Source organism: Podarcis gaigeae (genome assembly GCF_964106915.1).
Source record: "Podarcis gaigeae genome assembly, chromosome: 11".
Classification (NCBI taxonomy): Eukaryota; Metazoa; Chordata; class Lepidosauria; order Squamata; family Lacertidae; genus Podarcis; species Podarcis gaigeae.
The window spans coordinates 64,339,936-64,564,651 of record NC_139687.1 but is presented as its reverse complement, the minus strand read 5'-3'; the positions used below and the strand labels follow the sequence as shown (position 1 = coordinate 64,564,651).

General features: G+C 51.9%; 4 protein-coding genes across 22 annotated transcripts in view; 1 reads left to right on the top strand and 3 right to left on the bottom strand.

Moving 5' to 3' along the window:
• Positions 1 to 12,221: 12,221 nt before the first annotated feature.
• Positions 12,222 to 24,503, top strand: CIMIP2B (ciliary microtubule inner protein 2B). Its single transcript, XM_083702929.1, has 7 exons — positions 12,222 to 12,469; positions 13,038 to 13,686; positions 15,352 to 15,566; positions 16,904 to 17,067; positions 18,411 to 18,549; positions 21,591 to 21,815; positions 22,948 to 24,503. Exons 2-7 carry the CDS (start codon positions 13,619 to 13,621, stop codon positions 23,043 to 23,045), a joined length of 909 nt encoding a protein of 302 aa, XP_083559055.1. The 5' UTR covers positions 12,222 to 12,469; positions 13,038 to 13,618; the 3' UTR covers positions 23,046 to 24,503.
• On the bottom strand, positions 24,410 to 78,647 carry RUSC2 (RUN and SH3 domain containing 2). 3 transcript variants are annotated; one of them, XM_083702555.1, is made up of 12 exons: positions 78,415 to 78,646; positions 52,628 to 54,613; positions 44,254 to 45,018; positions 43,299 to 43,484; positions 41,767 to 41,910; positions 39,025 to 39,101; positions 34,348 to 34,522; positions 33,448 to 33,553; positions 32,776 to 32,822; positions 30,526 to 31,516; positions 27,636 to 27,812; positions 24,410 to 25,880 (listed from the first exon to the last, which is right to left on the bottom strand). In XM_083702555.1, the coding sequence occupies exons 2-12, from the start codon at positions 54,510 to 54,512 to the stop codon at positions 25,700 to 25,702; spliced, it is 4,734 nt and encodes a 1,577-aa protein (XP_083558681.1). In that variant the 5' UTR covers positions 54,513 to 54,613; positions 78,415 to 78,646; the 3' UTR covers positions 24,410 to 25,699. The 3 variants fall into 3 exon arrangements, with proteins under 3 accessions (XP_083558681.1, XP_083558682.1, XP_083558683.1); XM_083702556.1 differs by lacking the exon at positions 78,415 to 78,646 and adding an exon at positions 58,043 to 58,403; XM_083702557.1 differs by lacking the exon at positions 43,299 to 43,484 and having other exon boundaries at positions 78,415 to 78,647.
• A 12,752-nt stretch (positions 78,648 to 91,399) lies between these two features.
• Positions 91,400 to 167,456, bottom strand: LOC310827069 (phospholipid-transporting ATPase ID-like). The gene is made up of 28 exons (XM_083702649.1): positions 167,219 to 167,456; positions 161,758 to 161,839; positions 149,513 to 149,571; positions 138,479 to 138,592; positions 137,154 to 137,252; positions 136,470 to 136,531; positions 134,727 to 134,799; positions 133,668 to 133,738; positions 131,223 to 131,305; positions 125,320 to 125,478; positions 124,194 to 124,282; positions 123,081 to 123,277; positions 120,133 to 120,341; positions 119,225 to 119,268; positions 118,668 to 118,833; positions 116,513 to 116,701; positions 115,290 to 115,405; positions 114,318 to 114,482; positions 112,374 to 112,485; positions 111,153 to 111,258; positions 110,117 to 110,261; positions 105,255 to 105,438; positions 103,681 to 103,904; positions 101,321 to 101,404; positions 99,485 to 99,730; positions 97,252 to 97,390; positions 94,549 to 94,679; positions 91,400 to 92,563 (listed from the first exon to the last, which is right to left on the bottom strand). Exons 1-28 carry the CDS (start codon positions 167,291 to 167,293, stop codon positions 92,357 to 92,359), a joined length of 3,630 nt encoding a protein of 1,209 aa, XP_083558775.1. The 5' UTR covers positions 167,294 to 167,456; the 3' UTR covers positions 91,400 to 92,356.
• A 12,882-nt stretch (positions 167,457 to 180,338) lies between these two features.
• UNC13B (unc-13 homolog B) overlaps positions 180,339 to 224,716 on the bottom strand; it is a 156,312-nt gene continuing 111,934 nt past the window's right edge. For 8 of the 17 annotated variants that reach the window (XM_083702515.1, XM_083702512.1, XM_083702521.1 and 5 more), the window contains 23 exons: positions 224,367 to 224,482; positions 222,059 to 222,222; positions 220,202 to 220,352; positions 218,517 to 218,585; positions 216,586 to 216,675; positions 215,258 to 215,392; positions 214,580 to 214,713; positions 214,063 to 214,148; positions 207,260 to 207,386; positions 201,508 to 201,604; positions 200,674 to 200,817; positions 200,389 to 200,466; positions 199,399 to 199,476; positions 198,497 to 198,646; positions 193,741 to 193,829; positions 192,549 to 192,692; positions 191,984 to 192,107; positions 188,622 to 188,678; positions 187,191 to 187,271; positions 186,114 to 186,261; positions 183,210 to 183,302; positions 182,404 to 182,563; positions 180,339 to 181,779 (listed from right to left, as the gene is read on the bottom strand). In XM_083702515.1, coding sequence (XP_083558641.1) covers positions 181,494 to 181,779; positions 182,404 to 182,563; positions 183,210 to 183,302; positions 186,114 to 186,261; positions 187,191 to 187,271; positions 188,622 to 188,678; positions 191,984 to 192,107; positions 192,549 to 192,692; positions 193,741 to 193,829; positions 198,497 to 198,646; positions 199,399 to 199,476; positions 200,389 to 200,466; positions 200,674 to 200,817; positions 201,508 to 201,604; positions 207,260 to 207,386; positions 214,063 to 214,148; positions 214,580 to 214,713; positions 215,258 to 215,392; positions 216,586 to 216,675; positions 218,517 to 218,585; positions 220,202 to 220,352; positions 222,059 to 222,222; positions 224,367 to 224,482 — 2,801 coding nt within the window. In that variant the 3' untranslated portion in view covers positions 180,339 to 181,493. Of the gene's footprint in view, positions 181,780 to 182,403; positions 182,564 to 183,209; positions 183,303 to 186,113; positions 186,262 to 187,190; positions 187,272 to 188,621; positions 188,679 to 191,983; positions 192,108 to 192,548; positions 192,693 to 193,740; positions 193,830 to 198,496; positions 198,647 to 199,398; positions 199,477 to 200,388; positions 200,467 to 200,673; positions 200,818 to 201,507; positions 201,605 to 207,259; positions 207,387 to 214,062; positions 214,149 to 214,579; positions 214,714 to 215,257; positions 215,393 to 216,585; positions 216,676 to 218,516; positions 218,586 to 220,201; positions 220,353 to 222,058; positions 222,223 to 224,366; positions 224,483 to 224,716 lie in introns of those variants that run through there. The other 9 variants (XM_083702517.1, XM_083702525.1, XM_083702520.1 and 6 more) reach the window with 4 other exon arrangements.

Below are 224,716 nucleotides of genomic sequence, written 5' to 3'. Positions count from 1 at the left end.
CCCCCAAAAACAGTCCTTCTGTCTTGTCAGGATCCATCCTCCAGCCACTCTTCCAGCCACTCACACGGGACTTTTGCAGGGTCCCCAACTCTGGGGTCACTTGGGGTAGGGGAGAGGCTCTGGAGGCAGGCGAGATGGGAAACAGGGCCCCTCCAGGGCCAGGCAAGGTACGTCTCCCCCCCCCCCTCCAGCCCCTTCTTCCCCGAGCGGCAGACCCCAAAGTTCCCCGACTTCCACCAAAGGGAACCACAAACGACACCTGAAATCAGCTGCGGCGGCTCCGCCTTGGCGGGGGAAGCGGGAAGCCCCGAGTTCGAGTCTCCGCTGCGCCCGGAATGGAGACGAGGGGAAGGGAAGCCGCCATGTCGAGGAGGGCGAGAGAGAGAGAGAGAGAGAAGCGGGCTGGCGGGGGGGGGGGCTAAACGCGGAGCCCCCCGGCCTGGCTCCTGAGGCAGCTCTCTGCCCATGCTCAGGAACCCCCTCGGCCTCTGCCCCGCCAGCCCCTCCTGAGGTAAAGAGACGCCCCTCCTCCCGCCGCCATCTTGAAGGAACCGCCAAGCCCAACGGCTCTCGGCCCAGCCACGCCCCGCGCCCGACTCTCGGCTCCCATTGGCTGACGGGGCTCGGCCTCGGCCCAGATACGGAGTCGGAGGAGCCGGCCAATGGGGAGGGCTCGGAACGGGCGGGGGGAGGAGAAAGGGAGGAGGAGGAGGAGGAGGAGCCGGCTCTCCCGTTGCCTTCTGGGAGTCGTAGTCCCTGCTCTCCATGCCCCCTTCTTGTTGTTGAGTCATTTAGTCGTGTCCGCCTCTTCGTGACCCCCTGGATCAGAGCACGCCAGGCCCTCCTGGTCAGTCATGTTTGTAGCTTTGAGAACACTATCTGACCATCTCGTCCTCTGTCCTCCCCTTCTCCTTGTGCCCTCCATCTTTCCCAACATCAGGGTCTTTTCCAGGGAGTCTTCTCTTCTCATGAGGTGGCCAAAGTCTTGGAGCCTCAGCTTCAGGATCTGTCCTTCCAGTGAGCACTCAGGGCTGATTTCCTTCAGAATGGAGAGGTTTGATCTTCTTGCAGTCCAGGGGACTCTCAAGAGTCTCCTCCAGCACCAGAATTCAAAAGCATCCATTCTTTGGCACTCAGTCTTCTTTATGGTCCAGCTCTCACTTCCATACATCACTACTGGGAAAACCAGAGCTTGAACTATACGGACATTTGTTGGCAAGGTGAGGTCTCTGCTTTTGAAGATGCTGTCTAGGTTTGTCATTGCCTTTCTCCCAAGAAGGAAAGATGCTAGCATAGTTAATAAAGACAATGCAAAACGACAAAACAATAGGGAAAATGATATATGAAGGGGAAGTGATAGAAAAACCAGGAAAAAAAGATATATTAAGTAAAATAGAAATATCACCACACGACCCCACTCCTACTCACCTCCCCCCCCCTTTCCCTCTTTTCTTCCTAATGTCTCAACAAATGAAACCGATTTGTAAAAAAATGTTACATGGGGGGGGGGATACAAGAGACATTGCACATACCTCTGTAAATAAATCTTTAATAAAAATACATTTTAAAAAAAGAAACTAAAAAGTCCCAAGTGCTGCAACCTTTCTTTAGAGTTTTTCCATCCCCGGGATCATTTTGGATGCCTGTTTCTGAACCTTCTCCAACTCAGCCATATCCCTTTTTTATAATATTTATTAAAGATTTTCTTAATACAATAAAGAAGAAAAAACAAAAGAACAACAAAAAAGAAAAAAAGAAAAAGCACTTACACCTTATACAAAAAGCATACCACAACTGAATCAATTAGATAATAACCATATTTTCTTCGCTTTTTGGACTTCCTCACATCTCTCGTTTCTGCGTTCCTGGTTTATAAAACTTTAACCAGCAATTTATCACCTTGTTTCAATTCTTATTTTATAATTTTCCAATATTGTGTCCCTAACTTTAGATACTTTTATCCAAACCTTAAATACTTAATTTAGACATAATATTTATCCAAAATTTATCTTTTCTTAAATTTCACTTATCTTCATATTCTTTTCAACTAGCTTAGTGGTGCCATGTTATTTACAATCTTGCATCTTTCTTAAAGGGACGCAGGTGGCGCTGTGGGTTAAAGCCTCAGCGCCTAGGACTTGCCGATCGAAAGGTCGTCGGTTCGAATCCCTGCGGCGGGGTGCGCTCCCGCTGCTCGGTCCCAGCGCCTGCCAACCTAGCAGTTCGAAAGCACCTCCGGGTGCAAGTAGATAAATAGGGACCGCTTACCAGCGGGAAGGTAAATGGCGTTTCCGTGTGCGGCTCTGGCTCGCCAGAGCAGCGATGTCACGCTGGCCACGTGACCCGGAAGTGTCTCCGGACAGCGCTGGCCCCTGGCCTCTTGAGTGAGATGGGCGCACAACCCCAGAGTCTGTCAAGACTGGCCCGTACGGGCAGGGGTACCTTTACCTTTACCTTTTATCTTTCTTAACACTCATACAATTTGCAATGTTTTTGTAAATAGTGCTGAAATTTCTTCCAGTCCTCTTCCACTGCTTCCTCTCCCAGGTCTCGGATTCTGCCAGTCATTTCTGCTAGTTCCATATATTCTATCAGTTGCATCTGCCATTCTTCCAGTGTGGGCAAGTCTTGGGTTTTCCAATGTTTAGCAACAAGTATCCTTGCTGCTGTTGTTGCATACATAAAGAATGTTCAGTCCTTCTTTAACACCCTCTGGCCAGCAATGCCTAAAAGGAAGGCCTCTGGTTTCTTAGGGAAGGTATACTTAAATACCTTTTTCAACTCGTTATATATAATTTCCCAGAAAGCCTTAACTCTAGGGCAAGTCCACCAGAGGTGAAAGAACGTTTCTTCAGTTTCTTTGCATTTCCAACATTTATTGTCAGACAGATGATATATTTTTGCAAGCTTGACTGGAGTCATGTACCACCTATATATCATTTTCATAATATTTTCTTTCAAGGCATTACATGCCGTGAACTTCATACCGGTGGTCCATAACCTTTCCCAGTCAGCAAACATGATATTAGACCCAATGTCCTGTGCCCATTTTATCATAGCTGATTTAACCGTTTCATCTTGTGTATTCCATTTTAACAGCAAGTTGTACATTCTTGAGAGTACCTTAGTCTTAGGTTCTAACAATTCTGTTTCCAACTTCGATTTTTCCACCTGGAATCCTATCTTTTTATCCAAATTAAAAACCTCTTTAATCTGAGCATAATGTAGCCAATCTCGCACTTTATCTTTTAATTTCTCCAAACTCTGCAGCCTCCAATTATCTCCGTCTTTTTCTAATATTTCCCAATATTTCGGCCATTTGGCCTCCATACTGAGTCTTTTCCGAGCCTTGGCTTCCATTGGTGATAACCACCTTGGGGTCTTGTTTTCCAATAAGTCTTTATATTTTGTCCAGACATTAAACACTGCTTTCCTAACAATATGGTTCTTGAAAGCCTTATGACTTTTAACCTTGTCATACCACAAATATGCATGCCATCCATAAGCATTGTTAAAACCTTCCAGATCTAAAACCTCAGTGTTTTCAAGAAGCAGCCAATATTTCAACCAGCAAAAAGCTGCTGATTCATAGTACAACCTTAAGTCTGGCAGGGCAAAGCCCCCTCTTTCTTTAGCATCAGTTAATATCTTAAACTTAATTCTGGGCTTTTTGCCCTGCCAAACAAATTTGGAGATATCTCTTTGCCACCTCCCGAAACACTCCACTTTATCCACAATCTGTAAAGTCTGGAACAGAAACAGCATTTTTGGCAATACATTCATCTTTATAGCAGCAATTCGGCCCAACAAGGAAAGTTTCAATCTTGACCAACCTTCTAGATCCCTTTTAATTTCTGACCAACACTTTTCATAGTTATCCTTAAATAAGCTCAGATTCTTGGCTGTTATGTTTACCCCTAGGTATCTTACTTTTTTAACCACATTTAACTCTGTCTCTTTCTGAAACCTTTCTGATTCTGAAGATGTCAAATTTTTTCCCAATACCTTAGTTTTTTGCTTGTTTAGTTTAAATCTCGCCACCCGACCAAACTCCTGAATCAATTGTAATACCCTTTTCGTACTAGATTCTGGCTCCTGTAAGGTCAAAACCAGGTCATCTGCAAAAGCTTTAAGTTTATACTGTTTCGCTCCAACCTGAATTCCTTCAACCAACCGGTCCCCTCTAATCATATTCAAGAGCACCTCCAGGACCGAAATGAATAACAAAGGAGAAATAGGGCAACCTTGTCGTGTTCCTTTTTCAATTTTAAACTCTTCCATCACCACATTGTTAACTATCAATTTAGCCTTTTGTTCTGAATAGATTGCATCTATCCCATTTTCAAATCCCTGTCCCACTCCCATCCCTTCCAGGTTTTGCTTCATGAACTTCCATGAAATATTGTCAAAGGCCTTCTCCGCACCTATAAATATTAACACTGCTTTTGTATTAATATTTGTTTGCAAAAGTTCCAAAATATTGATAATGTTCCTTGTGTTAGCAAACAAATGTCTACCTGGGAGAAAGCCTGCCTGATCCTTATGAATCACTTCGTTTAAAACTTTTTTAAATCTACTTGCTAAAATGTCTGCAAATATTTTATAATCCACATTTAGGAGGGAGATGGGACGGTAGTTCTTAAGTTGTGTCTTTTCAGTTTCTAATTTGGGTATCAATGTGATGAAAGCTTCTTTCCATGATTCCGGTGCCTTCTTCCCCTCCATAATTTCATTGCAAACCTCCATTAATGGATGTATCAAATAATCTTTCAATGTCTTATAATATTTGGAGGTAAGCCCATCTGGCCCTGGAGATTTGCCCAATTGCATATTCTGAATGGCTTCTTCAATCTCTTGTTGTGTTATTTTATAATTCAAGATTGTCCTATTTTCTTGAGACAACTTTGGTAATCCATTCCTTATCAAAAATTGTTCTATCTCAACCTCATTTTGCGGCCCTTGAGTATATAATTGTTTGAAATATCTCTGGAAGCACTTTCTGATCTCCACAGGATTCTGAATATTTCTTCCTTCAATCTCTAGATTTGTAACCGTATTTAATTTTTGTCTCTTTTTTTAACTGCCATGCTAACAGTTTTCCACATTTGTTTGCCGATTCAAATGATCTTTGTTTCATTAACAACTTTCCACTCCACTTCCTGATTTATCAATTTGGAGTATTGTGCTTGATAAAGTTTAATTTCTCTCAAAATCTCCTGTGACTTCGGTCTCGATCTTAACTTCTTCTCACATTCTTTAATTTTCTCCAAAATCTTGTCTTTTTTCTCATTCTGTGCTCTTTTCTTTATAGTGTTCTGTTGTATCAGAAACCCCCTCATAACCGCTTTACTTGCATCCCAGATGACTCTTTTTTCCACCGTAGTGTTCAAATTTATCTCAAAATAGTCCTTCAAAGCTTTTTGGGCCTTTTTGGTAATCTCCTGATCTCTAAACAAATTGTCATTCATCTTCCATCTAAAGGAGCCGGTTGGAGTTAGTCTCATATCCATCTTTACGGCATTATGGTCGGAGCAGGTCTTTGGGCAGATTTCCACTTTTCTTATCTTAGGTGCCAGACCTCTAGTTATCCATATTTGGTCGTTCTTGTCCATGTTAGTTGGGCTTCAGAAAAGAATGTTCCTTCTCTTCCTAGGGGGTTCTTTGTCCTCCAAATGTCAATCAAGTCCATATTGTCAGTCAGTTCAAAGAAAGTTTTAGGTAGTCTGCCATCTTTTGTCACATTTTGGCTATGTGACTTATCCATGTTGGTTGATGGCACCCCATTCATATCCCCCCATCATAATGATGTTGTTATAGTCCAGATAGTCCAGCATTATCTTGTGCAGCTTCTTGTAAAATTCCGATTTCCCCTCATTTGGTGCATAGATTCCTAATATCAAAAACTTTTCTCCTTGATTTTGTATCTCAATTGCCAAAATTCTTCCTTGCTCATCTTTAAATAAGAATTTTGGTGACAGGCTCTCCTTTGCGTATATCACCACTCCTCTTTTCTTAACTCGGTCCGAAGAGATAAATTCTTGGCCTAAGCTTTTGTTTATTAACACTTTTCTGTGGAGCCTAGTCACGTGTGTTTCTTGCAAACAAATAATGTCCAATTGTTCTTTCTTCAATACATGAAATATTCTTTTCCTTTTTTCCGGGGAATTACAGCCGTTAATATTCCAACTCAGAAGTTGCAGAGACATCCTGGACAAATCTGTTATTCCTTTGATGGTAGTGTCTCTTTCTCCTGATCTTCAGATCCTGAAGGTGTAGGTACAGGCGATGGCCCAGACCCTGAGGGTCTTTCAATCCCTTTCTGAAGGTCCTCTCCGTAAGCACTCAAAAATTTTTCTTTGTCCTCGGCTGTTTTAATTTTCACCTTCTTCCCTCTGAATGCAAAAGATAGGCCTTGGGGGAATTCCCACCTAAAAACAATTGAATTGCTCCTCAGCAGTCTTGCTAACTCTGTGTAGGTGGATCTAAGGTCCAAAAGTTGTTTTGGGATATCTTTATAAATTTCTACTCTTCTGTCCAAAATTTCAAGTGACTTTTCATAATGTAGGCCTAGCATTTTATCTCTTTCCTCCCTAGATCTCAAAGTAATCAAGCAGTCTCTGGGCCTGTCTTTCCTTGTTAATTTTCCAAGTCTAAAAGCAGTCACAATTTTAAAGTCCTTTTCTTCTTCCAATGGCCAAAACTTGGAAAATTCTTTTGTCAGGAACTCAATTAAGTTCCCTTGTTCAAGTTCTAATATTGACCTCAATCTCAAGTTATTTTCCTGACTCCGTAGTTCTATCATAGACAGATAGGCCTGCTGTTCACCAATCTGCTTGTGCAATGGTTTTACCACCTGCTTTAATGCTTCAGCTTTTTGATTGGCTTCCTCGGCCAATTTGCGATTTTCTGTGGTGGCTTCAAATAGTTTCCCAATTGATTGTGCATTCAGAGCAACTTGTTCAGTTAGTTTATTAACACTGGCTGTATTTTGATCAATCTTAGCCGTTTGCTCATCCGCCTTTTTATCCAAAGCTTCCAATTTTTCAAAGATTTTATCTAGTACTGAGTTGGATCCTCCTGCTGCCATATCTTCCAGCAAAGGTTGCTCAATTCCTTCTTCCTCTGCCAGCAAAACAGCAGGGACAGATTATCTACGCGGCTGTGAAGTTAAAGTCAAAGTTGTTTGTTTAGCTTTCGCTTTAGCCGCTCTTGTTGATCTCCCAGTGCCACTCATTCCAGTTCTGTCTACTAGTCAAGGTCAAACTGTGTATGTTCCCATAGGAATCCACCAGCCCAGAGAGTAAACAACAAGATAGGAGGGAAGGAAAGAGAAAGCAAAGCCACATACAGTTGTAAATCCAAAATCCTCTAGAGGGAGTTCAAATGTATCTTGAGGGAAGAGGCCAAGTTGTTGAAATCAATAGTTTATAACTCCAGTTAATCCAAAGTTCCAAAACTTCTAAAACGATGTCCCAACAGCCATTAATTTCCAAAGAACCTTCAGTTTTCTTGTAGTTAGCAGAGTTGGTCTTAAAAGCACAACAATGTCTCTAGCAAGTGCCAGAAAGAGTGTTTCAATGTAGCAGTTCCAGTAACACTCAGTTTGTAACAGACCAAAGTAGCAAAGTGTCAAAGTCTGCAATCTGACAGTTCTGTTAATCAGGCAGTCCGACTGCCTGGGTTTCTCAGTAAAATTGTAATTCCAAGAGAAGAGGTAAAACACAGTCCATGCTAAAAAATAAACCACTTAAAAAATTAAATCCTAAATCTGCATGAAAGCAGCTCCATTAGATGCACAGATTGATTACTTTTAACGCCTCTTCAAAGGCTCCAGACATCAAAGTCCTTTGCTTTAGATCTTAAGCAGAAGCGGAAGACGGACTTCCTGGTTGCGTCTCCCGCTTTTAGCCGAATTTTAAATACCGGTAATTTAGTCTCCAATTCTTTCTGTCTTTTTTTACTCACGGGTAGTTGCTTTTCAAATCGAATGTTCCCAGGAAAAAAGGTCAGCGCTCACCGACAGCGGCTATGCGGCTTCACTCCACAGAAAGAGCGATCGACTCACAGCACCGCGCCAGCCCTTCCACGTTCCGAGACCCCTTACGGGGTCCCTTCTTCGTTTCGGGGGGCGCTTCTGGTGCCCGCCGAGTCCCACGACCACAGGCTTTCGCTGCCTGTGGGTTTCCGATGCGGGTCTCCGCTTCGCCGTAGCGGACGACCCGTTTCTGTGGAGCTTCCCCCTCACAGCGCGAGGAGGACCGCCATTGCCGTTCGCGCCGCCTCCGGTGGTGAGGTGGTGAGTCCAGAATTGTACACGATGCTCCCAATGCAGTCGCACCAGAGATTTGTAACGGCATTATGATATTGGCAGCCTTATTTTCAATTCCTAGCGTGGCATTTGCCCTTTCTGTGGCCCCCCAATACGGAGCCAACATCTTCATTGAGCTCTCTATTATGAATGACCCCAAGGTCTCGTTCTTCGTCAGTCGCTGCCAGTCCAGACCGCAGGAGCATAGATGTCAAATTAATATTTCTTTGTTTGTTGTCCCCCCCCCCCCCATGTATCACTTTGTGTTTTCTTATGCTGAGTTCAATGTGCTATAATTGAATGCTCGCTCCTTTTGTGGAGAGATCTTCCCAGAGTTTTGGTTTGGTGTGGTTTACAATTGCTTTACCACAACCCTGAGCTTGGGGTGTCAGCCAGCCTAGCTGCCTCCCTGCTCACCCAAAACTCCGACTCCTTTGTGAACTTTTTAAAGAAATGCACAGCGCCACTATGGCTGCTCATCTGTAGGGTGCTACAAGCCACTGATCCTACAAGCCATTGATCCTGCTGGCGGCTCCCGGCTTCCTGTTTCCAGCGGGGGGAAATGGCGGACTCCCACAAGATTGGACCCCAGCCATTCCAATAATTCAGGGCTGATGGGGGGTAATTAGCCCTGGCAGCCTCAAGGACCAGCGGATTGTCCGAGATTGCCGGCGTGCACTAAGGTGCAGCTGGCAGGACACTGGATTAGAATCATAGAATCATAGAGTTGGAAGAGACCACAAGGGCCATCGAGTCCAACCCCCTGCCAAGCAGGAAACACCATCAGAGCACTCCTGACATATGGTTGTCAAGCCTCTGCTTAAAGACCTCCAAAGAAGGAGACTCCACCACACTCCTTGGCAGCAAATTCCACTGTCAAACAGCTCTTACTGTCAGGAAGTTCTTCCTAATGTTTAGGTGGAATCTTCTTTCTTGTAGTTTGGATCCATTGCTCCGTGTCCGCTTCTCTGGAGCAGCAGAAAACAACCTTTCTCCCTCCTCTATGTGACATCATTTTATATATTTGAACATGGCTATCATGTCACCCCTTAACCTCCTCTTCTCCAGGCTAAACATGCCCAGCTCCCTTAGCCGTTCCTCATAAGGCATCGTTTCCAGGCCTTTGACCATTTGGGTTGCCCTCCTCTGGACACGTTCCAGTTTGTCAGTGTCCTTCTTGAACTGTGGTGCCCAGAACTGGACACAGTACTCCAGGTGAGGTCTGACCAGAGCAGAATACAGTGGCACTATTACTTCCCTTGATCTAGATGCTATACTCCTATTGATGCAGCCCAGAATTGCATTGGCTTTTTTAGCTGCCGCGTCACACTGTTGGCTCATGTCAAGTTTGTGGTCAACCAAGACTCCTAGATCCTTTTCACACGTACTGCTCTCAAGCCAGGTGTCACCCATCTTGTATTTGTGCCTCTCATTTTTTTTGCCCAAGTGCAGTACTTTACATTTCTCCCTGTTAAAATTCATCTTGTTTGTTTTGGCCCAGTTCTCTAATCTGTCAAGGTCGTTTTGAAGTGTGATCCTGTCCTCTGGGGTGTTAGCCACCCCTCCCAGTTTGGTGTCATCTGCAAATCTGATCAGGATGCCCTTGAGTCCATCATCCAAGTCGTTGATAAAGATGTTGAATAAGATTGGGCCCAAGACAGAACCCTGTGGCACCCCACTAGTCACTCTTCTCCAGGATGAAGAGGAACCATTGATGAGCACCCTTTGGGTTCGGTCAGTCAGCCAGTTACAAATCCACTGAGAGGTAGCATAGTCAAGACCGCATTTTACCAGCTTCTTTACAAGAATATCATGGGGCACCTTGTCAAATGCCTTGCTGAAATCAAGGTAGGCTACATCCACTGCGTTCCCTTAATCTACCAGGCTTGTAATTCTGTCAAAAAACGAGATCAGGTTAGTCTGACATGACTTATTTTTCAGAAATCCATGCTGACTATTGGTGATCACAGCATTCCTTTCTAGGTGCTCACAGACTGTTTGCTTAATGATCTGCTCCAGAATCTTCCCTGGTATTGATGTCAGACTGACTGGGCGGTAATTATTTGGGTCCTCTCTTTTCCCCTTTTTGAAAATAGGGACAACATTTGCCCTCCTTCAGTCTGCTGGGACTTTGCCTGTTCTCCAGGAATTCTCAAAGATGACTGCCAGTGGTTCTGAGATCACATCTGCCAGTTCTTTGAATACTCTTGGATGCAGTTCATCTGGCCCTGGAGACTTGAATACATCTAGACTAGCCAAGTATTCTTGTACTATCTCCTTAGTTATTCTGGGCTGTGTTTCCTCTGCTGAATCATTTGCTCCAAATTCTTCAGGTCGGGCATTGATTTCTTTATTGGAGAAGACTGAGGCAAAGAAGGCATTGAGGAGTTCAGCCCTTTCTGTGTCTCCTGTTTGCATTTCACCATCTTCTCCTCTGAGTGACCCCACTGTTTCTTTGTTCTTCCTTTTGGTACGAACATACTCATAAAAGCCTTTTTTGTTGCGAGCACAGAATGACTTGCACTCCTTCGATGTCGTTCTCATAGCCGGGAGCATCTGTTTGGGAATATTAATAGATTTGGACAATAAACAGACACGGATGGATTGAAAGAGTGTGAGGAAAAGCCTGCAGAAGTGTACAGTTCCTGGGGGTTAAGTTCGGACTTCAAAGAGATTCTCATCATGGTGTTTGGATTACGTTTGGTATGTTTCCCCCCCCTCTCTCTACTCAACAATTATAATTGGTCTTTTATGCCAAGCCTCATTAAGGATTTAAACTTTTAAAAAAAGAGTACAGATGGACTTTTATTTATAAAAAGGCATTTAACCGCTCAGCTTCATTTTGAATTTGAGAGATCTGACGGAGGTACAGGAAGAGACAAGATGGTTTCCACTAGTTTCTACTAGTGATGCGGCATGAAATTTTATATCTTTTCCTTTCTTTGAGACAAGAGGAGCTGTGTGCTGACTGACTTTGTGATGAATCAAGAAAACAACTTGGAACAATATACAGTGCAGCTGTTTGCAGAAGATTTTTATATTCATTATGAGCGAAAGAGAGGGCTAAGGGATGTCTAGCAGCACCCCCCCCCCCCCCCGGGCTCAGAGGGGGAGTGCGCGGTTTCCAAAGGTCGATCGATTGCCAAATGACTGATACTGTGGAACACAGTTTAATATTGCAAACAGTTTTGCCTAATAATTTGGAAAGTACTGGTTTAACAAAGTTCAAAAGGAAGGTTGGACAATTAAGGAGTTGCTGCACCATCAGCAACAGACTTTGACAACATCCCGGAATTGGAATGGAATCAGATGAAGCTGAGCCGAGAAAAAGGCAGTTGGAAAAATTTTATATTAACAAAGTTGTATTCGGACGATGAAAGTATATGGTGTTTGAATGAATGAGAATCCTGGACCCAGGGACAAAAAATGATCAAGCGTTAATATTGAGATGTGGAAAATATAGAAACGACAAGGAGAAGCAGGACTAAGAGGCGGAGATATGCTCCAGAGATCCAGACCGTGGGGAGCCCCAAGAAATTAATAAATACAATTTGGACTATTATTTGATCTTTTTTATTTTATTTATATTTTTATTTTTTATTGAAGTATTATGATCAGATATTTAATTGGATGTTTTCTATTGGAAAATCAATAAAAATGTTTTAAAATATATATTAAAAAATCCTGCTGGCTGCTCCCAATATGACATTGCTGGCCTCCGGCCCAGAGCAGTTCCAACATTCCTTGCTTTGTGAACCTGCTACCCATAAAAGGATATTATTTCCCCCACGTTATTCCCCCCCCCCCCTGCTGCTGCTGCTGCATTAGTTTGGTCTGCAGGGATCAGAATGCATGCATCCATCCTTGAGTTTCCAAACCACAAGGAGTCGGGTAGGTAGTCGGGTTGGGCACGCTGCCCAACTGAGCCCAAGGGAGGTGCCCTCCAAGGTCCAAGCCTGGAAAGACCCTGAGACTGGTCCTGGGTGGAAATGGTCCCTGAATCTGGAAGGAGCCCATGGGGCACAGCTTGTGCTGCACCTATGGAAAGTAGCCAGGCTGGGTGGGGGTGGGGGTGGGGAGTTAGAGGGAGAGAAGGGGAAGGGTGATATCCTGCCTCTGACTCACAAAGCCGGAGTGTAGTGGTTAGAGTGTGGGGCCCAGGTTCTTGGAATAGCAGGTTTGGAATTGCCCCCCAAAAATGTTAGATTGTTTTTGTATGCCACAACTGCAGCTAGAATTTTACTAGCTAAGAACTGGAAAACACAAGAAGTGCCAACAGGGGAGGAATGGCAGATGAAGATGATGGACTTTTCGGAGCTAGCCGACCTGACTGGAAGAGTCCGCGGCCAGAAGGAGGAGGAGTACCAGGAGGAATGGATGAAATGCAAAGACTGTTTAGTTAAATATGCTAAGATAATTTAAATAGAAATACTTGCAAATAACAGATAGGCTTAGGATTTAAATATGTGATGTTATAGAATAATATGTTTAAAGTAAAGATGAAAACAAAGAAAGATGTTAAGTGATTAAGTAAATTTTATGAGAAACTTGTTTTGGAAAATTGTTACAATGATATATATTGAAATTCAGCCAGGGGGATTTGAGGAAGACACTTAACAATGTTACTAAGAGTGGACTAAGTACAGTTAGGATTTATGTTTGTTTGTGTGTTTATAAATTTTGGAAAATCAATAAAAAAAATTGGGGGGGGGGAGAGTGTGGGGCCCAGGACCTGGGAGAGACCAGGGTTCCAATCCTCCCACTCGGCCAGGATGAAGCCAGGCCAGCCACCCCCTTCCTTGCCCAAGATTTGCTGTTTGGAGGTGGCTCTGCCAGACAGCTCCCTGGCACTGCCACTTTTCCCTTGAAAAAGATCAGCGTGAGAACAGAGGGCATTTTAATCAGCATCCTTCTGCCCAGGGCCATAGGAGGAGTCCAGGGCCCAGATGGCTGGGGTGGTGGGCACTCAGAGCCCTGCCTGGCACCTTGCCCACTGTGTGCCACCGCCCGTTCCCCTTCCGCACAGAGCTCCAGCAGCTGCTGCGCCTGAGCTGAAGTGAGGCAAAGACCAAGGGGCCGAGGAGACTCCCCTGCTGCCCTTTCTCCTCCTCCTCCCCCCAAATTGGAGGGGCGGGGTTGCTTGCTTTTGTCCCTCTGCCTGGCAGGCCGGCTGTGTTTCTCTGCGCTTTAAGTTTCCCTGGGCACAGGCTCCACCTCTCCGCCTCCTGCCCTTCCAGATCACACCGCGAGCACCTTCCCGTCCTGGCTCGGCGCTCCTTCCTGGGCAGACGCGGAGAGCCGACACGGGTCATGGCCACAGCTTTCGCCCCCAAGGCGAGCCAGATTCTGATGACCCCGGAGCCGCACTACATCCCCGGGTAAGGGCAGAGGTTGCAGCCGGCAGAAGAACTTCCTGGGAGCCCAGGGAGTCGGGGCACTGCCCTTTCTCCAGCGGCTCTTTTCCTGCGCGTGAGGATCAGGCTATATACCTGCGTCTCTTCACACTCTTGCGGGTCTGGGGGGGGGGGGCAGGAGTGCCAACTTGGCCCTGCGACCGTGGGTGCCGGGGGCGCCATGAAGCGTGCACGGCCCTGGCCCTGAAATTTGTGGGTGCCTGGCCCCTTCATGGGGAGTTTTGTGGGTGTTTGGGCACCCAGGGAGTTGGCACCTATGTGTAGGTGTGTGGAATCGGTGTGCAGGTGTGCTGTGCGCTCCCGGCTTCTTCCCGACACCAGGAGAGGGAAAGGGTCCCCTTTGGCAGGTTTTCTGCTGGGTGGGGCAGGAATCACAATGGGGGGGGGGGGAGGAAGAGCTGGCAGCACAGCAACCCTTCTCTACCCCCCTCCCGTTCCTCATCCGCGCAGCTCCATCAGGCTGCCCTTCTCTCGCTACCCTCTCTGTGTACAGCAGCTGCCATAGCAACCCGGCAGGAAACCTGGGGAGGGGAGGGTCACCCAGGAACCGAACAGGACGTAGGGCTAGATGGGACCTTGGCCTGATCCAGCGACAGTCTTGTGTTTTGTTGTTGTTGTTTAGTCGTTTAGTCGTGTCCGACTCTTCGTGACCCCATGGACCAGAGCACACCAGGCACTTCTGTCTTCCACTGCCTCCTGCAGTTTGGTCCAACTCATGTTGGTAGCTTCAAGAACACTGTCCCACCATCTCGTCCCCTTCTCCTTGTGCCCTCCATCTTTCCCAACAACCAGGGTCTTTTCCAGGGAGTCTTCTCTTCTCATGAGGTGGCCAAAGTACTGGAGCCTCAGCTTCAGGATCTGTCCTTCCAGTGAGCAGTCAGGGCTGATTTCCTTCAGAATGGATAGGTTGGATCTTCTTGCAGTCCATGGGACTCTCAAGAGTCTCCTCCAGCACCAGAATTCAAAAGCATCAATTCTTCAGCGTTCAGTCTTCTTTATGGTCCAGCTCTCACTTCCGTACATCACTACTGGGAAAACCATAGTTTTAACTATACGGACCTTTGTTGGCAAGGTGATGTCTTTGCTTTTGAAGATGCTGTCTTGGTTTGTCATTGCTTTTCTCCCAAGAAGCACGAGTCTTTTGATTTCATGACTGCTGTCACCATCTGCACTGAGCCCAAGAAAGTAAAATATCTCACTGCCTCCATTTCGTCCCCTTCTATTTGCCAGGAGGTGATGGAACCAGTGGCCATGATCTTCGTTTTTTTGATGTTGAGCTTCAAACCATATTTTGCGCTCTCCTCTTTCACCTTCAATAAAAGGTTCTTTAATTCCTCCTCACTTTCTGCCATCAAGGTTGTGTCATCTGCATATCTGAGGTTGTTGATATTTCTTCCGGCAATCTTAATTCCGGCTAGGGATTCATCCAGCCCAGCCTTTCGCATGATGAATTCTGCATATAAGTTAAATAAGCAGGGAGACAATATACAGCCTTGTCTTACTCCTTTCCCAATTTTGAACTAATCAGTTGTTCCATATCCTGTTCTAACTGTAGCTTCTTGTCCCACATACTTGTGTTCCGTGATTGCTACGTTCCCTTGCCCCTGACGCTCTCCTGCCCCCTTGCAGCTACGGCGGGTACTGCCCCCGTTACAAGTTCATGCTGGGCCAGACTTATGGGAAACTGACCTCGCAGCTGCTCACTAGCCCCGAGGCGGATCACTCTGGCCGGCTAATCCTGCAGCCCAACTGCTCCCCCAGAGACACAGAGGAGCCTCCGGAGCAGAACGAGAGCGGAGGAAAGTTCCCCCTGCTTGGCTGCAGAACCATCCCAGGTTACACAGGTAAACTCCGGGGGGAAGGAAGAGAGCAGGAGGTCCCTCAGTCAGGTCTGGGCTGCAGCAGCGGCTGGCACCTGATTTGGGCAGGGCAGGGGAAGCTCAAAGGGGCCAGAGGCAGATGGCTGTGGCCCCCGAGGGGATGGAGGGCTGGCCCTGGATTACCGCCCTGGTCTCCTCTGGGAGGAAGGGTGGGATGGAAAAACCAGGCAGGAGGTTTCACTGTAGTGTTCTTGACTCCTGCTAAAAATGATTTTTGTTTAGGGCTTATGCCCACTTAACTCTCCTCTGCACTTTCCCCTCGAAAACCCTTTCCCACTGAATCGGAGCAAGGGGTAAGGAGCGCAAAACCCAGATTTTCGTTGGTTGTGCTTCTGCTTTAAAGAGCGGGTTTTGGCAGGGGAAATTCTAGGGGGAAGCAAAGAACACAGCTTGGACACAGAGCTTTAAAGCTCAGAAATCTCTCTGGTAAGAGCGGGGTGAAAGTTAAGTGGGAAGAAGCCCCGAGAAGAGCCTAGCCAGATGCTCAGAAAATTGACGAGCGTATTAGGGTGGATCTAAACACGGGAGGAAAACACTATAAGTAAGTCAGGAAATGGATCGTTTTAACAAAAGAAAAAAATATCTATGGAAAACTGCGTTTTAAAATTTCCTGCTCTCTGGCACCATCTGGTGCTGCATGTATATAGCACATTCAAATACCTGTTTCCTTACTAATGTAGCCAAGTCCTTAATCTGTTTTTAGTCCTTTGTAATTCTGTCGTTAATTTTTCTCATTGATTATCTTATTGCTTTGTCGTTTTCATAAGCCCCTTGGAGGTCGCTGCTTTTGCACAAACAAGCCGTGTGCAAATTTTATGAGAGAGAAGGGTCAGAGGTGCCAGCGACTCTTCCCGCCCATAGTTCAGGCTGAAGTCTGGGTCAGTCCCTCACACATATTCATAGAGAAAGCAAAGCAGAGAATGGGGCACATGCTCTGGTCCACCCCAGAATATTCCCCAAGCCCAGGAAAACGCGGCAGTGGCAATGGAGAGCTTCCTTTCTCAGGGAGAAGGTGTGGAGCTCTCTTGCTCACGAGGAGGCTGCATATTTTTCTTGAGGCTCCTTGTATCGTGCCCTTAATCCCAGGTCTCAGAGTGAGTGTCCGTCTGTTTCTGGAGACAATAAAGATTAAATGCTAGGGGCTGCCTCCCTGATTTACTCCACCTGCCAACCTTGCCAGCTGCTTTGCCCTTCCTCCACACCTGACCCAAGCCCCCCCCCTTTTACATCTCCCCCCCACACACTCTCTCCCTTCACCCTATGCTGCCTGGGCTGTTGAAACACGTCTTGTGTCCTGGCAGGATTCATCCCTCGGGCCCAAAACCACTTTGCCAAGACCTACAGCGAGATCTGCAAAGAGGCCAGGAGTGAGTTTGCCCGGCAGCTGCTGAGGGGAGCTGGGCAGCGGGAGGCCTGCAAGGCGGCCGGAGGGGAGTCTCCGAAGGACACCAAGCCGGAGTCTCACGTACGTGGCACACCTGAGGGCCAAGCCCTTTCGTGGGCAAGTGTGGCAGCCGGGGGGGGGGCACTTACATGTCACCAAAAAAACCTGCATGAGATTTGCATGTGCTAACACTTGTATGCAGGCACAAATTTAGAAAGAAGCACCGTCACCTTTGTTTTGAACTCCACCAGCCCTACACATCTGGAGGGCACCAGGTGGGCACCCTCTGGCCTAGACTGACTGGCATCACCTCTCCAGGGTCTCCAATGGGGGGGGGCATTTCCAGCCCTACTTGGAGACGGGGCCTTGGCTGGCTGGTCTGCCAGCACGTCATTGCATCTCATTTACAACTTGGGACCAGTTTACCTATGAGGTTGCCTCTCCTCCCCCCCCCCCATGCACAAAATGTGGCTCTTTTCGGGGGGGGAGGTGTTATTGAATTATTGTTCTTCTTTTGATTTTATTTATTGCGATCTTTTCTGTGAACCGCCTTGAGACCTCCAGGTATAGGGCGGTATATAAACTCAATCAATCAATCAATCAATCACAGACACCCCCCAAGTGTCCCTCTTTTCCAGGGACGTCCCCAATTTAGAGAAGCCGTCCCGGTTTCTGATTTGATCCCAGAATGTCCCACTTTTCCTTAGGATGCCCCTAATTTTCATCAGAGAAATGTTGGAGGCTATAGACTCGGCCCCTTTGATTGGCGTAATGGGCACCACCGCAGGTGCCACATAATGCCCGTTCAATATTTGTAAGAACTTGACACCTGCACTTTGGAACTCCCTGCCTCTTGAAACCGAGCAGGCGCCTTGTCTGGCCCCTATGAGGCATCTGCTGAGAACATTCTTGTTTAGACAAGCCAATCCAGATGCTTAGAAAGCTGGTGTGCATTTTAATCTCTTTTTAGCATTTTAACTCTTTTTACAGTATTGTTGCATCCCCCCCCCCCATTTTCTTGGCTTCTCTGTTCATAAACTGCTTTAAGGGTTTCTTCTTTACGATCAAGCAGTATATAATATTTTTAAAAAATTAGTAAGTGAATAAATAAGTGGGTAGCAAGGTCTGGGGCCCCCACATCCCCCTTGAATCTGCCAGGGCCATGTCTGTGAGGCTCCCAGGTTGCCCTTGCCCTTGAATCTATCTATCTATCTATATCTATCTATCTATCTATCTATCTATCTATCTATCCATCTATCTTTCTATCATCTATCTAGGGAGGGGCCTTAAAGTCCCCCCCTCTCCTTCCCTGTCTCCTATGCCTTGGTGTTTCTTTGAAATGGAAGGTGGCTGCAAATGGTTTCAATAAAATCAGCAAAGAGATGCATGCCTGGACCTGACTCTGACCCTCCTGGTGCCCACAGAGACTCACCCCCAAGTGCAAGACCCCCCTGACCGCCGTGTCAAAAGCTGCCGCTCCATATGTGTCTCGCTATGCCTTCCGGCCCCAGGGATCGCCCTACTCTCTGGAAGACAGCAACCCACAGAGGCACTTCATCTCAGGTGAGGCTTGCCTGCCCCCATCCAGGCTGCAGCATCTTCTCCCAATGCAAGAAGCACCTCTGGCAGATGTGGGGTGGGTGTGGGTGGGCAAGTTAGGGGTACCTTCCACCTCCAGGTGTACCGTGACCTTGCTCATTCTCCTCCACTACCCCCACCTGTTGCTATTTTCATCCTTCAAAAAACAGAACAAGCCCCTGTAAAGTAAATGGAGCAAGGATTTTAAGGTCACTTTTAGCCCTTGGATCAGGGATGCGGGTGGCACTGTGGGTTAAACCACAGAGCCTAGGGCTTGCCAATCAGAAGGTCAGCGGTTCGAATCCCCACAACGGGGTGAGCTCCCTGCTCCTGCCAACCTAGCAGTTCGAAAGCACATCAAAGTGCAAGTAGATAAATAGGTACCGCTCCGGCAGGAAGGTAAATGGCGTTTCCGTGTGTTGCTCTGGTTCGCCAGAAGCGGCTTAGTCCTGCTGGCCACATGACCTGGACCTAAAGGTCAGGGGTCCCTTTACCTTTACCATTAGCCCTTGGATCAGGGCTGGATCAGAATCTCTCTTGGCCTGCACACCTCCAGTTGGACAGGTGGGTGGGGCTGCAAAGGAAGACCTCTGGCCAAAGGGTCCGATTGGCTGCTCTTGGGGACTCTGACTGGGAGCTCTCAAGTGGAAGGAAACCCCATGGGGTGGGCATCTGGTGCCCAATTTGAAAGGCTTTCTCCTTGCCAAGGAGCAACTGGGAAGAACCTTCAAGCCCTTCAGTTGATACTTGGCAACCAGGAGGTTACACACCGGAGGTCACATTTGGCTCCCTTTGTGGGAAGCTCTTCCCAGGGCGCCTTCCTTGCAGATCTTTAGATGCCAGGTGAAAACTTTCCTCAATAATAATAATAATAATAATAATAATAATAATTATTATTATTTATTATTTGTACCCCGCCCATCTGGTTGGGTTTCCCCAGCCACTCTGGGCGGCTTCCAACAAAGATAAAAGATACACTAAAATGTCACATATTAAAAACTTCCCTGAACAGGGCTGCCTTCAGATGTCTTCTGAATGTCAGGTAGATGTTTATCGCTTTGACATCTGATGGGAGGGCGTTCCACAAGGGGGGCGCCACTACCGAGAAGGCCCTCTGCCTGGTTCCCTGTAACTTGGCTTCTCGCAGTGAGGGAACCGCCAGAAGGCTCTCGGAGCTGGACCTCAGTGTCCGGGCAGAATGATGGGGGAGGAGACGCTCCTTCAGATATACTGAACTGAAGCCGTTTAGGGCTTTAAAGGTCAGCACCAACACTTTAAATTGTGCTCGGAAACGTACTGGGAGCCAATGTAGGTCTTTCAAGACCGGTGTTATATGGTCTCGGCGGCCGCTCCTAGTCACCAGTCTAGCTGCCGCATTCTGGATTAGTTGTAGTTTCCGGGTCACCTTCAAAGGTAGCCCCACGTAGAGCGCATTGCAGTAGTCCAAGCGGGAGATAACCAGAGCATGTACCACTCTGGCGAGACAGTCTGCAGGCAGATAGGGTCTCAGCCTACGTACCAGATGGAGCTGGTACACAGCTGTCCTGGATACAGATTTGACCTGTGCCTCCATGGACAGCTGTGAGTCCAAAATGACTCCCAGACTGCGCACCTGGTCCTTCAGGGGCACAGTTACCCCATTCAGGACCAGGGAATCCTCCACACCTGCCCCCCTCCTGTCCCCCAAAAACAGTACTTCTGTCTTGTCAGGATTCAACCTCAATCTGTTAGCCGCCATCCATCCTCCAACCCCCTCCAGACACTCACACAGGACCTTCACCGCCTTCACTGGTTCTGATTTAAAAGAGAGGTAGAGCTGGGTATCATCTGCATACTGATGAACACCCAGCCCAAACCTCCTGATGATCTCTCCCAGTGGCTGCATGTAAATGTTGAAAAGCATGGGGGAGAGGACAGAACCCTGAGGCACCCCACAAGTGAGAGCCCAGGGGTCTGAACACTCATCCCCCCCCACCACTTTCTGAACACGGCCCAGGAGGAAGGAGCGGAACCACTGTAGGACAGTGCCCCCAGCTCCCAGCCCCTCAAGACGGTCCAGAAGGATGTTATGGTTGATGGTATCAAACGCCACTGAGAGATCCAGCAGAACTAGGAAACAGCTCTCACCTTTGTCCCTATCCCACCGGAGATCATCAACCAGCGCGACCAAGGCAGTTTCAGTCCCATGGTGAGGCCTGAATCCTGACTGGAAGGGATCCAAATGGTCCGCTTCTTCCAGGCGTGCCTTGAGTCGTTTGGCAATCGCTCGCTCAATCACCTTGCCCAAGAATGGAAGATTTGAGACTGGGCGATAGTTGGCCATTGTGGCCGCATCTAAAGATGGTTTTTTAAGAAGGGGTTTAATAACCGCCTCTTTCAGCGGGTCTGGGAAGGCTCCCTCACGGAGGGAAGCATTCACCACCCCACGAAGCCCATCGCCCAGTCCTTCCCGGCTAGCTTTTATAAGCCAGGATGGGCAAGGATCCAGGAGACAGGTGGTTGGCTTCACTCGTCCAAGCAGCCTGTCCACATCCTCGGAGGTAACAGATTGGAATTGATCCCACACAACTTGACCAGACAGGACTCTAGCACTCTCCCGCCCCGGCCCTGCTCCCACGGTGGAATCTACTTCTTCCCGAATCTGAGCGATTTTATCTGCAAATAACTTTGCAAAATCATTGCAGGAGAACATGTGGCCCGTACTGGGCCCCGATGTCGCAGGTGGTTCTGCTAAATTGTGAACCACCTGAAAAAGTCTCCTGCTGCTGTTGTCTGCAGATGCAAGAGGCGGTGAAGAAAGTCTTCTTCGCCGTCGCTATCGCCACTTGGTAGCGATAACAAGGCCTTGGGCTGATGAAACAATCCATGGCCTTTTAAATATGACTGGAGAGGTGTAGTCTTTTTAGTATTCAGTTACGCATTTTGTGTTTTTATGTTGTAAAATAATAATAATAATACACCCCACCAGCTCTGGAGGGGGGTGGGCTTCTGTGGTGGGTCTAACTCTCTCAACTCCTGCAACACAGGCTTCACTGGATTCATCCCTCGCGCCCAGTATCTGATTGGGGCAAGCTACCCAGTCATCACCCACCGAGCTCTGGCAGAGTTCGACCGGATGCGATGGAGGCAGAAGCAAGGGCCTTCTGGAAGCAGCCGTGATGCCCAGAAAGGTGGCGATGCCCTCCCTCCCCTGACAAAGACCTACCCCACAGACACGGGCCTCCTGCCCCACTACAGGGGCTACGTTCCAGGTTAGCTGGGGGTCTGCCCTACCTGTTCATGCTCTTCTCCTCTGTGGGAGCTGCAACCCACGGAGACCTGGCTTGACTGTGGAGACACCTGAGGAAAAGGAGCTGTCACAAAGGCTTGGACCAGTCCAGGAAGGAAAGTTATTCCAGGGCTGCTGGCCATGAGGACTAGGCTCTTGCCTCCACAGAGGAGAGGTCTGCTCTTGGGCTCAAATCCTGCTTGTGGGTTTCCTATAACGGGCATCTGGTTGGCCCCTGTGAGAACAGGAGGCTGGAGTGGATGGGCCGTTGGCCGGATCCAGCATGTTCTTATGGAACCTCATATTTGCTAGAATTTGGGGGGGGGTCTTCTTTAAAATATTCTCATTGCAGGGAGAGGTAAATTTTACAGACCTTTCAAAGCTGTGATGAGGTGCCCCTAATGGGGGTTTGATCTATGCCAGCTGGCTGTCCCACAGCTGTATGACATTATTTGGGTGGGGATACCACCAGTTCGAAAGCATGCCAGTGCAAGTAGATAAATAGGTACTGCTCTGGCAGGAAGGTAAACGGTGTTTCTGTGCACTGCTCTGGTTTGCCAGAAGCGGCTTAGTCCTGCTGGCCGCATGACCTGGAAGCTGTACACCTGCTCCCTCGACCGTAAAGCGAGATGAGCGCCACAACCCCAGAGTCAGCCACGACTGGACCTAATGGTCAGGGGTCCCTTTACTTTTTTATGGAGTTATCTGACCCCCGAGCCATCTGAAGGCAATCCTGTATAGGGAAGGTTTTTTAAATGTTTGATGTTTTATTATGTTTTTATATATGTTGGAAGCTGCCTAGAGTGGCTGGGGCAACCCAGTCAGATGGGTGGGGTATAAATAGTCAAATTACCCTTATGGAATGGGATGTCCCTATTTTCACTGGAGAAATGTTGAGAAGCTCTGCAGGCCTGGAGGGGTCTTGCCTTCTGCTCCAGCTTCCTGAAAGCCCTTGCTATTCTTCCCCAAATGCTCTGGTCTGGAGGAGGAGGCATCGGCAGACACTGCAGAGTTGGCAGGGACCCCCAAGGCTCATCCAGCCCAACCCCGAAAGGCAGGAATCGCAGTGAAGGTGCCCCCTTTCTCCATTCAGGCCTTTGTGTGTCTCCTTGCAGGTTACAAGTTCCAGTTTGGTCACACCTACGGCCAGCTCACCTTTGACGCCCTGGGCCAGAGCACCCTGGAGAAGCAGGTGCTGGGTGGGCAGCCATGATGCCCCCCCTCTCTGGGACTCCCCCCCCTCCAGGAGCCGCTTCTGCCCCCTTGCTTTGTGTGTGTGGTGTAAGGAAGGGAAACCGACAGCCAGGATGGAAGATGGAAGAGGAAGCCTTCAACTCCCCCTCTTCCTCAGACAAAGGATCCCTGGGGGGACTTTCTTTGGGTGGGGGGGATGAAAGGATGCCAGTGGACGGGCAGCTCCCTATTCTGGACTGGGGGGGGTGTGGACCCGACAGCCTTCTGGTCCCCCCAGCTCTCTGAATCTATGGGGTCTGTTTCTCAGGAAGGTCCCAGTTCTTCCAGAGGGTTCAGTCAGGTTCTGGGAAGCCCAGAAACACCCTTTGGAGAACCCTCTTCACCCGCCAACCTTCCTCTTGCCAGACCAGCTGCCTCTCTGGGAGAGGACCCCCCTGGGCCAGGCAGCCTGAAATGACCGGGTGCAAGGCAGTCTTAAGAACAGCGTCCGTTCTGCACAGTTTGGGAGAGGGGAATGTGGCATGTGGGGCTGAGGCCTACAGGGCATCTATAAGACTTAGATAATATGGCCACACCTATGGCCAGCTCACCTTTGACGCCCTGGGCCAGAGCACCCTGGAGAGGGGAAGGAGAGGGGAAGGGGACGGGAGAATCACAACCATGGGATCTGAAAGCTGGGAGTGTCATGTAGCCCAACCCTCCTGCAACGCAGAAACCACAGCAAAAGCCTCTCTGATTCTTCTCGCCTTCCAGAAATCTGCTCCAGAAGCACTGGTCAAGAGTCACTTCTTCCACAACTCGGGGTAGGGGCAAGAAATGTTGGTTTTGCCCCCAAAAATGGAGGAAGACTTCCTTTTTCCCTCTTACTTTTTGACAATAAGAGCTGTCGAACAGTGGAAGAGTCTCTTTCGGAAGGTGGGGGCCTCTCCTCCCTTGGAGGTTTTCAAGCAGAGGTTGGGTGGCCATCCATCATGGATTCTTGAGTTGAGATTCCTGCCTTGCAGGGGTTGGGCTAGAGGACCTTTGACGGTCCCTCTAACTCTACGATTCTCTGATTCTATGCCAAGGGCATCACTTGGGTGCTGGGCAAAGGGCAGCTGCTGCCCCCCAACCCACTTTGTCCCTCCTTTTTGCCTTCAACCTTATTTTTCTCTATCCTTCAATGGATCTCCAATTAGTCTTTTATTCTACCACCTCAAGGAGTTGCGTCAAGGCCTGCCATATCCAGAACTTCCCTGCAGGCTCAGCCAGGTGGAGGAGCCGCCCCATAGATTTCCTCCACTCCTGGCTTCAGAGTCCATCGGGGGGGGGGGTCCCAATCCTGAGGTCCCTGCGCAGGAAGTGGGTGGGTGTATCGACCGTCTCTGCAGCAGAGAGGAGCTCTTTAATCAGCACCTTTTTTTATTAATATGCGTCATAAATAAAGAAATAAATAAAGGCGAGACACCCTGTTCTAACGCCGGAAGTACAAATTAAACATGGCGCCTTTTTCCGCAGGAGCCTCTGACTTCGCAACAGCAGCCACCCCTTGGGGGGAGGGCAAGGCGGGATCCCCCAGCCCAGCCCCTCAATACTGACCGACCGACTAGCTGGTCTTGGCAATAACACTGCCCTCTGGCTACACGGGGGGGGGGGAGACACGGGAGACCAGGACCCCCATCCCGCCCCACCCCCCAACGGAAAGGGAGAATGGCGAGGAGCCCCTAACCCCAGAGAAAACCCTTCTCCCACCCACCCTGTTACAGACACGGGCAGGCAGTTTCACCAGCACCGCCTGGATGTCCTCTCGGGACCCCAGCAGTGCTCTTCTGCTGCTGGGTCAGGACCCTGGACCCTGTGGGGGGGGGACAGCCCCTTGCGGCTGGAAGGGCCGCCCTCTGCCCACCACCCTTGATTCCCCTTTGTGGGCATCGCCCACCGTCGAGCCTACTTCTAACACAGAACGGCCGTGGACCCCTACCAAACCACTACACAGACACACAGACACATGGGCGGGATTATTTTCCCTCGGGGGGGACCCCACCCACCCCCTCCTTCCCTCCCTCTGAAGCTAGATGCCCCTTCCCCGGGGCACAGGTCCCTTCCCACCGGCTGCCCCTGCGGTGTGGCGGGGGCCACAAGATGCAACAGGGGTGTTAATATATGTTAGCACACAGTTCTAGAGGGGGCATGTCTAGGGCAGGGCCGCCTGCAATGCCACCTGCCGCCACCGGGGGCAGCTTGCAGGAAAGCCCCCTTCACCAGGAGATGGAGGCGGAGCAATGCATGCTGGAGGTTGGCTGCACCGCCCTATTTACGAAGGGGGGGCTCCAAGGGCCATCCAGTCCACCCCCTGCAACACAAAGCGGCAGTCCTGGCGGCCGAAGGTCTATGCCGGACGAGCTCTGGAGGCGAAGCAGGTGAAGAGTTCCTTGTTGGGGGGAAGGGGGCAAGAGAGGAGAGGAGCATGCACAGCAATGACACTTGGCAACAGGAGACCCCTGGCAGGACAGGGGGCGAAGGCGGAGAGCAGCAGTGATTTCTGAGATTCCTTCACAGCGAGGAGATCGGGAGATGGGATCAGGAGGAGGAGGAGGAGGCGCCTGTGCGCCCGACACTGTCTTGCTGGGGGGGCACGGCCGGGCTCCGTGGGTCTGGGCTTCTCTGGGCTTCCCCGGCCGCCCCCGGCCCCCGTCAGTAGTCCTCGTCCTCCATGTGGGTGACGTACATGATGGGCACCAAGCCGCTCTCTGCCCCTCGCCTGCAGCGCAGCCAGTCGGCGTCCACCTTGCCCACCACGCGCAGGACGTCGCCCTTCTGGAAGCTCAGCTGCCCGGCCTCCGTGGCAATGTGGTGGCAGAGGGCCTTGACCTCGCTGCGGAGGGAAGGAGGGGGTCGTGAGGGAACAAAAACAACAACAACAATGTCACGGCTAAAATATTGGCTGCTGTTTCTTGAATGCTAAAAGAACTAAGTCAGCAGGAGTCAGCGACCTACAATGACTCATGCAACCGTTCACCAAATTATACTTGTATATATATATAGAGTGGTCAATGTTAGTGTGGTGTGGGCTGGTTGGAGGGTAGAAAGCTGGTTGCGTTTGGTGTTTATAGAAGCTGTCGGTCGTGGTTGGAGAAGAAGACGTTTTAAGGATAAAAGCAGCATTCGGCAAAGTACTCTTTCTTAAGGACTCTTTGTGCCAAATAAGGTCTGAGGACTAGGCAAAGGAGGAGGTCAGAACCTTTTCTTTTTTCAAACACTGACAAACAATTGATTATTTATGCCCTGCAACAACAACAATAATCGATTATTTATACCCTGCCAATCTGGCTGGGTTTTCCCAGCCACTCTGGGCGGCTCCCAACAGAATATGAAAAATAGAATCAAACATTAAAAACTCCCTAAACAGGGCTGCCTTCAGTTGCCTTCCAAAAGTCAGATAGCTGTTTATTTCTTTGGCGTCTGGTTGGAGGGCGTTCCAAAGGGTGGGTGCCACTACCGAGAAGGCCCTCTGCCTGGTTCCCTGTAACTTGGCTTCTTGCAGGGAGAAAACCACCAGAAGGCGCTGGACCTCCGTGTCCGGGCAGAACGATGGGGGTGGAGACGCTCCTTCAGGTATTCTGGACTGAGGCCGTTTAGGGCTTTAAAAGTCAGCACCAACACTTTAAATTGTGCTCGGAAACGTACTGGGAGCCAGTGTAGGTCTTTCAGGACCGGTGTTATATGGTCTCGGCGGCCGCTCCCAGTCACCAGTCTAGCTGCTGCATTCTGGATTAATTGTAGTTTCCGGGTCACCTTCAAAGGTAGCCCCACGTAGAGCGCATTGCAGTAGTCCAAGCAGGAGATAACCAGAGCATGCACCACTCTGGTGAGGCAGTCTGTGCCTCCATGGACAGCTGTGAGTCCAAAATGACTCCCAGGCTGCACACCTGCTCCTTCAGGGGCTGGGGAGGTTGGGGGCCCCTATTCTTTCAGCTGTGATTTCTGCCTGGTAGGGGCTGGACTAGATGTTCCCTGGGGCTCCCTTCCAACTGTGACATTCCGGGATTGCACGGTCACCACCGACTGTTGGAGGAGGGGCAGTGGGGCAGCATGGAGGGGGTTCTACACAGACGAGGGGTCCTCCTCTCCCACAGGGCACAACGGCCACAGCCCACCAGCTGCCTCTGGGGCCACTTCCATCGGCCACAAGGCCTGGGTGCAAACCATAAAGGAAGCTTGTCAGAGAGAAGGACTATGATGGGTTCAGCAACCTCAAGCATCTCTGCACTCTCACTCTCACCAGACTCCTGGCTTCATGGGGGGGTCTATCAGCACCCTGAGGGTCACAAATGCTCTCCTTCCCTCACCTGAGGTTGCTTTTGAGCCCAGACCCCTCACCCCCCCAAGAGATCCAGGCCTCTGCTCCCCGCCCAAGCCGGGGGCTCAGTTCTCACTCCTGCAGGGCTTTCCATGAGACCCTTGGACTGGTTGCCAGGACCACAAGCCTGAGGGGTCCCAGAGGGGGGAGGTCCTGGGCCTCTGAGAAACTCCCCCCAAAAGCCTTCTAGCTTGAGCATCCTTGAGACAGACCCTGGCGCCCCAGCCCTGTGGCTGCCCCCACCCCCTGTTGCCCCTCCGTATCCCTCACCAGGGTGTCTCGGGGGAGCCTCCCCTGTCCGGCAATGGCTGCTTGGGATGTGCGGGAGGAGGGTCCGGCGCCAGCCGCTCAGGCTCCGAGGAAGCCTCTCTCCACACCGTGGCCCCCACTGTCTGTGCCATCAGCTGCAGCACGGAGCGGTCCAGGCTCAGCCAGCCAGAGGGCAGCCTGGAAGGGGAGAAGGAAGTCAAGACCAGCGGGCGGATCAGAGAATGACAGAAAAAATGTGAGAGGCAGCTGTTGGGGAAATATCGGGGTTCAGCGCGCCATACCCTGTGGGTTCAGCCTGGACAGCAGGGCTGGATTAAGCATTCAGCAAAACAAGCTTGTGCTTGGGTCATCAAAGGAAGGGGGCACCACAGAAATTTCCCATTGCCAGATTTTCAACATTAATGGTCACAATTGCTGTACATTAAAGATCCCAACAGAAGAACTCTGCAACGATGCAGACTAGGTGCCTCATCTCTACTAAGTACAGAAGTGGATGTGTGACATAAGGTTAGTTTTGAGGATCTGAGCACAGGCTTTGCAATTAGAAAAAGTAGGAGGAAATGCTTCCTAGCCGCCACATGCGCCACCCAACTATCTCTTCCAGCAGGAGTGCAGAGAAGAGGCTCCTAGCACACCGCCTGAGCTCACCGGAAGTGGGACTTCCAGCTACACAGTTAGAAAAGGTCTCTGGAGCTTTGCTTCAATTCCAGGGGCGAGACTTTTATATGCACAGAGATGGAAGGACTTCTCACTACCAGCAATGGGAGAATGGCTGAGATGGAAAAACCGGCATGCTTAAGCAGAGAAAAGTCATTCTTAACAGTTCTGGGAGACTGGAAACGTCTCATAGATGTTTTGAAATAATGGGATTTGGATTTGAGGATGGAAGATAATATTTGCTTATAGAAAGTAGCTTTGTAGGGATGTGAATACAGTGGATGCTCGGATTGCAAACGTGCTCTGTGCAGAATGCATGTTTGCAACCCGCAGCATTCGCAACCCGTGTTTGTGTGTCTTTGCATGCAAAGGTTGCGCTTCTGTGCTTCTGCAAAGCGCAATGTAGTGCTTCTGTGCATGCGTGACTGCCGAAACCCGGAAGTAACCTGTTCTGGTACTTTCAGGTTTCGGCAGTCCGCAACCAGACAAAACACAACCTGAAGCGGACACAACATGAGGTATGACTGTATTGCTTATATGCAGCAGTCAAATGAAGAATCGGAAGTTCTTTAACGTTTGAACTTTATTATTCTCCCACCTTTTAAATCTCTTGTCTATTTCTTCTTTATCTCCCTCTCTGCCTTTCTATATTTCCTGCATTTCTTTTTCTCTACGAGTTTTATTGAATCCAAATCAATATTTTGATTTGGACCAAAACCCCCAGAGATATGATATTAAGTTTTGTATTTCCCTGTATAAATCCTAATAACATCTATTCATAAACAAGTAAGAGAAAAGTTTTCAAATACAAATGCACAGAAATGAACATTATTTTCCATCTCACTGTAGGTTTTGTTTCATTTCAAAAAATAAAATTTTATTTGAGGGTTTGTTCTTGTTTGCATTTTGAATTAGATATATGGGGGGGCAACGAAATCTTTTATGTGCTTAGGGCCTTTGAAGGTCTTAATCTAGTGCTGCTTGATGAAGACACAGAAACATCTATAGTTTTAAGCATTCCCACTTTTGCCTGCTTAACCTTCTTTTCAGTTTCCATTCTGAAATGTCCCAGGTGCAAAAGATACACCTGGATCTGCCCCCCCCCCCCGGCCTGCACCAGCAGCCCTGAACTGGGATGGCTCAGGAGAGCAGCTGCAGGGAGGGAGGCTGCCCTTCGGGGGCCACTGCCATCCCAGGGCAGTGCCAGGGCAGCAATCGGGCTCCTTCGAAGGACAAGCGGCAATGTGGCGCAGTGGTGAGAGCGCTGGACTAGGACCTGGGAGAGAGCAGGGTGCAAATTCCCACTCAGCCACGAAGCTGCCTGGCTGACCTCAGGGTAGCCTAGCCTACCTCTCAGGGTTATTGTGAGGATAAAACAGGAAGGCGGAAAGCCATGCCTGCCTCCTTGAAGGAGAAGCGGGAGATAAAAACCCCAGAGAAAAGAAGAGCAGACTGTGCCCTTGTTTGGAGTGACATTCACCCTGCTTCCTCCTCTGTTTCAGCCTCGTCGTTATTGCCAGAGTTATTGGCACAATGGGGGGGGCAGTGTCCTTGGGACTCCCTTTTTGCACCCCACAATCTCAGATACAGTGGTACCTTGGTTCTCAAATGCCTTGGTACTCAAACAGCTTGGAACCCAAACACTGCAAACCCGGAAATAAGTGTTCCAGTTTGCGAACTTTTTTCGGAAGTCGAATGTGTCCTGTTTTGAGTGCTACACTGAGGTCTGTCTGCTTTTGCTATTTATTTTGCATTTTTGTTTTTGTGGCTCTTTTTTGTGTGTGACTGTGTGGAGCCCAGTTCAGCTACTGATGGATGGATTGTGTGACTGCAGTACATTCTTTATTGCTTTCATTTTATGAATCAATAGTCTCATTAGATAGTAAAATTCATGTTAAATTGCTATTTTAGGGGTTGTTTTTAAAGGCTGGATTAACTCATTTTACATTACTTTCTATGGGAAAGCATGCCTTGGTTTTGGAACGCTTTGGTTTTGGAACAGATTTCCGGAACGGATTAAGTTTGAGAACCAAGGGAGCACTGTACTATCACCTCAAAGACCTCCAGGTCAGTGGCACCTTCTTTGCAAAAAGCCTGAGGTCAAAGTGCCACGGAGACCCCCTCCTCCTATTCCCAGCCTTTGGGTTCTCTGCCCATCCCATGCCGCTCTAGGGCGCACCCAAATCGCCAGCACCCTCCTGCACCCCCAGGTTGCTGCCCGCACCCCACCTACCTGTTGGCCTGCTTGGGCTCCTTGGGCGCCTTTCGGGAACCAAAGAGGTGCCCCCACTTGGGGGTGCCGTTGTCCTCCTGGGGACCTCCCTGGTTTGGGGCTGGCACCGCGTCCTTCTCCCTGGTGTGCTTCAGTTCAGTCAGCACCGAGTCCGGGGGGCTGCCCATCCAGAACGGCCGGAGGGTCTTCTCCTTCGCTGCCTCCCGGGCAGGGGGGGTCTCTGCCTTCCACCGAGGCTCAGTCCCTGTCGCTGCCACGTCCGCCGGGGGTCTGTCTTGGAGGGGCACCTCCGCGATGGGGCAGGCCTCGGCCCCTTCCACCACCCCCTCCCGCGGAGGAGGCCCCTTCTTGGGCTCGGCCGGCCGGGGCGTCCCCCCCGCCACCCCCTTCTTCCTGCGCTCGTAGCGGGCCAAGCGAGCCCCTTCCGCCGACCCTTCGATGTAGACCTGGGAGCTCTGCATCAGCTGGTACCACCAGCTGGCCTGCTTGTCTTTCTTGGGCTCGGGGGGCCCCTTCCACCGTGCTGACTCTGCTTCCCTCTCAGGGGGCGCCACCGATGGGGCCCCCTCGCCTTTGACCCTTTCTTCTGCTGCCTTCACCGGGGGTCCCCCATGGCTCTCTCGGCCGCGGTCCTGCTCCGCCGCCCAGCCGCCGACGCTCCTCTCCAGGCTGCTGCCGCTGGTGGTGCTGCTGCTGGTGCCGCCGCCGGCCCCCATGGCTGCTGCTGCTGCTGCTGCTGCCCCCCGGCTCCTCATGAGCTGGAGGGTGGAGTGGGCCGAGAGGACCAGGCCCTGCTGGACGCGGAGCATCTCCTTCTGCTGCTGCTGCTCCTTGCCCATCTGCAGCAGGTGATGCTCAAAGAGGAGGTCCAGGCTGAAGGGGAGCAGCGAGAGGGGCTGGAGGAGGAGGAGCAGCTCCTCAAAGAGGCCCTGGCACACGCCGTGCGACAGCGAGAGGAAGCCCACCGGCTGGTAGTGCACCTGCACAATGTCTGTAGGGAGAGGGAGACAGCGAGAGGGAGAACCGCGGGTTGTCATTGGGTCATTCAGTCCACAGGTGGTGAAGTTGTAAAAAATAATTAAAGAGCTTCGGGGAACTTATATACCATGAATTTAAAAAGATGCTCAAATTAACGTTTACCAAAAAAAACTGAAGCCTTTCTCCTGCCCTGTTTCCCCGAAAATAAGACACCCCCCGAATATAAGACCTACTTCCAGTTTTGCCTCTCACTGTAATACCCTGTTTTCCCGATAATAAGACAGTGTCTTATATTAATTTTTGCTCCCAATGATGCGCTAGGTCTTATTTTACAGCGAGAGGCAAAACTGGAAGTAGGGAAGTAGGTCTTATTATCGGGGAAACAGGGTATAAGGCATCCCCCCCAAAATAAGACATCCCCCGAAAATAAGACCTCCCGAACATAAAGCCTCCCCGGAATACATGGCCCCCGAAGCTACCATAAGGCGTCTGACTCCTCTGGACCGTAGTGGCGGGTGCTGCCGCGCAGCTCACTGATTGGCCACAGCGCAGCCGGAGCTGTTCAGGCAGTGTGAGGTCTCTTTAAATCAGAGAGCCCTCGCTGCCGCCAAGGCAAGCTGCCGCCTGCTGCTCGCTCTGCCCTGACGGAGTCTGGCTGACTCACAATTAGACAATCAATGTGTGCCGTATTCTTCTTCATGGAAAAAGAAGGCATCCCCTGAAAATAAGACCTAGAGCATCTTTGGGAGCAAAAATTAATAGAAGACACTGTCTTATTGTCGGGAAAACAGGGTGGGTATCATGGCATCAGACATTCCAAGAGAGAAAAGGAAGCCCCCCCCCCATGACACAGGCGGGTGGGTGGGTGGTGCAGCACAGCCCTGCTTGGCTCTGAGGGGGCACTCCTGCAGCCTCGGTGGCTTCCCTGCCCATGCTACACCACTGCCTCCACAATCTGGCCTGATCCTTTTTTAATGGCATCCAAGTTGGTGGCCATCCCTGCCTCCTGGGGGAGCTGTGGAGAACGGGTGCCTGGCTCCCTCCCCAATTCCGCTCACCCCCAAAATGCTCAAAGCACCCTTCACAATGCCAGAATGAGGCTGTTTCTCCGTGGCTCATCTTGCCCCATTTCTCAGACCTGACCGGGGCTTTCTCCTGCTTCCCCCGGCAAGGTGCTTGACTCAAGGTGGGCAGCTCTGCAGAATCTTCCTTCCTTCCGGCCATTTGGATGCAGGCCACCTGCCCCCCCACCTCCCAGCCACCTCTTCTTACCTTCGTGGTTGTAGAGGTGGTTAAACCAGAACTCCAGGGACCGGATGCTGTGGGAGGAGAAAGCAGAGAGAGAGAGAGAGGCTGAGAATCGGTCAGTCTCATGTCCAGGACCCACAAGTGTGGGCCTGGCAGGAAGGGCACCCCAGCTGCCAAACTTAGAAACAAGGCAGGCTGATGGCACGAGTTTCTGGCGTCACAGGAGCCCCCTAGGAAAGCCCTGCTGCCATGTGGGAACCAGCACTGTGGGGAAAGGCCCCCATGGGAGTTTTGGCTGGCCAGAAAGTTATGCAAGAATCAGACTTGAGTTCTGGTTTGTGAGGTGGCAGAAAAGTCTCTCTCACAGAGAGATGGAGATTCCCCCAAGTCTTCAGGCTTGGCTTTAAAGCACAAAAGTCTCCTATGAGGCAGCAGCCAAAGGGTGGGGTGGGGGCTCCATGGAACCCCTCGCCTTCCCCCTTTGGAATCACATATTTGTGGAGTTGCAAGGGACCCCAAGGCACAACCCCTGCAATGCAGAAACCACAGGTAAACCACAGACTTTGGGAGCGTTTAGCTTTGTTGTGGGGGGTGGCGCCCTGGAGATTTGCTCGTTTCCCTCAAATTCTCCCCCCCGCCCGCCCCCCGTGGGCCCACCCCAAAGGGCTGGCGTGAGATGGCGGAAGCAGCGCTTACTTGAGGAGGCCGAGGATGAAGGCGTTGAAGCGCATGGAGTGGCTGGTGAGCTCCGGGTATTGGCTGACTTTGCTGCAGAGGCCGTGCAGGACCTTGGTGGAGGGGCCTGGGGAGGAACAGGAGAATCACAGAAGTGCAGCATTGGAGGGGACCCCAGGGTCATCTAGTCCAACCCCCTGCAAGGCAGGTATCGCAGCACAGCATGCCAAAGAGACAGTCAGCTGGGGGTCAGGCAGAGCACCCAGCCTGCGAGGGAACCCGGCCCGGAACCCAGGGGAAGGGCTGGGAGGGGCTGGCACCCGGGGAGAGCTCCCCACCTCCCAGAGAGCCTCCAGGGAGGGAGGGGCTGGCAAGGATGCCCCCACAGGCCTGGAGGGGGGGTCTCTCGGCTTAAGGGTGATGCCAGTTTTAATCTGTTTTCAGCATATTGCTATTTCAACTTTTTGAAAGTCTTCAAAAGTTGCTGCTAATTTTTCTCATCAGTTTATTGTTTAAACTCTTTCTGTAAATCACTTTGAGGTTTGGGTTTTCTTTTGCATAAATCTTGAAATAAATAGTCATCGATGAAGCAAACATGAGGCTGCCTCCCTCAACAACTTTTGCTAGTTCACTGCTAGTTTTTTATATTGGGAGTAGATCACGGTCTATAAATAAAATAACACAAACCAAAACACAATCCATCCTGTAGATTTAAATATCTGTCCACAGTTGCCTACTTGTTATCAGAGGCCCAGAATTCACATTTCTTTGTAAGAAAATATGAAATAAAGTGAAATAAAGTCAAACCATTTTTGCAGGCAAAAAATAAAATAAAAAATTCAATAGTGACAAGAAATTTTCTGCACCGGGTACCACCTGACCCTGCTACGCCACTGCCCCCCGGACCCCTGTGCTGCCTACCCAGCTGGGTGGAGGCCTCCACCACGCTCCAGGGGATGTTCCTCCTCTGGCCGATGATGACGTCCAGGACGTAGGCCTTGAGCCCGTCGCTCAGCACGTCCCGGATGGCCGGGCACAGGTACTTCAGGATGAGATGCCCCACGTTGGGGCTGACGGAGCTGTTCCCCAGTTTGGCCTGAGAAAGGAGGGGAGAGAATCAGAGGACGGCAGAGAAAGAAGGTTCCTTTGACCATATGGGGTGGCCTGGTAGGAAGGTTAAAGCTAACTGGGAAACGTGTCTCAGCTAAAGAAGACTGGCAAGTGAAATTAATGGAATATGATGAAATGGCAAAATTGACTTTGAAATTAAGAGGAAGAGATGACAATGAATTTAAAGAAGATTGGAAGGACTTTATTGCATATATACAGAAGCAGTGTACACAGGTTAATATATCAGCAGGATTTAAAAAATACTTGTAAAGACATTATGGCTGGACAATAACTAATTTTAATGATTTTATAATTAAATGATTTTATAATTTTAAATGGACATGAGGTATGATGATAAACAATAGAACCAGGGAAAGGAATAGGGGGAAGTCAACTATTTTTTTTCTATGTTTGAATATGTATTGTTGTTTTTTACTTTTTGTTGTTTTTGGAAAATTAATTTTTAATTTTTTTTTAAAAGCTTACTGGGAAATGATATACAATGAATTGAAAAGGATGTTCAAAATAATTTTATTTTAAAAAAACAACCAGAAGCTTTTCTTTTGGGAATCATAGGGATAGAACTACCTCAATTGTATAGAAATTTATTTATGTATGCTACTACAGCAGCAAGAATGCTACTTGCCCAAAAGTGGAAAGTAGCAGAAGTCCCAGCAAAGGAAGAATGGATACAAAAACTTATGAAATATGCAGAAATGGTGAAACTTACCGGAAGAATAAGAAATCAAGATAACAAACTTTTTATAAAAGAATTGAAATGGTTTATGTATTGAATATTTACATATAATTGCAAACAGATAAAAGCATTAGCAGGATTACTGTAATAACCTGCAGTTTCACAAGAGTATATATTTAAAGCAGATAATTAAATGAGCAAACTAAATGAATTTGGATATGCAGAAGATAATAGAATAAATAAATTTAAGGAACAGCAGCAAGCAGGATTCGAACCCAGGGTGTTCTCTTAGCCCCCTTTTAAAGTCCCATAGTGGGATGAAGCCCAGATAAGACAAAGGGGTCTATTTGACTTGACTCAGGGACCAGGGAACCGTAAATACTTTCCTTTGTACTTTGATGGAGTAAGCCTGAAAGACTGTATTTGAGTGACTTGGGCATGCCTGGATCTCAGGTTCTACCTGAGACCACACCTTTTCTGTGACATCTCTGTGATGTCTTGATGATGCTTCTGGAAATGTATTATGGGAAACTTTGGGGAACTTTTAAAAACTAAGCCTGCGGAACTCACTGCTGCAGGTTGGACTAGAGGAGAATTAGGGGTCCCTCCTAATTCTGTGATTTTATGATCTCTGGTTTAAAGGTGAGAAAGAGTCAGAGAGACAAAGTGTTCCTGCAGTAGGCAGGTCAATAAATCTGACCAGGCTCAGATTCATCCTGTTTGATGCTCTCTAATGATGCTCCAGCCAAGAGAGGACAAAGGGACTGTCTCCTTAAGAGATAGTTTCCAGGTGTATATAACTTTTCTAAGCTAAGTCTGCCTTCTGGAATCCTATTGTGAACAGAATGATGTGTGAGTAAACCTTTTTATACTTTGATAGAAGACTGTGTCGTGTCTTATCTTTTATGAAGGAATAAGGGGAAAATACCAGAACAGTTATTATAGAGGCTTTAGCAAGCCTGAGCAAACGCATCCGCCGCGAGTTTAAAAAGGGGAATGTTACTCTGCTAAATTGTGAACTTGTTAATACAAGTTGGAAAGGCTATAATCAGACAATATATCCTCTCCTACATCCCTGAACATTCCCACGGATGCACCCCAGAGCACTTTCCCCCAGGCCGAGGACGCACAACACCCCTGCAGAGGAGGCCCCCATCCTTTCCCTTTAGCAAGCGCAAACTTTGAGAAGCGACTTGGCCAAGGCCACACAATGAGTCAAGGGGGGTCTGGAGCAAAGCCCCCCGCCCAGCCTGTTTGGTCAGTGTGCTCGATTCCTTGCGTCTCCTTGCAAGCTCTCTCTCCCCCCCCCCCCAGGTCAGGGTTTCCACCCCCACCAGATAAGGCGGGATTAGAGCAGTAAGATTAAGGAGAAACCAGACTTGAACTCGGCCCAGACCAAACTGCAGAAGCCTCAAGCTCCGCAGCGTTAAGAGATGCTCAAGGCTGTGACCTGTCTTGGCTGCAAATCCTCAGGATTACTATAAATAAGTGATACATAAACCCTGGGGGGGGGCAGCTGGAGGCAGTTTGAGGAACAGGGCAGGGTCACGCGGCTGCAGATGTCTCAGCCTTTCCAGGAACAGGCGAGGCTCCCTTGCCAAACACACCCGTCTCTGGGAAACAAAACCCTCCTGCTGCAAGACACATTTCCCATTGGCAGAGGGAGATGGTCACAGAATAACAGAATTGCAGAACTGGAAGGGTCCCAGGGGTCATCCAGACCAACCCCCTGCATCGCAGGGATCTTTGGGCCAAGGGGGACCTCGAACCCGTGTCCCTGAGATTAAGTCTCATGCTCTACTGACTGATCTATCTGGTCCTCAAGCCCAACCCCCTGCAGTGCAGGAATTGCAGCTAAAGCATCTCTGACAGATGGCCAGCCAAGCTCTCTTTTAAAAACCTCCAGTGGAGGAAAGTCCACCCCACTGGTTTTGGTGCTACCGTACAGAGCAGGAGAAAAGAAGCTGGCTCCATCTTCCCTGTGGCAGCCCCTGAGATCTCCTCTCAGGACTCAGCAAGGACACAACTGTTTGAATGTGCTATAAACATGCGCACACCAGATGGCACCAGAGAGCAGAGAATTTTTATACGTGTTTTTCCATAGGGTTTCCCCCCCCTTTTGTTATAACGATCTAATTTCTGATTTGTTTATAGCATTTCCCGCCCGTGTGTTGTCCCACCTTCAGTCTCCTCTTCCCAGGCTGAACATCTCCAACTCACTGAGGGAGCTACAGTACAGTGGTAACTCTGGTTGCAAACGAAATCCGTTCCGGATCCCCATTCACAACCTGAAAGGAACGCACCCTGTGTCTGCACATGCATGGGTCGCAATTCGCCGCTTCTGCACATGCGCATGACGTCATTTTGCGCGTCTGTGCATGAGCGAGTGGCGAAACCCAGAAGTAACCCTTTCCGGTTCTTCCGGGTTGCCGTGAGACACAATCTGAAAACGCGCAACTTGAAGCAAACGTAACAAGAGGTATGACTGCATTGTTTTTCAAGATTCTGCAGAGTCCCCTTGCACCCGCAGCCTGGGATTCAATAGGCTTGGGTTCCTACTCTCCTGCCAGGTTTTCCTATGAAGCTTTGCCCAGGATTGCTGCAAGAAAGGCTTCTCCTCAAGGAGAGGGATGGGTCCAGATCCTGACTCACAAAGGGCTCCTTTTTGGGAGCTGACCTGGGACCTGGCAAACCATGGGACGCCCTGGCCTCGTCTCCCCACTTGCCCACTGCTCTCCTGATCATTAACGAAGCTGAGCGTTGGAATACTCGGGAGGGAGAAAAGGAAGCACTTTGCCAGCAGGAACAACTGCTTCACGCAACACAGAGTGAAGCTATGGAACTCCCTCCCACTGGAGGCAGTGATGGCTTTAAAAGAGGGTTAAGAGAACACCCTGGATTTGAATCCTGCTTGCTGGTTCTGTGGGATGTGAAACACAAGAGCAGTCAAGTACAACATTTCTAGAGTGAGCATGTTTACACATGGGGAGGAATGTTTGTCCAGCCAGCAGGTCAACTTCCTATTTCCTTCTGGGCTGAGACAGACTTACAGACTTCCTCTGCATGTGACTAGAGGTGGGCGTGGCCTCACCTGTGCAGGTAACGACAAAAGCACAGGGCAGGGCAGCCATCTCTCTCTCTCTGTGACTACATGCATCAAAGAAGCAACATCTGCTTAGCCAAAGATACTCTCTTGGCTTCCAGCCCAGAGAGGACAAAGGGACTGTCTCCTTATGTGATAGTTTCCAGGTGTGTGTTACTTTTCTAAGCTAAGTCTGCCTTCTGGGATCCTACTGTGAACAGAATGATGTGTGAGTAAACCTTTTTATACTTTTAGAGAAGACTGTGTTGTGTCTTATCTTTTATGAGGGAATAAGGGGAAAATACCAGAACAGTTATTATAGAGGCTTTAGCAAGCCTGAGCAAACACATCCACTGCAAGTTTAAAAAGGGGAATGTTACTCCTAAATTGTGGAACTTGTTGACACAAGTTGGAAAGGCTATAATCAAACAATATATCCTCTCCTGCATCCCTGAACATTCCCACAGGTTCCTCACGGGCAACTGTGAGAAGAGGATGCTGGACTAGGTGGGCTGTTGGCCTGATCCAGGACAGGCTCTTCCTACTTGCGCTAAAGGGACAAGGGCTGTGTGGGCCACAAGCGATGGTGGCGGCAATGTCTTGAAAGGCAGGGAAGGGCTTTGGGAGCCCCTGGAGGATCCTGGGTGCTCATGGTGACCTAGACCCAAGGAAGGGGAGGGGAGGCAGAGGAAGAAAAGAAGGATCTCACCTTCACCCCAGGATCCCTGCTGGTCCCAAAATGCGCCACAATCAAATCCACAGCCATGTTGATCGCCTTGACGAGACCTGGGGGGCGAAAAAAGAGGGCAGCTGGGTGAGGGCCCTCGCCATGCATCCCTCGCCTGCCCCACACTGCAGAGAAGGTTCCAGGAAGGCCTTCCCCAGAAGTTTCCTTCTTGGATAAAACTCCAAGAATCCTAGAATTGCAGAGCTCCATCTGGTGTGTCCCTCGCCCCCCTGAAATGCAGGAAACCTGGAGATCGGAGGGTGTAATCCTGCTGCCTCTATTATCTTTGAGAACTCTGGGAGAATCCTGGTTCCAGGAGCCAGCAGGAATTCCTGCCCAGTTGCAACAGAAGAGGTGGCCTGCCTGTCCCCTACGCTTGAGTAGGAGAGAGAGAGAGCCCAGATTGGGGGTGAGGTTCAGCCCCCAAATGTGTTCAAGAGCTTCAGTGCCCGAGGGGCCTGCACTACCACTACAGTTTAGAGGCCTGAGCAGCTACCGGCAGCAATGGACAAAATGGTCTTAAATGTTTTAATCGCTTTTAATTTGCAGCACTTTAAATGGTGGTGGTTGTTTTTTATAATATTATATTATTTCATTATTTTATTTTTGCTTGGGGTGGGATAAGCTTTTAGTCAGCGTTATTGTTTCTTGCTCTGTTTTGTTTTGTTCTGTTCTGTTTTATTATTATTATTATTCTGTTAAATTATTATATAGTTTGTATTTTGCCTTTTAAGGGGAAGGGTCATGGTTGCCTGGGAGTGGGCCTGAGCCAATAGATTGGGTGGGGCAGGTTCCAGGGGGGGGGGATGTATTGGGACACCCGATCTCAGTGATCACAGGCAGGAGGAGGAGTTATGCTAAGACCAGACCATGTCATTACCGAGGAGGCAGGTTTAGTCGTTGTTTGAGGACTATCCCTGCCTCCAGGTCTGGTCCTGACCGGAAGGATACAGGAATCAGCAAGGGAAACCCACATGACCTGAAAGTGTTGCTGTGCAATGCCAGGTCAATGATGAATAAAACCACTGCCATCCACGACCTGATTGTGGATGGAGGATTTGACCTGGCATGTGTGACAGAGACCTGGTTGGATGAAGCAGATGGGCCTGTCCTTGCCGCTGCTTGCCCACCAGGTTTCTCTTACGCACAGCAACCCAGGTCATGTGGGCGGGGAGGGGGGGTTGCAGTGATTTTTAGGAAGTCATTAGTCTGCACCAGGCGTCCTATTGGGAAGACCCAGTTTTCTGAGTGCATGTTCTGGAAGTTGGGCAATAGGGGCAGTACAGGATTCCCACTGGTGTACCGACCTCCCCGCTACACCAAGGATTCCCTGCCTGAGCTGCTTCAGGTCGTGGCGGATATGCTCCTGGAGACACCTAGCTTGGTTGTCCTGGGGGATTTTAACATCCATGCCGACATGACCTTACAAGGGGCCGCTCGGGACTTCGTGGAAAGCATGGCCTCCATGGGGCTGTCCCTGAATAAGTCTGGCCCAGGTTAACTCTGTGTCCATGGAGGCGCAGATTAACTCTGTGTCCAGGGCAGCTGTCTACCAGCTCCACCTGGTACGCAGGCTAAGACCCTACCTCCCCGCGGACTGTCTCACCAGAGTGGTGCATGTTCTGGTTATCTCACGCTTGGACTACTGCAACGCGCTCTACGTGGGGCTACCTTTGAAGGTGACCCGGAAACTGCAATTAATCCAGAATGCGGCAGCTAGACTGGGGACTGGGAGTGGCCGCCGGGACCACATAACACCGGTTCTGAGAGATCTGCATTGGCTCCCAGTACGTTTCCGAGCACAATTCAAAGTGTTGGTGCTGACCTTTAAAGCCCTAAACGGCCTCGGCCCAGTATACCTGAAGGAGCGTCTCCACCCCCATCGTTCAGTCTGGACACTGAGATCCAGCGCCGAGGGCCTTCTGGCGGTTCCCTCATTGCGAGAAGTGAGGCTACAGGGAACCAGACAGAGGGCCTTCTCGGTAGCGGCGCCCGCCCTGTGGAACGCCCTCCCATCAGATGTCAAAGAGATAAAGAATTACCTGACGTTCAGAAGACATCTTAAGGCAGCCCTGTTCAGGGAAGTTTTTAATATGTAATGCTGTACTGTTTTTAACACTGATTGGGAGCCGCCCAGAGTGGCTGGGGAAACTCAGCCAGATGGGCGGGGTATAAATAATAAATTATTATTATTATTATCAATCAAGATCAGGCTTACTAGCTGCTTTGTTTCTCAATATTGTCTGGTTGGCCTCTGTTATTTTCTCCAACCAATAGGGAAGCTACGTAAGGACTCTATATGGGCTCTTGGGTACCCCATAAGGGGAAAAGGGCAGATTTTCATTTACAACATCCTCCTCAACAACAACAACCCTGCGAGGCAGGTTGGGCTGAGAGAGGCAGCGACTGGCCGAAGGTCACCCAGTGAGCTTCATGTGGCTGGAAGGGGATTCGAACCCTGGTCTCTCCCAGGCCCTTGTTGTTGCGACGCAGCAAAAAACGTGCATGCAGGAGGAGCCCCCCAGCCCCTTATATGTCACTCAGTGGGTAGGCCCCTCTTCCCCACACTCTCCTTCCTTTATCTGGGCTCCTCATGCACTTTGGGGACACATTTGGGGTGTTGTGTGTCCATCGCCACTCAAACTGAGCCCCCAAGCCCTTTGCTCAGCTGTGTTTGGCCCCACTTCCCTGCCTGCCACCCCAAAGATGCTGCCAGGACCTCACCCTTCTTCTGCAGCAGATCGATGGAGATGGACTCTGTGTTGCCGTCTGGAGAGAGGCAGAATTCAGCCGGGGGCTTTTCCGCCAAGGAGAAATAGTCCGGGAAGAAGTCGGAGTAGTTGAGCTGCGGCTGCTTCAGGGAATGTCCTGCAGGGACAGAGGAGGGGAAGGAGACGGGCAGGGTCAGATCCGGCTCCTCTGTGACACGTTGGGTGGCTGGCACAACCTAGCCAGATGGGCAGGGTATTATTATTATTATTACAGTGGTACCTCTGGATGCGAACGAGATCCGTTCTGGAGCCCCGTTCGCATCCTGAAGTGAACACAACCCACGTCTGCGCATCTGCAGGTTGTGAGTCGCTGTTTCTGCGCATGCATGTGATGTCATTTTGAGTGTCTGCGCATGCGCGAGTGCCAAAACCCAGAAGTAACACACTCCATTACTTCCAGGTCACCGCGGAGTGCAATCCAAAAATGATTAACCCGAAGCTACTTAAACCCGAGGTATGAATGTATTATTGTTGTTGTTGTTGTTGTTGTTGTTGTTGTTGTTGTAAGAGCAAAAGAAAAGCCCTGTTTCTGGATCAGGCCAAAGGGGGCCCATTTAATCCAGCCTCCTGTCCCCACGGTGGCCACCCAGATGCCCCCATGGGAATCCCGCAAGCAGGATTCGAACCCAAGAGCAACTCTCCCCTCCTAGGGTTTCCAGCAACCGGGATCCAGAAGTAAAGCTGCCTCTGATTATCGGCAGAGTATGGTCTTCATGGCTAGTAGCCACTGGGAGAGATTGATCCTCCATGAATTTGTCTAATTCTCTTTTAAATCCACCCGAGTGGGTGGCCATACCTGTGGCAGGGAGTTCCATAGTTCAACACTGCACTGCGTGAAGAAGGCCTTTCTTTTAGGTGGGAAAAGGTGGGATATATGTGGAATAAATACTGTATTTTTCACTCCATAAGGCACACTTTTTTCCTCCTAAAAAGTAAGGGGAAGTGTGTGTGTGCGTCTTATGGAGCGAGGAAGCCAGCAGACCAAGAGGCGCTGTGCAGCTCTCCCTCTTGCTGTGCAGGCTGAAGAGGCTTTGCACTGAAGAGGATTTGCACAGCTCTTGGTCTGCTGGCTTCAGCGATAGCTGCGCAGCTTGCTCTGGCTGTTCCGGGAGGTGGGAGAAGGGATGGAGGGCAGATCGTCAGTCCCTTCTCCCACCTCCCGGAAAAGCCAGCAAGAGCCGCTCTATTTTTCAAGAGCCGCGCCGAGCGAGCGTGTCTGCGGCTCTTGCTGGCTTTTCTTCTTTTCCTCTTCCAAAAACTAGGTGCGTCTTATGGTCAGGAGCATCTTATAGAGCGAAAATACGGTATATGATTTCAGAGTCAGGGGTTTGGCATTCATGGCCCGCCGCTGAGTCCTCCCCTTCCATCCTGCCCTTCTAGGGGGCCCCTCCAAGGCCCCCTTTCAGCCCCCCTCCCCACCCAGAGGGAAGAGGGGAGGAGAGCCGCTCGCTGGCTGCCTCAGGCCCATGGGAGGAGGGGGCCCACCGTTGAGTCTGCAGCTGGCGCGGCCCGTGCTCAAGGGGAGCTCGAAGATGGGGTTCCTCCAGGGCAGCCTGCCCTCCGGCTGTTTCCAGTCCAGGCTGCCGGCCAGCCCCGAAATGCGGTCCAGGCCCAGGGGGTTCCTCCGCCGGTACTCCCGCCACTTGAGGGCTTGCGGAGAGAGGTGGTTGGCTGGGGGGGGGGGCGCCCGGGATGAGGCAGGGGGCAGCCGGAAGGAGAGATGGGGGAGAAGGAGAGGGGCAGAAAAGCAGGGGGGCAAAGGGGAGGAGGCAGGAACAGAGACAGGCAGTTAGTAGCAGCAGCAGCATCGGGGTGTTCAAGCGGTGGAGCCCCCAAAAAGGTGCAGGGGAAACACACCTGGAGGGCACACCTGAGCGGGGCAGGTGGGGCAGGAGGCAGCTGGGCAGAGGAGGCTGCAGGGACTCCCGGCCATCTGATGCTTCAGAGGCCTTTCGCACAAATGCACACAGGCATGTTCTGCAGAATCCTAGAACTGTAAGCTGGAAGGGGCCCCCTAAAGTCATCTAGCCCACCCTCCGCAATGCAGGATGTGTCTCAGTTCCGGCGCAGCCTGGCTTTCCCCGGGAGGGGAGTTGGAGAGGCGTGAAAGGACAGGAGTCAGTGCACCCCCAGGATAGGAGCCAGTCATTGGCCAAAGACAGACAAACCCATCCCCTGCCCTCCACCGGCTGCTCCCCAGGGGGAGGAGATGGGGGTACACTCACTCACAGGCAGTGTTCCCCAAAAGCAGGACCCACCCAGGCTGGGTGATAAGCCTGATAATGGCAGCCTATATCTCCCCCCAACACCCAGTATTTTTGGGCCCCCTGCAATGAAGGAAAATGGCATGCCCCCCCCAAAAAACCCATGCAGACTCCCAGATCTTTCCCCAAACACCCCAACATTCTGCTGCATGACCATCTCTGGACCGGCTACCCACCATTGAGAGGCCGAGGGCCCAGCGATCCTGCGCCCAGAGCCTCGCTGCAGCCGAGGGGCCACTGGGGCTCCCCGTGGTCGCCTGGCCTGGCCAGGATCAGCCCGGGGGGCATCAGGGGAGGCAGGGCGGTGCTGCGGTGGAGCTGGCGCTCGGGCACGGGGGCATCCAGTTCCGGCAGCAGCACGGGAGCCTTTGTGGGCGCGGGCGGGGGGCTCTCCTTCTTGGCCAGCAGGGCGGTGCCATTGGCGTTGCTGCTGAGGTTGGCAGCCTGGCTTCCTGTGGGAGGGGAAGTCCCGGTGGGCAGGAGGTTGGCAGAGACCGGGCAAGACCTGCTCCGGGGCGGGTGGCTCTCATTGCCTGGCGAGCAGGAGGAGGAGTCGGAGGAGTCCGCGCTCTGGAAAAAAGGCACGTTGTTTCGCACGGGGGAGTAGCTGCCCAGCGGGGACGGGCGCGTGGTCTCTGGCACGGGCTTCCTGGCACAGCCGTCCCCCAGGGAGGCCGCCCCGTCCGCCGAGCGCTGGCCGTGCCCCAGGGCCGCTGCCTGGACCACCATCTCGGCCGAGGACTGGGAGGCGGAGGAGAGAGTCTGGCTGGCGGCCGAGCGGCTGTAGAGCTGGGAGAGGCTGGCGGCAAAGTGGCTGTGCAAGGCCCGCGCCCTGGGCTGCTTGGCAAAGTGGTGCTGGAACACAAAGGGCTGGATGGGCAGGGTGGTCGGGCGCTGGGCCTTGCTGTAGCGCACCACCGACTTGCTGTCCGCTGCGCCGCCTGCAGAGGGAGAGAGAGACAGTGTAAAAGGACACCAGGGGACCCGGGCTCCTATTCTCCCAGTGCCCAGATGCCCCATAGAAGATTGGACTGCAGATAGACTGCCTCTGGAGCTGGAAGTTCCATAAGAGCATGAGGAGAGATGGCTGGGTCAGGCCAAAGGGGACTAAGGATATCTCTCAGGACAAATATCTCTAAGGATGTAGTTTTATAAGAATTCTAAGGTCTCAAATAAAACATACATGTTCATAAATGTATAAGGCAAAGACATACATAAGTATATAAACCACGTGTCTGAAATAGTACAGGAGAGCAATCCTGAAGCCATTTTGACTTTCCCAAATGGACCTCAGATATTTCTCTGCAAGGAGGAAGGAAAAGGGGAAAGCTTTCCAGTGGTCTTTGGACTGTGGGGGCTGCTTACACCTTCCTGTAAATACAGCCTGGCAAGTATCACTCTCAATATGCGTAAGAGATTCAGGAAGTATTTACCATCTCCAAGGAATGGCCAGGCCACCCAGAAAAGGCAATCAGATAAGGCCTTCTCAGGTATCCTGGCAGACAGGAGAGAAGCAACACTCTCAAATTTCTGCTGGGGACAGCCTCCTTCTGTGATGTATGGATGATGTTTTGGGGCGTGGTCTTGAGCTACAGGGTGGGCAATCTCAAAAGTCTCTATAGGGCTTGTGCACCATTGTTCGGGGTTCTCCTCCCTCCTGCATGTGGTGAGTGGGGACTCTGTTGCAATAGTTTATTTCCTTTAATAAAGATCAGGCTTACGAGCTGCTTTGCTTCTCAATATGCTCTGGTTGGCCTCTGTTATTTTCTCCTACTGACAGAGAACCCTCATAAGGACTCTATACGGTCTCTGGAATATCCCATAAGGAAAAGGGAGAAGTTTTTCTTATAACAGTTGGAACCCTCACAGACTGCCTCTGGGTGGCACAGCAGCCTTAAGAGCATGAGAAGGGCCTGTTGGATCAGGCCCAAGGGGCCCCATCTCACCCAGCATCCTGCTCTCCTGGAAACAAGCAAGCACAAGAGCCGCTTTCCCCTCCTTGTGGTTTCCAGAAGAGTGAATTACAAAGCCCCTCTCACCTCATCCCTCTGCACACAAAGCAGGATGGACGCTCAATGAACAGTTAGCTGGAAGCATCCACTGCGCATAGAAGCCAACTCCATGGATCCGAGGGCTCTTCAACCCCCCAATAAAGTATTAGAGGGAGCCGGCCCCCTCAAGTTGATGGCCATTGCCATTCATGTGGTGTGCGTGCGCCATGCCATGTAATCGATTATGAGGGTGAGGGCTTACATGAGCCCCCCCCAATATTTTATTCAAGTTGGTGCCCCCGCGTGTGTGTTACTTTTTGCAGTGAAAGGCTCCGTCTTTGGCATAAATGTCTGTGAAATGATGCCCAACAGAGACACTGTCTAGTCTAAGTGCCTCCATCAATCTGGAAACCTGAGTCAGAGGCAGCCTGGCAGGTGCTGCTCTGGGCATCTCCCCAGGTTGGCGTGACCCTCCCAGGAGAATCACATGGGCAGCCCCTTTCAGAGCCTCTGGGTCAGTGTGCCCCTTGGAGCAAAAGGGAGGCGGAGAAGGGCAGGGCAGTGTGATAAGAATTTTAAGGTCTTAGATATGTAATAAATGTACCAAGCAAACACATACATAAAGGTAAAGGTACCCCTGCCCGTACGGGCCAGTCGTGTCCAACTCTAGGGTTGTGCGCCCATCTCACTTAAGAGGCCGGGGGCCAGCGCTGTCCGGAGACACTTCCGGGTCACGTGGCCAGCGTGACGAAGCTGCTCTGGCCAGCCGGCACCAGTGCAGCACACAGAAATGCCGTTTACCTTCCTGCTGTAAAGCGGTCCCTATTTATCTACTTGCACTTAGGGGTGCTTTTGAACTGCTAGGTGGGCAGGAGCTGGGACTGAAAGACGGGAGCTCACCCCGCCGCGGGGATTCGAACAGCCGACCATACGATCAGCAAGTCCTAGGCACTGAGGCTTTACCCACAGCGCCACCCACGTCCCATCAAACACGTACATAAATATATATAAACCACATGTCTGAAAACCCCTCAGAAAAAAGTCCTGAACAATTTGACCTCAATTATTTCTCTGCAAGGTCAAAGTGGGAAACCTCCCCATTGTCTTTTCCTTCTTAATCCTGCTTAAGGGCACATTTAAGATATGGTGTGAGCCTGTGACTGGCTCAGGAACTAAGTATTTATCATTACAAAAGACTGGCCAGGCTCCCCAGGCAATCCAATCAAGTGACCATTAAACAGGTAACCTGTCAGATGAAATAAACAAGGCACTCAGATTTCTGCTGTAGACCACCCTTTCTGTGATGTAGGTATGATGTATCTGGGATGTGTGTGTCTTGAGCTACACCCCTTCTGCGATGTATGTATGATGTTTCTAGGGGTGGTCTTGATCTACAGGGTGGCAATTTCAAAAGTCCATATAAGGCCTTGTGCGCCATTGTTCTGGGTTCCTCCTCCTTCTCCTGCGTGTGGTGAGTGAGGACCTTGTTGCAACAGATCAATAAAGATCAGGCTTACTAGCTGCTATGCTTCTCAATATTCTCTGGTTGGCCTCTGTTACTTCCTCCTACCAATAGGGAAGCTACATAGGGACTCTATATGGGCTCTTGGGTACCCCATAAGGGGGAAAAGGGCAGATTTTTTTTTACAACATCATCTAGTTCAACCCTCTGCAATTCAGTTTCCCTCTCCTGCCCCTGCCTTGAAAGATGCCCCCCTTCCTATTTGCTTCAGCCCTCCTAGGGATGCGGTGGCAGAGCCCTGCCTGGTCCTCTGGCTCAGGGGCAGCAGCACCCTGGCCCCCAACCCTGGGAAAGAAAATCATCCCTCCGCTAAGCCCTCACTTCCAGCAGAGCTCTGCAGCCAAGATGGATGCAAGCAACATCTCCCCTGCCCTCCATCCCTCTTCACGGCCAACGGATCCCTGCTCTGCCCCAGCAATGTGGGCAAGTGGCCCCTGCTGGCACTACATGCCCTACCTTGATGTGGAGCTGGCACCTCAGCCAGGACTAGCTCCTTGCCCCAGGGCAGCACAGCACAGGTCAAGAATCGCACTGGGACAGCCCCCACCCACCCACCACGCCAGGCCAGTGCCAAGCCCAGGAGGGATGCCCCAGGTGCCCGATGAATGAAAACCAGCAAGGCAACAAGCCAGGGTGCACTGCTGGCTCTCATTCAGTTGGAGGCATGGCTGAACCTTCCCAGTTTATTTATTATTAAATGTACGCCCCATCCTTCCTCCCAGAGGAGCCCACAAAGTGAGAAAGCAACCAAAGCACCTCAGAAACAACTTCAAAGCAGATGGAGAGCAGGAAAGATCTCAAAAGGCTCGTTGGGAGAGGAAGGGCTTCAGCAGGTGCCAAAAAGGCGACAGAGGCTGCCTACTATCCCAGCAGAGGGAAAATGCCCCGGAAAATGCCAGGCAAAGCAGGTTGAGGGCTCAACCGGCAGCTCCTGTGGGAGCCACAAGTCTGGCCGCCCCGGAAGGACTTTGGCATCTGCCTGGGCAAGCAAGCCTCGCTCAGCCTCAGAGAATGGCGCAGGCCAACCTGGCAGGGCTGTCGTGTGTGCCAAGCAGTCAGAGCCCTCAGAAGGTGCTGGGCAAGTCATTAGTGGTGCTAATTGGAATATCTGAAGGCCTTTCTGGGACCAAGCCGTGGTCGAAAGGGAAGCCATGAGTCAGCCCAGTTCTGCCCCTGGACAAAGCAATCAGACGCATCCTGCTAAGATCACCAGATCCTTGGATCCAATCAGCATTTCATACAAGCATCTGAAAAGGGGAGAACAGCTTCTCTGAGGCTGTGATGAAGGAGGCCCTGGAAAAACCGTGTCAAGCTGGAAGGATGGAGCAGGGGGGCTCAGAAAGGGTCCCGTGGGTGGGGGAGCAGGAGTCAGCAGTGGGGGGGGGCAGGACCAGGGCCCTCCCTTCCCCCACCCACCCTGATTCACAGCCCCCTTCCCCCACTGAACCATCTATGTGTAGGGGGGCTATGGGGGTTTTAGCCTCTGCCCTGGACCCTCTTGGAAGGGGGTCCATATGAACCAGCAAGGGCCAACAAGAGAACCCCACCCACACCCCCGATGGGGGCAGCAAGGGCAGAATCCGCCCCTCTGGTGGCCAGGCATGTTTGCCACCTCCTCCTCCTCATGCAAGAGGGTCTCCCCCGCCCCCCAACACCCCCCAATCCCTCCAGACCTTTTTCTTTCCCTTGGGATGTCCTGGGCTGGCGCTCCCCGCAGCTGGAGGTGTTTTGCTTCCCCGGGAGAGGAAGGAGGAGAGCAGCTGCCTTGGCCCCTCCCTGAAAGGGGAGCCCAGCTGCGCAACACGAGGGTCTCCTCCCGCTGCCTGCCCAGCACAAGACCAGCTTCTCCCCTTTCAGCTCTGCTCCTCCAGCCCAGCGGCTGCGACTCGGAGCTGCTTCGCTTGGGACAGAGATCTCTCCAAGGGGGACAATTCCCGCCTCCAGGCCGGGTCTCTGGTCCTGCCAGGAGCCCCAGGAAGGTAGGGACCTGGGGAGTCCCACTAGCAGCCTCCCCATGGGAAACTGGGTGGCAACCACAAGGAGACCAAGGGGGGGTTATTAGGTGTTATGCTGGAGTGGATGAAGAAAATGATATAGACCAAGAACCAGAAGTTCTTTAGCTTCTTAACTTCTCTCTCTCTCTCTCTCTCTCTCTCTCTCTCTCCCTCTCCTTTTTTTTAAAAAAAATATTTTATTAAGGATTTTCTTGTTTTGCAGAAGTGTAATGCCTCGTATTTTTTTCCCCATGTAACATTTTTACAAATCCGTTTCATTTGTTGAGGCATTAGGGGAGAAGAAAAAAAGAAAGAAAGAAAAAAGAAAGGGGTGGAGGGAGGGGAGATGGATGGGGGTGGGGTCGGGTGGCAATGTTTCTATTATGCTTAATGTATGTAGAGTTTGGGGTCAGCGTTGCTTGTGTTGTTCACTTGTGCTTCTTTGGTGGTGAGAGAGGTTGGGGTTGGCTTAGGGTGTGATTGTTTGTTTGTGATTGGCTGTGGTGATCTTTGTTTTCGTGTGTGAGTGAGGTGGGTGGGTGTTTTGGATCAGGTTAGCCATATTGATTTGTATGCTGTTGGTGGATTATTGTCATTGTCCTGTTGGGCTGTGTATGTGATAAAGGGGAGCCATACCGGGGTGAAGGCGTCTTCTTCTGTTTGTCCCCGTGTCAGTTTCAGTTTATTAGTTAATTTTTCTAGTAGGGCTGTTTCCCATACTATTTGGTACCATTGGTCCATGCTTACTCCTGACAGGTCTTTCCAGTGTCTGCTTATGGTGTTTCTCTCTCTCTCCTAAATCTTTTTCTATTCCTTTTTCTTTATCTCTTCCTTCCTTCCTCCTCTCCTCTCCTCTTTCTCTTTTTTTGCCTTTAGATTAATGTTTTAGTTTGGCCAAAAATGAGAGAGAATATTCAACTGCGGGACTTGACATCTTTCCGCAGGGCCTGCAAGACAGAGCTGTTCTGCCTGGCCTTTGGTTTGGACCCAGTCTGACCCTTACCTTTTCCCTCCCCTTACAGTTCTGATCCATGGGCTACTTTTAAAATGAGGCGGTATTTTAAATTGCATTTTAACCTGTATTTTAAATTGTGTCTTTTTACCCCATTATGTTTTTATTGTAATTTTACTGGTGTTAGCCACCCTGAGCCCGGCTCTGGCTGGTTATAAATTTATTATTATTATTATTATTATTATTATTATTATTATTATTATTATTCTTTGTATTCTTCTTTATAAGCCCCGGGGGGGGGGGTGCCAGGGCCCCAAACTGAAGGGAGTGCAGAGAAGAGTGGAGGCAAAGCTGCCCTTGAGGCCAGGACGGGCCAGTGAGCATCTTTGAGGCCAGGACCCTTCCTGGTCTGGGGTGCGAAAGGGCAGTGGGAATGCCCAGGCAGTGGTGGGTGGACTGAGGAGACTCTGGTCTAAGTGGATCTCCCTGGCAGGGGATTGGGGGGACTGGACAAGCCACCTTCTTGAGAGTAAAGGATTTGAGAGGAGTTGTAAAACAAATGCTGGGCAGGCTTCGGGATCGGGGCCCGTTTCTGCTGCAGGCAGGTGCTGAGCGGCTTCTGAGCAAAGCCTGCCCCCCTCTCTCTTCCTCTCCCAAGGAGGCTCTTTGCACCCCCAGAGCCACCCCTTCCCTTCCTTCTCTGCTCACCTGCCGTTAGACGGCAAGACCAGCCAGGGATCCGGCCCTTGTGGGCACATTTCAGATCCTCAGCAAACCAAGCCACGCGGTGGCATCAAGCTGGCGACAGAAATCAGGAGAAAGGTTTCGCTGCAAACCTCTGGGAGATGTTTGTCGAGAACAGAGGCTGCCCTTTGGGCAGGGTGTTGTCGAAAGAGAGCTAGGAATCTCCTCCTTGTTCCAATGCTGGTCGCCCAGGATGCCTGAGCCCCAGACCAACCAGGGTCTCCCACAGAGGCCGAGAGGTGAGGGAGCCCAGCACCCCGGGGCCAGCACACAGCCTGCCAAGTGCCCAGCCACACATTCATGGGCGAGAGGGCTCTCAAGGGCGACTCTTTGCCTCCCCAGTCAGAGGCCGCAATGCTGGAATAACCAGAGAGGAAAGTTCTCTTGTCCTCAAATCCTGTTTGCGTCTGGTCGGCCACTGGGAGAACTAGAGGGGCCACAGGCCTGATGGAGCAGGCTCTTCATCTGTTCTCATTTGAAAGGGGCATTCTGGCCATCGCCCCTGTATTTTCCCCATTGATCTTTGGGCATTTGGAGCTGTTGCTTTGCATTTTAAGTTTCAGAGGCTTGCCTCAGAGCAGACACTTGGCTCCCCTCCCCAAACTGCCACGCTAACCTCTCCGTACGTAAAAAGACAAGGCCCCTTAATTCGGACCAAATGCCAGCAGCTGCTGCCTCTGGGGCATCGTCAGCTGTGTGGTGGCTGCACCCAGAGACAGCGGGGTGCGTCCACAGCTGCCCACAGCTGCCCACATAGTCCAGCCCCACTGCATGCAAAGTCTTCCCCTCAGCATTGCGCCTCCCTGAGGCTCTTTGGGAGCCATGAATGAGCCGTGCTGTCCCTCCCAGAAATCCTAATACCCACTGACCCCACCACACAAGAAGTGGCCCCAGATCAGGACCCCCAGTTCACCCACAAGGATGTTCTGGCCTGGGAGGAAATGTCCCTTGCTGGCCCCGAGGGCTGGTCCCCTGAAAAGCCTCATCCTGCCCATCATCACCCTTTGGGGGAAGCCATGTTTATAGAATCACAGAATTCTGGAGTTATAAGGGGCCCCCAAGGGCCATCTAGTCCAGCTCCCTGCAACACAGGAATTACAACTTGAGCATCCCTGACAGGGGACCACCCAACCTCTCTTTAAAAGCCTCAGCTGAATCACAGCATCCTAGAATTGTTGACCTGGAGGGGACCCCAAGGGCCATCTAGACTGACCCCCTGCAATGCAGGAATCCCAGGAAGAGGAGACATTGAGCCGACTGCCCCCCCTCCAGCATTCAGAAAAACACGCACAATCCACCGGCTGCGAAAGAGAAGCAGCGTGCCCGTCACCCTGGGCAGTGGCTTACCATCAGCTCGGGCACGAATGTCTTTCTGGCCAAGGCCGCCGACAGACCCCTGCTCCATCAAGGCGGAGAAGAATGGCTGCGCGGGCCCCTCCTGCCCGCAGGAAGGCGTCTCCCTGGAGCCCAGGCCCTTCCTGGGGGCGCTCAGCCCCCTCTCGGCGCCACGGTGGCCCTCGCAGCTGCGGTTGAGGGCATGGGACGGGAGGCTCTGGCTGTGCCTGGCCTGGCCCTCGAGGAAGACGGAGCCGTCCCTCTGGTACTCGGGGATGGGGGAGAACTCCAGGGAAGAGTCCCTGCTGGTGCGCAGCGGGGGGGAGGAGCCCGTCTTCTTGCGGCCCTTGGCCAGCTCCGCAAAGGATGTGACCCGCTTGGGCGGGGAGCCCTGGGAGGGCATCGCGGGGCCGTCGCTCAGCTGGACCGGGCAGCTCATCATGCGCTCCAGGGAGCCCAGCCGCCCGGTGGGGCTGCGGTCCAGGCTGCGGTCATAGCTGCGGGACCGCTGCCTCCGCGGGCCGGCCAGGGTGGGTGGCGAGACGTTGACGTACACCTGCCCCTCGATGGCGCCCTTCTCGGCCTCCCCCTGCGACTCCTCCCGCGAGCAGTCAGTGTCGCTGTCGGGCCTCTGGAACAGGTAGTACTCGGTGGGCTGCAGGGGGCTGCCCCGCGGCTGCTCCTCTGAGCAGCTGGTGATGGACGAGCCGGCCGGGCTGGGCGAGGACTGGGAGGAAAGGTCGCAGGTGACCAGCTTGTAGTAGTTCTGGGTGGCTACCACCAGCCTCGCCTGGCTCTGGAAGCAGGCCGTCAGGTCGGAGGCCTCGGAGGCGCAGGGGTCACACAGGGCGGGGTAGGAGTTGCAGTTGGCGTCCAAGACCGGGGAGGAGGCATGGTGGCACCCGCAGGCCTGGTGCGGCTCGCCGGGCGCCTTGGGCTCGCCGGGCGAGGAGTGCAAGTCCAGGTAGAAGGCCCCCGAGTCCGAGTGGCTTCCGGAGGAGGAGTCGTCGCAGGAGTGGGCCCCCGAGTTGAGGTTAGGGTGCGTGTGCCCATTCATCTTGTTGTAGAGGGCGCTGAAGTTGACCAGGACGCCGTCAGAGCTGTTGCAGGAGGAGTCGCTGACGTAGCCCATCGGCTGGTCGGGGGCCTCCGACTGGCTGGAGAGGCTGTAGCAGCAGCAGCGCTGCAGCTCCGCGCTGGAGCAGCTGCACGTCCGGCTGCGGGGGGCGTCCTGGCTGTGCGCCAGCTCCTCGCCATCACTGGCCCACTCCTGCTCAAAGGAGAAGCTGGAGGGCTCAGCCCGGTGGCAGCCGTACTCGTCCAGCTCCATCAGCTCAGGCGCCAGGCGGCTCCTCTTGCGGGCATCTTCGCGGGACAGCTCGTCCTCCTCCTGGCCCTCCACCACGTCCGCCCGGGGGCTGGCACTCCAGGGCTTCACGACAGAGCTGGTGTCGTGCAGGCGGAAGGGCGGCAGGGCCAGCTCATGCAGGCGGAAGGGCGGCAGGGCCAGCTCGTGCAGGTGGAAGGAGGCCTTGCCCAGCTCATCTTCACAGAGGTCCTGGGTCTCGCTGCCCCCCAGCAGGAAGGGGTTCTGCCGCTTGTTGGCACCGGGGGCAGGCGGGTCCCTGCGCGGGGCCTCCTTCTCTTCGGGCGTCTCCCCCGGGGTCAGGGTCGCTTCTGGAGCCTGGAGCAAGCTGCTGTAGAGCAGGGAGTCGGCTTGCGAGAGGTCCCGCTCCGGGAGGGAGCCGGTCCGCAGGGCCCCCGAGTCGGCCTGCCCAAAGGGGTTGGCCCGTTTGCTGGTGGTGCCGCAGCACGGCCGGTCGGGGACCTGGCAGTGCACCAGGGGGATGTGGTGGACAATCAGCGTCTCGCCGGCCAGCTTGGGGGGGCTATCCATCGTCGTCGCTCTCCAGGACCCCCGCGGTCCCCAAGCTACCCATGGAAGGATTCAGGTGAGGAGGGCCTGAAGTGCATTTCATCAAAGCATCGAAGGAGCACCTGGAGGGAGACAAAGAGCAAGGAGTCAGCAGCCTGGAAACAAACGGAACCGACTGAGGGTCCCACTGCTGGCTCAGGCCTGGACCACCTGGGGAGGCCCCTGCTCAGAACTCGTGCTGAGCCCCTGGGACTCTGCCAGTGGGACTCAGCAAGAGAGTTAGTGACCCCCCAGGGGAGGAAAGACTCAAGACCAAGAGGGGCGAAGGAAAATGGCTCAGCACTATAACAGAAAGACCATCACAATCACAGGTAAATTTTCTGACTTTTCTCAGAAAAGTCTTCGGCAGACTACTAAAAACCTATAGACACTAAAACAGAGGATTTCAACCTTTTTGAGTCCATGTTTCCCTTGACCAGGAGGCCAGTTAGCCCCCCCCCCCTTGCCTGCAGAGCTGGCAGCCCCTCAACCCTTTTTGAACCCCCTCCTTTGTGGAGTGTTCCCTCAGCCTCATCTCCCCTTTCCTTGGGAGTCCTCTGGGCAGGTGCTGCTGCCGCCCCTGGTCTCTGAGCTGCCCCCCTGCCCCCAAGAGAGCGGCCTCCTCACACTGCCCCTCAGGGGCCTGGGAAGAGGATGTCCCCAGCCTTAGTGGTCCAACGAAGACTGGCCAAAGGTGAACGTGAGGCCAACGCCTTGCCCTGGGTGGCAGCAGCGGGCACTGCCAGGCCTGCATGGCGGAAAGGCTCCCCTTCAGCTCCCGGGCAGGCCTTGCACACAGCAAGCCCAAGAAAGCCAACATGGCCCTTGTCTGCTGGCCTGGCCTCCCACTTGGCTCTCCATTCCCAACAGCTGGCAGACTGGGCTCCCTCGCCCGCCTGCTTGCTTGCTTACTCTGATGCTGCCTCAGCAACCAGCATCCCCTGGCCAGCCCCAGAGGCACCCTACGCCTGGGGAGCTTGGAGCCAGGGCTGCTGCAACAAAGAGCTGTGCAAGCCTTGGGGAGGCAGAGACGCAAGAGGGCATCAGGAGAGGGAGGGAACAAAAGAGGGGCAGGGGCCAGGGTTGCCTGTGGCACCCCTGACCATCATTCAAGGCACCCCAGGGTGCCACAGCACCATAGGCGCCGACTCCATGGGGCCTGAGGGGGCCCGAGCCCCCTCAAAAATTCGTTTGGGGGGGCTCCGCCCCCCCAATAATTTAAGAAAATTATTAGCTATATTATGCTTTGTAAAATCACAAAATTATGTTGGTGTTTTTTATTTTCCTTGTTTGACGATAGTTACCTTTTAAAATACATTCAGTAATGAGTTAAAACAAAGCCACTCGCGATCTAGAAAGGGGGTGGGGTTGCGGGCTGACCCATCAACAATCAAGAAGTGGGGATTCCCCCTAGCTCATTAATATTCACCGCCCACGGCGGCAGCCAATCGGCTGCCGCAAAGGGCGGGCCCTCACAGGTTCACTTAAGGTCGGGGCAGCCCGGGGCTCGCCCCTTTCGTTCCCCCAGCAGCAGCGGTTTGGAGGTCTTGGGCCCCTCAATATTTTTTATAAGTCGGTATGGGCCCCCGCCCCCCCAATATTTTTTATAAGTCGGCACCCCTGCACAGCACACTGGTTAAAAACCATTATAGTGGACACTAGAGTTGCAACTGTGATCCATGTGGGATGCACGTTCGCAACCCGCAGCATTTGCAACCGGCAGTGGCACATCCATGTACACGCAGGTTGCGATTTGGCTCTTCTGTGCATGCGCAAAGCACGATTTAGTGCTTCTGCGCGTGCACGACCCCCAAACCCGGAAGTAACCTGTTCTGGTACTTCTGGGTTTCAGCGGGTCCATAACCCAAAAAACCACAACCTGAAGGGGCTGTAACCCGAGGTATGGCTGTAGACTAAAAGAAATTAGAGCAAATAATTAAAAGAGAACTAAATTTGTTTCTGGGGGACGCGGGTGGCGCTGTGGGTTAAACCACAGAGCCTAGGGCTTGCCGATCAGAAGGTTGGTGGTTCGAATCCCCGCGACGGGGTGAGCTCCCATTGCTCGGTCCCTGCTCCTGCCAACCTAGCAGTTCCAAAGCACCTCAAAGTGCAAGTAGACAAATAGGTACCGCTCCGGCGGGAAGGTGAACGGCATTTCCGTGCGCTGCTCTGGGTCTCCAGAAGTGGCTTAGTCCTGCTGGCCACATGACCCAGAAGCTGTACGCCGGCTCCCTCGGCCAGTAAAGCGAGATGAGCTCCACAACCCCAGAGTCGGTCACAACTGGACCTAATGCTCAGGGGTCCCTTTACCTTTTTAAATTTGTTGCTACTGAAGAGGAACCTGGGGTCATGCACTCCCCACCTGCACCCTGTTACGACTAAATCTGGGTGCGGGGCTACACTGCCACCCAGCTCGTCGGACTAAGTGTCCGCGGGTCCCTGCAGAAGAAAATGAGCTCAGCCGGACAGGAGCAAAATGCGGAGATCCAAGGTTTATTGCGCAACAGGTTCAAGACGAGATTGAACAGCGAGAAAGGGGTGACATGAACTTTTGAAACTCTCTCCATGTCCCAGAATACAGTGCAAAATACATCCCAGTTACATCATGAATACATTAAGGAGAGGTTGGGTTACACCGGATTAACATATGGAGGAGGGAGGGGGGAATATGCAGAGCTGGAGATATGCGCAGATAAGCGCTTCCTGAGTGTATGCATAGTCTGTCACCTGGCATTGCCTGGAGGAAAGGTTTGGCAGAGTGATTTGACAGGATTAGGGTCTTGACACCTTACTTGAGGGATTAGGGAGGACAGGGGGAGGGGTGATGGAATCCTAGAGAAATTGAGCAAATATATTGTAGTGAAGAAGACATGCCCCCCCCTTCCGTAACAACCCCAACCGTATCTGCACTTGGTCGCACCTCCTTTCCCTGCATGCACAGAGCACAAAACAGCCCCCACCCCCACCCCAGTTCTCCAGGCACCACTCATGTCACCCCAAGGCCTTGAGGGGGTGTCTCTCTCCTTTGCCTTCCCGGACACGCAGCATCCCATGACAACAGCCGAGCCGATGTTCCCCCCAGGGTGCTTCTGCACCAAAACCACCCTTTTTCTGTCCAGGCCATGGATCTGCTTCCGACCCCCAAGAACCAGAAGCTGTGGGGCTGGAGACAAGAGCCTCTCCCTCACGTGGCCAGTCTCCCAAGGCAACCGAAGCAAAGAGCATTTTTCTGGAGAAGCCCATTGCCTGCCAGACTCCTGGCCTCTGGACAGAAGAGCGTTTCTGAGTGCCCAACTCGCAGCCGGACCCCTTGGCAAATGGACCTTCCTGGAACACACTGATATTAAGCCCCCTCCATTAGGGAAGATGCCTACCTGCGCGGTGACCCCCTGCCCCCACCAGAAATTAGGTTAATGGGATGCCGTGGGGACCTAGCAAGACCACATAGCACAAGGGAGCCAGCGAGAGCCTTGAAGGAAAGAAGAGAGGTGGAGGGGGCCCACTCCACTCACCCAGAGTCCTCCTTTCTCAGGAGTCTGAGGCTGGTGCCCTTGGAAAATGGGGGGGGCTGTGTCCCCTCTGGAAGGGAACCCCAAGGCAGCAGCTGCCCACAGGCGGCCTTGCCCTCGCTTTCCTAATAAATAGCATTTGATAAATTATTCCCGGCTCTGCTTGGAAATTCATAGGCTCCAGCCCCATTCTTAGAAATGTCTCCTAGTCTGTGGTTCACCATCTGCCAGTTTGGGAGGGATGGATGAAGCTCTGAGCTGAGGTGTGGGGAATACCCCACGGGCATCTCTGATAGGCATTTAAAGAAAAAATGGTGATTTGTGGCTTCAGGAATCTCAGCCAAAGCCTCCATGGCTGGGTGGTGGAATGGTGGGGGGGGGCAGCACTGCCATGGGGTGACTCACCCCTAGCAGGATGAGGTCATGAAGCCCAGAAGAGCCATTGTGGGGTGTGGGGGTGTGGGCAGGCTCCATAAAGGACTGCTGCTGCTCCTGATGCCCAGGACTGGCCTGCTGGGAGCCCGAAGGGCCCTGCTCTGCCCTGCCTCTCTCCACCTGGCTTGGGGGGGTGGGCTGACAGGCTCCATAAAGAAGTGCTTCTGCTGCTCAAACGGGGGGGGGGGCTCCTTTTTAAAATTGTTTTTATTTTTTATTTATGTTATTTTAAATTGTAATTGATATTAATGTTGTCTTTTTAGTTTTAGATTTTATGATTTATGTGGAAATTGTTTCCCATTTAGTTGTGTGAGGCGTTCACAAAGTAAAGGAAGGACTGAACTCTGATTAATAAGAATACACACAGAGGCTTGAACCAGCAAGACTCTGGGAAGGGTGTGAATAATCGTGTCTCTCTGTGTGTCTCTCCAGCCCAGGTCGTTTTATTCACAAAATAACTTTTTACAGAGTGTTTGAAAGAACCAATCAGATTTCTTCTGAGCATTTCAACAAACCCATGTGGGGACAAGTTAAACTCCAAACACTAGTTAGGCATGCATACTTTTGGTAAACAATCAATACACCTGATAAGAAGGATGGCCAGGAGGACAGCGATCATTATCACCTTTATGTGAGACCTGGTTCCTGGCCATAAGATTAACATATCAGAAAAGCTACTTCAAAGAAGCTTGCCTACTATCTTTATGGCCCAGGATGCCTGCCTGTCTAAGCAACTGGCCTGTGTACATGACTTGTCAGGCAAGAGAGATGGACAGTAAAGATGCCAGATGGGCAGAGATGCAGAGGGTTGTGGGATTTGGTCAGAAATTATTGTCAATGTATCAAACCCAGTCAATACAATGCATTCATGGTGGACACAATGGCTTGATGCATATTTTATAATTCCTCATAGTAATCCCACCTGACCCCACACTCTGGATATTTGCACTCCTACAGTTGTGTACCTTTTGACATGTTTTATTTATTGTTTATGACTTTTGTTATGTGGGTAATTATGTAAAACTTGTCATATTGTACGCCACGTTGAGCATTGTTTTAACTATGGAAAGGCGGCATACAAATAAAATGATGATGATCTGGCCCCGCCTCATTGGACACCGGAGGAGTCCAGCCAAAGCTTAGCCCCAAAACACTATTCTGCCCCCTCCCCTCTATCCCTGTCTAACGGTGCATCGAAATCATGCGCACACAGCTGAGAAGGCTTTGCTGCGGCAGGACCAAACGGCGACTCACTGCTGCAGGTGAAAAAGCAAAATGGGTAAAAAATCAATCAAAATGCAGCTAAAGACCCAAGAACAATGAAACGTGCGGGACACCTTTTCACCCAAACAATAATCCGTGGGTCCCTGAAGGCATCTAGGCCATGTGCTGTCTGCCCCCAAAATGGCCACTTCCCCCATCACCATCTCCGCAGGTAAGGCAGCCCAAAGGTTGGTCTCAGCAGCTGATCACGAGGCACAAAAGAGGGTCCTCCTTGCTTATGCTAGTTATTTATTAAATTTGCACCCCGCCTTTCCTTCGAGGAGTTCAAGGTGGCACACACACTTTTCCTCACAACGGCCTTGCAAGGTAGGTCAGGCTAAGAGATGGCGCCTCCCAGTGGGCTTCATGTGGCTGCCACCAGGTTGAACCCACACTCTAACCACTGCACCACACTGCCTCTGAAGCATTAGCTACTACATCAAGGGCGCTGCATAAAAAATGGAATCTGTTGTCTCACAGGCAGCAAGGAAAATGGGAGTGAATTTTGGCGGCCATCAGGCAGGCAGGAGAGAATTTGGCCAACTTGCAAGATCATGCACCGCTTTCAAGACTGGAGCAACCGTATCCCGCAGCTAAGCAACCACCAGGCTATGAATCTGCAACCACCAATAGGGTGGCAAATCGGAATCCATAAACAGGGATTGGGGGCCAACCAGATTAATGAAGTAGTGAGATCTCCACCAATTATTATATTTTTAGGTAGCAGTTCATCCAAATCACCCCTAAACTGCTGCCTAATAATAATAATAATTGGTGGAGATAGGGCTATTTTTCTAGAAAAAGAGGTTCTGGAACTCACCCTGAACACCTCCTTTGTTCTTTTAGAATGGCCAGGGTGCCCACCTGAGGGGGGCCAGAGTGGAGTTCCTGTGAATTCTGGCTGAAAAAAAGCCCTGCGTACATAGATCATTTTGTTTGCCTGCCACATTTCCCTAGTTAAAACCATGCTCAAGGCGGCTTACAACACGGAAAAATATTAGATAATTACAGACGTCACAAAAGCAGTCACAAACAAATAAAACATCAAGAAGTACACAACCAAACTGAACAATACTCCGATCTCTCTCTCTCTCTCTCTCTCTCTCTCTCTCTCTCTCACACACACACACACACACACACACAATTTTGCCACTACAAAACTCAGAAACACACACCTGAAAGCTATCTGCTAATTGCCCCACTAGGGGAAAACGGGTGAGCAGGTGATATTTTCCTTTTTAGCAACGCTCAGCATCTGTCACTGTGCAGAAGTGAAAGAGATTCCGACTAAACATCAGGAAGAACTTTCTGACAGTAAGAGCTGTTTGACAGTGGAATGAACTGGGAGACGGGGGCCTCTCCTCCCTTGGAGGCGTTTAAGCAGAGGTCAGATAGCCATCCATCATGGATGCTTCAGTGGAGATTCCTGCATCGCAGGGGGGGGGGGGGACTAGAGGGCCTTTGAGATTCCCTCGAACTCTATGATTTTATGATTAAGGGACAGTTCACAGTGTCACACAATTCTGAGCAGGTGTAATTCACTCCCCCCCCCCAAAAAAAGCCAGTACTCCTCCAGGAGCACTTCGGAGCGACGTTTGGCTCAGAATCCCCCCCCCCCCAAGAGAGGGTGAGTTAGCAGAGAAGCCAGCAGCGCTTGGGTGAAGCAAGAAATCCCCCAGTCCTGCCGCCTGAATGCATGTCTTGAAATGCCACTGGGGCCTTCAGAAGGCAGGGTTCAGTGGAGAGAGCAGGCAGGCAGGCAGGCTGGGGGGCGCACTGTGCGCATGTGCTCGCCTGTGTGCTCTGCGCACTGGGACCAGGAGAAGGGGGAGGGCGGCCGCAGCTGCAGCAGCAACAGCACCGAGCTGTCAAGGCTGCGGCTGCCGCTCGGGCGAGGCTGATCCAAACCTCCCCCGACGGCCGCTGGAGGGAAGCCCAGCCTCCAACCGCGCATGGATGGCTGCATGTGCGCATGGATGGCACAGAAGAGTGTCCCTGTGTGGGCTGCTGGCACGCTCCCTTCCAGCAGCTTCCTCGCCTTGACAGCGGTGCCTCTCCAAGCGGCCGTTCCCAGAGCAGCCGCCATCGCTCTTGACTGCCGCTGCAAAAAGCTCTCGTCCTTGGCGCCAGAGGCTCTGCCAAGCCCAGAGTGGTGGCAGGGAGGGGGCTGTATGCTCAGAAGCAGGAAGGAGGGGGGAAAGGGACTCTGGGGCTTCGGAAGAGGGGTGCCGCCTCCGGAGGGGGTTCCTGCTTCTGGTATGGGGAGCGATGGCAGCAAGAGGGAACAGCCTGTGCAAAATGCCCTCACTTAAAAAGATCACACGGTCATGCAAGAGGAGTCAGTGTGGTGCAGCTGTTAAAAGTGTCAGACTAGGACCTGGGGGACCAGGGTTCAAGTCCCCCCTTGGCTGTGAAACTCACAAAGGTGGTTTTGAGCTCAGCCACTGCCTCTCAGCCTAGCCTGCCTCACAGGGCTGTCGTTGTGGGGATTAAATGAGGAGGGAGAGAACAGAAATGCAGCAAAGATATTAATAAGAACCGGAAGCACATGGGCAACCTGTTTGCAGCAAGGAAAATGCCAGGCCTCAGGCTGCAGGAACCTCAAGGAGGCCAGCCGGGGAGAAACTGCTGGCCTTGGAGCCCCAGCAAATCTCAAGTCAAGGATCAGGGTGCCAGGGGACACTGGGACTTACCCCGGGGCAGAAGGCTTTGCATTTATTTGGGAGGGCAGGACGGAACACATCCTTTGATAGGCTCCAGCTCACACTGCAGACTAGTCTTATTCTTTTATCCTCTGTCCTCCTAAGGTGCAGTTTCAAAACACACCAAAATTAATTCAACACATGTAAATTAAAACATTCAAAAGTATACTAAAAGCCGTAAAACCAGGAGACGCCTAAAAACACCAAACACAGCTGAGACGAAAGAGGAATCCTAGGACTGTAGAGTTGGAAGACTATATTTAGGAATGAAGCTGAGGCTCCAGTACTTTGGCCACCTCATGAGAAGAGAAGACTCCCTGGAAAAGACCCTGATGTTGGGAAAGATAGAGGGCACAAGGAGAAGATGGTTGGACAGTGTTCTTGAAGCTACCAGCATGAGGGAGGCAGTGGAAGACAGGAGTGCCTGGCGTGCTCTGGTCCAGGGGGTCACGAAGAGGCGGACACGACTAAACGACTAAACAACAACATCATTTAGGAATCCTGCTGCAAGGCTTTATTTCACGCAGGTCAAAGACCCAGTTTGGCAAAAAACAAACCAACAACCCCCACACATTTGCAAACACACACAAGCTGGCAGCCTCAACGGGCACCTCTGGAGGCTTCACCTGGGGCAAAAAAAGCAGGCAGCGCCCCCACCCCTGTACTTATAGCTCTGCCTGCCAACAGCCATCTCTGGATGGGCTTGAACCACCAACCTTCTGGTTAACACACAGACCCATTAACAGAGCAAGTCTCCAGCTGGCACCCAAAATGCCACATCTGCCTGGCACACCCCACCCTAAGCAGGCCTGTCCCCAACAGGGACCTGCTGTACCTCATGCAGGATGGGACCTGGGAGCAGAGAGCACCTTGCCTGAATTCTCTCATCCTCAGCTCCCCCTCTGTGAAACAGGAAAAGCAGCAGCAGGCCTCGCAGGGCCGTTGTGAAGAGGTATGAGACCAAGAGATGCCACTACTTGCCCTGCTTCCCTAGGGCAGCTGTGCCCAACCCAACACACCACATTTCCCCTGGAGAATGGCAGCCTCTAGACATGCAGTTCAGCTGCTGCTGAGACCACTGGTCCAGCTGGCCCAGTGCTGCGGGCTCTGACTGGCAGTGTCTCTGGGAGAGAAAGCAGAAAGGGAACTTGGCACCTTAGCCACAAAAACGGCAAGCTGCGTTCCTCAACCGAATCCAAGGGAGGAGGCCCTGGGTCAGCAGTAGCTCATCTGCTTTGCATGCCAATAGTCCCAGGTTCAACCCCCAGCTCAAGAGAGCTGCTGCCAGTCAGTGTAGACAACATCTGCCTCCTGCCAATGACTGTGGCAACACAGCTGCCAGCCTTGGCTAAACACAAGCAGGATCACCTGAAGTCAAGCGGCTGCCCAGCTGCCAGGTAAGCCTGTCTATGAGTAGAAGGAGAAGGCTGGCAGCATTCAATGAAGCTGGACATCTCCACGGAGCACAGTTAAACTGCAGAACTCCCTCCCACAGAAGGCAGTGATGGCTTTAATGTGGGAATGTCCAGGGATGCAGGAGAGGATATATTGTTTGATTATAGCCTTTCCAACTTGTGTTAACAAGTTGCACAATTTAGCAGAGTAACATTCCCCTTTTTAAACTTGCAGCGGATGCGTTTGCTCAGGCTTGCTAAAGCCTCTATAAGAACTGTTCTGGTATTTTCCCCTTATTCCCTCATAAAAGATAAGACACAACACAGTTACAGATAGGTAGCCGTGTTGGTCTGCCATAGTCAAAACAAAAAAAATTCCTTCCAGTAGCACCTTAAAGACCAACTAAGTTAGTTCTTGGTATGTGTAAGACACAACACAGTCTTCTATAAAAGTATTAAAAGGTTTACTCACACATCATTCTGTTCACAATAGGATCCCAGAAGGCAGACTTAGCTTAGAAAAGTTATATGCACCTGGAAACTATCTCATAAGGAGACAGTCCCTTTGTCCTCTCTTGGCTAGAAGCCAAGAGGGCATCTTTGGCTAAGCAGATGTTGCTTCTTTGATGCATGTAGTCAGAGAGAGAGAGAGAGATGGCTGCCCTGCCCTGTGCTTTTGTTATTACCTGCACAGGTGAGGCCACACCCACCTCTAGTCACATGCAGAGGAAGTCTGTCCCAGTCCAGAAGGAAACAGGAAGTTGACCTGCTGACTGGACAAACATTCCTCCCCATGTGTAAACATCTTCACTCTAGGAATGTTGTACTCGACGGCTCTTGTGTTTCACATCCCACATTTAAGAGAGGATTGGACTAATTCATGGAGGAAGAGAGGGCTATGAGTGGCTCCTGGCCAGGATGCCTATACTCTGTGCTCCAGAGTTGGAGGCAACGATGCTTCTGAACCCAGTTGCTGGAAACTGCGGGAGGGGAGAAGCCTCTGGTGGTTGGATCCTGCTCACTTGCAGATTTCCCATTGGGGCATTTGGGTGGCCACTGTGAGAACAGGATCCTGGACTCGATGGGCTACCATTGGCCTATGCGGCTGCAGGCTCGTCTTTTGTTCTTACATGGCGAGAGCAGGATTGCTGCTGGGCTCCCGGAGTGGCGCTGAGTGCTAAGGGGAGCGGTCAAGACATCATTCCCAGTAGGTCGCGCCAGAGGGTTCACATCCCCACTGGGGGCAGTCACTGCCTCTCAGCCTAAGCTCCCTCGCAGGGCTGTTGTGGGGAGTAAATGAGGAGGGAGAGAACCATGGATGCCTGGGAGAGAAAAGGGGGGGTATAAAAGAACCAGGCAGAGGGCCTTCTGGGTAGTGGCGCCTCCCCCCCCCCCGTGAAACACCCTCCCATTAGATAGCAAGGGGATAAGTAACTATGCAAGCTTTAGAAGACATCTGAAGGCAGCCCTGCATCGGGTTTTTAAATATTTAATGTTTTCTTATATTTTTATATATGCTGGAAGCCACCCAGAGCTGGGGCAACTCAGTCCGATGGGCAGGGTACAAATAATAAAATGATGATGACGATGAAGGAAATCAGTTCCTTGCTATGGAAATTGTTGAGCTCAGCTCTCTGGCATCAAACAACTGTGAACATCTGCAAAATGCGAGAACTAAAAGGAGACTGTTGCGTCTGCAAAAAGTGACCCGGGCTGAGAAGGAAGCTGAAGGAGAGGCCTTCATCAATAATAAACAGACTTGCCAAAAGTGCCATGCAAATTTTCGATTTGCCCAAGTGCCACACAAATCCTCAGGGGTCCTGAATAACAGGCCTCTTTATTGTGTCCATTTCACAGACAAAGAGACGACCCACGGAGTTCTTGCTGCAAGGGGGCTTCCTCCCAGGCCAAGACCACGCTCAACCCACACTCTTTCCAGGGTCAGGGACCTTATTTTTATTCACAAAAACGTTTCTCTGCTACCGCCTTAGCATAAAATCTCAGGGTGGGGAACAACAACACAGCATGAAGCCTCATCGGAAAAGAAGCAAATCATCACTAACGCGATGGGGGGAGAGTGGTCGATTTTACAGAGCTGCACATTTTTGGAAAGTAAGATGCTAACAGAGCCCGGCTCCACGCTCGCCCCCGTGGGAGGGGAAGGAGCCCTTCCCGGCTCGGGGCCTGAAAGCCCCCACCCAGGCCGGCCCCTGTCCCCCCCCCCCTGCCCACCGAGACCCTCCCCTGCCGGGAGGAGGCGACAATAGCCACCCGGAGGAGGGCATCCCTGGACCCCCTCGATACCACCCGGGCAGGAATCCTGGGAAGAGGCTCCCAGGCCTGCCGCCCCCTCCCCAGTCCCAAATCTCCTTTCCCCTCCATTTGTCATATCCTGATGCTGCTCCCCTCTGGAGAAGAAGAAAAAGACGCACCGGAGAGACCCCTCGGCCAAAGCGCCCCCTCCCCTCCCGCGTCAAGCTCCAGCCTGCGCGCCCGCTCTGTCCGCCCCCCCCCCGCCCCCCCCGCTCTTCCCAGGCCGCGCTCCCGGAATTTGCGAGAAGAAAATGGTGCCTGCAGAGGACGGCGAGCGGCCGCCGCCTCCCCTTCCCCTGGCGAGGATGTCCCGGGAGGGCGAGGAGGCGCTGCAATGCACCTGCTGCAGACCCCGCGCGGTCCCCGGGATGGGGGGGGGGTCTCCAGCTGCCCCGGGGTGGGCGGAGGGCATCCCTCAAGCTGCGCGGCGAAGCAGCTGTCAAAACTCCCGGCGCGGGGTGGGGGTCGGAGGGCTGCAGCAGGTAGGGGCTCCAGGAGGAGGCGGCCCCCCCATCCTCGCCCTCCATCCCTCCGCATCCTCCCTGCCTCCATTGTCTCCGCCCCCCCCCCCCCCCCGCTTCCAGGCAGCATCTCTCGCTCGCTTTGTCTGGCGGCAGCGCCGCTCCCTTTGCAGGTGAGCCTGGCCCGGAACAGGGAGGGTAAAGCCCCAAGGCACGACCCCCTCCAAACCAAAAAAAGCCCCCCACTCACTAAATAACCATCCCTCCCCCCCCCCCCGCCGCCGATTGCAGCAGCAGCAGCAGCCACACCCCGAGTGGCGGCGCACAAAGGCGAGGATGCCCGTCTCCACTACCCTCGGGGCTCCGGACAGGCAAGCGGCAGGACGCCTGGGTCCGGGTCCAGGGAGGCGGAGGGGGGGTCTGTGTGTAAGCCTGGTGCCCGGAGGAGCGAGTGCGGCCCGGGCCGGCTCCGGTGGCCCCGCGGGCCGAGTGAGGACGTGGCACGGGCCACCTGCGCCCCCGGGAACCCCCGCGCTGCCCGGCTCACCTGGGGCGCCCGCGCTCCGGGGGGGGGGCAGGCGGGCGTCGTCCGTGGTGCTGCTGCTATCGCTGCCTCTGCCGCCGCCGCCGCCGCCGGGCTCCGCGCTGCATCCCTGGCAATGCGGCGGCGCTGCGCAATGCCCGCTCCGCCTCCCGCGCCCGTGACGTCGCGCCCGGGACCGCGGCTCCGCTCCTCGCGCGCGGGACACCGCGCAGGCCCCGCGGGACCAGACGGGGCGGCGGCAAGAGGGCAGCGGGGAGGGGGTGCGCAGTCCGGGCGAGGAATCGCCGGCCACCCGCCCCCCCCCCCCGCCTGCCCTGCCGGGCGCGCGCCGTCGCCTGGGAAAGCGAGATGTGGCCGCCAGCGCGGGAGAGGATTCCCTTTGGGGCCCCTGGGGGGGGCGCTGGGAGGAGGGCCCCCACCGCACCCCAGCCGTCGCGCGTCGCTTCCATCAGGATGTCAGAAGTGCCTCGGATGAGGCCCCTCCAGAGCAGCCTCCTGCTGTCAAAGAAGCCAAATATCCCCGGGCATCTGGACCGACTGCCCCTGGAGCTGGTGGTTCCCCCAGAAGCTAAGAAGCGTCTGTCGGGTCAGGCCAAGGGCCCCCCTAGTCTGGCACCCGCACCTCGCAGGGGGCAACCAGCAAGCAGCATTGGGGCACATGGGAAGGAGAAGCAAAGAAAAGCCGCCTGGATGAGGCCCTCACCATGCTCAGCCAGATGCTCTTAAGGGATCTGAGCACAAAGGATCACACACTGTCCAGCTGAAAGGGACGCCAAGGGTCATCCAGGCCAACCCCCCTGCAATGCAGGGATCCAGCTGCAGGACTAGCCTGATGTTCATAGATGGTGCATAAAGAACCACGAGAGGAGGGGCCCCCTGCTGGAAAGGACCAAGCAGGGCCATTTGCTTGCAATAACAACAACAACAACAACAATATTCCCCAGCCACTCTGGGCAGCTCCCAACAGAATATTAAAAACACGATAAAACATCAATCATTAACAACTTCCCTAAACAGGGCTGCCTCCAGATGTCTTCTAAAAGTCAGATAGTTGTTTATTTCCTTGACATCAGATGGGACGATGTTCCACAGGGCGGGTGCCACCACCGAGAAGGCCCTCTGCTCCCCCCCCCCGCTACACAGACCCAGAGGCCTCTCAAGCAGCCCCAGAGGTGGCCTGATCCACACCCCACAGGGCCCCCCCCCAGCAGCCTCTTCCTCAAATTCTGGGAGGGGTGGGGGTAAATGTGTAAGTGGGCACATGGGGGTGAGCGCCAGGAGGGGTCGGCCTCAGGAGCAAGAGCCCCAGGAAGCTCTCTCTGTGGGCAGAGGTGGCCTGGGGAGGGGAGGGGTGGCAACAGATCTCCAAGGGGTTATTTTTAACACTCCCTCACATGTGAATGTCTGTTGCATCCAGGGAATGAAAATAGCCTGGTGTGGCACGCCCTATTTATGCCCTGGCGCAGCAGAGTCCTGCATTCACTGGGGGGTGGGGTGGGAGGAAGATAATAATAAAAACAATTATTTTATTATTATCACCCATCTGACTGGGTTGCCTCAGCCACTCTGGAGGGCTTCCAACACGTATAAAAACATGACAGCTTCCCTATACACTGCAGAGCAGGACCAACCCCCCCCCCCAGCAGTTTTGAATCCCCCACAAAAGCACAGGGGATGGGCTGGAAGGGGCCATCAGGGGAAGTTTCCAGGGGGCAGCCAAAACCGTGCAGGGAAGACTGAAACAACTGAGCTGCCAGGAGGGAGAGCAAACCGGAACTTTTGAGAGGGGGGTGGGGGCCTGTGCTAGCTGGTGCCCATTGGGAGGGTGGAAGGAGGCCAAGAGCAGGGGGAGCAGCCAGAGGGTGGCATTCAAATAAGTTTGACTCAGAGTAGGCCCATTGAAATGAATGAGCATGACTATGCGATGTCTCAGGGGTGAGTGAAAATCTATATCGGGAACCGGGGGGAGTCAATATCTACATTCAAATCTGCTGCCCCTGTGGATTTATTATCACGGTCACAGACCAGTTTGGGCTCACTTACAATATCAGGAAAATCATAAAACACAACAGGAATACATTAAATTGCAATTGGGTATAACAGAGTCAATACAGATATTGTTGTTGTTGTTGTTTAGTCGTTTAGTCGTGTACGACTCTTTGTGACCCCATGGACCAGAGCACGCCAGATATACAGATATACAGATATAGCGGCAGTTAGAAATATATATTAAATCTTGATCACTAAAATATAACCTAAAATTGTCATTTAAAACCTTAATCATTTTGGTAGTAGCTGGTGGGCCCTCGCTGGCTGGCTGCGAGGAAGGGCTAGCTAAGGGTGCCAGGCCAGTGCCTAATGGAGCAGCCATCACTGATCATGGCACACAGCCTTCCGGAGCATGATGTGCTGAGGTTCAGGGGATGAAAAGCTGGGAGTGGATCTTGGGAATCTGGGTCCATGACACTGAAATGTGCAGATCAGGCCAATGGCCCTTCACCCTTGCCTCAGAGTGGGCAACCAGATTCCACAAAGAGAAGGCCACAAGCAGGATTTGGGCACAGGGCTCCTCTGCCCGCCTGCATTTTCTGCCAACCGCATAGGCTCTCTCTTCCGATGGGAAGAAGAGCGAGCCACCTCCCGTGTCGGAGATGCCAAACACTATCAAGGCCGCACAAACGACATGCAAAAGTTTGCTCACGTGCGCAACAAGTCCTGGCTGAGTCCTAAGATTCTTGTAATGAATTCTATGATCCAGGGGAGTTGTCGCCAAGGAAACGAGCCACAAAGCACCGAAACCTCACAAAATATCAACAACACAGTAAGGAGGTGAGCAGAGCTCTGCAGCAGCAGGTGGATGAAGCCCAAGATGCCCATTCAGTCTGGCATCTTGATCTGGCCACGGCCAACCAGGTGCCCGTCCTGGGAATCCTGCAGGCGGAACAGGAGCAAACCAAGAGTCCTCTGCCCTCTTGCACCAGCAGGCATTCAGAGGCAAGCAGACTCCAAGAATGGAGATGACTAGTAGCTCCTCCTGAGTAAATGACCGTGAGAAAACAGCTCCTCCTGACACAGAGAGATCCTCTTTTACACATGGGGGCTTTGCAACCTGCGGACCAGCCGAGATCCTTACCTAGTTTTTCAGTCTGCCTACCAGACAGTTGATATCAAGCAGGCAGCAGAAGCAGCAGGCACCAATTCTCTCTCCTCGCGTGGCATGTTGTTTGTGAAACCTTCCAGGGCCTTGAAGATGCCGTCTCCTCAGAGGAAGAGCAACGCAGAAAACGCAAAGGAGACAGAGGCAGCTGCTGGGAAAGAGGAAAACTGACCAGGAATGCCCCAGAGATGGGCGTCTCTCCTTGATTCAAATATAAATGCCCGCACACACTAAGAATGTCCTCTAGGGTATAAGTGACAGAAGGCAGCACCTGCTTTCCAGGTGCCACCCATCACTCCTGCCCTCCTGCTTGCAGGTAGCAGCCCCTGAGGGAGCCCTCAGTCCTGGCCTCCCAAGAGCCTCCAGATGCCACCTGCCTGACCCACAGAAGCCCCTTGGGGGTGAGTGGGGGGCGTGTTCTGCTTGGTTCAGAGGAGCAGACCAGATATAACCAAGGGAGGGCCATTGAGCCAGGGGCCAGATCCTGGCAGGTGCTATGCATGGTTCTGCAGCCAGCTTTCCTCTTCTCTTGGCTGCCTCCCCTTTGCAGTCTGCAGAGCCTCTGCTGGCCACCAAGGGAGCAAAGCCTGGGCTGCTGAATGAAAAGGCCCAGTGTCCGTGCAAAGAAAAGCTCCAAGGAGGGGCCTGGCACAGACGCGGCTCGGGTCACGATCCCAGGGGAAAGGGCCAGGGCAGATCTGCTCTGCAGGCTTGGGCTGAATCCGCCGGCTGGCAAAGCACCACCTTTGGCAAGACAATTTGCCTGGCTGAGCGAGGGCCGGGCCATTCTCCCCAGTGCTGTGTGGCCACCAAGCCAGAGATCTCCATGGCCCAAGAGAGAGGCACGGCTGGTGTGCACAGACTCATCTTGGCTCCAGGCTCTGGCTTCCAGCCCTTTGCCTGGGCGCCTCCATCTATCTTTTGCCCACCTGCAAGTGGCTCCACCTGATTCCTGGAGGCGCCAAGGGAGAAGAGAAGGCCTGCCTGCGCCAGAGCTTGACTGGAACAAACTCCCGTTGCAAAGCCCAAAGCATCACACTCTTCTTTTCCATAACGGTGCATCCAAGAGGTGGGAGCTCCAAGTTATCCAAGGTGAAATATCTCCCTTTCCTCCTCACACTGCAACTCTTCCAGGAAGGCACACACTCTTGACCCAGGGGCTGAGATGAGGCCTTCACCTCCTGAACCCTTTCAAACAGGCGGGATTCCTTTCCGCTGAAATTCCTCAACAAATTCCTCTGTTCCAAAGTGTTGCTTCTTGTCCACAAAGAATCATTAACATGGTTTAACCCCCTCATAAAACAATTTCCTAAGAGCTTCTATTCATTGCTATTGTGTTTATTATTCGACCAAGGTATTGTCTAACTTAATTGTTATTTAATAAATATGTTAGCTGCTTCTCAAGATAAAGTATTGGTGCAAGCTGTCATATCATGTCTGATAAAATCCGCTAAAGGCATATGTAATATTGCAATAAAACACTTGTGCCATAAAAAGTAGGAACAACAGAAATCACAGCAGCCATTTAAACAGCCCCCCCCCAAATCAAAAACAATCTGGAGAAATCACAGATCACCCCCTTTTTTCTTTTCCTTCTTTCTTTTTCTCTTTTTCTCTTTCCTCCCTTTCTAGTTTTGCTCCCACATTGCCTATAACAAAAAAGTCTCAAACAGACAGTAACTGACCTATATGAAGGACTCTATGATTTGAAAACAGAGATACAGAATGTGCTTTTGTTACTTATGGGAAATCTTTCATTGAAAACACATTTAAACTAGTAACAGTAATAATCAAGCCCCCTAAAGTCCAGGGCCAAAGCATGTCCCACAGCATGTGTTGGATGGAAACATTTTCTGAGACAGGTTCATGGGTCCCCTGAAGGCTCCCGAGGACTGAACCCCCTCCAGACCACAAGTATTGGGGAGCTGAGGGAGGGAATCCCTTTGGGAGAAGGGCGGAAGGCACCTTAACAGAATCCCTGTCCTCTCTCAGGTACTCAGCACTGGGTAGAGAGACACCCCAAATCCGCTGACTGCTGGACTTGCCATTGGCCAGGCAGATGCAACTGGAGAGGTCCCAGGCCCCTGCTCCTGCTGCTTCTCAAGGTGCACAGATATTCCAAGGAAACCCTGCACATCTCTCTCTCCCCCCCCCCCCAAATCACCCTGCCAGGTTTCCATCACACCAGCCAGGCTGCTTTGTTCTTACCCAAGGCCTTTCCATTTGCTAACCGGCTTCCAGCAGAATATTAAAATACAATGATTCATCAAATGTTAAAAGCTTCCCTAAACAGGGCTTCCTTCAGATGTCTTCTAAAAGTCAGATAGTTGTTTATTTCTTTAGCATCTGGTGGGAGGGCGTTCCACAGGGCGGGCGCCACCACTGAAAAGGCCCTCTGCCTGGTTCCCTGTAACCTCACTTCTCACAGTGAGGGAATCGGCAGAAGGCCCTTGGAGCTGGATCCCAGTGTCTGGACAGAACGATGGGGGTGGAGATGCTCCTTCAGGTATACTGGGCCGAGGCAATTTAGGTCTTTAAAGGTCAGCACCAACACTTTGAATTGTGCTTGAAAACGTACTGGGAGCCAGTGTAGGTCTTTCAAGACCGATGTTATATGGTCTCAGCTGCCACTCCTAGTCCCCAGTCTAGCTGCCGCATTCTGGATTAGTTGTAGTTTCCGGGTCACCTTCAAAGGTAGCCCCACATAGAGCGCATTGCAGTAATTGAAGAGGGAGATAACCAGATCATGCACCACTCTGGAGAGACAGTTTGCGGGCAGGGAGGGTCTCATCCTGCGTACCAGATGGAGCTGGGAGACGACTGCCCTGGATACAGAATTGACCTGCGCCTCCATGAGCAGCTGTGATTCCAAAATGACTCCCAGGCTGCGCACCTGGTCCTTCAGGGGCACAGTCATACCTCACCTTATTCTCCAAGGAGCTTGGGGTGGCATATATGGTTTTCTCCCCTTCCTTCTTTAATCCCCGCAACAACCCTGTGAGGTAGGTTAGGCTGAGAGGCAATGTGAGTGGCCTCCAAGGGAGCTTTATGGCTTACTATGGGGTTTGAATTCTGGTGTCTTCTGGGTCCTGGCCCACCACTCCTGGAATCTTAGAATGGTAGTGTTGGAAGGGACCCCGAGGGTCCTCTAGTCCAACCCTCTGCAGTGCAGAAATACCAACTAAAGCTTTCTCGGGCAAACAGTCACCTGACCTCTCCTTAAAAGCCTCCAAGCAAGGGGACTCCACCACCTTCCAAGGGAGCCCATTCTGCTGTGAGCATCTCTTACTGCCAGAAAGTTCTCACACCACCCTGCCCCCTGGAAAAAAAAGTTAAGGTCTTATATATATAATAAATGTTCCTAAATGTACCAAGCAAACATGTACATAAATATATAAACCACATGTCTGAAGCAGCTCAGGAAAACAGCCCAGAAACCATTTTGACTCTCAAACTGACCAAATGTTTTCTCTGCAAGATCAAGGAAAATGGAAAAGCCTCCCCATTGTCTTTTCCTTCACAAAGCCTGTCTTAAGGGTGTGTCTGTGTATGAATAGGGTGAGCCTGTGACCTGGCTCAGGAACTAAGTATTTATCATTACAAAAGAGTGGCCAGGCGCCCCAGGGTATCCAATCAAGTGAGCATTAACAGGTCACCTGCCAGACAGGAGGTAAACAACGCACTCAGATTTCTGGCAAACAACACGCTCAGATTTCTGCTGTAGACCGCCCTTTCTGTGATGTAGGTATGATGTTTCTGGGGGTGGTCTTGGACAGGGCAGGGAATTTAAAATGTCTATATAAGGGTGCGCACACCTTTGTTCTGGGCCCTCCTCCTTTCCTGCGTTTTGGGGGAGCACCCTGTTGCAACAGATCACTAAAGATCAGGCTCACGAGCTGCTTTGCTTCTCCATATTCTCTGGTTGGCCTCTGTTCTTTTCTCCGACCGATGGAGAACCTGCAAAGGACTCTAGAAGGGCTCTTGTTTATTACACCCCCTTCAAGCTAAAGGGGGTGGGTGTCTGCAAGGCAGGCTGAGAAAGGGTGAGCGGAAGGCGAAGTCCAAGAGGAAAGGAGCCTTGTGGGGTGTGGCGAGTGTCTGTTGCCGGAAGATAGGGGGGCTGGCAGCTGGTATGCCTGGGAGGGACTGAGAGATCATGGTGGGTTTGCAGCTCTTCTGCCTCTCAGAATAGCCTGTTATGCGCAGCCAAGGAACTGGAACAGCTCTGCCTATAAGGACCACTTTTTCTGGCCCATTAAACATCCCAAAGTAAAACAAGGGGAGGAAGGCTTGACTCACCCACAATTTGGGTGAACGGGACTCCAGAGGGAGCAGGCCCTGAACAAGGCGTCATTATATGCAGAGCTTTGGGAGTTCTTGTTTCCTGACCTCACCTGACCCCACGCTGCCCTGCCAGTTCGCCTCCTTTCCAAATTGGCTCAGACAATGACCAGCTTGTTTCGCCTTTCCTGTTCTGGTCAGGATCAAACAGTAATGAAGATTTGGGGGGAAGCGGTTAGGCGGAGGGTCTAGTTTAGGACTGGTGATGAATCTCAGGCATCCCAAGGACTGAATGTGGCGCCCGGACCTCATGCTGGCTCTCCTCTGCAGTTTCCTCGAGTGATTTGTATTGCAGGCTTTGTACTGTATGTTTTAAAACACTGTTGTACGTTTCCCTTCATTTTCTTGTGTTATTTTTTTGCATTCGGCTTTGGGTTTGTTTTGGGGGTTTGTTTGTTTGTTACAATCAAGCTATGTATAAATTTTATGGGAGAGATAGACGATAGATAGAAAAATATCACAACCAGTTCTGCCTCTGCCCTTGACCACCAAGGTGCCCAGGGGGGAATTGCAGCCTTTGGGCTGACAAATGTTCCCTGCCTCAGTTCATTCTCTTTGCTCTTTCCCTCCGTCCTCCAGTTAAGTGCTGGGCCTACTCAGCCTGGGAGCCTCCCTTCCTTGGGGTGAGCAGCATCCTTGAGATGGGGAGGGTGCCCTGGCTGGATGAAACTACATTGCCCAGCATGCAGTGCTTTGGAGGAATCAAAACAACGCTCCCTGCTCATACGTGAGCCCCGTTGCATACTGGGTTATGTAGTTTCCAAAAGGCAAACCAACCTCTGTAGAAGCAGCCAGAAGCTGGTGGATAAAGACGGGAGCCTCGTTTCCATGGCTTTGCCACTGGAGGGGGCGAGTGGGGAGCAAGATGTTGCCATGGCATCCCATTTTTCCGCCTCTAGCTCTCCACCCAGCTCCAGCTGATGCACATCTGCAAAGCTCTGACTCAGCTGAGCAGCTCAGGCAGAAGAAGCACAGGGGAGGAACTGGGCCAGTGTGAAAGCAGGCCGCCTTCCCAGGCCTGGCAGCCAGTCAGTCTCTCCTCTCTCAGCCACGTGCAGCCACATGTGATCCTGGCTGGCTGGACCCGCCGGACTAGCAGGAGCCATGCAAAGATCAGCCAGCCAGAAGGGCCATCTGCATCTCTCTGACAAAAACTGGAAGACGTTTCATAGAATCCTAGAACTGTAGAGTTGGAAGGGAACCCCAGAGGCACTCTAGTCCAACCCCCTGCAGTGCAGGAATCTCAGCTACAGCTCTGCTGCAACCTCCAGTGAAGGGGAGTCCACCACCTCCCGAAGGAATCCACAGCTCTCACCTGCCCAAAAGTTATTCCTGAAATTTAGTCGGAATCTCCTTTCTGGCCACTGGAATCCAGTTGTGGGCAAGAGGTAATGTGCAGCTGCACATGGCCTCTGGCCTGTCCCTCTGGCTTTACCAGTGCCGGATTTACTTATAAGCTACACAAGCTCTAGCTTAGGCCCCACTCTCTTGGGGGCCCCCAAAAATTTTTGAAGGAAAAAAACCTGGATGTACATTTCCAAAATATAAGATAAAAAACAAATAAAATAAAACCTACATACAGTTAGAGCTTAATTATTATTTCAGTATTAATATACTTCTTAATTGTATTTCAGTTCAACAATTACTTTGATAAAATACATATTTTGTTATGTGCAAATGGTTAGATACCCATTACATCCATAAATTAGCATATAGCATATACAGTGGACCTTCGGCTTATGTTACCTTCAGGTAACATAACTTTCAGGTTGCGAACATGGCAAACCCGGAAGTGTATACTTCCGGGTTTCGCTGTGCGCACATGCGCAGAAGCGCTCTATCATGCCACTCATGTGTGCAGAAGCAGCACCTCTTCTTATGAAATTTTCAGGGTGCGCACGGACCCCTGGAACAAATTAAATTTGTATCCGGAGTGTCCACTCTATTCAACACAAAAAACAGTGACAATTTGTTGTTGACAAAGGACAGCTAGACATACAAAGGGTCCCATTACCTTCAGGAGCTGAGGGCCTCATCAAACCTCAATCCAGCCCTGGGGTCTACTCACCCCACACCTTGACTTTCCCATGCAGACCTGGTCTGGCTTGCATGCCAGAAGACTGGTGAGGAAATGGCACTCTGCACCTGCTCAGAAACACACTCTCAGTACCGACCTCTTCTGCTCCAGGGCTAAGCCCTTCTTAGGACAAACCATCCTGAGTCAATCCCAGCTCTGGCCTGAGTCACTTCCTCCTGCCAACTCCCTAGAACTGGCTCTGCTGAGTCACATGGAGAAACTGTTTAGACCACAGTCCAAAACCTTGTCCAGGGGCTGCCTCAGGATGCTGGAGATGGAACCTGGGAGCTTCTGCCTGCCAAGAGGAGGTCCATCCACTGAGCTGAGGCCCTTCCTTGCCGGATTCCAAAAACTCAGAAATCTACCAGTCTGCTCCTGGCTTCAGGTAGACTGCCCCCGAACACAGAGGCTCCATAGCTGCTGATAAATCCATCACACATGAAAGTTTGTTTGGTAACAAATGTGCATGTGCTTATTGCTCATCGCCCACACTTCTCTTCGGGTGACACAACCTCATCCCACTGTTGGCCTAACAGGTTTCCCCAGGGCTCAGGCAGCAATATTCAGCACCTGTGAAAACGGCAAACCTTCCTTTGGACGCACCGGCTACCAGGATTACTGGGTGGCGCAAGCCTGGCGTGGATCTCCTTTGCCATAGGAGGCTTGTGCACTGATCAGTGTTAAGTGTCGGACTTGGACCTGGGAGAGACTGGGGTTCAAAACCCCACTCAGCTATGAAGCTCACTGGGTGACCTTGGCAAGTCACCACCTCTCAGCTCAACCACTTTGCAGCGGAATAGACTCCCTTGGGAAGTTGTGGACCCTCCTTCCCTGGAGGTCTTTAAGCAGAGCTTGGATGGCTACCTGCCAGGGATGCTTTAGATGTCCATCTCCCAAGAGACTGTGATCTACTCCCACTATAAAAAAAACTGCCAGTGATCTACCCATAGGATTGACAAAAAGTTGCTGAGCTTTTTTTAGGAACCCAAAGTTATTGAGCTTTCTTGGGGGGGGCGTATCTCGCAATTTGGACATCCTGTTGGACATCCCAGCTTTACTTGATATTCCTGCACTGCAGGGGGTGGACTAGAGGACCTTTGGGAGACCCTTCCGACTATGATTCTAGGGTTTTTGTGGGGATTAAATAAGGAGAGAGAGAGGAAGGAAGGAAGGAAGGAAGGAAGGAAGGAAGGAAGGAAGGAAGGAAGGAAGGAAGGAAGAGAACCATGTACACCACCATGAGCTCTTTGGAGAAAAAAATGGGAGATAGATAGACAGACAGACAGACAAACTGCTCCCACCTACCTGCCCTCCCTGAAACGCTACGGCCTCCGCCATTCTGCTGACTTTTAAAGATTTATAAACCATTTAATTATTGGAAGGCTGTGTGCACAACACATGTAGCCTCCTTTCTTAATTGGGGGCGGGTAGAAGAGAAACATGGCCGCGCCCTCCCCCCTACCTACAGATCCGTAAAGGGCCCTTGCCAGAAATATCCCTGGCAAAGGCTCAGCCAATCGCGATCCTGTGGGAAGGTGCGCGCCTCCACCTGCGTGACGCTTCCCTTTTGCTGCGCTTCTTAGTCAACGCTCGGCGCACATGGGCAGCAGCTGAGCCAGGCAAGGGCCGCCTCCCCCGTCCCCCCCCCCGGGCTCAGGACCCCAGGATCCCCGCCCCCCGGCACTCACCCGGCGTCAGCCTCCTGCCCGGAGACCCTCCGCGATTCGGCCCCAGTGCGCAGCCCCGAGCAGAGCTCCCTCCAGCCTCCGAAGGCTGTCCCGGGCGGGCGCGGCGAGCGCAGCGCTGCGCCCTGGAATGCCAGCAATGCATGCTATGCCCGAAATATGACGGCAGCCTCGAGGAGGCGCATCGGGAGCATCAAAACAAGACACTCCCCGGCGGCTGCAGGCGGCGCGCAGCTTCGGAGCGCGCAGACAGCCGACGGCCCGGCTGCGCTTCAGACGCGGCTGGGTCTCCTAAAATTAGGCACGCGGTGGAGAGAGAGAGAGAATTTCCCCCTCGCTCGTAGCATATCCCGGAGCTCACAGTCGCCCCACGAAATGAAGCAAGAGGCCAGAAACGAGGGATTTGCGCGGCGCTCAAAACCGTGGCCACCTGCAGCCCTTCCTTCCGATGGCATCAGGATGGCAGTGTCAGTGAAGCCCTTCCTTCTCCTGGCCCAGTGCCGGATTTACGCATAAGCTAAACAAGCTATACCTTAGGGCCCCACTCTAGGGGGGGGACAAAAAAAATTATGTGGACAGTGTGGATTACTATGGTGATACTGATATTATATAAAAATGCATTTTATTAACTACAGTTGCATTGCACAGGTTATAACACTTAATTTCATATTAATAAAGCTATTTACAATTATTAGCAGTTTGCATCATACATTTATACCAATTATTATTTCATGTTATAGCAAGTTTCTAGAGACGAGATTATGAGTCTTTGTAAACTGTGTTTCTAAAGGAACTTTTGTTATTGCCAAATGCCAATGTGTTTGCATTAAGTTTTTTTATGAATAAAAAAATCATTTAAAGTTAGAGCTTAATAATTATTTCACTATTAATATAAAGGTAAAGGGACCCCTGACCATTAGGTCCAGTCGTGACCGACTCTGGGGTTGCGCGCTCATCTCGCTTTATTGACCAAGGGAGCCGGCATACAGCTTCCGGGTCATGTGGCCAGCAGGACTAAGTCGCTTCTGGCGAACCAGAGCAGCGCATGGAAACGCCGTTTACCTTCCCACCGGAGAGGTACTTGCACTCTGACGTGCTTTCAAACTGCTAGGTTGGCAGGAGCTGGGACCGAGCAATGGGAGCTCATCCCATCGCAGGTATTCGAACCACCAACCTTCTGATCGGAAAGTCCTAGGCTCTGTGGTTTAACCCACAGCGCCACCTGCGTCCCTCACTATTAATATACTTCTTCTTAATTGTATTTCAGTTTGACAATTACTTTGATAAAATACATATTTTGTGATGTGCAAATGGCTTGAGATACCTATTAGGTCCATAAATTACCATATAGCATATATTCAACACAAAAAAGCAGCGGCTGTTTGTTGTTGACAAAGGACAGCTGGACATAGAAAGGGCCCCATGACCTTCAGGAGCTGAGGGCCTCATCAAATCTCAATCTGGCCCTGTCCTGGCTCCCTCCTGCACCGACCAGGGCTTTGCATGAGAAGAGCCCACCCAGTCCAGCCTCCTGTTCTCAAAGTGGCTGACTAGATGCCTCACCGGGAATCCAGCAAGCAGAATCTGAGCACATGAGTTGGACTTAGGGATATTAGTCCAAAAACAATGTTTTGAATGCGTTATAAACATGCAAAGACAGATGGAGCTAGAGAGCAAAAAAAATAATCAATTCTATTTCCCATAGTGGTTTTTTTTCCTTTTGGTATAATGATTTAATTTCTGACTTATTTATAGCTACCCCCCCCCCCCTTTGTATAGATCCACTCTGGGATTCAGAAGCCTGGTGGTGAAACCAGAGCACCACCATCTTGACTATTAGCCACTGTTAGCCCTCTTCTCCATGAATTTGCCCCATCTTCATTTAAAGCTTTCTGGGTTGGTGTCCATTTCTGCCTCCAGTGGGAGGGAGTTCCACAGGTGAACTCTTTGCGAAGAAGGGCTGCTTTCTTTTATCTGGCCTTCAGCTAACCAAAAACCCTACCCAAAAACATGCTAAATGATCACATGCTGCCCCACACCTCACCCACCCACCCCCCACCTGTGGCTGTGTGGTGCTCGTCATTTGGCAACAAACTTGTCCAGAGATGATGGTTTCCCCCCACTCTGCCCTGAGGTTCGGCTGGCCTTTATTTAGTATGGCATTATTACTATTATATTTTGATTTATACTCCACCTTTCCCCCCTGACAGGACTCAAGGCAACTTACAGATAAAAATAAAAACCACCCAAAATCTATTAAAGCCATCCAAATATTTGCCATAAAACAAAGTGGTACCAGCCCTTTTTGGCTCCTAGCCAGGATGGCTCTTCTGCAGTTGGAGACAGTCCTGCTTCTCAATCCCACTTGCTGGAAACTGTAGGAAGAGAGAGGGATCTTGCGTTCGAATTCTGCTTGCAGGTTTCCCATCGGGGCATTTGGTTGACCGCTGCAAGAGCAGGAGGCTGGACCACATGGGCCATTGGTCGGATCCTGCAGGCTCTTTTATGCTCTTATGAGCCAGAGAGTCTGGAGAAGAGGCTCCTGGGCAGCCTTTTGGCCGGAAAAGACAAAAAGCCTCTTGTTGGCTGAAATGTGCCGGGAGAGCAAATGCTTCCTTCCTCTTGCTGGGATGGAACTGGGCCACACCATGGTTGTCATGGCGACCACAGAACCACAAGCCTGGCCTGCAAGCCCCAGTCAGCTTGTGCCAAGTGTTGTCCCGGCTCATCAAGCAGAACTGCTTCCGCAGGCAGGGCAGCCAGCCCAGTGTTACCAGAAAAATACTGCTCCCTTTCCCTTATGGGGTACCCAAGAGCCCGTACAGAGTACTTATGCGGGTTCACTATTGGTAGGAGAAAATAACAGAGGCCAAGCAGAGAATATTGAGGAGCAAGGCAGCTAGGAAGCCTGATCTTTATTGATCTGTTGCCGCAGGGTCCCCCGCTCACCCCATGGAGGGAGAGAGCAGAGGAACCCATAACATTGGTGTGGAAGCTCTTCTATAGACATTTGAAAATTGCCTCCCCTGTAGCCCAACATACATACATACATACATCACTGAAGGGGCGGTCTACAGCAGAAAACCTGTCTGCCAAGATTACCTGATAATGGTCACTGATTGCTTTTACCTGGGCATCCTGGCCAGTCTTTTGTGATGGTAAATACTCAGTTCCTGAATCCAGGTCACAGGCTCACCCTATTCACACACAGATACGCCCTCAAGACAGGATCTGTGAGCAAAGAGACAATGGGGAGGTTTTTCCCATTTCCTTCCTCCTTGCAGAGAAACATTTGAGGTCAATTGGGGAGAGTCAAAATGGCTTCAGGATTGCTCTCCTGTACTATCACCGGTGATCTCCGGCATTGAATGTGTTGGTCTCGTGTGGGGCACCAAGGAGAGCTTGGCTGTCTGGCTGGTGTACCGACCACCCAGCACACCTGCAGCCACCCTGTCAGACCTGCTGGAGGTGGTGGCGGGCTGAGCCTTGGAGTTCCCAAACCTTCAACGTCCATGCCGATGCCGCTCCCTCCTCACAGGCTCTGGACCTAGTGGCTTCCATGGCAACACTAGGGCTCTCCCAGGTTGTTTTGGGCCCCACTCATCAAGCAGGGCACACGCTGGATCTGATCTTTGGGGCTGGCATAGATGTGATCATGCTCCCTGCTGTGGAAGTGCCATGGTCTGATCACTACGCTCTGAAAACCAAGATAGACTTCCCGCTCCTCCCCGGCTTGGGTTGCGAACCTATTTGGGCTCGTCCGCGAAAACTGATGGATCCTGATAGATTCCGACAAGCCTTGCGGAACCCTGCTCCTCCTGGCGACTCATTAGATGACCTTGTTGAGGACTGGAATAACCGGCTCTTGGCAGCCATTGATGAGATCGCGCCTAGGCGCCCTCTGCGACCCCGTCAAAACCGGGCCCCTTGGTTTACTGAGGAGCTCCGGAAAATGAAGCGGGATCTCAGACGGCTAGAGCGAGTATGGCGACGGACTCGTGACGGAGCCTCAAGAACATCTTATAGGACGCTTATGAAAGCCTATGAGATGGCTATGAAAGCTGCTAAGAAATCTTACTTTGCAGCTTCCATTGCATCCGCTAGCTCTCACCCGGCACAACTTTTTAAAATAATTAGGTCAATAACGTCCTTAGGAGGACAACCAAATTTAAGCACAAATTCGACCCACAGCTGTGAGGCATTCGCGAGTTTTTTTGCGGAGAAAGTCCTGTTGCTCCGCCGTGACCTCCCTGCCAATTTAGATACAGTGACTGAACTGGAGGCCCCTCGACTGACTTCAGGTCCAGTGTTGGACCATTTTGATCGGATACTCCCTACTGATGTGGATAGATTCCTCCAAGTTGGTAGGCCCACCACCTGCCTCCTTGATCCGTGCCCGTCTTGGCTGATTAGGGAGTGTCCAGATGTTGTGCGGACCCCCCCTGGTTGAAATTATCATTTTGTCCCTTGACACGGGGACATTCCCAGGGGAATTGAAGGAAGCAGTGGTGTGTCCACTCTTAAAGAAAACTTCATTAGATCCCTTAGACCAGGGGTCTGCAACCCGCGGCTCCGGAGCCGCATGTGGCTCTTTTACACCTTTGCCGCGGCTCCGGGGCGGATACTAGCGAGGGGAGGAGGCGCATTGTGCGCCCTGACACTCCCCACTGTGATGGGCGCTGTACTGGCTGTGATGTCGCATGGGGGCGGTGCGTGCGTTAGTCACGCACTGTCCCGACGTCACCTTCCCACCCGCTGTCAGATCGCGGCTCTGGAGATATATTTGTTTTAAATGTCACAATGGTTTTGCGGCTCCCAGTTTTTTTTCTTCTTCGGAAATGGGTCCAAGTGGCTCTTTTTGTCTTAAAGGTTGCAGACCCCTGCCTTAGACCTATCCAATTACCGCCCAGTTTCAAATCTTCCATACCTGGGTAAGGTAATTGAGAGAGCGGTTGCTGAACAGCTTGGTAGGTTTCTGGAGGAAACATCGGCATTAGATCCATTTCAGTCAGGTTTCCGTCCTGGTTTTGGGACGGAGGCAGCTCTGGCTGCCCTAACAGATGATCTCCATAGACAACTGGATCGAGGCGGGTCAGGACTGCTGATCCTTTTAGATTTGTCAGCAGCCTTTGACATGGTCGATCATGATCTTCTGGACCACCGCCTTGCAGACGTGGGGATACAGGGCATAGCCCGTAACTGGTTGTGCTCTTTTATCTCTGGTCGGGGACAGAGGGTGGCATTAGGGAGGGAAATGTCGTCGCGCCACTCCTTGGTGTGTGGAGTGCCGCAGGGCGCAATTCTCTCCCCGATGCTTTTTAACATCTTTATGCGCCCCCTTGCCCAGATTATCCGGAGCTATGGGCTGGGCTGTCACCAATATGCTTGTTATGTAGTGAAGTTTCACCCTGGGCCAGCAGGGGGATACTGTATGTAGTTTTCACTCAGGTCTGTAGATAGTTTTCACTCAGGTCCGCGTCAGTTATTTTAGGCGGGAAACTCTGGCCTGTTGTTGCTACAATGTTGACAGCCGGCTGCCTATAAAAGCAGGCCGGCTGAGCTGTTTGCAGTCAGTTCTATTCCAGCTTACAAGATAAAGAGCTACTTGGAGAAATCGCTGTGCCGTCTGTTATGTCAACCCACAACTTAACAATGCTGATGACACTCAGCTCTATCTGCTGATGGATGGCCACACTGACTCAGCCCCAAACACACTGACCAGATGCTTGGAAGCTGTGGCTGGATGGTTTCGTGGGAGCCGATTGAAACTAAATCCTTCAAAGACAGAGGTCCTATGGCTAGGTCGGGATGGCATGGGGATGAGGGACCAACTCCCTTCTCTTGCGGGGGCCCAATTAGTGCCATTGCCTTCTGTTAAGAGTTTGGGTGTAATCCTTGATGCCTCCCTTTCCATGGAGGCGCAAGTTACAGCAACAGCCAAGGCGACATTTTTCCACCTTCGCCGCATCAAGCAGTTGGTCCCTTACCTTTCCCGCCCCGACCTGGCCACAGTGATCCATGCGACGGTCATCTCCAGGCTTGACTACTGTAATTCGCTCTATGCGGGGCTGCCCTTGAAGCTGTCCCAGAAACTCCAGCGGGTGCAGAATGCTGCAGCGAGGCTCCTCACGGGGTCTCTGCCATGGGAGCATATTCACCCAGTGCTTTTCAAGCTGCACTGGCTCCCGGTGGAGTACAGGGTCAGATTTAAGGTGCTGCTTTTGACCTTTAAAGCCCTTCACGGCCTAGGACCCTCGTACCTCCGGGACCGCCTCTTCTGGTATGCCCCACGGAGAGCCTCAAGGTCCATAAATAACAACACCCTAGTGGTCCCGGGCCCTAAGGAAGTTAGATTGGCTTCAACCAGAGCCAGGGCCTTTTCAACTCATGAGACCAGGGCCCTGCAGGATCTGATTTCTTTCCGCAGGGCCTGTAAGACAGAGTTGTTCCGCCTGGCCTTTGGCTTGGAGCCAATTTGATTCCCTCCCTCTCTTTTTCCCCCCTTTCTTTTCCTTCTCCTCCTGCGATGAGACTACATTTTAATATTTTAATGTTCCATTATTTTAATGTTGTATTTTATTTTTGTTTTTAAGTTGTAATCATTCATCTTGTTTTTATTATTGCTTGTAAGCCGCTCTGGGCCCGGCCTTGGCTGGGGAGGGCGGGGTATAAATAAAAAATTATTATTATTATTATTATTATTATTATTATTATTATTATTATTATTATTATTTTGGACCCATAGTTTATATACTTATGTATGTCTTTGCCTTGTAAATATTATATATATATATATATATATATATATATATATATATATATATGCAGGTTTTGGTGTCCTCGGGTGTCTTCCCGTGTAAAAGTTGGGGTGTCTAGGCGACGTTTCGACGAGGTCTCACTCGTCATCTTCAGGCTGGTGCTTTCGGCTTCTTGTTACTGGAACAGAGCGGGATCTCAATGTTTGAGTTCCTATAAATACTGTAGAGGGGGTGTGGTGTCTAGCCTCCAATGTTCTGGGCAGAGAGGAAGTTCCCAGGCTAGTGTGCCTTTTCTTCTTTTGTTCCTTAATTACTTGAGAGATACCTTGAGTGATTTCTTGAGTGATATCCTGAGTACCACTTAGGTGGGTCATTAGGTGTGGATTAGTTGCTAAAGTCTTTGTGTCTTGACCTCTTGAACTTTGTGAAGAGTTTTCCTGAGAAGATGGCTGTATTGCACTTAGTTGTGCTTTGGCTTGGCTTCGTGTATAGGGGCGAGCTGTGGTTTTGTGGCTTGTGTCAGCCAGATCTGTGTAGGGATTGCAGGGGGGTGCAGCATCCGGAGGTGCCACCATGGACTGGCTACTGGATGGTGTCAGTAATTCATCTGTGGAGAGGGTCTGGGTTTGGGTCTGGTGTGGTTGATTGGTGTTGGCGTTCTGTGTGCCTCTGGATCTGGTGTCAGTTTGAGACCTCGTCGAAACGTCGCCTAGACACCCCAACTTTTACACGGGAAGACACCCGAGGACACCAAAACCTGCATTCCTGTACCCGTGAAAATCTACGAAAGCATATATATATATATATATATATATATATGACATTAGAATTCCTATAACACCAGGGAGTTGTGCCTTTTCCCTGAGCATGTCAAGAATGCTCTGCTTCCAGGCCCTCATGGCACGGCAGAGCCTCTGTTGCTGCCCACCCTCCCAGGGAGGAAGCAAAGTGCATTGTCCTCCCTCCTGCCGTCCCCTTGGCTTCTGCACCCCCAGGCACCCTCCTCTTCCAGGCGGAGAAAGGCTTGCCGGGGGTTGGCCTAGATGATCCTGGGGATCCCTTCCAAATCTGCAGGTCTATGAAAGTGGGAGGTTGGCTGGCAGATGCCTGAAGGCCTCCTTTGAATGGAGTGCTTGGCTAGGCCACCCTTTGCCCCTGCCCCAGTTTTTAAGACTGTCCTGTCCTGGGTTAAGTAGCTTTTTGTGACATTTATCAGACCGACTATTCGTAGTAGGGGAACAGGCTTACTCTCAGGTTACCCTTTGCTGCACAAGACCAAATGTAAGAATTCACTGATAAATGTATCTCTGTACTGGCTCACTGGGAAAATTTGTTTTTTGTCCAAGGGAGCCCTTAGATTTCTCTGTTAACAGTTCAAAACATTTTCACCCTGCCTCTTTATAGCTCGAGGCAGCAGCGTCCAGCATCATTGAAATGAATTTTTAAATCCTAAAGAGTCTGCTGCTTATCTAAAACTGTTCATCCCACGCATAATTTGGGGTGCCAAAAGATCAACAGAGACTATCCAAAGCTAATAATAGCAGCCAATTCACAGCTAGAGAGAATGCAAAGTTGGTTACCAACAAACCTATTTTAAGAAGAGTGTCTGTTGGATCAGCTTCTGGCCTTGCGGAAAAAGCAGCAGCAATGAAGCTGACCGGCTAATTAAAAAGTTGCATGTTCTTAAAGTGAGATGCTCAGGAACAGCTGCAGCGGCCAGAGGCAAGACATAAAAACAGGCATGTTGGTGGTGAGTCTGCCTCATGCTGTTACAGGAAAAATCCGAGGGCTCCCTTGGACAAAACAAAGACACCAACCAGGATAACTTGGAGCAAAACAGCAGCCTGTAGGCTTGGCCTTTATTGAACTGTTGCAACAGGGTATTCCCCTCACGTGCAGGAGAGAGGAAAGACCCAGAAGAATAGTGTGCAAGGTCTTATAAAAACTTTTGAAATTCCCCTCCTCTAGGTCTAGCCCACCCCCAGAAAGGAGGGGTTGAGGGAGGCATACATTACAGAAAGGAGGGGCTGAGGGAGGAGTTGGTGGTAACTTGAGTGTCTTGTCACCTGGCTGGTTCCTCCTTCCCCCCTCCCCTTCCAGGAATTTCTAGGAGACAAAGGGGATTTTGCAGTTTCCTGCCCCCTGAGGGAAGATCTGATCAGTGTCCTTCGTTTGAATCCACTCCCATATGCAGGTTCTTTGTGATCTTGATTGTCTTCTGTCTGGGATCATCAGGGTTGGCATGGGCAGGGCTCCAGTGTATGTGCTGAGACAGTGAAGGGATTATGGCTGACTAAGTCACCCCCCTTTGTTAGTTCTTGTCATTGGGAGTAAAATAAAAATGGAACAGTGCAAATCCAATGTATGGTTGATTTTCTATGAATTTATAACAGAAATGTGGCGTATGTGGTGTGTGAGTGTGAAGTTTATACAAACAGAATGATTGGGGTGGGGGGGTTCCTGCTACAATGCCCAGGAGAATAACAGGCTCACGTCACAGAATCAGAATCAAGTATCATAGCAGCACAGAAGGAGCGCCACCCAAACTCCCAGGCACCAGTTATGTCCAGAATCCAGGGGAAGAGGACGGGGGGGGGGGGCGCAAGGGGGTGCAGTTGGAAGTGGGGGCTCTTAAAACCCACCCACCCTCCAGGCAGAGCTGCCAGACTTCAGATGAACCAGACAGGAAGGCTATTTTAGGCCAAGAATGAGCTGCTGACACCCCCCCCCCCAACCAAAGAGGAGGAGGGGGCTGCCGTCACCCTGGTGTTAATTTTGCATAAAGACACACAAGAAGTCAAACTCTCTCATTAAGTAAGTGATGCACCAACTAATTCCAGAGCATGGCAAGAGGGCTAAAGGGTTCCTTAGTTTGTGGCCCATGAACTGGCTCCTGGGAACTCCCTGTGGGAGGAGAATCCCAGAATCCTAGAGTTGGAAGGGACCCCACGAGTCATCTAGTCCACCCCTGCAATGCAGGAATCTCAGCTCAAGCATCCCAGACTGGTGGCCACCCAAGCTCTGCTTAAAAACCTCACAGGAGGTTGGCATTCCCTTCTTTTATGCTGAAGTCCGTTTCACGGTCGATCAGCTCTTTACGGCCTGTGGATCTGCGGTTGAAGACGGCACATCCATCATATTCACATTTGTTTTTAATTGCTCCTTTAATTTCTTATATATTGCATGGAATTCAGATTGAAATGCAATAAATTACAATATATAAAATTGTATGAATATCCTAACTGATTTATAATGGTTTTTATTGCTTCTTTTATTTCTTGTGACACAATTTCAGTTCTAGGAATTCAAATCATGATACAATAAAATGCAAGATGAAAGCAATATGGGAAGCAATAAAATTACGATCTCTATTCCAGCACATCCCACTTGCTCCAACAAGACCCTCAGCAATTGCCAATTACCTGTGCTGTCCCCTTTTGACACAGCCACAGTTCAAAACCATTGATTATTGAACTAACCTTGATCAATAATGGTTTCTGAAGAGGAAGAGAACAGCCATAGCCCTGTTCCAAGAATGTTTTGCAAAACAGTCAGCAGCCTATTTGCTTGGCCTGAAAATAACCTTTTCTCTCAGCTAAATATATCCAGTTCTTCAGCCTCTTATTACAGGATTTGATCGCTTCCTGCCTCTTTGTCTGTCTCTGGGGAGCCTTTTCCAATTCACCAACGTCCTCCTTGAACTCTGGGCTCCAGAAACTGAGTTCTCCCATGACCTCCACCCAGCATCACACGCAGCAGTTCCCTCCCTTTCCTCTGGTCAGCCTGGGATGCTGCAAAGAGCAGCCAAGAGAGAAGACGGGGGCCAAACTCCACCCCATCCGGACCCCGACAACAAAGGCCCATCATGCAGCAAGTGGCAGCTGGCATGGGGGCAGTAATGTGGGCGATGTCTCTGTGGGACTCTGCAGGGGGCAAACTGGGCCACATCCATTTTGGGGCCAGGAAGGTGAGAACCAGATTAGAGATGTAAGGGCCTCGGGGACAGGGGGGTTGAATAAGGGGCCGTATCCCTGTTTCCCCCCCTCTGCAAAACCTTTGTTTTTCTTTCCCAGAAATGGAAAAAAAGTGTTAAGATTATGGCATATGAAAGGGTAGAGGCATTTGTTTTGATCTGGGCAAACCTTCCGTTTTCAAAAGTCCAGGATGCATTTGATGAAGAATAGGAAGAAGCAGAAACTCACGGCTCAGAACTGAAACAGACTAAACTGAACGGCGTCTCCCTCCCATCTTGACTCCCCCATGCCTTTTTTGTGGCTCTTTTGATGGAAACGTGCACTTTCTGTCTGCCTGACACTGTGGAGGACTGAGGGAGACATAGGGTTGTGCTCAGTGCTAGTCCTACGCAGAGTAGACCCACTGAAGTTAGTAGACATGGCTTGTTAGCCATTCCTTGATTCCTATCAGAGATTGGCTAGGTGAGGAGCAGCAGTGGACAGAGTCTGGCCAAGAGGCTCCCAGGGAGAGGGCAGAAGAGGGCAGCCTGGACCCAGGTTCATGGGGGGGGGGGAGCAGGACACACCCCAGAAGACGAGGAGGAGGAGGAGAGCTGGGAAATGCTGGCAGCTGGGAGTCGGAGGGCCTGAGCAAGGACAGGAATCAGGGTGAATAGAAGCAGCACCAGCAGATAGTGGACAGTCTGCCAGACCCCCCTCCCACCCTCAGGACTCAGCTACATTAGTCAAAAAAACCTCAGCAATTTGAATGCGTTGTAAACATGCAATGCCAGATGGGGCCAGAGAGCATTTTTACATAGGCAGTGGCGTAGCGTGGGTTGTCAGCACCCAGGGCAAGGCAAGTAATTTGCGCCCCCTAACCCGTGTATTTGCACCCCCTAACCTGTGGATTTGCGCCCCCTAACCCCCAGATGTTGCGCCCGGTGCGGCCAGCCCCCCTGCACCCCCCATGCTACGCCACTGTACATAGGGCTTTTTTAAAATAATGATTTCATTTCTGACTTATTTATAGCATTCCCCCCCCCCCCCGTGTGTAGATCCAGCCCTAGAACAAGATTACTCCACAGAACAGAACAGGAAACCCCAAGGAATGTGCCTGGTGCCTCGCCGTGGGCAGAGGGAGGGGTCTGAGACCTTGAAAATAGTCGGGGGGCCCCACACATTCTGAGCCCCAGCTCATGAGGAGGGAGTCTATTTCATGGATCTGAGTGGCGGGCCTTCTTTCCTTCTGCTCTTCCCAGAGGGTGTTTGCCGTCAGCTCCCCCGTGACAATTCCTTCCTTCTCTGAGTAGGACGTAGTTGGATACAACTCATAATAATTCCAGAACACATGATTTCCTCCATTTCTGACTACCATGTTGGTGGTTTCTCCTCTTTTTACTGTTTTTTGCCTGGCAAAACGAAAGAGTTGCCAAAGAGCCTCCTTGCAGGTCAGGCAGCTGGAAGCTCCGTGGAAAAGTAAATTCAGCCTGCAATTAGTGATTGAATACAATACGGAGTTATCGGACCAGGCACTGACCATCGTCTTATATCTTATTTATTCTGACTTACCTGTGATGTCAGTGAGAGGTCCTTCCATTGAACAAAGCTCACTTCCGCTGTCTGTAGCCACAGACAAAATTCAGCTTTATTTTGCTTGGGGATCAGCTGGGAGGGGCATATGCCAGGGCGAGAAGGGCCAAAGGGCCTCTGAGCACGTGCAGAGGGCCAGGAGTTGCAGTGGGGTCTTCTCTTTGGATTAGGGAAAAATCCAGACACCCTTCACCACTCCCCCCCCCCAATTTCCCTAAGCTGGTGGAGGGTCTGGATTGGCACATTGACCAGGCTGGACTGCGTCAAAAGAAGAGGAGCAGACTGGAGGCGGAATGCTGCTGTGACCATTGGGCGGCGCTGCCTCTGGGTCGTTTGGGAAAGCTTGCAAGCCCTCCCCACATTTTCTCTCTCTCCCCCCTCTGAACGATCCAAAGGGGAAAGGTGGCTGAGGGTTGGCGGTGTAATGAAGCACCCCCACTCATTCTCATCCCCCCCCAGCCCCATTGGAATGGAACACCCCCCCCCCCCAGTCCAAATGCTGCAACCTGGCTGGCTCAGCCCATCTTGGAATGAAGAGACCAAGCCCCAAAAGCCCTGTGGGTCTGGCCAGCAGGAAAAGCTCCCTTTCCTGAGTCTCCTGGGGTCCCCCCCAAAGAGCCCCCTACTGCCCCTCCACTTCGACCAATGAGCCCCGTTCGCTGAAAGACCACAGGGAGGTGCAAAGCATTTTCATTTGCTGTTTTATTACAAAGGGTTGTACAAACGGAAGACCAAAGTCTGTGGGGGGCCCCACGGCCTCACCTATTTCCCTCCCACCCAGAGCAGTGCAAATGTGGCCAGAGACCTCCCCCCCCCCAATAATCTGGAGCCCTGAGAGGGACCCAACTGGGACAGTGCCAGTTCTGCTCTGCCACCCACCCCAGCACGAGCCCCGCTTTAGGGGTTGGAGAAGTTGACCTGGCCAGGCAGCATCACGCCTCCCCCCCACTGATAAGGTGCTTTGGGAAGAATAGCTGGGACCCATATGGGGCAGATGTCGCCCACTGCCAGCACCAAGGGGCCCCAGCTGTGCCACTCCCCATGCCATCCTTGGAACCGAGGAAGTGCATCATGACCACCCAGGCCACCCAGACCCCACTGCTTCGCCCATTCAGCCATGTGGGATGGCACTCTCCGCCCCAAACTGTATCCAGGCTCCCAGCCGAGGGGGCTCTTGAGTCTCTGGGGGCGTCCCGGCAGGGCCCCTCCATGCTTTGCCAAATCCATGCTTCCTGCTTCCAGGGTGGAGTCTGGGAATCCTCTGGGGCCGAGGCCTCATCCTGCCACATTGAGCAGCCGGTCGCCACGCTGTCTCCTGTTACGTGGTTCCGGGTGGCTTGGGCCCTCCACTTCTGGAAGAGCTTCAGGGGTCCATGGAGAGGAGAAGGGACCTCTCTTCTGGGAAGGGCTGTGGTGCAGGGGCCACAGGGTCCTCTCTTCCTTCTCTCCCCTGGGGACCCCCTTCCTCCTCCAGGGAGCTCTGTGTGGTGCCCCATCTCCTCTCTCGCTCCCCAGGACCAAACAGTCTGGCCCCTGGGGGCCTGGGGCCCACAGAAAAAGAGGGCCCCCTTTGCCTAGGCTGTCCTGCCAGCTCTGCCTGTCCCTGGTTCACGGAGCCCCCTCGCGCCCCCCCCTTGCGCCTCACTTCTGCCTGTACTTCTCGCTGTTGGGGGAGAAGGACCTGGTGACGCCAAAGGGGCGCATGTTCCTCCCCGAGGTGATGAGAGCCCCAAAGCCATACTGGTGGGAGAAGGCGTAGCCAGAGCGCCGGGAGGCCTTGCGCTGCAGGCGCCGCTTGGGGGACGGAGGCAGCTGCCCCTTCTGAAGCTGCTTCACCATGTGCAAGACCTGCGGGCGGAAGGAGAGAGAGGAAAAGCTGCGCGGAGGGAGGAGGAAGGGCAGGCGGAAGCGTCGTCGGGGAGCAGGGGCAGGGGAGTCGCGCGGCTCTCTCAGAAGGTGGCGGCCTCTCCTTCTTGGAGGCTTTGAAGCAGAGGCCGTCTGTCAGGGATGCTTTAGGGTTGGGCTAGAGGACCTCTGGGGGTCCCTTCCAACTCTACAGTTCTAGGGACCTCTTTCTAAACTGTATTTTAAATTGTTTTCCCCCCTCTTTCCCCCCTATAATTTTTTTTACTGTGATTTTATTGGTATTAGCCACCCTGAGCCCGGCTCTGGCCGGGGAGGGTGGGGTATAAATAAAAATTTATTTATTTATTTATTTATTTATTTATTTATTTATTTATTTATTTATCCCCTAAGCCTCAGAAAAGTTGTGGCAGATTAAGCTGCCGCAGCCTCTCATTTCTATCTGCCAGGAGTGCCAGCAGGGGGGGCGGGCTGGAGAGGACAGAAATTCAAGAAAGCAACAAGGAGGATTGCCAAAGGACCCTTCAGGTATCACCAACGCACAGGTGCCACCTCACAGCCAAGATTGTGGGTGGCTGCAGCAACTTTGCCCGTTGACTTTGAGGGGGCCCAGCACCCAGAAAGATATGAATGTGGGTGTCGAAGCAACCACAGCCTCCTGGCGTTGACGCAGGGCACCACTGGGTCCCTGGCAACAGGCTTTCCCCCTGGCCCAGATTTCCCTACAGATTTTGAGGTCAGCGAAGTTGTGCAGATGCTGCGTATACTTACGCAAGTGAGGAGCTCCCCCTAACCAACCCCCCCCCCCCCCGGTCCTGCCTTGGAGACCCTGTGCCTCCCTGCAGAACGCACCACACCTGTGGCGGGGGCAAGGATTTGCAGCCTGCCCTGCTCAGGAGACTCCCTCTTTCTCGCCCTTTCAAAGAAAAGATGCCCAGGGAATTCATACAAGCCTGGGAGCGAAAGGGGAAGACGATCTGGGCTTTCAACTATTCCCGTGCTTAAAACAGGAATATCGTAACAAGAAATGGAAATGTTCTGTTTCCAACTGCAACTCAAAATTGCAGCAAAACCTAATTGGGGGGTGAGTGGGGAGGGAAAGGGGTCCCTGCAGGGCCAAGCTGCAGCCATGGAGCTCAGGGCAGGCTCCCCTCTGCGCCCCCAGGGCACCAGACTTTGGGGCTGGCAGGCTGAGAGGAAGCAGCAGGGGGCAGCAGAGATGCATGGCTGCTCTGGCAGATTAGGCTCTCAAGGGAGCTTTCCCGGGTCTTAAGGCTTGTTTGTTTGTTTGTGTCTGAAATGTTCAAAATAGTATTTTTCAATCTTAATAGCTCCTTGGCTAGCTTTGCTGCATTAAATGTGAATTCTGTACCTGGCTTTCTTATTTGGAATGTCTTATTTGGAAATCTTTAAGACCAAAGTTGTACTAATTTTGTTTGTTATGTTGCTTTGAATGTATATTTTATATTTCATCTGCTTCCATAATGTTTTATTTGGTGTTTTAACATTTAAACCACTTTGAGATTCCCCCCCCCCAAATAAAACAATATAGAAATAAATTGAATAAAATCAGCAATGATAACTCCAGTTTGGGCATGCTCTCATCTGCACTCTGACTAGAGATTTCAGATTTCTTTCACAGAGGGGCAGTGGCGGCTTCAGCCGACCACAGCCCACAGGAGGAGTGTGGGGGGGGGGTGCACAGTCCCTGAGCTGCAGCGCCTCCCCCCACTTCTTTCTAAAAATAGCCCTCTCCTCCTGCCCCAGTTCCTCTTAATCCATGTCCATAATCCGCACTCGCCTCTCAGCCGCAGATGGCCGGGGTCACTTGGCCCCTGGGATGGCAGGAAGCATCGCAGAAGCAGGCAGAGGCCAAGTGAGGGCAACTCCTCACCCCACCGCTTAGAGGCAAGCAGCCTGCCCCCCAGAAGCACCTGTGGCCTCTACATGCAGGGGGGAGGGGGCCTTACCTGGTCGCTGATGGTGGGCTTGAGCTGCACCTTCAGGAAGCGGAAGCCGACGACGGGGAGGACGCAGAGGGTGACGCAGAGGAAGATGGACAGCCAGATGTTGGGCTGGTTCAGGGTGTTCCGAGCCGAGCCTGGCAGGGAGAAGAAGAAGCGGGCAGGCGATGCAGCCGCCTGAGACTGCTGCTGGGACACAGCGGGCAGAACAAGCAGGGCTGGAGCTCCTGGGGGGTCAGCGATTGGCGGAGAAACTGATTCCCAAGTTGAGGGTTGCTTTCAGGACATGGGACTCTACGTGGGGCTGCCCTTGAGACTGACCCAGAAACTCCAGGGGGCGCAGAATGCCGCGGCGAGGCTCCTCACGGGGTCTCTGCCATGGGAGCATATTCACCCAGTGCTTTTCCAGCTGCACTGGCTCACGGTAGAGTACAGGGTCAGATTTAAGGTGCTGCTTTTGACCTTTAAAGCCCTTCACGGCCTAGGACCCTCGTACCTACGGGACCACCTCTCCTGGTATGCCCCACGGAGGACCTTATGGTCTTCAAACAGAAACATCTTGGAGGTCCCGGGCCACAGGGAGGTTAGGCTGGCCTCAACCAGAGACAGGGCTTTTTCGGCTGTGGCCCCGATCTGGTGGAACGCTCTGTCATAAGAGACTAGGGCCCTGCGGGACTTGACATCTTTCCGCAGGGCCTGCAAGACGGAGCTGTCCACCAGGCCTTTGGCCAAGGCGCAGTCTGACCCCCTCCTTTGGTAATCCTCACAGAACTCCAGCCCAATGGTTGCCATTAATCTGATTTGAATTGATTTTAGAACGAATGCTGAATTATTTTACTGTTGTTAGCCGCTCTGAGCCCGGCTTCAGCTGGGGAAGGGCGAGATATTAATACTTTATTATTATTATTATTATTATGATGATGATGATGATGATGATGATGATGCAGGGGCCAGGGGGAACGAGGAGCCTCCAGGGTCCTGTTGCTCTGGAGGCCCCTCCTGCCTGTGATTCCTGCATAGCAAGGGATTGGGCTGGATGACGCCTGGGGGTCCCTGTTGGCTCTACAGTTCCATGATTCTGTGGGAGAGATCATCAGGGGGTTTGGGCTGGGTGTTGATCAGTATGCGGATGACACCCAGCTCTACCTCTCTTTCAAATCAGAACCAGTGAAGGCGGAGAAGGTCCTGTGTGAGTGTCTGGGGGCTGTTGGAGGATGGATGGCGGCTAACAGATTGAGGTTGAATCCTGACAAGACAAAAGGGGGCAGGCTGGTGTGGTGTGGGGGATTCCCTGGTCCTGAATGGGGTCACTGTGCCCCTGAAGGACCAGGTGCGCAGCCTGGGAATCATTTTGGACTCACCGCTGTCCATGGAGGCACAGGTCAATTCTGTGTCCAGAGCAGCTGTCTACCAGCTCCATCTGGTCTGCAGGATGAGACCCTCCCTGCCCACAGACTGTCTGGCCAAAGTGGTGCATGCTCTGGTTATCTCCCGCTTGGACTACTGCCATGCGCTCTATGTGGGGCCACCTTTGAAGGTGACCTGGAAACTAATTAATCCAGCTAGACTGGTGACTGGGAGCGACTGCCGAGACCACATAACAACAGTCCTGAAAGACATACATTGGCTCCCAGTACGTTTCCGAGCACAATTCAAAGTGTTGGTGCTGACCTTGAAAGCCCTAAATGGCCTCAAAGGCCCAGTATACCTGAAGGAGCATCTCCACCCCCATCATTCAGCCCGGACACTGAGGTCCAGCTCCGAGGGCCTTCTGGCAGTTCCCTCATTGCGAGAAGCAAAGCTACAGGGAACCAGGCAGAGGGCCTTCTCGGTGGTGGCACCCGCCCTGTGGAACGCCCTCCCTTCAGATGTGAAGGAAATAAGCAGATATCTTATCTTTAAAAGACATCTGAAGGCAGCCCTGTTTATTTAATGCAGTATTGTATTTAACACTCAATTGGGAGCCACCCAGAGTGGTTGGGTGGGCGGGGTGCCAGATTGGGCGGGGTATAAATAATAAATTATTATTATTATTATTATTATTATTATTATTATTATTATTATTAAATTAATTATTTATTATTATTATTATTATTATTATTAGAAGAAGAGAAGAAGAGTTTGGATTTGATATCCCGCCTTTCACTCCCTTTAAGGAGTCTCAAAGCGGCTAACAATCTCCTTTCCCTTCCTCCCCCACAACAAACCCTCTGTGAGGTGAGGGGGGCTGAGAGACTTCAAGAAGTGTGACTGGCCCAGGGTCACCCAGCAGCTGCATGTGGAGGAGCGGAGACGCGAACCCGGTTCCCCAGATTACGAGACTACCGCTCTTAACCACTACACCACACTGGCTCTCTATTATTATTCCACATCTTCCTTTCCGCCCCTTCGCCTCTGAAGGACACCGTTGCCCAGGGAGCATCATCATAGCACCACAGAACTGCAGAGTTAGAAATGGGTCCCGAGGGTCATCTAGCCCAACCCCATGCAATGCAGGTGCCCACCACCCTCTGCCCCCGATTGCAGCACTCCCTGTTCCCCCAGCTGCCTTTGCTCAGGGCTGCTTGGCATGCCCAAGGACCGTTCTTTGGAGCTGACGCCAGCATTCAACAGGGGCTGGCTCCCCCCTGCCCTCATCCCTGGAAGAAGGTAGCTCTACGGCCCACGAGCCAGAAAGGGGGGCTGCCTGCCGACCCCCCTGATACCCACCGACGAAGGGGAAGGAGCCGGTGAAGATGAGGTAGGTGCCGTCGCTGTACATGGTGAAGGTGATGGCAAAGTACATGGCCAGGCTGCCCCAGATGAAGAGCTGGTTGACGGCCGTCCAGTAGGCAGTGTCCAGGCCCATCTGCAAGAGGGAGGCCAGGGAGAGCGTGAGAGAAGGAGGACAGCAGGAGAACCCGTGACCAGGCCAGGGGCCCCTCCAGACGCCACTTCTCTCAGGGGCCAAACAGATGCCCCACAGGGGAGACCGGCAAGCAGCCCTCTCCTTTTCTGCATTCAGAAGCATCGCTGCCTCCTGGCTAGGAGCCCTCGAAAGCCCTCTCCTCATCTATGAATTTGTCCAATCCTCTTTTAAAGCTGTCACAACACCCAGTGGCAGGGAGTTCCAAAGTTTAACTATGTGCTGTATGAACTATGTGCTTCTTCCCACATTCAGCTTCCCTGGATGCCCAGATAGTTCTAGAGAGAGGGAGGGAGAAAAACTCCCTCCCTTCCCTCCACGGCAGGCATCGTTTTGTAAACCTCTATCGTGCCCCCTCTTCCCTGCCTTTTCTCTAAACTGAAAAGTCCCCAGCGCTGCAGCTTTTCTTCCCTGGGGAGTCACTGTACAGTCAAACCTTGGTTGTCAAACATAATCCGTTCCGGGAGCCTGTTCTGCTCCGAAATGTTCAACAACCGAGGCACAGCTTCTAACCCCCTTCCCCTCTTTCCTTTTCCCTTTCTCCTTCTGTGATAGAACTCCTATTTGGGGACTTCCCTGGCTTTTTTCTGGCCCACGTAGGACCAGTCTGGATAGTTGGCCTTGGTGAAGATTTGACGTTTTTATCCCCCCAAAAGTTTTTGATTTGAGTTTTTACTGAAATGAGGTTGCACTTTAATGTTGTGTTTTAATCTTGTTTTTGAGTTGTATTTTAATCAATTGTCTTTATACCTGGTGTTAGCCGCCCGGAGCCTGGTCTTGGCTGGGGAGGGCAGGGTATAAATAAAATTTACTATTATATTATTATTATTAATTGGCTGCAAGAGCCTCTTGCATTCAAGAGGAAGCTGCGTCAGACATTTGGCTTCTGAAAAACGTTCAGAAACCGGAGCATTTGCTTGGGGTTTTGGCGTTCGGGAGCCAAAACATTCCAAAACAGAGGTGTTCGGGAGCCGAAGTCTGACTGTCTTTCCATTGCGCTCTCTCTCTCTCTCCTCCCCTCTGTTTTCTGCTATGCTGAAGAGTCTTCATCGCACCCTCAACTCCCCAAGGAACTCCAGCCTCCCAGAAATAGGGACAGGCATTGACCCTTGCTTCTCTCACTCCAGGCAAGGCCATTCATTTGCAAAATCCTAACCCCCCTCCCATATCTCCTGCCACCCCATGGACCACTTGGAAGTTGCTGAGGCTGTGAGCTCCTGAGGTCCAGCTCCGAGGGCCTTCTGGCGGTTCCCTCCCTGTGAGAAGCCAAGTTACAGGGAACCAGGCAGAGGGCCTTCTCAGTGGTGGCACCCGCCCTGTGGAACGCCCTCCCACAAGATGTCAGAGATTAAAATAACTACCAAACTTTTAGAAGACATCTGAAGGCAGCCCTGTTTAGGGAAGCTTTTAATGTTTAATAGGTTATTGTATTTTAATATTCTGTTGGAAGCCGCCCAGAGTGGCTGGGGAAACCCAGCCAGATGGGCGGGGTATAAATAAATTATTATTATTATTATTATTATTATTATTATTATTATTATTATTAGTATTAGTATTAGTATTATTATTATTATTAGACCAGAATAAATTCTGGCCCACTTTAACACTCCCTGAAATATCCTTGGAGTCGAGAGTGGATTCCATGCTCTTTATTCAGCTCACAGTGGTGAGGAGGAATGGAAGTTCCCCCAGAATGTCTGCTTTATATATGTTATTTACACAATGGGCCCCCTGTGATTGGCTAATTCCGGGATTCACCTGTAGGCCAATCAGGTTGCGGGTTCACTTCCACCTGGAGCTGGTTTGGGTGGCTCCTGTGGACCAATCAGACTGCTGCATCCTGGACCCTATTGTTCTAGGACCAATCAGACTGCTGCCTTTTGGATCCTATTCAACTCAGTACATAACACTCCCCATCCCAATATGTCATTTTGCTGCATCAGCTGAGGACGGGAAGTCCTGCATTCTCCCCATGGGCCTGGCAGAGGCCCCAGGGCCCCACACAAGCCCCGCCTGTGGCAGGCAGCGACCCCTTACCTGGACGGAGACCACAATGAGCAGGCAGGTCTGGGCCATGAGTGCAAAGGACTGGTAGTCGGCGATGGCCTTCCCGTCGCTCCTCAGGGAGTCAAAGAGGGTCCCGTAGGGGACGAAGAAGAGGACCAGGGAGCTGTAGACGCTGTAGAGGACGCACTTGACAAACTCCTTCTTGTTGAAGTAGAGGTTCTGCTGGCCAGGCATGTAGAGCTGCGGGAATTGCAGGCTCCACCGGTCATCCACGTCCTGGGGGTGGAAAGTGGAGGGGGGGTGTTTTGAGATGGCAAATAAGGTGGCTGCCCACCCCTCCTCGCCCACCTGCAGGATCCGCCCTCGACACCCACCACTTCTGCAAAGCCTCTAGCTCAAACCGGCAGACCTCACTCACCCTCAAACCAAAAGTAAGTTGAAGCCACACAGGGCCGGCCCACCTATGAGGCAACTGCCTCAGGCGGCAGGACCAACAGGAGAAGCAGATTCGGACTCAGATCTTTATCCCCACCCCCTCCTTGCTCCGGATATAGATATTCTCTCAGCCCTTCTTCCCTGGCAGGAAGGGGGCACCTTTTTGTGGCTTGCCTCAGGCGGCAAAGTGTCTTGGGCCGGCCTGACAAACCATAACAATATGCAACCCTGCAATGCTTTGGGGTCTATTGTGACACAGACATCTTTTCCCTTTCCCTCCATCTGCACATGGCTGTGACGGGCTGTTTTGTACGTGGATTAGAGATGGCCACCTAGATCGCCTCCTGCCCCACAGAAGAGCCCCATTCCAGATGCAACATCAGCATCTCTGCCCCACCAGTTACTCCCAGCTGACAGTCTGCTCCCCTGCTCTTTCACTTAGGAATGTTCTTCTAAGTTTCTGGTTTTATATACAGTCATACCTCGGGATAAATACGCTTCAGGTTGAGCGCGTTACTTCCGGGTTTCGCTGCTCACGCATGTGCAGACAGTGAAAATGACATCCTGCGCACGCGCAGATGTGCTGTTGTGTCTTACGTTCTGTTCAGGACGCGAACGGGGCTCCAGAACGGATCTAGTTCGCATCCCAAGGTAGCACTGTATAAGATTTTATTAAAGCTTCTCATAATACAGTACAATAAAAAACAGACTACAGTGGACCCTCGGGATATAAACTTAATTCGTTCCAGGGTCCGTTTGCACCCTGAAAATTACATAAATAGAGGTGTGCGCTTCTGCGCATGCATACACAGCAAAACCCAGAAGAATACACTTCTGGGTTTGCTGTGGCCGTAACCCGAAGATTCTGTATCCAGAGGGATACGTAAGTAGAGGTATGACTGTAATCCCCAAACCCCCCGAAAGAGCATCTTAAGCCTTGTATCATGGGAGGACCATCTTGACTCTCGCCTGGGAGCATCTCCGGCTTCCCCCATTGCCCCGCCTCAGATGATCTTCCCTTCCCTGCCCCACACTAAGGGGTCCTTCCCCTGCCAGCCTTCACCAAGAAGCCTCAGCGAAAATTGCTTCCACCCGCTGGTCTTAGCCTGGACATCTAGGCTTCCAACCCTGGATACTCCCAATTTGGAAAAGGCTTTCCTCCCCTCCCAGCCCAGCCCTGTGACAGGGAGGAACCCAGCGCACACCCCTGGGCTGAGCATGCCGGTGCCCACCTGCGCATGCCTGTCTACCTGTGCTGTGTGTGTGCCTGTGTGTTGGAGGGGCAGCCTGACCCCAGGGCAGCCCCCAGGCAGAGAGAGGCAAGTCACCCCGATGGCAGGGCTGGGGCCAGAAACAGAGCCCTCTGCTCCCAGTTGTGGGGCAAACTCCTGACCGAACGAAGAGGGCAGCAAACAAACCAAGGAGCCGTACCTGGTCAAAGAGGCTCATTCCCAGGACAGGTAAGGAGGTGTACACCATGTTGTAAAGAGTGATGAACCATTCGTCATACACCGTCTGCAGAGGCCAAGAGAGGGAGGAAATGAGAAAAGCCCCACGCAGAGCAGCAGCAGAGGCGCAGTCCCAGGGCCCTTGGGCCCAAGGGTGCGTCGGGCGGCCTCTGGTGCCAGCGGGTGGGTGTCCCAAGGGAGGGCTAGCAAGAGAGGAGAACAAGGCCCAGGCAGCTGCTGGGAAGCCAAGGGTGTAAATATGTGGTCGAAAGACAGGGGCAGAAATAAGGAGCCCACAGGGCATGGTCTAAGGTGAGTATCTCAGTGGGGAGGGAAAAGGTAAAGGGACCCCTGACCATGAGGTTCAGTCGTGACCAACTCTGGGGATTACGGCGCTCATCTCACTTTATTGGCCGAGGGAGCCAGCGTACAGCTTCCAAGTCATGGCCAGCATGACTAAGCCGCATCTGGCAAACCAGAGCAGCGCACGGAAACACCGTTTACCTTCCCACTGGAGCGGTACCTATTTCCCTACTTGCACTATATGCTTTCGAACTGCTAGGTTGGCAGCAGCAGGGACAGAGCAACGGGAGCTCACCCCGCCGACCTTCTGATCGGCAAGCCCAAGAGGCTCAGTGGTTGACCACAGCGCCACCCGCATCCCTTTCAGTGGGGAGAACCAGGTGGAAATCTCCGCTCAGCAGTGAATTGGGGAGGGGGTGTCTGGAAATGGCCTCCTCTGTCAGCTAGGACAGAGGTGAAAATATTGTTTTGAATTTTTTGGGTGGGGTGGTGTCGGTGTCAGTGTGCGCCATGCACCAAATCAGTGACAAATCAGCCTTAGTGCTGGAGTTGCGTCTTGAGGTGCCGCGTGCAACCACAGAAACTGGTTTGGGACTGCTTTGGCAAGCTTGCTCTCGGACTCACTACCCCCACAGATAGAGGAGCCCCAAAACAGGGAGGTCCTCAGGACATTGTGCGCGTGGAGCCCCTCAATTCACAACAATATTAAGGATCATAAAACTGTAGAGCTGGAAGGGATCCCAAAGGCCGTCTGGCCTGACCCCCTGCCGTGAAGGGATCACAGCTAAAGCAAGGTGCTGCAGGAGACCTTTGGAAAGGGAAGGAGCCCTCTCGTGTCACTGATCCCCAGGACTGCAGGAGCCCCCCTCCTGCGCCCCACCTGCTGCCCATGAACAAAGCTCTGTGCAAAGTCCCTGTGGTGTTCTGGAGCCCTTGGCGCCTGCAAAGAATGGTTGTGAGCACCCTGCATTGCGGGGGGTTGGAGCAGATGACCCTTGATGTCCCTTCCAGCTCCACAGTGCTATGACAACATTTTGGAGGTCCCAGGTTGCAAGGTGGTTAGATTGGTCTCAACTAGGGCCAGGGCCTTTTCAGTGCTGGCCCCGACTTGGTGGAACGCTCTGTCCCAAGAGACTAGTGCCCGGCGGGACCTGACGTCTTTCCACAGGGCCTGCAAGACAGAGCTGTTCCACCTGGCCTTTGGTCTGGACTCACTCTGACCCTTATGTTTCCCTCCCTTATGGTCTTGATCTATCGGCTACTTTTAAAATGAGGCTGCATTTTAAATTGCATTTTAACCTGTATTTTAAATTGGGTTTCCCCCATCCCTTCCCACCTATTATGTTTTTACTGTGATTTTATTGGTGTTAGCCGCCCTGAGCCCAGCTCTGGGCATAAATATCATTTATTTATTATTATTATTAATTATTATTATTATTATTATTACTATTATTATCATCATCATCATCATCATCATCATCCAAGGCAGGAAGCTTCCTCCGCCCTTCCTGAACTGTCCCCTCCTGCAAAAGACCCCTACCTGAAATGCAAAAATGAATGAGGGAGTGAAAATCTCAGAGAAGATGGAGAGAACAAAAGGCAAAAGGCAGAGGAAAGACCAGCTGGCCAGCCTGGAGGGAGGAGCCAGTGTGTACATGCAAGGAGGGCAGGGAAGGTGGGGCCCAGCACCCCCAGAGCCCAAGGAGGCATTGCCCAGCTCCAGAAGATCCTAAGGGGTGCTCTGTGCAGGCTCAGAGTCTGTATTTGGGGCTGCACAGATCCAGCAAAGCCTGGCAGTCGAGCACAAACTGCTTGGAGGTGTTTTTTTTTTTTAATGGCAATCAAGCAATATATTATTTTTTTGATAATTTTTTTTTTAATTAACTGAGTAGCTCCGCTCTCAGGAGAGGCACTGGGGTTCCCAGTTCTTGCTTGCTCCTGTCAGAGGAAACGTTGGCAATTCCCGGCAATTTTAAGGGGTGGTCAGCAGAGAGCAGCAGAGGCCTGCCAAAACGGCCGTCGCCTGCTGGCAGGGCTCACCTGTGCAGAGAATCCGGAGAAGAAGCCGTACCAGAAGTGGACCAGCGTGAAGGCGAAGTTCTTGTAGAAGAAGTAGGCCAGGAACTTGCACATGCGGATGTAGGACCAGCGTCCGTGGACCAGCAGCAGCCGCTGCAGGTAGCGGAACTGCGCAAAGGAGAAGTCGCTGGACAGCACGGCCTGCATCCCCTCCTGGCCGCTGATGCCAACGCCAATGTGGGCGGCTGGAAGAGAGGGAGAGGGAGCCCGGAAGCAGCCACGTCAGGACAAGGGGGTCCAGCGCCCTGCTGCCCTGGGGCCAAGCAGGCATCCCCCTGGAAAGGGGCCCACAAATAGCAGCAGCAGCCTCTGCCCTTGTGCTTCCAGCAACTGGCACTCAGGGGCATCCAATGGGGCAATAATTGGCATGAGTCTGTGCCCCCTGCCTGTGCCCACCTCTCTTACACAGGTTTCCCCCACCATCTGCTTTCTTACAAATAAAGTGGGGGAGGAGAGGGTCGACTCTTGACTCATTTCATTACTATACCTCTTTAAATTTTTAAGAAAAAAACCTCAAGGCGCTTTACGACCTACATTCAAACATCAAGCAGCACATTTCAAAACAAAACATACAGAAGAACATCAGCTGCACCATATACATTCAAAACGAGTCATTAGCAGGAAACTGAAATTGTGTCGTAAAGATTTCAGAACAAAGCCTTACAAAGGAAGGTCGAGAACACACATTTGAAAGAGCATAATTAGCAAGAGAATAAGACATTATCGTATTAAACACGGATTGAGAGAGTAGGTAGAGATTCTCTTCCCATCGAAGGAGGGCTCTCTGCCTCATTCTCCACCTCTGCAGAACCAGAGAAGTGCCTCCTGGATCAGGCCCGTGGGGGCCCATCTGGTCCGGCCTCCTGTTCTCAGAGTGGCCAAGCAGATTCCTCAAATGGGAAACCCGCAAGCAGGATCCGGGCCCAAGAGCCCCCTCCCCTCCTGGGGTTTCCAGGAACATTGCTGTCTCCAGCCAGGAAGGCAGAGAATCGCCATCCAGGCTAGGGGCCATCGATAGTCCTCTTCTCCATGGATATCTCTAATCCTCTTTTAAATCTCCAGGATCAGGGCCAGAGAGAGAGCACAGCCCCAACCCCACTGGCCACCCCCTTCCTCATCAAATAGAGCCCCCACCCCGTAGCAGATTCCTCTTCTAGCGAGAGTCCCAGGTGGGGCTCACCATCCCCAGGAAGTTGCTGTGGGGCACCCCTCTCTTGGGGCTGGGGGGGGGGCTGGGTGTCCTTCCCACCCCACCCTTGTTTTGCATGTGAGGTCCTTTTAATCCATCCCATTATTTCCCCCACTGCTCAGAAACCGCAGCATCTCGCTTGACAGCCAATTAGGCACATTTAACTAATGAGAGCATTGGATGCACCCGAAGGCTGATGGGCTGCTGTGGAGATTTCTGCAGCGCAATGAGCCGATGAAGTCCTGAAGCTGCTTCTCCCTGGGACTCTGAGGCTGGATCCTGCCTTCAGTGGCCCAGGTGCCCCCCCCTCACAAAGGTCCCCCCCTTAGACTTGCAGGGCCCTCACCCTTGATCATGCTGACGTCGTTGGCCCCGTCCCCGATGGCCAGCGTGACGGCGTTCTTGTACTTCTTCACCAGCTCCACCACCTGCGCCTTCTGCAGAGGCGTCACCCGGCAGCAGATCACCACCTTGCAGAGGCAGGCCGTGCGTACCAGCTCCAGCTCCAGCTCCCCTTCCTGGGCATAGGCCTGCGGGGGGAGACACACACAGGGAGGGTGCGGGGACAGGAACAATGTGGGATGTGATACGTAAGTAGCAGTCAAGTACAACATTCCTCGTTTTCCTAGAGTAGACATGCAGGGGAATATTTGGTCCAGCCAGTCAAAAACTTCCTGTTTCCTCCTGGCTGGACCATACTTCCTTTGCATGTGACTAGAGGTGGGCGTGACCCTACCTGTCCAGGTAACAAAAGGACAAGGCACGCAGCACTCTCTCTCTTTGACTTCCTCCATCGCTGGAGCAGCTTTTTAGCTAGAAATGCCCTTTTGTCTTTTAGCCGACAGAGGACACTGGGATTATCCCCATATGGGATAGACCCACATGTATATACAGTGGTACCTTGGGTTACAGACGCTTCAGGTTACAGACTCCGCTAACCCAGAAATAGTACCTCGGGTTAAGAACTGAAATCGTGCTCTGGCGGTGCGGCAGCAGCAGGAGGCCCCATTAGCTAAAGTGGTGCTTCAGGTTAAGAACAGTTTCAGGTTAAGAACAGACCTCCAGAACGAATTAAGCTCTTAACCCGAGGTACCACTGTATCTGTAACTAAGTCTGCCTTCAGGGATCCCACTGTGAACTGATGTGAGTAAACTTCAGTACATCACACACTGTGAGGGTATGGATGCAGTAACCTGAGCATCAGGGCTTGACCCCACCAAACACCCATCAAGTGATACAAAAGAGATATTTACATTTCTCTGTTTCCCAGCCAAGTTCATCACACCCTTTTGTCGTCATCTCGGTTTGTAATTGTTTCTGGAATGGCTACCTGTCTGGCACCCAGGTCAGGGGCAGAAGAAGGAGGGGGGGTGCGGTCTGCCCCAGGTGTCACACTGAGGGGGGTGATAAAATTCCAGGTGGCACTCACCACAGGGCCTGCAGCGTGCCCGAATCACACATCTTTCCTGGGAGAGACGCAGTGGCTTGGGCACCCGCAGGCTCTGCGCTGCCCCAAATGGTGCGCCCGCTCGCTCCCTGCCAGCTCTAGGGCGACTGAGTAGGAGGAGGCAGGCAGACTCTAGAGGCCCCGCAGTGCTCCCTGCCCCTGGGTACGCCACCCAGGTGCCCGAGCAGCTTCCTTCGCCTCTGACCCAGGTGTCAGGATGCCAGAGATTATCCCTCAGGCAGAGGGGTGGCTGCCCTCCCTCATGTCCCAAGCTACCCCCTTGGTAGCCATTTCCTTCCTGAACAGAACAACGTTGGAATGGTGTGAATCCGATACTGGAGTGATTTTATATGAATTTCTGAAGTTTCCTTAGTGAGCCAGTACTTAGATGGATCACTGCCTTGCCGTGGCGAAGGGGCTTGAAGAACTCAGAGAAGCTATGAACTATGCCGAGCAGGGCACCCAAGATGAACAGGTCATAGTGGAGAGTTTTGACCAAACGTGATCCACCTGGAGGAGGAACCGGCAAGCCACTCCAGTATCCCTGCCAAGAAAACTCCATGGACAAAGACAACAGGAATATAAAAGTTATGACGCTGGAAGATGAGCCCCTCAGGTCGGAAGGCGTCCAACATGCTACTGGGGAAGAGCGGAGGGCAAGTACAAGTAGATCCAGAGCTGATGAAGCGGCTGGGCCAAAGCCGAAAGGACGCTCAGTTGCGGATATGCCTGGAAGCGAAAGGAAAGTCCAGTGCTGTAAAGAAAAATATTGCATAGGAACCTGGAATGTAAGAACCATGAACCTGGGTAAGTTGGATGTGGTCAAAAATGAGATGGCAAGAATAAATATTGACATCCTGGGCATCAGTGAGCTAAAATGGACGGGAATGGGCGAATTCAGTTCGGATGACCATCATATCTACTACTGTGGGCAAGAAACCCGCAAAAGAAATGGAGTGGCCCTCATAGTCAACAAAAGAGTTGCGAAAGCAGTACTGGGATGCAATCTCAAAAATGATAGAATGATCTCGATACGAATCCAAGGCAGACCTTTTAACATCACAGTAATCCAAGTTTATGCACCAACTACTGGTGCAGAAGAAACTGAAATTGACCAATTCTATGAAAACTTACACCACCTTATAGAAGTGACACCAAAGAAGGATGTTCTTCTCATTATAGGAGATTGGAATGCTAAAGTAGGGAACCAAGAGATAAAAGGAACAACTGGCAAGTTTGGCCTTGGAGAACAAAATGAAGCAGGGCAAAGGCTAATAGAGTTCGGTCAAGAGAACAAGCTGGTCATCACAAACACACTTTTCCAACAACACAAGAGACGACTCTACACGTGGACATCACCAGATGGGCAGCATCGAAATCAGATTGATTATATTCTCTGCAGCCAAAGATGGAGAAGCTCGATACAGTCAGCAAAAACAAGACCTGGAGCTGACTGTGGCTCAGATCATCAGCTTCTTATAGCAAAATTCAAGCTTAACCTGAAGAAAGTAGGAAAAACCACTGGGCCGGTAAGATACAATCTAAACCAAATCCCTTATGAATACACAGTGGAAGTGAGGAACAGGTTTAAGGATTTAGATTTGCTGGACAGAGTGCCTGAAGAACTATGGATGGAGGCTCGCAACATTATACAGGAGGCAGCAACGAAAACCATCCCAATGAAAAGGAAATGCAAGAAAGCAAAGTGGCTGTCCAATGCGGCCTTACAAATAGCGGGGGAGAGAAGGCAAGCAAAATGCGAGGGAGATGGTGAAAGATACAGGAAATTGAATGCAGATTTCCAAAGAACAGCAAGGAGAGACAAGAAGACCTTCTTAAACGAGCAATGCAAAGAAATAGAGGAAAGCAATAGAATGGGAAGAACCAGAGATCTGTTCAAGAAAATTGGAGATATGAAAGGAACATTTCGTACAAAGATTTCCATAATAAAGGACAAAAGTGGAAAGGACCTAACAGAAGCAGAAGACATCAAGAAGAGGTGGCAAGAATACACAGAGGAATTATACCAGAAAGAAATGGATGTCTCGTATACCCCAGGTAGTGTAGTGAAGTCAAATGGGCCTTAGAAAGCACTGCAAATAACAAGGCCAGTGGAAGTGATGGTATTCCAGCTGAACTATTTAAAATTTTAAAAGATGATGCTGTTAAGGTGCTACACTCAATATGCCAGCAAGTTTGGAAAACTCAGCAGTGGCCAGAGGATTGGAGAAGATCAGTCTACATCCCAATCCCAAAGAAGGGCAGTGCCAAAGAATGCTCCAACTACCGCACAATTTCACTCATTTCACACGCTAGCAAGGTTATGCTTAAAATTCTACAAGGAAGGCTCAAGCAGTATGTGGACCGAGAACTCCCAGAAGTGCAAGCTGGATTTAGAAGAGGCAGAGGAACTAGAGACCAAATTGCAAACATGCGCTGGATTATGGAGAAAGCTAGAGAGTTTCAGAAAGACATCTACTTCTGCTTCATTGATTATGCAAAAGCCTTTGACTGTGTCAACCACGGCAAACTATGGCAAGCTCTTAAAGAAATGGGAGTGCCTGATCACCTCATCTGTCTCCTGAGAAATCTCTATGTGGGACAAGAAGCTACAGTTAGAACTGGATATGGAACAACTGATTGGTTCAAAATTGGGAAAGGAGTACGACAAGGCTGTATTTTGTCTCCCTGCTTATTTAACTTATATGCAGAATTCATCATGCGAAAGGCTGGGCTGGATGAATCCGAAGTCGGAATTAAGATTGCCGGAAGAAATATCAACAACCTCAGATATGCAGATGACACAACATTGATGGCAGAAAGTGAAGAGGAATTAAAGAACCTTTTATTGAGGGTGAAAGAGGAGAGCGCAAAATATGGTCTGAAGCTCAACATCAAAAAAACAAAGATCATGGCCACTGGTCCCATCACCTCCTGGCAAATAGAAGGAGAAGAAATGGAGGCAGTGAGAGATTTTACTTTCTTGGGCTCCATGATTACTGCAGATGGTGACAGCAGCCATGAAATTAAGAGACGCCTGCTTCTTGGGAGGAAAGCAATGACAAACCTAGACAGCATCTTAAAAAGTAGAGACATCACCTTGCCAACAAAGGTCCGTATAGTAAAAGCTATGGTTTTCCCAGTAGTGATGTATGGAAGTGAGAGCTGGACCATAAAGAAGGCTGATCGCCGAAGAATTGATGCTTTTGAATTATGGTGCTGGAGGAGACTCTTGAGAGTCCCATGGACTGCAAGAAGAACAAACCGATCCATTCTTAAGGAAATCAGCCCTGAGTGCTCACTGGAAGGACAGATCGTGAAGCTGAGGCTCCAATACTTTGGCCACCTCATGAGAAGAGAAGACTCCCTGGAAAAGACCCTGATGTTGGGAAAGATGGAGGGCAGAAGGAGAAGGGGGCGACAGAGGACCAGATGGTTGGATAGTGTCTTCGAAGCTACAAACATGAGTCTGACCAAACTGCGGGAGGCAGTGGAAGACAGAAGTGCCTGGCGTGCTCTGGTCCATGGGGTCACGAAGAGTCGGACACGACTAAACGACTAAACAACAACTTAGATACATTTATCAGTGAATTGTTGCATTTGGTAATGTACAGGAAAAACTGTGATTTGTGGGACCATTTGCAGAAGTGATTGTGTTGATTTTGGTAGTGGGGGGGGGGTGTACGATGTCCGCTGGAGGGGCCAACCCTCCTTTCAACCCTTACATAGATTCCTGCAACAGCGCCTTGCCACCTCCTTACCAGGCTGTGCCCATTAATGACCAGGCCGTATTCCCCGTTGGGCTGTTCCTCCGGCAAGACCTTGCAGTTGCCAGACTTCTTGACTTGGAGGTCCATCTCATCGTCATCCATGGCGGCCTCCTGCGTCATCGTCTTCCTCGCTTTCCTAAGAGAAGACCCACAATAACAAGCACTGCGGAAACCAGCGGGGAGTTTCCCCAAAACAGTCATAAATTTAATAAATGAAGTAAGGGAATAATAACAAAAACGTTAGCAATATGCAGACAAGAAGCAAAGCCAGACTCCCACCCCCTAACTAGTAGACAAGCAGACCATCTCAGCTCCTCCCTGGGAGTAGCCCCCCAGCAGGGCCTGAGCTCAGCAGCGCTCTGCCCACCTGCGGCTGCCAGCAGCTGGGGGGGGGGAGAGGGGCCCTCTTGCCTAGTAGCCCCGGCAGCCTTGGATCTGGAGGGCATGTGAGATGTGATACATAAGTAGCAGTCAAGTACAACATTCCTTGTTTTCTTAGAGTGGACATGAGGGGGATGTTTGGTCCTGTCAGCAGAAAACTTCCTTTTTCCTCCCTAATGGGACATACTTCCTTTGCGTGGGACTAGAGGTGGGCGTGACCGTACCTGTCCAGGTAACAAACGGACAAGGCACACAGCTCTCTCTCTCTTTGACTTCCTCCATCGTTGGAGCAGCTTTTTAGCTAGCTATCCCCATACAGGATAGATCCACATGTATATACTTTGTAACTAAGTCTGCCTGCAGGGATCCAACTGTGAACTGAATGTGAGTAAACTTCTTATATATATTTTACACAAGATGGTGGCGTGCTTATTCTTTTAAGAGGGATATAAGGGGACTTACCAGGAATCTAATATTAAGAAACTTAAACAAGCCTGCAACCAGCTACCCACTGTACGTTTAAAAGGGGAATGTAAAACTCTGCCAAGTAAAGGAACTTGCTAGCGCAAGTTAGGAAGGATATTAATAAAGAATATATCCTCTCCTGCCTCCCTGAACATTCCCACAGGGCGGAGAAGGCCTTTACCTGAGTTCATGGCGCACTTCCTCAAAGGTGTCCCCCTGGATGAAGAAGATGTCCTTCATGTCGTCATAGAGCATGTTGCAGGAGTAGCCGATGTTCACGGCCGTCTCTGGAGAAGGATCACAGAATGGCAGAGTGGGAGGGGGTCCCCTAGTCCAGGCCCCTGCAAGGCAGGAATCTCTGGCAGAGGCCCACCCAACTTCTGCTTCAGCAGCTCCAAGGAAGGAGGAGATGCACCCCATCAAGCGACCAGTGTTAGGGCCAGGAGGGATCCATCCCTGGCCCCTTGGGGGACGGACTCTCCCTCTCTCATTCTCCCCTTTCGTGGCAACGCCTCTGCCTGAGATGGACCCTTCAGCTGACCTGAGGGCCCCTCCAATCCGGACGGCTAGGCGGAAGGCAAGAGCCCCTCCTGCGCCCCCACATTGGCCCAGGGATTCCTGAAGCTTCTTGCTCACTCTCCTTCTCACCTCAGCTTGGAGACGGTCTTGCTGGACTTCTTTTGGAAAACCCACCCAAACACCAGAGATGCTTCAAACACATTTGAAGTTCACAGCTTTCCTCAAAGAAGCCTGGGAGCTGTAGTTTGCAAGGGTGCTGTGAACTGTGGCTCTGGGAGGGGAGAACTACATTTCCCAGGATTCTCTGGGGGAGCTGATGGGCGTTAAATGTGCGCTGGCAATGCTTCAAATGGATTCTTTGCCGTTCATCTCATTTTTCTTGCCTGTGCTTCAAACCACGTCTATCCCCCCTGCGCTCGCTTTAAAGGGCTTTAACTTTTCAGTGCTCTTTGTCTTTCTTTTTTGCTCCTGTTGTCTTTCCTCTCCTCTCTCGCTACTCTGCTTCTCTCAGACCTCTTAGGATCCTTGGTGCATTCCTCGGATTTGGCCCCTCCAAGCCCACCTCTCTTTCCCAGCTCCTCCCATTTGCTGAGACAACTCCAGGACGACTTACGACTTACGGCTGGTGGGAGCAAGGAGGCCAGCCTCACCCCTTTTGAGATTCACCCACCAGGCGTTTCTCACCCAGGGGCAGATCAAGGGAGTTCTGGGAGCAGAGGAGGCCCAAAGTCACCCCCATGAATTGAGAAGGTGCTGCAGTGTTCTTTCCGCCCTGTGATGTTACAAAGGATTCTGGGCTGCACCTCAGAAGGGGGCAGAATCAATTGCCAGCTGTTCTTGGGGGGGGCTGAAAGCAGTGTGTCATCTCCCCCTCTGGCAGTACCTTGCTTGTCTCCAGTGAGCACCCAGATTTTAATCTGCGCTTTCCCCAAGGTCTCAATTGTCTGTGGGACACCGTCTTGCAGCTTGTCCTCAATGGCCGTGGCACCAAGTAACTGCAGAAAGAGGGGGGGGTCACAAAGGGGTGCTCTGAAAGGGGTGACCAACAGACACCCAGTGAAGTTCGGGGCCCACCCAGACTTTCACTTATCCTGCTGCTTCCCTCCAGAAAAACCCGCCCTATAGCGAGTTGAATTGGAGCAAATGACTGCTGCGTTTTCTGTGGATTGATGTTTGTTCTGATTCAACACTAGAGAGCGGGTTTTCTGGGGAAAGTGGCGAGGCAAACAAAAAACCACTCAGACTCCTGCCTTCTAAGCATGGGACATGGAAGGACAGGTGAGCCCCTAGGTTGAAAGATTCAGGATGGATGGAAGAAAAATCCTTCGTCACGCAGTACAGGGTTAAACTGTGGCTCAGATCCAGTTTGTAGTGTTATAGGAATTCTAAGGTCCTATATATATATATATAATAAATGTTCATAAATGTACAAGGCAAACACATACATGAGTATATAAACCACATGTCTGAAACAGTAAAGAAGAACAATCCTGAAGCATTCTGACTCTCCCAGCGACCTCAACTATTTCTCTGCAGTAAGGGAGGAGAATGGGGAAAGCCTTCCCATTGTGTTTTCGCTTACAGATCCTGTCTTAAGGGCAGATTTGTGTATGAATAGTATTTACCACCTCCAAGGAATGGCCAGGCTACCAGAAAAAACAATTGATAAGGCCTTATCGGGTATCCTGGCAGACAGAAGAGAAGTAACACTCTTAAATTTCTGCTGGGGACAGCCTCCTTCTGTGATGTATGGATGATGTTTTTGGGGTGGTCTTGAGCTACAGGGTGGGCAATTTCAAAAGTCTATATAAGAGCTTGCACAACATTGTTCTGGGTTCCTCCTCCTTTTCTGCATGTGAGGGGAGTACCCTGTTGCAACAGTCTAATAAAGATCAGGCTTACTAGCTGCTTTGCTTCTCAATATTCTCTGGCTGGCAGCTGTTATTTTTCTCCTACCAATATTTTGGGACTCTATACAGGCTCTTGGGTACCCCATGATGGGAAAAGGAGCAGTTTTTTCTTATAACAGTAGGTTTCCACAGGCAACTGCTCAGCCGCGATGAGAAGAGGATGCCGAACTGGATGAGCCATTGGCCTGATCTAGGGGGCTCCGTTTATGTTCTTATGACCTCCTAGAAGACAATCTGGCCCAGCGGAGCCCTGGCTGGCTCCATTCCGCCGGCCTGTGGGGCTCCAGGGAAGCGTCCCAGATGAAGGCGGATCAGGAAGGGGCTTGCAAAATGCGCTCGCACATAGACTCTTAAAAGGCAGGAGCAGGAAGGAGCCGCGCATCATTGCGAGTCCAGCCCCAGGGCTCAACAAAGAGCTTTTTAATGAGTGGAAAATCAGAAAAGGAAAAGAGATGCACACACTGAAAGGGGGGAGAAGGACATCTCTCCACTGGGGCAGCGAGAATCAGGCAGCATCTGAAAGGCAAAGCCAGGAAGGCACCAAAGGCAGGGGCTCCACTTTCCTGTAGCTCGAACCCACTGGTTGGGGTCCTTCCCTCTGGAGCAAAAGAAAGCAAGGCTGCTTGTTATGTTATGCTTCATTGCCATGACTCTTTTTTTGAATGGGTTGACTGTTTAGAAATACTTGGACAAATTAAAATAAACAAGTAACAACGGCACTCCAAGCCACTTAAGTTGCAAGCCTGAGAGAATCACAGAATTGTAGCGCTGGAAGGGACCTCAGGGGTCATCTAGTCCAACCCCCTGCAAGGCAGCAATCTCCGCTAACCCTCACCCTGGCTGACCAATCCCTATCTGCTCCTGTTCGGTGTCTGAGCCTTGGGCGCCTGGCTTCCCTCCTGGGCTCCCCCACCTACTATCAGGTCTTTCTCGATTTCTTCGTACAGCTCAGACAGCTTCTCCTCTCGGTCCTGCAGGGCTGTGCTGGCTTCATGGTGACGCTTCTGCCAGTCGGCAAAGGACTTCCTCTCCAGGTCCTTATAGGCCACGACCAGCGTCCGGAGACCTTCCCCTGCAAACTCCTATAATAATAATAATAATAATAATAATAATAATAATAATAATAATAATAATTTATTACTTATACCCCGCCCATCTGGCTGGGTTTCCCCAGCCACTCTGGGCGGCTTCCAACAGAACACTAAAATACAACAACCTATCAAACATTAAGTTTCCCTAAACAGGGCTGCCTTCAGATGTCTTCTAAAAGTTTGGTAGTTATTTTTCTCTTTGACATCTGGTGGGAGGGCGTTCCGTAGGGCAGGCACCACCACCGAGAAGGCCCTCTGCCTGGTTCCCTGTAGCTTTGCTTCTCGCAATGAGGGAACCACCAGAAGGCCCTTGGAGCTGGACCTCAGTGTCTGGGTGAACAATGGGGGTGGAGACGCTCCTTCAGGTATACTGGACCGAGGCCAGCACCAACACTTTGACTTGTGCTTGGAAACGTACTGGGAGCCAATGCAGATCTCTCAGGACCAGTGTTATATGGTCTCGGCGGCCGCTCCCAGTCCCCAGTCTAGCTGCCACATTCTGGATTAGTTGTAGTTTCCAGGTCACCTTCAAAGGTAGCCCCACATAGAGCGCATGGCAGTAGTCCAAGCGGGAGATAACCAGAGCATGCACCACTCTGGCCAGACAGTCTGCGGGCAAGGAGGGTCTCATCCTGCATACCAGATGGAGCTGGCAGACAGCCACCCAGAGACTCCCCTTCTTAAAGCACCCTCTTTGTGGGTCTCACGAAGCCCCCAGGGGGTGGGCTGGGGTGAAGATGAAGCCGCAAGGGCATCGCTCTGGGGAGGCTCTGCATGCAAACTCTGCTGCCAGCTTACTTCCAAGTACTCGGTAGTCTCCTCCTTAAGAGGTACACAGGAAGGGTGCAGCAGTTCGTACAGGATCGTGTCCGCCCCCTTGCAGTACAGGGTCACCTTGCCGTCGGGGCGACACACTGGGAAGAAGGGAAGAAGGGCAGAAAATGAGAGGGTGCCCAGAATCGTTCCCCACCCTGGACAGACACACGACACGCGGGCAGAGAGGCAGAGATGGCTGGGGGGAGGGTTTGTCCCCTATTATGTATTGAGTTGTCTTCGTCAACTGGTTGGACAATGTTCTTGAAGCTACAAACATGAGTCTGACCAAACTGCGGGAGGCAGTGGAAGACAGGGGTGCCTGGCGTGCTCTGGTCCAGGGGGTCACGAAGTGGCGGACACGACTAAACGACTAAACAACAACATGTATTGAGTTGAATAGGATCCAAAATGCAGCAGTCTGATTGGTCCTAGAACAATAGGATTCAGAATGCAGCAGTCTGATTGGTCCTAGAACAATAGGATTCAGAATGCAGCAGTCTGATTGGTCCACAGGAGCCACCCAAACCAGCTCCAGGTGGAAGTGAATCTGCAACCTGATTGGCCTACAGGAGAATCACGGAATTAGCCAATCACGTGGGGCCCATTGTGTAAGTAATGTACATAAAGCAGACATTCTGGGGGAACTTCCATTCCTCCTCCTCACCACTGTGAGCTGAATAAAGAGCATGAAATCCACTCTCGATTCTGAGTATATTTCATCCCCCTTCCTTCAAAGATCTAGTCTTCCTGGATGGAAGGGCCAGAGGATCTGCTTGGCATGCAGAAGGGGAGGAGCCCTGCCTGAGGTCCTGGACAACTGCTGCCCGTTGTCACTGCAGACCACACTGAGTGAGATGTGCCAATGGGCAGAAGCTTCCTAACTGCAGGGCATGGCATCACTCTCTCTCCTGGGGTTTTCTCATGCAGTCCCTCAAAGGGTGTCAGAACTGGAGCTCTCGCAAGAGTCCAGCCCCCTAGAAGTTCCTTTTCTATAGCGAGCAGGTAGTGGAAATCGCTTTGCACCAATTCAGTCAAACTCCCGTCGAAAAAGTCTGCCCAGCTGGTTGACGCTGGTGGAAACAACTCAGCAAGAGCCACTCCACCAGGACACAAAGAGGAGACCCGGGCATGTGCAGAGTATTTCCCTGAGAACCAATCACAGGCGAGGCCCGGGGTTTGGGGGAGGGGAGGAAGGGGGCACACACCAATGACAGACATCCGCTTGCGCACATTGTTGAAATCCAGGATGGCAAGGAGCTTATAGACGATTGTCTTCCCCATTTCCACCACGGTGATGGTCTCTGGGGTCCGGGCGTGGAAGACAAAGCCAAAGTTCCGGGCGGCCGTCACCAGGGCCCCCTCGTCCGGAGACTGAGCCTGGTAGACCAGCTCACCTGCCAGGGAGGGCAAGGGGGGGGGAGAGAGGCAGTGTCACTTGCAAGGGGGAGGCGGAAAAGTCCCAAGCGCAGCAACCAATTTGGGAGTCTTGAAGGAACAGGCGGCCAAGAAGAGACGCCCTTAAAGTTCCTAAAATGTTGCCTGGCCTGGACAAAGGGGAGCCGGGAGAGGTTTTCTGCCTCTTTCATAACCAGGGCCAGATTGAGGCTGGATGAGGCCCTCAGCTCCTGAAGGTAACGGGGCCCTTTCTATGTCCAGCTGTCCTTTGTCAACAACAAATTGTCGCTGTTTTTTATGTTGAATATATGCTATATGGTAATTTATGGACCTAAAAAGGTAAAGGTACCCCTGCCCATAGGAGCCAGTCGTGTCTGACTCTAGGGTTGTGTGCTCATCTTGCTCTAGAGGCCATGAGCTGGCGCCGTCCGAAGACACTTCCGGGTCACGTGGCCAGCGTGACGAAGCTGCTCTGGCGAACCGGCACCAGTGCAGCACACGGAAACGCCGTTTACCTTCCCGCTAGTAAGCGGTACCTATTTATCTACTTGCACTTAGGGGTGCTTTCGAACTGCTAGGTGGGCAGGAGCTGGGACCGAAAGACGAGAGCTCACCCCGCCGCGGGGATTCGAACCGCCGACCATACGATCAGCAAGTCCTAGGCACTGAGGTTTTACCCACACCGCCACCCGCGTCCCTAATTTATGGACCTAATAGGTATCTAAAGCCATTTGCTCATAACAAAATATGTATTTTATCAAAGTAATTGTTGAATTGAAATACAATTAAGAAGAAGTATATTAATAGTGAAATACAATTAAGAAGAAGTATATTAATAGTGAAATCATTATTAAGCTCTAACTTAATAATGCAAACACATTGGCATTTGGCAATAACAAAAGTTCCTTCAGAAACACAATTTACAAAGACTCATAATTCAGCCCTTTGCACATGTTGCCCTGCAACCAGTCCATGCAGAATGGAGGCACCCTATATATAGAAAGGAGCAAATCCATGATATTTTAGGGAGCAGGCGGGGCCCATGACTTACATCCTAGGAGCCAACACAACACAAAACATGGTTGCTGTATGTACGTAGGTTTTACTTTATTTGTTTTTCCCCTTATATTTTGGAAATGTGCATCCAGTTTTTTTCCTTTACATCTTTTGCCCCCCCCCCAAAAAAAAAGAGAGTGGGGCCCTAAGCTAGAGCTTGTTTAGCTTATATGTAAATCTGGCACTGCTCATAACACTGGAACTCAGGGGCAGCCAGCAATGCTGAATGTTGGGAAGATTCAGGACAGAGAAAAGGAAGATCTTCTTCATGCAGCACCCAGGGCTGATCCACACCTCCGTTTGCCTCCCTGCTTTCCTGGGGGATAGCCTCATCTTTGGTGCTGAATTGGAACAAACAGCCATTAGCAGGTTGCCATTTGTTCCGATTTAGCGCTAAAGAGCAGGTTCTCCAGGGCAAAGGCAAAACCCATGCTTAGAAGGTGCAGGACGAGCAGAAGTGTGAGTGAGCTCATAGCTAACCCGTGGAACTCCCTCCTACTGCAGGCAGGGATGGCCATCAATTTGGCTGGCTTTAGAAGAGGATTAGACAAATTCATGTTGGAGGAGAAGACAACGGGTGGCTACCATGTTTTCTGCCTCCTCCTTCTGAATCGCTGCTCTTGGGTTCGGATCCTGCTTGCGGGTTTCTGCTTGGCCCCTGTGAGAACAGGGCGCAGCGTCTGACCCATAAGGGCTCTTTTCATGTTCTCATGAGACCTTCAGAGTCCAACCCGCAAGAGCCCCCCAGCACAGCACCCTCAGGCGAGGTCCCCTCCTCTCCCCACAGGCCACACTGCTGCTCTGAGCCAGAGGTGCTGTCTCCCCACAGAATTGCAGAATGGGACCCTGAGGGTCATCTAGTCCAACCCCCTGCGAGGCAGGAGGCACAGCTCCACCCCTCCCCCTCACCTGGCTTCTTCTCTTCTGGCATCACCGTGTGGCAGAGAGAAAGGAGGCGGAAAAACTTGTGGGTGATGACATCTCCCGCCTTCACTTCCTCCACCAGGCTTTGGTCGTAGAAGGAGAATTTGGGGTCAGCGAGGGGGTTGTAGGAGAAGTCAACTTTTGGGGTACTCTGAAAGAGGGGGCGAGAGAAAGGTTGCCACCATGAGAACGTCTCTGGGCTCATCTGCCTTCCTTTCTTCTGGCTGGACAAAGACTACGAAAGACCACGCAGAGGCTCCTCATTCTTCCCAGGCAGCTGGCTGCTCTGGGGACCAGCCTGCCAAACTCCAGGGCAATGGCAGCCTTGACCCAGAAGGTCCAGAACTTCCCCCAAGAGAGGAAAGGAAGAAGGAAATTTCCAGAAGGGAAGCTCAAGGCACAAGGGGGGGGGGAGTTGAAATTCCTTTTGTCCACTTCAGCCCCACACTGGGATACGTCCTGGCAAGTGCTGGGCAGGGCTGGAACCACAACAATGCCCAGTGGCCCTGCCTGCCACCCTTTGACCCCTCGCAGCCCCTTACCTCCGTAATCTCCACCCGTTGTCCGTCCAAGTCAAAGACATCCCCTGTGGGCGAGAAGCACAGAGCCCAGCTGAGATGACAACAAACGCACACTTGGCTGTGAATTCCGGGCCTGGGCCAGTTTGTGCCAGCGGGGCGACCAGGGCACCCGGGCACCTTTGGGACCCTGGCCGAGGATCTACAACTGCCCATTGGGAAGCAGGTGAGACACCAGGCCGGCATTGAAAAACAGGTGCAGGTGTGGGGCTCCAGAAGGTCTGAATGGTTCCTGTATTGGCACTTTATTTATTTATTTATTTATTTATTGAATTTATTTATTTATTTATTAAATTTCTATACCGCCCTATACCTGGAGGTCTCAGGGCAGTTCACAGAAAAGATCACAACATAAATAATCAGAATAAAAACAACAACCCAAAAACACACACACACACACACAAGACTTTTAATGTACGCGACGACAGTCGCAGGGATGTTATGAGCCCAGAGATGGAAAGAAGACAAAGTCCCTAGCAGAGAAGAATGGCAAACTAAGCCATTAGACTATGCCGAAATGGCAAAACTGCCCAGAAAGGTCAGGAATCAAGAAGACCAAAGCTTTAATAAAGGATGGGGGGAAATTTACAATATATCTGGGAGACAGCTGTAAGCAGATGAAAGCATTAGCAGGATTGCAGTAACACAGATACTATGGACAAAATGGAGTGACATAAAATATGGATTCTGGAACAATATGCAATCGAAAAAGTTGACAATTGGAGCCATGGAGGGGAAGGTGCAGAGATTGGGAGAACTCCCTAAATATGGATATGTATTTTATATTGTTATAATCTTACACTTGTAAGATCAAATAAAAATTATTTCAAAGAGATGAAGGGATGCAGCAGCCCCAGGAGAGCGCCCCCTACCGTAGATCTTCCCGTTGATGCAGCACTTGTTGAAGACCATGATGTTCTGGGTGAGGGTCCCCGTCTTGTCGGAGAAGATGTACTTGATCTGCCCCAGCTCCTCGTTGAGGGTGGTGGTCCGGGCCTGGGCAGGGGTGTCATTGAGGGGGTAGTACATCTTGCGGTCCCACTCAATGTAGAAGCTGTTGCCCAAACGGATTATCTCTACGCTGAACGAGAGGAAGGAGGGGAGACCAAGAATGGGCGGGAGACCTGGCAGGAAAAGCTTCCTGGCGCCTGGGGTCCCTTTGCAAGATGCAAGGGGCCATTGAAGATGCTGCTTCCGGGGGGCGGGGCGGGATCAACGGGTGACCCGTGTGCAGCCTGTGCACACAGAGAGGCAGCGCGGTGCAGTGGTTAGAACGGCATGCTAGGATTTGGGAGGCCAGCTTTCCAGGCACCACTTGAGCATGCTGCTCCCTGGACAACCTTGGGCCAGGGTCGCCGTCTCTCAGCCTACCTCGCAGGGTTAATGCGAGGACCAAAGAGAGGAGAGAGAACTCTGCACACCCCCTTGAGCAACTTGGAGGAAGGAGGGTGGGACAGAAATGTAGTCCATAAACTGCAGCCCAAGCGCATGCTGGGAAGCCGGAACCGGCTGCTCCCTGAAGGAAAAGGCCTTCCTAGGTGTCTGGCCAGGGACTTCGGCTCCATCTCCCTCACCCCCTGACCTTCCCCTGACACAGAAGTCACATGCACACACACCGCTGGACCCCATGACGTACAGTGGTCCCTTGGTTCTCAAACGCCTTGGTACTCAAACAACTTGGAACCCAAACACTACAAACTCGGAAGTGTTCCATTTTGCAAACCTTATTCAGAAGCCGAACGTGCGCCATTTTGAGTGTTACACTTCCAGTTTGAGTGTTACAATGAGGTCTGTCTGTTTCTGCTATTTATTTTGCGTTTTTGTTTTTGCGGCTTTTTTGTTTTGTTTCTGTGACTGTGTGGAACCCAGTTCAGCTACTGATAGATTGATTGTGTGACTGCAGTACATTGTTTATTGCTTTCATTTTACGGATCAATGGTCTCATTAGATAGTAAAATTCATGTTAATTTGCTGTTTTAGGAATTGTTTTCAAAAGTCTGGAACAGATTCATCCATTTTGCATTACTTTCTATGGGAAAGCACGCCTTGGTTTTGGAACAGACTTCTGGGACGGACTAAGTTTGAGAACCAAGGTACCACTGTAAGGGCGATGCCACGTCCGCTGAAGAAGGAAGCGGGTGAGTCGGAGCCTGGGCATAGCGCCATCATTGCAGAGTCAAAGGAGAGTCACAGAGCTCCTTCAAAAAGCTCACCAGCCTTGCCAAGGAGGTGGTTCCTCCTTCCCCCACCCCAAGGGTTGGGCTGCCAGAGCACACTGCCTGCCCTGGTTGGGCAAGAGGAGGAAACACGCCAGAAGGGGGGGGGGGGCTGGCCCTATTGGTGCCCAGAAAGCGAAAGTAGGGCTGGAGTAGCAGTGCATGCTGGGACATCTCCCACTCCTTTCGGCTCACTCTTGGGCTGGCCTCTTCCTTAAACTCAAAAATCCCAAATGCAGTAACTTCCTCCGGAGCAGTAGGGGCAGGTCGCCCCGGGTACCACCACTGAGGGGGTGACAAAATGCTGGGCAGCACTCACCGTGGGGCCTGCAGTGCGCCCGAGCCACACATCTCTCCCCCAGCTGTAGGGTGGCTGAGTGGGAGGAGGCGGACAGACTCCTTGGAGGCCCCACAGAGCACCCTGCCCCAGCTGGCCCCGCCCCTGGGCACAGGGCATGAATGCCACCCCGGGCACCGGATCGGCTTGCTCCACCACTGACTTCCTCATAGAGTCGTGACAACTTCTTGATCTTTGGGTTACCGTTTTCTGAACTTTTTAATATTCTTTTTCAGGCAATGCAACCAGAACTGCACACAACAGTGGGTTGTAGCCAATGTTCCATCTACTCAGAGTAGACCTATTGATATTAATGGAGCTGAGCGAGTCATCGGTCTGGGTAGAAGTAACTTCAGATACAATCCCAAGTGCATTCGCAGCATTGATTTGCATACAGTGGTACCTCTGGTTACGAACGCTTTTGGTTACACACACTTCACGTTACGAGCTCCGCTAACCTGGAAGTAGGTCTCCTGGTTGCTAACTTTGCCCCAGGATGCGAGCGGAAATCACGCACCAGAGGTGTGCGTGCGGCGGGAGGCACCATTCGCGAAAGCGAGCCGCAGGATAAGAACAGTTTCCGGTTATGAACGGGCCTCAGTTCGTAACCAGAGGTACCACTATAACGGTATTACAATCTTGACAGTCTCGTTTCCCATTCCTTTCCCAATGCACATGGAGTCCCCATCGCCACATCTGCCCTGCCAGACCAGACCCCGTGAGGGTAGAGGCGCATGAGGACACGATGGCTTGGGACTCTTGAGCCCTCCACGTTTGGGACTGGAATGCCAAACGGGAGATCTGTCAGGAGTGTGTGCCGGAGCCAGGCTCTGTGACCAGTAGGGCTTGGCAGGACTGGTGGCAAGAGCCGGGAAGGGATATAAGGTCAGCATTTCCCTTCGGCTCTTGGCCACAGCAACACGCTTCCTGCCTTGGTGAGTTTGGCTTCTTGCTTCCTGATCCTCGGACCTTGGCTTCTTGATTCCTTGCTTCTCAACCCTTGGACCCTTGACTTCGTGGCTCCCTGCTCTCGACCCTCGGACCCTTGGCTTTGTGACTCCCTGCTTCCTGACCTTCAGACCCCTGGCTTCTGGACTCTTGTTCTTGCTCCCACTCCACCATCTTGCCTCCAGTCCCGACGTCCTCAGCCGGGACTTCGATCGCCCGTAGCCCGGACCGTGACAAAGATACATACACATACACACCGGTGCAAAATGGGCCGTTTGGGGGCTGGCGCAGGCCACGTGCCTCCCCCCCCCCCACTTACCTGACGTAGAGGGAGATGGGCACCACCGTGTTGAGGATGATGACGTAGGACCAGAACATGAGGAAGGCGGAATAGAAGGCCGAGTGGACGTCGTGCGGCCAGGGCAGGTAGACCTGGAAGGCAGCGCCTCTCTTGTACTCCCAGATGCTGTTGCCAATGGCCAGCACTGAGCACATGGCGGCCAGAAGAACAAAGATCTGCAAGGAAGGGGGAGGGAAGGAAGCAGAAGAACATCTATGTCCCACTGTATATATAGATACAGAGTTTGTGTAAAAGAACATTGTCAAAAGATGATATACAATGAAATGAAAAAAATGTTTAAAATAACTTTTGTTAAAAAAACCAGAAGCATTCTTATTAGGAATCATAGGCGCCGATATCCCAAAGGAGCATAAAAGTCTTTTTGTGTATGGAACAACAGCTGCCCAGATGTTACTAGCCCAGAGATGGAAAGAAGATAAAGTCCCCACCAGAGCGGAATGGCAAACCAAGCTGATGGACTCTGCCAAGATGGCAAAACTGACTGGAAAACTCAGAAACCAAGTGCACAAAAACTTTATAAAAGAACGGGGGGAAATTATCAGTTATTTAGGAGACCACTGTAAGCAGAAGGAAGGAAACACTGACAGGATTTTTATTTCACTTGTAGTCCAACAAATACTATGGACATTATGGATTGAGATAAAAGATAGAGTATGGAAGAATATGCAGTTGTAAATGTTTAAAATGGGACCCCATGGAGGGGGTGGGGGGAAGTTGTGAGACTCTGGGAATCTCTGTATATGGATTTATGTCTGGATTTTTATAACCTTGTATTTGTAAAATAATAAAAAAGATAGCTAATCCATGAAATAACCCCCCCTCCCCCCCCCACACAAATGCCAGTAAATTTCTAACCCTACTCCCTAAATCTACCTTCTACTTTAGTTGCTTCCTGGTTCTTGCAAAGAAGGAGGGAAGAAATAATTGATTTCTGAGTCTCTTATGAATAAAGTCCATGCCCCCCCCCTTTGCTGCTATTCTCAGGCCCCCTCCCCCTCCCTCCCTGCTTTTGTGAGGAAGCCCCTCAGCTGGAATGACAAGAGATGGAGCGAAGCCGCCGTTCGCACTCACCACCAGCACCAAGAAGTTCATCAGGCGATCAATGCTGGTCCTTTTGAACGTGGTTCTTCCGCTGTTTTGCATCAACTTGGTGTCTGGCCCTGGCAGTTGAAACAAAAGTCTGATTTTTTGTTGCACGGTCGGATTTTAATTTCCAGATCAAAGCACCTCCTGGGAGGCAGGAGACCCTGACAAATGGCAGCTGTCGATGGATTTGAGGGAAGGTAAAGGCAGGCAGCATTTTGCCCAAAGGAGAGTCTGCCCCCTTTCAGGCTGCAGAAGGGGCAGAGGGACCCCACTGCACAAAGCCACCAGGTGGGATCGGCTCTGGGCATCCTGGGCCCTGTGGGAGATGCAGGTGCTTTGCAGAATCATAGCAGTGCAGAGTTGGAAGGGACCCTGAGGTTCATCTAGACCAACCCCTGAAATGCAGGAATCTAGGGAAGTGAAGAGCTTGGCAGCCCCACAAGCGGTGCCAGATTTACCATATTTTTTTGCTCCATAGGATGCACCTAATTTTTAGTGGGGGAATGCAAGAAAAAAAATATTATTTAAAGGGAGCGCTGAGCAGAGCCTGTATGCATCCCAGACTCTGCTCAGCGCTCCCTTTCATGAGCCCCGAGGAGCGTGTGTGCGGCACTTGTGGGCTTTTCCCCGAGGAGGGAGAAGGGCTTTTTCCTCGGGGAAAAGCCCCCAAGAGCCGCACACATGCTCCACACAGCTCTTTAAAGGGAGCACGGCTCTTGGGGGCTTTTCCGTGAGGTGGGGGAAGGGACAGAGAAAAATAAACTGGATGCACATTTCCAAAATATAAGATAAAAAACAAATAAAATAAAACCTACATACAGATCCATAAATGATCATATAGCATACATCCAACACACAAAAACAATGACAAGTTGTTGTTGACAAAGGACAGCTGGACATAGAAAGGGTCCCATTACCTTCAGGAGCTGAGGGCCTCCTCAAACCTCAATCCGGCCCTGGACACAAGCCAGGCTCTTTTCTGTGCCCTCCCCTCAAGCTGTGGGCAAAAGACCCCTTTCAAGAGCTAGAGCCCCCCCCCCCCCAATCCCAGTGACAGGGGCTTTTACATGGTTACACCAGAGACGTTTGGTCCCTTCCCAGCTGCTCTTACCTGCAAAGATGACCAGTCCGAAGCACCAGTCCGTGTTGCGGATGGTGCAGCCCCTCAGCAGCATCTTCTCGTTGTCCAGGGCGTACTTCTCCCCCTTGAAGAGGAGGGTCCCCATAAACTTGTCCAGCTTGTTGTTTGGCGCTTCACACTTGATCTCGCCTGCAGGCAAAGAACAGGCGCTCTGAGTCGCCACTGGCCGCCACTGGCCGGAGTCCCAGGCTGAGCCTGGAGATCTGGGTGGACATCAGATCTACTGCCTTTTCTGTTGGGATGGAGGCAAACCAAGGAGCAGAGAGGAGCTCGCAGCAGGGAGGGGGCAGGATCAGTCATAGCCAGGCAGAGATTTGAACTCAGGCCTCGGTGGTCTGCTGCCAGCACTCTCTCTGATGCGTTTCCTCTTCTCCCCATTAGGAACAGCAGCTGCCCAGAAGGCACTCAGGTGAGCTCAGGTGCTCTTTGCCCTCTCACAGCAAATAATAATAATAATAATAATAATAATAATAATAATAATAATAATAATAATAAGTTTTTTAAAAAATATATTTATACCCCACCCTTCCCGGTTCAGAAAACCGGGCTCAGGGTGGCTAACAACAAATTTAAAACACTTAATTGTAATACAATATAGAAGCAGCATAAAATAACAGTATAAAAACACGAATAACAATAAAATTCAAAGTTCAAAAATCAATCTGGGGGAAATCCATTCAATAAGCATTAGATAATCCCCAGGGCTAGCTGCCTGAATTGGTCCTACTTGGGCCATCGAGGAGGCCAGGGGAGAATTAGCTGTGGGGTCTCAGAGCAGGTAACTTCATAAAATGGAAGGGGGAGGGAAGAGAAGGGAAATAAAAGATCAGGCTGAATTCAAATTAACAGGGCCAGGTGGAATAGCTCTGTCTTACAGGCCCGACGGAAGGAGGTTAAATCCTGCAGGGCCCTGGTCTCCTAGAACAGAGCATTTCACCAGGTTGGAGCCATCACTGAGAAGGCCCTGGCCCTGGGGGAGGATAGTCTGACTTCCTTAGGACCTCTAAACTATGGTTATTCATGGACCTTAAGGTCCTCTGCGGGGCAGATCAGGAGAGGCGATTCCATAGATACGAGGGCCCTAAGCCACAAAGGGCTTTAAAGGTCAAAACCTGTGATTCCTGCAGAGGGTTGGGCTAGATGACCCTTGGGGTTCTCTTCCAGCACTACAGAGCTAGGATTCCATGCAGCTCTGCCTACTGACAGTATCAGCATCAGGAGAGCGAAGGCTGTGAGGCCACCCCACGCTCACCGAGGGTCAAGGGCGTGTGTGTCCTTAGCTGAAGATTACCAGATTTTTTTCAATGAATCCACTGAAATGATTTTGCCAGGGGACTGATTTGTAAATCTGGGGACTGTCCTTGGGAAATGGGGACGTCTGGTAACCTTACCTTAGCCACATGCCAGAAGGGGGCTCTGTAAGAGTCATTTCGGGTTCACCCCAAACAGCAGCCCAGGGGGGTCAGCATAGCAACATCCAAAGAAGGTGGGGTTTCTGCACCCTGGCCCCCCCACCTTGGTAGCTCCCCACCTGTTTGGTGCCGGGGCAGCACAACATTCACTCTGTCCAAGGGGCAGGTGTGCAGGGCAGGGGGCTGGGCTGGAGACCCTCCCGGGAGGCAGCTGCAAAGCCTCTCTCCGTCTCCAAGGAAAGGGAGCCCAGCGCCCGCAGCTGCCAGCCATCTCCTCAACCCGGCCAGCCCTGCCCCTCCTCTTGCACAGCTTGGCATACCCACTCTCCGAGGAACACCAGGCGGACGGGTGCAAGCGAGGCCAGAGGGCAGAGTGGGACTAGGACCCAGAGGGGTGAAGTGAAGCAGGAAAGGACTCGGAAGAGAAGCAAAGAGAGCAAAGATCTGCAAAGAGAAAGGGGGGGGGGTGAGGGAAAGAAACAGGCAGAAAGCAACACAGGGTCCTCTCCACCCCCACCCCCACCCTGCGGACAAGCCAAGACACCCATGCCCATGCCCGGCTCGGGTCCTGTGTGAGCACACATGACCAGGCACCAGGTGCCACTCAGTGCAAGACATCTCTGTGGGGAGACCAGGAATTCTAGGCAAACCTCTGCCCCCCCCCCATGCCTGTCACGCAAAGTGCTCCACCATCCTGGGCAGCTTCCGCAGGGAACCCGTCTTTGGCTTTCTCCTAGTGGGGCAGCAGTAGACCTGCTGGCACCTTTGCGGAGCTAAGTAGGCTCCAGTATAGTTTCAAATTGGATGGGAGACAGCATGTTGAGATTCCTACGGTCACACGGGGCATTTACTGCAGAAGAGCCACACTTTTCTTCACTCATCATGATCCAAACATCCCTCTCCTACATTTTCCCACCAGAGCTCAGAAAACCAGTTTTTCTTAAATGCACACAGAATGGAATAGCAGTGCAGTTTCCCCAGGTGCAGCTGACGCGTTGTGCGCCGGCTCAGTAACATTTCTGGCCAGCTGTGACCTGTGTCGATTGCACTACCCAGGTCCTTCTCTATTGTCTCTGTCCTCCTCCTCCTCCTCCTCCTCCTCCAGGAATCAATTCTATCACTTTAACCCTGCATTTCCAAATATCATTGGCACAAAATACCGCCATTTATTTTCTCCCCCACTAGTGTGCCAGATTGCGCCAAAGGGGCAGAGGCCGTGGCTCACGGGCAGAGCATCTCCTTGGCATGCAGAAAGCTCCTCCCGTCCAGGTGCTGCTAGGACCCCGCATCCCATCAGCCCCAGCCAGCAAGACTAATGGTCAAGGCTGAACGGAGTGGGATTCAGTTCCATCTGGAGGGACACAAGGTCCCCAAACTGCTGGCTTCAGACAACCTACAGAATGGTTCATGTTTTCTGGGTCGCTGCTGAGATTCCTCAAGAGTCCAGGACTAAAATGGCCAAAGGGCTAATTTGACTTTCTGGTGTACAGGATCCCTGCACAACAGCTTCAGACAAGACAAGGCAGGTGGTTTAAGGAAGCTGAATGGCAGGTTGCTATCAGCGCAGAAGGGTGGACCTCAATGTGGAGGATGCCTCCTTTTAAATCGGCCTCAGCAAAAGAGGTGGCACTTAAAATAGGGCAAAAATGGCACCTCACCCGCCTATACAGGTAGCCCATAATAGCTCCTCCTACGCACCAAACGGCTGGAGGGGGTGCAGAATGCTGTGGGGTGGCCATGTGGGAAAGTGGCTCGGTTCTGCGAGGAAGAATCTGTCCAATTAAAAAAGCAATTGCTGGACAAAATGTCTGGATCTGGCTCTCCTCAGTCTTCACGGGAGACAAAATTAACTTGCAGCTCAAAACTCTAGTTAGTTCTCTTTCTGCTTGTAGCCAGGCTGATAATAACAAGATACTGGAAGAACTTAGGGCTCATTCACACTGCTGCTGCTTTGCCCCAGGAAAATCTGTGTTTCGGCGCTGAATTGGAACAAACAGCATCTGTGTTTTCTCCAGATTGGCAGAAGAGAAGGTTTTCTGGGGGGAAGTGGGGGACAAGGGAAAACAGCTCACACCTGGGGCTAGAAGGCACAGGGCAGGAGGAAAACTGCCTGGATCCGTGCTTTCTAGCAATGGAGAGGTGGAAGTCTGGATGAACCCCAAAAGGGGCTTCTCTGATCATTGGAACAATAAACTGTGTCAAACAGCGCTTAGGGAAGAATTAAAAAATAAAATTGGCACAAAGCTTGAAGCCCAAAGACTCCTTTGTAAGTGATTGGCACAGCTCGGCTATGTGCATGGCTAAAACGGAGGCTCACATTATAAAACTTTCTGCTCTATTGAAACTGTTCATTGCCTTCTCTATAGATAGAAGTCTGGTCTAATAGCTTATTATGTTTCTGGGATGTTATTTGGTACAGATTGTCCAAGCACCATCTTTCGGTGTCGGGTGGGATATGTCATTATTTTTCTGTATGATGCTATGTGCTGAAATTATTTTTTTTAATATATATTGAAAAATGGTTGGTGGGCTAATCTGACCTTCGGGCACAACCCCTACAGCTTCAGGCAACACTGGAGAGAGCGTCCCTCCAGGGGCAGAAAGTGATCCGTGTTTCTCTGCCTCAAAGCCTCCATCCCAGAATATTGCTTCCTCCCCACTTCCCTGAATAGCACCAGAAAACCAAAGTGATAAAAACAGATGCAAAGGGTCACACACCCCATCCTGGCCTCACACCCGTTGTTTATTCCCAGACTCCAGAGAATGTGGCCTCTGCAAATCACTTGTTTAAGCCTTGGACAAGGAATGGAAGGGTCAAGCCAGGAAGCCCAGGAATGAGAGGGGGGAACTCTGGGCAGAGGCCCAAAGAACCACCCCCTCCAAGTGATTTTGCTGGGGTTAAAATGCCTGCCAAAAGGACATTTTACAAACTCAGTAACTACTAAGCAAAGACTTTGAAATATCCCTGGGAACCTCCAGGGCCCTGAAGATGGAGCAATCTGCACCAAGAATAATAATAATAATAATAATAATAATAATAATAATAATAATAATTATTATTATTATTATTATTATTATTATTATTATTTATACCCTGCCCACCTGGCTGAGTTTCCCCAGCCACTCTGGGTGGCTTCCAATTGAATGTTAAAAACAATACAGCATTAAATATTTAAAACTTCCCTAAACAGGGCTGCCTTCAGATGTCTTTTAAAGATAAGATATCTGCTTATTTCCTTCACATCTGAAGGGAGGGCGTTCCACAGGGTGGGCGCCACTACCAAGAAGGCCCTCTGCCTGGTTCCCTGTAACTTAGCTTCTCGCAGGGAGGGAACCGCCAGAAGGCCCTTGGCACTGGACCTCAGCGTCCGGGTAGAACGATGGACGTGGAGACACTGCTTCAGGTCTACTGGACCGAGGCCGTTTAGGGCTTTCAAGGTCAGCACCAACCCTTTGAATTGTGCTCGGAAACGTACTGGGAGCCAATGTAGGTCTTTCAGGAGCGGTGTTATGTGGTCTCGGTGGCCGCTCCCAGTCCCCAGTCTGGCTGCTGCATTCTGGATTAGTTGCAGTTTCCGGGCCACCTTCAAAGGTAGCCCCACGTAGAGCGCATTGCAGTAGTTCAAGTGGGAGATAACTAGAGCATGCACCACTCTGGCCAGACAGTCCTCAGGCAGGGAGGGTCTCAGCCTGCGTACAGGAACTTATTTTTTTCCTGGCGTGTGAACACGCAAACTGCCTTAGGTCAAAAAAGGCCACCTGTCCCCCTTGCCCAGCACTGCACTTTCTCCTGTCCAGATCCCAGCAGCCCTTTGGTGGCTCCATCCCTGCACAGTTTCTGCCCAGGACTGAACAGGGGACCTCACACAGGGCAGTTGCCTTGCCCTGGGATGAGGCCCCCCCAAAAAACCACATGGGCCTCCCTGCCCCATCCTAAGTCCTTTTTGCTCTGCAGAGCAAGGCTGAGCTGCAAGAGTTGCTTTTCCCTTCCTCATCTTCAGGCTCTGAGATCCACAGGGCAGCAAAGCTCCCCATAATCTGAGCCGTCCAACGCCAGGTCCCCTGGCCCACAATGGCCCACGGGGTTCCTTCCAATTCTAGATGGATTCCCACTTCAACCACGGGCTTAAGGTTGATCTGATTCCGCTTCTTACTCCTGGTGTAGATAGACTCGAATCACAGAACTGTAGAGTTGGAAGGGGTCCCAAGGGTCATCTAGCCCAACCCCCAGCAACGCAGGAATTCCCTCGGGGGGGGAGGGGCACCATTTGTGGTTTGCCTCTGTTGCAAAAAAAACCATCTGGAGCAGGTGTGCATCCAAGAGCAGCAGAGCCACCCCCCCCCCCCGTTGGCTGGAGCGTCAGGAGCCCCTCTCACCTGCAGCTCAGCTCCTGCCCCCCCCCCCGGGCTCCCCAGCCCCCCTGCGTGTGGGGCTGCCAAGCTCCTCCCTTGGGCACTCACCATCGAAGCTGCTCAGCGCCTGCAGATCCTCTCCCAGCTCAGCCGTGACGGTCAAGGCTTGCTTCACTTTCAGGTTGGTTTCCCTGCAATGAGAAATTGGATCTGACGCAAAAGCACAAGGTCCTCCCTTCTCTCGCTCGAGTTCCCTTTTCTCCCTTATTTTATTGAAAGTTCAGAAAGTGCATAATTATATGTGCACTAAACATTGTGAGACGTAAATAAAAGAGAGAGAAAGAGAACCCGTGTAGGCGGGAAAATAAAGGGGAGGGGACCCCAAACTCTCCACTTTACAAATTTGTTATTTGGACTTCACCAGATCTTAACCTATTACAGTATTTGTAAGAATGGATTCCAAATATCCTTCAATTTGTCCGTGGCAAGTCTGTGTTTATGTGCAAGTTGTTCCTATGTTGTGAGCTTGTACAGTGGTACCTCGGGTTAAGTACTTAATTTGTTCTGGAGGTCCGTTCTTAACCTGAAACTGTTCTTAACCTGAAGCACCACTTTAGCTAATGGGGTCTCCTGCTGTCGTTGTGCTGATGGAGCACGATTTCTGTTCTCAGCCTGAAGCAAAGTTCTTCACCCAAGGTAATATTTCTGGGTTAGCAGAGTATGTAACTTGAAGCATCTGTAACTTGAAGCGTATGTAACCCGAGGTACCCCTGTATAAGTCCTCCATCCAATCATAGAAGGGAGCCACGTTTTTATTTTTCCAATTCATCAGTATCGGTCTGGAGTTCCTGCAGCTGACTGGTGGGTCGTGCCCCCCCCTCAACTCGGCCGCATCCTGCTCCTTGCAACGAGGGTCCCCAGCATGATCCTGCTTTGCACAATGGCTGCTGACTGCCAGCCATCATCCAGACAACCTTTCTCTTGAGCACTCATCCAGATTTTTTTGCACAAAGTTTGGAAAGAAGTTAGGATCCAGTCCTTACTCGTCGTTAGTTTGGCTTCATTTGCAGGGAGATTATGCAGTAATGAGCATTCATTCCATTTTGCTCGTGGGATGCTTGTACATTGCTCTAACAACCATTCCTTCCTTCCATACTTTTCTTTTTTTAAAAAAGTTTTTATTTATACTTTTCAAGTTTATACATTTCATTAGTTTTATAATCAATTTAACATTGCAAAGTTTGACTTCCTTTTCCCCCTCCCTGCAGTTTCTTAGATTATTTTTTTAATATCTTCTGCATATCCAAATTCAGTTAATCTGCTTTAGATATATACTCTTATAAAACGGCATGCTATTACAACAATCATGCCAATGTTTTTATCTGTTTGCAATATATCTGTAAATATTCAATAAACCATTTCCATTCTTTTATAAAAAGTTTGTTATCTTGATTTCTTCCGGTAAGTTTTGCCATTTCTGCATATTCCATAAGTTTTTATATCCATTCTTCCTTTGCTGGGACTTCTTTCCACTTTGGAGCAAGTAGGATTCTTGCTGCTGTAGTAGCACACACAAATAAATTTCTATACCATTTAGGTAGTTCTATCCCTATGATTCCCCAAAAAAAAGCTTCTGGGTTTTTTTTTTACAAAAGTTATTTTAAATATCCTTTTCAATTCATTGTATATCATTTCCCAGTAAGCTTTGACCTTACCACAAGACCACCACATTTGGTAAAAAGAATGTTCTTTCTCTTTACATTTCCAACACTTGTTTGATTCCTTCCATAATTTTCAATGCATTTCCTTATTGCATTCCTAACTGCAAAAAGTCCATTTATTTTTCGAGGTGGATTTGTTGTGCTGGGGCAGCAGAGCACTTTAATCCAGTCCAGTCTGTAACCAAACAGCAGTACCCAAATACAGACGGTCATTTGCCCTCGCTAGATTCAACGTGCTGCCACCTGCCTTATTGCAGAGCAGATTTAAGGGTAAACCGTACGTGGAACGAGTCTGCCCCTGCGGCTTGATGGAGGTAGAAACTGTCTCTCATGCCTTGTTACTCTGCTGTTTCTATGGGGATATATGCTCGGTATTTATCACTCCTGTTATACAAAAATCTCCAAATGGATCCGAAATTCAATGTCTAAAACTCCTGGTAGAGGACAAGGATCTAGAGATTACACTAAGGGTGGCCAAATTCTGTGCGACTGCCATAAAACTTAGGGAACAAGCTGTACTACCAAAATGATAACGGTTTTAAATAACAATTTTAGGTTATATTTAAGTGATCAAGATTTAATATATATTTTTAACTACTGCTATATCTGAATTGTCTCTATTATACCCAATTGCAATTCAATGTATTCCTGTCGTGTTTGATGATTTTCCTGATATTGTAAGTGAGTCAGAAGTGGTCTGTGACCGTAATAATAAAATTCAAACAGCCCTGCAGACCCTCAGCTCCGGTCCCCCAAAGGCCCCCTTCTTTGTGTTTGCAACTTCAGGGCTGCCGTTGCATCAGCAGCTGCTCCAGGGAGCGACAATACTCACCCATCCAGTTCGGCCGTCTCAATGTAGGTCAGGCTGTGGGGCTCACTGCTGGACAGCAACAGCACGTCTGCCTGGAGGGGAAGAACAGCAAGAGGCAAGAGTGACAGGAGACCCGGCTCTTGGGGCAGAGCGCAGGGCAAGAGGCACCACCAGCCTCCATCCATTCATCCTTCCTTCCCTCAAGAAAAAGGTCCCGGATTTTGCAACTTATTTCATGGGGCAAATAGAGCCTCCTATGCACTGTGGAACTCCCTGCCACAGGAGGCCGTGATGGTCCCCAAGTTAGATGGCTTTAAAAAGGGGGTTGGAGAAATTAATGGAGGATACAAAGTCTATTGATGACTACTAGCTAGGTAAAGGTAAAGGGACTCCTGACCATTAGGTCCAGTCGTGGCCGACTCTGGGGTTGCGGCGCTCATCTCGCTTTATTGGCTGAGGGAGCCGGCGTACAGCTTCCGGGTCATGTGGCCAGCAGGACTAAGCCGCTTCGGGCAAACCAGACCAGCGCACGGAAACACCATTTACCTTCCCGCCGGAGCGGTACCTATTTAGCTACTTGCACTTTGACGTGCTTTCGAACTGCTAGGCTGGCAGGAGCAGGGACCGAACAACGGGAGCTCACCCCATTGCGGGGATTCGAACCGCCGACCTTCTGATCGGCAAGTTCTAGGCTCTGTGGTTTAACCCACAGCGCCACCCGCGTCCCTGGACTCAGCTATACAGCTGCAAATAAAACAATTTAAGTGTGTTTTAAGTGCAATACACAATGTGACACTAGATGGCGATGGCGAGGCTTATGGAAAATTCAATGCATTCTTTAAAATGCTTTTAAGAAAAGAATTTTTAGAACTTTTAAAAATGTGTGTAGATTCCACCTCTCTCTTTCCCTCTGTGCCTGAGGCAATCATGGAGAGCAGGGGTCTGGGGTGCCCAACTTGGTAGGACAAGAGTCCTTGAGCCAGAAGCAGCTCTGGAACTGTGTCTCCAAAGGAGTTCAAAGGCGCATTTGTAGCCCCAGGAGTGAGGGGGGGGGCAGCTGGGCCAGGCAGCAGGGCTCACCGTCACAAAGTTGTTGTTCTCCAACTTGATTATGTCCCCAACTTCGACATTCAGCCACAGATCATCCTTCAGGCTGGAAGAAAACCACACTTAATCAGCAGTTGTTGTTTTATTGTGATTATTTCATAAAATTCCCATACCACTTGATTGTAAAAAAACAACAAAACATCCTCAAAGTGGTTTACAAAGAGAATAAAACAATAAAATTATCAGTAAAAGCACTAAAACATTGGAAAAAATGTCATCTGTTTTATCCTGCCTCTTATATTAGCAAATTTTGAAAATGCTATTTAGCATTTGATGGACTCTGATGCTCTTAATTCTCTGCGGTGCCTCAATTTTAATTTCAAGGGAAGGTGGGATATCAGAGAAAATGTGTCGCCTAAGCCGATTACAAATGAATCCGTTGGAAAGAGAGACGAAAGGTGAAGACGAGAGTAATGAGAAAAGAGACCCCACAGGGAGCCCTTCAGCCGGGGGGGGGGGGCTGGCTGTGCAGTGGGGCTGACAGAGACACCCGCAAGCGAATCCAGCCGCTTTGCCCCCTTCCCTGGTGGCTGAAGGGGGGGCTGCATGCTCTGCACCCCCATCCCCCACCTCTGCCTTTGCTTCCTCTGCCTGGGGAAGGAGAATGAAGCAGCCCCCCCCCCATAACAGGGGCTGCCTAGACCCCCGCAGCAGAGCCCCCAGGATCTCCAAGGCAAGGAAAGTCTGGCTCCATCCAGAGCCAGGGATTCTGGGCTCATCTGGCTCCCAGCCATGCAAAGGAGCGGCTGCTGAGTTTCCTTAATATTGATGTGGTCAATGGTGCTACTCAGAGGTATTTGTAATTATAACCTGCATGGCAGCACATCTGTGAGCGCTTAATAATTCCACACACCTGTGGCATCTTAACCATTTAACTAATTAGCGGGGGGCGGTGTTTACCTGCTGCACCGAATGCAGCGATGTGATAGGGTAATTGATCATTTTGAAAACTGTTTTTAAGTTGACCAAATGTTTTGTATGGTACTGGCTGGTGTAGAGCAGTGAGTTGCAGCTGTTTGATTATTATTTAAAATAAAGATAAGCAAAGATATTGCGGGCAAGTTTTTATTCCATCGCCCCAATAGCTGCACAAACACGGTTGGCGAAGGAAGTCCAACAGCGACCGCCTTTCTCAAGGGGCTTCTTGGGTCTGAGGTCCCAGCTCAGGGATTTGGGGGTGGGGGGAGAAAGAACAAGGGCATGGCTACATTCCAAACACACTTTCTGTTGCTCTTGAACCCAAGTCCCTTGCCTAACGCACACTTCCACTTCTCCTAGAAAGATTGTGTCTGAGCAGTTTCCCCCTTGCTCTGCTCCTTTCCCAAGGAAAAGGAAATAAACTCCGTGTAGAGTCATCGGTCTCCTTGTGTTTATTTCAACTCACAGTGAAACAGTCAATCATCCTGTAGGATTCGGTGCTGCCCCACCCAGACCATATATACTTTTTTGACACCATCAGTCACACGGGATAGGCTGATTCAAACTTCCCTCCTGGATTGGACAGCTCCTACGGGCCAATCAAGTTACTGCATTCTACAATCCTACTTGCCTATTGTTCTGTTTGTTAGTGCTAAATCAGAGCAAATGGAGAAAACCTGAATAGCCATTTGTTCCGATGGAGCGCTAAAGAGCAGTTTTCCCTGGGGGCGGGGGGGAAACTGTGGATGATGCTGGCAGCCTGACAAGGCCGTCACAAGGGGAGAGAGCCCTGCTCACCTGCCGTTCATCAGCACCTTGACAGGACGGTTGTTGACTTGCTTGTCGTTTGCATGTCGATTCTGGAAAACATGGAAGGCAAAAATGGAACCTGAACTCAAACAGGGAGTTGGAAGTTAGCCTCTCTCCCTCTGGCAGCGTATCCTAGACATCAGTGTTGACCCCTTATGTTTTATTATGTTTTGTATATGATAGAGCGGCTGGGGCAACCCAGTCAGATGGGCAGGGTGCAAATAACAGAATTACAGTGGTGCCTTGGTACTCAAACACCTTGGTTCTCAAACACCAGAAACACAGAAGTAAGTGTTCCAGTTTTCAAACATTTTTCAGAAGCTGGACATCCTATGTGGCTGTTGGCTATTGTTTCCAGGGCGCCTGCACCAATCAGAAGCTGGGCCTTGGTTTTCAAACATTTTGGAAGTCAAACAGACTTCCGGAATGGAGTAAGTTTGGCGCTTTTGTTTTTGCTATTTTGTGTTTTTGTGTTTGAGGCTTTTTCTGTTAATTTGTTTTTGTGACTGTCCCACATCACGCTGACTGCAGAATGGCCAGACCCTTCCAGGCCAGGAAGGCGACGCTTGGAGGCCCACCGGGTGCAAAGGAGAAGCTGGGTGCTTGCTCCGAAGGGGGTCGGCCACAGGACAAGCTCTTTATGGGAGGCATTTGCAGGCTCAAAATTCTTACCACGTCGTCGATGGCGTCCTTTGCTGCCGACACGGCCAGCACCAAGATGAGGGGGACCACCGTGGTGAACCAGGAGAGGGAGGAAATCTCAGGGATGAGCTGCAGGGAGGGAGAACAGACAGAGTCTGTCAGTTTGAATTTCTGAGTGCAGAAAGTATTGATCTGATGTGGAGAGATCTTTCCTATTCTAACAAATTCAAGAGGGTTCTGGAAGCTTCTCTGCGTAAAAGAAACAGGCAGAAGGTTCATAATGTTTGGGTTATTCCTTCTGGGAAGCTGAGTACAGCTGGTTTAAATTCTTCTCTTATCTCTTTCAGTCAAGGTCATGTTGACTATAATAAGATGCCAGAAGGAGCCTGGGCTTCACTTTCTCTTTCCGTCTCTCTTACTTCTGATGTGATGTTCTGTATATAGTACGCTTAGTGTTATGGTTTAGACTTATTATAAATTACTGTAAGTTTAAGTTGAGTCTTCTGCAAGTGGACTTCTTATGGCCAATCCTGAATGTATGGGATTTGTGACCATGATGCTCATTTGCCTTCAGTAGCAGTAAAGCTCTGCTGGATGAAATACAACGGCCTCTGGTCTACTTTTTGGGACTCCTGCAACATATTTAAATTTTTACTCTGCTTACTATACACAGGGGCATAGGAAGGGGGCGGTGGGGGCAGTCAGCCCCGGGTGTCATCTGTGAGGCGGGTGACAAAAAGGCACACTGTAGGGGGCTTGAGCCACTGCCCCCATGCGCAGCGCCCCGCTGCAGCCGTTGTGCGTGGCAGATCGTCCTGCCCGTCCCCTGCACAGCTCACCCCGCCCCCCAGGTGCACAGCAGGGCCGCCGCTCTGGGAGCCCATGCAGCCAACTCCACCACTGACTATACATTGGAATCTGCTCCGGATCAGTATTGAGTAGAATTCCATGACAGAGGCATCCTAGAATTGCAGAGCTGGAAAGGAGCTCCAAGGGTCATCGAGTCCAACCCCCAGCCATGCAGGAATCACAGATCAAGTTCCCTTGACAGACAACCATCCAGCCTTTGCCCAAAAAATCTCCAAGGAGGGAGAATCTGCCCCCTTTGGAAGGAGTCCATTCCGCTGTCGAATGGCTCTATAAAGTGTTCATTAAAAGGGTCACCAGCCGGCTTTGCCCTGCTTCCCTGCCAGGGGCTCAACACACCGCCAACCAGGATTTGGAACGTGCCCCATTCAAATGCAGCTGGCAGGGCTGGTGGAAGAGGGAAGGCTGCCTCCAGATGCGGAAGGGGAGCATCCCAGTGGCAAAAGTGAGGGAAGAGACAGGAGGAGGAGGAGCTGGGGAACTCCTACCTGCAGGATGAGGAGGAAGAGGAAGTAGGCATTGGCCACCCGCTGGAACTGCTCAAACAGGTTGAGAGGCAGGAAGGTGAAGACGTTGTACTTGGAGGTTTGGATGGAGTTTCTCTGCGGGAAGAAAAGGCGGTGATTGAGTCCAGGAGAGAAAGGGGCACCCGGTTCACTTCCCACCCCTTGGCAGCAGACAAGGAGGGCAGCACGCCAGCAACCCGCCCCCCCCTCCTAAGGCAGCCACTTGTCCCAAGCTGAGCCACTCACCTCCTTGACCAGAGCCTGATCTACAAGGGGGCTGCAAAGAGGCCCTGATCCCCACGGTTCCCAGACTCACCCCATTCCATAAACTCACCCCCTGTGTCCCACCATAACCTGTCAAAAGCATTATTCAGAACAGCAGTTTCCACGAACCACTCAGAAAGGTAATAACGCAATAAAATTCAAAAGAGTAGTGATCAGTTGCACATTCATTCAAAATCCCATTAAAACCATTTGGTTTAATTATTGCAACAAAAGTCTCAAACTTGATCCAGTGCTACCAGCTTTGCAAAGTCTTGTTGTCATTTACACCTCCATCACCCTCCCTGCTGCCCCCTCAACTCTTATTGCCCCCTAGGTAATCCTCCAACCCCTGGGGTGGTACCACGCACTTTGGGAGCCACTGGCAGTGGGAGTGGGGGAAGGTGACAACATTGGGGGGGGGGGGAGCAAGAGGAGCCGAAGAGAATTCTGCTAGACACCACAAAGGGTGGGGGGAATGGGAGGCAGGGTCTCCATTTCATCCCCACAAGCAATGGAGAAAGTGAGTCAGCAGAAGCCCCTCACTGTCCCTGGCCTTTGCCCCCACCCCAATAATAATAATAATTTATTTATTTATACCCCGCCCATCTGGCTGGGCCTCCCCAGCCACTCTGGGCGGCTTCCATAAAAACCAAAAATACAGTAAAATCACATGTTAAAAACTTCCCTGAACAGGGCTGCCTTAAGATGTCTTCTGAATGTCAGGTAGTTGTTTATTGCTTTGACATCTGCTGGAAGGGCGTTCCACAGGGTGGGCGCCACTACCGAGAAAGCCCTCTGCCTGGTTCCCTGTAGCTTTGCTTCTCGCAATGAGGGAACCGCCAGAAGGCCCTCGGCACTGGACCTCAGCGTCCGGGCAGAATGATGGGGGTGGAGACGCTCCTTCAGGTATACTGGACCGAGGCCATTTAGGGCTTTAAAGGTCAGCACCAACACTTTGAATTGTGCTCGGAAACATACTGGGAGCCAATGTAGGTCTTTCAAGACCGGTGTTATATGGTCTCGGCGGCCGCTCCCAGTCACCAGTCTAGCTGCCGCATTCTGGATTAGTTGTAGTTTCTGAGTCACCTTCAAAGGTAGCCCCACGTAGAGTGCATTGCAGTAGTCCAAGCGGGAGATAACCAGAGCATGTACCACTCTGGCGAGACAGTCTGCAGGCAGATAGGGTCTCAGCCTACGTACCAGATGGAGCTGGTAAACAGCTGCCCTGGACACAGATTTGACCTGTGCCTCCATGGACAGCTGTGAGTCCAAAATGACTCCCAGGCTGCGCACCTGGTCCTTCAGGGGCACAGTTACCCCATTCAGGACCAGGGAATCCTCCACACCTGCCCGCCTCCTGTCCCCCAGAAACAGTACTTCTGTCTTGTCAGGATTCAACCTCAATCTGTTAGCTGCCATCCATCCTCCAACCCCCTCCAGACACTCACACAGGACCCTCACTGCCCTCACTGGTTCTGATTTAAAAGAGAGGTAGAGCTGGGTATCATCTGCATACTGATGAACACCCAGCCCAAACCTCCTGATGATCTCTCCCAGTGGCTGCATGTAAATGTTGAAAAGCATGGGGGAGAGGACAGAACCCTGAGGCACCCCACAAGTGAGAGCCCAGGGGTCTGAACACTCATCCCCCCCCCACCACTTTCTGAACACGGCCCAGGAGGAAGGAGCGGAACCACTGTAGGACAGTGCCCCCAGCTCCCAGCCCCTCAAGACGGTCCAGAAGGATGTTATGGTCGATGGTATCAAACGCCGCTGAGAGATCCAGCAGAACTAGGAAACAGCTCTCACCTTTGTCCCTAGCCCACCGGAGATCATCAACCAGTGCGACCAAGGCAGTTTCAGTCCCATGATGAGGCCTGAATCCCGACTGGAAGGGATCCAAATGGTCCGCTTCTTCCAGGCGTGCCTGGAGTTGTTCAGCAACCACTCGCTCAATCACCTTGCCCAAGAATGGAAGATTTGAGACTGGGCGATAGTTGGCCATTGTGGCCGCATCTAAAGATGGTTTTTTAAGAAGCGGTTTAATAACCGCCTCTTTCAGCGGGTCTGGGAAGGCTCCCTCACGGAGGGAAGCATTCACCACCCCATGAAGCCCATCACCCAGCCCTTCCTGACTAGCTTTTATAAGCCAGGATGGGCAAGGATCCAGGAGACAGGTGGTTGGCTTCACTCGTCCAAGCAGCCTGTCCACATCCTCGGAGGTAACAGATTGGAATTGATCCCACACAACTTGACCAGACAGGACTCTAGCACTCTCCCGCCCCGGCCCTGCTCCCACGGTGGAGTCTACTTCTTCCCGAATCTGAGTGATTCGGGAAGAGTTTCCTTGCTGCCTCACGAGAAACAGAGTATTCCTCAGCTAACATGACATACAAAGAGTTTCCCTCACCCCCCCCCCCTTTGGGAGTAGATAAGCAGAACAAAGCGAAAGGAGTCTCTTACCAGTTAGAAATTTTAATGATCATAGCGAGAGAACAAAGAATCAATTTCTAGGAATGAAGGCGCTCCCCACCACTTTCCCCCATTAAGGGTCCCACCCACTTCCCCCCTAATCACCCACATCACTTCCGTGTCTTGCAACCTGATCTCGCAACCAGTGTGCTTTCTGTGCTGCCACCTTATCTGCTCTCCTTGACCTTGGGCTGAGTGGACGGACACTTTCCAGCAAAAGGGAGTCTGTTAACTCTCCCTCCCTCCCAGTGTTTTGTCTCCTAGTTGTTCCCCACCCAGTATTTCCCAGCTTCTGCCTTCTGTGCCATGCCCCTCTGCAAACCACTGTTCCAAATCTATACTGTCCTCCTGCTCCTGGGAAGATTCAGGATCCTGATTAGGAGCAGGGGCAGAGGGACGGCTCCCACCATTCCTCCTCAGTGCAGCCTCCTCAGCACGGTCCCTGACACCTGGTGGCTCAGAAGAGGGTGCGAGGAATCAGGGGCTCCCCGGATGGAGGCAGAGAGAATGGGGGGCCTTGCTTTCAGATCCACCCCAAGTCAAGCGCCAACAACCACGGTTCCTTCTTGGCCCCATGGAAGTGCAAAAAAAGAGAACCCCTCCTCACTTTACAGGGAGCTGCTTTTTCGGAAGCTCAACCTGCCTCCAGGGGCACTTTAGCAGTTCCATTTAGGGGGCTGCTGAGAGTTAAATGTCCCATCTCTGCTCTCCGCGCCTCTTAATCCCCTGATCCAGGAAGGTGCACTGAACACTCACAGAGCCTCAAGATGGGCCAGTGGGACACAGCACCAGCCAGGGACAGCCAGGATGCAGCAGAGAGAGGGCCTGACATGGCTAGTCAGAGACATGAGCTGCACCATCATATAGAAGCATAGAAGCATAGAATTGTAGAGTTAGAAGGGACCCCCAAAGGCCATCTAGTCCCACCTCCTGCAGTGCAGGAATCGCAGCTAAAGGATCTCTGACAAACCACCATCCAACCTCTGCTCAGAAACTTGCATTGCAGGAGAGTCCACCCCCTTCTGAGGGAGGTCAAACAGCTCTTCCCATCAGGAAGTTTTTGCTAATGTTAAGTCAGAATCTCTTTTCTTGAGCTTTGAATTGGTTTGGGTCCTCCGCTCTGGAGCAGGGGACAACAAGCTTGCTCCATCTCCAATATGACAGCCCTGAGATGTTTGAAGATGTCTCTCATAGCACCTCTCAGCCTCCTCTTTTCCAGGCTAAATATCCCCAGCTCCCTCAACCACTCCTCATAGGGTTGGGTTTCCTTGCTCATCTTGGTCGCCGTCCTCCGCACCCCTTCCAACTTGTCAATTTCCTTCTTTTTAAACTTAAATCCTGTGGCGCCCAGGACTGCAAGGCAAAAGAGGACCCCAATCCCAAGCTTATTGGCTGAACTGAGCCAAACCCAGCAGCTCTGGAAGAAGGCTCAGCTCACACGCCCAGTTCTGCAAAGTTTCTGAATGTTCTCCCGGTTACATAAACAGGATGCAGGATTAATGCTTGCAAAAATGTGGAGACGCATTTCTAGAGTGCCTCTAGGCACAGAAAGGCTTGTGCAAACTCTTTCACACTCAGGGCGATGCTGAACTGGGGTCTTAGTTGGTGCCATCAAGTTCTGGGCTTCTCCCTTGGCTGCTCAGGCTGCCAGAGAGCCCCCTAAATTTGGGGAGATGCCCCAGAGAGCAGCTGTGCTGGCTCATCACCCCCTGCTCTTGCCGCTTTTGGGGGTTCGGTCATTAGGAGACGGTGGAGCTAAGCAACTACTCTGCACGAATTGCAACGCACAGCACTGCCTCCACCTCCTTCAGAAGAGTTTTGGGTCCTCCTGCTGTGTTTAACAGGCGCTCTGTCTGACTGAGGCAGAGAGAAGATGAGCGGGTGATTAGCACTCACCTTCCGTGCTGAGCTTGCCATAATCCTCCCCCATATGACTGCTACCATTGCATGAAGTTGCAGCAGAAACATTCCCTTCCCAAGGAGACCCCCCTCTGCCCTGCGCAAGCGCTCTGCCAGAGAATCACAGCACCACAGAACTGTAGAGAGTTGGAAGGGACCCCTGGGGGTCATCTAGTCCAACCCCTGCAATGCAGGAGACTCGGCTGAAGTATCCCTGACAGATGGCCTTCCAACCTCTGCTCAGAAACCTCCAGGGAAGGAGAGTCCGCCATCTCCCATCCTGAAGCCGAATGGCTCTTGCCATCAGAAAGTTTTTCCTGATGTTTATTCAGACTCCTTTCTTGTAACTTGAAGCCACGGGTTCGAGTCCTACCCTCCAGAGCGGCAGAAAACAAGCTTGCTCCCTCTCCCATGTGACAGCCCTTGAGATATCGAAAGATATTGGATATCAGTCTTCTCTCCTCCAGGCCAAGCATTCCCAGCTCCTCCAACCATCTCTCGGAAAGACTCTGCCCCGGCTGACCCGGACTGGGAGGCAGTGAGAGTGACACGGAAAGGCATCTCATTCACCTCTGGGTGAACTGGCAGGCAGAGGCTGCAGCCCTGCTTCCCTGCCATGCTAGCTGTGATGTGCCAGCTCGCAACTGGCTGGGGGCTCAAGCAAGCAGCCGCACCTGGCCTGGGCTTGCAAAAGCTTCCTCTTCTCAGCTTCCTCCATTTCTCTTGCTGCACAGGACCACATCCTGGGGGTGCCAAGAGGGCTGCAGCAGTGAGCCTTGGCAGGAGGCCCTTCATAATGTCACAGAATCACAGAACGCAGTTGGAAGGGACACCAGTGGTCATCAAGTCCAACCCCCTGCAATGCAGGAATTGCAGCAACAGACTCTCCACTAGGAGCTCATCCAAACTCTGTTTAGACTCTCCTTTCTTGTCATTTGAATCCCTCATCCAGGGATGGGTGACTGGATTCTTCCCCTGCTGCCAAAGTCCACGGCTGCATAAGGCAGGACTCTTAAGAGCAGCCAAGGTGCCCATGGGACTAGATCCATGTCTGGGAACTGCTTAGGATAGATCAGGCTGTGGGTTCTGGTCATGACAGCTTTAGTGGAGCTTCCATGTTCAGAGGCAGTCTAGCTCTGGAAACCTGTGGCTGGGGAGAATCAGCACGGGAGGGCTATGGCCCTGCTGTCCAGCTGCCCATTGGGGCTCCCTCTCAGCCACTGCAGGGAAGATGCTGATGCTGGGGATTTGCTCCTTCCCTGAGTCACTGCCGGAGTTTCCTGGTATCCTGAGCTCTTCTGCCTTGGCCCAGCTGCCTGCTTGCCAGCCTTGATGCTTGCATGATAGCACAGTTGGTCAGAGGCTGGTGCGGCTGATAACACCAAGGCGGCAGGTTCAACCCCCTATGGGGCAGCTGCATGTTCCTGCATTGCAGGGGGTTGGACTGGATGACCCTCGGGGTCCCTCTACCATTCTAGGATTCTATGGCCTGGTCCTTCTCCAGGAGCATCGCATGGGAAGTGCTCAGTGGCCAAGCCAGGATCCCCAGCACCAGAGGCAGGGCCAGCCAGTCTGAGCTGCGGCTGCTGTGCCTTTAAGCGCCTTCTCTGGCCTCGGAAGAGGCTCCCGGTTCTCTTTCCTCCACCCTGGGCAGCTGGGCTGGTTGACAGCCAAGGCCAGGCTGCCGGCCAGCCCGTTTCCTCCTCAAAGTCATTTGCTCTCCTCCTCAGCCTGGCCGCCTCCAGACAGGCAGCCCCCACCAATTGTTCTGCTCCCAGCCCCCCTCGACCTCGGAGGAGCTTCTGGGAAGTTGTCTGCCGAAAAGGAGAAAGGGCTGCTCAGCAGAGGAGGAAGTGGGAGATGCAGGCCCTGGGCTCTCTCTCTGCCCCAGGGTCCACCACCTTGACCAACTGGCTCTAGTGGGAGGACAAGCACAGAATCCTAGAACTGTGGTGTTGGAAGGGATCCCCCAAGGTCATCTAGTCCAACCCCCGGCAATGCAGGAACTGCAGCTCAAGGATCCCTGACCGAGGGCCAGCCAAGCTCTGCTTTAAAAGACTGTAGATGCCGCTTGTTCAGAGATACGCCCGTCTTCAGCAGATAGGATGCCCTTCCAGAAAGCAGCTTTTGCTACAGAGTCAGAAAGGTTTCAGAAAGAGACAGAGTTAAACGTGGTTAAAAAAGTAAAGTACCTAGGGGTAAACATAACAGCAAAAAATCTGAGTCTCTTTAAGGACAACTATGAGAAATGCTGGTCAGAAATTAAGAGAGACTTAGAGAGTTGGACAAGATTGAAACTTTCCTTGTTAGGCCGAATCGCTGCTATAAAGATGAATGTATTGCCAAAAATGCTGTTTCTGTTTCAAACTTTGCAGATTGTGGACAAAATGGAGTGTTTTCGGAAGTGGCAGAGAGATATTTCTAAATTTGTCTGGCAGGGCAAAAAGCCCAGAATTAAGTTTAAGATATTAACCGATGCGAAAGAAAGAGGGGGCTTTGCCCTGCCAGACCTAAGGTTGTACTATGAATCAGCAGCTTTCTGCTGGTTGAAAGATTGGCTGCTTCTTGAGAACACTGATGTTTTAGATTTGGAAGGATTTAACAACGCTTTGGATGGCATGCATATTTATTTATGGTATGACAAGGTTCAAATTCATAAGACTTTTAAGAACCATATTGTCAGAAAAGCAGTGTTTAATGTCTGGACAAAATATAAAGACTTATTGGAAAGTAAAACTCCAAGGTGGCTCTCACCACTGGAAGCTAAGGCCCGGAAAAGACTCAATATGGAGGCCAAATGGCCGAAGTATTGGGAAATTCTAGAAAAGAATGGAGATAATTGGAAATTGCAGAGTCAGGAGAAAATGAAGGATAAAGTGCGAGATTGGTTGCATTACGCTCAGATTAAAGAAGTTTTTAAACTTGATAAAAAGTTAGGATTCCAGGTGGAAAAATCGAAGTTAGAAACTGAACTTCTAGAGCCCAAAACTAAGGTACTTTCTAGAATGTATAACTTGCTGTTAAAATGGAACACACAAGATGAAACGGTCAAATCGGCCATGATAAAGTGGGCACAGGACATTGGTTATAATATTATGTTTGAGGACTGGGAGAGGTTGTGGAATATTGTGTTGAATTTCACTGCATGTAATGCGTTGAGAGAAAATGTTATGAAAATGATTTACAGATGGTATATGACCCCAGTCAAACTTGCAAAAATATACCACTTGTCTGATAACAAATGTTGGAAGTGCAAGGAAAGTGAAGGAACATTCTTTCACCTCTGGTGGACTTGCCCTAGAGTGAAGGCTTTCTGGGAAATGATATATAATGAGTTGAAAAAGGTATTTAAGTATACCTTCCCTAAGAAACCAGAGGCCTTCCTTTTGGGTATTGTCGGCCAGAGGGTGTTAAAGAAGGACCGAACATTTTTTATGTACGCAACAACAGCAGCAAGGATACTTATTGCTAAGTATTGGAAAACCCAAGATCTACCCACGCTGGAAGAATGGCAGATGCAACTGACAGACTACATGGAATTGGCTGAAATGACTGGCAGAATCCGAGACCTGGGAGAAGAGACGTTGGAAGAAGACTGGAATAAATTTAAGATTTATCTACAAAAATATTGTAAATTATATGAATGTTAAGAAGGATGCTAGAATATAAACAATTGGGCACCATTAAGATAAAGGAAGTGATATATGAAGATAAGTTAAATTTAAGAAAAGATAAATTTTTAGAAATTTTTTAAAGTTATATTTAATTTTTTAAGATTTGAATGAAGGATATCAAAAATTAGAGATATAATATTGGAAAATTAGACAATAAGAATGGAAATAAGGGAATAAATTTGTTGGAAAATTTGTTTTTTGGTTAGGAACGCAGGGGCGGGAGATGTGAGGAAGTCCAAAGAAGTTAAGAAGACTATGTTAAAAGATATGTTATATTGTATTGTTTATTGGAATTGTAACTAAATTAAAAAATTATTAATAAATATATTATAAAAAAAACACAGAAAGCAGCTTTTGCTTCCAAAATAGCTCGCATTTGTACATGCCCCAAAGCGACCCCTTCTTTTCTCCCTCCAACTTCCTTCTCTGCCACGCTCACTGCTCTAATTGTTCTGTATTTGGTTTCCCCCTTTTCTTTTGGAATATTAAAAGCTGCCTTGTTCCTGGTCAGAGTTCTGACCCATCGTATGCCAGGGTCAGGCCTAGCAGGGTGCCACCTACAATTGGTACAAGGCAAAACGGAAAGCGCGGATACGCAGAGACAGAGAGAGAGAGAGAGAGAGAGAGAAAGGTGGAGAGGGACCAGGTTTCCCTCCTCCTCCTCCACCCAGCTAAGGAGATCTGTGAGCAAAGTTGTCCTTCTTCATCAGCCCTCGTGGATGGTGGCCTTGGGCGCCACTGGGCAGAAAGGTGGGACATAAATCTAACAACTGCACATGCATTCAAAGGTGGAACAAAGTGCAGGCAGGAAACTGGACTGATACCATTTCACTGAGAACATGGATGAGCCTCCAAATGGCATCTGGGATGCAAATCCCAAATGGATCCCAACTCCTGATCCCTCAAGGGACTCAGGTGTGGGTCTCCTAATCTGGATCAGGGTGTCTGGCTCCAGAGACAGCCAGCACCATGCCTGGACAGAGGAGCCTCCACGGAGCCAGCTGCCCCCTAAGCTGCCCATAAGAGGCCTGGGCAAATTCACGGAGACACAGGCGCTCAGTGTCAGAGGCATTATTCCCCCAAATGCCAGCTGCTGGTGGGCAGAGAGCTCTTGTGCTCATGGTTGGCAGCAGTGAAAATGGGATGTTGGGGCGAGATGGCTCTTCTGTGGCCTGATTCAGCAGGGCTCTTCTGAGGGTCTTGCGTTCTGTTCCCTCCTCCTCCTCCTTCCAGGCCTGCAATGTGATCACACCTTCTTCCTTCCAGGCCTTTGTCCCCCTGGGCTGCTCACCAGCCTGGGGGCTCCTGTTCTCACTCAACAGAGCAGCTTCAGGTGTTGGTTCGCAGCAAGGAGTGGGAATCCACAGCGCTATTTTGGGAAGGGAGAGGAGGCTTGGCGGATCTCAGGGCGACTGACAATGTGAGATTCGGAAAAGGTGGCGTGTGTTTATGTGTGTCCTCGACAGGCTGTCAGGCTCCTTGGCTTCCCCCCTCTTGCCTCCTTCCTCCTCGCTCCTGCAGAGCCTTCTCCTCAGCTAATGCAGGAACAAACAGGTACAGTCCGGTGACAGGTTCACATGGGAAGCTGAGGTTTCCCTGGCCCTGAGGCTCTGTGGCAGGAAAACGCCTCACGAGGAGAAAGGGGACTGGTTTGCCAAGTATCTTCAGCACCAGGAACTCGGCTGGAAGTCACTCTGCACAAGCCCAGCGCTGGGCCATTGCCAGTGTTGCAAAGGCTGTCCGTGGTGCACACCCAGAACACCCCAGAGACTCTCTCCATCTGTGGGGGTACAGTGGGTCTCTTTGCTTCCACGGAGGGCTCACCCACACTTCAGCTTGTCCTGCACCTAAGAAGTGTAAGTCTGAGCAACTTTGCCTCTGCCCCACCACTTCCCCCCAGAAAATGCTCCCTGCACTTCATTGGGGGGCTGCAATGAGGAAAAGAAGCCCAGTGCCATGGCGCCAGCAGTGCTGTTCGGAGCTCAGCAATGCTCTGGCTGCTCCCCTTTCCCGCTCCCTGAAAACATCTCTTTAGTGGGTGCTTTGCTTGAGTTCCTGCTTTTGCAGATTTCCAAGACAGATCGTGAAGCTGAGGCTCCAAGACTTTGGCCACCTCAGGAGAAGAGAAGACTCCCTGGGAAAGACCCTGATGTTGGGAAAGATGGAGGGCACAAGGAGGAGGGGACGACAGAGGATGAGATGGTGGGACAGTGTTCTTGAAGCTCCCAGCATGAGTTTGACCAAACTGCGGGAGGCAGTGGAAGACAGGAGGGCCTGGCGTGCTCTGGTCCAGGGGGGTCACAAAGAGGCGGACATGACTAAACGACTCAACAACAAGACCCCTTGGCCAGCTGGAAGAGCCACAGCAAAACAAACACACCCAGATGCTATTCAAGTGCCCAGACACTCCAGCTGGTCAGGCATCAGCTGCCCCCTGGGATGGGTCACCCAGAGAGCATCATGGCCAAGTGGGGAGATTTGAACCCTGGTCTCTCAGGTCCTAGTGCAACTCTCTAACTGGTGGTGTGTAAAACTCAGCCTGGCAACTCCAAGGTGCTCCCCGCCCCCGCCAGCAGACTAACTCCCCCCCCCCGCAAGCTCCCCACACTCTCCAAGTGGCAACTCTAAACAGGCAGCAGCTCTTGCTCTGCGATCATTTGGCTCGAGCTCGGCTAGCATACGCAGCTGCTGGTGCCCAGTTACTTACGGCATATTCAAACTGGAGGTTGAAGGCTCGGTCGTTGGCGCGAAGGTGCCTCTCATGCTCTGTGGAGGAGAGAGAAGAGGTTAAGACAGAGGGACACAAAATGAGACTTGGACACAGCTTGGAGATGAGCTCTATGTGGGGCTACCTTTGAAGGTGACCCAGAAACTGCAATTAATCCAGAATGCGGCAGCTAGACTGGTGACTGGGAGCGGCCGCCGAGACCATATAACACCGGTCTTGAAAGACCTACATTGGCTCCCAGTACGTTTCCAAGCACAATTCAAAATGTAGGTGCTGACCTTGAAAGCCCTAAACAGCCTTGGCCCAGTAGACCTGAAGGAGCGCCTGCACCTCAGACACTGGGGTCCATCTCCTGAGGGTCTTCTGGTGGTTCCCTCCCTGCGAGAAGTGAGGTTACAGGGAACCACGCAGAGGGCCTTCTTGGTAGTGGTGCCCTCCCTGTGGAACGCCCTCCCATGAGATGTCAAATAAACAAACAACTATCAGACTTTTAAAAGACATCTGAAGGCAGCCCTTTTTAGGGAAGCTTTTAGTATTTCATGAATTATTGTGTTTTAATATTTTGCTGTAAGCCGCCCAGAGTGGCTGGGGAAACCAACAAGGAAAGCTTCAAATTTGACCATATTTCTAAATCTTTTTTCACTTCCGTCCAACATTTTTCATAATTATCTTTAAATAAGTTTCCATTTTTAGCTGTCATATTGATCCCCAGGTATTTTACTTTCTTAACTACAGCCAGGCCTGTCTCATTCTGAAACCTCTCTCTTTCAATCGGTGTTAAATTTTTCTCTAAAACCTTAGTTTTTAACTTGTTCAATTTAAATCCTACCACTTGACCAAATTTTTGAATTAGTTCTAAAACCCTTTTAGTACTAGATTCTGGCTCCTGTAATGTCAATACTAAATCATCTGCAAATGCTCTTAATTTGTACTGTTTAGCTCCGACCTGTATACCTTTAACCAACTGGTCCCTTCTAATCATGTTCAGCAAAACCTCCAGGACCGCTGTTTATCCATGTTCTTAAACGCAAGTGTGGCCATGAGCTGCAACAGCTACACTCTGCCTCCAGCTGGCAATGCTTCTGAATCCCAGTTGCTTGTTTCCCGCAGGCAGAACCGGAGGCTGGACCAGATGGGTCTCTGGCCTGATCCAGCAAGCTCCTCTGATGTTCTCCCCCCCCCCAAGGTGTCTGTGGGTCCTGCAGCCGCTGGGGACCGGCTAGAGGTGGGATGCACATCCAGGAACGCCCTTCCTCTTCCTGCTTTACAAGCCACCTGCCGGGAGCCAGCACCACTGACACCAGGCTAAGGTCTGTGCAGAACTGATAAGGCCGGGACCCAAAGGTCTGTGCAAGCCAAGGGTGTCGCCTGGGACAAAGGTTAAGGGTGGAGGAGATAAAGGCAGAGCGAAGATGAGATAGGAGTCATAAAATGGGACAGGAATTGCAAGGAAAGCAAGAGATGGAGGACACATCAGGACACCTTCAACTCCCTCCCAAGGAGGGAGCTCTGGGCGTGGATCAGGCCAAAGGGGGCCCATCCTGTTCAGAGACCTGTTTTTGGCAGTAGCCAACCAGAGAGGAAGCTCAAATGCAGGACTAGCTGCAACAGCCACGTTCTAAGCCTCTTGCTGTTCCCATCCTGTCTCTGATCCTGGAAGCCGCATGCATGCATCAAGGCTCCTTCCACTGGGGGTCTTCTGATCCTCCTCCCCCCCTTTTCAGCTGCTGCTGACCGCTCCCAGTCTATTCTGGACTCCTCCTCAAGGAGGAGGAACCAAAGAGCGCCAAATCAACACGGAGGGCAGAAACCTGAATTTGGCAACCTCTGATGGAATCCCACCTACAAGGTGTTGAGAACCTGGAAGGGTCCTCTGCATGGCAATTCTTGAACCCCAGGGAGGGTGAAGGCAGAAAAGCAGAGCAGGGAGATTTCTGGCACCCAGCACAGAACTGAAGAGTTGGAAGAGTCACCAAGGGCCATCTAGTCCTGCAACGCAGGAATCACAGCTGAAGAAAACCCCGACAGGCGGACATCTCTGCTACAAAACCTCCTGCCAAGGAGAGTCCACCGCCTTCCAATGTTGAGTCAGAATCTCCTTTCTGGCCATTTGAATCCCTTGGTTCAGGTCCTACACTCTGGAGCAGCAGAAAAGAAGCTTGCTCCATCCCTAGAGATATCTGAAGAGGGCTCTCCTCTCACCGCTTCTCTTCTATGGGCTAAACTCCCTCACCTGTTCCTCCTAAGGCTTGGCTTCCAGACCTTCATCATTGCCCAGGATTCTTCTGCCCACAGAGCCAAGCCTGCGCCATGAAGCTGCTGAGAGACAGCAGTGGATCTCCTGGCCCAGGAGAGCTTGACGCCTCAAAGCACCAGCCGCCGCCATCCAGCCTGCATCTCCCACCAAGGCCCATAGAAAAGGCTCCACCTCATATATGAAAATCACTGCAGATGGTGACAGCAGCCACGAAATTAAAAGACGCCTGCTTCTTGGGAGAAAACCAATGACAAACCTAGACAGCATCTTCAAAAGCAGAGACATCACCTTGCCAACAAAGGTCCGCATAGTTAAAGCTATGGTTTTCCCAGTAGTGATGTATGGAAGTGAGAGCTGGACCATAAAGAAGGCTGATTGCCGAAGAATGGATGCTTTCGAATTCTGGTGCTGGAGGAGACTCTGGAGAGTCCCATGGACTGCAAGAAGATCAAACCTCTCCATTCTGAAGGAAATCAGCCCTGAGTGCTCACTGGAAGGACACATCCTGAAGCTGAGGCTCCAATACTTTGGCCACCTCAGGAGAACAGAAGACTCCCTGGAAAAGACCCTGATGCTGGGAAAGATGGAGGGCACAAGGAGAAGGGGACGAGATGGTGGGACAGTGTTCTCGAAGCTACCAACATGAGTTTGACCAAACTGCGGGAGGCAGTGGAAGACAGGAGTGCCTGGCGTGCTCTGGTCCATGGGGTCACGAAGAGGCGGGCACGACTAAACGACTCAACAACATCATCATATATGAATGGCTGCCGGGAAGCCAGGAGGGGATTCTGACTGAGCTTTGCCCATCTCCCTCCTCTGCCTTGGAGGGTGGCAGCCAAAAACCACCGCCCACTATTCTTGGGCTGAATCCATGGGTGTGACCTGGTCTGCTAACCCCCCTGGCATTTATCTCCCATGGCCAATGGGCTGCCCGAGAGCAGGCAGTTTGGGGTTCATAGTTAACGGTAAGTATAATCCCCATGTTTGATCTATCAATTGCTAGTTTGTGGGGTGCTGCAAAATGTGGGGGGGTTGCTGCAAAATGCTGCAGCCCCCCAAACCCTGGCAAAACTTTGGCACAGGTTTGGAGAGGACCCCACATTTGGGGGTTCAATGGGTCTGCAAAGGATGCCTCTCAGCCCCTTGCATTTAAGAAATGGGGCAGGAGGAGGAGGAGGCACAACGACTGTCAGGTCAAGAAGACCCAGATTTGAATTCCCCACTGAAACTCATGGCTGGGTCAGGAGATGCACATCAACCCACATATTTGGGAGGAAAGGCAGGGAGGTGGGGAAAGAGTGGGGTTTTTTGTTTTTTTTTAAGTACACTGGAGGGAATGACTCATCCAACCTCCGATTTCACAATGTGGAAAATAAACAAGATTCTCGCGGCAGAAACTGGAGTCCTTTCTCTCCGCTGCCCCAGGCAGTGAGATTTGGGAAAGATGCCACAGAGCAACATCTGGACAGTGGGCGGGACATCTGGGCTAGCGGAGGGGGCTGCTGCTGCTGCCAAACACACAAACTCAATGGGGCATGAAGTCAGCAGCAGCAGTGGTGGTGCGACAGGTTGCAACCTCAGCCCACCTGGTGCAAGAAAGGAGGAAATTGCCCAGGGCTGAGTTGGGCCTGCCTAGCACAGAGAAACCTTCTCCCCACCCAACTCCAGTGCAGGGTTGTGGTTGTGATTCACTCCAAGCTGCCTCCCTCAACGTAGAACACAAGAAGAGCCTGCAGGATCAGGCCAAAGGATCTAGTCTAGAATCCTGTTCTTGCAGTGGCCAACCAGAGGTCAAAGAATCAAAGAATTGCAGAGTTGTACGCCCCCCCCCCCCCAGGATCATCTAGTCCAGGGACAGCCAACTTCCAAGAGACTCTGATCTACTCACACAATTAAAAACTGGCAGGAACACGAAGAGGCGGACACGACTAAACGACTCAGCAACAAAGCAGGTGTTAAAATCTAATTGAGGTTTCTGAATCTTGGAATATCCAGGCTAGCCTTCTCGTAAGGGAAGGAGAGCCAAGGAAGGGGCTCTGTGGGGGAGGGCAGATGGGTGGGGCCCACCTGTTAACTCACAGGTAAGGGGGAGGACAAAAGCCAGAGTTTAGAGATGAATTTTGAGTGATGTTACCTAAAATCAAGGCAGCAAGCAGAGAGAGAGGCTGACTTCTGCTTGAATTCAAGGCTGCATCTCTGGGAGAAGCAAGACTCTTTTGGGGTGTCAGTGCTGTGAACCCCTCTTTCGCAGGCTCAGGCGGCATGTATGTGTCAACAAACCATTGATCATAAAGACACCAGTGTGTCTTCACTGCGCCTCATTCCCACGAACTCTGGCCAAGTGCCTGGAACCCCTGGAATCTCCCACCATTCAGAGATTGGGGCAGCGTGAAACACACATACGACCGCAGGCGCATGCAAGCACTTGTGGCATTGCGCCTCCACTCCGCAAGCGAGTTGTGTGCAGGTGGCACGAACCCCCTTCTCTCGGCCACAGATCTTCAGACCCTTTTCAAAAGCCATGTTCTTAAAAGATGCTCCCACAGGAGCCTCATAGTCTCTAAAGGAGGAGATGAAACCTTTAATTTTCCAGAGCTTCTTAAAATAGCACCGGTGCCGGTGGGAGAGGTGTGACACCAGTCCTGTCACAACAATGTGTTTAAGATTTCTATCCTGTTCTTACACTGTGGAGTGAGTGCTCAAGGATGCTCTCCGCGAGGTAAAATGTTGCGTCTAGTCCAACCTGCTGCAATGCAGGCTTTGTTTATTCCGCTGCAAGAGATAAGGCACCCTGGCACACTCGGACGCCCTCTTCCTCGCTCTGTCACCAGTGTCATGGCTGACACCTGGGTTCAAAGTCAAGGATCTGGGGGCAGCCCCACTCCCCAGCTCACTCACCCAAAAGGACAAGCTCTGGCCGCCCAGCCACAGTCTTGGCCCTCCTTCTCGAGAGGTGGTGGGACTCCAGAGACCTCAGAGCCATTTCTGGTTTGGCGGATAATGGCTGGATTCATCCGCAGGGATCCAGAGAGCCTTTCTCCAGAGCAGGGGGGCCAAGACAGGCTGCCTGCCCTCAGCGAGAGGGTCAATGATTAAACAGCAAGAGAGATAAGGGGAAATGGAGCCCAGGGCTTCCCCAGACAGCAGGGCTTTTGTGCAAGGAATCTGCAGGGAGGACTGAATTGCTGAGCACGATCCAGCAAACACCTCGGCTTCCGGGGGTCACAATGTCTTGGTGTTCCCCAGGAGCCCCTAGGGAAATGTGGGGGGGGGTCTTTCTCCCAGCAAGCAAAGCCATGGAGGTTGCACTATGTGGAAGAGGGTTGTGTGTCTCAGGGCCCTACTGGTCAGTGTCCATGTCATCTACAAGGGATGGTTGGCTTTTGCTGTTTTGTGTTTATGATTTTTACCTCTAAACCTCCTTGAGTCCTTATTAGGAGAAAAGGTGGGGTATAAATAATTATAATTATTTTTCACAATCTGATGTTTCATTGCAAGCCGCTCTGCATGGACTTTAGTGGAGAAATGCAGAGTGGAAGAAATGGAAACAAGCAAAGGCATAAAGAAAAAAAGAGGCAACTCTCTCATGCGCCCAATTTTTGTGCCATTTAGGAGACTTGGGAGAAGTGCAAACAGGCAGACACCCGCCACAGCCACACCATCTATGCAGAGCAAACTTAAAGCACTTAGTCCCTCCCCCAAATCCTGGGAACTGCAGTTGACCTCCTCACAGAGCTAGAGTTCTCAGCACCCTCCGTAAATCCCAGATCCCTCTGGTTAGTGAGCTGGCGCTATGGGGCCCTGACTCAAGTCTACTTTAGCGCTAAGAACAAATGCTGTTATTTATTCGCACCTGTCGAGACCCAGGAAAGGAGGGCATCTAAACGGCGATATTGACGGCGGACACCGTTCTCACTCATGAATGCAGCATCTGGCGGCACCGTGGGAAGAATCTACCCCATTTTGAAGAAATCAGTCCAGGCAAGAGAACTCCATGGCGCTGTGGGCGGGATTGATTGGCAGGTGTCTCTCACTTACTAAGGAGCTAGAGGTCCCCTGCAGAGAGGAGGGAGGGAGGGAGGGAGGGAGGGGGGCAGCAGAAGCGTTATCCATTCGCTCACTTACACGCAAAAACTGTGGTCACATTACCGCAAGCCGCCACTGCTTCCTCTACCTGGTTCTAACTCCCGCCAACTACGTGGGAAGTTGATGGGTCTCCCAGAGTGATAAAGAGGAGGGACTGCGCCCCCCCCATCTCCCTACCTACTGGGAGGTCAAACCCAAGAAGGACCCTCCCCATGAGAGGAGCCCAGCAGAGGCCACAAGCAAGTCACCTGCCGCAGGTGACTCAGGTAAGGGATGGAAAGGACCCCCTTGTCCCAGGGTAGTCCTTCAGAAGCCATCTGACTGTTCACAACTAGCCATACGGGGGGGGGGCTGGTGGAAGCTGTAGCCCTTAGAGCAGAGGATGCCAGACATGATGTTTGGGCTCAGGAGAAGGCTCTGGGAGCTGGGGGCGATGGGGGGGGGGCTTGGATCCTTTGCACTTTGCATGCACATTGTGTCCCAGATTCAACCCCATTGAAAAGGTCTGGTGGTGTAGGGCTGGCAAAGGACCTTCCTGCGACCCAGGTCTTTGACAGCTGCTGTCAGTCAGCAGAGACACTCCTGAGTCAGATGGAGCAGGGCCAGGACTCCATAGAAGGTGGCTCGCTGGGTGGGGTCTGCTATTTGTGTTTCCCAGAGATGGACCACAGATGACTAGCACAGGTAGCTGCAGGCAGGTGGGCTTTTCCTTCGGAGTAGCCACTTTTGTGGCAGGGATGCTTCCAGGGCGCCTTCGAGGCTGAAGTGACAAGTCCCTGCAGGAGGGGTGCTCCTGGTGTAATGGTGGGAGGTCCAGCTAGGTAGCCCAAGGACTTGTGCCCGTCAACACCACCCACTGCAAAGCAGAGGGTGGTCTCCTGAAGCCCCGCAGCTCTTAGACCAGCTGCTGGGATTGGAGCAGGGGAAGCCTCATGGTGTGCCAGAAATGATCTCCAGACTTTTCCTGGGAGCTCTTCTTTTGCCATCATCTTGGTTCTGGAAGTGGGGAAGGGATGGAGGAGATTCCCTCTGAGCAAAGCATGGGATTGATCCAGGAGAACCTCATCAAAGCTGGACTCAGGAGACCTTCCAGCAACTGGCCCAGGAGACTAACGGCCGACAAGTCCCTTATGCTCCCCACAGAAGTCCAGAATACAGCGGCAGTGTGGTGGGAGGTCTTCTTGTTGATGCTAATGGTGCTGCAAGCAGATGTATTCTGTCTGAACCCCCAGGGACAGCCTCCCTTTCCCAGGACAAAATATTCCACTTCACTCTGGGGTGGAGAAGGGTCACTCTCATGCCCTGTGCAAATATTTATGCAGGTGGGCCAAGGGACTTTCCTGCTTCTCTGTGAGATTCCCAGTATCTGCCCTGCCTCCCCCAACCCCCAGGCCACCTGCACATCTTTGGAAGCCCATCTCCTCCTCTTCCTCCTCTTCTGCCCTTTGCCACTCCTAGGGCAGAAAGCAAAACCAGCAGCTGCTTCGCTTCCTCCTGGAAGCCCAAATGCCATGCAAACAGCACCTCCAGCAGCTGCAGGCTTCTGGTCAGCCTTAGCCAACCTAGTGCCTTCCAGATGTTCTGGACTCTTAGCTTCTATCAGTCCCAGCCAGCCTGACCAAGGCTCCCTTGTGAGAGCCAGTGTGGTGTAGTGGTTAAGAGCAGTGGACTCGTAATCTGGTGAACCGGGTTCACTTCCCCGTTCCTCCACATGCAGCTGCTGGGTGACCTTGGGCCAGTCACACTTCTCTGAAGTCTCTCAGCCCCACCTACCTCAAAGAGGGTTTGTTGTGGGGGAGGAAGGGAAAGGAGAAGGTCCAGTCGTGACCGACTTTGGGGTTACAGTGCTCATCTCGCTTTACTGGCCGAGGGAGCCGGCGTACAGCTTCCAGGTCATGTGGCCAGCATGACTAAGCCGCTTCTGGCGAACCAGAGCAGCGCACGGAAACACCGTTTACCTTCCTGCCGGAGTGGTACCTATTTATCTACTTGCACTGTGTGCTTTTGAACTGCTAGGTGGGCAGGAGCAGGGACCGAGCAACAGGAGCTCATCCCGTCACAGGGATTCGAACCGCTGACCTGATTGGCAAGCCCTAGGCTCTGTGGTTTAACCCACAGTGCCACCCATGTCTTTTGAGACTCCTTAGGGTAGTGATAAAGCGGAATATCAGATCCAAACTCTTCTTCTTCTTCTTCCCAGGCATTGGAGAGCCAAGCCTGAAGAGTCCAGAACATCTGGAGGGAAGGAGGTTGGGGAGTTCCCCTAAGAAGCAGAGAAGGTGTCCCATAGGAAGCTCCCAAGCACCCCCCCCCCTTCCCAGGCTGGTCTTTGCTTTCTCTCCTCCTGCTCAGATCCACACAAAGAGCTGTTGGGGGGGGGGGGAGCAACACGTTCATCTCTCCAAAGGAGAACCCAAACTCCTGCTGCAGAGTTTCACAGCACCTTGTTCCCACAAGAGGCTCAGTCCCCTCCTAAATATCCACATCTAAAAGAGGACAGGAGGAAGGAGGTGATGCTCCACCTCGGCTAAGAGGCTCTTCTGTTATCAGTTGTGCCTCCAGGAGGGACTGGCTGCTCCTTGCATGGCCTCAAGGGCACAGGCAGCGACTCCTCCTCCTCCTCCTCCTCCTCCTCTTATGTTGGGCAAGGGCCAAGTGGGGTTTTCCATCTTCCGCCGGCATCCTTTGACTTTCCAGTAAATGTCTCTGCTGGCCTTTGTTCTCTTCGAAAGCCTTTGCTCTGTCCACCTTTTCCCATGAAGCCGGGATAAGTGCGAAGAAAAGCCGGAAACGGTCAAGGCCGAGAAGGCTCAGCCAGAGGCCAGCCAGGAAACAGACAAACCCCTTTTCATCTTCCAGCTCCAAATGTGGGAATAAATAGATGTGTTTGCAGCTACGCCAAGGCAACAAGGCCAGAAAGGGGAAAGGTGAGGGGGCTCCTGAAGGGGCTTTGCTATACGGGAAGCTCTTGGTCTTTGCAAGGCAGCTGAAGAAGCACTATAAATGGCTCCTAGCCAGGATGACTCTGCTCTGCCTCCCCAGAGAGGCAGCAATGCTTTCCCCAGTTTCTGGAAATGGCAAGAGAACTTTTCTGCTTGAATGCTGCTTGCAGGTTTCCCGAAGAGGCACCTAGAACAGGATGTTCGGCTAGAGGGATCACTGGCCGCGTCCACAGACTCTTCTTACATTCTCATCTTTCCTCGGCTGCAAGCCAGGGCTCGGCTCTTCTGCCGCTTGACCCATCATCACATGCTATGGCCACCAGGTCACAGAGGCCAAAGGAGGCCCAGCTGTGGCCCAGCACAGCCCCATGCCAGCCTTGGGCAGGCCCTTCGCTAGCTGGGCTGCTGGACCTCAGAGAGACTGGTATGGTTCTGCCTCGGATACTGTGCTGCTCACCATGGTCCCCCTGAGGCTTCCTGATTCAGGAGCTACAACAAGGCCTCTTTCTCATAACTCACAGCATCTCCTCGGAGCCGGAGCTCAGGGGAGGTTGGAGCAGAGGAAGCTGGCGCCAGCCCATCTTCTGCACCTGCTGTCTGGCAGGGTCTCTGCCTGGGTCTTTCCAAGCCCTTCCTGAAGATGCTCCTGGCTGAACCCAGGACCCCCCCCCGCATGCAAAGCTCTAGCTCCCATTGAGCTCAGGCCCACCCCAAAACTGTTTCCCACCCGCCTGGCCTGAGGCTACAGAACAGGCTTCCACCCGCCCCCCACCCAATCCTTTGCAGCATTAGGGGTTCTGGAAGGGGGAGAGGAGGGGGACCTACTTCAGCTCAGACATCCTGCGCTTTCCTTCTGGATATTTGCTCTTCTCATCTTTCCCCCCGGCTGAATCAGCTCCGAATCCCCCAGATCCGGGGTCCCCAGACGCTGTCATACGCAGCCCCCCTAAATTGTAAACATACATTTATTGGAGGTTTCCCCAGGAGAGCAGCTCTGCCTGGCCACTCTCTCCAGCCACGGATGGGTGCCATGCACCCTCTCCTGAGCTGGCAGGATGTGGGGGGGAGTCTGAGGAAGAGAGCGCTGGGAAAGTTCTAAGAAAGGGAAAGTCAGTTGGTGGCAGTTGGAAGGAAAGGGAGGCCAGGAGAGACTGGAGGGCGGAGGAAGAGGAAGACAGGAAGGACCCAAAAGGGGGCTTGCAAGACACGAGATCTATCCATGGCGTCACTGTTACATAATAAGGGTGTTTTGAAAGCCACTTGAGCTCTGGCTCATGTGTGCTATCGACTGCTTGCGTTTAAACTGTTTTAAACCACAGCACAAAGAAATATAGGTAAGCTTTCCTTGGAATAAAGATCACTGGGCAGCCTTGAATCTCCCCCACCCCCACCCCCCAACTGATGGCTGTTGGCTTCACACAAAACTCGTGGTTTCCTATTGGGCTGCTCTCCTGCAAGAAATAAGTTTGGGGTGAGGGGTGGGTGAGAAATAAACCTTGCAGGAGCAACCAAGCCCCACTTTCCCTCCTGCATGAAAGGGGCAGACCAATTTCCAAACACCTCTTGGCCAGGGCGAGGGCGAGCGAAGGGGGACTTTGCGTGGACAAGTCAAAGGCTTTCAGAGGAGGAATCAGCAGGCAATGATCTGGCAGGTTGCACAATTTCCTCCCTTCTTGCTTAAGCTGCCCATTGAGCACAAAACGAGAAATTCAGCCTCCCCACCCCCCTCCCAACACACACAAACCAAAATGCACTGCCGGAGTTCATCTTGAATCACAGGGTGGGGAGGGGGCAGCCCTGAAAGCCCCCCAAGCCAGGCCACGTGCAGGAAGCCACTTTGCTCAAAGCCACAGAAGAGCCCTAGGGAGAAGGTCTCCTCCTTTGCTTCCCAAAGGTCCAGCCCCCCTCTCGGACGTGGTCCTTGCAATTCCCCACCCCAAAGAGCCAGAGCAGAAGTGAGAGGCGAAAGGGAAAGAGGCCAGGCTCTCTGGCTGGGCCACAAACCGCCTTCCACTTCCCCTTTCCCTGCACATGTGGAAGGTTGGAGATACAGAAGCCCTCGCTGGGCATTAGCGTCGGAGCTCAGTACCCCTTGCTGCTTCAGAGAGGGCAGTGCTCCTGCTCCACCCCACAGCCTGCAGAGGAAACCTCTGCAGCAAGGAGGCTGCTGGGCTCATGCAGAAGCTGGGGAGGACGGAGCAACAGAGCCAGCCCTTCCACACTCAAGGCCACGCTCCGTGGCGGCTCAGCTCTGCCTGCTTAGTGAGCAGTGCCAGATTACCAAACAGGCAGAGGAGGCCCTGGCTGATGTGCCCCACGGCAATAGATCAAAACAATATTGATTTGGTCTTGAAAGAAAAAATTAAAAATTAAGAGATGATTTGGGAGGGGGTCCATGAGATTTCAGCTGCCTAGGGGCCTCCACAGGGTTTAATCAGGCACTGATAGTGAGAGGCAGCCCAGCTGCTGGAAACCACAGGAGGGGCTGCTTGAGGGTGCCCCATTGGGGCCTCTGGCTGGCCACCGTGAGAACAGATTCCTCCATTGCAGGGGGTTGGACTAGAGGACCCTCAGGATCACTTCCAACACGACAATTCCACGATTCCATGAATTGCAAGGGCTCATTCCCCCGGCCAAAGCGACTGGACCAAGCCCAGTGTCCCGTGTACATCTCTGCAACCCACAGATCTGATCTCTCCGGGAGAGAAACCCCCTGCCCCCCACCCCTTGTGGGAAGGGGCTGCCTACCCAGCCTCCTGGGCACATGGCCTGGGCTCCGCGCTCCAGGCAGGGAGCTGTAACCAGACGCCCGGCAGGCGCAGGCTCTGCTCTGCCGCTGGAGAGACGGGTGGATGGAGCGCCAGGTGGCAGCTGAGTCTGCAGGGCATCCGGGCAAGAGCCAAGGAGCGGTGCCCACCGCAAGAGTCCAGCTCGCTTACCTTCCAGCCGCTTCTTCTGGCCGGACCCCAATCCGAAGAGCGGCATCCCGGCAGATCCTTTCAGCAGTCTGCTCTGGAGTTCCTGCAGAGGGAGAGAAAGAAGGATCTTGACTCCAAGGTGCCTCTTGCCTCCCCAGCCAGCTGGCTCAGCCCTATTTCTGAGGAAGCAGACACAGTTCAGGGGGCAGGTACGGTTACAGCACCACGAGGAGGAGGAGGAGGAGGAGGAGGAGGAGGAGGAGGAGGAGGAGGAGGAGGAGGAAAGTGGCCGCCTTGCTGCTGCTCACCTGTGCTACTCACTTTGCCTCGCAGCAGGTGACTGTGTGCTGCAGCCCACCTGGGGGCCTGTTGCTCACCTGTCCTCCTGCCCAGGTGTTCAGCGTGGAGAGGCAGGGGGGGCAAAGCAACACCCTCCCGGCCTCCCCAAAAGGGCAGAGCAGCCGTACGAGGGCAAGAACAACACTAGGACCCCCCTGCCTAGTGACCTCAGGCAGGTGCCCTCAATGAACCCTTTTGGACATTTTTGCTTAGGCAAGCCTGTCGAGAGATTCAGAAGGCCAGTGCAATTTTTAACCTGCTTTGAGTCTGTTGCTGCTTTAACTTTTCAGAAGTCTTAAATCGTTGTTGCCAATTCTTCTTATGATAATTTTGTCCTTTCCGTAAACTAATTTGAGGGTTTTTTTTAAACAATCAAACAGTATATACATTTTATGAATTAAAAAAGAAAGTGAACAGGTCGAGAGATAACTGTCCTGAAATGCAGTGGACAAGCCTTCCAAGCAATATGATGCTGAGAGAACCCCCCCCCCCCTCACCAACATGGAGGGATCTGTTTTGCCTGTTGCCGGGAGCTCCTCGTGGGAAAGGAGCAGTAAGCAGCAGGGGGCCAGCAAAGGCAGCTGCCAACACCCTGCCGGCCCCCAGTCCGCCTGAAGGCCCCTGCAACTCCTACAGCAGCACCCGGCCCCCCATGCCTGCCTGAGACCCTCAGGTAGTTGAAAGAGGCAAAAGGCAGTTGCACCCCAGCGGGAAGCAGGGAGAAGGGTGGTCCACAAGGCAAGCAGCTGTTGCAAGGAAGAGCTCCACCTGCAGATCACAGCGAGAAGCCAAATCTCAGGTTGCCAGGAGTTTCCTGGGCAGCACCTGAACTCCTTGAATTGCAGAGTTGGAAGGGACCCCAAAGACCATCCAGCCCAACCCCCTGAAATGCAGGAATCTTGGCTCAAGCATCCCTGACAGACGACTGCCCAACCTCTGCTTGAAAACCTCCAGCAGAAGGAGAGACCACCCTCTCCGAGGGAGTCCAATCTGCCTCGCAAGCTACTAGCCCTCAAGGAAGACCAAGCAGCCAGGTCAGGGCAGAGGGGTGTGTGTGGTGCTAGTCGTCCTTTGCTCCCCTCCCCTCCCTTCCCCTCCTTTCCTCTGTCCTCTTAGTCTTCCACCCCCACCCTCCTTGCCCCTGCCATAATTGGGGTGGGGGGACAGGGGCCCTTCACCTGCTCCCAGGACCAAGCAACCATCAGATACAGAGACACCAAGAGGAGGGAGGAGGAGACAGCCACCGGCAGAGCTAAACTGAGGCTTCCTCATCGACAATTTAAAGGCAAATGGGATCTCGCCTCCATCCTGGGGCAAATGGCCTCGGTGGGGAGGGGGTCTCTGGACCAGGGCAGGGGCAAAGCCTTCTGTATCCCTGCCCCACCCTGCAAGAGCCGCCCTCCCTCCAGCTACAGGTTTTCGTCTAGTGTTTTAACTCCGTTATACGGTTACCTGCCCTGAGAGGTGCCAAGTAACCAGAGCTGACCAGGCGTCTGCCACCCCTTCCGAGACAACCATCTGCAGTAACAGGAGAGCCCAGCAATTAAGGGCCTACCGTTCCCCTCCAGTGCGCAGGGATTGTTCCTCTGCAGAACCAGAGAGAGGGGGAAGAATAGGCAGCCGGGGCCCAAAACAGATTTGCACAACGGCCGCGATGTCGCCGCTAATGGCGCTTTAGGACGTGGTGGCAACTAGCCCTGCTCGGCTCCAACAGGGAGGGAAGCCCCCAGAGACTTTGCGGAGGCTAGAACCAGACCTGTCCAGAAGGCATAATAATAATAATAATAATAATAATAATAATAATAATAATAATGATGATGATGATGATGATGATGATGATGTTATTTATACCCCGCCCTCCCCAGCCAAGACCGGGCTCAGGGCAGCTAACACCAGGTATAAAAACAATTGATTAAAATACAACTTAAAAACAAGATTAAATACAACATTAAAATGCAGCCTCATTTCAGTAGAAACTCAAATCAAAAACTTTTTGGGAATGAAAACGTCAAATCTTCACCAAGGCCAACTATCCAGACTGGACCAGAAAAAAGCCAGGGAAGTCCCCAAATAGGAGTTCCATCACAGAAGGAGAAAGGAAAAAGGAAAGCTTTGCTCTGCTTCTGGAAGGGATTGCAAACCACATTCCGGACACACGATGGGAAGCAGGGCGAGAGTGCAAGGACGTCCGGGGAGAGCTGGTCCTTGACCCCCCCCCCCCCACAGTAGCAAGAGAGATGCAGCCTGTACTATTTTCCAGGGCCTGCTAAAAACTATGAATTTGCTCTTTCACCCACCCAGCCCTCCTGATTCCTGGGTACCAGACACTGGATTTAGCATGTTAAGGTCAAGCCAGGCTGGCCTTTCCTGTTCAGGAGATCCCTTGGGAGGGGCTGTTAAGCCCTAGAAAACTGGACTCTTAGAAGAAAGGGGCAGGGAGGGAGGAGAGGAGGGGCTGAGGACCCTCCTAGCATTCAGGGTGTTGGAGATGAGCAGGGAGGGGCAACAGTTTTGGCTGTGCCTCATGCATATCAGAGATGCTACCCTGGAGCCTCTCGCTGCTTGGAAGGGGGGGCTAGCAGTGTATAGTTGATTTGAAAAGTATTGACTGAGGAGACACCCTGATTTAGAAGGCCTCTTGCAAGAGGAAAAAGCAAAGCAAATATCTTCAGTAGTTTTGATCGGTATTTGAATAAAGAGGAGGTATATTTTAAATATATTTATGAGACGTCCACTACTTTGGGATTGAGATAAACAGTGTATAAACAATCCATTTGCTTAAGAGCCAAACTACATTTTAAATGTTCTCTTCCAAAGAACAAAATTTATTCCCTTTATTCACACAAATCAGCCGAAGCCATTCCCAAGTGAGCTCAGTCAGTCAGTCAGTAGCTCAGAGGGAAATGGTTAGCGGTCTCTGTGACGAACAGGAGCTGTTTTTGTGATGCTCCATAGAGTAAATGAGAGATTCCACTTCTGTCATTTGAAATGTTTTGATAAATTGTTCCATTCCTTGGTCTAGCCTTGCTGCATCTCTCATACGCATTAGGATGAAGAAATAATAAATTATCCAGTTGAGCGACATCTGCCTGGGAGCAGCGTGGAACGTCTCCTTTTTTGGAGATCGCACCACTGTCCAGGGTCGGCTCCAGCTCTGGTCGCGTCACCAAATCTATTTTTAATTTTCCGTTTTGCACATCTTTTTGCCGAAAGAAGACTCTCATGCCCTTTCCAAGATGTCCTTTCAAGCATTTCAGACACCGGCAGCTCCAGCAAATATTTTGTTCCACTTGCTGCGGTAAGACTATAATTTTGGCAGAACCAAAACCCAGCAGGCCAGAAATCCAGGTCAGTTAAAAAATAAGGAGGAGTGGAGGCCAAATAAGCAGCATTTCTGGCCGCTTAGAGCTGTGTGGATCTCTGCCAGAGAAATGATACATGTTACACCTCTTTAGGCAGGGACATTTCTGACCCTAAACTTCTGCTGCCCTGCAGGATATCTTGAGGAGAAGAAAGGCTTCAGGAGGAAGCCCAACACAAATCTGGAGTGGAGTCCCTAAGGTGGTTGGATGGCGCCTTGAATGCCTCCTTCAGGCAACTCTGGCAGCCAAGCTGGTGCCCAACATCTCCCTCTGCTTCCCTGAGGACCACATGAGGGAGGTCGAAAGGGGGTCTTGTCATCTGGGCAGACCAGGACCTCCAGATACACTGCCCGGGCTTGCACCCCAAGGAGGTCACTTTGGTGCTGCCAAAGTGCGCGCACTCCATTGTCTTCCAAGACAGGCAGATGCCAACAATATTATTCATTAAATTTGTTCATCTTGCCTAGGACAACCCAAAGTGACTTAACATCCCACCCACTTCCAAAAGGCCACAGAGAGTTAAAGGCCAAAGGCCAGGCGACAGAGGGAAGTTTTTGCCTAGTGCCTAAAGATATAGAACGAAAGCACCAGGTGAGCCTTCCTGGGAACAGCAGCCCAGAAGCAGGAAGGCGTGAGGAATTATAAGGCTTCTCCTTTGGCCTGGAAGGGGGAGGCAACAAGCGCTGCTTTGGGCTGCCTGGGAATCGCCCGACAGTGCGGAAGGGGAAGAGGAATCGAGAGGGAAGAGGAGGCACCTTCACTTTCTGACTTGGAGAGGCTGTTTTGGTTCTGCCTGTGGCTGCCAGAGAGAGGAGAAAGGCTCCCTTCCAACCAGGAGCTTTTGGCTATTTGGTAGAATTTGCCTTCTGCATTACGAGGAACTTTCTCTTGGACAGCGGAAGGCTCTCCCTTGGAAGGTTTTAAGTAGAGGTCACCCGTCAGAGATGTTTGGGGGCTTGCAATTCCTGCATTGCTGGGGGTTGGGCCAGATGAGCCTCAGAGGTCCCTTTCGACTCAATGATTCCCCTCGCGGTCCCAGAAATAGGAAAGCATTTGGGTAACATGCAAACTCTCATTGTCAGCCAGTCGGATCAAAGGCAAATGACTGAAACAGGTGGGCAGACCTTGGCTTCACCAGCCAGGATGCAGGTGCACAAAAAGGAAACACACACACACACACACACCTCTGATCTGAGGAGGCCTGGGATTAAAGCAAGGCTCTGCCTCTTATCCAGTCCCCCAGCTTTGGGCTTCTAGCCACATTTTTCTTCCCCAACTTGGCCTAAGCTCCACTGCCTTGTCAAGCCAGAAGAGTAATTTGGGGAGGGGGTAGCTCCCCTCCCTGGCTGGAACTGCCAAGTGGAAGCCTGTCTCTTCCCAGGGGCCTTCCAGGACCTTCGTCCCAACCCCAGGGCATCCCCCTCCCAGGCAGGCCCCCTGATCCAGGGGCCCCAGGGGGCTCCCCAACTCTCTCCCTCCTCCACCCTGCCTCCTGCTCTCCCTGCCAGGGAAGACCCAGGATCCTGGCCGCATAGCAAGAGCAAAATCAAGGGGAGCAGAGCGGCACCCACGGCAGCCAGCAAAAGCCGACTCACTTTTCTGTTACACACCAACCCGCATCAGAGCTAGACTGTCAGCAGGTCGTGCTTGTAAAAACTCCTTTGCGGTTCCAAGCAGGGAAACCTGCATCCGCCAGAACATCCCAAGGGCTCAGGAGGAGACCTGCGGCCCCCACATGCCCAGCTGACCCCAGGCCAGGGACCTGCCTTGGACCAACATACCCTGCTCGCGTCCCTGTCGCTCCTTTGCCTTGACGCCAAGACCCTCTGCAGGAGCCCAAACATGTCCCCTGGCATTTGGAGAGGGGCTTCTGCAAAGGAGACAGGGGGCACAGCTCCACCGTCTGACACCCCCCCCCCCGCAAAGCTCCTAGATTTGCTCTGGCTCTGACGCCCTCCTGGAAAGGAGGCGTGGGAAGAGAGTTGCCCAAGCAGCGGCTCCTCCTCCTCCTCCTCCTCCTCCTCCTCTCAGACAGCAGCTGGGCCACATCTGGGGCTGACAGGAAGGCAAACAAGTCACCCCAGGAGCTCCCATCTTACCCTGCAAGGCGTCGCCTCCCAGCAGCCGGGCTGCTCACTTCCTCCGCCTCCATGGGCCCTTTGCAACTTCCAGATGTGTCAGGCGCTCCACACACCCCCAGTCCAAACCCGACTCTGCACAGCGTGGAGCCAGTTGTGGGGAGGGGAGCAGAGAGGGGGCACAGCTATGGGGAACAGGAGGCACCCCAGACCTGCCGATTGGAGGGGCTCAGAGCCAGGCAAAGGCCGGCCAGCTCTTCCAGGTCCCGGGCAGAGGAGTTGGGCTCTGCAGAGTTTCCTCCTCCTCTTTGCTCCACTCTGTGGTCTTGGCCTGGGGCCAAAGGCTTCTGTCAGCCCCCCCCCTCCCCGCCGCTTCCTGTAGATAGGGAAGGGTGCTTGCTTCCTTAAAGCAGCTGCAAGGCTTTGAGGGAAGCCAAGGACCCGGGCAGGCAGGGACCTTGCAGGCGAGGAGCCTGGAGCAGAAGGACCAAGAGGGAGGGGGCTCAGGGGCATCCAAGCGAGCCAGCCGCCACTCTGGGAAGCAGAAAAGAGGCACTGAAATGAGCCAGGGGATGGAGAGGCTCCCCAAAAGGAAAGGGACTTCTCAGTTTAGAGAAAAGGCAAGGGAGAGGCAACATGATAGGAGTTTACATATTGATGCCTGGCCTTGAGAAAGGGGACGGAGAAACGTTCTTCTTCTCCATCTCTCCCAACACAAGAACTCGAGGGCTTCCACTGAAGCAGGTTTGGAGATGCAGCCCGGATCAAAGGCAGTCCTTCTTCATGCAGAGCAGAGTTCAACTGAGGAACTCCCTCCTGCAGCAGACCCTCCCAGGGTCCCTGTTTTCCAGGGACGTCCCTGATTTAGAGAAGATGTCCCGGTTTCTGGTTTGAGCCTGGAATGTCCCGCTTTTCCTTAGGATGTCCCTATTTTCATTGGAGAAATGTTGGAGGGTATGGAGTTATCTGACCCCCGAGCCATCTGAAGGCAATACTGTATAGGGAAGTTTTTTAAAAAATGCTTAATATTTTTATATATGTTGGAAGCTGCCCAGAGTGGCTGGGGCAACCCAGTAAGATGTGTGGGGTTTAAAGAGTAAAATCATCATTATGGGATGGGACGTCCCTAATTTCATCAGAGAAAAGTTGGAGGCTTTACCACAGGGGGCAGGGATGGCCACCAAGTTGGCTGGTTATAAAAGAGGATTAGAGGAGAGGGTTATTGGTGACTACTAGCCCTGCTGGCCCTGCTCTGCCTCCACAGCTGGAGGCAGCCATGCTTCTGAATGCCAGTGGCTGGAAACTGCAGGAAGGGGAGCTGCTCTTGGGCTCAGATCCTGCCTGTGGGTTTCCCACTGAGGCATCTGCTTGGCCCTGTGAGAACAAGATGCTGGACTGGACGGGCCATTGGTCTGATGCAGCCGACTCTCCTTGTGTCCTGTGCTAGGTCTGGCTGCTGGGCTGGGCTTCTCCTTGGGGGCCCTGAAGCCTCACGAGGAGCCTGGGCTAACACACACACACCCCAACAAGCCCCCTCCATCGCTTTATTCGAGGCACCTGCTGGGCTCCCTGAGATAAGCCAGGATGCAGCCAAGCCTACCAAAGCACGTTTTCTGGCCCACCCTTCCCTCTGAGATCAATGGTGATGCTGGAGATACGTGTGAATGTGTATGTGAATCCGGTCTCGGGTGCTTGATTTTCGTTGTTGTGTATACTGTGTATATACGGGCAATGACAATAAATTTATCTATCTATCTATCTATGGAGAGTATAGGGTTCAAAATTAGCCAGGAGCCAGTGTGATAGGAATTTTGAGGTCTTAGAATTTGTGAAATGTTCATAAGTGTACCAACCGAGCACGTACATAGATCAGCACAGGAAGACCAACCTGGAACCATTTTTGATTCCCAAACTGTCCCAAACTGACCAAATGTTTTCTCTGCAAGGTCAAAGGAAAATGGAAAAGCCTCCCCATTGTCTTTTCCTTCACAAATCCTGTCTTAAGGGCACATTAAGATATGAATAGGGTGTGAGCCTGTGACCTGGCCCAGGAACTAAGTATTTATCATTACTAAGTATTTATCATTACAAAAGACTGGCCAGGCTCCCCAGGCAATCCAATCAAGTGACCATTAAACAGGTAACCTGTCAGACGAGATAAACAAGTCACTCAGATTTCTGTTGTAGACCACCTTTTCTTTGATGTAAGTATGATGTATCTGGGGGGTGGTCTTGAGCTACACCCCTTCTGTGATGTAGGTATGATGTTTCTGGGGGTGGTCTTGGACTCCAGGGCGGGCAATTTAAAATCTCTATATAAGTGCGGGCACACCTGGGTTCTGGGTCCTCCTCCTTCTCCTGCGTGTGGTGTGGGAGCACCCTGCTGCAACAGATCAATAAAGATCAGGCTTACGAGCCGCTTTGCTTCTCAATATTCTCTGGTTGGCCTCTGTTATTTTCTCCTACCAATAGGGAACCTACGTAAGGACTCTATATGGGCTTTTGGATACCCCATAAGGGGAAAAGGGCAGATTTTTGTTTACAACACCAGGCGCATTTTGCACCCATTGGCCACTAGGAGGTGCCACGCCAGGTGTGGAAGGAGCCTTCTTTTCAGCCTGTGCCACTGCTGCATGGGGGGGGGGGCACCATTCCATGCTCTAAGCAGCACCTGGTCGGCTTCAAGGCCAGGCTTGCGCCACTTGCACTCGCCTTCACCTGGCTTCCTTCATAGCCTGAGGCTCCCCAGGATCTCTCCCCCCCCCAATCCCCCATAAGTCAGCTTCAGGCAATATTCCGCTGCCCGGGAGCAAGGAAGAGCCCCAAAGGCAATCCAATTCTGCGACTGGAAGAGTTTCAGCCGTGTCATTCAATCTGGCCTTGTGCACCACTCAGGAGGGTCGAGCCCAGAGCACTGGCATCGTATTCTGCCAGGGTCACTTGGGGGCCAGGAAACTTTTATGCTGGCAAACGTTATCAGTTGGGAGGACGAAGGCCTGAGCCCCTAGGAAGCCTTCACTAGAAGAATCAACCCCTCACCAACTGTAAGATGAGGGCCAGCATTGTGCGGGAGGGAGAGTGTCAGACTAGGACCTGGGAGAGCTGGGTTCAAATCCTCACTCATCAGGTCACTGCCTCACAGCCTAACCTACCCTGTGGGGGACATTGTTGTTGTTGACATGGTGGGGGCAAGAGGCGGCCCCACCACTTTGATCTTCCTGGAGGAATGGCAGGAGATAAGGGAGGCATAAATCAAAGAGATGGTCTCCTAGAATCATAGAATCATAGAATCATAGAGTTGGAAGAGGCCACAAGGGCCATCGAGTCCAACCCCCTGCCAAGCAGGAAACACCATCAGAGCACTCCTGACATATGGTTGTCAAGCCTCTGCTTAAAGACCTCCAAAGAAGGAGACTCCACCACACTCCTTGGCAGCAAATTCCACTGTCAAACAGCTCTTACTGTCAGGAAGTTCTTCCTAATGTTTAGGTGGAATCTTCTTTCTTGTAGTTTGGATCCATTGCTCCGTGTCCCCTTCTCTGGAGCAGCAGAAAACAACCTTTCTCCCTCCTCTATGTGACATCCTTTTATATATTTGAACATGGCTATCATATCACCCCTTAACCTCCTCTTCTCCAGGCTAAACATGCCCAGCTCCCTTATGCGTTCCTCATAAGGCATTGTTTCCAGGCCTTTGACCATTTTGGTTGCCCTCCTCTGGACACGTTCCAGTTTGTCAGTGTCCTTCTTGAACTGTGCTGCCCAGAACTGGACACAGTACTCCAGGTGAGGTCTGACCAGAGCAGAATACAGTGGCACTATTACTTCCCTTGATCTAGATGCTATACTCCTATTGATGCAGCCCAGAATTGCATTGGCTTTTTTAGCTGCCGCGTCACACTGTTGGCTCATGTCAAGTTTGTGGTCAACCAAGACTCCTAGATCCTTTTCACATGTACTGCTCTCAAGCCAGGTGTCACCCATCTTGTATTTGTGCCTCTCATTTTTTTTTGCCCAAGTGCAATACTTTACATTTCTCCCTGTTAAAATTCATCTTGTTTGTTTTGGCCCAGTTCTCTAATCTGTCAAGGTCGTTTTGAAGTGTGATCCTGTCCTCTGGGGTGTTAGCCACCCCTCCCAGTTTGGTGTCATCTGCAAATTTGATCAGGATGCCCTTGAGTCCATCATCCAAGTCGTTGATAAAGATGTTGAATAAGACCGGGCCCAAGACAGAACCCTGTGGCACCCCACTAGTCACTCTTCTCCAGGATGAAGAGGAACCATTGATGAGCACCCTTTGGGTTCGGTCAGTCAGCCAGTTACAAATCCACTGAGTGGCAGCATAGTCAAGACCGCATTTTACCAGCTTCTTTACAAGAATATCATGGGGCACCTTGTCAAATGCCTTGCTGAAATCAAGGTAGGCTACATCCACTGCGTTCCCTTCGTCTACCAGGGTTGTAATTCTGTCAAAAAACGAGATCAGGTTAGTCTGACATGACTTATTTTTCAGAAATCCATGCTGACTATTGGTGATCACAGCATTCCTTTCTAGGTGCTCACAGACTGTTGGTTTAATGATCTGCTCCAGAATCTTCCCTGGTATTGATGTCAGACTGACTGGGCGGTAATTATTTGGGTCCTCTCTTTTCCCCTTTTTGAAAATAGGGACAACATTTGCCCTCCTCCAGTCTGCCGGGACTTCGCCTGTTCTCCAGGAATTCTCAAAGATGACTGCCAGTGGTTCTGAGATCACATCTGCCAGTTCTTTGAATACTCTTGGATGCAGTTCATCTGGCCCTGGAGACTTGAATACATCTAGACTAGCCAAGTATTCTTGTACTATCTCCTTAGTTATTCTGGGCTGTGTTTCCTCTGCTGAATCATTTGCTCCAAATTCTTCAGGTCGGGCATTGTTTTCTTTATCGGAGAAGACTGAGGTAAAGAAAGCATTGAGGAGTTCAGCCCTTTCTGTGTCCCCTGTTTGCATTTCACCATCTTCTCCTCTGAGTGACCCCACTGTTTCTTTGTTCTTCCTTTTGCTACGAACATACCCATAAAAGCCTTTTTTGTTGCTTTTAACCTCTCTAGCAAGCCTGAGTTCATTCTGTGCTTTAGCTTTTCTGACTTCGTTTCTACACATGCTGGCTATTTGTTTGAATTCCTCTTTGGTGGTTTCCCCCCTTTTCCATTTTTTGTACACATCCTTTTTTAATCTTAACTCAGTTAAAAGTTCTTTAGATAGCCACCCTGGCTTCTTTAGGCACCTTCCATGTTTCCGTCTCATTGGTATTGCCTGAAGTTGTGCTTTTACTATCTCCCTCTTAACAAACTCCCAGCCATCATGAACTCCCTTTCCTTTTAGTATTACTGTCCATGGGATCTCACCCAGCACCTCCCTAAGTTTTATGAAGTCGGCTTTCTTAAAGTCAAGAAATTGAGTCCTAGTATGCTTGGCTGCTCCTTTCCGCTGTATAGTAAACTTCAGAAGAGCATGATCACTCGCGCCTAATGATCCTTCCACTTCTACCCCACTAACCAGGTCATCAACATTGGTTAGGACCAGATCTAAAATGGCTGTTCCTCTTGTTGCTTCTCCCACTTTCTGGACAATGAAGTTGTCTGCAAGGCCAGTGAGGAATCTGTTTGACCTTATGCTCTTGGCTGAGTTTGACATCCAACAAATATCTGGGTAATTTGGAGTCCCCCATTACTACTATCTCCCTTCCTTTTGCATGCTTGGCCATCTGTTCCAGGAAGGCATCATCTATGTCCTCCGTTTGGCTTGGGGATCTATAGTAAACTCCCACAATGAGGTCCCTGTTATTCTTCTCTCCCTTAATTTTGACCCAAACGCTCTCACTTTGGCTTTGAGGTTCTAAATCTTGGATCTCTTCACAGGTATACACATCCCTGACATATAACGCCACTCCTCCTCCTTTCTTGTCTGGTCTGTTTCTCTGAAATAGATTGTATCCCTCCATTATTATCCTGCGGAGGAAGAAGCAGCTCAGAAAAACGGGAGCAGGATGTAGGAGAGACAGTTGCCTGGACCTGGTCATGGGAGAGATGGGGCTCCTCCGTTGCTGTAAAGCTTTGCCTACCAAAGGAGGAAGAGGAGCAGGAGCCCCTACAAAGTGGAGCTGGCAAGAAAACCACCCTGGTCACAAGCTGAGCTCCAGAAGAAAGCTGCTCCTCCAATGCTGGGTGGACGCCCACAGGGTGCAGCAGCGCAACAGGTCACCAGCCAGAGGCGGTTTTGGCTGCAGGAGCTCAGAGCTGTGGTGCAGCACATGAATGACGCTCCGTCAGCCTGAGAGCTGTGCTTCCAGCCTATGGTTACCAGACTTTTTTCAAGGAATCCGGGGACACTTTTAGAAAATATATAATTTCATGCTTTATTATTTTAGGAAAGGGTTGCCCAGAGTTCTTGACCCTCTTAAGGGCGGGACCCCAAAGTTGTTGGGCGTGCACCTTGACACAAGGCAGGCGGAGAAGCCCATCTACAAACACACAAACACCCCCCAAAAAAGAGGTTGGGGTAGGGGGAGAGAGAGATCGAGTAAAGGTGCTCGCTGGTCTTGGGAAAACACGCATTAGAACACACACACAAGGCTCCATCTCTCTCTCTCTGTCTCGCAACGCAGCTCAGCTCTTTTCTAGGCTTCTCTTTTTCACCGCCTTGCTTGCCCCCCCCCAACTTGGGTGCGCAGTTCTGCATGATTTTGGGGCGAGCGTTGATCTAGGAAGTGAGCCAGAAGGAAGCTGTCTGGCTCAGGCCTCGGTTTAAATAGTCCCCCCCCCCCAGCCAGCAGATTGGCTGGCTGGAACTTTAACGTGGCCGGGACCTCCAGTGCTGCTCGCTGCCATGGCACCCACCATATTGCTTCACCGAAAGTCCCCAGGCATAAATCAGGGGACATTAATTAAAATCCGGGGACAGATTTTGTCCAGGGACAGATTGGTGAATCTGGGGACTGTCCCCGGGAACCGGGCATGTCTGGTAACCCTATTCTGGGCACAATGGAAAGAGCTGGCTTTGGCCATCTAAGTCCGAGGGGATTTGGGGCCTGGTAATGGGACAGACCAGCTGCTCCCATAGGAACCTTCCTGGAGGTTGAGCCCATTGGCAGCAGACTCCTTTCTTTGCAAACCCCGCCCACAGTGGAGCGGCAGATGTCAAGCCAGCACAGGGGCTTTTATGTGGTGACACCCTCACCAAAAAAGTTCAGCTGCCACCCGCTCTTAGTTTCAGCTGCCAAGGTAGAACCATTGGGGTTTTTTTACACATGACTTGAACCATCAAACAGCCCTGTTTTATGCTGCCACTTGATTTTTATCATTAGTGGGAGTTATCTTTATTGCACCTCGGGTTTCGGACTGATTCCTTCTGCTGCTTTTATTTGCTGCTGGTGCAGTTTCAGCGTTTTGTTATTTTTGTTATTCAACCTTTTTATTGTCCTGTTCAGTGCAAAGATGGAATGGGAACATCATGTTCAATAAAGAAAAGGAAGCAATGGGGGAAATGGCACCATGTCTCACTGGCCTGGGAAAAGGAGGGTCTTTGCAACGGATGGAAGGTGAACGATGCCCCTGACCCTCCTCGCTTCCTCCTTCGCGCATTTGATCAGAAGGCCTGAGGGAGCAAACCTCAGCTGTCTTTGCTGCTTCATTCCCTTTCACCATCTTTTTCTACTTGTCGTGGGGGAAGGGAGAAAAGCGAGGGAATCCAGGCTTAGCAGGTGCTGGGGACCGGACCCTGCACCTGTTTGCAAGGCCAAGAGTGAACCCTGCAATGTGTGAAGAGGAGCTGAATGAGCCCCTGAACCAGCCTGGCGTCTGAGTCCCCACACCATTTGGGGAGGCTCCAGGTGAGAGAGGAGAACAGGGAATTATTTGGTGGCCAGGACAGACAGGCCAATGGACACTGAAGCCCCCTCCCCCTCCAGAGGCCATACAGTGACCAGACTTACCCGGTCACCCGCAGGCACTCCTATTTTCCTCCGTAGTCGTCCAACAGGGCAAGACGATTCCTGGCTGCAACCATATAACCATTCCCGTTCCTTTGAAACTCAGGCATGCATGAGGCCCCCAATGGGTGCAGCCAGAAGTCCTGTTGAGAATCCGTTAAATGCCCCCAACTCTGCCCAGTAGACCCCAGTAGTGCCTGCTGTGATCCTGGCAGCAGCACAGCTCAGGAGCACCTGGGCGGCCGCTGCAGGCGGGCAGAGAGAGCGGAGAGGATTGGCCAACTTCCTGCACCTGAGGGCAGGAGATGGCACTGAGCAGCACTGAGCAAATAGAAGCCTTTGATCGTTGGACTTGCCACTGAACACGGGCTGTTGCTCAGGGCTCCTGCGCAATCCACAGAGCTCCCTCGGCTGCAGCCCCGTGAAAAGCTCACACTCCTCTTGGCAGCTGGGTGTGCAAGTGAGAGGGGCTGAGCTGGGGCGAGCACCAGAGCGCATTCATCGGATACCCCGCCAAAAGCGAGTGGATGAAAAGGTGGGCAGGTCCAGAGAAGAGGGCTGGTAAAGCAGCAAGCATTCAGGTGTCATGAGCTTCTTTAAGCCTGGATAGGAGGTGCATGTGGAAGTGTCTGAAGAAAGTCCTTCTTTGCAGGGTTAAACTATGGAACTCCCTCCCACTGGAGGAAGGAATGGCCAACAACTTGGGTGGCTTCAAAAGAGGGTTTGACAAATTCACGGAGGAGGAGAGGGCTCTGCTCTAATTCCACAGCGATGCTTCAGAATCCTATAGGGGCATTATTGCAGTCAAACCAACAAGTCATGCTTTGGCAGATGGGAACATGAAGGGTCTGAGTCTCACAGAGCTTTCCTGTCACATTTGCTAGAGAGAACTCTGTGAGATGACTTTGTCTTTCTTCGCCACACTTCCAAGCTGACCGCACAGGAATGCCTGAGCTCTGCAGCTCAGACGCCATTTGTGAACTTACATTTTGTCCTTTTACAACTTAGACAGCAGTTATAGGCCTGCCTTCATTTTGATGCTGTAATGGCCGCTTCTAGACCCTGTGAGTAAATGCCCCTTATGTTCTTATGAGGGCACAGCCAGTGTTATTTGCGTTTCGCACTCTGCTTTTGCTGCCAAGTGCCCCAGAGTCTGTCCGCCTGGAATCAACAAAAAGGGATCTGATTCTCTCCAATAGCTGCTTCAGACAGGCTGTTGTTATCTGGAGAGAGAACTGAGAAACGGGAAGGTTCTTTGTCATTGCATTGCATTGCATTGTATTGGACTTGTGGGAAACAGATCACACATTTCGGAGAGGAAGTGAGCACATCAAAACTTTGGAGAACTGAGAGGCCAGGCAGAAGCATGAGCTGGTGGGGAAATCCTGGTGTTCTAAGAACAGGGCCCCAAGGGGGGGGGGGGAGAGGAGAAATAGCCGCACCAAAGATGGAGCTGAAACTCCTGAGAATGTCACAGCCAAGGAGGTGTTGCAGAGGCCATTGCCATTTTGCAGTGCCCCCTGGCAGCAGCGAGGCGGCAGCAGCAGCAGCAGCAGCAGCTTCCAGCCTTTTGCAGCCCCAGCTGGGATCTGTGACACGCAGGCTCAGCCCCCCAAAGCCCCCTGCAAGCATTTGGATTGTACTTGGAGAATTCGCAGCCGGTCTGGGCAAATATTGCAGAGAGTGGGCGAGATGAGAGGCAGCATGTGCAGCTCAGTCACAGCAAGCAACGTGGAGGGAAGGAGAGCGATGCTGCATTTCTGTGCACAATTGTAAAGCTGGAAGGGACCCAAAGGGTCGTCTCGTGCCCCCCCCCCCCCCGCAATGCAGAGGGCTTAAGAGGGGCCAGAGCAGCACATGGTCCCTGGAGGGAATGGTTGCACCCCCTTCACCTGTTCGACTACCTGTGCACTTTCAAAACCAGAGAGGGAAAGAATGGTCTGTCTGCATTTCTTAGTGCAGAGATTGTTCCTATTCTGATTAATTGAAGAGGATTCTAGAAGGTTTCTATGTGAAAGAAACAGGAAGGTTTCTGTTGTTTGGGTTATATTTCTTCTGGGAAGCTGAGTACAGATTGTTTAAACTGGTTTTGTTGTCCTTTTTGTCATGGTCATACTGGCTATTATAGTCAGGCCAGGAGGAGCCTGGATCTCACTCATTTCTCTTTTCTTTGTTCCGGTGTTCTGTATGCTGTAGTGTTAAAGTTTCATCTTATTACAGGTTTGTAAGCTTTATTTAAGGGCTGCAACTGGATTTTTATGGACCTCGCCAATCCTGAATGTTTTGGATTTGTGACCATTATGCTCATTTCCCTTCAGTATCAGTAAAAGCTCTGCTGGATGGAGTGCAATTGCCTTTGGAAACTCTGCTACATGTTGAAGTTTTTTCCTGCTCCCCGTTCATGGGCGACAAGGACCTGTAACCTTCCCCGCAGTGATGGCAGGAGTCTTTTGCCACCAGCAGCTTTTTCTTCCAATGTCTCTGGAAAACCTCCAGCCAACGTCTCTTGCCTGTCCCCAAACCCAGCCTTGCTCCAAAGCAACCGAGAGCCTGAGCTCAACCACGTTGCTTTTCTGTCTCCACAAACTGATGCTCTGAGTATTCCTGGTTCAAGGCAATTAAGTTTCCAGGAAAGCATCCCAGTAATGACCCAGAGGAGGCATCTCATCCTGTGGCCTCCTTTGCAACAGAAAGGCAGTGGAAATGCTAAATCTGGATGTCTTGAAAGAGGCTGAAATAGCTAATCGGTTTCAGAACAGTCTGTTCCTGTCTGGCTTCCAAACAGGTGGAGAAGAGCTGACCGTCTTCTGCTGGAGACAGGAGTCCTCTGCGTTGAATGTTTCCCCTTTCTGTCCAAGGAACAGCTCAGCCCCTCAGAGATCCAGGCACTCACCAAGAGAAAACCTCACACCTCCTTAGCTTCTTTCCTGACTGCAAAGCAACAGGGAGGAGGCAGCACTGCAGAAGTCGGTCAGCGCTCCCACGAGAAGAGGTGGGCAAGCGGCGGCTCTCCGGTGAAGCCGCAGAAATAGATCGAAGCGCACCCACCCACGTGGCTCCTGGAGAAAGGTTCTCCTGGCATCTTTGTGGCGACCTTCAACTCTCCCTCCAGACAGAAATCACACTGTGAGGCTTCGCTTGTCTTTCTTTGGCTGTTGCTCTCTAAAGCACCACATTATTTTAAGTTGTGTTGTTTAAATAATAAAGCGGTTCAGCCTGAACTCAATCAGAGATGCTCCAAAAGTGGTCCATCTATGCAAGAATCCTGCTTCTGATGGAAGATGCTAGCGCCTTAAATGGTCTTGAGCTTCCTCCGAAATTCATGACTTGCTCAGCAGGTGAGAACATCCAGTCTGCCCAGGCAGTGTCTGCTGAATTTCCCCCTGGGTGTGGGGCTCCCACTGCCCCTCTCAAGCCTCCCATTCAGAAACACCAAAGACACACTAAACACACTGCCTATTTTTGCCACTGGTGCCAGAAATACAGATTTTGCTTTCTTTGTCACAGGACTAAGTCCTCAAGGATCTTCTTTCTTTTTAAAGCTCAGTAGACCAAGCCCGTCCCTCAGGGTTGGGCCCTGCATCTCCCGACCCCCTGAAAGAAGCGTCACTTTGCATTTCTTAGTGCAGAAAGTATTGATCTGATGTGCAGAAAGATCTTTCCTATTCTACTTAATTCAAGAGGGTTCTGGAAGCTTCTCTGTGTGAAAGAAACAGGCAGAAGGTTCCTGAGGTTTGGGTTCTTCCTTCAGAGATGCTGAGTACAGTTGGTGTAAACTGGTTCTCTTATCTCTTTCAGTCAAGGTCATGCTGACTATAATAAGAGGCCAGAAGGAGCCTGGATTTCACTTTTTCTTTCTGTCTCTCTTCCTTAGTGCTTAGTGTTAAGGTTTATTTTTATTATAAGTTTAAGTTAAGTCGGCAGTAAGTGGATTTATTATGGACAGGGCCAATCCTGAATGTATTGGATTTGTGACCATTATGCTCATTTGCCTTCAGTAGCAGTAAAACTCTGCTGGGTGAAATATTAATTGCCTCTGGTCTATTTTTTGGGAATCCTGCAATGTGTTTAAGTTTTCACTCTGCTAACTATATGCTGGAATCTGCTCTGGATCAATACTGAGTAGAATTTCATGACACGAAGGAAGCCTCTTGGCAGCTCTTGCATAGACAAGGCGCCTGGATGATGCCTGAAAGCCAACACTCTGACCTGGCAAGGAGCAATTGCCAAGAAACCGCCAGGAGGCAGGATTCTTCCCCACCCCCAGGAAGCTGGGGACAAGTGTCAAGGGAATGACTTGCCAGGCGACAGCAGACTTCACACGGCACACAGGTAGCTTACAAAATTGCTGCCACCGGCTTTGGCAATGATCCCCAGCTGAGATGGCTTTAAAAGGGAGAACCAGCACACGCATGGAGGAGTGAGGCTGTGGATGGTTGCTAAGCTCTCTCAGGAGGTGGCAGGATGCTTCAAAGGTGCTGGGGAACGTAATGGCTGGGAGACGACATGTTGACTGCTGTGGGGATCAGGAGGCTGGACGAGATCCGGACGGGCCTTGGGTCAAATCCGGCAGACAACCCAAGGCCAGAAGCCAATTGGTGCTGGGGGGCCCAGCAGTGAAGGGCTCTGGAATCGCCCTCCATTTGGGGTTGTGATGGGAAGTGTCTCACCTTGGGGATGGAGACACTCTTTGGGAGGCTAAGCAACGGGGGGCTCTCCCCAGGCCCACCCCTTCTGCAACGAAGGCTGCTCCAGACCCCGAGGCCTCTGGGGGAGCCTGAAGAGGGAACGGCTGGAGCCTGGCGTGCACCTTCAACCGGGGAAGTCCAGTAAGAGGGGCTGGAGCCAGGAGGTGCTGCTAAAAGGTCCTTTATTAAAGGTTACACGGATCGCTTCCTGCCACAGCGGCACATTAAACAGGGATTAAAAACCGCAACAGTAATAATTGTGGTGACCCAAAGAGCGGTTTTATCTGACATCCATTGACAACAACTACACAGCGTCTAAAAGCAGGTCTGAGAAATACAAGGTCTGTTATTATACAGCTGTACAAGTGCCAAGAGAAAAAAAATATAGAAAAACAACCCCCCAATATACAAATAGAATCCCCCCTCAACATGCGGCTCTTGGGTGTTTCCTTGAGGGCCACAGCACACGGAGGGCGGGGGCCGGGTCATCCGCCTCGGCAGTCGGCAGCTTGGCTTCTTCCTGCACGGTTCCTAGTGCAAAGTTGTTTCCAGTGGGTGGGTGTGTTCACGATGGTTGCACCAGGAAACCTCTCCCTCCCTGCACGGCCCAAAAGCAACACTTGGGGAGGGGAGAGAAGGGGGGGGGGGAGAAGAGACTCCCAGGACAAAGACTTGGCGCAGAAACAGAAGAGGATGGAGAATAAGGCGGCCCTGAGAGAGAGGATGGTGCTCAGGTGGGCAAAGGGGGGATTTTTGGTCAGTGTTGTGCTTGTCTGGGGTGGGGGGGTAGGGGACAGTGAAGCTCCTGCAGCCCCCGCCTGCTTCCACTTGGACCCAGGCTCGACCAGGCTTCGGGCAAAACACAGCTGACCTTGGGCTTTCCTGCCCACCCAAAACCAGCAAAGACTTCAGGCTCACCAGCAGGTTGGACTCCCAAGGAATCAGCCTGGAAGAAGCAGCTGCTCACCTTCCTCCTTGAACTCTACTCTGCAGAACGTGGACACCCCCCAACCCCCCTCAGGCCAGGAGTATCTGGCCCACCTTGGCTTTGTCTTCCTGCCCACGCAAGAGAATAACGTTTCTTGCTCCGCAGCGCCAACCCCAGAGGAGCAGCCATGATGGAGGCAGGCACCCCAAGTCCAAGTTCTCCCCCCCAACCCTGGCTCTGACTCTCTGCTGAGGGTCCAGACAGGTCTCCTGCGGCCGACAAAGGGGCCGACCGAGACGCGAGGCTTCTCCCCGGGTCCAAGAGAGCCGGCGGCTGTGCTTTCCGCACACATTGGCATCGGTCACCCAAGAAGGGTGGAAACGCAGGAGGGCTCAGCTCCCTTCCTCCGTGGAGCGCGACTCCGACTTCAGCTTGACGAACTCCTTGGCCACTTCATCGTTGGTCCTTTGCGAGAGGATCCTCAGCACCGTGAGCCCCGTGTCGTCCATCTGGACCCTCCGCCCCAGCGGGCACCAGCAGGCGCAGCTGCCCTTGTCGGCCACGTCCCGGAGCTGCATCACGGCGATGCCCAGCACGCGGTCCTCGCGGGCAAAGCAGTAGTCCTTCACACACACCTGCAGCTCGTAGGCGTCCGGCCCGTCCTCATTCCCCAGGATGCTGCAAGAGAGCAGGGAAGCCCCGTCAACTCTGGCAGGGAGATGGGGTCCCGGGACCAGGAGCCCCGCACCCCAGTGGAAAAAGTCCTCAGGGAAGTTGGCATCTTCCTTCCATCTTGTCATATTCAGTTTTATTGCTTTGGTAAAGGCTTAGAAAAAAGGGACGTGGGTGGCGCTGTGGGTTAAACCACAGAGCCTAGGACTTATCAATTAGAAGTTTGGCGGTTTGAATCCCCACAACGGGGTGAGCTCCCATTGCTCGGTCCCTGCTCTGGCGTTTCCGTGCGCTGATCTGGTTTGCCAGAAGCGGCTTAGTCATGCTGGCCACATGACCCGGAAGCTGTACGTTGGCTCCCTTGGCCAATAAAGTGCCGCAACCCCAGAGTCGGCCACGACTGGACCTAATGGTCAGGGTCACTACCAGCTAAGAAGCAATGCCAACAATACTGCCCAGTCCACCCTATATTTGCAGGGGGAGAGGCAAGGAGGTGAGGGAGATAAGGGCTGTGGGATTCCTGCAAGGCTCCCTCTGCGTGGCCTGATCCTGCATTCCCAGGCCAAGGGGCTGCTTGCCTGTCTCTTGGCCCAGTTGGGGAGAGGACAGGAGGGAGAGGACGGGACTTACAAGTGGAACGTCTCGTTGTACTTTGGGGCCCAGTTGTTGCTCTTCGACTTGGTGGTGAATTTCCGCTTCTTGTCGCTCTGGTGTGGTCCAATCATGGTCACCTCCACGAAAGGGCGGAACATGCCCGAGGTCTGCCACTTCAGGTCGTTGGCTGCCACCACTGCGGGAGGAGAGAAAGAGGCTGGGGGAGAGGTCCGGCTCAGCCGCTCCACATCCCCTGGCCAAGCCAGAGAGGGCAAAGGGGGTCTGGACTCGCAGTACTCAACAAGCAGCAACCCAAGAGGCTGCCCAAGGCAGAAGCCCAGCCCCTCTTGCCCAGCTAAGGCACACACTCTCACTGGAGCTTCTTCCTCGGCCGCTGGCTGGCCTCCCACAGACGCATCTTCCCCACACCTGTCCTGACCAGGGAAAAGCTCTTTCTGCTATTTGGAGAGCCCATGGACCAGTATACGGCTGTGCAACTTGGGAGGCAGCTCAGCCTCTCCCAAAGGGCAGCTGGCCTCTCCACTTGCAACGAAGCCCAACCACCCATCAGCTGAGCAAGTTTCCAAGCCACGTCCATAAAAGGCTGCTCCAAAAGGGAGTCCCCGCCCTGGTCAGTGACAGTCCTGCAAGCCTCTGGGGGCGACTGGGGGGGGAGAGCAAGGCGGGCAGCCTGTTCTGCTCAAAGGCTTACTCAGTGCCCGCCTGGATGGCCAACTCTCCAGCACAGCGGCTGCGCTGACGTCTCGGGGGTTGCCAGCCCAAGAGGCCAGGCCTGGCTGCCAGCCCATCAGAGGAGTGTGGGGAGGTGTGTGTTTGGTTACCTTTCACCGTGACCTTGTGCTCCCCGGTGCCGGGGTGCGTGTACAAGTCGATCTGAATGGACACTTCGCCCACGGGGTCGTCCACTCCTGAGCCTGGGGGGCAGAGAAAGAGAAAGAGCGCCACAGACGGCATTGGCATGTGCCTAGAGCTGGGGGGAAGGGCAACTGCATTCCCCCATTGCCCAAAGACTCCCACCCCACGCCTCTGCTCTCTTCCCCCAATGGAGAGCTCCCTCCTGCCTTCATGTTTTGCAGCCTAGTTCTCTGCTATCTTCTTTGGACTGGATCCCTGCTCTCTTTCCTCCAGCCCAAAGCACAGTCAGCCCAGCTCTAGGCAGGGGGGCTGCCTCTTGCCCCATGGAGAGGCTGCTGTTCCACAGTCAAGAGCCCCTGCTGGCTGCGGATCCACAGCCCCCCTGGAGGCTCTCCCCTCCGCTCCTCAGCAATGCTTCCCACCGCTGACAGGTGTGTCTCGAGGCATTTTAGCACCAAAGGGACCCAGTCGGGACAGTGGGTGGGCACTGCAAAAGCAGGCAGAGGCGCTGGCTCAGAGCTGCCGCATGCTCAACACTTTGGTTCCTAGAGACTGTCCTCTCAGGCACACAACATGAAGGCAATGGCAGGGCCACAGGGTGTGTTTTTTTTGGGGGGGTGGGGCTGCCAGGTGGCTAAATAGGCCCTCTGGGGTGGCAGTTGTGTCTCCGCAAAGCAGGGTTTCCAGTGCACATCCTTCACCTGGCGCTTTGGGTCTGGTGCAGCATTTTAAAGGCTCCTACTGATTATGAAACTGAGTAAGGTGGGAGGAGGATGTGCGGAGAGCAGAGGCGAAGCCTCAGGAGCAGAGAAAAGCTCCAACCTCACCCTGCCCTTCTCGGCCCCTGCCTGCTCCTGGGAGCTTGAACCCATCTTAACCATACAGACTCTTCCCGATTTGCAGAAATAGCTGCAGCCAAAAGCCAAGCCTCCATTGGACTGTCCATCACGGTGTCGCAAGAGGCGAACTGTTCGCCTGGGGTCCAGCACTGAGCACCATCTCAGGTGGCTGCTCCACAGTGCACTCGGTGCATGCTCAGAGGAGCCCTCTACCTTGCAAAGTGTGAAGCACCCTATTTCTCTTGCCACGACGGCTGTTCGAACATCCAGAGTTGCAGACTTCTGCCATCAGGCTGACAAAATTCCCTGGGGAGAGCAACCTTCCCACCCCCCTGGGAGGGAGCCTGCAAGGCGCACGCCAAAAGATGCCAAGAGGCGAGTGATCCAGGAGGGGAGGAAAGGCCTGGGGGTGCTAGAGGGGGACAGAGAAAGGCCAACGGGGGGGGGGGGTGAGGGTGGAGGGCTCCAAAGCACAGCAGGTTTGCAGCCGGCCAATGTTGTTATGGCAACATTGGCCTGGAACGTACCCTTATCAGGACGGACATCCTCATTAGCCGTAAACCTAATCCCTTTCCCACCATGCACTGGGGCAAGCAGCAGGCAGGACGGAGAGAGAGAAGAGTTTGGTTACCACCCGGCCGAGATCACAATGCAGAAACCCACCGGGGCGGAGAAGGCAGGAAGGGCGTGGGAATGGCTCAGAGGTGAGCCCCTCTCCAGGGAGGCTGAGCATCAAGGGGGGCCCTGGTGCCCTAAAATGGGCTGCCTTTGGGGCCCAAGTTGGAGAAGGAGGAGGAAATCTCCTTGCTCTGGCTGCAGAGAGGAGGGAAAGCGGGACCCTCGCCTTGCTCCTTCCAGCCCAGAGTCCTCTGGAGGAGATGAAGGTGGGCAAAGACGGAGCTCACTTGCTGATCGCTCACTTCTCAGCCCCTGAACGAAGCAGAGCCCCCCAGCTGGGACTCCCAGGCAAGCCCTGGGGGGCTGGGGCGTAGGAAGGGGGTGTGGGGTGTATGTGGGGGGGGTACAGCCCACCCCAGGGGGAATCCCTGAGGGCGTGACAAAATGGCACACCGCAGGGGGTGGCGCTTACTGTGGGGTCTGGCCTGCAGCACGCCTGGGCCACACATCTCTCCTGGGAATGAAGCAGTGGCTCAGGACCAATGCTGCCCAAAACGGCCGTGTGGGGCTTCATCCACCAGGCGGACTCTGTGGGCAGATCACCACGCTGCCCCCATGTGCAGATTGCCCCACCCCCGCTGCTCTGGGTGCCGGAGCAGCTAGCCACGCCCCTGGGCTGGTGACCCACTCCACTTTGGGCCAGGCCAGGCCAGACTGGCTCTCTCACCCTTTCACTCAGCCTCCAGTCAAAGCAGCAGCAACCCCTCGGCCTCCAGGCAGGAGCCAGAGGCAAAGGCAGCTGCCGAGCTGAGCAGGAGGAGGCCAGGCATGCGCCGCGAGGAGAATGGAGAGCATCAAAGGACCCCCTGGGATGCAGAGCTGGTGCAGGAGCGGCCCAAGGCACCTTTCGTACCCCCAGCAGAGGCACCACAGGCTCCAAAGGGGGTCCATCCTCCCCCCCCCTTTGGACTGAGGGGCCCCTCTTGGACAGTTCACTGCTTCGCTGGTGTTTCCAGGGAGAAAGGGCTCTTGGGTTGCTTGTGCACTCAGGCCGACCCCGTCCCAGACAAGAAGAGCGCAAGGGCCTGGGAATCAGCTCTAGGGGCCACACGGCTGGCTCTGCCCTGACGGAGCAGCAGGCAGGGACCACCCAAAACTACCCCCCAGAGCATCAACCAGGAAGACTACGTGGGCATGCGTTCCCTCTCTGCTTCTCCAGGGTTCAGCTCAGCTCACTCCCTGGAAGGTCCCCAGAACATGGCTGCGCACGGCCTGCTCTGGTGAGCACATGCCCTTTTGAGGAAGGGCGCAAAGAGGCAACCTCACGGAGGCCCCCCCAGCCCTGCCCCATGGCGCCTCCGCTGCCTCCCCCCCGCCACCTGAATGAGTCTCGCACTCGCGCAGGATCCTCACCTTGTGCCGTCTGCGTCTGCACGAAGGTCTTGATGAGCGTGTCGGTGGTTTGCGTGTAGAGGGACAGCGCATAGCGCAGAGACTGCAGGTCGGAGCTCTTCTCCAGAAAGGTCTTCTTCAGGCCGCTTCCCCCGGCGTGGAAATATTGCTGTGGGAAAGAGGCAGTTGGGGGGGGGGTCGTGATGGCTGGGGGCTCTTGGGGGGGGGGTCTCCCTGTAGTCCCAGAACACTCTAAGGGACCCACCAGGCAGCGTCACATGAATTAAGGAGCATGACTTCATGACATCTTTGGTTTACAGAAAGTTGTTTCGTTGGGTGTTACATCAGAGGGGATGAGTTGAATAACATTTATATGACAAATAACATTTAGCTGACAAAGAATCGGAAGTTCCTTGTTCTCTTAACTTTAATTCCGCCCCCCTTTTCTCCTCCCTTTGTCTCTCTTTCATTATTTCCTCTTCCTCTTCCTCTTCCCTCCTTCTCCCTTCTCTCGAGCTCTCTCTCTCTATTTGTTTTTGTCTTTCTTCTCTTTAGGTTTTGGGTCTTTACTTAGATTAACATTTCGGTTTTGATTAAAAAAAAAGAAATTGGATAATAATCTTCGTATCCCTTTCCCCAAATGCTAATAAAAAAATACGAAAAAACAAACACGCAACTGGAGGCTGGAATCCCAGTTTTCCCCTTTCCTGACGGGGCGGCTGCCTGAATTAAACGGGCCCTTCCTAGCCCTTCAACGCTCCGGCAGTCCTTGTGGGATTTACAAGGAAGGAGGCCTCACTGCCTCTTCTCTCTTTTTGGTGAGGCCCTTCTCACCAAAAACTAGACAACTTCCTCCCCTTTTGGCCCACACATGTCAGAGGCAGAAGGAAGCAGCAGCCAGGGACCCATCCAGAGACCCACCTGCCCTGCTCCTTTGGCCACAGGGGGTGGGGACCCCCAACTGGCTCTCCCCCAAGCCCACCAAGGAGACTCCGGAACCGAGTGGTCCAGGCCCAACCCCCTGCAATGCAGAAATCACCATTGTTTGTGTTTGAGAAACCGAGGCGGGGTGTGTGTGTGTGTGTGTGTGTCACTAACCTTAATGGTGTCTAGAGCCAGTTCCAGCACCGCACACTGCTTTGGGGTGAGACTCCGCGTTTCCTCCCTGACCATGTGATCCTGAAACAGTAGATGGTGAGATTAGGGCTGTTTGGGGGGGGGGGGGGAGTCCTTAAATGACAAGGAGCCAAAAGGGAAGGCAAGCGCAGGGGTGGGTCAGGAATCCAGCGGAAGGGGACCTTTGCTGTGAGAAGCCTATGAAGAGACATGCGGCAGAAAGACGAGCGGAGGAGAGGAAGTGGGAATGCGGCCACAGGCCTGTCTCTGGAGACCTATGCAAGCTCACATGGGAGAGAAGACGGACACACACACCAGCCGCAAGGAAGAAGAAAACAGGGCACAAAAGTCTCCTGGAAGGGACCCCCGGGCCATCTAGTCCAACCCCCTGCAAGGCAGGAATCTTTTGCCCAAGGTGGGGCTCAAACCCACAGCCCTGAGACTGAGCATCTCTTGCTTAATATGAAAAGAAAGAAAGATGCTAATTGCTTAAGCTAATCTTATTTGAAGGTACTATTGGAAAACTGCTACAATGACTTATATGGAAACTCAGCTAGGGGGATTCGAGGAAGTCATCTAACAAGGATAACAAAATTAGGAATTTTATATAAGTAAAATTGGGAATTTTATATAAGTAAAAATCTAAGATTGTAATAATTTAAGAATAAGATCTGGGTAGCAAAAAGAGGGAAAGATGTTGTTGTATTAATAATTTGATTTGGAATACAAAAAAGGGAGGTCCGAGGAGGTCCGAGAAACAAGTAAATGAAAAATAAGGAGATGAAAAGATTAATTGCTTTTAACAATTTTTGTTGGATATTTTTTCTTTTTTCTGTTCTTTTTTATTTTTTTATTTTTTGTAATGTAAAATCCTTAATAAAAATTATTATAAAAAAAAACAAAATTGGGAATTTATCAGTTAGGATAAATTTATGTTTGTTTGCTTGTTTTTTCAGATTGTAATTTTTTTTAATGTTTGTTATAAATTTGGAAAATAAAATTTAAAAAAATGAAAAAAGAGTCTCATGCTTGGCCAACTGAGCTATCCCAGCCGAGAGTCCCAGCCCACCCACTTCCCCTGCCCATCCCCGCAGCCCCTGCCCATTCGGAGCCCCTCTCTCTCATCCGGCCGTTGGGAAGGGCCCCCCATTGAGGCACGAGGGCTTCATTCTTGCAGGGATGGCGGGCGGAGAGACAGTGTGACGGCCTGCGGTCAAGCATCATGCGCTGAGAGCCAAGGCAAAACCCAGCTTGCGCCTGGGCAGGGACTCAGGCACTGGCCACAGTTACAACAACGGTGACAAGACGCACAAGGGGACACAAGGGCATTCTGCGGGACGCACAAGCAGGCAGCCACAGTCACAGGCAGGGCAGGCGGAGGGCCATGAGCTAGTGGTTACCCCCCCCCCATACCTTCAGCTTCGACAAGTGTCCCAGTTCTTTAGCGGCGCTGAAAATCAGCGGGGTCCCCTGCGGGCGTGACGAGCGAGAGAGGAAAGACAAGACAGGAGGAGCAGAAGGTTACACCCCGGATTCTGAGAAGGCAAGGGCAGCCAGCGGGACCCTGGCCAAGGCAGGAGACCCTCTTGCAAGCGCCTGCCCACTAGGGCTGCTTCAGGGGGAAAACAAGGCGAAGGGGGGCAGCCTTCATGGGTCACACCAGTACAGTAGGGAAGAGGGATCGGGAGGCCCCGAAGGCTTTGCGTTGAGCGGAACATGCTGACTTGTCAACGGAAAGAGAGGCGCTTGCGGGGGGAAGCCCCACTTATCTCGACTTGGCCGTCAAACGACCATCTTGGCAATCTCCAAGATACGCAGGAGTGGATGCAGCCAGCTTAGAGACAGGGCCACTTTCCCACCTAGGTGACCTCCCAGGAGTGGGCTGGGCCAGAGGTCAACGAGTACAAATATTATCATTGTACTGCAGGAGCACTTACACACACACAACCTCCTCCGCCCTCCATCTGGGCAACCCAGAGGCATCATCAGGGTTCAAAGACAGGCAGAAACATCCAAGGCAGGACTGAAGAGGTGCTGGTAAGAGTCCAGGAAGAAGGCAGAGAGTCCAAAGTCTGTTTCAGGGGCCTAATTCAGTTTATTTTACCCTAAAAAAAGCTTAACAACTTCAATCCTAAAAAAAGCTCAACAACCCCCATGCATGTTCACGTCATCCAAGCTGGCCCTCTTTTAAAAAGTTTGGACACCCCTGCTAGAGGGTCCCTACACCTGGCTGAGAGGCTACCTGCATACTCCTCCTTCCACTAAAGCCACTCACTCCTAAGGAAGACCCAGGGCTCAGCTGGAAGGATCGGATACAAGGCTGGTATGGTCAGACTTGGGGGGTATTTAGTGCACAAAGGTTCCAGCAGAAACAAAAAGAGAGAGGAAAACTTCACTTCCAAGCCAGTAGAAGCTGCCCTGGTCTGCTCACCATCGCCCCTCAGTTCTGAAGCCCTTGCCACTAGCCAGCCTTGGGGGTGTTGTGCTGGCTTGGTCGTGGCAGCCCCTTGAGGGGGAAGCGAGGCTCTTCCTCCAGCACCAAGAGGAGACCCAAGCAAAGAACCCTCCTTTCCACACCCGTCTGCTGCACTCGTGGGGAAAGGGCCAGTTGACAGCGCTCTGCTTTAGTGTTTCCAGGCCCCTTTGCACCACGAACCCCTCCCTCCCTCCCCGCACCCTGAGGCCAGGCACATATGAGGGAACATGCAGACGTACCCCTCCAGCCTTAGCCTAGAATCAAACTGGGAATTGGGAATCCAGCTCTTGCAGAAACAGAAATATCTCGCCTGTGTAGAACCAAAACGGTGACCATGTTCCAGAAGGCCTGCAAACGCCACCTTGGGAGTCAGGATAACCTTGGGGCTGGTTGTCATTTGCTGCCAGAATGAGCTCGCTTATGTTCACCTGCTTTGAAGTTTGGAAGCCTGAGCTTGCTTTTGTATAAGACGTGATGCCTGAATGCTTTCCCAGGTGCCGACAAGTCGTGGCGACCGCTTGCCTCTTCAGGGTCCGTGCCGAGTCTGGCTCTGCAGTCGGTGTTGTACATTGGCCTGTTCTAGAGCTAGAATGGATCCCTCTGGTGTTTTTGACCTCCTCTGGTATCCCTGCACCAAACCACTTGTGCAGGCCCTCCTCCTTTGGGCCTGCGGATCAGGGCAGCCCCCTCCACCCTTGGCCACCATCGCTGACTGCAGACCTTGAGGGACAGCTCAGCTCTTCCTGCCGTGGCAAATGCACCACAGAAAGACATGTGTGCCTTCCATTCACCCGCAGGCCAGTTGTGCTTCCCAGGGCACAAGATTTCACCAGGCTCTAGGGAGCTGGCAGCCACGGCCCCTGACCAAGCGTCTGATGGGCTTCTGGCCTCCAGGCATGGAGACATCCCTCCGTTTCCACAGCACCAGAGTCGATTGACTGAGCCGTCTCCTGACGACTGCGGCTGCCTGGTGCTCCCTCTTCTCCCTCGGGGCTCCTGGCTGCTCCTGGGACTGTGCCAAGAAGCACCAGGCCCACCCAAGCCAGGCTCCCCTGCCCTCCGGAGGGAACAGGTCTCTGGCCAGGCTGCAGCACCTTTCCCTTCTCATCCTTAAAGCTTTCCCTGCAGGCACGGCGTGGACACAGGGCTGCTGAAAACGGGCTTTGCAAAATGTTCCTGTTTGTTCGTGTTAATGGCTGCTACAAGGCTGGGCGAAAATCGCCCTTCCCACGCCAGGCAAGAGAGAGGAAAGACTTCAAAGGATGGTGCACAAAGAAAGGTCTCTTGGCTGCCCCATGCAACTCTACAGCCCCTGCACCAGTGGGTGGGGGCTTTCCTTGGCACTGCACTCAAGGCGGCAAGGGGGGGGGCTCCTTGGAGGAACACAATGTGGCACTTGCTGCCATTGCCCATGGCAATTGGGACCCGTTTCTCTCTGGGTCCGTTCTTTTCCGCGGAGTGGGGGGTGGGCTTTGTGCAGAGAAGAGGCTGGTGGGCCATTTTCCTCCCCTTCCTGGGAGCTTCAAAGGGTTTCTGCAGCCAGCCCCCCCCCCCGCTTGACCCGCCTCCCCCCCTCCCGCTTGTCTCGCTTCCTTCTTTCTTTCTGAAAAGGCTGGTTGCCGCCTGCCGCTGGGCTTGCCCCGCAGACAGCCTGACCCAGCCATTTTCACAGCTCCGCTTAAACCTCTTCGCGGCAGGGCATGCGATAAGCGTACAAAGGCGGGCAGGGCTTCTCCTTCTGTTTCGGCAACCCACACAAGCCCACGCAGCAGCAGCAGCAGCAGGAGCGCTGATCGCTCGCAGCCTTAAAGGAAGCCCAGCCTCCAAGCTGGCTCACCAGCTCTACTGCTTCCCCACTGCATGGGCAGAAGCAGACTCAGGGCAGCCCAGGGGGGAACAGGCTGGAGGAGGAAGCATCTCTTACACTCAGACCTGCTCCTTCTTTCCCATCTGGTCCAAATGCCCCTGGGCTGGTTCAGATCCCCTCCTCCCCCCCCCCCAGCCCTACAGCTCTGTGCTTACACTTAAAAATGTACCACCTCTGTTCTCTGTTCAATTGGGGGCTGTTGGGGGGGGGGTGAAGGAAGGGGACAACTGCAAAGACCATTGAGAGCAGCCAAGATTGGCAAAAGGCAAGAGAGGCAGTGTGACCTAGTGGTTAGAGTGGCATCCCAGGACCTGGGAGAGATCAGGGCTCAATCCCCCACTTGGCCAGGAGGCTCTGTGAGCTGTGACTTGGGCAGTTGCTGCCTCTTCGCTTGACCTCCTTGGGGCAAAGGAGGGGGGGGGAGAGGATTACCGTGTTGTCCGAGAGGGGAGGCAGCACGATGATCTTCTCCAGGGTGTTCATGACCACCCTCCAGAGATCCTTCAGCACCCGCTTCAGCACCGTCTTCTCACAGACGTCCGCAAAGAGCGTCAGGCTGCAGGGGGAGAGCAGAGGGTTCGGCTCAAGCAAGGGGACCTCAGCAGGACAAAGGGATCCCTGACTTTCCCCTGGTGGCCAACAAGTGCTGGCCAGAACCCAAGGTCCATCCAGCCTGCATTTGGTCTTCTCCAGCCGACTCCTTGGCTGGACGCAACCAGCAGTTGCTGCCATGCCTTGAGGTCTGGCCAGGCCAACTGCTAGGGCTACTTCCAGCTCTTAGGGGAGCTTTTGTAATTCACTCTGGGCCGCTTTAAAAGTCCTTCTGCCTCAGCTGGGACTGACAGAGAAAGCAAGAAAGGGTGGGGGATTCTTCCGCAGAAGCAGCCCCCTCCCTTTCCCAGCCCTGGGCTCAAGCTGAGGTTGCTCTTCATAGAAGGCCCCCAAGAGGCCTCTGCAAACCCTCTAAATCTGGTGCGGATCCGCCTGGTGCCCTTACTTTCCATCCAGGAAGTCCATCAAGGGCCTGAGGACGTTGTCTGCATCTTGGGCCACCACATTCGGAGGGGCATTCCCCGGCCCTTTCACCTGGCAGAGGATATCCGACATCTGCTTGACGCAATCGTCGATCCGTGCCTGGAAACTAGAGGCGAGAAGGGACAAGATCACTCTGGGCGCGGCAACGCGGCACTTACGGGCCCCTCCCTCCCTTGCAGGCTGATGCCACCTGCTTGTGGGCAAAGTCTGCCTCTGCATGAAGGAAAACAGGGCGAGCCCTCAAAGCACAGCGCTCAGCAGCCCCCTAACATGAGCCTGGCCCACCTCACCTCGGGCAGCTCACGGGTCGGGGGATTTATGCTCCCAGAAATTCAAGCTCTCCCCTCTTCCCCCCTTGCACTTCTCAGGAGGAGGGACGTAGGGAGGATACGTGGTTATCCTTGGACGGAAGCCAGGCCAGGATGCTTCTATCTCTCCTTCCCACTGCGCTGGCAGAGCAAGGGAATGCGGGAGAAGCAGCGGAGGCGGAAAAGGAAAGTCCCCAGAGTTTAAAATGCCTCCCATATTTGGTTGCCAGCGGAGGAGATGGGCATTCACTACTAGAAGGAAATAGTTCAGGACCTAAGAGATGGGTTTGTGTGTCCCAAATCCAAGCAAGGGATTTACCCTACCCTTAAAATTTTTGGCTAGGCCCCTAGAACTTGTGATCAGTTTTGATTCTGTATTCCAGAGGAGGAACCCGACTTTGCCTTGTCAATATTGAGGAAAGCACAAGGAAAGCCCTTATCTTCCAGCCCTGACTAAGCACTTGTGTGCTGATAGCAGAGCTGCACCGAGAGAGAGAGCACTTTCTCTCCCTTAATGCAGCTGCCGCTTGCTAAAGCCGCCATATCGCCCTCTGAAAGTTAAGAGAGAAATTGCACTCGATCAATGAGCCGTCAAGCAAAATCTGGCACCGATAGGATCCCAAGAATATGAACTCGCGGCGGATTTCACAGTTCAGAGACTATTTCACTTTGAGCCAGGCGAGAAGTGCGTAAACGTTTCTCGGTTCTTCGGTTGCTTTCGTGCGTGAGGATTTGAGGATTAACAAAAGGGAAAGGAGAAAACTCCAGGCCTCTTTTTCCATCTCGTGAAGCAGACACAGAAGGAAGGCCATCTCCCTCCGCAACCCCTGGGCCGCTGGCACCCACCTGTTACCAAACACAGCACTGAGCTCATCCAGCACGTTGTTCAGCTTCACCTGCAGCTCCTTGAGGGAGTCGCTGGCTTCTGGATCCAGCTGTGGGCAGGAGGAAGGAAGGGAAGTGAGAAGCGTCAAGAGCATCTGTGCCCACTGCCTGCATTCGGACACAGAGTTCTAGATCAACGGCCGGTTGGCTAGGAGGGTGCATCTGTCGGCACTACGCTGGCGCTAGGAACTAGGAGCAAGCAACTCTGCAGCAGCGCCTGGTGGCTTCAAAAGTTCCCCCGCTTCTAGCAACATCTGGCTGGCATCAGAAAGCCCTGCCTGGCAAAGGACGCAGCAAGCGAAAGACCGTCTGCGAGGCCACGTCTCTCTGTCCCCCAGCAACTGCGGAGTTGAGGACAGTCCAGACCTGCCGAGCCAAGCCGGCAAGACTCTCTTGGTGCCAACCTGTGTGGCAAACACAAGACTTAGGTCCCGACTCAGGGCTACGCACATTCACGGGAGAACTGAGAGGGGAAAGAAAGGGGAAGGCACCCCCAGATCCAACAGCAATGGGTGGAAGCCCATCTAGAAGGCAGCAGAGGGGAGACGCTGCCTGTCTCTGCTCCCTTCCATGCTGCAAACACGCCAAAATCCACTCAGCCACCCTGCCAGAGCCTTTGGCAAGAGAGATTCCTTAGCTACCTGTAGGCATTGCTGGTTTCTGGGCTCTGGGCCAACGACTGCCATTAAAAACAAGCACCTTTTCAAGCTGGTTTGGAGTGTCTCTCTCAACAGATGTGCTGTCAGTTCTTTCCCAGGGATTATCATTTTAAGTACACTTGTTCTGCCTTTCCATTATATTCCAGGCAGGGTGGGGACAGAGAAAGGAGCCCATCTGCGGAGACAGGGCGTTGCAGCAACAAAAGGGACCCCCAATAGTTCACCCCTGGCCTCTGCCTAATGCACCCCTGAGAGACGCCTGCCCACAAAAACTTCTGTTTATATATATATATGTAATTTCCCTACAATACATTAAACATTGGCTTCCCTTCCACCCTTCCATGGTTTCCTCCATATAACAATTACTGCTGAATATTACAATCAAACCATACCATCTTTCCCCCATCTTATTCTCAATGTAACTTTTACTATTGAATTTTCTCCAAACCTGCTAGCAATTTAACCTGTTTATGATAGTTCTTCGTATAATCTGCAAACTATTCCCAATCAGCCTTGAATACTGTTTCATCCTAGTCTCTGATTCTGCCTCCCTAAGCGACAATGTGGGTTTGCTCTTGTTTTCAGAGAGTGTTTGCGAGAGCCTAAGGCTTCTGAAGTCGAGGCCTCCAGAGCTACGGAATAAAAGCCCTGGGTGTGAAGGGCGGCTCACCAACAGCCTGCCTGCCTCCAGCTGCAAAGGAGGGCAGAGCTGCCGGATTCCGAACGGAGGGGGAGACAGACAAGGGGTTGCCATGGCAATGAGGCCGTGGCCAAACTGTGTCTCCATGGACCATAGTGGGAAGGAGGAGGATGCTTTTCGGGGCTCAGAGCTCTCGGAGAAGACCCTGGGAGGGAGCGTGTTCCTTGCCCCCCCCCCCCAAGAAAAAGGGAAGCTGATTTCTGGTCACCTTTACCTGAGCCCATGAGAGCACTGGACTTGCTTGGACAAATTTCAAAGTAGAGTTTAGAATAATAATAATAATAATAATAATAATAATAATAATAATAATAATAGTTGCTAGTTTGGCCACAATTATTGCATTTAACAGCCACCTCACCCAATGCTTTAATCCTAAATTCACACTTTATTTCCGCGTGCAATCATTATAACCTGATGTGTTTCCCCCCCACAACTGAAACGCTTTCACTGCTTTCCTGCCAATGTACTTTGGATAAATTTTGCGAATGGGTTTCAGCCTCTGGTCAGATGACACCACAAGCCTCTCGCCCACTGGGGCAAATTAAGGACCTCCGTTTCAATCAGCAGCCATTCGAGAGCTTAACGTCACAGAGCCCCAAGATCACACACAAGCGAATGCCCTGTTGATGCTGGGGCTTTGGAGACTTCTCACCTGCCCTGGAATGGGAGTGCATCTCAGGACTGGGTCAGATGGGAGCCCCAGGCCTCCCTCCCCTCCTCCTCATCCCAGTTGGCGTAGGAAACTGGGCTGTGACCCTGCGGCAGAAGGCAAACTCTCCCTTTCCCCGGGAGGAGGAGGAGAAGGAGGATGGAGCACGCAGAGCTGGCTGCTTAAAAAAGCCTCTCAGGATTCAACCAGCTGAAGCTGGTGTGTGTCGTGCCTTATTAACGGAGTCGGTCTCATTACTGTGTGAGCGCCGAGGGAACGGCTGGCCCCCTGGCATGAGTCACGCTGCCCAGGAACAGGCAGGCACTGGGCAAGCGCAGCCAAGAGCGAGATTCCCTCCCTCCCGGCCCCAGCATCTTTCTTCCTGCTCCACAGGTATAGCCCATAGCAAGATGCAGGTGGGCAGCCAGGGAGATCATCTCTCTCTCTTTTGAATTTTATTGAATTTACTTAATAACGTAACATTAAATATCTCTCAACTCGGCCAGCTTCAGCCCCGCTGGCTCAAGTCAGAGAGGATGAACATCAGCTCTGCTTTAGGCTGGTCTCAACTCCCCACCTGCTCTTACACTGCTGGGGATGGGGCTGTTGTGGGATGACGTGGTTGTGCGAATGAAACACATCTAACACTAAACCACGGCTTGCCTAGCCAAAGTGTGGCTTCTCTGAATGTCCAAACCCAGCCCACCACAATAACCGTGGTTTACTTTCTGGTAACAAACCAAGATGTGATGCTGTGGTTTGTAAAGGGCTCACGAACCATGTTTTAACTATGGTTTTATGTTATGTCTGAAACCAAGTGTCTTGACCGACTATGGTTTGCCCATCCCACGCTGGGCAAGTGCTAAGCAACAGAGTCTGGAGACAAGGGCAGCTGGGAAACAAAGGCAACTCTGGAAAGAAGTCCTGGCTTCTCTGCTCGACTGAGAGACAACCTGTGGCTTGTTGAACAAACCATGCTTATTGCATTCACTGGAAATAATACTATTTATTGATGGCTCTTACACCTTAACATAGTCCGGTGTTCATTCGGCAGGAACACAAGAGAGAGTAAGGACTGATCCACACTTACCTTTTGCCTGACATTTCCCAGGCATGAGTCTGCACTTTAAAACCATGATTGCTTTTTCTTTCACCCTGGAGCATTCCTCATGAAAACCTGCTCTTTAAAGATGAAACGCGAGAAGCGGCAACTGGGTGCTTCCGTGAATTGCTGTTTGCTCCAATTCCGCAGTAAAGAGCGGGTTTTCATGGGGAAACCTCTGGAGCAGGCATAGGCAAACTCGGACCTCCAGATGTTTTGGGACTACAACTCCCATCATCCTTGACCACTGGTCCTGTTAGTGAGGGATGATGGGAGTTGTAGTCCCAAAACATCTGAAGGGCTGAGTTTGCCTATGGCTGCTCTGGAGCAAGAAAAAAAAGTGCTCAGACATAAAACTTTAAAATGCAGACAGTGCCTGAAAAGTGTGGAGGAAAGGAAAATGTGGATAAGCTCAGAAAGAGACAGGCAGGCAGACAGATGGCCCAGTCCCCGCCCTCCATTCTCCTGTCCACCCACCCACCCCCTGCAAAAAACTGGGAAATGCCTGATGGAGGTCCATGGATGCTGGACCAATTGGGCCATTGGTCTGATCCAGCAGGCTATTCCCATGTTCCCCCAGTCTCAACTGCATGGAGACTCACAATGAAAGGGTCAACACACTCACACACGACAGGCTTGATAAGGCCGTCAATGACTATGACTACTCTAATTCCGGAAGGCAAGTTCCTGTAAATGCAAGATTTGCTTTCACTTGGCAAGCCTTCCCGCTGCAGAAGACTTAGAGAAAAAGCAGCAGGTGACTCATGGGAAACTCTAGATAAGCTGGGAAGGGGAAAGGCTTTGGAGAGGGAAGGGTGAAGCTCTGCACTAAAACGAGCAGCAAATGTTTCTAGCTATTTGTTCAGCTGACTAAATCCAAAAGCGGGAGAGCTACATTATCTCAGTGGCCGACACTCGCTAGCCAGGCTGAGGAACAGCATTCTGAGTCCCTGCACAGCACACAGGCTAAGGCAAGAGGAACTGAGAATCTGCATGGAGCAGAACTCGGGATGGAGGCACCAAGGGGAAACCGCTTAAGGCACTTCAGGGACACCAAGGCCTCTTCCTAGCAGCAGTGCTGGAGACCAAAGTTGGTCAGAGGGAGCAAGAGAGACCCCATGGATGGCAACACTTTGCCCAAGGCAGCCTGGGTCTGTTCTCTGCACCAACCAATAGCCTCTGCCATCACTTCCCATTCCATGCTTTTTCCTAAGGATATTTTGCAGAGCTCTGAGCTGCTTCTTGACATGCTGCCAGGGAGAAGCCACCCCATGGCACGGTGCCACCATGGAGTTCCCTGCCACGTGCAGAGCCTACATCTATTCAGGATCTAGGGCAGAGCTTTCCAAACTTTCCATGTCGGGGACACACTTTTTAGACAGGCATCATTTCATGACACAGGAATTCAGTTTTACAAGCAAACCGGAGGTTGAACTAGCCCCTTTCCAGCCCCGGGAGGAGCGCGGGGAGCATTCGCACCACACACCTACATTCTGCAGCCGACACACTAGCGTGTTGCGACACACAGTCTAGAAAGCTCTGATCTAGGAAGTCACAGCTAAGGAGGAAGTGTCTAAAGGCCAAGAGTAAGCAATATGGATTCTAACAGCCTTAGGATTCCTCGGTTCAGGATTCTGATTCTGTTCCTGATTCTGATCCTTTTCCTGTTCCTGATTCTCATCCTGATTCTGAGTCTCATCCTGATTCTGATTTTGATCCTGGTCCTTCTCCTTCTCCTTCTCTTCCACATTCTCAGTCTTGGAAAGCAAGGGAAAGACAGAGACAGACAGGCAAAGGTTAGGCCAAGCATTCTCACAGCGTTACAGAAAATCTCACAGCTTGAATCAGAGACAGAGGGGGGAAATCCTGCCTCCAGTGAAGGACAACAGGCGTTTAAGGCTTGGAAGGTATCAGGCAACACAGCTGTATCCACACAGGCCCAGCAAGCATCCAGAATAATGAGAAAGGGCACACACAGTCTGTTCAGCTGCGAAGGATGACCCAACGCCAATTGTAGCAGCTGGAACTTGCTTCTGGAAGAAGCACATTTTCAAACCAGACTCATTCAGCAAAGTCTTTACACATTTGCATCTCAGCTTTCAGCAACCCAGCTTCACTCAGGTTGGCCGCCACATGGCAAACCGATGGTGTGAATGTTTCAGGCCATTTATAAAGTAAGAATCAGCACATCCATACGAACCCTTTAGAAACTCAAGAGTTAGGAAACGTGTTCAACGAAGGCCGTGATCTCATCTTCCCGTCCTTCTCTGACTATGACAGGAGTAGCCAACATGTCCGTCCATCTCTCCCCCCCCCCCCTTCTGACCATTATCCTTCAGGCTGGGCCTGGTGGGAATTATACTTCACCACTCTGACTCTTGGTGGTGCATGATGCAATCAGGGGCAGGCCTGCAAGCTACCCATTTCCCCAGCCACAAAATCCAATCCCCGACCAGCTGACGAGGCAGCGCTGAGCCCCACGCTCAGAAGGGCTCCTCCGAACTCTCACCTCCTTGGCCCCCATGGCTTCAAACATCTTCTCCAGCTGCACCCTCAGCTGCTGGATGTTGTTCATCAGGATGCAGGGCTGAGCAGAAGGAGAAAACACCAAAGACAGGTTACTGGTGAGACAGATAAATGCGAAGGCCACTGACTCTCTCTGCGCAAAGCCTTCAGGCCAGATACAGGTGAGAAGGCCAGGGATGGATGGATGGAGGGAAGCGAGTTCTGCAAATTCAGTAGCCCAGCCAGCAGGAAGTGAACGGATCTCTCTCTCCCCGCCGGTTTCCGAGAAGCCCAGTTGATGTTTGGAGCTGGAAGCCCAACTGGCAGAGAGTCTTGGAGTGAGAAACAAGTGAAATGGCTGGAGTGCCATGCCCACCCCCGCGCCCCAGGACCTCATGCCCTCCCTTCACTATCAGGAGTTGGAGAGAGTCAGAGGGAACATTTTGTCAAGGCAGAAAGAAACCTAGCTCCCGGGGAACCAATGAACAAACAAGCACGACGTTCGGGGACAGGAAGCGCCTCTCATTTTGTGACCCTTCTGTGAGCGAAGGCTCAGCAACTTTCTGCTCCTAAGCAACAGAAAAGGGTTATGAGGCACCTCTTGCCTTGATAACCAGGCTGCAAAAAGTGCATTCCAAGAACGCCCGTCTGCCTACAGACAACAATTTTAATATTTCAACGTCACCCACCTGACTGGGTTGCCACAGCCACTCTGGGTGGCTTCTGGCAATGTGTGTGTGTGTGTGTGTGTGTGTGTACACACACACACACACACACACACACACAGTAAACAAATCTTGCAAGTTAAGCAAGGGACCCTGCATGCTGGCTCCACACTAACTTGGTATCAGAGCCATCTGTGCAACGAGGTCTTGGGGGGGCAGCTATCTGCCCAAAGGTGCCTGGCATTGAGGATATGGCTAAGAAGAGAGGGGCACGTCTTCTCCCCATTTGTCCTCTGCGTTCTCCACCCCAACCAGGCAGAAGGACTCACCACTTTCTCCTTAGAGCAGTAGGCCTGGAAACTCCGGGAGACGATGTCTGCGTACTGCATCAGCACCTTCCCGATGGTCTGCAAGGAGACCAGAAACGTTACTGAGTGGCACAAGAGAAACATTTAATGGTTTGTCACAGCTGAATTTCATCTGGTTAAGTCTCTCTGAGGTTCTGTTTTGGCAAAAAGCCACTAACAAATGCTGCTGTTGACTGTGAAGATAATTGCACCCCTTTCCCCCGGAGAACGAGGCTCCTAGAGATCCCGTGGGAGGAGGGGCATCACCTTGGCAAAGCGCCGCATGTAGCAGGCCAGGATGGCCGGGTCGGGGCATTCCAGCTTCTTGATGATTTCAAAACTCTGGTTGAGCTGGGTGAAGACATCCACCACCGAGCAGGAGAAGAGGGCATGCTCAGATGTCTGCTGGAACTGAACGCAAACAAGAAACACGCAGGGTGAAGAAAGACTGGATAGCTCAAGAATCTTAATTTCAGGGTCATGGGTTCGAGTGTCAATGCAGGGCAAAAGATTCCTGCACTGCAGGGGGCTGGTCTCGAGGACCCTCGGGGTCTCTTCTAACTCCACGATTCTGTGATTCTACCTGGTGCCTTTGAGTTCATGCAAGCCTTTTACCATGTGAATTTTAATCTGCATTAGCATTTTAACTTTTTGTATGTTTTGTATTTTTTTTCTGGGTTTTCTTGTTTTACGTTTTGGTAAACTGCTTGAAGGTTTTGCTTCATTTTTACAATGAAGCAGTGTATATACTTTATGAAAAATTAATAAAACAAATAGTTGCTCACTTACTGAACTAATGTAACACTTTTCTGTTTTCTACCAAGCTTTCCACAATCCTGAAGGATACCCGTTGGCTTTCTTATTTATTAAGTTTATACACGGCAGGGCGGGAAAACGCACAAGCCATACAACAATTCAAAAATTGGACGACAGCACCACTGTCCAATAATCCAATAATAGCCTCATTATATCAATGCCAAATTATAATACAATTCATAATACCAATCATTCAAATACCAAATTATACAATTTAGGTGGCCCCCCACATGCTAGAATTGATGGTTTGATGATTTACTTTATTTCTGTGTTCCAAAACCTTACCCCATCCTTCTTATCTCTCTCCAGAGCTCCATGCAAAAATTCCAGGGACACGTCTTCATTCTCATCCAGCCACTGCATCACAAACTGCTCAAACCACCTGCGTTGGGGAGGGAGGGAAGCCCACGTCATTTGCGTTTGCAAAGCCCTTCCCCACCAGCCGGCCGCTCTGGGACCAAACTCGCCCAAAACTGCCCCCCAGCATTGGAAGGAGACAGAATATTCACAGGCCCTTGCCCCCCTCTTTCCCTCTCCCTCCTTCATTTCATGTCCTCTGCCTCTGTAGCACTGCAAACTGCAGGGAAGGAAAATACAGGGATTTGCATGACTTCCAGTGAATGAAGGGAGAATCCTGCTCTTGACTAAACACCCAAGGAAGGGGCAGAGACCCAAGGTTTGGATTTGGCCCCTTGGGCTGTGGGCATTCTGAGTCTGCCTCACGTGTCCCAGGTATTTCTGAAACACTGATTGTGCGTCATCTTTGCCACAGCCAAGGCTATCACAGCGTCCCCAGAGGCCCAGAATCGATGTAAGAGATGGGATATTGGGAAAGTGACAGAGCTGCAGATTGCAGAAAGTTATGGCGAGGCAGACAAAAGACCAGTTGGGGGGAAATTGGTCTCCATTTACGTCTCCATTTATACCCTAATAAGAGCTGATGCAGTGAGAGGTCTCTCTCCCGAGGCAGAATCTCTTTCAGAGAAAGAAGGACAGCTTGCCATTATTCCCTCCAAGTGTGGAGAACAGAGTGTCTGGCCTTCAGGTTGCTTCACTCGTTTTACCTAAATGCTGGATGACTGAATCTTTCTGTTTAGGTGCATGTCAAGTAGATGGCTTCTCTCCCAAGCTTGTGTTTGTGTGTCTTCTTGCGGCAGATGACACTGCTCTGGAAAGCAGTCGAGGGATGGCACAGGCTCCCCCTCCCGCCTGCCCAGACCCAAAATCACCCTAAACTCTGTTCACATGGGCTGGATTGTCCTGGGCTGCTCCTCACCCCTCCCAGTCCAGGCACTGCTTTTCAGGATCGGTTCTTTGTCAACCGGGACTGCCTGAAGTTCCGACAGCAGCCAGAGAAGAGGCATCTTCAGGCCCCGGAGGCAGAACAAGCCACGGAAGAGGCCAGGGGGCTCTTCGTCCCCAGGAGAACAGAAACACCCGCCTGGCGCTGCGAGGCTGCTGTCTGCCTGCTTGTGTTTGTGCGGAGCCAGAGTCCGCCTCTGTCTAGAAACGCGGCTGAAACACAAGGTGCTTGCAAACAAGGGAAGGGGAGTCAACAAAGCGGCACATTGTGCGATCTTCGCAGCCGATTAAGGCCCTCTCCAAACCCGCAGCTGAGTTTATACAAACGGCGCTAATTATGGGGTGCTTAAATTTGCAAAGAAAGTGAGAGACACTACGGAGGGAGCGAGAGCAAAGCCCAGAGCATGCTGGGAAGCCTGAAATAACCCTTCACACTTCAGAATAGAAAGGCACAGCCTACCCGATGCTGGGAATTGTAATTGGCACCGTGTTAAAAAGCTGGCATCGGCCCAACCGCACCGCAGCCAGCAAGTTTCCAGCAAGTTGCAAGCACCACAAAGCTCTGTTTGAATGCACACACGGCAGGGTATTTTGCAGTTGAGACATTTCACAAGAATCTGAGAAATCTGATTGCACACAAAAGTGGTCCAGGAATTAGGCACCCCGTATTGGGGCTATGAGACAAACACGCCCCCAAAATTCTGAGGCACAGCAAAGTCTCCTGTTGAGACCTTCTATGCACCCCTTTAACATGTGCTGATGGCAGTAGTAACCCTATGTTTCCAGAGCGCCAGAATATGGTACCTGTGACTCCCCCCTCGCCCTCACTCAGGAGGGCAGCCTTGTCTAAGGACATTGCCCATCTCTGTCTAGCAAGGACACTCAAGCAATCACATCTTCAGGACTGGGACTGGGAGCAGAGCCTGCTCTGGCAGAACTATTTTGCCCACAGGGCAAAGATGCTTGGGCAGTGCCTGGGAGGCACTTGAGCCATGATTAGGACCCAGAACCAGCAGCCCTCAAACAATGCAAGAGTCCCATCTGGACTGGACAGGAACAGCCACATCAGGCCACAGGGGGCTGGAGACTCCCATGGCAGAGGCAGCTGGAAACCTCCAGACAGAGAGCTGGGAGAGGGCAGGGAGTCTTCATGGAGGAGCGCAAGGCCTGCTGGAGGGTAAGAAGGAAGGCCAGGGAATCTCTGGCAGTGTCCGGGCCACACCTTGGGAAAAAGCGTAAGCATCTTAAGAGTTGCTCAAGTGCTGTGATCATAGAGTCATGGATTTGCAGAGTTGGAAGGGACACCCAAGGGACATCTAGGCAAACCCACGGCAATGCAGGAATCACAGTGAAGAATCCCTGACTGACAGGTGGCCATCCAACCTGTTTGGAAACCGCCAATGAAAGAGAGCCCATCGCCTTCCGAGGGAGTCTGTTCCACCGCTGACCAGCTCTCACCATCAGAAATTTCTTCCTGGTGTTTAGTTGGAATCTCTTCTTGGAACTTGAGGCCATTGGTTCATGTCCTCCCCTCTGGGGCAGCAGAAGAGAAGGCTGCTCCATCTTCCAGGAGGCAGCCCTTGAGATACTGGAAGATGGCGCTCGTTTCACCTCTCATTCTTCTCTTCCCACTCCCCTCCACCGTTCCTGCTAAGGCTGGGCAGGCCTCTGCTGAGCCAGAAGACTATCAGGGGCTGGTGCCACCTGCTAAGGCAGTCAAGAGCAAGGCCAGCCTTTCTCGGCAGCGATGAACACTCCCTGCGGTGCCGAGGAAAGGAAAGCGCAGCTGCAAGTGCGGAGACGCTGCGGCTGGGAGGAAGGCTCTGACGGCCCACAGGCAAAGCGAGTTCTCTGCCTGTTGGAAGGAAGGGAAGCCAAACTGGGCGCTCTTGCCCAGCACCTTCCCCCTACTCTTTGAACCAACCGGAGTCTGCCAGCAGTGGGCAACGGCGCCATCACATGTTATTTTTCCATCTCTTGCCCACGCAGAGCCCCGCTTCCAACTGTGACGAGGCTCCGGTTTGCCTTAAGTTGTTTGCTGACATTTGGAGAGAAAGCCAAAGCAGGGAAGTATTAATATCGTCCAAATTTGATGGCGATGCAGATTATTAGGAAAGCAAGTGACTCAGCAAGCGCACATGCATCAAACCCGGGATCCTGCCAGGGCTGCTGCCAAGAGGCAAGGCAAGGCTGGGGGTTGGAAGAGGCAGGAGGTGCCCCTGGGCTGAAATATGAGCCTGGCCCAGTGGCAGAAGGTGCTGGGAGGTGGCAGAGAAGTGCCATGGCAACAGGGCTGCCATCAAGAGGCAGTCCAGAGGGCAGCCAAGATCACACTGGCTCTCAGTGCACCCTCTGCTTAGTAATGCTTAGCATTGAGATCCGTTCTCCATCCGCAGATGGCAGGTGGCTGACTAACAGCCCAATTCGCCACACAGCCAAGGCAAAGCAGGTGACTTGGGCCAATTTAGAGCCAGGTTCCTTGCCATCCAACCACTTGGTGGGTACAGCGTTCTCCTGGCTTTCTCGGTGGGGCAGCCTAGGCAAGTCTGGTGCACAGGGAGACAGCTAAGAAATGCGGATTTGTAATCCTCCTGAAAGCGACTGAATCATCCTTGGCGCTGGGCTCAGAGTCGGGGCTGTGTGTGGTGGAAGCCGGCAGCGGAGATTCTCATGTGGGCTAGAAACAGGAAGCGTGGAATTGGCTTGGGGAAGGGGGTAATTAGCCCTTAATAATGAGCAGGACGGAACACGCGCCATCTCTTCTACGTGATCCGAACACTCTGCCTTTCACAGTTCAGAAACACAGAGGCACAGCGTGGCTGCCGATCCTGGCGTCTGATTCACACTCCGGAACACTTCCTTCTTCAGACTGTTTTGCAGGTCCAGGACCAGAGCATGCTGGGATTCTGATGGAGACTCTTGCTGGCGGCTGCGCAGACTCCAAAGGCAGTTTCCACAAGACCAGAAAGGTCTGGAACCACAGTTAACAAGGCAGCATATCACACGTGATCACACGTGACAACCTTCTTTTGTTCAGGACAAGGCCAGGAAGGAAGCCTTGCTCCAGCCCACGAGAGACTCAGGAGGTACTCTGGACCCCAATCAGGTCCAGATTCTGCTCTAATCCACAGCCTGAAGCTTCACAGCTACAGGAGCAATTCAGCCCCAGAATCAGACGCTCCATTTAATTTCTGGAGCTTTGCCAAGAAGTGCTGGCAGACTTCCAGCAAGGATGCTAACTGAGCAAACCTCTTCCTGCTCTTACGATCTCCCTCCCCTTTCTATGGCCTAGGATGGCACACAAGGAACGGCAAGGCTGCTGCATGTGTTTGCCCTGCTTGTGACACTGCTAGCGCCGGGGGGGGGGGGGGCAGGTCTCTCCCCCTTTGCAAACATGAAGGGCTGCAGCTCAGTGCTGCATGAACAAGGGCTCTGGAGCTACAGGCACGGCTGGGATGGACTCCAGCCAGAAAGCCTGGGCAGCTGCTGCCAGTCAGAGTCAATACCACTAAGCTAGATGGACCAAGGGTCTGATCTGGCCTTTTATAAGAAGGGCTGGGTGCTTCCTTTTTGAGCGGTGCAAAAGGAAGTCTGGATGAGCCCTTGGAGGAAAGTGGGAGGGGCTGGCAAGGGCCTTTGTGGCTCTCCCCTCAAGGGTGAAACTGGAGACCTAAGAGAGAAAGGGGCAGAACAGAGCTGCAAGTCAATCTATTCTGCCTTGGTCAGACCCCACCGGGAACATTGCGCTCAGTTCTGGGCACCACAATTGAAGGAGGATGCTGATAAGCTGGGAGGTGTGCAGAGGAGGGCAAGCAAGATGATCCAGGATCTGGCAACCAAGCCTGATGAGGAACGGTTGAAGGAGCTGGGTATGCTTAGCCTGGAAAAGAGGAGACTGAGAGGAGCTATGAGAGCTGTCTTCAAATATCTCTCGGGCTGCCACATGGAGGGCAGGACTCGAAACCCATGGCTTCAAGTTACAAGAAAGGAGATTCTGGCTAAGCATCAGGAAGACCTTTCTGACAGGAAGAGCTGCTCGACAGTGGAACGGACTCCCTCCTTCCTTGGAGGTTTTAAAGCAGAGCTTGGATGGCCATTGGGTAGGGATTCTTTAGCTGAGATTCCTGCATTGCAGGGCTTGGACTAGATGGCCCTTGGGTCCCTCCCAATTCTGTGATTCCATTACTCTACATCAGCTCTTCCTCTGTGGGGCCAGAGGCAACATCTGGTGCCAGAGCTGCCCCCTCAGCCTCCAGGAGAGGGGCTAAGCAAGGACAGATAGCTCTGGCTTGTCCTCCCAGCTCAGAGCCCTCTGGCAGCAGACCACTGGCCTTTGGAACTTCTTTTGTGATGGTGGGCTGAGCCCTCTAAGGTTTCTTCTTGAATGGGGTGGTGGCGGTGAACAAACACCAACAGAAATGTGTGTCTCGTTGGACAACCGAAAGAGTAAGTGGCAGAGACTGGCCCTTCCAGGAGGTAGCCCCACGCCTCAGAAAGGCCTCCCTTGCACCAGTGAGCATTTCAACCTGGGGAGGCAGGCATCCTGCTCCACGTACCCCTAAGAGGAAGGAGGCTGAGGCCGCCAGGAAAGGGCACTGTGGGTCACACAGCCGAATCCTCCGGAGAACTTAAGGCGCCTCCGCTTTCCGAAGGGGGGAGGCAGTGGCGCAGGGGGGGGCAAGGGGTGTGTGCCTTGCAAGGGAGCCGGAGGTCCCAGGGTGAGCCAGGTACTTACGCAGGGTACTCAGGTATTTTCCCGGCAAAGGCTGGCAGGCTGCAGACATACTCGTTGTAGAGCCACTTCACTTTGAAGTGCAAGTTCATGTAGTCGGCGCTTTTGCACAGCCGGTGCTTCTCGTGTTCTGTGAGGAAGGTGGAGAGAGATGAAGAGAGAGGGAGGGAGGGAGGGAGGGAGAGAGGGAGGGAGGGAGGGAGGGAGGGAGGGGAGGGAAGGAGGGAGAAGGAATGAGAATGCTGTCAGGTGAGTAATTCAATCGGCTCCTTTCCCAGCAACCTGCCACAAAAACAGGAGCCTCCGCACATCCGCAGGGCAGAACGCCCTGCCACACGGTGCATGTCCAAAACCCACGAAATCCCCACAACCTGGGATCCTGCTAACGATCGCAGGGCATGGCAGTTCATCCGGTTGGGGCCCGGAGCTGATTTTCCACACAGCACTTCAAAAATAGATGGGAAGAGTTTCTGGTTGCCATGGCAATGAGAGGAGAACAGCTTCTTAGGGCTGGTCCTCCTGCTAAGAGGCTGCACATCTCCTAGAGCTGGAAGCACAAAGCAAATCCCTAGAAACAAAAGCAGCCCCCAATGCTGGAGTGTCTTCTGGAGCACCCTCTGCCCCCCGTCTCACCCAAGCCAGCCCAGTCCTTGGGCAAACCAGAAGGAAGGGGAGGGGGGCGCACTGGGTTTGGCCTCCTGGATTTCCAGGCTCCTCCAGCCTCTCTAAAACGAGCTTCCAAATCCAGCACATGCAGCTTCCTGAACCAGCCGGGAGAAGCAGTTGCCTGCTCCACAGAGGTCGCCAGGTCCAGTTCAAAAGGGCACACAGCAGCCGCCTTGCTGCAGCTGGGCAGCTCTGGGTCTGGTCTGGCGCTGGATGGGAGACCAGCGGGGAACCCCATGATTCTGCCTCGAGTTCCATCGTGGAGCAAAAGTGGGATACAAATCAAAAAGTTGAAGACAGGTTGCACTGTCTGCCTGCCCAGGTGACGAGAGAGACACTTCCCACAAGGCCATTGGGGCGCATGATGCCTCCATCTTGCCCCAGGTCAGTCGTCTCAAGCATGAGACCTTGTGCCCAGATTTCTCCTCTTCTCTTTTTCCAAAGTCCCTCCTGTCCACCCCCTTCTCTGGCAGACAGCTGGGTGCTCTCCAGGTTGAGCGGCACCTTTTGCCAAGAAGTGACCCACACGCTGCAACTACAAGGTCCAGGGAGCTTCTGGTCTCTCCTCGCTGAGGGCCAGTGGCTCCTGGGCTCTTCCCCAAGGTGAAACGGACCTCCCCCAATCTTCCGCATGAGCTCAGGACAGCAGCATGGGGGGCTCCCCCTGTCTCCCATCCAAGCGCAGGCCAAGCCCAGGAGGCACATCCGAGGCACGGACAGATCTAACCAGCTAACTCTTTCAAGCCACCTGAGGATCTGCAGGTCCTAAGTGTGTGGCTGAAGCCACTGCTTGCAAGAAACAGTCCCCCTTCCCTCCCAGGAGCAGAGCTGCGCATTCTCTGGGCAATGAGGGGCAGCAGGATTTGCCACCATCCTCTGCAGCCGATGACCCCGGCCAGGGCGCCCCCCTCCTTCTCTTCAGCAGAAGCGGCCAGGGAAGCGTCAATGTCCTGGAATCCCCAAGGGCAGGTCGTTTGCCAGGCATGGCCAGGCCGGTCTAAGATCCCGAAAGCCCCCAGGGGAAAGGGGCTTTGCTGAAAGCAAGCGCAGAGCAACTCTGTGTCCCACGTCAGACAGCAGGAGAGTTTTATTAGCACTCAAGGAGGGCAAGGGCCAGTAATTAAGACTTATTGGGGGGGAGAAAGAGAAAGAAAGGAGGTCATGTGGATACCCATCTAAGCCTGAAGGCGCGAGGAGATCCCCAGACATTTGGTCAGAGGAAGCCGCCGTCCTGAAAGCAAGAGCTCTTCTGCTACAGAATAATTGGAGGACCAAGGTACCATATTTTTCCGTGTATAAGAAGAAGAAGAAGAAGAGTTTGGATTTGATATCCCGCCTTTCACTCCCCTTCAGGAGTCTCAAAGCGGCTCACATTCTCCTTTCCCTTCCTCCCCCACAACAAACACTCTGTGAGGTGAGTGGGGCTGGGAGACTTCAGAGAAGTGTGACTGGCCCAAGGTCACCCAGCAGCTGCAGGTGGAGGAGCGGAGACGCGAACCCGGTTCACCAGATTACGAGTCCGTCGCTCTTAACCACTACACCACACTAGGTTTCCAATAATTTCCAAAATTTGGGGGCTTCTTATACACCTATAGCTCTCCCTCCATTTTCTTAAGTCGGAGTTCCCCAAAATAGGGGGAATCTTATACATGGGGGCGTCTTGTAGACGGAAAAATGGGTTAAATTCCATCACTAGCCTCAGTTTCATTTTAAATTATTCAGGTTTAGGTAATTGGAATAAATCCCCTGCCCACCTTTTCCTGTTCTGCCAACACCAACCAGTGCCACACATCAGAAGGAGCACCCAACAGCATGGAGGGCATTCCCAAGACCCCTTGAGGGAATTCCCAGCAGCTGAAGAAGACCTTTGCATTCCTCCTCACACCTTAGGCTCAGGACACCGTTTTCACCCTTACTGCTCGGGACCACAAGACCTCTGAAGAGAACAGGAAACACTCGGGCTTTTCATCTCCTCTGTGTGTGTGATGGCCCTTCGAGGCTCCCTGTAGGTTTTTCCTGGGCTCAGGCCTCTTGCTGTCTGGCTCTCCCAGCCCATCTTAAGACTTCAGGACGCGGAGAGAGAAGGACCAGGAGAGACGAGACTTCAAAGCCAACGCAGAGCCTTCAGCTTTTGGCACCTTCGCTTCCAGAATGTTTCCATGACACTTGTCTCAATGCAAAAAATGCCAACTATCCTGGCAGAAACTTTTCTAACCTTGGGCTGCCTAAATTCTTAAAAATTGCTGGTAAATGCCACTGATCCCCACTTGATAATATCCAGGGAAAACAGAGCCAATGGCATAACATGAAGGCACCGTGTATATTTGTATCCTGTGCCTCCTCCTTCAAGAAGGAGCCGGACCTCCTTCTCAAGATTTCTGCGCTTTCAGATGATACCCTGAACTTAAGAGGTCCCTGCTAAACATCAGGGAAAACCTTCTGGCCGTCAGAGCCATCCAACAGTGGAGAGACTCCCATGAGAGGTAGTGGACTCTCCTTCAAAGAGCCTAGATGGCCATCTCTCATCTATGACCTAGCAGGGGGTTGGACTACATGAGCCTTGGGGCATCTTTCAACTCTACGATTCTATGATTCTAAGACCGCAGTGCTGTAGTTTTGGACAGCAACGTCTAAAAGCCAATACGTTGGCAACGGCCAAGATTTTCACACTTGACCCTACAGAGAGGAAGGGCTGCGATGGCCGATAGGTTTTTCCTCCCAGGGACATCTGATGATGATGATGATGATGATGATGATGATTTATACCCTGCCCATCTGGCTGGGTTTCCCCAGCCACTCTGGGCAGCTTTCAACAGAATATTAAATACAATAACCTATTAAACATTAAAAGCTTCCCTAAACAGGGCTGCCTTCAGCTGTCTTCTTAAAGTCTGGTAGTTGTTGTTCTCTCTGACATCTGGTGGGAGGGTGTTCCACAGGGCAGGCGCCACTACCGAGAAGGCCCTCTGCCTGGTTCCCTGGAACCTGGCTTCTCGCAGGGAGGGAACCGCCAGAAGGCCCTCAGCGCTGGACCTCAGTGTCTGGGCTGAACGATGGGGGTGGAGACGCTCCTTCAGGTCTACTGAACTGAAGCCGTTTAGGGCTTTCAAGGTCAGCACCAAGACTTTGAATTGTGCTCGGAAATGAAAACATAAAACCAGGATACCTTCGCCTGGACACTGCCAAGCAGTGGAGCTCTCCCAGTGAGGCTCTCTAGAAGGAGGGCGGGCCAGGAGAAGGCCCCACAGTACCTGGCACCTGAAAAGAAGCTGGGAGGGACAGCGCACTCAGAGCAGAGGAGCAGCAGGCGGGGTTTTCTGCAGGGTGGAGCGACACACACAAGCTGCTTCCTGCGCCACTGGCCTGAGATGGAAAGGGGCTCAGGCAGACGTGTCTGCTCTGCAAACTAAGCATCACTTCGGGGTTTGCGATCTACGCACAGCCTGGGAGGGGGTGGGAATCTGCTAAACTAGAATAAGTCAGGGAGAAAGAAAAAAGGCTCTTACCGCCCTGGAAGAGGACCATGCGGATGCGAAATATAGGTGGGGCTTTGGACAGAGAAAAGGTAGGAGTGAACCAACCACCAATGTTCACACCGCCCTCCCTGACTCCCAGCTCCAAAAAGCTGCCAGTTGGCTGCAGATCCTCCTGTCTATCCGTGTCAGAAGCGGAGCAAGGCGAGAGGCCTCTGGCTGGCTCCCATCCTCACCAGGAATCGCTCCTCTAGAGAGAGCTGCTCAGAAGGACGCTTCACCTCTTTAGGATTATTATTTAAATTTCTACGCTGCCCTTCGTCCAAGGATCACAGGGCTGTTTGCAATATAGAAGCACAAGACAAACCGAAAGCATACACCCCCCTCCCCCAGTTGAAAAGGCTACAGATTGTTTCATTAGCCAAAGGCCTGGAAGAAGAGGGATGTTTTTGCCTGGCATCTAAAGATAGGTACCAGGTGAGCCTCCCTGGAGAGAGCACCCCATAAATGGGGAGCCATCGCAGAAAAGGCCCCGTTCTTATGCTGCCACCCTCTGGATCTCTCCCTTCATGTTCTACATCTGTTGATGTGGACGACCACACCATGGGGTGGGGGTGGGGGTGGGAGGCTATGTGCTATTATTCTCGCTATGGAGAGGAAAGGTCTTTAGCAGAAACATTCAGAAGGGTCACCAAAGGGAAGGCTCTTACCACGTGATGCCTTGAGGGTGCTCATTCTATCCAGAACTTAAGAGATGAGCAAGGGGGTGAGACAAAAAGCACACACAGGCCAGACATTATTAGGGGCCCAGAGGGAAGAGGCTTAGCCCACCAAAATACAGGAGATGGAAGAGTCACATTTGCGCTCCAAAAGAAGAGCTCCACTTTGTAGCAGAACTGCAGCAGAGGGAGGACAAAATCTCAGGAGTGTGTGTGTGTGTGTGTGTGTGTCTCACTCCTGCTCTTCGAGGTGTCAGAACCAATTGGATGCTAATTACCTGAAGCGACATCTTGAAACACAGATCACATCCCCTGTGCCTATTAGCCATGATCAAAATGCATCATGCTCAAACCCAGAGCATTGAAAAGGAAGCAAAGGCAGCAACGGCTTCAAAGGTTGAAAACTCAAACCCGCAGAAGGAGGCTTCATCATGGCTCAGTGCAGTTAACCGCCTGGCCCCTTTCCCCCTCTCCTCCCCCCCCCCCATTGTGTTTTGCATAAACAGGAGCTGGAGGCCTGGGATAATTATTACTCAAATGAGTATGCATGTTGCCAAGATATCGCAGGGTGGGGAGGAGTAGCTAATGGCAGGATCCATGCCATGTATTCACACTTGTGTATTCTTCCTGCTGGTTTGATCCCTCACCTTGAGCAAACTAACCTCAGATGCCCAGATTTTTCTAATGCTCTGATCATTGAAGATAACAACCAGAGTAGGAATGCCACCCCTAAATGCTCCCCAGACTAGTGGCTCATTTAGAGTTTGGAGTGGGGAGTTTGCAGTGGATCAGTGGTCAGCCCTGTCTGGCCAGCTCTGCCAGCCTCCTCCAGGGACTGGAGCTCAGGAGAGGCTGGCTCTGTTTCCAGCCCAGGCCGGCTGTGCAGGATGTGGCTGATCTCCCTTCCTGTCTCCCCAGATGGCTGTGCAGAGAGGAGCAACCAACAGGCCTCTCCGACCATCGCGACCCCCCCAGCCCCACCACAAGCACGGCTTCAATTTAAAAAAGCATGCCATATATATAAAAGTGTAGAGCAAACCTTTCAGCGAGAAGGGGCAAAGAAAAAGTGGACACCAGCAACAGGTCTGGGGCAGAGGTGGGGGCAAGCAGCCCTCTCCCCTGCCCCACATCCCAGGATGCCAAAGAGCAGGAGAAGCAGGGACCCAAGACGAAGGTCCTTGGAAACATCCCATGAACTGTGGGTCACCCTCTTTGCCCTGCTCCACTCAGGTACTAGCCCACAGCGCGAATCAAGGGGAGCAGGGACTTCCTCTCCTCTAGCTGCACAAATTCAGGGGCTAAGGGCAGAGAGATGCCGCCCTCTGTCCAGGGGGAGAGAGAATGGGAAGGTGACTGGGCCCAGAGAGGACAGAGCCAGCGGCTGCTCTTAGGGCTTGGCAGCTTCTCGCCTGGTGCAGGAGGAGGGCCAGTCCTCAGTCTCCTGATGGGGCGAAGGATGCCAAGCTCCATTCCAAGAAGCGACAGCGGTGCTGAGCTGGCAGAGCAGCGCTGGCAAGGCTTCCTTGGATGGCCTGAGAAACTCCCCCGGGAGCTTTTGGCAGCTCCTCACAGAACACGGCACAGAGCTCAGGGATTCCGGCTGCAGCATCGCGGAGAAGTAATTTGATTAGAGGACAGCCGGCCTTTGCAAGGCTTCGACCCAAGCGGAACGTGACTGGCCAGTTGCCGAGCAAGAAGCTGGAAGGCACGACCCATGGGAGCCTCGCTGGAGCAGGGCAGGGAAAGCTCCCATGTCATTTATGGCTGGTTGGGAGCCTCGACAGGAGCCTCCTGGAAATCAAAAGGCACTGAAAGCAGCCGCTCCAGCCCAGTGCCGGCCCCTGGCAAATGTGCTCATCAGCAGGGAGCAAGGACCTGGGCCAAAGGCCAGGAAGCGCTTTTGTAAAACCCTCTGCAGCAGTGAGGAATGCCAAGACCAGCCACCTACCTTCCATGGCGTATTTCATATCCTGAGCAAAGAGGTTCCACATGACTTCGGCGCTGATCTTCCCAACAGCCAGCTCCTGAGGAAACCTAAAGGGAAGGGAAGATCCCTGACGGCGGATCGCTCTCAGAAAACGCTGCCAAGAGGGATTCTGCAGGATCCCGCAACCTTGGCCAGTGAGGTCCGTCTCCCGAATTACCACAAGTTCCTGGGTTGAGTGAGAGCCCCCAACCTTGTTGTGTTATTCACTTGCCCTACGCATGCAGCCCCTCCCCCAGCCCCGCTTAGACCCATCCACAAGGAGCTCTTGAGGGGAGTGGGGCGGAGGGGAGAAAGGCACCCGGAAGGCCAGCCCAAAGAGGAGCTGCTCTCACCCCACTCGTCAGGAGAGCATCTGAGCCCTAACGCTGCAGGGGTCTGAGTGGGAACACCATCGAAACAGGGTCACCCCAAAGAGACAGGAAGGGCAAAAAAGACAGGCAGGCAAAGCGAATCCGGCCGGCTCACGGAGTCTGCTTACTGGTTGAGGACGGGGGCATAGGAGTTCTTGTCCTCTTCGACAATGGAGACAATGAGGGTGATGAGCTTGGGCCAGAAGTCCAGGTTCTTGATGCTGGGGCCTTGCTCCTCGGGAGACATGTCCTGAGCTTTGTTCTAGAGGAAAAGCAAAAGGTGCCAGATGGGCAACTGGGCCAGGGCCTGCGCCTTCTGCCAGGGCACGAGGGAAGCCAGGCACCCAGAACCAAAAAATTGTGGGTGCCTGGGCCCACAGGGCCCCTGGAGATGGTGCGACTGAGATCTGGGCTTCCTTCTCCCTCCCACCCTCTGGGTCGTCTTTCTTAAGCTTCATCCAGTCTGCTTTTCGGGCTGCATTTCGTGCTGCACAGGCCGGGGCTATAAAGCTCTTTCTCCAAGTGTGTGGCTCCCCCCCCAGCACCTTCTAGGGGAAAACCCGCGTTTCACCGCTAAATCAGAGCAACGATAACTGGTTTTTCTGTGGGTTGCCGTTTGCTCCGATTCAGTGGTAAAAGACGGGCAAAAGCGCTGGCAGGGGATGCTCTGGCGCTGAGCTTTAAAGCGTGGACTGAGCCTGGAACATGGGCCTAAGGGCAGAGACACTCTGACCCCTTACTAAGCCACTCTGGGAGGGCTTTCCAGATGAAGTGGAATACAAATGCTATTGTCACCCTCGACTCACAGGGTCTGTCTGGTATTCGCGGCTGTACAAATCCTGGCAGTTGTTGAAGATATACTCGTACGTTGAGTTGAGACAGGCTTTGACACAATCCTTCACCACCTGACTGGCACGAGGAGGGCTCTGCAATTCCTGGACCTGGAAAGGAAGGCAGGAGAGGGTGGGAGGCAGAGAGAAGCCGCTTCTGAGGCTGGCAGTCAGATCGCCGAGGCTTTGTTGCCTACAAAGGGTGTTAGAAACCTGCTGCTCTGGAGAATGCACGGGACCCCTGCGACTTTAAAAACCAGAGTTTTTGGAAGAGGGAAAACCTTAGATGCGGCTTCTCAGAACATTTGCAAACAGAGGAAAACACCATTGCAGAACATTTATTCTGAATTTCTGAGCAGTCAAAACAAGCTCAGACACCTGGCCTGAAAAAGAACTTGACAGCACAGGTATTGATGTTCCAGGAGCAGAATAAGCCTGTTTGTTCAGATAAAATAAACAGGTGTGCCTGCCGCTTCCCTGCACCAGCACTCACATCGAAGCGGTAATAGCTTTACGGGTGTCAGAAATCATCACTTGGCTTCCCCGTTAGCTGGAAAAGCACAAAGGCAGATTTCATTACCAATCAGCAGCAGCCTTCACTGTGAATAATGCGCTTCTTGTTCCTGTAAAATGAATTGTTTTGTTCCAGTACTTAACTTTGTTTCCAGGGATATTTACAAATAAGCAGCATTTAATTAATTGGCAAATGAATAAGGCTGTCAGATAAGCACACGGGAAAGTTCATAGCCACACCAGTGAGCGAGATGCGATAACAACTCAGTTGGGACCTGCAGCAGAATCTCCACTTGCTGGAAGGATGGAGGAGAGATCTTGCATTCGGAGGCAAAGGCTGACCTCTCCTTGGACCAGGAGGCTGAAGGCTTCTCCACACTTCACATTTCTCCGCTCTTTCCAGGCACAGTCTGCATTTTAAAGCTCCATGTCCGAGCAGCACCCGTTTTTGCTCCGGAGCTTTGCCCATGAAAAACCTACTCTTTGAAGCTCAATTAGAGCAAATGGCAATCCGCAGAAAACCCGAACTGCTGTTTGCTCCAACTGAGCATTAAAGAACGAGTTTTTGCAGGGAAAGCTTCAGGGGGGAAAAAACCTCATGCCTGGAGCTTTTAAGCACAGAGCTGTGCCTGGACAGAGCAGGGCAAAAGTGTGGACAAGTCCATAGACTGGACAGTCTGAGAGTGCTTTTCTCAAGCTCCTCCCCAGAGAAAGAGAGGAGGAGGAGGAGGTCTCTGCCAGAGTGAGGGCTTGGCTTTGCCAGGAACAGCCACTGGGAGGAAGACCCCTACCTTCATTCTGAAAAAGGTGATGCTGGTCAGCAGGTCCACGGTAGATTTCAAGTCCTGCAGGCGGTCTCGGCTGCTGGCCGGAAAGTTGTTCTGTTGGCAGAAAAACCAATCCCCTTCTAAAGAAGGCAAAAAGGTGAGCACGGCTCAAACACCCAGGGACAAACACCCAGCTCAGTGGCCCAAACAGGCAGCGGCACGGGAGGCTCTTCCAAAGGTGGAGAACCTGTGACCCTCCAGGTGTTTGGGGGACTTCCCATCACCGCTGACTACTGGTTTTTGGTGGCTGGTGCTGATGGGAGCTTCACATCTCTTAGAAGACCACATCCCTGCATGAGTCTAACCCGACAGGAAAAACTGCTTATAGCTAAACAAGACTGGGATGAAGGGCGGAAGGGAGGGGCACAAGGAAGGGAGACTTCCCCCTCAGTGCAGGATTTCCCTGGTCGCAACAATGATACCAATTCACCCAACGGCCACACGCTTGGTTCACTCTGTGTTGAGGCATCCTCAGAACGATAAACGTCAAGGAAACAGATCGGATGCTTCCTTTTAAAAGTTGGCTGTGAGCAAGAGCCAAGGCAACAAGAAAGAAACCTCTCTGGGTGGTTCTGGCCCTGCTGGCTTCTGAGCCGGAGCCGCCCTCCCTCCTTGTTGACGTTTCCAGGGCAGAAGACACCTTTAATTAATGTGGAAGGGCTTCGCTCCCCAAGACAGAACGTCAGCTGCACTTTGGGGACAATCAATTAGGAGCCCATTTATGCAAGAGAGTCTTATCATTACAAATTAGATCTAATTACATTTCACTGCAGCTCACACTAGGCTACTATTTTTGGCAGCAGAATGAACCGGCATCTCATCCAAGGATTAACTATTCCCCCCACCATAACGAGCGGTATTATTCTACAATGTATAATTACACCATTCCCAAAGGCCATTTCCTTGCGCTGTTTCTAGCCAATGTGGTGCACATTCCTTTTTGTTTATTGCTATGCAGAACCCCAAACTGCAAAAATGAAACTGAAACTCTCAACATCGTCACCACGTGCCGAACTGGCTGTATACCAAGGCAGAGGAGCTCTCTCTACTTGATCGCAACGAGGAGAAACTCCCTGCCATGCTCTGCATTGCTATAGCAATACTAATGGGAATAGAGGCTATCCAAAACATGATAAAGACCCAATCTGGGTATCACAGTCCTCCTAAGGTCACCTTTAAGGGGGTAAAGAGAAAATAATTGGCAAAGAGGCTTGCTTTAGTTGATGCCATTCAGCTGAGCCCAGTGGAAACATCCATCAAGGGATCCTAACTAAGAGCCATCCAAACTGAACCCTGAGTGTGACAGGCTGGGCTTTCCTGGCAGGGGTGCAGTGATGCTGGATTTGTCTGGGCAGACGCATTGAGCATGGTTCACAGTGCAGAAGCTGCAGGCAAGAGCGCGGCTCCCCTCCCCACCCCAAGTCTTTTGGAGAGGGCATTATCAAGCCGGCGAGAGCTGCAAAGCCTGTTCCCAATCTTGGCTAATTTAGATGGGAGCACGACAACTCTGCAAAAGGTCACTATTACACTCCATTTTTAAATTCTGAAGTGTCCTCATCCCACAGGAGGATTTTTGAGTTGGAAAGCGGAAGGACAACTCCCCACCCACCCAGCCTTTGTCTGCTCAGACATTTCTTACCCTAGGTTTATTTTTAAAAAAGCAGAAAGGACTAGCAGGACTCCACTCAGTGGGAGCCAGGAAGCCCCCTGCCTCAGCCAAAACCCTGAGACAAGCCTCTCTCACCCTCCCAGGCCAACATGGGGATAATCAGGCTGGCCTACTTTACAGCACAGCAGTGAGGATTACAGACATAATGAATGCGAGGCCCTTGAAGGCTCAGGAGGGGGTTCACGAGTGCCAAGAACTATTCACAGTCTCTCTGTGTGGCTCTTACCCGGTACATGGACAGGTCAATGCGGAGGGAATTGTGCAGCTGGTCCAGAAGTTTAACAAATCGCTCTTTCTGTGTGCAGGAGGAAAAGAGGATGTGTTAGAGGGGCGGCCAAAAACTGGTCCTTACCTATTTCCAGGCCTAAAGGGGAGCTCCCCTTCTGGGGTACATTTCTCTCTCCCCCCCCCCCCAAAAAAGGGCCACTCAGTCACAAACAGAGTGAAAAGGTTTGCATCCATTGAAGCAGTGGGTGCAGAATTGTTTTCTGTCCGAGGGCTGCAACCTCCCAGGGTCGCCATGGCAGTGGCAAAAGTGAGAAGAGCGCATTCGGACAGCAGGCTGCAAAAGGCTAAGGTGCTTTTTCTGCACACACTTTGCTCCACCTTCCATTCAGGCAAGCGAGAGGCACCGTCACTTCCAGGGCATATTCCAGCCGGGCAAAGGCACCCGAGAAGGTCGTGAAGCAGGGCCCTTGAAGGGGCGTGGCCAGTCCAGAGTCCAGAGTGTGAAAGAGATGCCCAAAGGGCCACATTGGGCCCCCAGGCCTGAGGAGTAACCTGGTGGCAGAGGAATCTGCCCTGAGGAGGGCGGCTCTGTCAGGAAATAAATAGGATCCCTTAGGAATCACCCCTCTGTGGGGAAAAAGAATCCCATGAAGATTTAGAGCAGCCCCACTTACTTTACAGTAAGGGAAAACATCCAATCAGTGTTATTTTGGAACTCTTGAGGCCTTGGAGATTTGAAAGGGTTAAAAGGCATTTTCACTGCCCACGTTTAAGGACTGGGACATCACTACTTGGTTTCGTTCTCTGCTTTAAAACCACAGAGCGGCAACACAAACAATTTCAAGATTGTTACATTATCAGGCATGCAACATCAAAAATCCAAAGAACTGCATGCAAACACCGATTGATTCATTTCAGGCAGAGCAGGCCCCTGGCATTGTTATAAGAATTCTGAGGTCTCAAATATAGCATAAATATTCATAAATGCACAGATATCTAAATATATTAGCCGTGTGTCTGAAATAGTACAGGAGAGCAATCCTGAAGCCATTTTGACTCTTCCAGTGACCTCAAATATTCCTCTGCAGTAAGGGAGGCAAATGGGGAAAGCCTTCCCATTGTCTTTTCGCCTACAAATCCTAAAGTATTAACCTTCACAAAAGAATGGCGAGACTGCCCAGGTAATGCAACCAGAGGCCATTATCAGGCATCCTGGCAGACAGGATTTCTGCTGTAAACTGCCTCCTTCTGTGATGTATGTATGATGATTTGGTGGTGTTCTTTGGCTAAGGCGGTTGGGCAATGTCAAAAGTCTTTAAAGGTTCCTGCACACTTTTGTTCAGGATCTCTCCCTCCTTGGAAGGAGTGGAGAGAACTCTGTTGCAATAGAAAAATAAAGATCTGCCTTGCTTCCCACTGGATCCTGCCTCCCTACATTCTTCTCTGACTGACCATGGACTTAGGGGACTCAGTCCCAAGGGGAGATGGGCAGCAAAAGCCAAACCCCAATTTCTACATCAGCATCACTCGGGCAAGTGTCTTTGTGAGTGTGAAGGAACTTGCCTTGGCAGGAAGAAGAGGCAGCATTTCTTCCAACCTACAGAATGATGCTCCTTGTCCCCTTGAACCTGGACCCACAAGCAAGCAAGCGGGGGGCAGGGGGGAGACAGCAGGGGCACTTACCCCAAAGTTTGAAGCCGAGAAGCGGTCGGAGGCAGACACGTTGGTGGAGGCTGTGGTGTGAGCATAGTAAGCATTGATGTTGGCCAGCAAGGTGCTCATCACCGCTGGCACCCCGGGGCACATGTACTTGGAGGAGAGACATGCAAAATGCCTGGGGGAAGAGAAGCCATTGGGGGCCATCAGGCAGAAGCTGCAGGGATGCTCAGAGCCATCTCAAGGAAGGGCATGCGTAAGGTGCCTTTTATCTTCAAAAAAGACTCCCCCTTCTCCTAACAAGCACCAACCCAACCTCTGTTGTGCCAGAAATCACAGGGTGACTGGGATGCTGGGGGTGGGAAGCGGAAGCTCATCCACTCCAACACACACACCCCTCCCTGCAAAAACCAGGCCACAGGGTGCAAGTCAGGAGCAAAACTCTCCTCCCTCTCCCCGCCCAATGCTTCCCCCAGAGGAAATGGCTCCAAGTGACTCAAGAGACTGGATGAGGCACCACGCTGTGGGGGACGTGGGGGTGGAGAGAGGACTCAGGATCTAGCAGAGGCTCAGGTGTGTGTGGGGGGGGAGAAATCCCACTCATAACCCAGAATAGGCACTGAAGATGAGCAAGACCCATCGCATGATCCATCCCAAACAGAATGACACAGCAAAGAGCTTCACACCATAGAGAATCCCGGCTGCAAGTGGGCTGGTGCCAGGGGGTCCAGATGTTGCCAGGAAAGGTTCAAAGTCATCTCTGCCTGACCCCCAGCATCAACGAGGAAACAAGAGGGAGCACAGCTAACTAGCCTGCTGGTTTTACAGGCCGCCTTAAAAGATGCACCAGAATTAGGAAGCAGCTGGGAATAAACTCATCCAGTGCCCAGGAACCTAAGCCTCCCTGCCTCTGCCCAGCGCTCTGAGCGCAAGGACATCCCCAACGCCAAGACATCCTTCGCTGCCTCTCCTGGGAAGCAAATGCAGCAGCAGCAGCAGCAGGAGGAGGAGGGCTCTCCCCACCTGAGACTCCCAGGAGCTGGGATGCAGAGCAGAGCCTCCTGTTGCTTCAGCTCCCGCTCAGGAATCTGGAGCAAGAGCCTCTCTGCTCAGCTCCGCCCTTCCCCTCCAGCAACTTTCCAGCAAGACTTGCTCAGCCTCTCTCTTTCTCGCCAACTCTATTAATTAGAGAGTGCTTCTCTCCTGTCATGTCTCGTGACATAATCCCCTTTCAAGCACTGTTTTCCCTTATTTATAGCAGTTTTTCTTTGATTGTTTACTTTAATCATCCCACAAGCCCTAGTGCTGGGGGAATGAGTTTTAAGTTTTCCTGCGGGAGGGTTTCTTTTCTGCACTTTAATGAGAGCAATTAAATGAAAAAATGCAAATGAGGCCACTTCCTTCCTGAGGATGGCAGGATGAGCCCAGAGGAACCTACAAGCTCCCTGAGCCTCCCCGGGGACCTGGATCCAGTTTCCCCAAGGGGAGCACCAGACGCAGTCTGCTGGACCCCAGCCCCCTCCAGCCCCACCGGGCCCTGTCTCTGGCATCCCAGAATAAGGGAGCAGCGTTAAGATACAAGGCAGCAGAAGCAGAGATCCTGCAGTTGGCAAAACTGGCATTTTAAATGGAAGTATGCAAGGAGGAGTCTGAAGGCCAACAAAGGCCAGGATCATATTCTGCAGAAGAGTTTGCGGAAGGCAGGTTTTTAAAGGACGATAGTTCTCAAAAGTCCCGCCATCACAACTTCCTGAGCTGCTCTCTGACTCGACTTTCTCGCATCAAACCCAAGCCCGCCCCTTCCTAACCAGGAAACCTTTCCCCAATGGACCTTTCAGTGGCACCCGGGATGAAAGGGATGCTCAGCATCGGGCAGGAACTCACGTCATGGCCTGGTAGATGGACTCGATCCCGTAGCGCATAGCAAACTCGTCCACAATCTCCTGGCCCGTCTCGTCAAAGTAAACCTTCCAGGCGTCATCCCCTTTGGCATCAGGAATCTTCACCACCCCGTTTCCTTGCACATCTGTCAGGTGGTGGAAGAGGTTCTGGAACAGAAAAGGAGCAGACCAGCACATCAATGCTGGGGCTGCTGCTGCTGCTGCTGCTGCTGCTGCCACAGACACGGACACAGCACTGCTTCAGGTGTGGACCCAGCAGAAGGTCGGAGTGGTACACAGCACCCTCATAGTCAGGTTCCCTTTATCATTGACATACACGGGGTACTCTTAAAGAACTCAGAAAGGGAAGAGCAGCTGCCCAGTGGCCAGAGTCCACCTGCCTTCGTAGCTTGGGGAAACTTGTGGGGTTTCGTCCCCCACCCTCGCCTTCCCCCTGGCCTGAAGGCTGCTCTCTCCCCCTGCACTGCATCCTCTGCTGACAACCTCTGCTGTCCCACCCAAATCTTTTCTGGTTAATCAACCCCTTCTGCGGAAAGCTAAAGCTCAGGGTGAGGGCTATTGCCAAGAACTTGTGTGAAGAGTTCAAATCCTCTCTGGGTGACCTCAACACCCTTTCTACTTCACAGGGGTGTTGTGAAGATAAAATGGGCAGGGGATCAAATCAGGGCATGTCACCCGTGAGCTCTCTATGCAAAGGTGGGATAGAAGTGACTATAGAGATGCTGCCCTCGATGCCTGAGTGGTGGCATGCAGGGTCCAAAATGCTCCTCTTCTGTGTCTGAGCTACCAAGATCAGTGTGCTGCTTCTCTCCAACTATCCCTCTGCATGGAGCAGGCTCTTCTTCTGTTCTCCACAAACGATCAGGAAACCGTGACGGGGACAGAACCAGGTCACAGACTGGGCAGCTCTGCTGGGCAGGCAAAACCAAAGAAGGTTGTGAGGCCGGCCTGGAGCAAAGCGCTTCCTTAAACAGGCCAGGCAGCCCCAGAGGATGAGTCAGTTGGCGGCGAGGGCCGGATGGCGAACCAGCTTGCCTGTTTCAACTCAGGTGGAGTTTGAATCACACTTCCCAGAGCAAAATGGGACTCCCTAAAGTGACCCCAATTAACCCCCCTTTTGGAGGGGCTATGAAACCATCAGGTGGCTGGGCAGAGAAAGAAGGCGAGGAAATGGCTTAAGCAGTTCTCATACTGGTGTCCTGCTAGACATTCATTACTGGCCAGCTTTCTGTTCTTCGCTGCTGTCATGCAAATGAATTTCCTAATGACATCCCTGCTGGCTCAATTTCAGGCACAAATCATCTTTGAGCTTTCTGTCTTGTCAGGCTGCTCAGGGACGGCTCTTGTCCGCTCTGGGGCTCAGTAATGAACAGTCACACCACTGCAAAAGGCCCTTGAGCCAATGCAGCCTGAAAAGGACAATGTTGGGAAGATGGACTCCATCTTCCTTTCCATTTGGTTCCTTGTTGAAACTTTGAGGACATGACCGTCTAATCATCGCAGAACCAGGATTCTTCCAGGATTTTAATCAGAGCCCAGAGGCTGCAGCACAGGAGATGCCAGCAGGCCACGAACTTGCTCATTCCTGAGCAGCAACTAAAAGTCAGCACAACGTCCTTGGAGCTAATAAATAAGCAAAGGAAATGGATGTGCCTCTCTTCCCCTAGGCAGGGGGCGACCCTGCACAAATCGAAGCAGGCTGTGCCCACAAGGGCAGGAGACTGTTTTGGGCAGCAGCCTGCAAATCTTTTCTGGAGAAGCTAGCAAGGCACCTGAAGCCAAGTCAGACCCAAGGGGCCCATCTGGACCAGCATCCCATGGGAAGCCCCAAGCAGGACCTGAGCATAACAGCAGCTCTCCCCCTTGTGATGCCCAAGACCTGCCATTGAGAGGCACCCCTGCCACCAACAGGGAGGCAGAGCAAAGCCAAGGAGTCTCGTAGCCATCAATAGCCCTCTTCTCCTCCTCCTCCTCCTCCACGAATCTGCTTCATCCTTCTTTAAAGCAGTCCAAGCTGGTGGCCGCCATGGCGTCTTGCAGGAGCGCAATCCATAGCTTAAGCATGTGTGAAGAAGGAGATGCTTCTGTCTGCCTAGTGTCTCCCCCCATTCTGCCCCACTAGCCTGCCAGCTTCCCCTGGAGTCCAAGAGACGCAAGCGAGAGAGAGGGGTTTCCAGAGTCAGAGGAACCGCCTTTGGGGATGCTGAATTCGCTGTGCCACAACATTCTTTTTGCGAGAGGAGAAAAGAGGCTGCCGCCTTGGGCCTCCTCCACCGTGCTGCGGAGCTTACCTCATGAAGGCAGGTGTACTGGACATGGTAAGGGGCCACCTTCTCTTCACCTTTAATCTCCACGTTGATCTGAAGGCGGATGGCACCGGACACAGCAGACTTGTCTGTTCTTTTTTCTAAAAGGAAAAACGAGCCCATTTTCAAGAGGGAAACCCTGAGCCTCCTCCACAAAAGCACAGCAAGGTTGGCTGGAGGAAGAAAGGGGAGCGGCAGCCGGAGCCAACCCTGCGAGGGTTAACGTAAAACAAACAGCTAAACACATTATTAAGAGAAACTAAATATTAACTTAAAGGTGGAGCAATGTGGAAAATTCAGGGTGGAAATTTTAAATAAAAAGAAACCACAAAAGT

Excerpts from the sequence above, each read along its gene's own strand:
- RUSC2 (XM_083702555.1), bottom strand. The coding sequence starts at position 54,512 with ATGGATAGCCCCCCCAAGCTGGCCGGCGAGACGCTGATTGTCCACCAC. Across the intron at positions 43,485-44,253 it reads GGGCCCTCGGCCTCTCAATG|CCAACCACCTCTCTCCGCAA; the intron begins GTGGGTAGCCGG and ends CCCCCCCCCCAG. Across the intron at positions 25,881-27,635 it reads GGCTCCCCCGAGACACCCTG|CGAGGTCAAGGCCCTCTGCC; the intron begins GTGAGGGATACG and ends TTCCCTCCGCAG.
- LOC310827069 (XM_083702649.1), bottom strand. The coding sequence starts at position 167,293 with ATGCCAGGGGACATGTTTGGGCTCCTGCAGAGGGTCTTGGCGTCAAGG. Across the intron at positions 131,306-133,667 it reads GAGACGGCCGAACTGGATGG|GGAAACCAACCTGAAAGTGA; the intron begins GTGAGTATTGTC and ends TTCTCATTGCAG. Across the intron at positions 92,564-94,548 it reads AGCCCACCATCAGCGACCAG|GTCTTGCACATGGTGAAGCA; the intron begins GTAAGGCCCCCT and ends TTCCGCCCGCAG.
- CIMIP2B (XM_083702929.1), top strand. The coding sequence starts at position 13,619 with ATGGCCACAGCTTTCGCCCCCAAGGCGAGCCAGATTCTGATGACCCCG. Across the intron at positions 18,550-21,590 it reads ACAGAGGCACTTCATCTCAG|GCTTCACTGGATTCATCCCT; the intron begins GTGAGGCTTGCC and ends CCTGCAACACAG. Across the intron at positions 21,816-22,947 it reads CTACAGGGGCTACGTTCCAG|GTTACAAGTTCCAGTTTGGT; the intron begins GTTAGCTGGGGG and ends GTCTCCTTGCAG.